Source organism: Guyanagaster necrorhizus (assembly GCF_019112545.1).
Source record: "Guyanagaster necrorhizus MCA 3950 unplaced genomic scaffold BT62scaffold_1, whole genome shotgun sequence".
Lineage (NCBI taxonomy): Eukaryota > Fungi > Basidiomycota > Agaricomycetes > Agaricales > Physalacriaceae > Guyanagaster > Guyanagaster necrorhizus.
Window position 1 is genome coordinate 311,337 of NW_025064880.1, and position 206,345 is coordinate 517,681.

General features: G+C 47.3%; 72 protein-coding genes and 1 non-coding gene across 73 annotated transcripts; 34 read left to right on the forward strand and 39 right to left on the reverse strand.

The window, feature by feature from the left end:
- Window positions 1-31,004: 31,004 nt before the first annotated feature.
- Window positions 31,005-31,097, reverse strand: BT62DRAFT_t18. The gene has a single exon. It is a non-coding gene; the product is annotated as a tRNA-Ile (tRNA).
- A 113-nt stretch (window positions 31,098-31,210) lies between these two features.
- On the forward strand, window positions 31,211-32,675 carry BT62DRAFT_925035 (uncharacterized protein). The gene is made up of 4 exons (XM_043184702.1): window positions 31,211-31,797; window positions 31,855-31,998; window positions 32,046-32,453; window positions 32,505-32,675. The coding sequence occupies exons 1-3, from the start codon at window positions 31,227-31,229 to the stop codon at window positions 32,267-32,269; spliced, it is 939 nt and encodes a 312-aa protein (XP_043045982.1). The 5' UTR covers window positions 31,211-31,226; the 3' UTR covers window positions 32,270-32,453; window positions 32,505-32,675.
- On the forward strand, window positions 32,390-33,182 carry BT62DRAFT_4001 (histone-fold-containing protein). Its single transcript, XM_043180789.1, has 6 exons — window positions 32,390-32,453; window positions 32,505-32,525; window positions 32,562-32,682; window positions 32,747-32,851; window positions 32,901-33,023; window positions 33,072-33,182. The coding sequence occupies exons 1-6, from the start codon at window positions 32,442-32,444 to the stop codon at window positions 33,092-33,094; spliced, it is 405 nt and encodes a 134-aa protein (XP_043045983.1). The 5' UTR covers window positions 32,390-32,441; the 3' UTR covers window positions 33,095-33,182.
- On the reverse strand, window positions 32,999-34,608 carry BT62DRAFT_4033 (uncharacterized protein). Its single transcript, XM_043180799.1, has 4 exons — window positions 33,975-34,608; window positions 33,519-33,922; window positions 33,330-33,468; window positions 32,999-33,277 (listed from the first exon to the last, which is right to left on the reverse strand). Exons 1-4 carry the CDS (start codon window positions 34,507-34,509, stop codon window positions 33,270-33,272), a joined length of 1,086 nt encoding a protein of 361 aa, XP_043045984.1. The 5' UTR covers window positions 34,510-34,608; the 3' UTR covers window positions 32,999-33,269.
- Window positions 34,609-34,889: 281 nt separating this feature from the next.
- Window positions 34,890-42,789, reverse strand: BT62DRAFT_977160 (modular protein with glycoside hydrolase family 13 and glycosyltransferase family 5 domains; the record flags this gene model as incomplete). Its single annotated transcript, XM_043189260.1, has 17 exons — window positions 34,890-35,026; window positions 35,091-35,568; window positions 35,626-35,741; window positions 35,799-36,324; window positions 36,377-36,531; window positions 36,580-36,811; window positions 36,863-37,567; window positions 37,629-37,914; window positions 37,965-39,606; window positions 39,657-39,924; window positions 39,979-40,942; window positions 40,992-41,056; window positions 41,109-41,505; window positions 41,560-41,975; window positions 42,028-42,130; window positions 42,186-42,336; window positions 42,384-42,789. The coding sequence occupies 17 exons, from the start codon at window positions 42,787-42,789 to the stop codon at window positions 34,890-34,892; spliced, it is 7,047 nt and encodes a 2,348-aa protein (XP_043045985.1).
- A 732-nt stretch (window positions 42,790-43,521) lies between these two features.
- BT62DRAFT_958377 (Pkinase-domain-containing protein) lies at window positions 43,522-47,852 on the forward strand. The gene is made up of 7 exons (XM_043188449.1): window positions 43,522-43,663; window positions 43,712-45,435; window positions 45,489-46,616; window positions 46,675-46,896; window positions 46,951-47,208; window positions 47,266-47,459; window positions 47,511-47,852. The coding sequence occupies exons 2-7, from the start codon at window positions 43,845-43,847 to the stop codon at window positions 47,652-47,654; spliced, it is 3,537 nt and encodes a 1,178-aa protein (XP_043045986.1). The 5' UTR covers window positions 43,522-43,663; window positions 43,712-43,844; the 3' UTR covers window positions 47,655-47,852.
- BT62DRAFT_998525 (N2,N2-dimethylguanosine tRNA methyltransferase) lies at window positions 47,833-50,099 on the reverse strand (the record flags this gene model as incomplete). The annotated part of the gene is made up of 13 exons (XM_043190732.1): window positions 47,833-47,986; window positions 48,034-48,219; window positions 48,277-48,359; window positions 48,407-48,541; window positions 48,595-48,766; window positions 48,822-48,970; window positions 49,026-49,077; window positions 49,136-49,199; window positions 49,249-49,364; window positions 49,410-49,535; window positions 49,586-49,680; window positions 49,729-49,805; window positions 49,859-50,099. 13 exons carry the CDS (start codon window positions 50,097-50,099, stop codon window positions 47,833-47,835), a joined length of 1,650 nt encoding a protein of 549 aa, XP_043045987.1.
- Window positions 50,100-50,335: 236 nt separating this feature from the next.
- BT62DRAFT_879906 (uncharacterized protein) lies at window positions 50,336-53,320 on the reverse strand (the record flags this gene model as incomplete). Its single annotated transcript, XM_043182606.1, has 4 exons — window positions 50,336-50,463; window positions 50,512-51,429; window positions 51,481-52,495; window positions 52,547-53,320. The coding sequence occupies 4 exons, from the start codon at window positions 53,318-53,320 to the stop codon at window positions 50,336-50,338; spliced, it is 2,835 nt and encodes a 944-aa protein (XP_043045988.1).
- A 403-nt stretch (window positions 53,321-53,723) lies between these two features.
- Window positions 53,724-54,488, reverse strand: BT62DRAFT_925041 (uncharacterized protein; the record flags this gene model as incomplete). The annotated part of the gene is made up of 6 exons (XM_043184703.1): window positions 54,378-54,488; window positions 54,312-54,323; window positions 54,227-54,256; window positions 54,114-54,174; window positions 53,952-54,055; window positions 53,724-53,896 (listed from the first exon to the last, which is right to left on the reverse strand). Coding segments are annotated over exons 4-6 (187 nt in total), but the record flags the coding sequence as incomplete, so codon positions are not given.
- A 110-nt stretch (window positions 54,489-54,598) lies between these two features.
- Window positions 54,599-57,264, reverse strand: BT62DRAFT_958384 (amino acid transporter; the record flags this gene model as incomplete). Its single annotated transcript, XM_043188450.1, has 16 exons — window positions 54,599-54,865; window positions 54,920-54,991; window positions 55,041-55,104; window positions 55,157-55,199; window positions 55,247-55,293; window positions 55,342-55,556; window positions 55,620-55,737; window positions 55,785-55,832; window positions 55,888-56,121; window positions 56,177-56,188; window positions 56,248-56,453; window positions 56,512-56,732; window positions 56,786-56,802; window positions 56,855-56,880; window positions 56,936-57,060; window positions 57,104-57,264. The coding sequence occupies 16 exons, from the start codon at window positions 57,262-57,264 to the stop codon at window positions 54,741-54,743; spliced, it is 1,734 nt and encodes a 577-aa protein (XP_043045990.1). The 3' UTR covers window positions 54,599-54,740.
- A 77-nt stretch (window positions 57,265-57,341) lies between these two features.
- BT62DRAFT_4477 (SDHC, cytochrome b subunit of succinate dehydrogenase) lies at window positions 57,342-58,183 on the forward strand. The gene is made up of 5 exons (XM_043180936.1): window positions 57,342-57,469; window positions 57,520-57,559; window positions 57,610-57,770; window positions 57,822-58,007; window positions 58,058-58,183. The coding sequence occupies exons 1-5, from the start codon at window positions 57,403-57,405 to the stop codon at window positions 58,141-58,143; spliced, it is 540 nt and encodes a 179-aa protein (XP_043045991.1). The 5' UTR covers window positions 57,342-57,402; the 3' UTR covers window positions 58,144-58,183.
- A 101-nt stretch (window positions 58,184-58,284) lies between these two features.
- Window positions 58,285-59,941, forward strand: BT62DRAFT_989652 (cell cycle checkpoint). The gene is made up of 6 exons (XM_043190170.1): window positions 58,285-58,421; window positions 58,470-58,584; window positions 58,635-58,959; window positions 59,010-59,184; window positions 59,235-59,363; window positions 59,423-59,941. The coding sequence occupies exons 1-6, from the start codon at window positions 58,379-58,381 to the stop codon at window positions 59,530-59,532; spliced, it is 897 nt and encodes a 298-aa protein (XP_043045992.1). The 5' UTR covers window positions 58,285-58,378; the 3' UTR covers window positions 59,533-59,941.
- Window positions 59,933-61,409, reverse strand: BT62DRAFT_4543 (mRNA transport regulator 3). The gene is made up of 6 exons (XM_043180959.1): window positions 60,864-61,409; window positions 60,736-60,814; window positions 60,578-60,686; window positions 60,301-60,516; window positions 60,104-60,253; window positions 59,933-60,052 (listed from the first exon to the last, which is right to left on the reverse strand). Exons 1-6 carry the CDS (start codon window positions 61,009-61,011, stop codon window positions 59,969-59,971), a joined length of 786 nt encoding a protein of 261 aa, XP_043045993.1. The 5' UTR covers window positions 61,012-61,409; the 3' UTR covers window positions 59,933-59,968.
- Window positions 60,986-62,553, forward strand: BT62DRAFT_925044 (uncharacterized protein). Its single transcript, XM_043184704.1, has 3 exons — window positions 60,986-61,409; window positions 61,465-61,663; window positions 61,717-62,553. Exons 1-3 carry the CDS (start codon window positions 61,086-61,088, stop codon window positions 62,334-62,336), a joined length of 1,143 nt encoding a protein of 380 aa, XP_043045994.1. The 5' UTR covers window positions 60,986-61,085; the 3' UTR covers window positions 62,337-62,553.
- BT62DRAFT_989655 (kinase-like protein) lies at window positions 62,481-63,949 on the reverse strand (the record flags this gene model as incomplete). The annotated part of the gene is made up of 5 exons (XM_043190171.1): window positions 63,383-63,949; window positions 63,178-63,322; window positions 62,994-63,130; window positions 62,688-62,939; window positions 62,481-62,630 (listed from the first exon to the last, which is right to left on the reverse strand). Exons 1-5 carry the CDS (start codon window positions 63,653-63,655, stop codon window positions 62,481-62,483), a joined length of 957 nt encoding a protein of 318 aa, XP_043045995.1. The 5' UTR covers window positions 63,656-63,949.
- Window positions 63,950-64,184: 235 nt separating this feature from the next.
- Window positions 64,185-65,211, forward strand: BT62DRAFT_925045 (RNA-binding domain-containing protein). The gene is made up of 6 exons (XM_043184705.1): window positions 64,185-64,354; window positions 64,407-64,463; window positions 64,513-64,674; window positions 64,729-64,785; window positions 64,837-64,930; window positions 64,982-65,211. Exons 1-5 carry the CDS (start codon window positions 64,258-64,260, stop codon window positions 64,896-64,898), a joined length of 435 nt encoding a protein of 144 aa, XP_043045996.1. The 5' UTR covers window positions 64,185-64,257; the 3' UTR covers window positions 64,899-64,930; window positions 64,982-65,211.
- On the reverse strand, window positions 64,870-65,903 carry BT62DRAFT_958394 (TFIID-18kDa-domain-containing protein). The gene is made up of 3 exons (XM_043188451.1): window positions 65,544-65,903; window positions 65,397-65,494; window positions 64,870-65,345 (listed from the first exon to the last, which is right to left on the reverse strand). Exons 1-3 carry the CDS (start codon window positions 65,875-65,877, stop codon window positions 65,163-65,165), a joined length of 615 nt encoding a protein of 204 aa, XP_043045997.1. The 5' UTR covers window positions 65,878-65,903; the 3' UTR covers window positions 64,870-65,162.
- A 104-nt stretch (window positions 65,904-66,007) lies between these two features.
- Window positions 66,008-67,925, reverse strand: BT62DRAFT_998533 (uncharacterized protein; the record flags this gene model as incomplete). The annotated part of the gene is made up of 6 exons (XM_043190733.1): window positions 66,008-66,253; window positions 66,310-66,432; window positions 66,482-66,723; window positions 66,777-67,094; window positions 67,144-67,215; window positions 67,268-67,925. The coding sequence occupies 6 exons, from the start codon at window positions 67,923-67,925 to the stop codon at window positions 66,008-66,010; spliced, it is 1,659 nt and encodes a 552-aa protein (XP_043045998.1).
- An 857-nt stretch (window positions 67,926-68,782) lies between these two features.
- BT62DRAFT_1070256 (uncharacterized protein) lies at window positions 68,783-69,651 on the forward strand. The gene is made up of 4 exons (XM_043178634.1): window positions 68,783-68,819; window positions 68,870-69,077; window positions 69,128-69,507; window positions 69,558-69,651. The coding sequence occupies exons 1-4, from the start codon at window positions 68,802-68,804 to the stop codon at window positions 69,582-69,584; spliced, it is 633 nt and encodes a 210-aa protein (XP_043045999.1). The 5' UTR covers window positions 68,783-68,801; the 3' UTR covers window positions 69,585-69,651.
- BT62DRAFT_925047 (uncharacterized protein) lies at window positions 69,613-70,253 on the reverse strand. Its single transcript, XM_043184706.1, has 2 exons — window positions 70,034-70,253; window positions 69,613-69,982 (listed from the first exon to the last, which is right to left on the reverse strand). Exons 1-2 carry the CDS (start codon window positions 70,193-70,195, stop codon window positions 69,713-69,715), a joined length of 432 nt encoding a protein of 143 aa, XP_043046000.1. The 5' UTR covers window positions 70,196-70,253; the 3' UTR covers window positions 69,613-69,712.
- Window positions 70,254-70,255: 2 nt separating this feature from the next.
- BT62DRAFT_925049 (uncharacterized protein) lies at window positions 70,256-71,031 on the reverse strand. The gene is made up of 2 exons (XM_043184707.1): window positions 70,896-71,031; window positions 70,256-70,837 (listed from the first exon to the last, which is right to left on the reverse strand). The coding sequence occupies exon 2, from the start codon at window positions 70,817-70,819 to the stop codon at window positions 70,439-70,441; it is 381 nt and encodes a 126-aa protein (XP_043046001.1). The 5' UTR covers window positions 70,820-70,837; window positions 70,896-71,031; the 3' UTR covers window positions 70,256-70,438.
- Window positions 71,032-71,094: 63 nt separating this feature from the next.
- On the forward strand, window positions 71,095-79,091 carry BT62DRAFT_879722 (uncharacterized protein; the record flags this gene model as incomplete). The annotated part of the gene is made up of 22 exons (XM_043182600.1): window positions 71,095-71,597; window positions 71,648-72,120; window positions 72,179-74,034; window positions 74,084-74,569; window positions 74,629-75,050; window positions 75,106-75,222; window positions 75,272-75,487; window positions 75,548-75,691; window positions 75,746-75,884; window positions 75,933-76,101; window positions 76,153-76,245; window positions 76,283-76,374; window positions 76,423-77,015; window positions 77,064-77,168; window positions 77,224-77,260; window positions 77,309-77,531; window positions 77,584-77,708; window positions 77,764-77,994; window positions 78,047-78,253; window positions 78,323-78,682; window positions 78,737-78,886; window positions 78,939-79,091. 22 exons carry the CDS (start codon window positions 71,095-71,097, stop codon window positions 79,089-79,091), a joined length of 6,894 nt encoding a protein of 2,297 aa, XP_043046002.1.
- A 106-nt stretch (window positions 79,092-79,197) lies between these two features.
- Window positions 79,198-79,505, reverse strand: BT62DRAFT_880341 (uncharacterized protein; the record flags this gene model as incomplete). Its single annotated transcript, XM_043182625.1, has 2 exons — window positions 79,198-79,374; window positions 79,425-79,505. Coding segments are annotated over 2 exons (258 nt in total), but the record flags the coding sequence as incomplete, so codon positions are not given.
- Window positions 79,452-84,670, forward strand: BT62DRAFT_925050 (uncharacterized protein). Its single transcript, XM_043184708.1, has 15 exons — window positions 79,452-79,906; window positions 79,960-80,357; window positions 80,407-80,762; window positions 80,810-80,927; window positions 80,978-81,827; window positions 81,877-82,063; window positions 82,113-82,245; window positions 82,296-82,396; window positions 82,446-82,871; window positions 82,920-83,174; window positions 83,224-83,513; window positions 83,567-83,618; window positions 83,676-83,862; window positions 83,910-84,114; window positions 84,164-84,670. The coding sequence occupies exons 1-15, from the start codon at window positions 79,747-79,749 to the stop codon at window positions 84,409-84,411; spliced, it is 3,966 nt and encodes a 1,321-aa protein (XP_043046004.1). The 5' UTR covers window positions 79,452-79,746; the 3' UTR covers window positions 84,412-84,670.
- Window positions 84,346-85,188, reverse strand: BT62DRAFT_4715 (vacuolar protein sorting 55). Its single transcript, XM_043181058.1, has 4 exons — window positions 85,138-85,188; window positions 84,999-85,091; window positions 84,723-84,939; window positions 84,346-84,675 (listed from the first exon to the last, which is right to left on the reverse strand). Exons 1-4 carry the CDS (start codon window positions 85,154-85,156, stop codon window positions 84,609-84,611), a joined length of 396 nt encoding a protein of 131 aa, XP_043046005.1. The 5' UTR covers window positions 85,157-85,188; the 3' UTR covers window positions 84,346-84,608.
- A 320-nt stretch (window positions 85,189-85,508) lies between these two features.
- Window positions 85,509-89,603, forward strand: BT62DRAFT_879840 (uncharacterized protein; the record flags this gene model as incomplete). The annotated part of the gene is made up of 27 exons (XM_043182604.1): window positions 85,509-85,679; window positions 85,730-85,821; window positions 85,874-85,939; window positions 85,991-86,035; window positions 86,091-86,107; window positions 86,160-86,266; window positions 86,315-86,389; window positions 86,438-86,464; window positions 86,515-86,729; window positions 86,782-86,865; window positions 86,924-86,999; window positions 87,052-87,101; window positions 87,152-87,278; window positions 87,331-87,404; window positions 87,456-87,465; window positions 87,524-87,574; window positions 87,627-87,742; window positions 87,792-87,886; window positions 87,934-88,036; window positions 88,095-88,171; window positions 88,228-88,508; window positions 88,544-88,811; window positions 88,863-89,031; window positions 89,080-89,112; window positions 89,168-89,215; window positions 89,268-89,339; window positions 89,393-89,603. The coding sequence occupies 27 exons, from the start codon at window positions 85,509-85,511 to the stop codon at window positions 89,601-89,603; spliced, it is 2,760 nt and encodes a 919-aa protein (XP_043046006.1).
- On the forward strand, window positions 89,578-91,735 carry BT62DRAFT_5818 (DAO-domain-containing protein). The gene is made up of 10 exons (XM_043181504.1): window positions 89,578-89,964; window positions 90,016-90,147; window positions 90,200-90,253; window positions 90,303-90,392; window positions 90,440-90,562; window positions 90,615-90,898; window positions 90,948-91,220; window positions 91,269-91,329; window positions 91,377-91,460; window positions 91,508-91,735. The coding sequence occupies exons 1-10, from the start codon at window positions 89,827-89,829 to the stop codon at window positions 91,667-91,669; spliced, it is 1,401 nt and encodes a 466-aa protein (XP_043046007.1). The 5' UTR covers window positions 89,578-89,826; the 3' UTR covers window positions 91,670-91,735.
- Window positions 91,736-92,513: 778 nt separating this feature from the next.
- Window positions 92,514-94,099, reverse strand: BT62DRAFT_925052 (uncharacterized protein). Its single transcript, XM_043184709.1, has 5 exons — window positions 93,766-94,099; window positions 93,503-93,719; window positions 93,031-93,453; window positions 92,898-92,984; window positions 92,514-92,850 (listed from the first exon to the last, which is right to left on the reverse strand). The coding sequence occupies exons 1-5, from the start codon at window positions 93,981-93,983 to the stop codon at window positions 92,764-92,766; spliced, it is 1,032 nt and encodes a 343-aa protein (XP_043046008.1). The 5' UTR covers window positions 93,984-94,099; the 3' UTR covers window positions 92,514-92,763.
- A 164-nt stretch (window positions 94,100-94,263) lies between these two features.
- BT62DRAFT_925054 (uncharacterized protein) lies at window positions 94,264-95,605 on the forward strand. Its single transcript, XM_043184710.1, has 4 exons — window positions 94,264-94,328; window positions 94,375-94,971; window positions 95,026-95,175; window positions 95,478-95,605. The coding sequence occupies exons 2-3, from the start codon at window positions 94,523-94,525 to the stop codon at window positions 95,132-95,134; spliced, it is 558 nt and encodes a 185-aa protein (XP_043046009.1). The 5' UTR covers window positions 94,264-94,328; window positions 94,375-94,522; the 3' UTR covers window positions 95,135-95,175; window positions 95,478-95,605.
- A 470-nt stretch (window positions 95,606-96,075) lies between these two features.
- Window positions 96,076-97,899, forward strand: BT62DRAFT_939477 (phenylalanyl-tRNA synthetase). Its single transcript, XM_043187713.1, has 4 exons — window positions 96,076-97,048; window positions 97,103-97,383; window positions 97,434-97,507; window positions 97,555-97,899. Exons 1-4 carry the CDS (start codon window positions 96,169-96,171, stop codon window positions 97,637-97,639), a joined length of 1,320 nt encoding a protein of 439 aa, XP_043046010.1. The 5' UTR covers window positions 96,076-96,168; the 3' UTR covers window positions 97,640-97,899.
- On the reverse strand, window positions 97,580-98,469 carry BT62DRAFT_939480 (uncharacterized protein). Its single transcript, XM_043187714.1, has 2 exons — window positions 98,308-98,469; window positions 97,580-98,257 (listed from the first exon to the last, which is right to left on the reverse strand). The coding sequence occupies exon 2, from the start codon at window positions 98,069-98,071 to the stop codon at window positions 97,739-97,741; it is 333 nt and encodes a 110-aa protein (XP_043046011.1). The 5' UTR covers window positions 98,072-98,257; window positions 98,308-98,469; the 3' UTR covers window positions 97,580-97,738.
- A 224-nt stretch (window positions 98,470-98,693) lies between these two features.
- BT62DRAFT_925056 (FTHFS-domain-containing protein) lies at window positions 98,694-102,681 on the forward strand. The gene is made up of 14 exons (XM_043184711.1): window positions 98,694-98,972; window positions 99,031-99,369; window positions 99,421-99,658; window positions 99,706-99,817; window positions 99,863-100,256; window positions 100,307-100,490; window positions 100,543-100,600; window positions 100,648-100,697; window positions 100,746-101,210; window positions 101,260-101,678; window positions 101,731-102,035; window positions 102,086-102,148; window positions 102,200-102,304; window positions 102,354-102,681. Exons 1-14 carry the CDS (start codon window positions 98,929-98,931, stop codon window positions 102,407-102,409), a joined length of 2,832 nt encoding a protein of 943 aa, XP_043046012.1. The 5' UTR covers window positions 98,694-98,928; the 3' UTR covers window positions 102,410-102,681.
- On the forward strand, window positions 102,678-103,158 carry BT62DRAFT_925057 (uncharacterized protein). Its single transcript, XM_043184712.1, has one exon. It carries the CDS (start codon window positions 102,796-102,798, stop codon window positions 103,006-103,008), a length of 213 nt encoding a protein of 70 aa, XP_043046013.1. The 5' UTR covers window positions 102,678-102,795; the 3' UTR covers window positions 103,009-103,158.
- A 72-nt stretch (window positions 103,159-103,230) lies between these two features.
- BT62DRAFT_925058 (fructose-1,6-bisphosphatase) lies at window positions 103,231-104,805 on the reverse strand. Its single transcript, XM_043184713.1, has 7 exons — window positions 104,693-104,805; window positions 104,515-104,643; window positions 104,211-104,466; window positions 104,086-104,159; window positions 103,939-104,038; window positions 103,614-103,886; window positions 103,231-103,565 (listed from the first exon to the last, which is right to left on the reverse strand). Exons 1-7 carry the CDS (start codon window positions 104,737-104,739, stop codon window positions 103,416-103,418), a joined length of 1,029 nt encoding a protein of 342 aa, XP_043046014.1. The 5' UTR covers window positions 104,740-104,805; the 3' UTR covers window positions 103,231-103,415.
- Window positions 104,806-104,921: 116 nt separating this feature from the next.
- On the reverse strand, window positions 104,922-107,121 carry BT62DRAFT_6315 (uncharacterized protein). The gene is made up of 4 exons (XM_043181688.1): window positions 107,066-107,121; window positions 105,844-107,008; window positions 105,541-105,782; window positions 104,922-105,481 (listed from the first exon to the last, which is right to left on the reverse strand). The coding sequence occupies exons 2-4, from the start codon at window positions 106,975-106,977 to the stop codon at window positions 105,019-105,021; spliced, it is 1,839 nt and encodes a 612-aa protein (XP_043046015.1). The 5' UTR covers window positions 106,978-107,008; window positions 107,066-107,121; the 3' UTR covers window positions 104,922-105,018.
- Window positions 107,122-107,255: 134 nt separating this feature from the next.
- BT62DRAFT_998546 (uncharacterized protein) lies at window positions 107,256-108,255 on the forward strand (the record flags this gene model as incomplete). Its single annotated transcript, XM_043190734.1, has 4 exons — window positions 107,256-107,367; window positions 107,427-107,501; window positions 107,549-107,574; window positions 107,623-108,255. The coding sequence occupies 4 exons, from the start codon at window positions 107,256-107,258 to the stop codon at window positions 108,253-108,255; spliced, it is 846 nt and encodes a 281-aa protein (XP_043046016.1).
- Window positions 108,256-108,416: 161 nt separating this feature from the next.
- Window positions 108,417-111,142, forward strand: BT62DRAFT_6226 (uncharacterized protein). The gene is made up of 15 exons (XM_043181644.1): window positions 108,417-108,465; window positions 108,524-108,767; window positions 108,821-108,847; window positions 108,903-108,923; window positions 108,973-109,091; window positions 109,147-109,305; window positions 109,360-109,490; window positions 109,540-109,620; window positions 109,674-109,837; window positions 109,895-109,975; window positions 110,028-110,370; window positions 110,436-110,513; window positions 110,567-110,612; window positions 110,662-110,751; window positions 110,806-111,142. Exons 2-15 carry the CDS (start codon window positions 108,598-108,600, stop codon window positions 111,045-111,047), a joined length of 1,752 nt encoding a protein of 583 aa, XP_043046017.1. The 5' UTR covers window positions 108,417-108,465; window positions 108,524-108,597; the 3' UTR covers window positions 111,048-111,142.
- Window positions 111,143-111,169: 27 nt separating this feature from the next.
- On the forward strand, window positions 111,170-112,708 carry BT62DRAFT_925063 (uncharacterized protein). Its single transcript, XM_043184714.1, has 4 exons — window positions 111,170-111,195; window positions 111,244-112,089; window positions 112,139-112,243; window positions 112,297-112,708. The coding sequence occupies exons 1-4, from the start codon at window positions 111,181-111,183 to the stop codon at window positions 112,492-112,494; spliced, it is 1,164 nt and encodes a 387-aa protein (XP_043046018.1). The 5' UTR covers window positions 111,170-111,180; the 3' UTR covers window positions 112,495-112,708.
- Window positions 112,709-113,040: 332 nt separating this feature from the next.
- Window positions 113,041-114,164, reverse strand: BT62DRAFT_998549 (uncharacterized protein; the record flags this gene model as incomplete). Its single annotated transcript, XM_043190735.1, has 2 exons — window positions 113,041-113,451; window positions 113,502-114,164. 2 exons carry the CDS (start codon window positions 114,162-114,164, stop codon window positions 113,041-113,043), a joined length of 1,074 nt encoding a protein of 357 aa, XP_043046019.1.
- Window positions 114,165-114,240: 76 nt separating this feature from the next.
- Window positions 114,241-117,594, forward strand: BT62DRAFT_977182 (ATP-dependent peptidase; the record flags this gene model as incomplete). Its single annotated transcript, XM_043189261.1, has 19 exons — window positions 114,241-114,263; window positions 114,323-114,327; window positions 114,446-114,777; window positions 114,827-115,229; window positions 115,277-115,339; window positions 115,398-115,525; window positions 115,594-115,682; window positions 115,732-115,809; window positions 115,862-116,113; window positions 116,163-116,275; window positions 116,331-116,400; window positions 116,455-116,524; window positions 116,579-116,656; window positions 116,714-116,803; window positions 116,859-116,958; window positions 117,009-117,088; window positions 117,137-117,228; window positions 117,331-117,397; window positions 117,451-117,594. The coding sequence occupies 19 exons, from the start codon at window positions 114,241-114,243 to the stop codon at window positions 117,592-117,594; spliced, it is 2,277 nt and encodes a 758-aa protein (XP_043046020.1).
- Window positions 117,595-119,233: 1,639 nt separating this feature from the next.
- BT62DRAFT_983559 (DNA repair helicase) lies at window positions 119,234-122,698 on the reverse strand. Its single transcript, XM_043189795.1, has 19 exons — window positions 122,667-122,698; window positions 122,584-122,614; window positions 122,488-122,534; window positions 122,359-122,436; window positions 122,120-122,311; window positions 121,952-122,071; window positions 121,779-121,895; window positions 121,604-121,727; window positions 121,456-121,552; window positions 121,291-121,403; window positions 121,148-121,245; window positions 120,826-121,093; window positions 120,705-120,774; window positions 120,472-120,643; window positions 120,235-120,420; window positions 120,092-120,184; window positions 119,929-120,035; window positions 119,698-119,878; window positions 119,234-119,646 (listed from the first exon to the last, which is right to left on the reverse strand). The coding sequence occupies exons 1-19, from the start codon at window positions 122,691-122,693 to the stop codon at window positions 119,302-119,304; spliced, it is 2,466 nt and encodes an 821-aa protein (XP_043046021.1). The 5' UTR covers window positions 122,694-122,698; the 3' UTR covers window positions 119,234-119,301.
- Window positions 122,699-123,017: 319 nt separating this feature from the next.
- On the reverse strand, window positions 123,018-126,155 carry BT62DRAFT_989669 (glycoside hydrolase). Its single transcript, XM_043190172.1, has 16 exons — window positions 125,713-126,155; window positions 125,479-125,648; window positions 125,370-125,422; window positions 125,241-125,315; window positions 124,999-125,193; window positions 124,913-124,951; window positions 124,719-124,860; window positions 124,641-124,661; window positions 124,471-124,587; window positions 124,197-124,423; window positions 123,909-124,137; window positions 123,747-123,856; window positions 123,584-123,679; window positions 123,495-123,535; window positions 123,306-123,436; window positions 123,018-123,251 (listed from the first exon to the last, which is right to left on the reverse strand). The coding sequence occupies exons 1-16, from the start codon at window positions 125,725-125,727 to the stop codon at window positions 123,191-123,193; spliced, it is 1,722 nt and encodes a 573-aa protein (XP_043046022.1). The 5' UTR covers window positions 125,728-126,155; the 3' UTR covers window positions 123,018-123,190.
- Window positions 126,156-126,162: 7 nt separating this feature from the next.
- On the forward strand, window positions 126,163-127,766 carry BT62DRAFT_6701 (uncharacterized protein). Its single transcript, XM_043181821.1, has one exon. The coding sequence runs from the start codon at window positions 126,195-126,197 to the stop codon at window positions 127,668-127,670; it is 1,476 nt and encodes a 491-aa protein (XP_043046023.1). The 5' UTR covers window positions 126,163-126,194; the 3' UTR covers window positions 127,671-127,766.
- Window positions 127,767-127,796: 30 nt separating this feature from the next.
- Window positions 127,797-129,414, reverse strand: BT62DRAFT_939501 (uncharacterized protein). Its single transcript, XM_043187715.1, has 8 exons — window positions 129,130-129,414; window positions 128,754-129,051; window positions 128,641-128,701; window positions 128,499-128,585; window positions 128,326-128,446; window positions 128,109-128,277; window positions 127,954-128,059; window positions 127,797-127,902 (listed from the first exon to the last, which is right to left on the reverse strand). Exons 1-8 carry the CDS (start codon window positions 129,349-129,351, stop codon window positions 127,863-127,865), a joined length of 1,104 nt encoding a protein of 367 aa, XP_043046024.1. The 5' UTR covers window positions 129,352-129,414; the 3' UTR covers window positions 127,797-127,862.
- A 982-nt stretch (window positions 129,415-130,396) lies between these two features.
- BT62DRAFT_6984 (uncharacterized protein) lies at window positions 130,397-132,318 on the reverse strand. Its single transcript, XM_043181923.1, has 4 exons — window positions 132,195-132,318; window positions 131,413-132,139; window positions 130,701-131,352; window positions 130,397-130,645 (listed from the first exon to the last, which is right to left on the reverse strand). Exons 2-4 carry the CDS (start codon window positions 132,128-132,130, stop codon window positions 130,606-130,608), a joined length of 1,410 nt encoding a protein of 469 aa, XP_043046025.1. The 5' UTR covers window positions 132,131-132,139; window positions 132,195-132,318; the 3' UTR covers window positions 130,397-130,605.
- A 68-nt stretch (window positions 132,319-132,386) lies between these two features.
- BT62DRAFT_925078 (1,3-beta-glucan synthase) lies at window positions 132,387-138,483 on the forward strand. Its single transcript, XM_043184715.1, has 11 exons — window positions 132,387-132,753; window positions 132,864-133,090; window positions 133,140-133,748; window positions 133,800-134,795; window positions 134,843-136,505; window positions 136,557-136,736; window positions 136,785-137,629; window positions 137,682-138,012; window positions 138,064-138,137; window positions 138,192-138,255; window positions 138,310-138,483. The coding sequence occupies exons 1-11, from the start codon at window positions 132,537-132,539 to the stop codon at window positions 138,363-138,365; spliced, it is 5,262 nt and encodes a 1,753-aa protein (XP_043046026.1). The 5' UTR covers window positions 132,387-132,536; the 3' UTR covers window positions 138,366-138,483.
- A 452-nt stretch (window positions 138,484-138,935) lies between these two features.
- BT62DRAFT_958440 (uncharacterized protein) lies at window positions 138,936-142,478 on the forward strand. Its single transcript, XM_043188452.1, has 5 exons — window positions 138,936-139,059; window positions 139,108-139,229; window positions 139,284-139,321; window positions 139,370-139,630; window positions 139,684-142,478. The coding sequence occupies exons 1-5, from the start codon at window positions 138,958-138,960 to the stop codon at window positions 142,335-142,337; spliced, it is 3,177 nt and encodes a 1,058-aa protein (XP_043046027.1). The 5' UTR covers window positions 138,936-138,957; the 3' UTR covers window positions 142,338-142,478.
- Window positions 142,479-142,781: 303 nt separating this feature from the next.
- BT62DRAFT_1070280 (phosphatases II) lies at window positions 142,782-143,580 on the reverse strand (the record flags this gene model as incomplete). Its single annotated transcript, XM_043178635.1, has 2 exons — window positions 142,782-143,196; window positions 143,242-143,580. 2 exons carry the CDS (start codon window positions 143,578-143,580, stop codon window positions 143,005-143,007), a joined length of 531 nt encoding a protein of 176 aa, XP_043046028.1. The 3' UTR covers window positions 142,782-143,004.
- Window positions 143,581-144,460: 880 nt separating this feature from the next.
- On the reverse strand, window positions 144,461-145,748 carry BT62DRAFT_7174 (DnaJ-domain-containing protein). Its single transcript, XM_043181994.1, has 2 exons — window positions 145,331-145,748; window positions 144,461-145,280 (listed from the first exon to the last, which is right to left on the reverse strand). The coding sequence occupies exons 1-2, from the start codon at window positions 145,710-145,712 to the stop codon at window positions 144,595-144,597; spliced, it is 1,068 nt and encodes a 355-aa protein (XP_043046029.1). The 5' UTR covers window positions 145,713-145,748; the 3' UTR covers window positions 144,461-144,594.
- Window positions 145,749-145,785: 37 nt separating this feature from the next.
- Window positions 145,786-146,506, reverse strand: BT62DRAFT_1070282 (PAP2-domain-containing protein). The gene is made up of 3 exons (XM_043178636.1): window positions 146,438-146,506; window positions 146,200-146,378; window positions 145,786-146,150 (listed from the first exon to the last, which is right to left on the reverse strand). Exons 1-3 carry the CDS (start codon window positions 146,486-146,488, stop codon window positions 145,838-145,840), a joined length of 543 nt encoding a protein of 180 aa, XP_043046030.1. The 5' UTR covers window positions 146,489-146,506; the 3' UTR covers window positions 145,786-145,837.
- A 245-nt stretch (window positions 146,507-146,751) lies between these two features.
- Window positions 146,752-150,209, forward strand: BT62DRAFT_998562 (uncharacterized protein; the record flags this gene model as incomplete). Its single annotated transcript, XM_043190736.1, has 3 exons — window positions 146,752-148,818; window positions 148,874-149,977; window positions 150,036-150,209. 3 exons carry the CDS (start codon window positions 146,752-146,754, stop codon window positions 150,207-150,209), a joined length of 3,345 nt encoding a protein of 1,114 aa, XP_043046031.1.
- On the reverse strand, window positions 150,016-151,556 carry BT62DRAFT_939511 (NAD(P)-binding protein). Its single transcript, XM_043187716.1, has 7 exons — window positions 151,410-151,556; window positions 151,332-151,355; window positions 151,083-151,284; window positions 150,906-151,028; window positions 150,682-150,855; window positions 150,547-150,630; window positions 150,016-150,499 (listed from the first exon to the last, which is right to left on the reverse strand). Exons 1-7 carry the CDS (start codon window positions 151,482-151,484, stop codon window positions 150,369-150,371), a joined length of 813 nt encoding a protein of 270 aa, XP_043046032.1. The 5' UTR covers window positions 151,485-151,556; the 3' UTR covers window positions 150,016-150,368.
- Window positions 151,557-151,626: 70 nt separating this feature from the next.
- On the forward strand, window positions 151,627-153,591 carry BT62DRAFT_1070286 (SET domain-containing protein). The gene is made up of 6 exons (XM_043178637.1): window positions 151,627-151,747; window positions 151,802-152,154; window positions 152,200-152,242; window positions 152,297-152,714; window positions 152,772-153,154; window positions 153,216-153,591. The coding sequence occupies exons 1-5, from the start codon at window positions 151,648-151,650 to the stop codon at window positions 153,139-153,141; spliced, it is 1,284 nt and encodes a 427-aa protein (XP_043046033.1). The 5' UTR covers window positions 151,627-151,647; the 3' UTR covers window positions 153,142-153,154; window positions 153,216-153,591.
- A 518-nt stretch (window positions 153,592-154,109) lies between these two features.
- On the reverse strand, window positions 154,110-157,327 carry BT62DRAFT_878903 (BRO1-domain-containing protein; the record flags this gene model as incomplete). The annotated part of the gene is made up of 17 exons (XM_043182570.1): window positions 154,110-154,226; window positions 154,296-154,389; window positions 154,443-154,525; window positions 154,580-154,714; window positions 154,763-155,107; window positions 155,166-155,381; window positions 155,430-155,610; window positions 155,659-155,740; window positions 155,791-156,004; window positions 156,056-156,164; window positions 156,216-156,304; window positions 156,354-156,428; window positions 156,481-156,521; window positions 156,580-156,751; window positions 156,804-156,986; window positions 157,039-157,084; window positions 157,134-157,327. The coding sequence occupies 17 exons, from the start codon at window positions 157,325-157,327 to the stop codon at window positions 154,110-154,112; spliced, it is 2,376 nt and encodes a 791-aa protein (XP_043046034.1).
- Window positions 157,328-157,924: 597 nt separating this feature from the next.
- Window positions 157,925-159,673, forward strand: BT62DRAFT_925086 (uncharacterized protein). The gene is made up of 14 exons (XM_043184716.1): window positions 157,925-157,968; window positions 158,023-158,058; window positions 158,112-158,149; window positions 158,201-158,271; window positions 158,322-158,428; window positions 158,480-158,604; window positions 158,656-158,699; window positions 158,746-158,822; window positions 158,874-158,992; window positions 159,041-159,087; window positions 159,139-159,141; window positions 159,200-159,277; window positions 159,329-159,475; window positions 159,536-159,673. Exons 1-14 carry the CDS (start codon window positions 157,945-157,947, stop codon window positions 159,592-159,594), a joined length of 975 nt encoding a protein of 324 aa, XP_043046035.1. The 5' UTR covers window positions 157,925-157,944; the 3' UTR covers window positions 159,595-159,673.
- Window positions 159,674-159,826: 153 nt separating this feature from the next.
- BT62DRAFT_7613 (uncharacterized protein) lies at window positions 159,827-162,128 on the forward strand. Its single transcript, XM_043182179.1, has 4 exons — window positions 159,827-160,118; window positions 160,170-160,645; window positions 160,695-161,097; window positions 161,149-162,128. The coding sequence occupies exons 1-4, from the start codon at window positions 159,912-159,914 to the stop codon at window positions 162,034-162,036; spliced, it is 1,974 nt and encodes a 657-aa protein (XP_043046036.1). The 5' UTR covers window positions 159,827-159,911; the 3' UTR covers window positions 162,037-162,128.
- An 898-nt stretch (window positions 162,129-163,026) lies between these two features.
- Window positions 163,027-165,172, reverse strand: BT62DRAFT_7810 (uncharacterized protein). Its single transcript, XM_043182258.1, has 6 exons — window positions 165,087-165,172; window positions 164,626-165,033; window positions 164,517-164,575; window positions 164,031-164,469; window positions 163,833-163,966; window positions 163,027-163,782 (listed from the first exon to the last, which is right to left on the reverse strand). Exons 2-6 carry the CDS (start codon window positions 164,830-164,832, stop codon window positions 163,152-163,154), a joined length of 1,470 nt encoding a protein of 489 aa, XP_043046037.1. The 5' UTR covers window positions 164,833-165,033; window positions 165,087-165,172; the 3' UTR covers window positions 163,027-163,151.
- A 524-nt stretch (window positions 165,173-165,696) lies between these two features.
- Window positions 165,697-167,531, forward strand: BT62DRAFT_880275 (AB-hydrolase YheT; the record flags this gene model as incomplete). Its single annotated transcript, XM_043182621.1, has 8 exons — window positions 165,697-165,953; window positions 166,008-166,076; window positions 166,133-166,165; window positions 166,222-166,304; window positions 166,358-166,459; window positions 166,530-166,735; window positions 166,793-166,821; window positions 166,892-167,531. 8 exons carry the CDS (start codon window positions 165,697-165,699, stop codon window positions 167,529-167,531), a joined length of 1,419 nt encoding a protein of 472 aa, XP_043046038.1.
- BT62DRAFT_1070292 (RWD-domain-containing protein) lies at window positions 167,458-168,669 on the reverse strand (the record flags this gene model as incomplete). Its single annotated transcript, XM_043178638.1, has 7 exons — window positions 167,458-167,760; window positions 167,820-167,994; window positions 168,053-168,187; window positions 168,242-168,372; window positions 168,425-168,490; window positions 168,549-168,582; window positions 168,637-168,669. 7 exons carry the CDS (start codon window positions 168,667-168,669, stop codon window positions 167,609-167,611), a joined length of 726 nt encoding a protein of 241 aa, XP_043046039.1. The 3' UTR covers window positions 167,458-167,608.
- Window positions 168,670-168,705: 36 nt separating this feature from the next.
- On the forward strand, window positions 168,706-169,531 carry BT62DRAFT_925094 (uncharacterized protein). The gene is made up of 3 exons (XM_043184717.1): window positions 168,706-169,034; window positions 169,090-169,262; window positions 169,323-169,531. The coding sequence occupies exons 1-3, from the start codon at window positions 168,875-168,877 to the stop codon at window positions 169,371-169,373; spliced, it is 384 nt and encodes a 127-aa protein (XP_043046040.1). The 5' UTR covers window positions 168,706-168,874; the 3' UTR covers window positions 169,374-169,531.
- A 1,266-nt stretch (window positions 169,532-170,797) lies between these two features.
- Window positions 170,798-172,712, forward strand: BT62DRAFT_925097 (uncharacterized protein). Its single transcript, XM_043184718.1, has 9 exons — window positions 170,798-171,162; window positions 171,216-171,360; window positions 171,412-171,428; window positions 171,482-171,753; window positions 171,807-171,869; window positions 171,925-172,009; window positions 172,060-172,184; window positions 172,240-172,339; window positions 172,395-172,712. Exons 1-9 carry the CDS (start codon window positions 170,937-170,939, stop codon window positions 172,640-172,642), a joined length of 1,281 nt encoding a protein of 426 aa, XP_043046041.1. The 5' UTR covers window positions 170,798-170,936; the 3' UTR covers window positions 172,643-172,712.
- Window positions 172,713-172,949: 237 nt separating this feature from the next.
- Window positions 172,950-174,434, reverse strand: BT62DRAFT_925099 (cyclin-like protein). The gene is made up of 7 exons (XM_043184719.1): window positions 174,230-174,434; window positions 174,102-174,183; window positions 173,922-174,053; window positions 173,703-173,872; window positions 173,412-173,650; window positions 173,286-173,362; window positions 172,950-173,237 (listed from the first exon to the last, which is right to left on the reverse strand). Exons 1-7 carry the CDS (start codon window positions 174,412-174,414, stop codon window positions 173,037-173,039), a joined length of 1,086 nt encoding a protein of 361 aa, XP_043046042.1. The 5' UTR covers window positions 174,415-174,434; the 3' UTR covers window positions 172,950-173,036.
- A 306-nt stretch (window positions 174,435-174,740) lies between these two features.
- Window positions 174,741-175,948, reverse strand: BT62DRAFT_8027 (uncharacterized protein). Its single transcript, XM_043182340.1, has 8 exons — window positions 175,661-175,948; window positions 175,571-175,602; window positions 175,448-175,494; window positions 175,353-175,395; window positions 175,288-175,299; window positions 175,146-175,231; window positions 175,067-175,089; window positions 174,741-175,013 (listed from the first exon to the last, which is right to left on the reverse strand). The coding sequence occupies exons 1-8, from the start codon at window positions 175,752-175,754 to the stop codon at window positions 174,946-174,948; spliced, it is 405 nt and encodes a 134-aa protein (XP_043046043.1). The 5' UTR covers window positions 175,755-175,948; the 3' UTR covers window positions 174,741-174,945.
- BT62DRAFT_1014919 (nagb/rpia/CoA transferase-like protein) lies at window positions 175,804-177,660 on the reverse strand (the record flags this gene model as incomplete). Its single annotated transcript, XM_043178228.1, has 9 exons — window positions 175,804-176,233; window positions 176,287-176,547; window positions 176,613-176,825; window positions 176,882-176,915; window positions 176,968-177,040; window positions 177,096-177,215; window positions 177,272-177,411; window positions 177,466-177,523; window positions 177,583-177,660. The coding sequence occupies 9 exons, from the start codon at window positions 177,658-177,660 to the stop codon at window positions 176,143-176,145; spliced, it is 1,068 nt and encodes a 355-aa protein (XP_043046044.1). The 3' UTR covers window positions 175,804-176,142.
- Window positions 177,661-178,444: 784 nt separating this feature from the next.
- On the forward strand, window positions 178,445-179,820 carry BT62DRAFT_989686 (uncharacterized protein). The gene is made up of 2 exons (XM_043190173.1): window positions 178,445-178,701; window positions 178,758-179,820. The coding sequence occupies exon 2, from the start codon at window positions 178,839-178,841 to the stop codon at window positions 179,457-179,459; it is 621 nt and encodes a 206-aa protein (XP_043046045.1). The 5' UTR covers window positions 178,445-178,701; window positions 178,758-178,838; the 3' UTR covers window positions 179,460-179,820.
- A 64-nt stretch (window positions 179,821-179,884) lies between these two features.
- On the forward strand, window positions 179,885-181,821 carry BT62DRAFT_925102 (methionine aminopeptidase). The gene is given in 14 exon segments (XM_043184720.1): window positions 179,885-180,011; window positions 180,057-180,109; window positions 180,187-180,201; window positions 180,218-180,282; window positions 180,335-180,454; window positions 180,525-180,613; window positions 180,663-180,814; window positions 180,871-180,944; window positions 180,998-181,018; window positions 181,071-181,218; window positions 181,273-181,411; window positions 181,466-181,483; window positions 181,532-181,635; window positions 181,688-181,821. 14 exon segments carry the CDS (start codon window positions 179,994-179,996, stop codon window positions 181,740-181,742), a joined length of 1,071 nt encoding a protein of 356 aa, XP_043046046.1. The 5' UTR covers window positions 179,885-179,993; the 3' UTR covers window positions 181,743-181,821.
- Window positions 181,822-183,225: 1,404 nt separating this feature from the next.
- BT62DRAFT_879577 (glycerol-3-phosphate O-acyltransferase) lies at window positions 183,226-185,990 on the reverse strand (the record flags this gene model as incomplete). The annotated part of the gene is made up of 9 exons (XM_043182595.1): window positions 183,226-183,834; window positions 183,889-184,033; window positions 184,080-184,326; window positions 184,380-184,536; window positions 184,588-184,779; window positions 184,835-185,148; window positions 185,200-185,586; window positions 185,640-185,766; window positions 185,826-185,990. 9 exons carry the CDS (start codon window positions 185,988-185,990, stop codon window positions 183,226-183,228), a joined length of 2,343 nt encoding a protein of 780 aa, XP_043046047.1.
- Window positions 185,991-186,085: 95 nt separating this feature from the next.
- BT62DRAFT_939526 (microtubule associated protein) lies at window positions 186,086-193,540 on the reverse strand. The gene is made up of 15 exons (XM_043187717.1): window positions 193,066-193,540; window positions 192,931-193,010; window positions 192,553-192,878; window positions 192,107-192,504; window positions 191,563-192,054; window positions 191,166-191,513; window positions 190,926-191,115; window positions 190,666-190,875; window positions 190,290-190,619; window positions 188,918-190,236; window positions 188,592-188,869; window positions 187,458-188,540; window positions 187,100-187,395; window positions 186,497-187,045; window positions 186,086-186,442 (listed from the first exon to the last, which is right to left on the reverse strand). Exons 1-15 carry the CDS (start codon window positions 193,468-193,470, stop codon window positions 186,222-186,224), a joined length of 6,525 nt encoding a protein of 2,174 aa, XP_043046048.1. The 5' UTR covers window positions 193,471-193,540; the 3' UTR covers window positions 186,086-186,221.
- Window positions 193,541-193,601: 61 nt separating this feature from the next.
- BT62DRAFT_939528 (nucleolar complex-associated protein 3) lies at window positions 193,602-196,566 on the forward strand. Its single transcript, XM_043187718.1, has 8 exons — window positions 193,602-193,650; window positions 193,700-193,923; window positions 193,970-194,519; window positions 194,565-194,844; window positions 194,897-195,027; window positions 195,083-195,457; window positions 195,512-195,779; window positions 195,835-196,566. Exons 1-8 carry the CDS (start codon window positions 193,609-193,611, stop codon window positions 196,332-196,334), a joined length of 2,370 nt encoding a protein of 789 aa, XP_043046049.1. The 5' UTR covers window positions 193,602-193,608; the 3' UTR covers window positions 196,335-196,566.
- Window positions 196,428-198,252, reverse strand: BT62DRAFT_925107 (uncharacterized protein). Its single transcript, XM_043184721.1, has 4 exons — window positions 198,035-198,252; window positions 197,815-197,982; window positions 196,958-197,755; window positions 196,428-196,906 (listed from the first exon to the last, which is right to left on the reverse strand). Exons 1-4 carry the CDS (start codon window positions 198,192-198,194, stop codon window positions 196,605-196,607), a joined length of 1,428 nt encoding a protein of 475 aa, XP_043046050.1. The 5' UTR covers window positions 198,195-198,252; the 3' UTR covers window positions 196,428-196,604.
- Window positions 198,253-199,295: 1,043 nt separating this feature from the next.
- BT62DRAFT_958464 (UEV-domain-containing protein) lies at window positions 199,296-201,556 on the forward strand (the record flags this gene model as incomplete). Its single annotated transcript, XM_043188453.1, has 6 exons — window positions 199,296-199,428; window positions 199,474-199,712; window positions 199,770-200,045; window positions 200,092-200,792; window positions 200,857-200,959; window positions 201,014-201,556. 6 exons carry the CDS (start codon window positions 199,296-199,298, stop codon window positions 201,116-201,118), a joined length of 1,557 nt encoding a protein of 518 aa, XP_043046051.1. The 3' UTR covers window positions 201,119-201,556.
- Window positions 201,557-201,580: 24 nt separating this feature from the next.
- Window positions 201,581-204,335, reverse strand: BT62DRAFT_880769 (uncharacterized protein; the record flags this gene model as incomplete). The annotated part of the gene is made up of 8 exons (XM_043182640.1): window positions 201,581-201,993; window positions 202,050-202,153; window positions 202,211-202,302; window positions 202,355-203,560; window positions 203,610-203,651; window positions 203,709-203,852; window positions 203,907-203,977; window positions 204,035-204,335. The coding sequence occupies 8 exons, from the start codon at window positions 204,333-204,335 to the stop codon at window positions 201,581-201,583; spliced, it is 2,373 nt and encodes a 790-aa protein (XP_043046052.1).
- Window positions 204,336-204,413: 78 nt separating this feature from the next.
- Window positions 204,414-206,234, reverse strand: BT62DRAFT_1014975 (sulfide-quinone oxidoreductase; the record flags this gene model as incomplete). The annotated part of the gene is given in 9 exon segments (XM_043178229.1): window positions 204,414-204,559; window positions 204,612-204,644; window positions 204,693-204,714; window positions 204,772-204,869; window positions 204,920-205,452; window positions 205,503-205,861; window positions 205,878-205,915; window positions 205,966-206,081; window positions 206,135-206,234. The coding sequence occupies 9 exon segments, from the start codon at window positions 206,232-206,234 to the stop codon at window positions 204,509-204,511; spliced, it is 1,350 nt and encodes a 449-aa protein (XP_043046053.1). The 3' UTR covers window positions 204,414-204,508.
- Window positions 206,235-206,345: the final 111 nt, after the last annotated feature.

The following is a 206,345-nucleotide window of genomic DNA, read 5'->3' on the forward strand; positions in this document are numbered from 1 at the left end:
GAACCGAAGCCCATCAAAGCTGCGAATGGCCAAGTTTTCTATGCGATAGGAAAAGGGGATCTTCGACTACCACTTCCCATGGGAAAGGGACAGAAATCCACCATCGCGAGTTTTCGAAATGCATATCATGCACCGAAAATGGCCTACACCCTTATATCACTCTCACAAGTCAGCCGTGCTGGATTTCCCATCCACATCGAACCCTCCGACCACACCATGTACATCCGCACACCACGGCCAGATGCTAAGATCATTGCAAAAATCCCCGAAACTGGTGGCCTATACATAATCTCAACCCCAAATACACAGCAAACTACGGCAGCCAAACCAGATGTCGCTATGGCAGCAGGTAAGCTCAAAGTGAACATCACCGAGCTACATAATATTTGTGCTCACCGAAGTCACACTGCTCTTCGCCGCATGTACGTCGATGGCCATATCGAAGGAATCGAGCTTGATCTCAACTCCAAACCGGAATTTTGTGAGACCTGTGTAAAGGCCAAAGCAAAGCGCAAGCCGTTTCCAAAACAAGGCCAGTATGAATATGTCGACAATAGCGGTGACAAGGTTGTCGGAGACCTGATGGGCCCGATGTCTGTGGCATCACTAGGGGGAGCCCACTATGCCTGCACATTCTGTGACCTACACACCCACGAATCAAAATCCGAATACTTATCAAAGAAATCGGATACCTTTGGGTCATATAAACGTTACGAGATATGGATCAAGGTTCAGCGAGGTGTAGAGGTCATCAAGATCCTTGGTACGGATCGAGGGGGAGAATTCACTAGCAAAGAGTTTGGTCAGCATCTCAAATCGAAGGGGACCGTTCGACACCTTAATGTACATGATTCCCCACAGTCAAATGGGATTGCCGAACGTTCAAATGGCTATCTGATGGACACGACTAGAGCTTTCTTAATCAGTTCAGGGTTACCAAAATACCTCTGGGCTGAAGCTCACCGGCATGCCGAATGGATCTACAACCGCACCTCAACAAAAGCGATACCATCAGGGAAAACCCCATTTGAGATGGCAACCGGCAGAAAGCCTAACATCTCAGGTCTTCGCCCTTGGGGATGCCAATGCTGGATCCGAGTAAAGGCACCAGAGAAGCTTGGGGAGCATGCTATCGAAACTCGCTTTGTGGGTATTGATACTGAAGCCAAAGGCTGGAGAGTTTACTGGCCCAAAAAGCGAAAAGTCAGCATTGAACGTGACGTATACTTCAATAAGAATGACCTGACTCTGGAACCATTCGTAGTCGAGGGGGAGGATGAAGATACCGACCCTATTGTTCCAAAGTCATCAACCGCTTCTAAACCCTTCGAAAACCTGCCAGATGAACCACTCACAGAAACTCATTCAGAGCATCCCGAATCTCCACTCACAGATATAGAATCTGATCCTATCCCTCAACCCAGCCGCCCTAAGCGATCTGCAGCCCCGAAACCTGATCAACTCGCACCCCCAGACTTGCGCAAACGTCCCACTACAGCTGGAATTGCAGCAACAGCACTTGAAGACGAGTCAGAATCAGATGATGATGATGAACCAGACAGCTATTCACCAGTCGACTACGCCATGATGGTGGATGTCGAACCAGTAACCATGAAGGAAGCACTGAGTGGTCCTGATGAAGGAGAATGGCATGAGTCAATGCTTGCAGAAATAAGGCAGTGCGAGAAGAAGAAAGCATGGGAGGTGATGAAAAGAGAAGATGTTCCCACAGATGCAAACATCGTGGGTACAAGGTTTGTCTACCGGGTCAAACGAAACGAAACTGGCAAACCCAAAAAGGCTAAGTCCCGTTTTGTAGCCCAAGGATTCTCTCAGATCCAAGGCGTTGACTACTTCGACACCTATGCCCCGGTTGTCCGTCTTCCCACTCTTCGCATCCTACTCTCCATGGCCGCCTCCCGAAATGCAATTATAGACCAAGCCGATATCAAAAATGCGTACCTGCATGCCGACATCACCGAGGAAATCTATATCAAGTTCCCAAACAGATATGAAGAATTCTTCACAATCCCGGAACACCTCAAAGGTCAGAACATTTATGCCAAGCTGCGCAAATGTCTGTACGGCACAAAACAAGCAGGACGCGGCTGGTATCAGACCCTGAAGGCAACGATGATCTCCCTAGGATTCACCGTCAGCAATGCAGATGAGGCCGTTTTCTACCGGATCAAATCAGAGACCAAATATACTATCGTCGCAGTTGCCACAGATGATTTCACCATCATCGCAGACTCCCAAAATGAATCAGATCGATTCAAACGAGAAATAGGCTCACATTTTGAGCTAGTTGATCTCGGACCCATACATTGGCTCTTGGGGATGCATATCACTCGGGACTGGAAAAGGCGCACCATCAGCATTGGACAGCCAGCCTACATTGACCAGATCACAAAACGATTCAGAGTTCAGGACATGGCACCATTTGCGACGCCAATGGAAGCGAATCTTGATCTAAACCCGGATTCACCATCCATATCCACAGAATCTGTTACACCACGTGAAAAAGCACTCTATCGTGAGCTGCTAGGGTCCCTCATGTATGTCGCAGTTGGATCCCGCCCTGAAATCAGCTATCCGGTATCAGTGTTATCACAATTCGTGGAAGACCCACGTTCAACTCACCTAAAAGCAGGATTCCGAGTCCTCCGTTATCTCAAGGGTACGCGTGATCAACAGCTCGTAATCGGTGGTCCTGGCATCAGTCCTAAGGGCTATCATGACGCAGCATATGCCAACCAGCCTGGACGAAAGTCTATGTCTGGATTTGTCCTATTCATGGGTCAAGGCGCTGTTATGTGGACATCAAGAAAGCAACCAATTGTTACTGTCTCCACCGGTGAATCAGAATACGTTGGACTCACACCAGCATCGAAGAACATGATATGGCTTCACAAACTCCTCTCAGAGCTCTCCATCTTCGTTGCAGACCCTTCCATTTACCCAACAAATCCTACCATCCTCTTTTCTGATAGTCAAAATGCACTTTCTATCGCCAAGGATTCAGTATTCCATGAACGAACGAAGCATATTGGAGTTCGGTACCATTTCATTCGCCAAACTATTGAGCAAGGCCACATCAGACTGATGTACTGCCCAACTGATAACATGGTTGCCGACATCCTCACGAAACCATTGGCTCGTCCAAAATTCAAGAAGTTTACGGAGGCACTGGGCGTCGTGTAAGCGAACCGTTTACGTTTCGAGGGGAAGTGTTAGACATAGAAATAGTACGATACGCATACGTTCGCTTACCTATTTGATATTCCTTCCTTTTTCGGCATGTCACACTGTTCTGCACATCTCAGCTTTCAACCATAACGCTGAGATGTGAGTACCTTCTATACATATCTATCCTTGACCGTATTTACTTATTACCTATGTAGTAACGTTACGACGTCTTATCCTAGGTAAATAACAGAAGCTTTCAACCATAACACTGAGATTAACGTTACGACGTCTTATCCTAGCATCCGTTCTCTTCCGAAAACTTTTTCCTCGTTCACCACGTCCACGCTCCTACCTCGTTAACTCCAACAAACTCTGTTAATTCACTTGAAGTGTGAAGTGTCAGCAGTTTATTATATGTTTATGATCACATGCTACTTGGATCTAATAATTAGCTTAAAGCTTCCTCTTCCTTTTTCTTATATATAATAAGTGTGAAGAAAACCAAATACCCTCTGTCAACATCAATCTATCAGACCTGAACTTCAATCATGAGTTCTTCAAACTCCTTGCCTCTATTATTGGTATACTATTAGATTTATTGGTAATCATACAGCTGTGCTATAAATGCCAATCAATCACCACCTGAGCAATTTGACATTATCAGGAATTCTAACATATTTAACATATTCTTCACAATGTAACCTCTGACCTCTCAGTCTATGACATCTCTGAATTCTGACAAATATCCCACCAGCCCCCAACAAGCCTTTTACCTGAGGCTGGGCCTAGCAGCTCATCTACAAGAGATATTCAAGAAGAAAAAGGATACTGATACCTCTCAAGACCAAGAAGAGACAGCAACACTCACCTTGCAGGATTCTGAATCCCATGAATCCCACCTCTCATTTTTGATCATAAAGATGAAAACCTCCTAGAGGACTTCTTTTAGCAGTCTCTGTCCTCCAACCCTTCTACTGTCTCTAGAGCCACTGGAATTGCTGATCACATTTGAGATTCTCTTGATACCACTAAGATGGCTCAGAGATTCCACCATTCCTCTCCCAACTATTATAGAACCCCCATACAGAGCTGCATCTCATCCTCCAGAACTAGTGCAAGGATGGAGCAGTCCTCATCAGATTGACTCACTGATAAAAGAAGAGGACAGGCAGCCCAAGATGAAACCATCCACTGTTTCTTTCCAATATGAGATCTCAACACTTTATTCAACTATAGCAAGACCATCAGACAAGAAGAGCAGTGACAGCATAGAGAACTATCTAAGCATGGATGAGCCCACAATGTGCTTGTCAAGCATATCTGGGAGGAAGGGTAATGTGCCTGAGAAGCTGCCAAGTATAATCAGCAGCACTGAGACCAGCAGCACACAGTCAAAGCAGCTTGCCCATATGGCAGGTCTCCAGATTGGTACAGGCTCCACTCAGAGCTTGCATGCTCCATCCCCATCTTCAGAGAATCCAGCACTACTGAAACCAACCCATGGGCCCTAGAACCCTGTGAAGTCCTCACCACAGATGAAGCAAGGAGCAGAAGAGAAGATGAAGGTATCTCTCCTCCACCTTAGGACAATGTCTCTTGACTCACTATCTACTCTCTATCCCTTGAGTATTCCCCTTCCAGCTGAACCTCCAGCTCTGACACCACTCTCAGGAGCAATGAGTCTATCCTTGGGCACTATGAGCTACAAGTTCCTCACAATGCTCATATTTCTGACCACACACTCTGAGGATTCCTTGGGAGTCATATCGCTAGACAATTTCTTCATGAAGGGTTCTATAAGAACTTCCATGACTATCACAGAAGCCTGGCAAATGCACAAGTGACAGGCAGCAACTGGTATAATTCAGCCATTGAAGCCTGCTATAGCACAACTCTCTCTGACACCACAGGCTCCCACTATTTGAGCCTCACCACTGGACCTAACATACAGCCAGAGCAGTGGATTAACAATGACAGCATGGCTGCTCAGAGAAGAGAGGAGTATTTACAATCTGCCCAATGCCTTCCTTCTTCTTGAGAAAGAGAAAGATAAGGACAGCCAGGACAGGGATGATGAGAATACTGAAAGCAGTGGACTGCCCCACAGCAGAGGAGAAATTCAATACTTTTATCCAGAAGACATGAATGAGAAAGCATTGGAGGAAGAGGTACAGAAGGCATGAACTAAGGAATACCAGAAGTTGTACAAGAGAGGGATAATATTTTTATGACATGATGCTATCCAGTTAGCATTGTCTATAGGACAACTATATATTCATGCAGAATCTGACAAACAAACAGAAATCTTGAGATATGTGGCTATCAGCTATACCACTAAGACCTATAGCAAAAACCATTCCAAAGACCAGCTCACTGAGCTGCCAGAATATCAGCCTAGACTAATGGTAAAACCAATGCCATGGTCACCACCTATCACACTAAAGTGAGTCATATACATGGCCCCCTCTGTTCAGAGTCAATATTCATACTCCATCTCTTCAGTCTGATCTGCTGCAACTTGGCTCTCTCATACTCATTCACAGCCACTGACTTGGCCTGCCAGTTTCTGAAATCTATAGACTGGCAGGAGAAGCCAATTACTTAGAGCTCAGCCCCTTCTGGATGAAGTATCAGGCAGTGAGACCAGTAAGAAACCAGCCTGAGATGACTCTGAGGCTGTATGGTTAGGATTTACCATATGTGATGGAATAATAGTACAAAAAGAGGCAGCACTGCAGAAGAGTCCAGTCATAGATGTCAACTCCCTTCATTCATTTCCAGGACCACCTGCCAAATAGAGATGCTCACCATTCGACCAATGGCCTAACCCAATAGGGGCACTCTCTGAGAACACTGCAGTTCTGCAATGCAAACCTGATCTAGTCAGGAAGCCCTGATTCTTTAAGGGGGCATCCAACAATATTAAACACTTTCTAATCAATTGCAAACAATACTTCAAAGTGTATATTGATTACTTCAGATCTGACATGAATAAGATCATATTTGCAGCTTTGTATCTGAAAGAAAAGGCAAAGACATGGTAGATTCTCATCTCACCTAACTTTCAATCTATAATGAGGGCTTACTATCAATATCTTTCATGATCAGTGTTTAAACAAATGCTTAATGATAAATTTATTGATCTAGTGATGCAAAAAGTGTATAAACAGAAGATCAAAGAGTACAAGATAGGCAATAAAGTGGTGATAGACTACTTTGATGAGCTGAAATGACTTGCCAAGCTCACTGGCATCTGAGAAGATGTAGCCAATGATGGGAGAATAGTAGAGATCTTCAAGAGAGGAGTCCCCTTCTCATATGTCATGATGATCTCAGCAATAGAGTTTAACATTCCAGTTGGCTACAACAACTGGAAAACTCAGATCATCAAAATATACAAGAAACAGCAGTGGCAGAAGGCAGAACAAACAATACTATAAGACTACCAGAAATCTAACTAGTCCAATACACTAACCAAGAGCAGCAACATACCCTCTCAGAAGCCAGGATCCTCAATGGCCAATACATTAAACTATGGGACCCAGAAGATAGGTACCAGCACCACATACACTGGGACAGACAAGTCTATAGATATTGATCACATGAAAAAAAAAGAAAAATGCTTCAACTGTGGACAGAAGAGTCATATGGTCAAAGACTGCCCAAAAAAGAAGAGGACCAGAGAAGAAATCTGAATGCAGATCACTGAGCTGCAGAAAGAAGAAGAAGAGCTTAGTATGGAAACAAAGATAGAGGAGGTAAAAGAAGAAGCTGACCAGTGAGCAATTCTATTGGGTTGGCCAAACAAGGCAGTATTATGATAGCTACTGGATAGACTGATAGTACTTTTATAGGTACTTTTATATCTAAATTATTCATGTATTTGAATATACTCTAGTCTTTGACTATTTACACTGCCTATGAGCCTATGAATCAACAACAAAAAAGACTCAAGCATCTGCAGGCTGAACAAGAGGAGAGACCTCCATCCAATGGCTCAAGCCATTCAATATTGAATGAACCTGGAGGGCTATCAGAGAAGCACTAATGGAGGAGGCAGCAAAAGCTGTATTAAAGAATCAGATATATAAAATCTGAGTCAAGGAAGTCATCAATGAGATGATCAAGGGGATGAGAAAGGCAGAGAGATGCCAAGCCCTGGAATGGCTTGATGAATTATACAGCCTATGGAGATATGTCTGACAATCTAAAACTCCAGGATGAGACCTAATGATCAAAGCCCAGATCAAGACACTCACAAACTGGACCAACCACACAGTTACCATATTAATTGATAGCAGTTGCACAGGAAGTTCTATCAACTAAACCTTTGTTAAAGAACATCAGTTACTGATAAGGGCCATGGCTGCTCCTATTCCCATTTACAATGCAGATGGCACAAAGAACTAAGCAGATTCCATCATAGAATTTGTGGAGTTATAGCTCACTATTGAGAACTATGCTGAATAGATTGACTTAGCAGTCACTGATCTTGGCACCAAAGAAGTGTTTCTGGAACATGATTGGTTAATCAGGCACAATCCACTAATTAATTAGAAGACTGAGAAAATAACATTTGCTCAATGCAAATGCTGAAAAATCCTCTTTGAGTTACCTGATAAAGATCCCAATGATAAATGGGATGAGGAAATAGAGAATAGCAAGACTATTCTTACTGTCAACATATAGCAGGTCTTATGCACACAGGCCATGCATCATGCCAATAATCTGGTGGCAGAGGCAGTTGCAGGAAGAGAGAAGAAGACATTCAAGGAAATGGTATCTGAGTGGGCTCAGGATTACAGGGATCTATTCAAAAAGGAAAGTTTTGATGAACTTCCAGAATTGAAGCCATGGGATCATGCTATTGAACTGATCTCAAACACCAATGCCAACCTCAATTGCAAAACATACCTGCTTAGCAATAATGAACAACAGGAACTTGACAAGTTTCTCAATAAGGATCTTATCAGCAAAAGGATCTGACTATCAAAATCACCCATGGCATCACCATTCTTCTTTGTCAAAAAGAAGGATGGCAAACTATGACTGATCTAAGACTATCAGAAGCTAAATGAGATGATGATCAAAAATTTTTATCTGCTTTTTCTGATCTCAGAGCTGATGGACAAACTCAGAGGTGTTAAGTACTACATCAAATTGGACATGCGATAGAGGTACAACAACATATGCATTAAAGAGGGTGACAAATAGAAGGCTGCTTTTAGGACAAATTGCAGACTGTTCAAGCCCACAGTCATATTCTTCAGGCTCACCAATTCACCTACAACTTTTCAGTAGATGATGAATAATGTCTTCAGAGATCTCATAGCTGCTGGGAAGGTCACTATCTACCTAGATGACATTCTCATCATGTCAAAAACTAAGGAGAAACATCAACAGCTTGTATACCAGGTGCTAGCACTAATGAGAAAACACAAACTTTTTCTCAAAGCAGAGAAATGTGAATTTGAAATACTACAAACTGAGTATCTCAGAGTGATTATTAGCAAGGGGAATATCTACATAGATCTGATTAAAGTAGCCAGGGTGGTGGACTGGCCAGAACCAACCAAGAAGAAAGAACTACAATCATCCCTAGGGTTTATAAACTTCTATCACCAGTTTATCAGAGACTATAGCAAGATCATCCAACCAATGATGCAGTTGATCAGAAATGCTCTCTGGACATGGGGGCCAACTCAATAGGACACCTTCAATAACTTTAAATGGCAACTCACAGAAGACATGGTACTAGCAATACTAACACAGGATGGAAAGTTCTGAGTAGAAGCAGACTCCAGCAAAGAGGCTATCAACACCATCTTATCTTAGGAACAAAATGGGAAGTGGCAACCAGTAGCATTTCTCTCTAAGGCCTTATTAACCACTGAGAGGAACTATAAGATCTATGATAAGGAATTGCTCACTATTATGTTGACCCTGGAAGAGTGGCAGCATTACCTGATTGGAGCAGTTCAGACTTTCAAAATATGGACCAATCATCAAAACCTTCAATATTTCAGACAACCACAAAAACTAAATCAATGACAGGCATACTAGGTCATAGAACTGAGCCAGTATCTATATACTCTACATCACAAAGCAGGAACTGCTAATAAAAAGGCAGACCTGCTTAGCAGAAGGACTGACCACAACTAGAGAGGAAATGACAATAAGAGAGTTGTACTACTCAAACTAGAGCACTTTCAGGTGATGATCATATCCATAGAGAAGGAGATCCATGAGTGCATCAAGAGCATGACCAGGGATCCCAGCAAGTGGGATCAACAGATTGCACCATCACTGAATTATAAACAAGGGATGACAAAGAAAGGAGAACTCATCTGATATGACAGATGAATCTATATACTCAGAGATCAGGGACTGCAGGAGGAGATTATCACCACATGCTATGACTATGTGACCACTGGACATCCCAGAATTGTGAAAACCAAAGAACTAGTCCTATGGAAATATTAGTGGCCTAAAATGAGCATAGACATTGAATAATATATCAAAGCCTGTGATGTCTGTCAGAGAGGAAAGGCTTTGACACAGACTAAGGCTGCCCCACTACATCTGAATAAGGTCCTCCACACACCATGGATCCACATCTCCATAGACATAATAACTGGTCTGCTGAAAAGCAATGGCTATGATGCAATTTTCATCATAGTTGACTGATTCTCAAAGGTGATCATACTGATCATATGTTCAATAGAGTTAATATCAGAAGGGTGGGCTAAAATATTACATGATAAAGTCTACATGAAGTATGGAATGCTGCAGATCATCATATCAGATCAGAGCTCACAATTTGTCTTCAAATTCCTAGATGATTTATATTGTCTACTAAACATCAAGAGAAATGCCTCCACAGCATATCACTCTCAAACCAATAGACAGACAGAATAAGCAAATCAAGAGATTAAGAAGTACCTTCAACTCTTTATTAACTACTGGCAAGATGACTGGACCAAATGGCTGGCATTAGCAGTCTTCTAACATAATAACCACATCCACTCTACAACAGAAAAATCATTATTCTTCATCAATTTCAGTTGTCACACCATTGCCCAAACAACCTGCATACATACTTTCATGCCAGCTTTTTCTGACTTTGCCATTATGATGGCAAAAATACATGACAAAACCAAGATGATGCTAGACCACATTGCAACAACTATGAAAAAACATTACAATATCTATCAGTGACTAGCATACTCCTACAATATAGCCAACAAAGTTTGGCTAGACACCACTAATCTACATCTGCCATGACCAAAGCAAAAACTTTCCAATAAATACACTGGCCCATTCCTAATTATGGCCAAAATAGGAGTCTCCACATACTAATTACACCTTCTGCCATACTGGAAGGTCTATAATGTTTTCAATGAATTCCTGCTCACCTCCTATGTCACATCTGCATTTCCTAACCAACAACAGCCTCCACCACCACCTCCCAACTTGATTGATGACAAAGAATATTATAAAATCAATCAGATCCTCAACTATAAACTGTGAAAAATCTAAGCAAAAGGTGGAGAAATGACCACTACAGTAGACTATCTGGTCAGTTGGAAAGATTACAGCCCTGAATCTAACCAGTGGGTAAATAAACAAAGAATGAATGCATCAGGCATGATATATAACTATGAATTGTCTCTAAATTAAGCCATCAGGATGATAGTCTTAAGGAGAGGGTAATATTATGATTTTTCCAACTTCTACTTTTTCTTTTCAATTAACCCTTATTTATGCTTAGTCAGGGCACTAAAGAATGAGTGCTTAGGACTGTGAGATTGGGCTTAGTCATCACAACAAGTCCAGTTGGTCATTGTCTTCCAATGCAACAGCATTGCCTAATGACACACAATAAATCTTTCATATACAATAGTGATGCTCAAGGACAATGGGCATAAAAGACCCAGCAATGCACAATAGGCAATAGTATATTTATCTACAATATATACAGTATATAAGACAGCTCACTCTTACTGGTATTCTTCAGCTTCAAGCTAAAAGTTTATTCATACTATCATTCTCTCAAGCTAACTCTTTAAGATCTTAATATATACAATGAATATTCACAATAGTGAACTCTGTTGATCCACTCAAAGTGTGAAGTGTCAGCAGTTTATCACATGTTTATGGTCACATGCTACTTGAGTCTAACACTGGACTTTGGGGAGGAATCTGCCTTGCTGTTGGAGACAGTGAATTTCTTTTCAGGGGTAATCCCAGTATTGATAGCCTTTTGCTTAAGTTGTTCTTTGTTTATTTCAGTGATTCAGTCCTTTAGGCTTCATATTCCTTCAGGATGTTCATCTCAATATTGGAAATCATTGAAATATATAAGGAGGATATGCTGAGTTTGAGATATTTGACCATTCACCCATCATCATCAACACTCTCCTGTACTTCTACTAGGATTTCCAGTTGCTCCAGCTTGTCAAAGTACTCACTGGCCACCTTGTTCCCTGACATTTGTAAGTCTTTCATTTTGTTTTTATGCACCTCTTGGATGACAGAGTCAACAAATTTATCTCATACCATCTATTTAAATATTAGTCAGGAGGAAAAATGATGGTATTGTCAGATAGTAGAGTAAAGTATTGGAGAGATCAGAGTCCACTATTATTTGGCTTTGCTTTCAAAATATAAGGCTGCAAAGGCCATCTTATTCATGTCAGTCCCAAGGTATACAATGTATACCTTGAAGTATTGTTCACAGTTGATCAGAAATCAATCAATATTATCAGATGCCTCTTTGAAGAGGCAGAGAGTGTAGACAAGATCTGGCTTGCATTATATTATAGCTGTATTATGAGCCAGGGCATCCATGGGGTTTGAGTATTCATCAAAGAGGGTTAGTGTAGTTTGACAGATGGTCTCAGAAAGGAGTGAAGTGAATTGTCATCAGCAATGGAACTTTCCTGTGGGATGGCATCCTTTTGTATGATTACTCTATCTCTGACCATAAATCCTAGTTGTACTGCTTCAGGGTCATCCCTGATCAGTTTCTTTCTGGTCCCACTCTCTATTGCTTCATTGGAAGGTGACTGTCCTCTAAGTAATCAGCTTTTTTGACCAATTCAGAGGTTTTAAAATCTGACTGGCCATGTTGCTGGTTGGGGCTGAGTTCAGGAGAGCCAAGTTGCCAAAGATCAGACCATTAGTGTAGAATAGGAGTATCAGCTTAGTCTGCTGCAGACTGATAGTGCCATGTATATAGCTTGTTTTAGTGTAATGGATGGTGTCCATGGCATTAGTTAGATGTTAAACCTTGATTGGTATGCTGGTAGCCCTTTGAGCTGGTCTTCTGAGTGTTGGGCATTGTAGGTGTCAATAGCATATTTGGTGGTGGCATACTGTAGAATGTTCTGTCATTCTTCTGGTTCTGCATTAATATACAATAGTTCCATTAGCAATGCCAACCATTAGGCATCACATCATAGAAATGTCACCTCTGTCTCATACAGATCCTAGTACTCTTCAATCCTCATCTTCTATATCTTTTCTTCTAATACTTCTTCATCTGTTTCTTTCAGGATGTAGTCAATAAACCTTTACAGGTTTTCACTCTCCTCTATTCTCTCAAGAAAAGAATCTATGGGCTGGTCAAAGATGCTCCTCCTGAAAGATCACACCATTGCTGAAGAACTGCTGCTCTGGCTGAGTACTTGGTCTAGTCTCAGTGCTTAAATGAGTTGGAATGATAATAGAGGGCCCTGTTTGGAGACAAGCTCTAATCTCACTGTCATACCTATTACCACCATATGCTTGCACTGCCACTAGGCTCTTGCTATAGATTCAGAAGTTTCTATAGAAGTCTTCATTGAGAAACTGAGCAGTGACCCAGCTTCCAAGAAAGCCTCAGAGGGCATTGTTGGAGACATGAGCATTGAGAGATACTTATAATCCATAGTGGTTGAGGATGGACTGATCATCTGAGTGAGTGGTGTTGTTACTGGAGGTATGTTTAGAAAGGAGATACTGGAGACTTTTGGAGCTAATAGTTTGTCAGAGAGGATAGAGGACATCATTCTCATTTCCTCTTTGATCAACCTCTCCTAGAGTAACAGGACTGTAAGGTCCTGTCTATGGGTCACTGTCAGTCATGCTGGACTCTCTGAAGATGGGAGTGGAAAGCTCAGAGTGGAGACCATACCAGCCTGAGAAGCTGCTTTCCAAGCAGGCAGCTTCAGCCTCTTACTGTTGCTAGCATCTCTATCAGTCATACTCTCCTTCCTCAGCTTCTCACTGGACCTCTGCTTGAGCTGCCTTAGTGAGGTCTTCTTGAGCTTGCTCAAAATCTGCCCAGGCTCACTTGTCTCATAGCTGATAGTATTGTCTAAATGCTTCATCAAAGTTGAAGGAGATATTAAGGTCTCAGTCTGAGAATAAGCAGTGGATAAGTTTGGCTCTGTCATCTTCAATTCTAATGCATGACCACTCAGGTGATGACCAGCTTGCCCCATGACTACTGTGATGGGAGTGGTCAGGGCTTCCTGATGAGGTTGCATAGAGGGATTCATGGCCTGCATGCAGTGGAATGTTTCTGAGTCTTGAAGTGATCTGAGTGGCATCAAGAGAGTCTCAGATGTGGTCAGCAATCCCAAGAGTTCAGTTGGTGATGGAAGAGTTAGAGGACAGAGCATCCTCAAAGAAATCTGTGAGAAGGTTCTCATCCTCATGATTAGAGATGGGAGATAAGATCTAAGGGTTTCAGAATTCTGTGAGATGAGAGTTCCAGTCTCTGCTGTTTAGTCATTGAGAAGAGTATCAGTGTCTCTCCTCCTCTTGAATGTCTCTTGTATGTATGCCACTAAGCCTGGCTTCTGGTGCAGAGTGCTCTGTGAGCTAGTGGGATATTTGTTGAGATTCAGAGATGTCATATAGTGAGAGGTCAGAGGTTACATTCTATAAGATTTGATGGATATTCTGAAATTTGTGATAGTGTCTTACTGCCCATGCAGTGATAGATTAGCATCCTCAGCACAGCTGAATGATCACCAATAGTCCTAATAATGTTCCAATAATGGATGCAAGAAGTTCAAAGAACTCATAGTCAAAGTTGGGATCTGATATATTGATAGATAGCATTCAGTTTCCTTCACACTATAGTGCATAAGGAAAGAGAAAAAAAAGCTTCAAGCTAATTGTTAGACCCAAGCTGCATATGATCTTAGACACATAATAAACTGATGTCACTTTACACTTTAAGTGGAACATCAGAGTTCACTGATGTGAATATAGATCATAATGCAACAAAACCTTGAGATTGGCTCGAAAGTAGAATAGTATGTGAATAAACTTTAGCTCAAAGCTGGATTTCTCCAGTGAGAGCTGCCCTACTTATATACATAATGTGAGACTCCTATAAATACTACTGCTAGTTGTGTTACTGTCTGTTATTGTGCTTGTTGTCCTTGAGCATTATTACTATCTATAATAGTGTTTTTATGTGTTGTCAGACAACACTATTGTATCAAGGGACAATGACTAAGTCTAGTCCCATGATTCTAAGCACTGGTTTCTAGCACTCTGACTAAGCATAAATAGGGGTTAAAAGGAAAAAAGTAGAAAAAATCATAACATCTCATTTCTCCTACATTCTATTTCTTCATATAACAACACCACCAATTCCTCTTCTGGCTGGTATTTAAACAAATAGTCTGCAACAAGTTCATTGACCCAGCCATCCAGAAGATACACAAAAACAAGATGAAGGAATTACAGATGGCTAGTGATAAGGTTGCAAATAAGTACTTTGATGAGCTAAAATGATTAAAGATATTGGCAGATATACAGGAGAGCATTGATGATGATGGGAGGATAGTTGAGTACCTCAAACTCAGCATCCCCTTATCTTACATCAAAATGATCTCTGATATAGGCACCAACATCCTGAAAGAGTATGACACATAGAAGGATTGAATCACCAAAATAAATAAAGAATAGCTTTGACAGAAGGCTATCAATGCTGGCATACAATCCAACAAGAAGCTCAGCACATCACCCAATAGCAAATCCAGCAGTGAAACTACCTCTAAACTAAGTATAATCCCCTTTTACACTGTGCAAAAGATCAGAACTGATAAACCTATGAATATTAACCATATAAAAAAAGAAGGAAAATATTTTAACTGTGGGCAAAAAGGCCATATAGCAAAAGATTGCCTGAAGAAGAAAAGAATGTGAGAAGACATCTGAGCACAAATTGCCAAACTGCAGAAAGAAGCAGAAGAACTCAGATCAGAAACAAAGATAGAGAAGGTAAAAGATGAGGCCAATCAGTGAGTGATTCCACTGAATCAGCCAAAGGACTTAGCAGGACAATTAATGTAGCTGCCAGATGGACTAATAGTTCTCCTGTAGATACTCATATGTCTAAATTATATATGCATCTGAATATATCTGACTCAATTACTACATGTCCTGCCAATGAATCATCTAAAACTCAAACTCAACTGCTCATAGACCAAACAAGAGGAGAGACTCCCACTAAATAGCTTAAATCATTCAACACTGAGTGGACATGGTGAGTCATTCAAGATGCAACAATGGAAGAATCAGCCAAGGCAGTACTCAGAAACTGAGTATATAAGGTTTAGACCAAAGAAGTGGTAGATGAGATGATTGAAGAAATGAAGAAGGCCAAAAGGTGCTAAGCTCTTGAATGGCTTGATGAACTCCAAGGGCCCTGAAGATACATCTGACACACAAAGATCTCAGGGTGAGATCTGACCACAAAGGTTCAGATCAAAACTCTGACTAATTGAATAACTCATGCAGTCATTGCCCTAATCAATAGTGGCTGTATCAGCAGCTCAATCAATTGCACTTTCATTAATAAGCATGGACTTCTGATCTAAGCCACTGCAGCCTTTATACTGGTGTATAATGCTGATAGTACTAAAAACCAAGCTGGCTTGATTACTGAATTTGTCAAGTTGTACCTAACCATCAGCAATTATTTGGAATGAATTGATCTAGCAGTTACTGATCTAAAAACCAAGGAGATATTCTTCAGTCATAACTGGCTAATCAGGCACAACTCACTGATAAACTGAAAGATAAGCCAGATCACTTTTGCTCACTATAAATGCTGAAAAATTTCCTTTGAGCTACCAGATAAGAATCTAGAGGACCAGTGGAATGAGGAGATGGAGGATGGCAAAACAATCCTCACTATCAACATAAATAAAGCAATCCATATATAGGCTATATATCATGCCAATGATCTAGCAGCTAAAGCCTATGCTGAAAAGATAGAAAAGATGTTTAAAGAGATAATGTCAGAATGGGCCCAAGATTATTGAGACCTCTTTGATAAGAAGAACTTTGACAAGCTCTCAGAATCAAAGCTCTGAGATTATGCCATTGAACTTATTCCAAATGCAAATACCAATCTTGATTGCAAAGTACATCCTCTTGGCAATCAAGAATAACAAGAACTCCATAAATTCTTAGACAAGAACCTCTCTAGCAGGTGGATACAACTATCAGAGTCACCAATAGCATCACTGTTCTTTTTCATCAAAAAGAAGGATGGTAAACTTTAGCCAGTCCAAGATATCAGAAATTAAATGAGATGATGATCAAGAATCATTATCCTCTCCTCTTAATTTCCAAACTAATGGATAAATTACAAGGTGCCAAATACTATACAAAACTGGATATTCAATGGAGATATAACAATGTACAAATCAAAAAAAACAATGAATGAAAGGCAGCATTCAGAACTAACTTTCTGGCAATCTTCCAATAGATGATAAACAACATTTTCAAGGATCTCATCTCCACCAGAAAGGTCATTATTTACCTAGATAATATCCTAATCATATCCAAGACTAAGAAAGAACACCGATAGCTAATCTGTCAGATGCTAGCACTCATGTGAAAGCACAAACTGTTTTTCAAAGCTGAAAAATGTGAGTTTAAGGTATTAGAAACCAAATACTTCAGAGTCATCATTAGTGAGGGCAGCATCCATATGGATCCAGTCAAGGTGACTGAGATCACTGAATAGCCAGAGCCAACAAAGAAAAAGGAGCTACAATTCTTCCTCAGCTTCACCAACTTCTACCAACACTTCATATGTGATTATAGCAGAGTCATATGATCCATGACACAACTAATTAGTAATGCACCCTGGATCTGGAGAGTGACCCAATAAACTGCCTTTAATGACCTCAAATGATGACTTGCAGAGAAAGTTGTATTAGCAATATCAGATCAGGAGAGGCAGTTCTGAGTTGAGGCCAACTCTAGTGAAGGAGCCATAAGTGCCATCTTATCTCAAGAACAAGAAGGAAAATAGCAACCTATCACCTTTCTCTTCAAAGTCTTAACCATTATGGAATAAAACTACAAAATCTATGACAAAGAGTTACTAGCTATAATGCTTGCTCTAGAGGAGTGGCAGCATTATCTGATTAGTGTGACTCAGACCTTTGAAATCTGGACAGATTATCAGAACCTGTGATACTTCCACCAACTGCAGAAGCTCAACCAACAACAAGCATAATGAGTAACAGAACTGAGCCAGTATCTGTATACTCTGCACCACAAGGCAGATATCACAAACAAGAAGGCTAACCTCCTTAGTTGACAAGCAGATCACAATCAGAGAGCAGACAATAACAAGAGGATAATCCTATTAAAGCCCAAACACTTTCAAGCAATGATAATGCTAACAAAGAAGGAGATCCATGAATGGATCAAAAGTGCTATGAGAGATAACAGTAAATAGGATCAACATGTGGCCTCATCCCTCAATCACAAACAAGAAATAGTAAAGAAAGACAGATTGATCTGATATAATGAACATATCTACATCCTCTGGAATGAAGGACTCCATGGCAAAATCATTGCCATCTGTCATGATCATGCTACAGTGAGTCACTCAGAGATCACTAAAATAAAGAAACTAGTTTTACAGGAATATTGGTGGCCAAAGATGAGATAAAACATTGAGTGCTATGTCAAGAAGTGTGAAACTTATCAGCATGGCAAATCCTCAACACAACTATGAGCCACACTACTTCACCCCAATGAGGTTCCTACCTCACTTTAGACTCACATATCAGTAGACATAGTAACAGGACTACCAGAATGCAATGATTATGATGCAATCATCATCATCATTAATTGCTTCTCTAAAATGATCATTCTAATCATGTGTTTGATAGAGTTGACATTCAAAGAATGGGCCAAAATTCTGTGTGATGAAGTGTATGCAAAATATGGACTGCCTCAAGTCATCATTTCCAACAGGAGACCTTAATTCATTTCTAAATTTCTGGATGATCTATACTGACTCCTCAACATATGCTGAAATGCTTTAACTGCCTATCACCTGCAGACTGATAAACAGACAGAGAGAGCTAATCAAGAAATTGAAAAATACTTGCAGTTGTTTATCAATTACTGTTAAGATGACTGAGTTGAATGGCTTGCACTTACCATCTTCCAACACAATAACCAGGTCCACTCTGCCACAGGCAAGACACTGTTCTTTATCAATCATGGCCATCACCTCCACATCTCTCACACTACATACATCACTACCTCCACACCTGCCTCCTTTGACTTTGCTGTATTAATGACTAAAATCTATGAAGAAACCTGAACTGCCCTAGAAAAAGCAGCTTCCATAATAAAAACTCACTATGATAAACACTGTGCTGACACTCACATATACTTGATCAATGATATAGTCTGGTTGGACACTATCAACCTCCACCTCCCATACCTAAAATGAAAACTCACTGATAAGCACACTGACTCTTTTCATATCACTGCTAAAATTGGCACTTCAGCATACAAACTATACCTCTCAGTGAACTGGAAGGTTCATAATGTATTCAATGAATCTCTACTCACCTCCTTTGTTGCACCCACTTTCTCTAATCAAAAATGACTGCCACCACCACCTTCTGATCTAATTGATGATGAAGAATACTATGAAATCAAATAAATCCTAAATCACAAACTCTGCAAAGTCAAAACAAAAGGGAGAGGAACAACAACAACCATCAACTACCTTGTTAGTTGGAAGGGCTACAGTTCAGAATTCAACCAATGAGTCAATGAGAAACAGGTAAATGCTGACAATACAATATATAAATATAAATTATTCCTAAATTAAGCCATCAGGATGATGGTCTTAAGAAGGGGGTAATGTTATGATTTTCCAATTTTTTTTCTTGTATTAACCTTTATTTATGCTTAGTCAGAGCATCTATGCCAGTGCTTAAGACTGTGGGACTGGCTTAGTCAGCACAACAAGCCCAGTTGATCATTGTCTGACAATGCACAATGACACTATTGTAGATAGTAATGACACTCAAGGACAATAAGCATAATAACCACAGGAGATACAATTAGTAGTAGTATTTATAGTAGTATCAACTGCTTGTATATAAGTAGGACAGCTCTTGCTGGTATAGCTTCAGCTTCAAGCTAAAGTTTATCTTTATACTATTCTACTCTCAAGCTAATCATAAGGCCTTGTAGCACACCAATCAATATTCACAATAGTGGACTCTGACATTTCACTCAAAGTGCAAAGTGATGTCAGTTTATCACATGTTTGAGATTATATGCAGCTTGGATCTAATAAAAGCAGTAGTACACACTGATGTACTCCAGTCTTGAGCTAAGGTTTAATACATCTGCTAAACTCTCTGACTATCTGGTGCAAATACTCTTGCCACAATGACAGACTATATTTATCAGCTACAACCTTTCATCTCTATCTATGAAATCTTTATTGTCTATCTTATTATTCTCATTATACTTTTATACTGAAACCAGATCCAGACTCAGAATCTAGAATTGGACTCTGATGGAAACAGTGTTAGACATTTGTGAGTGTTTAATAGAGGCCTAATATTTCTGCCAACAAAAAGCTATATAGAGAAATTATCATGACATGCTATAATCATATGACAGCAGATCATCTGAGAATTGCCAAGATATAAGAATTAGTCACATGCAATTATTGGTGGCCTAGTCTCAGGCAGTCAGTGGAAGCATATGTCAAGGGATGCAAGATATGTTAGAGAGTGAAACCAAACACTCAGCAGTGAGCAGCATCACTACACCTCAATAAAGTCTCTTCTGTCAAGTGAAAGATAATCTCAATGAACATGATAGGGCCTCTCTCTGAGTCCAAGGAGTATGATGCTGTCTTAGCAGTGGTAGACTGATTTTCTAAAAAACTAATCTCAATTGCAACAAATATAAATCTGAATGCTGAGAGCTAGACCTGTTTATTCCAAAATCATATATATGCTCATCATAGACTCTCTGACAAGATAATCTTGGATCATGGCCCACAGTTCATATCATAGTTTATCAAAAAACTTTACAAGTTACTCAGAATCACTGGAAATCCCTTTACAGTATATCATCCTCAGACTGATGAACAGACAGAGCAGGTTAATCAAGAAACCAAAAAGTATCTCAGGATTTTCATAAATCACCAACAAGATGACTGGATGGAGTGGCTTCCAATGGCAGGATTTACCTATAATAACCATGAAAATTTCTTGACTGACTACAGCCTATTCTATATAAACACTAGAACCTATCTGAATACTGGAATGAACCTCTCATAAAGAGAAAGCCAAGTATCCCAAGCAAAGGACTTTGCAGCAGAGATGATTTCAGATGACAAAGTCATAATTAATCAAACTCTTAGTACAGCCACTGTTGATCAGGGCTGTGGCTATGTAGATAGTACAGCTTTTCAATGTTTTAATTTGAGTTTTGACTAGTAAGTCTTGTCTCTGAGTTTTCTGTTGCTAGATGTATTATCAGGGCTTGCATGACTCATCAAGCCACTCAAGCACTCAATTCTGTTCAACTCTTTTCACTTCTTCTATCATCTCATCAATTACTTCTTTGGCTCAGATCTTATATACCCAGTTCTTGAGTATTGCCTTTGCTTCTTCCTTCATTTTAGCATCTTTGATCACATGCCATGTCCATTCAGTCTCAAATGGTTTGAGCCATCCTGAGGTTGGTTTTTCAAGGGTCAATCCTTCTGTTCAGCCTGTAGACATTTGAGCCACTAAAGTTGGGTCTTTTGATTTTTGCAATTTCTTAGATAAGACTGGTGCTAAAGTTGAAGTGGGTATATTTGAATATGTATTTAGTTTGCATGTATCTACAGACATGAAATAAGTTCAACTAGCAGCTGCTGAGAGTACACTATTAAATTCTTGAACTGAACAAGTGGAATCACTCATTTGTTGGTCTCATCTTTTATCTTCTTAATCTTTGTCTTCTTGCCATTTGGTTCTTCTATAGTGTCTATCTCTTTCTGCAACTTCTTGATTTGTGCACATATCTCTTCATATATTCTCTTCTTCTTTAGGCAATTCTTAGCCAGATGTTCCTTCTTCCTGCAGTTAAAGCACTTCCTTTCCTTTTTCATCCTGTCAATATTCATTGGTTTCCCTTGACCTCTAAAGGTGGTGCTAGTCTCTGTTGGAGTGGATTCTTTGGGCTTCTTTTTTCCTAGAATCTGGAATCTGATGCTAGTGTAGATTCTGGTGTTCTGCACTTGCTTGTGCTGATGCTCCTGGTCTATAGTCTGAACTCATTCCTTTCACTGATTATATTCTTTCAGCATGAGAATGCTAATAGTGCTGATCATTTGAATGTGATTCTGATAGATGCTTTGTTTAAGGGTGGTTACCAGATATTCTCTGTTGGTCTTATTGTACAATAAATTAGCTAGTTTGGCCTCACATTTGAGATCCTAGAAGTACTTGATTGCCATTTATGATTCTTGTTGAAGTTCATACATCTTTTTCTTATAGATATTAGCAACTGCCAGATCAGCAAACTTGTCATGAAGTTCTTTCTGGAATTTTCCCCAGGATGGGAATTAATGGTGGCTTTGGCTGTAGCTGAAATATTCTGCCTCTTAGAGTATCCACCAGCTTTTGGCTTTTCTATGAAGTGAGAGACTGCAAACATAATTTGGTGAGAGTTTAGACTGAGATACATGCAGTGTACCTTGAAGTAGAGTTCACAATCTGCAATGAATTGGTCAAGATCCTTATAGATACTCTTGAACATTTTTGGTTCTCAGATCAGATTGGATTTGCAGGCAGGTCAGAGGGCTCTTTCATCTATAACACCCATAGGCTGTTAGAGAGGATCCAGCAGTTGGAACTGCAGAGAGGGTTGTGATAGTAACTATAAGCTTAGATTGTCAGCAGGGATCAGTGCCAAGCTTGTCAGACTTGCAGATGTCAGAGGTGTCTTCAGCTGAGATGGCAAGCCCATTGGGGGTTTCTCAGATGCCTTCTCTAATAGTCCAGCCATCTTAGCTAGATCCTTGCTTTGGCCAGCTCATGGACTGAGTTTATAGACCTAAGAGTTCAGCATAACAGGCTGAAGCAGTGAGCTTGTTGGCATAAGCTCAGAGCTTCACTTCTTCTTGTAAAGGGGAGAGAGGGGTTTCTGGTGGGAATAAGAGAGAAACTGTGTATTAAATTTGAAAATAGCCATTGCTGTAACATTGTACTGAAAAATATCCTCTCATTCACTCTTCTATAGAGTCTCAGCCCATCAGTGCCCTAGATTCATCATGTGCTATGATACCTCAGTGGACAGAGTGCATGCTGTCTCTTTTCAAATAGCCTAATACTCCTTCTCAAGCCAGGATTTTTCTTTGCTCCTGCTCTATTGTTTCTCTGATCTGGCAGCCATTCTCATCATGTCTGGCTTGAGCTTCATCATACTCCTTCTGTGCCTGATAGTGTCTCTGGAGGTTGAGCACTCTCATACAGTGAATTCTTTAGCCATACTTATTTATGTCTCTGGTGATGGCAAGAACATAGATGGAAACAGTTGGTACTGGACTTGCAGCCTGTCAATAGAGGGCATGGGGCATGGGGGTTTGAAAGGAGGAGCTGGACTATAGTGGGTCATTATTGGCATGCCTTCCAAGTTCTTGTTTCAGCTCAAGTTCTTGTCATTTGAAAGCCTCTAGCTGGTTTCAGATCTATCATTCTTAGGAGATGGCTTGATGGTGAGCAGCAGCAACTTGTACAGTTCATAGGGTGTCTTCAGCAAACCTTGTAGTGTTGGTGAGAAGAAGTCTACTGTTTTAGGGGAGAGAGTAGAGAGAAAGAGGGATTCACTCCTCATTAGATACTTGTCATAGTACTGATCTGTGAGAGTTTTCACTATTGCCTCTATTGGTGATGATGAAGGTATCAGAGTCTGAGTTATCTGAAGGAAATCTCTCTCTTCAAAGAAGGGAAGTTCTATAAGGTCAAAGGCTGGAGAGTTTATCATTATCTGAGATGATGATGATAGAACTGCTGGCATATCCAGAAGGCCTGCTGGATGTATTAGGGCTGAAGGGCTTTCAGGTTAGTGTTCCTCCTCCAGGCTGGGTTGTTATTCATTAGAATCCATAATGGAGATCTCAATTGATGATGCTTTTTTGCCATACTCTCTTTGGAGGATGTTTTCTCCTGTGGTGTCAACATTCACAGTATTGATTTCTGGATTCTCTGCAGAAAGTGAGACTTTCTGCTGATCTGAAATATAGATCTCTTAAACCCAGTGGAGAAGATGGATTGTGAGTCCTGACATTTTAAACTTATACCTGCCTGTTATGATTTTCCACTCATTATTCTTATCTCATCTCATCTTATCTTATTTTATCAGAGCATCTATCTTATCCCAGATGCTTAGTGTCAGATGCCTCAATAACAGACAATATCTATTGTTTCATGTATGATAACCACACTTTATAGTACCATATCCTAGGAGGATACAATAAGTAGGATTATATTTATCACCTTCAGAAACATATATAAGTAGCATAACTCTCACTGTAGTAGACCAGCTTTGAGCTAAAGTTTATTCATATCACTCTCTCTTTTGAGCCTACTTGCAAAGCATCTTGATCTCACCAATCAAACAAACTTTAGTGAATTCTAGCATGACTGTATGAACCTGATACAGTGCTAGTCTATTATGTGTTTGGTCCATGTGATGAGTGGGTCTAACACTGCCAATGATCTGATATTGGCATGGATGGATTTGCAAAAAATGAGTTTTTTGTTGGTGAGCATTCCAGCTGGCTAGTAGTCAGTAGTACTAGTCATGGATTTCCCATCTGTAGATATAGGAGGTGTAAACAAATAGTGGGGTTGCTACAAAGACAGAGATAAAGACTGTGATAGCAAAGTATAAGGCAGATTCCATATAGTTTTTTCAGCTACTGCTAAGAGAAAAGCATTGAAGCTTTGAGCTAATTGTTATACTCAAATGTCATGTGAGCTGAACTCATAATAAACAAGTGTTGTATTGCATTCATACAGTCACACTGATGTTCACTTCTGGTGTTTTATTTATTGTGAGAATCAAGGTCTGTGCAAGTAGGTTTGAAAGTGAGTGATATAGAATAAACTTTAGCTTAAAGTTGAGTCTACTACAGCAAAATATTGACAGAAGAATATATGTGAGTAACTCAGTCAGGCACAATGTGGGTGAAGTGACTGTATTGAGTCTACTGTATCTATTGACAGAAGAATATATGTGAGTATCTATGAACAAGTGTAAGTATCATAGTTATAAGCACAGTAGAGATATATATACCTCAGTCAGGCACAACGTGGGTGAAGCAACTGAGGCATACAGATAGGAATGGCTGGACTATATAGGTGATCAGGAAATGACAGGAGATGTAAGTATATATAAGGCAAATAGAGCAAGTGATCAAAAAGTAAGATAAGATGAAATATATAGATATCCTCCAACACTCCTCCATATCCATTTAATCAACTGGGATAACATTGAGCATCTCAAGGTAACTATTGTGCATATCATGAGACAAGGGCTTAGTGAACATATCTGCAGGATTTGCATTCCCTTGAACAAACTTGACATGTAATTCACCATCCTTCACAAGCTCCCTAATGAAATATTCTTAAATGCAGATATGCTTGACTTTCTGATGAGACCATGTGTTTGTTGTTAATGCTACAGCATCCTGGTTGTCACTGTATAATACACCGAGGCAAGATTGAGATAGTTGGACCTCATCCATCTAAGACAATATCCATATCATCTGTTGCACTGCACAAGTAAGAGAAATGTATTCAGCCTCAACAGTGGACAGGGTAATGGTAGCCTGATGCTTTGAGCTCCAGCAAATCAGACCACCCACCATGGTGAAGATGTAGTCAGACATCAAATGAGTTATATCTCTACAACCCCCATAGTCTGCATCTACAAATCCAACAGGTGTTAATGGCTGCTCACATGAGAAGGAGATACTAAGGTCCATTGTCCCCTTTATATACCCAAGGACATATATTAATGCTTTCCAGTGCTCTATCTCTGGATTAGACTGGAAGTGAGCAAGCAGGCTCACAGGGAAGCACAAGTTGGGATAAGTTGCAAGCTGTCCCCATATAATGCAGCCTAGCAGTTGTTGGTATGGGAATCTTTCTATAGCATCCTTCTCTGCTTAGGTATTCAGAGACTGTGATATGTCAAGTATGATTCTGATAGGTAGAAGGGTGGTCCATGATCATACATATCCAAGGTTGAAGTCCAGAAATACATTCTTCCAATATGGGTGCTATGAGAAGATAATAGTGCCAGCCTCAAGATCTTATTCAATCTTCATCCCCAGAAAGTAATGATTCTTCCTCATATCAGTGAGCTTCTATTTCTCCTCTAATTCCTTCTTTCATTGGCTTGCCTCCTCTGTAGTGGACAATGCTTCCCACACATCATCAGTGTAAGTATCTGTGATGGTATACTCATCTCCAGGCTTGCCAATAGTGCATACACATGGATCTGCCTTTGATGCACAGTATCCAAGGTCTTCATAGGTTTTCTCAAGTGTCTCAAACTAATCATGGCCATCCTGTATAGTCCTATAAATAGTATAGACAAGTTTGCACACTTTATCCTCTTGTCCTTCAACTATATACCCTAGAGGCTGACACATATAGATGTCTTCTTTTGTTTCACTATTCAAATATGCTGAAATGAAGTCCACTTGCCATAGGACAAGATCAAGCTTTGCTGCAACAGTAGCCAACATCCATACAGATTCAAGATGGGTTATCACAGCCCAAGTGTCATTATAGTCAAGTCCATACTATTGAGTATAGCTCTTTCCAATGAGCCTTGCCTTGTCTCTGATCCAGTTACCATTGCCATCCTATTTCATATCATAGACCCATTTATAATCCATCATGTTCACACCCACTGGTCTGTCAACTAGGTCCCATGTATGCTTCATCATATGCATTTGGTATTCCACATCCATAGTGGCCTTCTATTGCTCTTCATCAACACACAGTGCATCTTGATGATTTCATGAAATGTATGGGTCAGGTGGATTACCAGAAGCCATTGAAGCACATAGCTGTTTGCTGTTAGTTGTCCAGTCATTTCTGCTTGTATAGGCCTCAGCCTCTCATTGCTTTGACATTAGAGATTCAGCAGCATCAGCACTGGGATGCATTAAGCATGTTGATCAGTAAAGAGTTGGTTTTATAGGAGCATCTGGCATTGGCTCAGTTGGCTCAGTTGGTATAAGCATCTTGATATGAGTAGAAGTGATGAGTGCAGGTTTGTCCTCCATCTCCTCTACACTCACACTTTGGTGTGCTGATCCTTCATCAAAGATGACATCATAAGATATAAACACACATCTCAATTGATCAAGTACATAGTAATTGGACTCTGAGTATCCCAGAAAGGTGTATTTCTTTGATCAATCATCGAGTTTGCTTCCATCATCTACTAAAACCCCACCAGCTATAGGTTTCTTTGTCCAGCAAGTGAATTTGAACATTCATAAAAATCCCATGTCCTGTTGTCGCTTTGAGAAACTCTCTGCTGGTACCACTCTAGGATGGTGACTCAAAGGAACAAAGTTTCACATGAAGATTGACATAAAGGTGGCCTCAGCCCAGTAGCAGTCAGCAAGGCCAGAGTCACTTAGTAGAGCTCTTGTATCCTCTATAGTGGTGTGTAGGACATATTCAGCTAATCCATTCTGGGCTGATAAGTGGAGTGCAGTTAATTCCAGGATGATCTCATGCTCCTCATAATATTATTTCCACTTTATCCCTGCAAAAGCATGATCAGCATATACATGCTTAAGCTTTTGGCCAGTCTGGGTCTCAGCCATGCATCTGTATCTGTCAAAAGCAGCTACAGTAGTATCATCTGCTTTGTCTGCCAGAAATTCCCCCACCTTGAATAATATACCACTATCAACAAATATCATCATATAAGTCTTTCCACTTGATGATATCATTTAAGATGGTTCCCACAAATCTGTTGCAACAAGCTCCAGTGGGTTGACATTGGGATTGGTGGGCTCATTGAAGAGACAGCAAGCATGTCTTGCTAGAATATAGTCCTTGCAGTGTCTCTGAATAGGCTCTGAGGTAATTTCTAAGCCATCTACCAGCTTTTTTGATGCTATCTCCTCGATTTTGCAGAACTCATATGGACAAAATGATGGTGCCAAGTACTCAGTGAAGTGAAAGATGAGCAGGATGCCATAACTTAGGAGCTGAGTGCAGCATCCAGCACATACATGCTATCTAAGCCTCACTCAGCAAAGATCTCTTTACCAGACTTATCCTGAACAACTGCATGGCCATCAGAAAACACAGTTGACAACCCAGCCTTGTCTAAGGCACTTACAGAGATGAGATTTGTGGTAAGTGAAGGTGAATGCAAGACATTTTTGAAGATGAGCTTAACATCTCTTTTATTCAGTCTGAAGACCTTTGTTGCTGTACTCTGGCCCAGAATCTCAAACATTCCCTTTTTCTCAACTGCAGATGAGCCAGTATAGAAGGTTACTAGCATGTACTCTGTAAAGTCATCATGATTCCTGAAGAAGTAGTCACTTACACCAGAATCCATGAAGATTAGAGTGATGGCTAGAGTATAGCCTTTGAACATAGTTATGACAAAGGCTGTTATAGCAGAGTCAGCCTCACATGTAAAGTGTCCTACATTCTTGATGTTGGCCTTGCTAGTGTCTATACTCTTGACAGAAGGTATCTCATCATCTTCAGCAATGTCTTCATCATCAGAGTCATTGATGTCAGTAAGAGGAGGCATTTCAAGATCTGTCTCTTCTTCAACCTTTGACACAATATAGTGCTGCTCTCTGTTTCATCCCAGTGCCAGAAGGAATGAGTACCATTCTACTCATATATCCTCTCACCAGTGCTGCCATTCTCAATTACAATGTCATCATCATGATTGACTTCCACTGTAGTAGCACATGCAGCAAGTATAAAATGCCTTGTAGTATTAGCCATGGTGTTCAAGATTGCCTGGTTTGCATAGTGAGGTCAACCAAAGTTGACAGGGAATTATCCCTCTTTTTCCCCTCTTAGCCAATAACAATTCTCGGTAGTGTGCCTAGTCTTATCACAGGCCTTGTAATCTGGATTGTGACATCTGCATACCATGACAGAGGTTTTGACTCCAGCCACAAGTGCTTGAGAGTTGGCAGGACCTTTATCTGCTGCATGAAGCATGGCAGCATGGGTTTGGAGATGGGAAAACACATCAGAGGATGTTGACATGCTATATAAACTTGGGAGAATAGGCATCCAGTGATCAGTCAGGATTATCAAGTGAATAATTATTCTCTTGAACTCCTGATCACTCAATACTGTAGTTCAGAGGTCATTCACAGCTCATCATTTTGTGTGCAAGTCAGTGACATGAATATTGGTGTCACTATTCCTATTAAACTTCACTACATTCAGTGATGCCTCAGCCTCAGAAAGGGTCATATCTATTTTCTTTGCATGTTCCACAGCAACAGAGTCTCAGCATTCCTTTGCTATTCTATCAGTCTTGACTCCTAGACCAATGGGATCAAGAACATTGAGAATAATGTTCGAGTGGGTAAGCTGATCATGAAAGACCCACTCATCATATGAGGGAGAGGATGAGTATATGGAAGTAGGGTCTGGTGGGAGGGGTGTGGTAGTAGTCATGGCTGTGGTAGTGGTGGCAGAGATGGCAGGACAGACAGTAGTTTCTGCAATGTATCCCCATAGGCCTTTTTCCTTCAGTAACTCAGTAAGTTGGAGTTTTCATGAGGCATAGTTCTTCCCATTGAAATAGCTACTCATGTCAGAGAGGATAGTGACTCCTGACATTGATGACATCATTTAGGGATGTGGTGTAAAGTGGTGAGAGTAGTGGTATAGTATAAATTCAAATGGTAAGTTGAGTTGAAATTCTGTTGCATATTCTTCTTGACTGAGTAGTTATAGGCAATAGAGCCTCATAACCTATTGACAGAAGAATATATGTGAGTATCTCAGTCAGGCACAACATGGGTAAAGTGATTGAGGCATACAGATAAGAACAGCTGGACTATATAGGTGATCAGAAAATGACAGAAGGTGTAAGTATATATAAGGCAAATAGAGCAAGTGATCAAAAAGTAAGATAAGATGAAATGTACAGATATCCTCCAACACAAAAGCTATGCTACTTATATATATTTTAGTCTGAGATAAATATAGCCTTCCCTATTGTGTCTATCTGCAAGTTGGAACTAAAGAGTGTGTTATAGATGCATAAAACAATAGAATGCATATATTGTCAAGGTGTCTGTTGCAAGTTCACAGTACAATAGCACAAGTCATTCACTATGGGCATGGTTACCAGTTCAGCTGAATAAATAATGAGTAAGCACCCATGATTAGATACATGCTTGATAAGATAAGATAAGCAGAAAAATCATAACAATTTTCATCCTTAGATATTCATATATGAGAGGGTAAAGACTTGTTATCTAAGATTTTCATGAAGTCACCAACACAAACTTCTTTCCAAAGTTCCTTCTTCTAGTGAGGGTTATTGTAAGTGTGATAGCCAAAGAGATGGAGATCCTGATAAGTGTAATCAGTGGCACTCTCATCAAACTCAACATCAGAAGAGGGTAAGACTAGTGAAACTGGAGCTAAGGACTCTAGACCTTTCTTCTCTTCAATCTTTTCCACAAGTGAAGTGGGCAGTGCTATTTTTCTGAACTTCTCAGAGATAAGATAGCAGTTTACATGGTAAGTGAAGTCACAACTCTTATTGCTGATGATGTTAGCATTATGCTAATCATGTCCAGTGAGAATATGGACAGTGCTGCAGTTTGTGCAGCTATCAGATTGGTGGCATTTGATGTCCTCATAAGCATCCTTTATAGTGGTAATTCTAAGAACAATGAGAAGAGGAAGAATAATGAGGTCAGAGAGAACTCTGAAAAAATTTGCAGAAGGATGATTTCAAGAAAGAAACTGAACAGCACTAAGAAAACTCAAACAAGATCAAAAAAGAAGAGAAACATACACATTCACCACTCACCTGAACTGCTCAAGTAGATTTGCCATAGAAAGGCAGTCTTGAGTCAATTGTCAGTGTTTCCTATTAGAATCTTGATCAGTTATCTTATATAAAAACTAAATGATTCTATTATATACATATTGTATTTACAAAGCAAAAGTATGGATATGTGTTTTTGCTTTCCAATAAATTACAGCCTGAAAATCAATGATGTGATAAAAACATTAAGACAAAATGTTTCAAAAAAATCTGTCAATCATATATGATAAGCTGAATAATGGTAAATTACTGTACCAAAACTTCCCCTCCAGACAAAAGTCAGTAACTTCCCTTTTCCCCTGGAGGAGGTTTCATGCGCAACTCTACTCTGGAGGCTATCAAGAAAAGGCAATATTCTTACGTCATACCCAAAAAGATGCCCCCACCCAGGATCGAACTGGAGACCCTTGCATAAGCAAATAGGTTGACAACCTCATAAGTACAATGCTCTACCACTGAGCTATGCGGGCAATAACGATCATTAGCCATCATGGAATTCTAGGAAGTCCTTTCCTGAATCCTTAGCAAACTATGGAACATATTCTACGAAAAGTAGTTGGCGTCGGAGGCATTCGGATGAAACCCCGCCTTCGCTCTCGATGTTTAGAAGTGGTATTCACCGCCTTGCTGCCCGCCGTTTTTATTCGTCAGATGCAGCGTACAATGTCGAGGCGCTGGATAAATGGATTGCCTCCCGAAAGGAATACATTTTGCACGACACGCTGCATCCAGAGCATCTATCTGATCTCTACATAACTCTTCCTACCCGGGATGGAACGCGCAAAGCATTCCATCCGCCTGAGCCGTCAACACCTATGGGCTATGGACACCATACAACCTTCTTCTACCCTCGTATTCCCGAAGCCTTCTTGCGTAGAGACGGCACAGATGCAGATTTCTGTCCACCAGAACCGTTTACTCGCAGGATGTGGGCAGGCGGAAAGATATCGTGGATGGCGGAGAATCCTCTGCTCATTGGTGGGAAGGCGACTGCAAGAATGACAATAGGCTCTGTTAAGAAGAAGAATTTTGACCGTGGCCGTCCTATCGTGTTCGTGAATAAGAAAATTGAGATCTCCATGGAGCATTCGGCGGTTCCTTCGGTCATTGAGGAGAGGGTACATGTCTATCTGCCTGTGGCTGCTACAGTTAAACAGGAGCCTCGTGAAGGTATGCCATGATGCACAGTGATATTCACAGCGATCTTCTCTAATACGTGAAATCCAGTTGCTGGGATACCAGACTCCTCTGATTTCTCATTCACATACAAGCCAACACTGACGACCCTGTTTCGATTTTCTGCGCTCACCTTCAACGCGCACCACATCCATCTGGACAAAGATTATGCACGAGACTTTGAAGGGTATCGAGGTCAGTTTCGTTGTCCTAGCCCATCCTCAGTCCTAACCTATCTGTAGAGCGTCTGGTTCACGGACCTCTTACGGCCCTCATGATGCTTGAAATAGCCACTGAGCAAAACCCAGGTGTCGAGATCAAGACGTTCGAATACCAGGCCACGAATCCTCTTATTGTCAACCGAAAACATACTATCTTTGGACGATGGACAGGCGACAAGGCATTTTTGTGGTGTCGGGATGAAGATGGAGTGGTCGGTATGACAGGCACAGTTCTGTTTGGGTGATGGTAGACGGAACCTGGCAACAGACGTTCACCTGTTTAGACGCGCATTGGCACGTGATGTATATTGAAACTCCGCGCGTTATTTATATTGGATTGTCTGTTTGTTGTCCCTTCATCAGAACTATCACCTTCTCTTCAGCTCATCACCATCTCTTCACCCACTCTCGACTGCTATGGCCCCCAAGGTATACCGTGCATGCACCATCTCCCCTATCATTCGTCTCATGTACTCGTAGCCCGCTTCAACAGCTTCCAAGGCTCCGGCTTCAACCGCTGGCAAGGCGCCAGCCAAGACAGACTCCAAGGCTGCGAAGAAGACTGCCAGCAAGAGCAAGGCATCAGCGCCAGCCGACGGTGAGAAGAAGAAGCGAAAAAAATCGAGAAAGGAGACTTACAGTTCGTACATCTACAAGGGTACGCGTCGTTGGGCTTATCTTGTATCGTGACTCATACCCCTGACGCGTCGCCTATCATACAGTGTTGAAGCAGGTCCATCCCGACACTGGTATCTCCAACAAGGCAATGGCCATCCTCAACTCCTTTGTCAACGACATCTTTGAACGGGTTGCTACCGAAGCTTCTAGTGCGTTATGATCCTGTTTCACAGTCACATCCTAACGCTTCAACAACAGAGCTCGCTGCTTATTCCAAGAAATCAACCATCTCTTCCCGCGAAATCCAGACCAGCGTTCGTCTTATTTTGCCAGGTGAACTAGCCAAGCATGCCATTTCTGAGGGAACCAAATCTGTCACCAGTACGTGTTGTACATCTCCTAGGTTCATATTTTCATAATTTTGAGCAGAATTTTCTGCTGGTGGCAAGTGAACGGATTTTGTCTGTAGCCGGATGATACTTTTCTTCCATTTTTGCTTTGTATTCTAGCCATCTTATTCCACCATCCTGACGGACTAAGTACCATCTATATATTATAGAGCATATCTAGTCTTGTCGCACATTTGTAGCTCGGGCATTATATATTTTTATACAGATGTGGAAAACGTTAGAAGCCTGAAGGAGTAGATGAGAATGGAAAGGTAAGATTTGCGGGTCCATGGCTTACCATACTTGTTCCCAGCCTCCTTGCGGTTGCGTCTGCCTTCTGCGATCTTTTCTTCCAAGGCCTCTCTGTTCTCGTACGCCTCCTTGAGCATCGTCGACAGTTGATGTCTGGAGCGAGCAATGCCGCTGAGCTTGGATGCCTAGAAAGACAACATTGGTCAACGAATATAAGCAAGCGACAGACACCGACATTAATGTTCATTTTTGGTTTCTCAGGAGCACCTCCAGCACCCTTCGTTACCGCCTTTCTCTCTTCTCTCTCCTTGATCTCCTTCTTGGCTCGCTCCATCTCTTTCTTGGCGTCGATGTCCTCCATGCCCTCCTTTTCCATACCCTCGAACCCTTTCGCAACGCCCTTCTCCAATGCCCGGACCTGATCATTGTACTCCTTTTGCCACCGTTGTAGGAACTTTCCGTAATACTCTGGCTCGTGCGCCTTCCATGCGCCCGAAGGAAGTTGGTAATACCCTGGATACTCGTCGTTCATCGTCGGCTCTGGTGGTTCAAACGTCGGAATGGCTGGCGCGGAAGATATGCTGATAGAGGATGAGGGAGAAATAGTAGATTCTGTGGGCTTAGGCATAGAAGAGGCACCTGTGTATGTACCATGAGTGGCGCACAATGGCATTTCGGTGTTACTCCTCACCCAATGAAAAGAAATCCACGGCAGGGGCAGGAGTGCGAGCAGTAGCCCTGGGTCTGCTTTCTTCCAACGATATGTTGGACCTCCCTTTTGCCAGCGATGGTGGTAGAAAGGGTATCGAGGGTGTTGGAGCCTCGTCTGCTGGTGGTACTGAAGCAGGCGCATTGAAGGACAAAGCCTGGCCTTTTCCACCACCCAGGACTCGTTCTGCTGGAGCAGATATGGGGTTTTTCTGTTTTGGTGCAGGGAGCATTGACATCAACGACGATGACCCAGCACCAGACTCCAACCGAGGCTTCTTCGCGACAGGCCTGGATATCTCTTCCTCACCATCGCCATCTTTCGCAGCCTTAAGTGAGGGCAGAACAATCGCAATTCGCTTCTTCGTCCTAAGAGGAGGTAGGGCAATACTGGATGATGAGGTCGCTTTGGATTGAGATTTCAATGACTGACTGTTCATGCTACTCGAAGCCGGCTGTTTTGTCTCGGTCTCCCCTTCGCTCTCGCTGCCGCTGCCATAGTCTTCGAGTCCGAGCATATAGAGTCAGGCCAAGATATTTTAGAATAGCAATAGGAAGGCCCAACTTCTTGTCGTGGACGCGAAAGAAACGGAAAAGCGGATCACACGATGGCGGACCACGAAAAATAAATTATCATGTCGGAGAAAGAATCATATTTATGCAATGTGTAGAATAATCAAAACAGCTTCTTACTTAAAGATAGTCGTGTCTAGAGAGTGTATGATAGCAATATCTAACAAGTATCAAATAATGTCCGATCCCTGTAGCATTGCCAATGATTTCCCAGTTCGAAAACGAGATAAGTAATAACACAGTCCAAAATGATTATGCCTTCTAATGTCCGAGTGGAAAGAAGTAAAGGTCGTGATCATGGTCGTGCTAGAAATACCCGTAAGCATCAAAGGTCCCGATGAGAGGTACATCGCAAGAAAAACTTACATAGCTGTTCTTTACGGTAGAACCAAAAGTAACCAATGACAATTATCAATTGGCAGAATAGCGCCATCCAGAACATAGGTTCCGCCATGGGACTCCCTGAATGATATGAATCAACAGATAATTCGAAAAGACGGACATTCGGTCAACAAACCTTTCAGACCATCCTCAAAGTCCCAGCTTGCAGCGTCAGGGAACACAGACCCAGGCCCGATACGGTTTGGCGCAGTCGCTCGAGCGACCATAACACAAACCGAACCGATGATTTGAGAGAATGCCAGCGTAGCACAAACGTGCAGACGTGAAAGTGTCTGGAGCAGAATCATACCAAGACCGACTCCCTGAATGGCATCTAAAACGCCAAGCCACAACCACAACGACAAGCCAAGGTATGGTCCGCTACTTCCGGCCCAGGGAATGTAGAGCGCAAGTGAAGAAGTACCCCACATCATCTGACACCATTTAGGTGCACCGAGACCTACCGCAAACACAGGCAGAAGCCAGGTATGTGTCTTACTGAAATGCGTGAGAACGCCGAGAAGTGCTCCCCAAACACCAATGAAGAAGGCGAGGACCAAGAGAAGAATCTGATATGTCGGAATAGGGACGCTCCACAAGAAACTCCAGTTGCGTCCGTAAGGCTGCATGACGAAAGAACAGTTAAACATATATCAAATAGAAATGAAACGAGTTCTTACACCGCTGAGCCAGTAGTCTCGAAGAATTTCGGAGGCAAGGAACCATATAACCAATTTGCGGCGGAACAAGGTCCGCAGGAACTGAGGCACCTTGGGTGGAGTTTGGCGGTAGTACTCTGAAGTTGGTGATGATGAGAAACTAAAGAGAAGCAAATCGATCGTTTACCACTCACCAGGAAGACCGTAAAGCATCAAGTAAGCGAAAATGAAACTCATGAGGGCCAATGGCCAGACGATAAGAACGATCCACCATGGCGGTGTATAATTATCTGATTGACCAGTGAGGGTATGACCCCAGTACCACAACGCCGCCACCCAAATCTGTTGGGAACCTTGGACAATACATGCACGAAAAGTCCATACCTCCGTTGCAGCACCCGCTTCTTCACCGAAGTTGAGGCCGAAGAATAGAAAGGAAGCGGCCGAGGCAACAGCATAACACCATGTCGCTGTGCTCGCCAGAGCTCTGTGTGCAGAGTGGAATGAAGAGGACACTGATGGGAAACCGACCAAGAGGAATGCTAGACCGAAGAACACCCAAGGTGCAGATAGAACATATACGGATGGCTTCAATCTGAACATAGGATACCATACTGCAGAGGCAGCAAGGAAAACTCCGCCAAGGACGTAAAGCTGTACATTATCTTGCCAACTTCGACCAGTCAAAAGAGTGATTTGGAAACTCGTTGCACTTAACATCTACGAAAGCATTTGTGAATATGCGCAATGTTCTTGAAGGTGCGTATCTCACCTGACCGGCAGCAATGACAATAGTGTACAACGGCCAACCCCATATTTCACGAGACATGGCGATCTGTAACCCTGTCATGGGTACAATCTCAGGGGCACCTGCATCGTTGCGAAGAGGTCCGTCATACTCAGAAGAAAAGGCTTGAGTGTTAGGCGCTAGCAGATGAGGTCAGAATGAGTCAAATTTTCGGCGATTGCACATACAATCGGGGCGAGAGTATATCGACGGTGAAGGCGTTCCCCAGATGGAATCACGCTGCGACGACCTGATACTGGCGGCACTGTCAAGTTTTTCCTTGCGAACTTTGCCAAAGAAGGCTTCTTCGCTTTTGATGAGGAACTTCTCGATGGACAATTCATGCTCCGAGTTTTTAGCATTGAGGGCCTGCAACTTTTGAACGAACTCTGAAGCAACGCCACCATCTGCGTCAGTAAACTACAAAAGCACGTGTTAGATGATTTTCATTGGACGAAGGAAGAGTCATACCGAAGCGATGGCTTTGTTCAAAGGCGAGTTGGACTTTTCATCAACAATAGACGATATCGATTCAACAGAAGACACGCGAGAGTGCGCGCCAAACGGACGGTTGGGTGTGAGGTTTTCATCCAAGAACGGATCTGGGGCATGCCGCTGATCCCGGGCAATGGTGCGATTGGCCCTCTCCAGGAAGTCGTTGTATCCTTGAGCAGGTTCCAGTGTACTACCACGCGAATGGCTGAAGTAGTCATCGTCTTGACCACCGTCAGTAGTAAATGAATTGCGAGAGCCATCTGGAGGCAGTAACCGAGGAGCACCAGACGGTGTGAGGGTGTCTTGACTCCACTGACCTGGGGAACCAGGAGTATTGACATGAGGACTATCAAGCATGCTGGTTCGGTCCCACTCAGGCTGAGACGGGTAAGCCTGGTTGACAGGGTTCCAATCATCGGTATCTGCCATAGGACGAACACCAGCACCATCACAGTCAGACTCTCGCCAAGCATCAGCGCCGGCAATCGCACGACTAGCGGTGATACTGCGCCTGTGGAAATCCTCCATTCGTTGACGCCATTCAACAACAGGGAAACGTTGGACGGCGGACCGGGCCCTAAGAACGGCGCGCTCTTCCTCGGTGGACTTCAAAGCCATTTTGATTGTTTTTGTCAGCTGTGACAGCATGTGTGCCGTAGAGCTGGATTCTACAGGATACCACTGTAATAAAAGAAATAAGTCAGCAGCGGCGAATCGCTAATAAATAAAAGGAATCACTAACCCAACCAGGCATTAAACCCAGACCTCCGAGACGACTTCCGACTCCGAGAGCACCCTTCCTACCAAATTCGACAGCTACGAGGCCGAAGGGCTCATCACGGGAGGGAATCAGAGCGAAATCGGCACCGCTGAACAGGTAGGGAGGGAGCGCCGTAAATTCGGGTTTTGAATAGACACGATCCGGGAACATTTCCATCAGTCGTGCCAGCTTCTCAGCAGCAAATCGTCCATACAAGTCAATAACAGGACCAACGGCAATGAGCTGGATAGTGGGACGTTTCTCTAACCTATGCCAAAGCTTGAACTAAGACGAGTCAACCTTAAGACGGAGACTTACAGGGAAGGCATTACATCAGCAATGAGATCGACACCCTTTTGCTTAGACCAACGACCGACAAATACAAACAAGTCAGAATCAGGATCCTGTTTGATACCGGCCCATTCTTGTGCTTGACGCTTATGTTCCGGACGGGCAGCTTCTGCAACTTCGTCGATCTGAACGTCCTTGGCCTTTGTGGGAGCTTCATCCAGCGCCTCGATGTCACTGGGATCAGGGTTGGGCAAGGAATCGACATGTTTCAGCGTCCAAAGGGCAGGATATCGGGCCCAACTACGTTTACCATACTTGTCAGAGACACCAGCCACACCAATACTCTTCTGGTGAACACTGATGAACGAAGCGGCCGCATGCAGCAAGTTGAAGGTATTTCCAAACTGAACATATTTGGTGCAGTGCTCTTTGCTGATGTTGAACGCTGAGCAAACTTCCTTCATTTCTTCCTTAGTTCGCAGAGGCCAGAGACCCTGAAACTCGGCATTATGAAGCGACAGACAGCAGGGAAGAACCTTGGGCAGAAGATAGATGGGTGCCAAAGCGCCGTGATAGTCGTTCACATGGTAGATATCGACGGTAGGGTTGCGACGAATAGTAGCAGCAATAGCTTGATTCCAAGTCGAGTAGAAGATAGCGGAACTAAGATCGTCCATGCGAGCCGGATAAGGATCAGCTTTAGTCTGGGCACGGAAAACGGGACTATCAAGGATAACATATGTGATGTTGTCCAAAACGTGAGTCTCTACCTCAATGAGATAGGGCTCGCCAAAGATGATGACCTCGATGGGTTCAGCGGGATCTCCAGCCGGATACTCCACATCCTTGACCTTCGGCACAACCCAAATCAAGTCGACATCTGTCATAGCTTTACCCATAAGGCTGGACATGACACCGAGACCACCGATCTTGACCTTGATCTTCCAGTCGATGATCTCGTACTCGAGAGTAGAGATAAGGACTTTGCGACGCTTGTTCTTATCCTCGGGCCAGCCAATGATCTCCCCCTTGTGTTTGTGATGTCCGAAAATGCCTCCTCCCTTTTCTGACATTCCTCCATCTTTCAGGTCCGACTGAGATTTGTTGCCCAAAACGCCAAGAATAGGAAAGTAGTTGTTAGATGTCTTCGCCTTGACGCCGTATTGATTGTGCTTGATACCGTAGAATGACCACATGAAAACGAGGACAGCAAGTGTACCGGTGATCAAGGGAATAGCAAGCAGCAGAGCGTACATGATAGCGCCAACGGATGCTTCACCACGAGGCTTCAACCACCATTGCATGGTAGAGTCGTCAACGAGTAGCGACCAAGAGAGATGAGGTGACGGTGGGGCAGACATGTTCACATAATTGGAGGCAGCGCTGTTGGGAGGAAGTCGGTCAAGGACTCCATCACCGTCGACGTCTCCGTAGTAGTAGTCATCGTAACCCCAAACGTTAAGCTCTACGTAAGTCGGCCATTGAGCCATGATTTCTAGCTCCCAGTAGCCGTCATCATTCAGTTCCATCACACTCGACAGGCCACTGTCGTAACCCCAAGTGTTGTAAGGGCCACGTGCGAGTAGCTGAGGAACGCGGCGACGCGCGCCAGACCAACCATAGTCAGCATGAATAACACCAGCTGTTGACATTGTGGCTTCACTCCAATCTAGAGCATCATTAGCAACGAAAATAACACAATAGGATAATAGAGCATACACTGGACGATGATGTGGTCACCATCCCAGAACAAATCAGAGCTGCTGAAGACGTCGGAGTCGATTGTCGTCGTGTCTTCCCAGTCAGCCCAACTTGTCCAATTTTGACCGAAATTCCACGAATACCTGTATTTTTCAGCACCATAAGCTTTATGAGTGAACATATATTTGCCATCCGACTTGGTGAAGGCGTCGTCGTCGTAGTCGTTCTCGGGGAAGACAATGACGTTCTGAGAAGAGCCTTTCCTCAAAAGAAGTTCATCCACGACCTATCGAGAATAACGGTAAGTTCCAAACAGAGTTCATTCTCAGCCAACACTTACGTTTGTAGAATTTCCGCTGCTGTCCTGAGGTTTGTCGACAGTGATCTTCAAGACACCATCCGGGAAATTTGTCAACGTCGCGGTCCACTCCCACGCGGACGTCGAACCACCTTGTATGACAGAGGCGGACGCATTGGATATACTTTGACAATTGACGTTCGTGATCGAAGGGGTGGAGCCATTTCCAGAGGAAGACATGTTGAGTGAAATCGAGTTTGTGACGGAGTCGCACTCCATGACGGCGCTGAATTCAATTGAAATGTCGACAGTGGTGGCATTCGTTTGGCCATCCTCAGCTAGCAAACGGTAGTCATGTCCCGGATTGAACGCGGTCATCGCAAGGGCCGGAGCAACCCACTGATCTTCGGGTACGAGTGCCTTGAACCCATAGGCGTCCATAGTGACATTTGGAAGACAGCCGTACCAGGGGGATTTGCTATCGTTGTAGTATGACGAACCTGAGTCTTCCAAAGTGTACGTCTCGTACGGTGCAAACAAATTACGGACTATCGTACCAGACTCGAAGGGGGATGAAATCCATAGGGACTCCTGGCAATTGTACTCCCAACTCTTCGTCTCGTTTTCATTGCTGTACAACATCCAAACCTGGTCTGTAAAATTTCCGGTCAGGTTTTGAACGCCGGAGATACCGGACCTGGAGATAGACCACAGGCCCATCTCAGTTGCTGTGCCGTTAGAACCAGGCCGTTCGATGAAATACGTCCAGTTGCCACGTTGCACGAGATTAAACCCATCCTGCAAAGCACCGTATATTGAGCGCAGGCGGTTGAAATGTGCGAACATCCGACGACTATCAGTGGTAGGATCGAAATGATCAAGGGCGTTCCAATCGTCGTGGCACCCTACTAAGGCTTTATCCAGGGGCATGTTGAAGTATTGTTCAGAGCCGAGGGTGTAGCAGCCATGTCGCTTCCACGCTGTGTTACTCGTCATGGCTTGACGGCTATAGGAAGTTAAGTCGCGATGACATAAAGAGGAATTGAAACACTTACCCATAGAGATAATTGGAAGCACCGGTATCATACAGATAGAAATTCTGCTCTTCGCCATAGAAATACTGAGGATAAAAGTTCAGGTAGTATTCAGGTGAATATCCAGAATGAACTCACCAACGGAATACCGGGCATAACGAGAGTGGCGATGAACCCAGCCAAAATGCTGCGCTCCCTACCATCGGCCAGACTATGCCAACGGAACACGTCGAAATTGCTCATCCCATACATGTGTCGGGGATCGACTTCCCCCGTTAATTGATTGATGAAGTCATTGTCAACGAACATCTGATTCCACGCAGTGATGAAGTTGATATCCACATCATAAGCGACATCGAGGTTACCATCCATACCCAAGAATCGAGTAAGTGAACGGTATATGGAATAGTGGAAGGCAACTGAATCCAGTCCATTGACGCCCTTGTCTCGAAGGAAATATTCGCTATCATCCGATGTGAGGTTGGCTGCAATCAAAAAGCCGCCAGGAAGCTGCGTAGGAGTGCGCCCACGACCACTGAGCACAACTATTAGAAAATGGAGGCGGCAGAGGGGGGGGGAAGCTTCTTACTAGTATAGGGAGCCGAAAGTGTCGCCTCCAGTAACTTCACCCGGTACGAAAAAATTTTCTTTACCAAGATTATACGCACAAGTACGAACGCTGGATGTCCACTCCGCTAGAGCTGCGACCGTGACCTGAGTAGCTTTATCAATGCGGATGGCATCAAAGTCTAAAGCAGTGATAGCCATGCAAGCAAAATTTTGAAGCCTGGCCATGACCTCAGGCTTCCATTCACGGAGACGGTCCTGGACGGAGGCGAATTTGGCCAATTGACGTTGCCAATCCTCGTGCACACCAAAAGCCTCCATGTCACCATACTGGTCAAAATCCGACTCCATGCAGCCATTCGTCTCGACAGTGACAACGGAACCATCCTCTTCCCAAAACTTGGGCATCTCACACGACTCATTCCGGGTGTTACTAATCTGTCATTATCGAGTGGGCAAAATCGCAGGGCTGACATGATAAGTATCTTACGTTAAAGTCCGCATATTTGGTGAAACCCCAGGGCATGTAATTGGGATATTTGAATTCAGCGTTGTACTCATTCAGACTGAAAGGCGTACTGCTGTTCAAGTGACTGGAGAAAGGAAGGAAAGTCAGTTACGCGTTGCAGTATAAGATAGCAAACTTGCCCCGCGAAACCGATGAGATCCGACATGGTTCCTACGGTGAAATCGGCCATCAAGTACATGTTATGAGCGTGTATGGTATCGATTGCATTCGTCCAATCGTCAATAGTGCCCCAATGAGGATCAAGAACGGTGAAATCAAGCGGCGAGTAACCTATAAGAAGATGAGAGAAGAAAAATGGGTAGAGGTTAATAACATACTGTCAGCCTGCCACAACATGTTCAGAAAAGGCGTTCCAGAAATGAAGATAACCCGGATGCCCATGCCATAGAGGTAGTCCAACTTTGAAATAAGACCCTTGAGGTCTCCACCATATCTGAGCTGGGTTTCTCTCCAGTCGTTTTCGTACATGGAACCGAAGTAGTCGTTATTGGAAGGATCGCCATCTGCAAACTTGTCCATTAAAACGGTATATACGGGGAGTGCCCGCCAGTTTTCGGGAGAAGGTGTATAAGTGGTATTCGCTCGGGTCGCCTTGTACTCGGTCGCTTCAGTTGCATCCTGATTGACATTGAGGTTGTAGTCAGTGAGGTCGTCGCGATACGGCGAGGCGAGAACGAGGCCAGCAAAAGCCGATAAGGCGGTAATTGCGGTAAAAATCCGCATGGCGGTGGGAGGACCGACGGGAGGGAAGGAAAGGGGTGAATGAAGGGAGATGGACGCGTATTAGAGGAAAAGATAGAATCTACACAGGGTCGAACAGGATACAGCCTGTCGCCAGGCGAAGGGCGAGCAACGATGATGGGAGTGAGTGACAGAGTCAGTCGGACAGCCAGACGTAGCAGCGTTCGAAAGACGGTCGGCGTTTTCCCTGTTCTGTTTATGTGATCAATATTTATGCACCACAGCCACATTGCCACATCCTGGGAATTCCTCAAGGCACTCCCGCAATTAAATCCATTAAATCCTCCTGTTTCCAGTGACAAGCATCCTTGCAAGAAGCACACCGTAAGGAGCCAGGAGCTGGGACATTTCTGATTTTTTTTCTTCCTTGGATACTAAATATATTGTAACCGAATTTGCCCCCGAGACAGTCGCAGCCTCGCAGCAACTACGATCCAGGTAATTTGCCATGTGTTGCAGCTGTGCAAAAAACACACAAAAACACACATCGGCCTGACCTCACCTTCATCACCCTTACAGGGTTATCATATGTATTGGATATGTCAGCCACTCCCCTCCCGATGAATATTTGCCCCTTAAGTGCCAGGATAACGATGACAAAGATCAATTTCTGATCGTGTGTGACTGTCACTTGTAACAGTTATCCTGCCGGCCCGAGTCTGGTTACCATGGCCAAATTGGGACACATATGCCGCTGACCAAGCAAACCCGCCTCTCGCGTTCACGGCCCAAAGCTCCCTTGTCCCATCTGTGCATCGGGCTTGCGTCCAGGCCAGACTTTATCCAAGTCTCTTCTTCTTACCACCACCTTGTTTCTCTGTTTTCTTCTCCATCGCATTACTGTCGCCTTCTTCTGGTATTTCCTATATTTTTCGTCCTTTTGTCCACTGACTATTATTGTCAGCTTTCTTTATGCTCTCCATACTCATTTAAATCGTGGTTCTGCGCGCTGTATCACTATCTACTGACATTTTGGCTGTGTCTCTGACACACCATCCAGTTCACTGTTTCACCTTACACCTTGATTTCGTCTCGACATGTCTACACTAGCCGCCGCCAATAATTTGTTCCATGTTCACGACAACCCCGCTGATCCGTCTTCAAAGCCATCTTCTCCATCTTCGCCTACATCTTCATTTCAGGTCCAACAGTCGGTTCCTCGGTCTTTCATGACCACAGTAAGAGGACAGAGCTCTCCGTTTCCCTCCACGCCGACTTCGAGCCACTCAAGCGCTGCCATGGAACCTCCGCCAGGTGTCACCTACTGTGACTATATCCGTATGTGGACCGATGCCCATGTTGCACGCTGGCTTGCGGATATTAAATGTGGCAGCCATGCCGCCACTTTCAAGGCAAATGATATCCGAGGTGACATTCTTCTTGAATTGGATCAGACAACACTTCAAGAAATGGGAGTGGGCAGTATTGGGGATAGGTTCCGGATCCTGCATGCTGTGAAGGCTTTAAGGCAGAAAGCCTCGTCGAAGCCCGTTACTTCTCCTGTCCTGGAGATCAACAGATCGCGGTTGGTAACCAGTCTTGAGGATTCCATGACAATTGCTATGCCGTCAGATCAAAGCGTCTCTTCATTGACTGCACGCAGGCTGGAGAGTGGCAGACCCGCGCCTCTGTTACTGGGCTCTAACCCCAATAGAAACGATTTGCCTCGACTAATCCGCGACCAGCAAGCACCAGATTCGGCGAAAGCCAATGTTCCTCCAGCTCATGCTATACGTCCACTTCCCCAGCCTATCGCAGGTTCGTCTAGCAGTGCCCATCCCGGTTCTACTAGGTCTGGATTGCCCCCGCTTCCCCCTCCTCCCCGTGGGCAACCCCCTTTGCCACCTCCCGGACGTCCTCCCGTCCGTGGACATTTCCAAACTTCACAATCAAATGGTCGGCGGACGCCAACCCAGACTGATCATGTACCCATGTACACAACACAAGCGCTACCTCCTGCTCCCTCAAACCAAGCCCTTCTAACACCTTCACCGGCTTCGAACTGGTCTGGCTATCACCTTCCAGCCGATCCACGTCCTGGAAACCCGGGGGGTGCTAAGACACCGCAAGCCATTCCACGTTCAACATCACCACTTCCTCGTGCCGGAGGTCGTGGTACTAATGCATCTAATCCAGTTCATGGCAGGAATGGGTCGATAGGTCTCAACTCTCCAGTCTCATCTAGTCCCGCTACCAAGCAACTAAGGTTAGGTGGAGGATCGGCACACCCATATGCCACAAGCCAGGCTGCTGCGTCAGGATCAAATCCCTCCCAAGCTGCAAACCTCTCACCTATAGCCGAAGGGTTCGGAGCAACAGGTACTTCACCTCCCACCTATGCAGTTGGGCGTGGACCGTTTAACCCGAGCACACCTTCACACACAAATGCGCCGTCCTTAGATGATTTGAGACGGAAGTTGGTCAAAATCGCCCTTCCTGATGAGGGTCTCACGTATACCATTGACGTCGATAACTGCGCAGGTGGTGTTGAAGTTCTTGAGAAGGTACTGAAGAAATTTGGCAAGCGTGGAGCGCGTCATTCAGACTCGGAGGGTGTGGACAGTATGCACACGGAAGACGGCGGGCTTAGTGTTGATGGCTGGGGCGCGTATCGGGATGATGGAACTGGTGAGTTGAGGTATATTCTTATTCTGTCGAAGTCACACCGAATGTTGTGCTAGGGCCATTGGATGAGGCTGCACTGCTCTCTTATTGCCATGCCTCGCTTGATCATCCAGCCAGAGACAAGCCCTTATCATTGCGGAAGATTGCAAAGGCTCGTCGCGAGGATCGGAATAGTCCGCCTTCTCCACCCCATGGTCGTTTCCCTGGAGGTCAAACATCTAAGAGTACGAAGCGAGCCAGCTCCATCAGTATACTCAGTGGTTTAGGTGTCCGCGATCCTGAAAAGGCTCTGGAGCCACCTTCTCCTACGCATTCTGGTTCCGGCAGGTCGAGTCCTGCCACTACTCATAGCGCAAAGCGACCATCCAAGTTGCGAAATTTCTTCGGACAAAGACCTCCGAGTGAACTTATTACGACTCACTTAACGGAATATTTCCCCTTCACAGAGAAGAAGGTCCTTGAGCGCACGGCGAGACACAGCATGATGCGAGCAGGCACGACGCGGGATAGCGCCTCTTCTTATAATCCACCGTTGCCTTCTAGATTTAGCAGCAGTACCCTTGCGTCTCTTCCACGAACCTCGGTATCGACTTCCCGTACTTCTTTGTCGTCTAATGCCGCCCCGCCTTTACCCGAAAAGCCCTTTTCTGATAGTGGTAATACAACACCGGCTGAAGACATTCCTCGTGTATCTCTTTCCACTGAAGACGGTCGTTCCGTAAATCTTCATGATACTGCGGACAGCGCAAATAATCATCCGGAACTTCTTCCCCCCATCCCGTTCCCAACAGAATCGTTCTCGGAATCTCTGGAAAGCCTGACTGGGGCCAACCGTCGTATGTCTAGAGCATTGTCTACGGCGTCGCGAGCTTCTCGTCGGTTGAGTTACATGACCGAACTCCGAAGTAAGAAAGACCGTTCTGATACCGCAAGTCTCATGACGGTGGATGAGATCACAAAGGAAGTCGAAAGTCGGAGAAGAAATACAGGCGTTTTCGATAGAAGCTCAGAGGAACCTGACGGTTGGACTCAGGTTGAAAATGAGGATGGCGCCGATGAGAACGATGAAGAACCTGATGAAGAGGAGTACACGGATAGTGAAGAAGACGGTGTCGTGTCTGGTCCAGAAAGTCCTACCTTGGATGAGGATGATGACCACATCACAGGTGTGGCGATGCGCAAAGGCAAGTGAAATTACCATGTATGAAAGAATGGCGCAGCTTAACTAGTGGTTTCATTCAGCAAACAAATGGATTAAGGGTGCGCTCATCGGTGCGGGATCCTTTGGGAAGGTCTATTTAGGAATGGACGCCTCGAATGGTCTTCTTATGGCAGTCAAGCAAGTGGAGCTGCCGACTGGTTCGGCTCCTAATGAGGAACGCAAGAAGAATATGCTGAGTGCCCTGGAACACGAAATAGAACTGCTTCAAGATTTACAGCACGAAAATATAGTGCAATACCTCTGTTGGTACTTCCATCTACCTCAACTTGGTTTATTATTGACATCTTTATGTTCAGACTCATCACTTGAAGATGACTGCCTCAACATTTTTTTGGAGTATGTACCGGGAGGATCAGTCACTGCACTGTTGCGCAATTATGGCGCCTTCGAAGAGCCTTTAGTCAAGAACTTTGTCCGCCAAATTCTACAGGGTCTCAGTTATCTGCATGAGCGTGATATCATTCATCGTGACATCAAAGGTGCCAATATCCTTGTTGATAATAAGGGAGGCGTCAAGATATCAGACTTTGGCATATCTAAGAAAGTTGACGTCCGTAAGTATATTGCCAAGCTTCAATGTTTGATGCTAGATTATTGATTTGTGAAAACAGAAGTGCTTGCTGGTAACAATCGCGTTCATCGACCATCGCTGCAAGGATCAGTATTTTGGATGGCACCTGAAGTTGTCAAGCAAAGTGGGCATACACAGAAGGCTGATATTTGGAGCGTGGGTTGTCTCGTTGTCGAAATGCTCACTGGCGAGCACCCATGGGCACAACTCACCCAAATGCAGGCTATATTCAAGGTACTCTCTGTCATTTACACATTTGTTCGCATCATTAATTATCCTTTGTAGATTGGATCGTCAGCGAGGCCGGCTATTCCCTCTGACATATCTTCAGAAGCTCAAGACTTCTTGACGGAGGCTTTTGAGATAGATCATAAAGCAAGGCCGGCTGCGGCTGAGCTCTTGAAACACCCTTGGATAAACGCAACGTGATACTTTCTGTGCTGATATCTTCGAACTTTTTCCCCCTTTGGTAGCTTATTCTTAGGAACATTTTTTGCGTTTTTACTTATATACTTTATTTTTGTTCACCTATGCTATCTTCGCTGTACTCGGGTAGAAAGGAAATCACTGTATGATAACACATATATCCTGACAGATATAGAAGACCTCAATCTTCTGCCTTACGCTTTCTTTTAGATCCCGTTCCCGACACTGCTCTCGATCCTGGTCCCCAATTCTGAGGAGTCTCTTGATAACGCACTAACTTCACTTTTGACGAAGCTGTAACAGATTGTGGGTGTCTTTTGAAGTTTGCCTCCGTTCTAAAGGATGTCAGCGATGAATAGTGGTGGAAGTGCTTGAACCGTACTTGGGTTCTTTGGCAAGTAATTTTCGAGCTGGAGATGCTTCTGAGACGTTCTCCAACTTGACGGGATGCAATTTGACAAATGATCGGAATATATCATGGAGGTCCGCCCGTGTCGCTGTCGTTTTCAAAGATCCAGGCGTCGCATGAGACCTGGAAATTAGATACCCCGCGTGCAAGAGAGCAGAACTTCGGTTAACACATGTTAGCTAAGACCCGCGTGGAAAATGGTATTTTACAACGTACGCCATTTCGTCTAGTGACGGTGTTTGACAATGGAAGAAACTTGCCACCCTCGTTGGCGTGAAGTAGAATGGTGTGTGCAGTTCCTAGAGCCCATAAGTATATATATTTCTCTCGCTGGAGGTAAACCTACCTCCTTTGCAACAGTAAGCATCCCTTTCATTCGGGTAGAAGTTCCGTACGAATCAGGGTTCCCTTCGACGTGCTCCAAAACCTTGGCAACAAAATCTGTGTCATGAATGGGACCTGACCACATCGGACCTGCTATCTACATGCCCAGATGATTAGTCACGAGAACCCTATATATGAAAAACCATTTACATGTAAAGCGGATTCACATTCTGGACATCTATCAGAAACCACAGGACCAGGATGTGTCCTGAAATTATAATTGATGTTCCCAGAAGTTTCGTGTTTCTTTTCTGTAACCCTGCCCAACGGCTGCTCATAGAATGATTGACACGACGTGCAAACGAAATAGGCAGATATTTTCCTGAAACGATGCCCATCGGATTCTACTCCCAGTGCGATGAATGAATGATACCCACGTAAGCGCTTTCTTGACTCCAACTGCGGACGTATGCACCTTGATGAAAAGCCTGACATAAAAGTCTATCGAGAGCGATAGCAACGGTTCAATATAACGGCCGTATCTTGAAGCGGATGCTGAAACAGCGTGGAGCACGAGTCTGAGCGCCTGGATAAGAGTATTGAGCCGAGAATATCATTGACAATGATAGTCCCGCGCCTACAGCTTCATGACAATACTCCGACTTGACAGGAATACCACCATAATTGGATAGGCTGGAAGAGATGTCAATATGAAACGAGCGCACACAATATTCATATTACGGATGCATACCACTTCTCAGGGTAGTTGTTAGTAGCAAGCACTGAAAGATCAGTGCAAGTGACACAAAGAAGGCCTGAAACTTGTAAGTGATAGCAATGGCTAGGCACAGTCGAGATGCCTACCACCATCATTTACACTCTGAACGGCAGCATCGATGAAGGAAGCAGCGGTCCCATACGGATCAAGATCAACAACATCCACACGCTGGCGTTCCTCGCGATGGTTATACATCAGCGTGCTGCAAGATAATCAGTATCAAACAGCATCAGTAGGTATGCCTCACCATGCATCCCCTTCATTGATTCGTATCTTCCCATCACCCGTGCTGGAAAGTTGGAATCCATTGGATTTGACATTGCGCCTCATGGCGGCTGTTGCCGCGCTGGACAAGTCATTCGCAATCACGTATCTGCTCAAGACATCTTAGCAAAATTTTCCTAGTTATTGTGGCTTTCGGACTTTACAAGCGGTATCTCCTTGGCGTAACGGATAGACCGAAGTCCAGTAGCAGACAATGCTTCAAGAATGACGACTTTGTAGGGCCTGTATTGAGGCTTGCAAAGGTATAAGCAATACTTAAGATAAGGTCTGAAATCTCTCACCTCCTTCTGCAAAACGCCCTTGGCCTCTTGCTCAGCAGATTCTGTTGCAACGACATCCACTGAAGCACCATTTTCCACTGGAGTCATATGTCAAACGTTGCAGTCAACGATATTCTTAGTACCTATTCACCTTTCTGCCGCTTCCTCGCATTGGCCTTGTTGGCCTTCTTCTCCTGGCCGAGTTTCCATCGAGTCTCCTTCAACAAATTGAGTTCCTCGCTCCAGATTCTGATACATGCCACACTGAGGTCGCGATTGAACTCTTGAACGGGATTCAAGAACGCTTCGTTTGACGACAGTAGCAGATGAGACGTATTTTCCGTGTGCAGAGTAAAACCATCGGGCACAACTATAGAAGGAGCCGTCGACATGCTAAGCCTGCCACGCACAGGGCGCGAAGGACAGTGGGCAAGACGGCGAAAAACAGAAAGAGGAATGGTCGTCGAAAGTGACAACCAATTGTGTTATCAAAAGCGGCATTTATTTAAAATACGGCTATAATTGGATACAAGCGATAAGTTGATGCGATGCAAGAAAATGTACCAAGTGTAATACTTGTCCGTCCATGTATATGTCAGTAGAGATATATAACGTAAAATCCGAACAACTAATATGAAAATTCCTCCGAAATGAGATCAATGTAACCTCGTCTATCTCCCTTCCAGACTCGAGCGGGATTGATCTGGCATGCAATAGCCTTACGGACCATTGCACTAAAAGAACTGGGTCCACAACCTGCAAAACCATTCAACATCAATCAAGGCGAAGCGTAAGATAACTCACAAGCAACAACTACAGATCCGTTCGACCAGTCAACTTCATCTTTCAGAATCCGATCTATTCTAGGTTTACCCGGGCGAACATGCTCAGCGACAACAGCCATATCACGCATCTCCGGTTCATTCAACTGCAGTCTTTGACCATAGGTAACAGCGTCTCCCTCAGCGGTAGGTATTTCTACGGTATTTGCACTCAAGGACATAATCGTTTCGGTTTCGTCAAAAGTGGGTGTAAGTGGGCTAAGAGTAGGTGTCGGCGGGCGGAGGGGAGAAGAAACATGTACGTGAGAATCGGCGGACAGATACGAATGGCGACGATTATGATAGTCATTCGAAGACAGTGGCTTCAAGCTCGCCAGGTCTCCTCCGACAGTAGATTCTGACGACGGACTTCTTTTGTGAGTAGGCTTACCCTCGTGGGTGAGCAGTCCATCCGTAGAGTGTACTGATTGCCGCTGCAGACGAGCAAATTCATCGAGTTGCTCTTTCATGTGGATCGCGTTAGAGAATTTCCGCGAGTGCGCACGTCGGTCCTTCCCCACTTTCTGCACGCGCCGATTAAGCTGAGCCTCTCCAGGAAGTGTCGTCTCGTTATCACCGTCAAAATTGGTCAGGTCGAGGGTGTAATCTTCCCGCCGTCTGACAGACATATCGCCTACATCGCCTTCATCACCAAACTCCCCGACATAGTAGCTAAGATCGACGTCCTCAGCATCGCTTTCGGATTCGGCAGGCGAAGAGGTCCGATGGCTGAAATGAGGCGCAGGCGGGTTGAGTTCCGAGTCGTATTCAATTTTCGGCCGTGACGGCAGTCGGCGAATTTGAGGTTGAAAATTGGTCACAAAAATGTCGACATCTAGGCCGGGAGAAGGGATCATAGACATACACCGGCGAAGGATTGATGCACACCATTGAATATGACCTATTGTCGGCAATGAACATAGTGAAAGACACATACATTCTTTCAACATACCGTATTCTCGAATGAGCCAAACAAATCTTACTCGTCTGGTGGCGAAACCTTTCTGCCCCCACCCACCTGCTCGCCCACCAAGATGCTTACCATCCCGACCGGCCAAGCACAGGCATAAATATTCGAGTATTGATAGGCCAAAGCTGACACCAGACCCAGCAACGAAGATGACGACAGTCGCATTGTCTTCCCAACGAGCGCGTATGGCACTCCCAAAGGGCCCGTCTATGAACATGCGCATAACGACACCGCTCTTGGGCATGACCGTTCCATTCGGGAGTGTTTCGCCTGGCGGGTGGTTCCGTCCCTGGCTCAACAACTTAAGGGTACAGTCCCATAAATCTCTCGTCCACCCAGCCTTAGATCTGACTAAAAGGACAATGGCACGGCCCGAATTGGAAGGGGCCTGCTCGTCACATATAGATGCAGCGGTGAAAGGATGACTAACAAAGCGTGACACAGAAGGAACATTAATCAAGAAGTGTTGGCCTGGAGCCCAGGACAGAAACCCGGGAGATATGTAAGTCAGACGTACCGTAGCTCCGGAAAGAAGCTCAACATGCGCGTAGCCTGGAGGGGGAGAGTATCGCAGTGCGCTGGCGGGCTCCATTAGCTGAGAGACGTGAGAGTATTGGTCAGAAAGATATGGTGATGGTGTTGGTGGGGGGTATCCTGAATATGACTGTGGGGAAGCGAATGTAGATGGGCGCAGCATTTGGGTTTCAGAGTCCACCGTCTTGTGTGTTGGTGAAGCTATGACGATGGCGGGCGCAGAAGTGGTATCTCTGCCAAATAGGCCGTTTGTATATAGCCACCAAGTGCCACGCCAAACACGCTCTGCGATCCAGATGGCTAATGCGACCCAACACCACATGGCCACTGGAGGGTGATGAAGTGCAGCAAAGATCAAGGTGAGCGGCACGAGAGTGACATGGCCAAAATAGAAGGTTTCGTAGTGATGTTTCCGAATTGGATTGATGGAGAAAACCACAAGCAGCGTCATAAGAAGGAAGGCCTACAGTCTGATGAGCAGGTATGCAACAAAGATGATGAAGAGAACACATACAGCCCATCCGTACACAAACTTCTCATACTGCCAGGCATATGCATACGCCTCTTTACCAGTTAGTGCGCGGGTGTCACTCAATAGCTGGACGCTCCAAAAGACAACATGAAGAAGTGTTATGCCGTATATAAGTCTGGCGGACCAACGATGGAGCCAGGAGAGTTTGTCAAAGTAGATTTGAGTGGTAAATGGAAGGGCGAAGATGGCGAAAGGCGGGGCCTTGAGAGCGAAGAGGACACAAAGGGGGAGGAAGGAGAAGGCGATAATGCCTGTCCTACCGCCTGCTGTCCACCAAGCTTTGTATATTGTGTACTGCGGCTGCCAGCGGGTGAACTGGGAGACATCGTAGGAGCGGACGGATAAACCTAGATTGGTGACGTCAAAGAGGCCATCGGCAGGGTTGATATAGTCCGGACCGGCAAAACAAAGAAGGATGGTAACGATTGCAAGTACTGCGAGGCACAGCAGCTGGCCGTTCGGCGGGAGGGATACAGGGTACTGATTCTGTCTGCGGGCGATCTTCCCTCTCCAGGTCCGTCTCCGTATTGCCCACTTGGCCCAGTAGGCGCCCACTATGCTGCCTCGAGACCGGGTAAGGTGGAGAAGGGTGAAAACGAGGAAGACTGCTGCGATGCAGAACCAGAATATATAGGCGTACCGGCGCGAGTTGTCACTCATCATATGTATAACAAGGTACGCCGTGATCCACTGGACATCATTTGTATACACGGGCGTGGTTGGATTAGGATCTAGGGCCTGCAACGATGAGGACATGGTGGGCGAGAGTCGGCGGTGGGTATTATAAATACGAGGCGTAACACCGGCGCTGCGGAGGGTGGGAAACGACGACAGCAGTTGGATGGTCCGGCGAACGAGCTAGACTCTGAAAAGAAAGGAAAGTGAGAGCGGTGGTCGGTTCATGGGTGTCTTGAAAAGAAAGAAAAAAGAGTAATGAATAACGCAGCGGCATTAGCTTGGTGGTCTAAGATGTCCAGATTCTGCACGTGACTTGAGTCTCACTTCGTTTCCAATTGCTTGGCAATGACTTCCGTCAGGCTGAGCTTGGATCTGCTTGGTATTAAATCTCCAAGTGATTGTTAGGTGCCGTATTTTCAACAATGTTCAATGCCCCAACAACCGCCTGCACTTTTCTCGCAGCATTATATACTTGCGGGAGTAAATCGGAATCGGATAATTATTGAAGCTACTACACGACTGCGACCCTGTGAAACATCCTTCCAAAGTCTGTCCACGAAAAACGGAAACCCAAATAAATTCATTGTGATTTAACAAATGTCAAGTCCTTTAGCTCCGGACCCACAATCAATTCAAAATCTCTCCAGAGCGGACCTGTCGCAGTGGCGTTCAAGAACATCAAGTTTTGCACCGACGTACAGCAACATACCTCTTTGCCAGTCTTCTTGATTCTGGCAAGAACGTCTTCGTAGGGCATGCTTCCCTTCACCACAACTTGCTGTGTATCCAGGTTGACGGTATAGTCATTCACACCTATTCAGGTCCTATTCAGTAAGGAAGGCTCGTGACGAGACTTGCCGCGGTCGCTCACCGTCAAGCTTGGCCTTCTCGAGCACACGAGTGACGGCGCCTGAGCATCCGGTGCAGGTCATCTGTTCGCATGCTCATGAGCAATGAATACCACGGGTCTCAGGAGAGACTCACTTTGACATCGAATTTATACGTTTGCTCGACCTAGAGAGAGGAGATAGGTAAGCACCAAGTAGAAACGCTCAACGACAAGACTTTCCATAGTAATTACCTAGTCTAAATGTTAGCATCAGATCCAACACAGACTGTACGTCCCACCACTCACAGACAAGGGAAAAAGGAAGCGAGGGAATAGACAAGGAAGTCAACCCAGATAGTTATACAACGAGACAGCTGGCGAGAGAGAGGAAAGACGTGGACGCTCTTTATCAAGCGTGACTGTTTGTAAGTCAGACTCGCCATCAGATCGCGTCATCGATCTGACTGTACCGCATCCGGAATCATCTCATAAGGACCATGTTACCCGTGCATTCTTTACGCACGACAGACGCGGCGTCTCAGGGACATTGTCGGGAACGGGTAAACTGCGAGGGAATCACAGCATACCCCTGGGAATGTGATACGACATACGGACGCCCTTCTCACCACAAACACCCGTTATTCATCCTCTATATTATACAATCAAGGGTCATCGATCAGAACCTCGCTCTTCAACCATCTCCATCTGCTCCTCTCCTTCGGTTGCTACCGCCTGCCAGCCATCGCTTGCGCGTGGTCCTCCTCGTAACCGGTCAACACAAGCACAAATCCAAGCTCGGAGCCACGAGGTTAGGCCTTTATAATCCCAAAGTCATTGAGATTACTCACCAAATACCCGCGGTATATCTCTATCCTTTCCGTGTGTGATGTAGTACACGGGAATGCCGGCAACCACAAAGCCTGCGAGACGTTAGTTTCTCGAGGTATCTATAAATGTAGCCATGCATACCCAGAACTGCAATTGCGGGTAGCGGCGCAGCAATAACTGGCATGCAAATGAGAAACAATGCTACCTTCGGCCAAAAGTTACTATCATCCAGTTGGTTCACATACGTATACACTTACCGCACAAAATATCAACGGTGTTATTATCCACGTTTTGTAAGGTCTGTATCGTCAATCAGACGATGCTTTACAGTCTAGGTACCCTGTTACCTTTCTAGCGTAGGTTCCTTCACTCGTAGAATAACTAGTCCAAGAACCTGGCCTGATACGTGAACAGTAGTATGCCAGCGTCGCTAAGAACTCACAGTGAGAAAATAGAATCCCCATGACGCAACGACAGAGAAGTTAATAAGCGAGCGAAACCCGCCACCCACAAGGATGAAAGCGATAGTAATAGCCGTTTGCAGTAGTGTCGCATTCAACGGCGTCTTCCTGGTCTTGTGCAGCCGCCCAAAAAGAGAGGGAAGATACCGTTCTCTACCGGCGGCGTAAATGAGACGTGAGCATGTGAAGAATGATCCTGTCCGACATGCCCAGTCAATGGCATCACGGGCTTCAAGGATCAAAGAAGAGGGCCACACACCATTTAAAGCACCAAAACATGAGAACGCCACCATAAAGGCAAAAACTGTCCCTCCTATAGGTCCAAATAGTGCCCGTCCAAAGTCCATGGCAACTGTATTGCTCAGACCAACAAGATTCTATCTCCAGTGTTATTTCCAGACTGCAGAGAAGGAGGAAAGCCAACCTTATCTAGAACCACAAAGTAGGAAATATTGGCCAGCAGAAATAATACCTAGACAAGGGACCAGATCAACAACGGAAGGCCATAGGGAATTTTTCTTACAGACCGTGACGATGGCCATGCTAGAATGTATAGTTCGGGGAATATTCTTTCCTGGGTTATGCATCTCCCCTCCAACATAGTTTGCCTGATCCCAGCCGTCAAAAGCCCACAGACCGGAGTAGAGCGCCAACGAATAAGCAGACGGACTGTTGCTGGATCCTTCAAACCAAGGCTTCGTGAAAGACTCCGCCGCTTTTCCGCGAGCGAGCTGAATTATGCCTAATAGCGTGATCGAAATCTGCATACTAAGTTCAGCAACGATATACAGTATAGACTACCTGTGCCCAACGTACTAGAGCAGCTACCTGAAAGGAGCAGTTATCTCAACAACAAAGACATGGGTATTAGGCAATTTAATACTAACTTTTACAGTGGTGAAGACGACCGCGACACGAGCACCTAATTTACGCGTCCAAATGCATAACAGAGTTACAGCCAATATTGCGCCTATTGCAGTAAGTTTGATAGCCCATTCAGGAATATCATCCGGCGATACCTCAGAACGAGTAGTATGCCAAAATATCCGATTAATGTACTCCGAGAAAATAAGACTGATCACCGCGTTACCACCTTAACATTCGGTTGGATTAACGAAGTCCCCATTGATCAGTGATACCAGATTTCGCACCAGGTTTAAGTCCAATGATGGCAGTCCATGCAAAGAGATACGAGATGAGGGGTCCATAAGCGTACGACAGATAGGCTTGCGCGCCACCGTCTTGCGGTATCGCAGATCCCAGTTCCGCAAAACTACTTGCTCCAGTCCATGCTAATAGACCAGATGTGAGCCAAACAGCCAGACTTGCACCAACAGTGTGGGTATTGGCGACCACGACACCCGGTGATGAGCTGGAGGAAGAGCTTATGTCAAACGTGAAGCGAAGCGAGATGATTTGACCGACAATATCCCCGACCCTATCTGTCAGAGAATTGAGTGCCAAAGAATGAGCATGAGTTTTCAGAGTGCATACCTGAAGCCCAACGACAAGAGCAATGCCTAAGCGTGAGCTAATTGAGACACCGTCTACTGCACCGCGACTGATGTCACTTACCATTGAATAATCCTATGTTCTTGTCGCCGGATTCGCTGGCTACGAGTTCGGGATCCGTCAAACTCGCACTCAGAGGTAAGAGGTCTTGCTGGAAATCGAAGTCGTTGACAGAATATGACCGTCCTCTACAATATATTGAATACCCCTCCAAATCCGAGCGAAAAAGACACGTACCGTCCATATGACGGCGGTGCGGCAAGGGGACCTTCTGAAATCTCGAGGTTCCTTAGAGAATCCTCTGAGTCGCGTGAATTTCGCGAAGAGAGAGTTGAAGAAGTGGTATAATCGCCGTTCAATGGTGACCTGAGAGCCACATATGAAGAGGGCATGGAAAGATTAGAATGAGGATGGAATCGTTGAAATTGAAAATTCGACACTCGGCCCTGATTATTTGTTCGTAGTTGGCATGGCCCTCGAGCGGAAACCTGTGATTCCGACGTTGCCCGTCTGGCTCTTCGCAAAAAACCATGATGCTCACTCGCGCCGTAGGTTTGGGGCCAGCCCTCAGGCAAGCTGCCTTTGCTCCACGACTGGGTATGTATGATATTTCTGCTGTTTTGCCTCTCCTTGCTGACTCTCTGTAGTTCGAAGTCAGGTTGTAGGTCGGAGTCTCATTGCCAAACGGTGAGGTGATATGGTACACGGGAACGCCTAGGTTCACGCAGGTCCACTAGGAATGTCCAGATACAGTCACTCCCATCTACAGCATCTGTTGAAATTCTCAACAAGCAGCGTCTCAAACGCCCCAACAGTCCGCATGCCACCATATACCAGCCTCAACTACCATGGATCACCTCCATCGCGAACCGTATCACTGGCGCTGGTCTCAGTGTCTGTGCGTAGCTTATGGTGTTCGGACAAACATACCGTTAACTGGACTCTGTAGTGCTTTATGGTTTCTCCCTGGCCTACCTCGTCGCTCCAGGGACCTTTGACAGCACTCATATCATTGAGTTTGTGGCCGGCCTCCCTGAGGTTGTCAAATTTGCGGGAAAGACCATTCTTGCTGCACCATTCGCTTACCATTCCTGGAACGGAGTGAGGCATCTTGTTTGGGATTCGACAACCAAATGTATGTTCTTCCCCTATCCATTTATCTAATTTATTTATTTTCATGTCTAGTTCTTTCCGTGAAGGGCGTCTACAACACTGGCTATGCCATGTTGGGTCTTACCTGTCTATCAACCATTGTACTTGTATTTATGTGAATGAAACCCAGGAACTGTTTTCTAAGCTTGAAGCTTGAAATTTGAAAGCCATAAGAGGTCAATGAGTTTTTTGCGTATATAGCATCCGGACATATCACTGTCGGTATAACTGCCACTATGCACGTGTCGTCGCGCCTGCACCTTCACTTGATACTTTTACGTCCTTTCAAGCACCATGCTCGTATCCATCACCTGAGCGACCGATTTTACCGCCAAAAACGCGTACGATAAGAACATGCGTTTTCGGACTACTATTGACAATGTTCCAACTTTCTTCCGTGTGTACCCTGTCTTGTATCCGTCGCCATGGACCCATTCGCTTGCAGGTATCATACAATCCATCGAGAAGCTCCAAAAGAAATGCATCATAAAGTTCACGGAAACGAACATGCATCTCATCTGCAATAGCGACACGAATGAAGGCGGTATACAGGTCTGGTCGTACGTCGGTGCCATCTTGGATATCTATGCGCACAACTCAGTCAGATTAGACAAATCAAGGTCGAATCAATATTCAGCGGCTACCGCATCCAGTCTAACGCGTCAAACGAGATTACTGTAGCTTTATTCTCCGAGGCTCTCCTTGCTGCCCTCAGGTCTGCATCATCATCTACCACTGGTGCCTTGTCTTCGTTCGAGGCCGAAGAGGTCGTCATGAAGCTCGCAAAGAAGAGTGATCAGGCCGTACTCAGCTTTGAGATTACGGGAATGACCAGAGTAGGCCGACGGGTAAAGGTCACCCACGATGTCAAGATTGAAGTGATGAAGCCGAGCGACGTCGAGAGATTAAATGAGCCAATGTGTCCTGAGCCAGACGTCTGCGATCTCCTGCTGCTTTACCAGTGACTATACTGACAGACTGACAGACACACATCCTCCTCCCGCCCTTACAGAAGCTGCGAACGATTGTTGATCGCCTCCGGCCAATGTCTAATGTTCTTGGAGTGCGCGCAAACAACAACGGATGCCTCCAGTTTTCTATACATACTGAAAGCGTCAAGGTTGACACTGAGTGGAAAGGATGTACGAACCCAAAAATGGGTGCGCAACATCTTTCGGCGGGGCTTCTTGTCTCTGAGGTAGCTCTTCAGCGCGGGAGAACGCATCTCAGCAAGAGGATCCTCCTTCGGATCCTGATGAAATGTTCAGTGTCCTCGTTTCTATTCGTAGTTTTATCAAATTTCTGCACAGTCATGTCGTCTCAACTACCACCATCGCTTGTAAGTCGCTCCTATCGGTTCAATTGAAACGTGAACCCATTGATCCTGACCTCTTTCAGGTATTTGTCAAAATCACTGTATGATACTCTATGTGTATATTGGAGATGTGGCAGATGCGGGAGGGGTGCTGACGTTCTACATACCTGCCATGCTGGACGATGACGGTTAAATGGCGAGTTTTTCTATAACATTTATTCTATTGGCAGCCTTGTGTATAGCCATTTACCATTTACCAGTGCCCCTCCCCAAGAATGATATGCGCATTCAACAGACTACTGGTATGCAGCGTCCATTGGCGGCTCAGTGTCGTTGACTTCATACAAGCGTTACTCCAAAGTGGCATAGCCCTTCGGCATCAGTATGGAATTGCATATGCTGAAGGCTTTTGGAAAGTGAACATAACGCGAGGGGAGATTCAAGTACATGTTTGCTCTAGTACCGGATTTTCATCTCTTTCTGCTTGTTTTTTGAGAACGGATGCTTTCATGAGATGGGCTTATCTTCCGTGGATCGACCCGAGGAGCGGAACATGACAATGGTCTGCATACTATTTTACAGTACTAGTAAAAACAGCAGGGTACTTTTTGTTTGTTTATGACGACTGCTTAACTCAAGCGAACGTTATCCAACAATGCCTGTGCCACGATGGAATGAATTTCGGTGCATCGTTCTTGGCAAAGGTCCAGGCACTGCAGAACAAATATCAAGACGGAAACCAAATGGTCGTAGGGTTGAAGTACCTTGAGAACTTGCTCAGGTCGCATTTGGCCATTCTGCCAGACACTTGTGACTAATCCTAAGGCCGGCATCGTTGAAAGGATCAGAGATCCAGTAGATGCCTGAACTTCGTGCGCAGTCGGGTCTAACCAAATTTCTTCTCCAACGAGGGCCTGCGTGACGACTAGGTAAACCTCATGAAACGCAGCATACCGCTTACCGCCGAGCAAGCCACAGCGAGTCCAAACATTTCAATTCCAGCATCAGCCAAAGCAGTACTAGCTGCAACTGAGCCGGAGGCAATGCATCCTTCTATACCGTCCGATTCAATTATGACAATGAAAACGTCGATTGTCGACTTTGGCAGCAGCTCCAGGCGCACTGAAGGCAAAAGAGCTTGGTGTATAGCAACAGCCAACGAACGATCTTCCGCATCCTAAAGAAGCTGCGAATGATTACAGAACTCACGAGAGAAAATGGACGAAATCACCACTTACGCGCATCGGCGCTTTCCTCTGCTCGCACGAGTACGGAGCAAATTTCACTTCAACGTTCAATCGGCCGTTCTCGTTGTATGTGGCGTTTTTCGACTGCCGGGGACCGTAACTACAACCAATGAATGTCCAGATATTTTGAGGACGACAGAAAGCAGTACATAGCGCAGGCAACTTTTGTTTTGTCAGTTTCGATATATGCAGACCCATTTGCTTGTGTTATCAGACCTGGTTGGAGAACTAAAGCATTCCGTTAAATAACCAAGAAAATTTGAAGAGAAAGCCATACAGATTGGCCGGATGTCGTTTGGATTTCTGCCTTTTCTTGTCATTCCTAACTTCCATACAGAGTTCTCAATGTCGTCGTCGCCGTATATTGGAGGAAAGCTCTCCTCCGGGCCATTGATTCGTCTTCGGTCGAAGCCAGACTGAGCCATGAACAAAGGTGGTGCTCGCCAAGATCGGTTGGAACTCCGGTGTGCCGTCGGCTGGCTGGCTGTCTTCGCCCACGATGTCGAAACTCTCCTTCTCCCTTGCAAAGACAAACAAGGCTGCAGAGTCTGCTCCCTCTCTCAAGCGACCCGCTGTCTTTGCTTCTCTCGACGACGATGAACCTGTCGATGCGGCACCGACGTCGTCCGCAGACAAGACCACAGCTGCGAATAAGAAACTACTGACTCAGAACATGCTCACATCTAAAGTGATGAAGAGACGCATGGATGCAGAGAAACGGGTCGACGCTTCGGTGTACGAGTATGATGAAGTCTGGGATAAAATGCAAGAGGCGAAACAGAAGCAAAAAGATGCCAAGGAATTAGACTCGGCTCAGAGAAAGGTGTGTTCAAGTTCTGCTCGTCTCTCTCTCTTCTTTAATGATCTGGTGTTCTCAGCCGAAATATATACATGGTCTACTGCAATCTGCAGCTACGCGAAAACTCGACCATCTACGCGCTGAAGAGAAAATGATGCAACACGAACGTGAAGCTGAAGGTGACGAATTCAAGGACAAGGAATCCTTCGTCACTCAGGCGTACAAGGATCAGATGGCAGAAGTTCGCAGGGCAGAAGAGGAGGAAAAGCGACGTGAAGGTCAGTCAGTCTACACCTGTAATATTGACTTGGACTAAATTATCACCCCGCAGAAATGCAAAAGAAGCAAGGTGGTGCAACGACAGGCATGGCACATTTCTACAGGAAACTCCTTGAAGATTCGGAGCAGAATCATGAAGCTACCGTGGCGGCAACGCAGAAGCCTACCATTGGTCCACAAGGTCCCATGCCCAACTTGACCATCATCAAACCTCCCGACTTTACGCCGATGTCTGACCTGGAGTTAGCGCGAATCGCGCGACAACAAGGCAAAGAAGTCGAATTGAATGACGATAATCAAATCGTGGACAAACGAGAGCTGCTGGCAGCTGGGTTAAATCTGTCCGGCCTAAACACGAGGAAACTTAGTCGATCCACTCTGGGTAAACCTAAAGACGCCCAAACGGAAGCCGTTCAATCACACCGTGCGGTTGGGACCGCTGCCAGTCGTAGAGAAATAAATGAACGAAGGGCGAGAGAAATTCAGACTCAAATGGAAGAGGAGAAAGCACGTCTGTCTTTTGAAAAACAGCGAGCAGAACAGGAGGCCCATGAGCGCGTCATTGCGCGGAGGAACAATGAATCGGATGTTCAGAGCGCTCGAGAACGATATTTGGTCAGGAAACGGCAAAAACTGGAGCATTCTGCAGATATTGATACCGAGCCCTCGTAGACTCTATTGAGATAAGTTGTATTTCTAGTTTCCTGTAATTATTGTCTTACTATGTATACTTATTAGTGCTATATTTGATAGTTTCAATGCTGTCTACCGACGTGAACACGCCATTACACCGAGATAAACATTAGTCATGTCATGTCAGCGGTTTTGCAGTCGATGGTCTCCAATCAACGGTACCATCCTGTCAAATGCCTTCAAGATTGCGAGAGCGGTTGGTCGGTCGTCTGGATTTTCGTTCAGCATGGGCTTGATGATCTCAAGTAGTTCTGGGACGCAGTATCCGCACATCTAGAGATGTCAATTAGAGTAAACTTTCCACGCTTAAGCCGCACAAAAATAACGTACTTTACATGCCCGGAGCATTAGCACCGCCAGGGCCCATACATCCACCTTGAATGGATCGCGGCATTCACCATTTTCGCATTCCGGAGGAACTTCTGTGGCTCGAAACCCGACAAAAGATGCACGCTGCCCCAGCCCCAATCTCCGGCTCAGCTCATAGTCAATGCATGCATAGCGGCCGTTATAATCCGTGACCAGATTTCGTAGGGAGATGTCGAGGTGAGCAATTCGATGCATGTGCATGAAGGCGGCGTGCTATCCGAGTTCAGAGTGTCATCAACTTGAATTCATAATAGCAAGAAGACCCACCTCGATGCATTGCCGTAGCGCTCCGAGGAAAAGTCCCAAGCAGCATGGCCCTCCATCTGTAATCAATTGTGAAGACCATTCTTCCATTACAATGAAGGCCAGGTCATCGTCAGGTACGACCACCAGATCAAGGACGGCTACCGGTCGCGTTGAGCAAGGGACAAGGACAAGAATTGAAACGCACGTATGCAGTGGTTCATCTGATGCTCTCGGATTGGGGACGTCGAAAGAAACCGTATCACCTCTAGTTCACGGCTTCCGCAGTGTACAGCTTTGATAATAACTTTTGCACCGTTTCGAATGCATGTTCCTCGAAACAGATTATCGGGCTGGGGGGGTATATGAAGATCATCAAGGCTCGATAACACAACAAGAAGAAGAGGGCGTACCAGTCCGGCATCCGGACAGAGAGCATCATCACCATGTGCTAAACGCGCCTTCGTCAAGGACGGAAGTCGGTTTACTCCGTCCGCAAAGTGATCATGGTAATATTGTTTAACGTCTCGAACGGTGTCCAAGCGAAATCCTTTGGAGAGCAGCAGGTTACGATAGTCGGGCCAGTGTGGAGATACGCGACAGTTTACATCCTCCTCGTCCATGGAGGAAGAGGAGGAAGCGGGGGACTGTGGCTCATGACCGTCCTTGCGCCTCGAAGTAGACATGTCCTGTAGAGGCACAAGGAAGCATGGACGAAACGCAGCCTCTATATGAGGACAAATTTAAGCCACGGCAAGGTCGTATACAGTATCATGGAGAATGACGAGGGTAGGAAATAAATTCCATTGGGAGTAAAAGACAGAGGCCGTGCCCGGAACATCGCATGTCCACAATCAAGGAGCGACAGTTTTATGACCGTATTCTGAAAGACGGTCGTTTTGATGCCAATTTTTTCCAGCAAAAGAGGCAAAACCTTCTCAGGAATAGCGCTAAAAAGTGAATCCACAGACTGGGGTCGCTGGAGGCGAAGTAAATATCCTACAGCATCCCCTACGACAGTCAGAATGTATGGTATACGTAACTCTGTTGGAACGGGCCCCCCCTTCAAGGCAGCCGTGTCAGCACATAAATGGTGCTTGGTGCATGGATTGAGTGGACTAAAGAATCAAGATCGGTCCGGGCAGGCCCACTTTAGGTAATCTATCTGCCACGTGCCGAATGAACGCTGAGCGGTCCCGTCTGTCGCGTGAAGGACTCTTCCATTTGCGTCCTCCATCACAACCTATCCATTTCATTTATCCCTGATTTCCTTGATCCAGCCCTTGCCATGGAGGAAGGTACTAAATCGAAGAAGACCGTCTTTGTGGGGGGAATCGCCGAAGATGTTGACGAAAGCATGATATACGAACATTTTTCCACTTTTGGTGTGTGAACCCATGTTGCAGCACTTTGACTGTATTCATGTCCGTCCCGCAGGTGACATTATCGAAGTACAGCTTCCTCCGGCTGTAACGAACTTCAACCAGCAGTCTGGTCGGTGCTAGGAACACTCCTACAGCAGCCTTGACTAACTTTGTCGCAGAGGCAAAACATCGAGGCTTTGCTTTTGTCACATATGGTTCGTCGGCCGATGCTCAGGATGCCATTGATAATATGGACATGAACGAAATGCACGGCAAAGTCATCAAGGTCAATCTGGCACGCCCCATGAAGACCCCCATGCAACTAGGAGGAAACAGGGCGGGTGAGCAGCTGCGCCTATATATCCTCCATTCTCGTCCTGATCCCGTTCATTTAGTCTGGGAATCAGAAGAATGGCTCAAGGAACACGTAAAGCCTCTCGCGGAGAGTGGAGGTATGTCCTCCGCCGATCTGCCTCAAATGTTCCGGACTTGACTTTTCCAAGGAGTGCAACGCCGTACCACCCAGCGTGACAGGCCGGAATCTGAAGACGCCATGGAAGAGTGATGCCTATTCACTACGATTACAGCACTAAAAGGGTATGTGAATTCGCACCAGGCCGTTCAAACTATTGACGACAGAACGGTAAGCTCCGTCTCTAACGTACGTCCGACCTCAACCCTCGGAAATATCACTGAACGAGTTCCTGTATATGTACACGGACGAAGGACAGAAGCTTTGGCTGGCAATCGCCGTTCTGCGTGGAAGGGTAGATTGGGGACAAGGTTGACTACATCCAAAGGTTACTACACACCGGTGTTTGTTGGTCTATTATAAGCCCCTTGGATTGTCTGCATCATCGAATTGCGCTCGAGCACGTTTGATATCTTCCTGCATGAACAGCAGCTCCTCCATTCGAGCCAGCTTCTTTGAGTCGGCTGGCCGCGAAAGGACACGCCTTAATTCGTCAACAGACAAACGACCTTTCTTTGACGATCCGCCAGCCGCTAGACACTGTGTGCGATGTCGTGTCTGGTCAACAAAAGGGACGAATGAGACACGCACGACATCAGTAATGTATTCGATAAGAATCTCCTCCATTACATTCACGGTATCGTTTGCCGGATTTCTATCATCTCCAAAGCCATACATAAGATTCTTCACTACAACACGTTGAGACAGGTAAGAGCGACAGAAGCGCTACTCGCTTACATTCTTTGGTAAACAAGCCCTTCATATTCGACTGCTTTCTCGACCCCCGTCCTGCACCGGTGCTGGTCGAAGCAGTGTTGTCTCGTGCATATGAAGGTGTGTAAGGTTGGAATGTCGTTGATCTCGGTACCGTTGGTGTCGGTGTCGGTACTGGTCGTTGTGGTTGTGGCTGTACTTGTGTTGCAGGCCTGACTACTTGGGCACCTGGATGGACGTAAGGATACTGATGATACGACCACGGTTGGTAGCCGGCTGGCGACTGGTACGCGTAAGGTGTTTGTGTATAGGCACCATAAGGATACGTCGCAGAGGTTGGTTGACTATAGTAAGACATGGAGGTTAAAGCTTAGAAAGTTGGACGAGACATCGTGGGAAATTTCTGCCCAAAGTCAACAAATCTCAGTCGCCAGTATATACGGCATGAAAGTACAAATACAATACAGTAATTAACCGCACATCATTCATCAGTCGCTATCGTCTCCATTCGCACCCGATTCCAACTGCCTCGCCCGCTCCATTAGTTCTTTTATGTTCTGCCACTCAATGTCAATGATCTTTCGCTCATCGAGCCATTCGCAAATTCCATCGGCATCATCAAGATCTTCAGGTGGTTTCATGCCACCTGCATACGCCACGCGAACAAACCTGCCCGACTGTTTATGAACGTGGAGCTCGTCAACCTCGTTCTCTACAGACTTGAAAAGTTTGTACTAGGAGAAACGACTGTCAATGGCTACAGCGCAGGTGATATCAGAAGAGATCGTACCTCCCAGTGAGATATTTCATGATATATTCGTGTGCGTTTGGCGCAAAATCGTCCAAAGTAAAATTCGTGTGTCTGCTCCTCATTGTCTTCATCATCGCTGCCCTTCGACTCATCGGGCTGGTCCTACGAAGCAATTTACAAAACGCCGTCGGTAGAAAAAATCTGGACTCACTTGGAAACCCAATGGGTCATATGGTGATCCACCGAGCTGTCCTCTCAAAGTTGATAGCCTGCCTCCCAAATGGCAGGCATCGCACTGAGGAAGAGCAAAATCCAGCTTGTACAAGTTGAAATCCGGACACGTCTCCAACGATTTCTTGAATTCAGGTCGCCATACAGACGACGCAACGAGAGAATCTCTGAGGCCAATGAGTTTTCTTCGAGCAGATATCAGCGCCACAGAAAAGTAATCATCTTCAAAGTGAGGGTTGAGAAGTGACGACTAGAAATGAGGAACCTTTGCTTACCTTTCATTGCACGTTTCATAAATTTGTGCCTCTCAACAGCAGGATGGACAGCTATGTGGACGAAGAACTGGAATACAATCTTGAACTGGTGCGCAAGATCTTGTTGGGGCCTAAACTCGGCGGGCAGCAGAGCGACGCCATCCCCGTCATCTTCGACGATGAAATCAGACGACTTGTCTGAGTGTTCTGATTCATCGAAAAGGCTATCATTCTCGCTGTCTGGTTGTGCGTCTTTGAAAGGTGTGTCACCGTCATTTTCGGACTCATCCTCTTGTTCCTCTGAGTCTATGGATTCCACCGGTCTTCCCTGCTTCTTTCCTACATGGCTGTTTATAATATAGCAAATCAAAGCAGGGTTGGTACGTACGTTTGAGCTTCTCAAGGTTACGCTGAAACGCAGTTTTCCTATGGCGTGATCGTAAACGCGACTCCAGGATATCTGCGGACGCATGATCAAGTAACATCCGCCGATTAGTGACGGAACAACATACGTTCTTCCTCTAGCTCGTCGTCCTCTTCTTGTTGTTCGGGTGGGGATGAAGGGCGAGGGCCCCTGCGCAGTCTATTACGTCGGACAACTGGAATATCCGATTCTGAGTCTGAAATTTGCTGGCCTCGCTGTCCATTGCTTGAGCCCTTAACTTTGCTAGATTTGAGGGATCTGGACCTGACATTCAACTTTTTCGTTACAAGAACAGGGGATCCAGAAGAAATCTCGTCGTCGCTATCTACAACGACTTGTCTTCGCTTCGATGGGGACGGCTTAGCTTCATCGACGAGAACCTTTGGCTCGAATTTTATGCCACCAACGTCTGAGTCTGACTCGCCGCCATCCGACGCGTGCTTGACTGCATCGTGTCCTCGTTTTCGCTTTGTGGGTGACACTGATGGGGCGGATTCTTGGTCTTTGACACGCTTCGATTTAGACTTCTGAAGAGGAGAGCGCATTGGTGAAGATAAAAGGCCAAATAGAGTGGCCTGCTTGAACTTGGCCTGGCCTGTCTTTGGTTTCTTTGGCGGCATGGGGTCAGGTAAGTAAGAAGAAATTCGTGGTGCTGGCCGGGAAAGGAAAAGCTGCTGCACGGTTGCACGTGGTTTGCACGGGACCATTATCAACGCTCGGACGACGACAGTGCTTGAATCCTCCATTACCCACCACTACCAGGATGGCAGCCCAAGGACATCTCCTCTTGTGCTCAGAAAATTCTCGTGGTTGGACGACGGCCATCTTGTGACTCGCAGTGGTCTTTGCCACACAAAAGCACAGCATTCAGGATCATTCACATGCAAGTCATATCGCGTGCCTGAAATAGTAATAGTAATAGTATAGTTATCCGCAACACGGCATACGGCATTGCAACCCCACCCATGGTCCCGCCCTCTGCGCTGGGTTTTCGTACGGAGTTAGAGATAGCCACGCATATCGCCGGTTGGTTCTTAGTTATATAACTAAGATCCAATTCCCTTCAACTCCGGCCCTGGATATCATCATGTCTGGCGTTCGCGTTATCCCTCAGGAATTGGTCGACTCCATCATCGATGAAATCCCACCCGACGATGCTGATACCCTTCGCACCTGCACACTGGTCAACCATTCCTTCTTTCCTCGTTCCCATAACCGCCTCTTCTCCACCGTTGTCTTGCGCAGCTGCTCATACAAACATGCCAATGCTAGTATCGATCCTTATCGACGTTTTATGCGTTTTGTGTCTCGCTATGCACATTACGCCTCATTGGTCAAGGATATACAACTTTACGACTTCTATCTACCGGTTTCAGGCTCTTGGTTCACCCAAGATGATACCGTAATACCACGCATTCTCTCCCAACTGCCACACCTCGAGTCCATATCTATCTCAGCACTCGACTCCTGTCTTTCTTTCCCTATCATATCCGCTCTCCGCAATCTCTTTGCCTCTCCGAAACTCCGGAGCATTTCCTTTTCCAACGTCAAGTTCTACTGCCCATCATATTCATTTTTATCTCTATTCTCGCGCGCCTCGGGTCCCAAGACGATCCATATCCATGGTGGTTTCTCTTATGGTACACATGATGAGAGTCCGCCGCCTTCAACGACTCATACGTCCTGCCAGGTGGATTCACTGTCTATCAACATGCATCCGGCTGCAGCCGCCGACTTTGTCGACTTTCTTCTAAGCCGCCGCTCAACCGTCGACATTAGCTCCCTTAGGAAACTACACATATGGACAACATGGATGAAACATGCAGCCATTTTCAATCAGCTTTTGGCTGCCACAAGGAGCACTTTAGAGCAACTCGTTATTCATACTTCTAATTCTTGTGAGTATGCTCCCCTCATTATGCTGTTTCTCATTCATCGATGTCGTCAGCATTGCGACGACTGGACATTTGCCATGTGCCCAGCATTCAGTGCTTTCTCACTGTGTGCTTGACGCCTGATCCCTCTCCTTTGACCGCACTGGCGAGTCTCTTTGGAGGCCATCCCAGTGAACCGCGCCTCATGGAAGAGGTAGATTTGCATCTGCTAGTTAAACCTGGCATACTGCTCCAGTCTCCATCTTCTGAAGGAGCGGCATTGGATGATATCCTCGTCAGTGTTCGACGTTGTGTTAAAATCTACCTCATCGTTGAATCTTCCGAGATGAATGAGAAGACCAAGTATGAGCAGGCGTGTATGAAGAAGGTCATTGAAAGTCTTCCTGCGTTGCATGCCAAAGGTATTCTCACAGTCCAAACTTCTAGCACTACAGTGCGTTTCCATCACTGCAGCTGAACCTACTTTCTTGACCCCTTTTGTAGGTGCAAAATAATGCTTTTAGACGATAATTATAATTTATGTTCTTAACATGTAGTTCTTATGTTCCTAACGCGTAATTTCTCTCGGAGAATGTATAACAGCTGTACATTATGTATCATGCAATTTTGAAGTACATATCGTCGCCTTGCACCAATGCTCAAAGCTTACAAGTAAGCTCATCATTTCCGTACTTCTCTACCCAGCCTTTGATACCCCCTTCGAGAATGACTGCTCGGCTCTCTGTCACCCCTCGTCTATCGAGTTCATCCTGATACCAGCCCGCTGTACGGGGCCCGCGACCACCGGGCTTACAGCTGTTGCAATGGAAGACGACGAGCTGATATCGTGCGAGAATGGGTATCAGAACGTGCAGAGTCGGATAGAAGGAATGTGCTGGGAGGTTAATAGCGCCTTTGATAAAAGATCCCTGTGAAGCACTATCAGAGGAGGACTACGGAACAGGACATAGCCTAATTACTTCAAAATCGGTGCGGCGGACATCTACAACCAAGACATTATTAAGATTCGTCGATTCGAGCAGCAGTGAGTGTAATTTTTCCGCTGATATACCATCGGGGATGCATTTGGGCTCCGGGAAGGCGTTGTACCAAGGGACCTCAGCTGGTTTCGACTCTGTCATCGATGATTGTTGCTAGGATGAACCAAAGTATACCATCGATAGTAGTATTAGTAAAAACATGCCTGCCGTACACCCGGTTCTTATACAGTAACACATTAAAGCACGCGAAGAATGTATGTAAGAGCAAGTAATGATCATTATAATACATAAATAAGTGGCAAAAACCGTTCGTATGAAAGTCTAACAAGGGGCATGTCAGACAGAATCGTCTTCAGCGAGTATATGAGGAACCTGCCCAATGTATCACCTCTTTTCAGCCAGGACAAACGCAAAGATCACTGCTATAAGTGCGACCATACAGGTTGTAATAGCGGCGATGAAGATGCGGGCGACTGGGTACTTGCCCTTCGTCAGAGCGTTTTGTATTGAAAAGAACCTCGTCGCGCCAATAATCATCAGCGCCAACGAAAGGGAGATGGCAGTTGCTCCTAAAGGACGAGCATATCTTTGCATCGCAGCGGAGGATAGAGGCCGGCTGGATGAGATAGTAAAGAGCTGCACGATGGCGACGCCCACAGAAGTGACGACGAGAGACGTCCGTACATAGGCCAGAAAGGTGCGCTCAGAGGCTAGGTGATCTCTTGCAACAGAACCATTATTGGCGAGAAGGAGGTTGATGCGCATTGGGGTACTTTGAGGTCACTGTCGAAAAGAAAATCACAAATGTTTCAAATGCTCGATGGGATACAGAACGACGTACACAGGTTTCTGCAATGTTTCTTTATACCGCCGTATTCTCTGAGAATGTTTTGAGGAATGGATTCGTGCCCTTCATCGACGTTGGTAAGGGTAGATGGTGGACAATTTCCAAGAATGATTCAGGGAAGCCGCAGCCTTGCTTCTTCTTCGCATCTGTCATGTACTCGTGAGCCATCTTCGACATACTCCAATAATTTACCATGGGTCATGATTCTCTTCGTATTGACACCGGATTGCAGAACGAAGTGCCTTTCACAAGCAATGTGCCAGCAGACAGGTCTCCCACAGTTCCGTCGTTTCGATTATCGAGCACTCCTAGCGAAAAGCTACCTCCTTCCCCGACAGATATCGACGAGGTCCACCCCCGCAGCTTCCGAAAGACATATGGAACACGAAGCAATGAATCCCGAAAGCTTCTCGCCCACATATTGGGCCAGCTCGCTAATAGGATCATGCCTCCCAGCGTTTACGACCTTGCAACCGCGGCAGACCAGACTGGAGAGAAAGGGTTGAGCAGATTTCTCAAGGGTGGTGTGAAGCTCGGCTCCGGAAAGCCACAGAGCAATAGGGTCACAGGGGACGAAGATGATGACGCTGAAGTGGACAGGGACTTTATGACGGACGCGACATTTGATTTTATGTCCCAGTTGAAGGACGTATTGATGATTTCTGTCCTCCGAGGCTGGCAGATATTTGACGAAGGGTATGAATTCTATGCCTTGTGTCTTTGCCACGCTAATATATACGTAGGAGCACAGATGTCAAGGCCGAACGTCAGCACAGTGGGAAAAGCTCTTCGCCGTTTCGAAGATCAATAAGTACCTTGCATCCTAGCGGCAAACGCTCTAGGTCACCATCCCCAGCTTCGCCGTCTGCAAATTTTGGAGGCCAGATCCATTCAACTGAACTCCTCTCTCAATGCATATCCATTCTCTCTTCCGTGGTGTCAGAAGACTGCAGATATAAGATAGCTTCGCCAAGGCCATCATGTCCTCCAAATGCTCTTCAGGCTCTCACATTGAAAGTTGCCCAGTTCCTCCTACATGTCCATCGTCGTACTTCCAAGGTAGTATCACAAATAGGATTTGCGCTTATCCCCGCCTTCTACACGTTTCCACCCGAGATGTATGCACGTCTTCTGGCATTTTTTGAGGAGTGCATCATACGCGGCATTTTGGATGACTTGCGTGAAGTGCAAGGACTTCAGGATGAAATATCTTTTCAAGGTTGGATTCTCCACTCGATCTCGACTTGTCTGTGGCACTTACTCTGTCCTTTTTACAGCTCCAGAAGCATTTGATGAATCTTTGGATGCTCCAGTGGTCTCTATCAGAGTGGATGAAGCAGAGGATGAAAGTGGTATGCAGCGTCAAGCGACGTCAAAGTGGGTTCCTTGGACCGATACGGTCTCCTCGCGCGTCCTTAGAATTTTGTCTACAAATGCGCCTCTACAGCCGCCCTCAGTTTACTTCTTGGCATCATTAACTCCTCCCCTCTTGGCTACTATATTGGACAACATTGACTTTGGTCTTGACTCAACAGCGTCCATCGATGTTCTGCACCGGTTGCACAGGCTTGTGGATCTCCTTGTCACGGCCAAAGTAGATGCCTATCTGGATCTACTCGAGGTAGTTGCCTATCACTCCCCGAAATCCAGACATGCCGCCGCAAGTATGTTATCCGCGTTTTGGCCGAAAGGAATGGGCCACGTCATAATCAGTAGGCCGCTTGCAAGTTCTGCATATCTTGCCAACTCTCCGTCTATGAGAGATTTGCTTCAAGACCACCCCTATGACCACCAGTTCTTGCCGTGGCGTTTCATCATCAGTCACCGATATCCCCAGAACGATTGTCGTTCTTGCAGTAGCCAAATTGATGGGTTCGGGCTATTGTGTCCTTTCTGTACTTGTGCCGTCCATTTCGATTGCTACGACCATCCAAGCGGATGCCATATTGCTAAGTACTCCGCAATGTCAGGCGCGAGCGTGCAGAAGGTAGCGTTGTATCGTTTCTCATATCTATCTTCCAACAGACGAGACCATGGTGTCTGGACACTTCGAAAGCGCGGCCACACATTTCGATATGTCAACTTATTCACGCTCTGTCTTTGTTCAGCATGTCGGCAGCCTTTGTGGGGGTGCACGGCGCAGGGACTCAGATGTACCTCTTGTCTTCAATTTGTCCACGTTCGTTGTGCATCCTCTCATACCCTATCAGGATGCCATTACTATGAGTATGACTCAAGCCATATGATGATCGAGTGGAATGCACTCCGGCAGTCCTGTGTCGATTTTTACGGAGATATACTTTTGCTGTCTCAGGAGCAACTTCGGGGGAGATGTTTTGAGGAAATATCCGTCATGGCCTCCATACTCTGGACTCAGTTACAACTGTTGGCTAATGGGGTTGCTCTTGGATCCATTCTCATCACTCACAATGGCCGGGGCGCTGGAGAGCTGACATCGCACAAAGTAGCTGAATTTGAGCTCCATCGCGTCCTGCAGACATGCGAAGATCTGATATCGCAAGATGTTCTAACCGTGTCTGCTGCTACAGAAGACTACCTGCAAGACAATGGCCTGCAGCGGTCTGAACATACAATCTTCTTCGATTGGTCTAAACTCATTTACATTACCACGACGATAAAATTCCCTGCGGCACTTCATGCCACGGCCCCTCCAGCCAGCCAATCGTCCCTCCTTACCGTTACTCAGCCCGATATATTATCCGCTGCTAGGGAGTCGCTAGACCATCCGTTTGAGATGCTGCCCTTATCACATATGCGGGATGCTCTCGGAAGAGACTTCGATCTGCACTCAGACGCAATAGCCAAGTATTTGTTGTCACACCTCCATCATTTAGGATTTTTCGAGAGAATAGACAGACACCCGACCCTCTTCGATGATAATCCAAACGTGAATAGCATCTCATGTAGTTTCCCCTTACCCCTTGGTCTCGACTTATCCACAGATGTGGAAACTCTTTTTGCATCGGTGGAAGCATGTCTTTCAGATTTGGATCTATCTGTCAACGAAACAGGTTTCCTTCTCCTCTGCAGGCGTCTCTGGCCCAATGGCATGGCGTCTGAGTATGCAGTAAGGCGGCTGACACATGCTATCATTTCTTGGGTTTTTGCAGAGGTGAGCTGTAGCATGTCTGTTCCATGACGTAGACATTAATAGCATCAAGGATGACAATCTTGCTACGATACTCCGTGACTATATCGCGAAGCAGCAAAGCCTTCCTGGTGTTCGGATGGCAGACGATGTCAGCCCTTGGCCTGAGGCTCAGACGTTGCGGCATGCCCCACCAAGTTCTGTCCATAACGGCGGTGACTACGTAATGGCTAGACGGTCACTGTTATCGCATTACGCCATACCGTGGCTATTGACTTTACACAACGAAAGCGCGGAGAACTATGCGATCCTATTATACGAAATATCTGTTCAGCTGGCGCAACCCTCTTTCGCTGCTGATCTGCTGCTCTCCCCCTCACCTATTTTCTCTTTATCGACATCGACAGATGTTGTTACGCACAATTGTGATGCCCAATACTTCGACAGGCTGCTCCGTCTCATTATCCGTCTTTCTCAAAATTCAGTAACTTTCACAATTTTTGACGATTTATTTGTGCGTTGGTTAGAGGCGGTATCAGCTTCAGATCGTTTCGAAGAGGTGTGTTTCCTGTTCTACTTGTGGAACATCCAGTTAGATTTTTTTCTCTTTTATCCAAGCCCATACCATCACTAAGTCGTCTGTTCTTACGGGATGCCCAGGAGTCAACTTCAAGAACAAGTGTATTCGATTCCACAGCAGGTCAAGATGGTGGTGGTGCTGCGATAGACCCCTGGCGCCGGGTCATCAGCGTTTCTACTGAAAATAAAGCTGGTCTTTTACGCAGTCTGCGCTGGATACATGTCTTTGCACGTTCTGGTATCGACGTACCTATCCAGACATATTTTCACTTCATCACTTTGATGGAAAAGTTTCAGACGACAGTTACTGAGTCGCTGTTATTCGTCAAAACCATAATGTCATCGACATGGCAAAGGCCAACAAGCCGCTTTGAAATCCAAGACATGTTTGCCAAACTCCATACTCGCCTTATGCCAGAGGTTTTGCAAATTCTTTCTGGGGAGACATACACAAAAGACGTGTACGGTTTCGGTCACTTGTTCTTGCACATCATTACACTTCTAACATAGTTATAGGCTTGCCTTTATTCGCCAGACGCTGGCTACATGCTTGCTACTGTACGGCTGCAACCGAAGCAAGATCGTGGACCTGGAAATGGTTCACAATGACGAGATCAAAGACATGGCTTCTCGGTCATTTTTTCAGTACTCACGTAAAGCCCTTGACTTATCATAATCTCAGGCGCAAGATCAACATTCGCAGCTCGATAGTGTCCGATCCTATCATCGTTCCTCCCAATTTCATGGCGGCCATTAATCGATATATGAATGCTGACGTTGATGACGTTTCCTGCCTGATAGCAAAGTTTTTTTTTATGTTTCTCATGCGCTCACCGTATCTTGAACCTCATGAAGTGGATAATTTTATCCTCAAGAATGGAAGCATGCTATGCAATTGGTGAGTTGACACTTTGCCTATCTATCCTGTCTTGGGCGGCCCCCAACAGTTCCTCCTTAGCGCATGGCAGTTGTACGGAATTCGTCGGCAGGAAATCTCTGCCTTCAGGGCCCCATTTCTTCTGCGAACGTTAGTTGTAGACGCCCAACCTTTTCAGCTTATCCTGAAGAAGTACTTCCGCGCTGAAGGTGATTGGGAACTTAGGTTTTTGTTTACGCCCCTTCTCCGCGTAACAACTTGACAAACTGCACTTCTTAGGCTAGAAGGCATCGCCCGACTATTTCGCATAATCTTGGATTCTCCTACTCCAGACTTTCAGGTCGAGGGTAGGCAATGGAAGTCGAGCGTCGGCGACGTGTTCTACTATTTTTTTTCTTCCCTTTGGGCAGACAAAAGAGTTCGTGTCGTTAATCCTCCCTTAACATGATGAATGACTCGTGCATAGGAAGAAATTCGGCTCTCAGCTGACACCCTGGTTTCAAACATGCTTACGGCGCATTTCAATGCGATATCCTCCTGTTGGGATGAAGTTCTATCCAAGTCACCAGTCGAAGAACGCGTCAAATTGGTGTCTTTCCTGATACAATTACGATCACATTTCCCTACATGGAAGGGTACTGTAGTTTCCTCTTTGAATCACTACTGTAACTTATCCAGTGACTTAGTGGTGTCTTGGGAGGTTATTGTCGAGACACTTCTCGAAGATCAATATGATGAAAAAGAAAGTGGCGACGGACCTGCCGCTGCGCACCTGGCAAGTCTCTTTCGTTTCTATTTTAAACGTGGACTAATCAGAACTCGTGGCACAGTCTATGTATGGTCTATCTTCAAAGGACGATATACTATCCGATGAGCCCATGATTTCGTCTGATACTGCACTTCTTCGTGTAAGTGTTTTGTTTCTGATACAAATCTTCCTAGCTTACAGCATCTAGGCCTCTATTCTACATCTGAGCCTCGGCATGATTGCAGAAGGTATCAAGATAGAGTACAATGACGTGCTTCGCATCAAACACCACTTGGTCAGAGCCTTGGGGTTCGATAAGATCGCATTGGCACCTACATCGAATGGACATACATTCTTCGTCGAGTTTGGTGAAACCAAAGACATACCAGAAGTCGCATATCCTTGTGTGACCGAGCTGACTGTGGTTTTGGACGCTCATCACGTCCTTGATTTGAGCACAATCAGTACAGGGATACAGGAAAGTGCTGATAGCACCACTCCTCTGCTCATAGGTGCCCCTTACGTAGATGTGTGTTTGGGTCTATTCTGCACGGTTAGGGCTCCGGAATCGTTACCGGTTCTGGTGCTCAAGAGCATGCTTGAAGCCTTGGGCATCGTGATTTACAAGCATAATTTCGAAAAGGTTTACCTCCGTCATTTGCAGCAGACCCTGCGGAGGGCAGTCTCGCGTGCTCTGGAGCTTCTTCTTCTGGATATCAATTATGAATGTCGACAATTGGCTCTTTCTGTTGTTCAAGCGTATATAAAGCGATGGCACGGATCCATTCGATCTTTTGTTCAGTGAGTTACCAATCGTGTCATTAGCGACTGCTCTCATTCGCCGTATAGCTTTGCAATTGAACAGGTCGCGAAGCTCGTTGCTTCGCAGAGCCATCTTTCCCAAGATGCCTTAGTGGCTCAAGGCAAAGCTTTCATTGAATCCAACCTTGTGACGTGAGTGAAAGATCTTCTTTCTCTCGTACTGATATAAGCTCATGCCTATCCATAGATACTGCAACAACGGAATATTTACTGGACTCCTCCGGGTGTGTATGCAGTCACTTTATCAATGCTTCCATTCACGTCTTCTTTAGCGTGATCTCGATCCTGAAATCTTCGTAATTCTGAAGCAGGTTACCGATGCGAACGCCAAGGCCTCGCCTAAAACTCCCGCTAATCTGCGTGAATCCTTGTTGCGGGACACTCTTCCTAGGGCCGTAGAGACGGACCAAACTGCCTTCCAAGCTCTGTTAAAGAACCTGCAGAGCTACATAGAAGTAATATATCATCAAGGGTACTCACTTGATTTAATGTCATGTCAGTTCCATGCCTTACCTCTCTGACTTTGTAATGCTGACAGGGAATCTAGTCGTAGGTCAACACTTGGTTCACCTCGCTCGTCGTAGTTTAGAATGGGCCTCCAATGCCATCAACCCTTCCCCCTTACTCTCTATCGCGACCATCCTAATTCAGCACAACAAATCCCAAAGTCGAGTTCGTAAAATCCCGCCGAACGCGTGCCGCTTAAGGCTGATAAGCATTGTAACAGGACATGTTGACATATACGGACGCCATCCTTCGTATAGCACTGACTAGGTTGGCCGTTGATGAAGCAAGTCTTTCCAAACTCATCCAAGTGACTGCTACGCTCTATCGGAAAACACAAACAACAGATTCTGTGCCCACAAATACCATTATTGCTGTCATCCTCGAATTACTGTCTGACGGGCTTCGTATGAAGGTCCGTGTCCTGCCGATAACGTTGAAGGCAATGCTTGTAGTATGTGGCTGCTGTCCTTTTACAGGATTGATGAACCATGAGCTTTTAACAGGCTGTAATGACAACAGAGATCGCCGGGCATACAACCCCCGCTGTTCTGTATCATCAACAATTTGCGGCTATAGCTGAGAACGGCTTCCACTTTCTACAGAACCATGTGTGGACAGATATGCGCACCGATAGCGACTATTCGGCGTCTTTGATGATAGGAAAGTTTATACTCCAAGCGGCTATACTTGATCCAAGCGTTATGACTAGAGTTGTTGAACAAACTGTCGAGGTTAGTTGTATACTAGACACTATAACAGACTCTGATTTTATGACATAGCGATCTTCACGACATTATATGACCATCCGGGCGTGGAACGTGCTCATTCTGTCTGCACTAATGGATCCATCTGAAAATTGGATCACGCTGATTTATATGCAACTTCCAACGTTCTCTTCTGCCTATCAGACTGCTCTTAGAGGATACCTACAAGCAGGCACAAGCCCTCCAGAATCTGCAATAACGGACATCAATCACGCATACGTGGCCATCAAATTATGGCTTATATTGGCGCAGAAGCGAGCTGTGAAAGAGGAAGAAGGTTGCGTGTCGGCGTTCACGGTTTGGAACGAACTGTGGTTCCCGTTCGAGAGTCTTGTCAATGTCTTTGAAGCGGAAGTGCAAGTAGGCTTGTCAATGGTAAGCAACCTCAACAACCAAATGGCGTCGGACTGGTTTACGAAGTACACACAGACGCTGGCCATGCTCACATGGTCGACAGTTGCTGAGCTTTTTCTTTTCATTCGAGCTCTGCATAGCCCTGTGGCTTCAGAGTCGGCATCACACATTAGCCTGCTAAAACGGCTGAAGAATCTTGGTCGCGGGGAAGCGCATGCATCCAAAGTACGTCTCCATTTCGTGCTGCTCAATTACGCCTCACGCATCAGTTATGCAGCTATCACGGGCACTGCGCAGCATGTCCGAACCACCTCCTGAAATACCCATAGGTAGTCATATCAATCAAGCGGCGAAAGACCTCATTGCAGCGGAGAAACTGAGGATCTTAGAGGCAAGGAGAGAACCGAAACTAGGTAGAGGTGGGATGTAGAATCTGGACAATGTATTGCAGATTTGGGATAGCCTAATGTCCAAGACATATTGGGACAACGAAGAAGCCTCCGGTACAATCACACACCCAGCTACGGTGCTCATGATTAGGCAGTACGTAGCCGGACCTTTTGAGCCTGTTTCCGCTTCTCTTTGATGACGGTGGACCCTATGAAGAAGCCAATGACAGACAGACCGACAACGAGGATGAAGGCAGGCAGTCGGACAGCCCATTCTCGAGCAGGGAAGAAACTGTGTATCTGACTGGCAGGATCGAAAAAGGGCTAGTCTGGTGCTGAGTATACGACAAGAAGAAATGCAAAACGCCACGCACGAGCAATATTGCCCAAGTTGTGTAATATGTGAACACAACGGCTGCTGCCAGCAGCATTGTCCCTCCCATTGCTTTGTCGCTTGTTCCCTGCAATCAGTAAACCCTCAGCACTGGCTACGATGGCAGGAAGAGGGCTGTAGGTCGCACCATTGCAAGTACGGATGTGGTGTCAGAAGTATAAAGTTGATCCAGTGACCAAAGCAGGCGACGCGTTCATTTTCGTCCCCACCACTTTCACCGGCACAAAAAGTTCAGCTGCGCTCCGTCCTTGTCGTCTCTGTCATCGTCGTGGGCACCGGTGTCGAGCCTAGACGCTCGTCGCATGGATACCCATGTCTTTGCCTCACTAGCGCATGTCAAAATCCTACTGGTACCAGTTGGCTCCATATCTCAGCCGACTTTCGACAAATACGTCACCGAAATTCGCAATTTCGAGTCTATTAGACTTGGGGATATACCTGTCGATAGCAAGGATGAACGGGGTGTGTACAGATGATATATATCTCCAAGAATACAAGTCTCATTGCAATTCTAGCTCGGTTCATGCCCAACCCTCTCTCGACCGGTCATCTCCACCTGAGCTTCCCAACCTGTCCGCCTCCTACTTCACATATACCCCTCTCACTGCTGCGGCCGTCTCATTTCCCATTAGCCGTGATTGGTATCGCTTCATGTGCACCTGAGGATACCCTTCCTTCTGTCCTTGCCCAGTTCCATGGCACCCTGCTCGACCTCTTTCCCGCGGACTTCATCTTCCCACTTGCCAGGAGCTGTTTCGTTTTCGAAGAGGGCGACGGCCACAACAGTACGAACCTGGGCGACGGCCTTCCAGGTTTAGCCGTCATTCCAAGCATGATGGGTAATAAGAAGATATACCTTGGCACGCTTATAGCCGATTTGTGTTCGAATGTCCTGGGGGAATTCGGAGTTCTTGTATGCCTCATCATTTCCGCCGTTGGGTTAGCTTAACAGAAAGGCATAGGTTCAAGCTCTCGAAAGTCCGTTGGGAAACGAATATCTTAACTCATCACTCTTACCGATCCTCCCCCCTTTATCGGAACTCCCTACACCATTGATTGGGAATCGAATACGTGATCCTTTACCGCCTTTATCATCACATAACAGCGTACCCGACATGTCGAAGTCTGGATTCACTCTGGCATCATCTCCCACCATGAAACGAACATCTTCTGCAGGGCATAGGCAATCTACTCTCACAATCCCTGCCTCAAAGAAGCGTCTAAGTAGCATTGGTGCTGTGTCATCTCCCGGGCGATTGTTCAAAGTCTTAGGCGATTTCTTCACCCTTGCAGGCAGAACAGAAGACGCATGTATATGGTAGGCCTTTTAACTAGTTTTCATTCTAATGTTCTCATTGGCGACAGGTATACTGAATCGCTTCAACTATTCAGAGCGACTCCCGATCCAGTGTGGCAGGCATCCGCTTTGGAAGGTCTCGCCACGATATCTATTCTTGATTCGTGGTCAGCCGGACATGGACTAGTCTGTTCATCTCGTTTCTGCTATTCTTTTCTCTAACGTCTCTATCCTAGCAAACATCTACAAGCGCCACCACCCGTGATCCTTGGGGTGATGTTGCCGACAAGCTGACCCAAGCAACGGCAATGTATTACAAGACACCTGTCGCCGACATGGACCATCACTCACTTGTTGCTTATCTTTATTGCTGTTGTGTACTTCGACATTCTTCTCTTCTTTTCTCTGTGTGGTCCGCCAAGGGATGGGGCCCGCTTGCTTTTACAACCATGCTGCAACCCGGAACAACGCCTTACCTCCCGCCTACGATATCCCATGAAGACCGTACTTCATGGTCACATTTAGAACGCTTAAGTTCAATTTCAGGCATCTCTCGCATATCCATAGCCTCTGTTATTGCTCAAGCTCATGGTCCCTGGTTATTACACTTGGACGCTAGAGAACGAATAGGCGTTTTGGAAGCAGTGGCAGCCTTTTACTCCTGCTTGGGGTTTAGGCGAAAAGAGGCATACATCTTGCGAGAGGTTCTTGGGTGTATTCTTGACTTGATTGTCTGTGGTAGAGATGAGGATGGTATCGCTAGGGCATCGTATAGTCCTGATGAAGGCACACAGACTTCAGCGACAAATGCTGCGCTGTCACCCGTGCCGAATGACGCTCAGGTTGGGGTGAGGGTGAACGAAAGCACAGAGGGAAATCACAGCATTTTGAAGCTTCTCGCCTATCTTTGCAAAGTCCTTGGTATTGAGTTAGATGCTGTAAGGTTCATTGATGTGGATAGCACTTCGGCCTCAACATGTGGCAATGGGCTGGATGACGACTGTCAACTCCGAGAGCCCTTCGGCTGGCCAGAGCTGCAGATTGGTGTTGTCCGAGAAGCGGTGGCCGTTGCGGAGGCATTACCAGGCTAGTTCGCGAAATAGCAACTGTTTCTGTGTATTTATTTTTGTTTCAGACTATCTGGCCGTTGCTCAATTTGCCCTATCCTCTCTGAAGACTCTTCAAGATGTGTTGGAACTTGGCGATCAGTACCATTTTTATACGACTTCCGCGCGAGCATTGTTAACAGCGCGGAGACGTGGGGACACTAGATCTATGGAATACTGGACAGGAAATCCCATCTCCGGCATTTCTTTGGTGCCGTATGTCTGAGTTCTAGCTTCCAGGGCGATGTCTAATCGAGTTTACTAGGCTACCTCTTATCCGTCTACCGAACGAGAAACCCATGTCCGCCCTTCGGCCCAGGTCCAGTGAAGTAAATCCGATTCTTACCGGAGGTAAAAACCCTTTTCTCTATAATCCTCGACAAGCAGCGTTTGGTCAAGTGAGTCAATGCTTCATATCTCACATTATGCAGTGACCTCATTCCACCAGCCGAGTCAAACTATGGTTGTACAGAATGAAGTGCTCGAATTCGTGATTGAGCTCCAGAACCCTTATTGTTTTGATCTCGAACTCGATTCTCTTTCTCTCAGGTCCGTAGATGCTTGTTGTCCTTCTTTTGTGTATCTAAGGTTTAAGCAGTACCACCGGTGTACCATTTGAATCCACGCCAACGCGAGTATTGATTCCTGCAGAATCAAATTATCGCGTCGTCGTTTCTGGAAAGGCTACACAAAGTGGCACATTGACAATTCGTGGATGCATAGTCCAAGCATTCTCAGGGGTCCCTCGCGAATTCATCGTTCCTCTTGCTACTGATGAAGAACTGGAACGACAAACACGAAGACGCGGAGCACTACAATGCGAGATGGGCCGGTCGAAGTATTCTGGGTTAGATGCGTTCCCTTGGGAAAAAGCCCAGAAGCGCGAGAGCAAGCAATTGGCAAGATCGCCGTCAAAGTTGATTCCCAGGTTTCTGGAATGTAAAGTTGTTCCCGAACAACCACTTCTGCGCATCCGACGGACGTCAGTGACGCATGGGGCTTTGATGTTATATGACGGAGAGAGGTGAGCTGGTCGTGACTCCACCGGGGCTAGTTCTGAATTAATCGTTAGATCTACCATACGTTTAACGGTAGAGAATGTCTCCTCCCTGCCGGTTGATTTCCTGAGACTGGTTTTTGACGATTCTACAATTGCCCCTGCTCAGCAGGTTCTCGCCGAAGGTTCGTTATCTACCTTCGATACTTACGAAACGGAGTACAATCTGATACATCGACCACTATTCTCGTGGAATGAGGATGAAAGCCGAGCTATCGCTCCCGGGGGTAAACTGACATTGATTGTGAAATGTCTGGGGAAGGTCGGATGGTATGCGGTCCTCTCAGCAAGGAAGTCCTTCTCTGATCATATTTCGCAGTACCAGCGGTACTATACACGCAACATATGCGTGCATAGAACGCAACTCGGAAACCCCCTTAGAAGTATTTCACACTCGTCAATTATCGTATCCGCTCATGGTCACCGTGTATCATATGCTGGATTGTCAAGCAATGGACATTCTCCCATTGTCTTTGCACGATGATGACAGTAGACCCGGGAAATCTCAATTGCCAATGAGTGATATATCCAGCTGGTGTTTGTTCTCAATCGAAGTGAGAAATTCATATGGGACGCCATTCGAGGTGACTATCGAGAGAGTACAAAAAGGTATCTTTCCATTCATGGCCTCAAGACTCGATGGTTCACTAACGCTGTCATAGACGCCACATCTGCCAAAACTTCAAGCATCATTGCCCCTGGTTCCACGTCCCGGTCAGTGTACTCATTGAATGTGTTCTGGCTTTACTAAATTGCGATGCTGGTCGACAGCCTTGTCATCCCTTTGAGAAAGTTTTTGCTGACCCAGCAGCATATCTCAGAAACCATACCGACGTTGTCTGATAGACAATTCGTGCTCACCGAATCCAAGCTGTCGGATGGGGAAGAACGAATTCAGAAGGAGCTCTTTTGGTACCGAGAGGAATTGTTCAAGTCATTACAGTGTCGATGGCAAGAGGTATGCTTGCGCTCGCGATATCACTCCTTTACGTTGACGGTTTCCAGATGGGTGGCATTCGGTCTGGTGATATGTCGTTACGACAGCAACGAATGACGATGTCGATGTTGAATACCTTGCGCACGGAAACCGCGAGGATTGACATGTCTTTGCTGACATTTGACGAGTCAGAGGTGCTTCATCGAAATGGCAAATATCATCCCCAGGCAAACGAGTTCGTACACCTTCGTATCAAAATTAAAAATCAATATGGTAAGAAGATCTGTGAATTCAACGTAAAAATGCTGACGTGTGCCAACAGCCTCTCCCTTGATGTTATCATTGGATCTGGTTATGGAGCCTTCTGAGCATGTCATCTATGAAGGGGTCCTCAATGATATACCAGTAGGGAGATTGAAGAGCGGAGCGTCATTCGACATCACTATATCGCTATGTTTCCTTGCCTATGGACGCTTCACCATTTGGGCAACAGCTAACACATTTGGAGGGAAATCTCGGGAAAGGATTCAAGGATCCGCGCAGCTTACCGCTGTCGTTATGGAGAGATGATCCTGCGTACGGAAGGGACGTTATATTTCCCATAGTCCTCCAAGTGCTTTATTAGCAACAAGGCGTGTATTTCTGAGAGCCCGTGATCTGTAGGGAAGAGAGGTTCGCTCCGTAGATTAAACTTGCATAAGTAGTCCACCGGTTATAGTATGACTCAACATCGCAATGCGAAGAGAGGCTCTCATCTTCGTATCATATTAGTCAAAGTCCGATTCATCTTGTCTAAAAGCGGCTGAATACGCCAGTATCGTCCCATATACCAATCTGTTTGTATGGTAAGGCAGCGAAGCAGATATATGTTGGTAACGTACCCTCCCCCAATGATGGACATTACGCAGGCACTCTTCGTAATGACATCAGAGTGCGCCAGTACAACTGGTAGAGCGAAACCGGTGACGACGACAAGAGATGTAATGAAACGTCCCAAGTCGATAGGTCCGGCGCCGCCTTCATACTGGCTCGAAAAGTCGTCCGAGCCGCAGTGAGAGAATACCGCATTTGGAAGAGGAGCGAGAACAAAAGTCAGAGCTGTATTGGAGAAGGATTCACGATGCGCTGAAGAGAAGAGATGTTGACCAAAACCGCACCGACGAGAAGTGGTAACCAGTTGTGCCATAGTGCACAAGACAATATGATCAACAAGAATCCCACAGCAAGGACGAAAGACAGAAGAATAACGGCTGGAACAAAATGAGTAACTCGATGTGTATAGAATGATGTACGCACTTTTGAGGCCTGCAGCCATGGTGCCAGTCGGAAGTAAGTGTTGTTTGGCTGTATTTGGCCTCAAGTAGTGCATAGTGTGGCGCACTGTCACGTCTGTGAGAATGCTCTTCGACTACTACAACACGGTGCAGTGACCATAATGCCACCAAACGTGCCGGCGAGCCATTCTCGCCTCTTGGACGCGTTGGATGATACCTTTGTGAGAAATAATCTGTCTCTGAATAAATATATACTCCTAACAGCCTTGAAGAGGCCTCTTCAGCCTTCAAATGGCGTCCCAGATAATGAAAGAGTGCGCGCACTACATGAGGCGCGTGCAAAACAGGCTGGTGCATCTTCCTCACAAGCAAGTGAGTTTATTTGGGCTCTGGATGCAGTTTTGTATTCAACCGACTGATGCAGTGGCGCACGCGGACTTTTTGTCGAGTTCATTGGGTCGCCGTTCTATCGGTGGAGGAGCTGGAGGTTTTAACTTAAACTATGACGTCGCGACACCTATTAGATCAATTGATGTTGGTGGTCCTGACCAACAGCAGAGGTACGTCGTGAACGACCTTGAGCCGCGCCGATCCTCATCCTTCGAAGACTGGAGGAATTTGTTGCTCAGTTCGTTACTAGCGCAATCAATAATGTCAGCCACGGGCTGACCGTTAAATCTGCTATGAAGAGTCTTGGCCTCGAACAGTGGGTTCCGTTATGGTATCATTACTTCGTCTATTTATCCTTTTTTTTTTAGCGAGAAAGATACTGTTCCTGGACTGGAGGTCCGACTTCTACCACACCAGCTCATAGGTGTTACCTGGTCTGTCCGTCTCACAAGATATTTCTCTTCCTGGCTGATTTAGATATCCAGGATGCTTGAAAAAGAAAAGAGCAAAGACAAGGGCGGCATCTTAGCGTGAGTCTCCTTTTTTTGCTCTCTATTTTGTACCACTCATCTCCCATGGTTCCAGAGATGATATGGGTCTCGGTATTTTGGCCCATTTCGACTTATTCACGCGTCTTTGCTGATACACAATTAGGAAAAACAGTGCAGATGATCGCCGCTATGCTCTTGCATATGCCTAATATCGACAGCGAAGTTTGCCGAACAACGCTGATCGTCGTTCCCGTCGCTCTTCTGCAGCAGGTAATGTATATTGTCAACCGCCGCTGTCATTCATTGACTTGTGTGCAGTGGAAGGAAGAAATAGAGCAGAAAACAGGAGAGACACTTACGGTCCACATTCATCATGGCAAGGACAAGCTTAAGGTGCCGGTTTCTTTATTTACGCTACTCCAATGAATGAACCATATGTAGAGAGTGTCAGAAATCAATTCTTACGATGTGAGTCCGTCGGCTTTGGTGTTCCGGTCCGTGTCTGGAACATATTCAAGGTCATTGTCACTACCTATCAAACTCTCAACGGGGATTTTGCAATGCCCAAAGATATCGATCCAACAGAAGAAGCCGAATGGCTTTCTGAATATGGGCGAGTACCACAGCGTTGTGAATGCATAGTCCTTGTCTCATATATTGCGCCTAGTGGAATCCTTGCGCGAACACGTTTCTATCGCGTCATTGCAGATGAAGCCCAATATATCCGGAATCGGTACGTGCGGCTTTGTTTCTGATTAGTCCTACTCACAACCAACATTCCCCAGATCAACGCGGTCGAGTGTAAGCTTAGCACATGTTAAAGCTAAATACAGGTGGATGCTCACTGGCACTCCTGTTACAAACACTCTGTAAGACTCTTTGGTCTTCTCGCCCCTTGTTCTTGTGGTAGTGACGACGGTTGTATAGCGCTGACATATATGGTCTTCTGAGGTTTGGGCGTTTCAGACCTTGGAATGATTGGAATGACTTCAACACACACGTGGTATGAAGTTGTGGAATATCTTACTTCTCGAACCAATCCTTGGTCATTCTAGGCGCGTGTCCAGAGTGAAGACGCCGTGCTCGCAGGTATGAGGCTTCAGTTGTTTCATAACTACCTAGCCTGGACGTGTTGACATCAGGTGAACGTGCTAGGCAAATTTTACGCCCTATATTGCTTCGCCGGACGAAGGGCTCCATGCTTGAAGGAAAGCCGATTTTATCACTTCCGCCAAAAGATATCGCCATTGTTAACCTTGAATTTTCGGAGGAAGAAAGAGGGGTATGTTGTAGGGTTCGATTTTTGGGTAACGTGGGATCTCAACCTTGTCCAGCTTTACAATTCCTTTGAGTCCCGAAGTAAGATTCGACTGAGTAAATTTATCAGAGAAAGGACCCTTGTCAAGAAGTGAGTCCCAGAAACAATGTTTTACGTCCTCAATGTTCATTGTTGCTCTAGCCATGCTGTTGTTCTGGCGAGTGGACATTCTTTTCGCCGATTGCAAATCAATGTTTACCGCAATTCAGGTTATGATTCTACGGCTCCGACAGCTATGCTGTCACCCAAATTTGATTCTGGTATGACGTTCCATAGGTTCAGAACGAGATTTCCCTTGACTCGCAGTCGCAGTCTTTAACAGATGGTTATGACGACCCCACGATGCTACTGGCGGGCGAAGCTGAGAAGGAGCTATCCCGTGCTTTGAAAGTTCAAGGTCGGCAGTGGGTGGACGATGTTAAGAAGATGTATGTTTTCAAATTGTATACGTCGTATCTTTGCTGATTTGATGTTCAGCTTTCTACTTCGTGCTCGTGCTGCGGAAACCTTCGATTTCGATGACGATGAGGAGGGGGGGGAGGGAGGGGGGAGCTGTCCTGCTTGTGAAGACTGTAAGACTTTTAATCCATCTTGAGCTATTTTCAAACACTTCTTCTAGATCTTACTAACGAGACTGGCCGAATTCTTGGATGTAAGCATGAGATGTGTCTTGACTGTCTGCTTGATATGCGCAACGCTCCCATCGCTCACAACGGCGAATTGTACGTCTTGTTGACAATTTTATTCGGTCGTGTCACCCAGCTTAACACTATGTTACAGTGGGAATGGCAGTGAAAAGGAGAACCTCGCCGCAGAGAAGAGATACGAAGAGGCGGCATCCAAGGGTCACAGGCCGTGTACGCCAAGGTTCACCACATCTCGTCTTAAATTATCTTGATGTTATGACTACTAGGTCCAACGTGCAAAGAAATGCAGAACGTCAGCGATCCAAAAGTATTCAGATCGATAGCTTTTCAACCAACAGATGAGGAACTGACGAAACACGCCAAACGGAAACGCACATTTAAGAGCGCGGTCGTCGATTACGACATATCTGATGAGGATGAAGAGGAACAGAAACCTCTAGAAGAACGGGTCGCGTCGGACGACGATGACGACTTGCCTGATATCACAAATATTATGCTGCCCGAGAAAAAGAAGGCCAGATTCGAACGAAACGTGTGCAGTTTTCCTGTGTTTCCAAGGTTTCTGAGACTGATTAAATGTAGGATGATACGTTGGATCTGACAATATACGATATATCCGCGCCCCTCCAGCCAAGGTCTGAAGATGCTTACATGGATCAATCACCTGGAAAGTCCTCCCCAACCAAGCTTAAGGCGTCAAATAAAGCTGGAGACGGACCTTCAGAAGCTCTGATCGCAACATGGCGGAAGGGTGATGACGATATGGAGCCGAGCATAAAGATGTTGAAATTACTTTCTCTCTTGAAGGAATGGGATGCCGGTGGGGATAAGACTATATGTTACTCTCAATGTTTGTTCACGTCTCCTATCTCGAATATCATGGCACTGGCATAATTTATAGGGACATCTATGCTTGATCTTCTCGAGACTCTATTTTCTCGACACGGGATTCGCAGTGTGCGTTTTGATGGAAAGATGGACCGAGCATCCAGAGACCAAACAATACAAATGTTTAAAGGGGCAGGAGGACCAAAGGTCATTCTAATTAGCACAAAATGCGGTGGTGTTGGGTAGGTAAGTCTTATCCTATACGAGCCTATGTTGACGTGAAAATGCAGGCTGAACCTGGTGGCGGCTAATAGGATCGTTAAGTAGGATCTTCCATGCCCATACTATACACATTGGAAACTGACATGTCTGGACCAGTATGGACCTGTCATGGAACTATGCAGCGGAGTCGCAGGCTTATGATCGGTATTCTTTGTTCGTTCACTGCACCAGAGCATGTTTTATGACAGATTCTCAGTGCTCATCGAATCGGGCAGGTGAAGCCTGTGTGGGTTAAACGACTCGTTGTAAAGAACACCATCGAAGAACGGTAAGCCGTCGTCGCTAGTCGATGGCACCCATTCTGAAAGCGGCCGGTTTTAGTATGTTAAAACTCCAGGATGTCAAAGTCGGCCTTGCGGAGGCTGCTCTCGGTGAAGGGGCAGGCAATAAGCTGCATAAGCTCAGTGTGAAGGATATCAAATTTGTGAGCAGCTATAACCTTCTGTCTAGTCTATCTCCCATTCTGAAGATCTGTCAGCTGTTTAACATGAATAAGGACCAGAACGGGGCTCCTCAGCCAGGTGATGGGTAATGAGGACCGGACTACAAACTTCTCTTCTTAAGACTTGTTATGTATTCTAGTACTTTTCTGTGTATCGTTAGTACCGTTCTGACGCCATATCTAATCATAATCTAATGGGCGCTATCGGACCAGTTCCTTCCGGCCGCATCTGATATGGTTTGTCATTTTGCGTTTTATTGTCGCTATCTTTTGCTTCGACTCGTCTACAATCACTTAACAGCCAGCATTCTCCATGGCTAACTGTTTCCCAAAGCATGAAGGGCAGTCATTGTCGTACTGGCTTCAAGGCGTTCGGAGTAATCCATTGCTCGATCACCGAACAACGGAAGAACTGCCAAAGGAAGCAGACGTGGTTATAATTGGGTCGGGGGTAGGCTAGCTCTCAACATATCTTCATAATAGTAATGCTAATGAACGACAGGCAACAGGTGCAATAACGGCCTTGGAGCTCTTCTCGGGTCCAAATCCGCCCAAATCCATTGTGATGCTCGAAGCGAGAGAAATGTGCTCGGGGGCTACGGGAAGGAATGCCGGTCATTGCAAACCAGACCAGGTATTCTCCTCACATAGTTGACCGCATGCAGATTTATCTTATTCGTTTACAGTGGAGAGGATTTAAGACATATCAATCACGGTTTGGTTCTGAACAGGCCCTGAAGGTTCCGTCACTCGTCTGAAATCCCATATCGACCCTCATCACTATATCAGATTCTAGCCAATGAACAAGAAACGTTCGAACGCGTCGTCGCATATATTCGCAAATATAATGTGGACTGTGATCTGTGGGTGGGAAAGACAGTGGGTGAATCTCACACAAACACAGCCGTTACTCACCTCAGTTTCAGCTAGACGTCGCGATAGACGAACAAGTTGCCGCCAGGGCCGCTAGCATTTTCGAGCATTTTCGAGCTGCTGGTGGAAATGTAGACCATGTCGAATATATTACTGATCGCACCGAGGCTATCAAGGTAACTGGATGTGTTGTGTACGTGTTGCTAGAAACTGACACGCATTTCATAGCGTTCCCGTATCAACAACGCTGTGTCTGTCTTTTCGTGGGATGCAGCTTCGCTCTACCCGTGGAAACTTGTAGCCCATGTAATTACGACCTGCTTATCCAAGGGTCTCAACCTCCAAACCTGGACTCCAGTCAACTCTGTCAGCTTGTCCGGTGTCTCTCAAAACTGGGTCGTTTCAACTGAACGCGGATCAATTGCTACTCCCACAATCGTGCATGCGACGAATGCCTACGCTTCAGCCCTCCTTCCCGAGTTCAGGAACATTATCCAACCGACACCCCATATGTGTGTAGTTCTCCGCTCTTCAATTCAATTGTTCTTGACGAGTTCCTAGGTGTAACAAGGTGGTTCCTCCTCGGTCTTGGTCTGGTACCAAAGCACTAGAAAACTCATACGGCGTGCTCTGCCCTGACGGTGCTTTGTATAGCATCAACCCTCGAGCAACTTCGGATGGCATCATCCTGTTTGGCGGTAGCAACCCGGGCCAACATGCGTTGCTTAAATATCTCCAAGAGCATCCTGATGAGCGAACGAATGATGGCCTGACGAACTTTGCGCCAGTTACGAAGGCCGTCGATGACTTCATTCAAAGTGAATTTGCAGGCTGGTAAGGTGCATCTAACGCCGCTTTTGGGAAATTAAATATATTTTACAGGGGATTTGCGTCTGCTCCGGGAGAAGGATTGGACTATTCATGGAGTGGTATCCTTGGTATGGTATGTAATACCTCTATTTTGCATTCGCCTTCTCAGCCTGTCCCTAGAGCGCAGATGGTCTACCATATGTTGGGCAGATACCTGGTAAACCTGGTCAGTGGATATGTGCAGGCCACAATGGCCATGGCATGGTGCGTTTATTACATTGTTAGACATCCACATCTTGAGGATCCCACAGGCCCGAATCTTTACCACTGCACCTGGACTTGTCAAGCTAATTCAAGGTGGTACTTGGGCGGATACCGGCCTACCAGAATGTTTCGAGCTTACGCCAGAGAGGTTGCAGCGTTTATCCAAGGTGGATTCCAACGGCCTCCACCACGTAAGGTGTACTGTATGATAATAAATTTGGTGTTAGGACTGGAGATCTAACCTTTAGCTTGATATCATCGAACATAACATCATCTCACCCGAGTGCACGAGCCGTTCTCTTTTCTTATTCACGAAGTATATCTTCATGGTCGGGTCACACTATGTAGTACCTGTTTCTTGGAAGAGCCGTCGTTTCACCTCCTTCCGATACCAACCTCTAGCATACACCAACAACTCGTCAAGTACACCGACAATTTCTGCAGGGGCAGGAAAACGATAATTCGCCGCTTGCGCTTTCATAGCAGGACGATTTGGCTCTCCTTCAACTAGGTTTAGAATGACGACAGCGAGTGCACTGCGTTCGATTTGGCAAGAAAGGAAGGATTTATGCCACCATTTGTCCATTTGCGATGGTACAAGTAAATTTCTGTACCGGTAAGGAACTTGCATGACTTGCAGAATATTCGGCTTCAAACCTTCCGAGATGGGGATGTCGAGTCAGTTGGCTAAGGCCATGATCAAAAAAAACACTTCGTGGGGAAGTTCCCTTATAATTACATTATACCGAGTTTTCATCCGCATAACCAGCATTTGCAACCCTGCAAAGATGCCACACCTTCCATAACTAAAGTCGAAAAATAGTATTCCAATGCAGGCAGTCAGCAAGCTGTCGAAGGTAGAGGCAAAGGTACAATCTTCAAGCTTCAAGTTCCATTGCGTTCAGACGTAGCACGCCATTCCTTTCTTGGCCACGCTTTTGCGGCAAAACTACGAGGGATGAACATGGGAAGAATCAGGCGTACTTACGGATGAGGCCTGAGGTCAGATATGAAGGCGTCAGGCGCAGTTGAAGTCATCAACAATGTCAATCTGTGATCATTGTTTGGATGGGTGCAGGGTTGAAGCTTCTGTATAGTATGCTAAATGCAGCAACTATGTCGCCCAACTAGAAGATCCCGACGACAGATACATCCCACTTCTGCACGGAGATTGTAACCATTTGTCTACCGTCATTACTGTGGCTTCGAGACTGATCTCTAGCTGGGGATTCCTCCCGAAAGGAACTGGTAAATGCGGTAGAGGTGTACAATGCTTATGTGAGGTATACGTCCGAATCTGAGCCTAATTCTCCCACGCGTCGACGATTTCCGACTGGTGAGTCATGATAGCAACATCCTTGCGGATGGGATTAATACGTGGATACACAAACTACACAACTTCAGTAACAGATAGCGAGAAAGCGGACGTCGACTTACTCCTTCATTATATTCGTGCATCACCTCAGCGGCAATGATTTCCTTGTCTTTCACAAGAACCTTGTATGATGCAGTCAGTGTATTCAACTGATATAGAATTAGAATGGTACTGGCAACATGTTAAGAATCTTACCTGAAGTCCAACGATGCCCATGATAAGGAGCATGATCATCCAATTTGAAGAGCCTGTCGCGCACCACAGTAGCGCATGTGCGGGGGAATAGATGCAAAATAATAGCGTCTCCAGGTCTCCGGGACTCCACATGTCAATTTGCTGTACTCTGGACATCCGTTTGCCCGGAGTCGATTTTAATGGTTCGATCCCTAACAAAAAACGCCAGAACGCCAGGAAGGCTACCCAAGCGCCGGAATGGAATCGTGACAACAGAGATGGTGGCTCGAGGGGGTCAAAGTCCAGCTCTGCGGAAACGTATTTAGCATTTGGGGAGAAGACGGGATCCGGCTGTTTGTGCAAGTGGTAGAGGCGAATGCGAGTGAAGAGAAAAATAGAATTTGCCAATGACCCGACGATAAGGAGCAATGTCAAGGGAACAGTCTGATGAAAAGTCAGTGTGTGCATGGAAAAGCAAGTGAAGGATGCATACCCAGTCGAACCACGATACGCCTTCGTCTTCACGATACATATCCTCCCATCCTAGATCAGAGTCTGGCACCTGCCGAACTTGGCTGACGCGCACACAGAGATGGAGCAGATGACACAGTCCTCCGATGATTGACGCTGATGTCCTAGGTGCTGGTAAAGGGACATTATGGGGGAAGAGAGCGATCTCAAAGGCAATTTGCGAAGGAAGAGATATTATTCTGCGGGAAATGAGATATACCCAAGTAAATAAGAAAGAGACGCCACTTTTCGTATAAGCTCTTTCTGCGCACGATAGCCCTCCTAGGCGTTCCCAAGACACTAGGCCTGGGTCGATTGGATTTATTTTGTTGAGGCGTCAAGTAGGGAGCCGGGCGTCGCGAGCGCGCAGCCTCCCAGTCAAAGGGTACGGACGACGAGATTGACGGCGTTGACGCTGGTGAATGGTGGATGCCGATGGACACGCGAGCCTTGCGGGGCGTCATGGGCAACGACGAGGAAGACGCTGTCGACGGCGACCTACCGCTACGAGGGGAGTTAGAGTTGCCCTGTGCCAGGCGCCTTCGAAAATCCATGGATACAATGGTGTGCAAAGTTGGAAACAAGGAAGACAATGGGAGACCTTTGTATGGAAACACGTGATGACCATGTGTATACTCACGTGATGTTGGTTTGGGTCGAAAAGGAATTAAATTTCACCACCCATCAAGAGTCGCTTGCTCTCCTTCTTTCACCACGAAGCGTCACCCTTCTTCCCGTCCGCCCCCAACGTCCACCACGTCTATCCTACGAACCCAAACTACATCCTTGTCGCCGAGCTCGTCAGTAAGGTTCGTATTTCTTCTCTTTTTCTGGCTCTCTTCTCATTTTTGCTAGCGTCAGGATGGCCCAACCTTCATCTTCTCATCATGGCGAGCGGCACCACCGTGAACGCTCGTCACATCACCATCACAGAACCATTTCATCGACCACTCTTCTTCTTGTCCTCTCTCTTGTCTTGGCTGTTCTTGCGGTAATGTTATCGATGCCCAGCAGCCAGAGTTCTTCAAATCCGGCCGACCCAACCTCAACTGGTATTCTCAACTATCTTTCACCTAAGCGATCGCAACAGCTAGTTGCTAGGGAAGCTGCCGTTACTCTGCGAGAGGCAGAGGTTGCCCGTCGGGAAGCTGAGCTTCTCGCCGGCGCGCCAGGCGGCATCGTCCCATCCCCGTCCCCCATCCTCTGTCCTCCCTGCGCTCAGGCCACAACCGTAGAGACGATCATGGCCCCCGTACAAACTGTTATTAAGGAGGTTGTCAGAGAAGACTCCTTGACACCTCCAGGCTGGACAAGTCCTCGTATCGATGAGATCTTGGATCGAGAACTCAAGGTTGCAGAGCGAGAACGGGATATCAGCAGACGAGAGGAAGGTCTTAATCGCCGCGAGCATGACGCTTCTCGTCGTGAGAGTTGGATCATGGAGCAACTCATGTAGGCTGCTTATCGCGAGTAGTACTATTTGCGAGTGCTGATCTTGTTCAACAGCGCGCTTGGCAATGACGAACCTGCGGTGGAGGAGGAATATGTGTACGAGCCTTCGGGAAGGCGCAAAGCCAAGGTACCGCCGCCCCTCCCGCGCCGCTCCGAGCTTTGAGACGAAGGAGGATCGACCTTTTTTTTTTTTTGCTTTATATAGTCCGTATGAGTCCCATCTGTACCCCATCATCCCTCCTTCGTCCGGGCTTGGGGGACTAACGGTGTTTCATTTTCATTTGTCCCCCTCGTCCTTTTCTTTGTACATGGCCAGGTCAGACTGTCCTGTGATATTCACTGGGCGCGTCTTTCTGAGACAGATCATTTCAGATCGTGTCTTTCGATCATGTCGCGTTCACGTCCACGTGATGGGTTCGCCGTTATGTTTTCCTGACCTGGCCATCATCACAATTTGTTACTCTCCGTTAACGATTACTGACCACTTTTCTTTGCTTTCTTTCTAGTATCAAGAACTTCCTCCTCTTATCGTTTCTGAAACTCAGTATGAAACCGAAACCATGATTATTACCCAAACTCAGACCGTCACTGTTCCACCACCTGCTAATACCCGTTTCGCCGCTTCACCAGCTCCTCAACGACCCGAATCCCCCACTGGTTCTGCTCCTCGTACCACTGCTGTTGAAGTGATCACGGAGGAGGTAGAGATAGAAGAAGAGGAAGAAGATGAACCCACCACTGTCAGGGTTGTTCGTCCGAGACCTACACGAAAAGTTCCTGGGCGGTGGTTTGGCGGGTGGTAAACGTTTGGTTTTGGATAACGTCGTTTCTGTTTCTTGCCTTCATTTCTCTTGCTTGTTTGTTTGTTTCTTTATCCACCCATCAACTCCTGCTTTTGTCGTGCTCTTGTTTCTTTTTCAAACACTTATGAAGTAGAGACGGACACGGTTTATGACTAACGTTACGAACTATGATTTACCAATAGTTAGTGTAGATTAGTTAGGATACTTACGATATGACTTGGAGAAAATGTAAGGGTCAAACTGTTTGCATTCGGGTTGGCCATTCAAGGCTTTAAAGCAACATGCATCAACAGAGAGTTCTTGCTCTCTGCCGTGCATTTGGCAGTAGAATACGAGTCGATGCGTTGAATTCTTACTCTTTCCTGCATTCAACAAACGGCGTCGTATTGTACATATGCAAAATTTACGGCTTTTCCGACTATTTGCATCGTCGAAAGTGCCAGGACCGCGTTGGCAGAGCACCAATCCTCTGAAGTCAGAATATCTCGATATCCTTGGGGAGCGCCATGCGACGGACGACATAACAAATGTCACACCAGCCATCTTGTCTAAAATTCCGCTGCGCCTCCACAGTCAGGCTAATCATCCGCTGGGCACCTTGCGCTCCCTCATCGAGTCACATTTTCCCGACTATGCTCATTTGTCTTCCCTGTCGCCTTTGGTCACCCCCTTCAAAAATTTCGATGAACTCTCCTTCCCGAAGGACCATCCAGGGAGGGCTGTGACCGACAGCTACTACATTAACAGAGGATTAATGTTGCGGACACACACATCCACGCATGAAGTCGAAGTCTTTGCGCAGGGGAAGACCAAATGGTTGTTGACAGCAGACGTGTACCGCCGCGACGAAATAGACGGGTCGCATTATCCTGTGTTCCACCAGATGGAGGGCGCATGCATCTGGTCTGCCGACGCATCCGGTATGAAGGAGGTCGAGGACGATAATGAACGTCTGTCCAGTCATTTGATCCGGTCGAACATCGTCATTGAGGATGTACCCCATCTTTCCCCCACGAATCCGGTCCAGCCAATGCATGATCCTTGTTATTCCGAGCTAGTCGCCAAAAATTTGAAGCTCTCGCTGAACAGCATGATTTTACATCTTTTCGGTGGTATTGGCGGCGCTACTAAAGAAAATCCCTTGCGGATACGCTGGATCGAGACGTATTTCCCTTTTACGAGTCCCAGCTTTGAGGTTGAAGTATTCTTTGGAGGCAAATGGCTAGAAATCCTGGGATGTGGCGTGGTACGACAGGCCACTTTGGATACCGCTGGTGAGCATTCGAATTTCAGTCCTCTTACCGTTTCAGCTGCTCATACCTCAGCAGGCGTTCCTCATAAGATTGGCTGGGCATTCGGACTGGGTCTAGAGCGGATTGCGATGGTCCTCTATTCGATCCCTGACATCCGTCTGTTCTGGTCCACCGATACTCGGTTCTTATCCCAATTTAAGCAGGGGGAAATTAGTAAATTCAAGTCTTACTCAAAGTACCCTTCGTGCTTTAAGGATGTTAGTTTCTGGACCGCGGAAGATATCAGTGTCCATGAGAATGACTTCTGTGATCTTGTCCGCGACGTCGCTGGGGATCTAGTGGAAGATGTAAAGAAGGTGGGGACTTATATTTGCGGTCTAAGCGTCAGTTCTGACCAACAAACTAGCTTGACTCATTTGTCCACCCCAAAACGAATCGGACGAGCCTCTGTTATCGAATAAATTATCGGTCTATGGATCGGTAGGTCTTAATTTTTGTGTATATGGTGTGTTCCAACAACCCCACAGCTCTTTGTCAAATGAAGAGGCAAATGGGGTCCAACAGGAAGTGGTCTCTCGACTGAAGGAGCGGTTCAGAGTAGAGATTCGTTGATTAGCAAGTACTAACTACCTTACGTTCTAGCATCCTGAGTACATAATGGATTAACATCGCCATTTCCCGACGTAAGGATCGAAGGCGTAACACCGTAGATCATGATGTCTCCTGGGCCACTCCAACTTGTGCTGCTCTAAGAATACGATCCTTAATGGTGTATCCATTTTTTTGACAATCGATGACTGTCCCGGCCACCTTCCCAGGTATCGGTGCTTGGTAGAGCGCCTCGTGACGATTAGGATCGAAAGGGTCACCAGTAGGGTCAAAAGGTTTGACGTGGTATTTGAACAGAGTCTGGAGAAGCTGACGCTGGGTCAATTCGACACCAGTGTAGAGCTCACGAAGGTGCGCTTCGGGAGGCTTTGTCGAAGCGGAGGCTTCATGCGAAGGTGGTGGTGAAGGAGAAGATGAGTCATCGGAAACAGGCATGTCTTCTATTGTTGAGGGTTCGAGGGCAGACGCAGGCACTGACTTCAATGCCAGCGTGAGGACATCGACCGTCTCGAGCAAGTCAGAGGCGAAGCGGGTGATAGCAAAGTCCCGTGTCTGCTCCTTTTCTCGAGCAGCATTCCGCTGAAAGTTTATAAAGTCTGCTTGTAGGTATCGCAGTCGTCCCTGGACTTGTTCGTTAGCTTCAGTACTGGTCGAGACAACCGGAAACATACGGTCAAGTCAACGACTTCCTCCTCCTTTACCTTCAGCTTTGCGAGCTCCTCTACACATTTGGGCTTTTCAGCGGATGGGGCTTCCCCTTCCTTCACCTCCTCCTTCACCTCTTCAGCTACCTCTGGCTTTGCTTTTCCGTTATTGACACCGGAATAGTGACGCCGCCCGCGAAACGACAAAGAGTGCGTGAAAGCGGCAGAACGTGCAAGTGTTCTGGACGACAGCGAAGCCGTACAGGAACGAAAGAGCTGAAGAGTACACGAGCTCATCGTCGTTCAGTTGGTGGCCTACCGGGATTGGGTAATTTTTGGGGGACGATCGTGGGAATATCCGGATCCTGTAGGCAACCAAAAAATTTTATTAATTTTTCTTTCGTCCGTTACTTGCCGTTTTCGTTCTTTCGAGCTAATCTAGGACTTTCTTGGTCTCCTTGGATTTTCTCAATCTTAACTATCTTTTCTGTCTTCACATGCTTACTATTCTTCTCAGACTGTAGCCCAGCTAAGATGCATCCCAATGTTCGGCATCTACGGCTACTCTACCAAACTATTGCAAATAACACGGCTCTCCGAAAGGGGCACGTCGCGCCGTATCTCGCTTTTCGTCTCATTCGTCGCACGATGGCTGGTTCTGCAACCAAAATCGACGGTACTGCTATCGCCAAGTGCGTTCTTGCTACATTTATTTTTGTCGCTGTATTCGACTCACCTGTCTTGCTATAGATCTGTCCGCGATAGTGTAGCAGCCCGCATCAAGACGAAGCAAGCGACCTTCTCGCGATTTCAGCCTCTGCTAGCCATCATTCAAGCCGGCCAGCGCCCGGATTCATCAACGTATGTCCGGATGAAAGCAAAGGCTGCAGAGGAAGTTGGCATCAAGTTCAAGCATGTCGCACTTCCTGCTGAGGCTACCGTCGACGAGGTTGTGGGGGTCATTAAGCATCTCAATGACGACGAAAGCGTTAGCGGCATTCTGGTACAACTTCCTTTGGGCGAACATGTCACTCCTGAGGGTGAAAGACTGGTGACTGAGGCTGTCAGCCCCGAGAAGGACGTAGACGGGTGTGTGGACACTTGAGGCATATTTGTCTTAATCTTTCAACGATATCATAGATTCCACGCGTATAATATTGGCCACCTTTCATCTCGGGCTTCCGATCCTGTCTTCGCACCCGGTACGCCTTCTGCAGTCATTCGACTACTGGAAACCGCAGGCATCTCGATATCTGGTGCTCATGCTGTCGTACTTGGTCGTAGTGATATCGTGGGCAGTCCTGTGGCCTCGATGCTCAGACACAAAGATGCGACGGTCACTCAGTGTCATAGCCGGACAAGGGATATCGAATCAATTGTATGAGCATCTTTAAAATTTGTATTAATACCTAAGCATTGCCGAAGGTCAAAACTGCCGATATTCTTGTAGCCGCCATCGGTAAACCAGAATTTGTTAAAGGATCTTGGATTAAGCCTGGTGCGGTTGTCATTGACGTTGGTATCAACTATATTCCTGGTAAGCTCGGCATATATCGCATCATTCATACTAACACAATATTAGATGCTACCAAGAAGTCCGGTCAGCGTCTCGTTGGGGATGTGGAATACTCCACCGCATTCGAGGTTGCTTCATTTATCACACCGGTACCAGGCGGTGTTGGCCCTATGACTGTGGCAATGCTTATGGAAAACACTTTGAAGTCAGCGGAACGATTATGGCAAAAATCCAGGGATAGGAAAGTGAAACCATTGAAGCTCAACATTCTTGAGAAAGTTCCTAGTGACATCGAAATCGCCATGGCGCAGACTCCCAAACTAGTCGCCGACCTCGCAAAAGAATTGGGACTGCTTCCCGACGAAGTGGAAAGTTATGGCAAATATAAAGCTAAAATCGAACTTAGCGTTCTGGATCGTTTAGCTCATCGTAAGGATGGAAAATACATCGTAATCTCCGGGTATGTCTAGTTGCAATGATGCGGCCACTGACAACTGATTTACTATACAGAATTACCCCTACGCCTCTTGGGGAAGGCAAATCCACAACGACAATCGGTCTGGCGCAAGCATTGGGTGCCGAATTGGGGCGACCAGCATTCGCATGTGTCCGTCAACCAAGTCAAGGACCTACCTTTGGAATTAAGGGCGGTGCTGCCGGCGGAGGATACAGTCAAGTTATTCCCATGGATGAGGTGAATATTTCCTTCGCAATTCATGTGTACATTTTTCCTGACCTGGGTACAGTTCAATCTTCATCTAACAGGTGACATTCATGCTGTGACAGCAGCGAATAACTTACTCGGTATGCATATTACACTTTGCCTATAACTGAACTAAAGGTGGCCCCAGCGGCTGCTCTCGACGCTCGTATATTTCATGAGGCCACACAATCAGATAAGGTTTGCTCATGAACATTGGAAGAGAAAGTCGGCTCAAGTCTATTTTAGGCTCTTTTTAGCCGCCTAGTTCCTATGAAGAAGGGTAAACGCGAATTTGCGCCTTTAATGTTCAAGCGTCTGAAAAAGCTGGGCATCGATAAGACCGATCCGAACTCTTTGACACCCGAAGAAATCACTCGCTTTGCTCGTCTTGATGTTGATTTGGATACTATCACATGGAACCGAGTCCTCGACACAAACGACCGCTTTTTGCGTAAGATCACGATTGGTCAGAATACCACTGAGCAGGGACACGAGCGTGTCACTGGGTTCGATATTGCCGTAGCGAGCGAATGCATGGCTGTCCTGGCCCTTACTACTGGTCTTGAAGACATGAAGGAACGTCTCGGAGCGATGGTGGTCGCCACAAGTAGACAAGGGGACGCTATCACCGCCGACGATATCGGTGTTTCAGGCGCTCTTGCCGTTCTTCTTAAGGATGCTATCAAGCCCAACCTAATGCAAACACTACAGGTCTGAATATCATCTTTGTCTGAAACTGCTCTATTTATCATGGCATTAGGGAACTCCGGTTTTCGTCCATGCAGGACCTTTTGCCAACATCGCTCATGGAAACTCTTCCATTCTTGCTGATCGCGTGGCCCTCAAGCTGGCGGGCACCGAGGAAGGTGATTCCTCTGATCGCGTTGGCTATGTCCTCACCGAGGGTGGTTTTGGGGCTGATATGGGTATGGAGAAGTTCTGCAACATCAAATGCCGAGTCAGCGGCCTTATGCCTGATGCAACCATCGTTGTTGCGACCACCCGTGCCCTGAAAATGCATGGCGGCGGCCCTGACGTAACGCCTGGAAAGCCTCTCCACGAGACATATACCAAGGAGGACCTTGTCACGTTAAAGGAAGGATGCAAGAACTTGGTCAAACACATCCAGAACTCTAAGAAATTCGGAATTAAGGTCTTGGTCGCTATTAACCAGTTTGCGTGGGTAGCTTGTTTATCATACTTGAGGGCGTTATTGAATCTGGGCATTTAGATCCGACACACCTGCGGAGCTTGCTCTCGTTCGCAATGAGGCTCTTGGCGGAGGTGCCGACGCTGCTGTTGTGAGCAACCATTGGGCTGAGGGTGGCGCTGGTGCTCGTGCTTTGGCCGAAGCTGTGATTGCCACCTGCGAAGGTCCTTCGCAGTTCAGATATCTCTATGATCTGGATTTGCCGATCGCTGAGAAGATCTCTGTCATATCTAAGGAGATCTATGGCGCGGATGGTATTGAGCTTAGTGAGCTCGCTCAGAAACAAATTGATACCTATACTCGTCAGGGCTACCAGGGTCTTCCTAGTGAGTTTATATCGTTGATCATATAATGGCGTCGCCTTATCCCTTCCTAGTCTGCATGGCCAAGACCCAGTACTCATTCTCCCATGACCCTAAACTCAAAGGAGTACCTACTGGTGTGTTCTCTTATATTCATCTCCCTCGTTGTCTCAGCATTATCTTCACAGGCTTTACGATTCCTATTCGGTCAGTACGACTGTCGGCCGGTGCAGGGTTCTTGTCTCCTATCCTCGGGGACATGCAGACCATGCCCGGTCTTGGAACACGTCCAGGTGAGTAGCTATTTTTTGTGCAATGAACTGCCAATGGAGCCGTGTGCAGGATTCTGGGAAGTCGGATTAGACCCCGAATCTGGTAGAGCTGTGGGTTTGTTCTAGATCTTTATGGCCGGGAAGGCCGCTCGTATGGGCTGCTGTCAACAAGCATCAAGTCTGTGCATCTTCATCAGTAGCATAGACTCGCAAAGCCGTCTCAACACGGAGGACTCTGCTCAATGTGGAGATGAAGAGCACTTAGAATTACTAATTAGATCTAGGCTTGCACGTAGAGATAGACATGATATCTAGGAGAGAGTAGAGTATTCGTTGTAGACAATGTCGGCATTTGCCGCAAGCAGAGATTTTACAATAATTGACTCTGTTTCACCGACAATCATGAAAAGACTTGGCGAAATCAGCATTTTCTCCTCACGCTCATTATGTTCGCCTTTTCTATTTGTTACTTATGTTCCCTCAAAAAGTCACATTAGTCATTTTATATTCACATGCTGTTCATGCACCCCGACATTGGTGCATACTCTTCCGTGTTTGTTGCTGCCTCGCCGGAAGTCGACGCCGACCCACGATATCAGGGAGGGTATCTGCAGCCCATCGCACAACTTGGGGAGGCCTCGAAGACAGCTTGTGACCCGGAAGTGGCGAGGGAGCTCTGGCAGACGAGTGAGAAAATTGTGGAAGGAATGCTTTCCCTTTCTTGAATGACGGTCATCTGGAATCGAGCTGCCTGCCTAGTAATTCGACTTGATTCCTTGGAAATCTTGTCTTATTTGACCATTCTCGTTTCTTCCACGCAAATATATGATGTGATGCCATGCAGGACATTCTATATCTGCAATCGTGAAGCATGCGGGCTCTTCGACATTATTCATGGTGCCTTGGTCGGGGTCTGTACGGTATTTTGTTGAATCCAATCGCGCCTGAGGTACCTGAGTGCGCGTATATAAATACAACCGGTAATCGTCCCATGTATCCGTTGAAGACCATGGGAACGAAGTAGCTACAGGGTCCGAAATTTTTAGCTTTTCACACTAGCGCGACCTTAGAATTTATCTTCCCAGTAATGCTACACGAATATGACAATATGTTATTACTTCTCTTATTATATCTATGATTCGGTTAAGGATGGATCCTGATAGAACTTCATCAAGTCTTGAACGTCTTCCTTGCTTCCCAGGAAAACTGAGCACCGCTGGTGAATCCCAGTAGGCACAATGTCAAGGATACGCTGAGTTCCAGTTGTGGCAATACCTCCGGCCTTGAACAACAGGATAAGCTGAGAAACACTCAATGTCACAGTACATACCTGCTCGGTCAAAAAGGCCATAGGGAATGCCTCATAAAGCAATCTGAGTTTACCGTTCTTGCTCTTCTTATCGTCAGGGTACCCAAAGATACCGCCGTACAATAAGGTGCGGTGAACATCAGCAACCATGGAACCGATGTACCGAGAGCTATATGGAGCTTTAGGAGGTGCAGGGTATTTGATTGATTTCAGGTAGGCGTTGACAGGAGGATGGAAATACATGGCGTTCCCTTCGTTGAAGGAATAAATCTTCCCGCGATGGGGAATCTGGATCTATAGTTTCATGGGTAAACATTAAGATAAAATTGAATTGAAAACGGCGCACGTCAGGGTGGGTGAGAATGAATTCTCCCAGGGAGGCATCCAACGTATATCCATTGACACCCTGTCCGGTTGACAAAACGAGGTTTGCCGATGATCCATACCTGGGGAACGGTATGAAAGACGCATCACAGAGGGACACAGGACGTACATGGTATAGCCTGCCGCAACCATTTCACTGCCAGGTCTCAGGACATCCTGAACACTAGCGGAGCCGTCGATATCCTGTCATCAGGGTTGAGTGGTGCCCTAGGAGACAATAATAATAATACGCACCACTTTGTATATCCCGAAGATAGTTCCAATGTTAACACCAGCATCAATGTTGCTGCTACCGTCAAGGGGGTCAAATACGACACAGTATCTGCCACGGTTTTTTTCCTCGATGATAATCGCATCTTCTAGCTCCTCCGACACCAGAACGGCGGTCTTGCCGGAAGCCCGGAGAGCATTGACCATGATATCGTTGGAGAGGACGTCAAGCTTCTTTTGATCCTCGCCTTGAACGTTGGTTTCTCCAGCCAAACCGACCCTAAACACGCTCGTGTGAGATTCGATAAGACAGACGGCAGCGACGTACAGGTTAATGAGTCGGGCCTTCCGAACATTGGTAGCAATAAATTTCGAGGTAACCTGGATGGCGGTCAGCAACAAAGTAAGGTCGCCGGTCGCCGCTGGCCCTAGGCGCATCTGATCGTTGAGGACATGGCTACCAGGAGCGTGAGCGACGTCGAGCAAGGGGGACAAGGAAGAGATACCGGGTGAGGGTGATGAGATCAGTGCTAGGGGGCTCCTCGTTGGACATGGCAGCAGAGAATGCAGAGGCAGTACGATAGAGTCGTTAAATAATAAACGTGCGGATGGAATCGGACAATGGTGGGACGTAGATTATCCGTTCCCCGTCACGTTGCTTTAAATAGGAGAACGGGGAGATCAATTGCTATCACGTGCCTTCCCCACACGGGGCTAACCGGGGAACTGACAACATAGTACTCCCCCGTCAACGGGTCGACGGCTTCCTAATCATTCCATTACAGCTACTTACATAGATCTCTTTAATAATGGCTTTCGTATACCCACCTTGTTACCTCTTCCTCTTCTCTCCCGTCGCGACAGTGTCCTTGCCCCGTCGCGTCCGCAGTGGCACCGGGAAAGTGTCGCTGTCATCGTCTTCCCTATCTGTACTGTCCTCCAATGCGGCCCGATCCTCCCCATCGCCCAATCCCCTGATCCCACTCGTATTGGGTCCGATGGTATCACGTCGTTCTAGTTCATCACCAGAATCATCTTCCAGCTCGTCTTCCTCTTCTTCCTCTTCCTCGTATCCACGAGACTGGGCTTGTGCAATAGCGGCTGCTATTTCAGCACTGATACTTGCAACCCGTACTTCCAGCGCCTCTTCAGCACCTGTCTGTGGTGGAGGAGCAGCCAAGGCGGCACCACCTGCATGAAACAGTGCAGATATCGTCCGTACTGATTCTGCGAGTGCTTGATCGTCGTCGCTACTGTCTTCCACCCGTCGCCTCTTCGACTTGAAATTGTACTTCCTGAAGCAGGCTCGTGCATTAGTCTAAGAATGTCTCCATCGTGTCATACGTATACATACATGTTAGGGTCTGGCGTCCAATTTGGATCATGAGTCCGCATATGCTGATTTAGAGTCGTTCGCCGCGTAAATGTTTTCTCGCAGTTAGCATCTTCGCATTTGTATGGTCGTTTGCCAGTATGGGTTCTCCGATGGCGGGCTAGACTACTCGAGTCACTAAAGGTTTTGCCGCACGCCGGATATTCACAGCAGTGCGGTTTTTCCCCAGTGTGCACCCGAGAATGGACATGTAAAGCCGAACGCTGTCAGAATGTCCCAGCTCATCAGCACACCACGGTAGCGGAACAAATCAGGGCCACATGCCTGAATGAATGTCTTGCCACAGTTGGTATAGTCGCAAACGAATGGCCTTTCACCTGTGTGTATCCTTGTATGCCTAGCAAGGTCACTACGTCGTGTGAAGGACTTATTACAGTTTTCATGGTCGCAAGGATACATGTGATTGGGTCCTTTCTCCTTTTCAGTCTTTTTGCCCTTCTTGTTGTTGCCATTAGATAATGTGACAGCAGAGGTGGATGCAACGGGTTGCGAGACAACAGTTCGATTCACCTGCGTTAGAACGGATGACGGAGTCGGAGGGCGAGGCTGGGAATCCGAAATAGGCCGGACATGGGAGACGACGGGCGAGGAATCAGGCGAGGACGGGCCGTGAGCATTGCGGTGTTCGAGTTCTGGGTCGTATTGACCTGATAGCTGCGTCAGTATATCATTTATATCGGTAAATTCACCAGGTAAAGACGCCGGTGGATCGTTGTCTGGTCGAGAAGGTGGGATAGGGTGGCTGGGCCCGTCAACGTCGCTGTCGCTATGGCCATCTGAATAGAGATAGTCGGTGTCTGGTGGCTGGCTACCGCGTTCCCCCCGCCCGGTGGATTTATGAGGACTCTCGGAGGACTCTCCGGCAGTCAGCGAATGAAAGGCAGGTGCTGTTCGTGTGTTCTTCTGTCCCTTCTCAGCCAATGCGGCAGCTCGCTGTCGAGCGAATTCTGGATCTTTCGCTGCCAGTTCCTGAGCCGCACGTTCATTCTCCGCGGCCTGAGCGTGTGCTGCATTTAGCACGGCAGCTAATCCGCTGAGATCTATGCTAGCCAAGCTGGAGAGATTGTCATTCCCACCGTCACCTTCTCCATCTCGAGATTGTCCCAGGTTAGCTTGATGTTGCTGAGCGGCTGCACTGAGCAAAGCCGCAGATGCAGCGGAAGCATTCTGGTTGAGTAAGGTAGCAATTTCACGCTCGAGTATTTCGACGGAGAAGGGCTCAGAGGTGGAGAGAGAAGGTAGGTGGCCACTGGACTTTTGCAGAGGCGACAGGATGGCATTTGGCGTGCTGTCTTGGGTCTGGTCATTGTTGTTGGAATTTATGGCGTCGTCATCATCGTCGATAGTATGGTCGTGAACGACGTCGGATAAATCAAGCGCAGGTTCCTCGTGGTCCATGCTAGCTCCAATCGCGGCGGTGATATCGAGTCTGACAAAGAGAGAGGACTAGTCAGCAAAGAAAAGTGTAGAATGAAGGATATTCAACTGCAGAATACCTTTGGAATGGCGCAGAGGTAAGGAAGAGGATAATGTGATGGTGGATAAGGGCAGAGCCTTGGGCCTGGTTGGCCTATGGTTGAGAAAGAATCTGGGTTCCGAATACGCATGCCACGTGCTCGGAGCTGCCCCTGAATTTCATTTTTATCGTCACCTCACCTTCGACCACCATCACCATCATGTCTGGAATCCAGACGTACGTCCCGAACAGCACGGCAGGCCTGAAACCGAAGCGACATCATGGTTATGCTGTATTTCTCTTCATTATGGGAACCCTCTTTCCACCGTTGGGTTCGTCATCAACATTGTTTGTAACTCATTGCATATCCTGATGTTATTCTCTATCACAGCCGTGGCAGCGAGATTCGGTTTTGGAGGAGACTTTTGGCTGAATTTGCTGTTGACCATCTGCGGATATATTCCAGGTATGTTCTCCACCGTTGTTGAGTGATATGATAGTAATCGTGACAAGGTCATGGCCACAATTTTTACATTCAGGTTAGATTTTGCATCTCGCTCAAGTGTTGTCTCTAATTTGTGTCACAGAATATAAGAAATAACAAGAACCATCGTCGCACGCCAAAATGGGCTCAACGATATGGTCTTGTGGACACGTTCGAGATCCGTCGCAAGGAGCGCAAGTCCCAGTGGGCAGCTCGTTACAATGATCGTCTGCCCCAGTCAACCCTAGAGGGGCAGCCCTACGAGGAGGGTCAGGAGGCGGGATCCAGTATAGACCTACCTTCGGAAGATGGACGAGGACAAAGGCAAGTCAATGGAGATTTGTGGCGGCCGGAAGACGAAAACTATTACGTTGCTGCACAAGATGCCAATTTGGGCACAGCCTCCAGCGGGCGATGGCACTATCCTGCCAATTTTGAGAACACCGCTGTCTCCGCAAATTCCTCAAAACGAAGCAAGAAGAAGAAAGAGAAGAAGGATCGGTGGGCGAGGACAGAGGATGCATATTCTGTATCGGAGGAACGACAACGAAGGAAATCCAAAAAAAAGAAGGGCAAATCGTCTGCAGCTCCTGACGATAGCATGTATTCGCAAGATGGCTCTGTTGAGTTTCCTGAGGATGCAGAAGGTGGCCTGTACGGTGAGAGGGCGACAGAGACGGGGGATACTGGGCAGCCAAAGAAGACCGGGGACGATGTGTTCAGTCATGAGTTTTGAACGACATAATACGCACCCTGGGGACGGTACGAGTATCATACTTGATACCATGCGGTTATTGATAGAATCTTAGTGAATCGGCTATTTATTTATTGGGTTACCTGCAAGGACTCATGTTTTTGTTTTCGATTAATACCAGCGTTTTTGCACAATCATTTTGTGCGTGCTTACATGGCAACATGACGACGCCTGCGGTATCACTGGCAGCATGTGAGAATCTTTATCTCTCGGCTGATCCTGCCTTGTTCTCATACCGCATGGACTGGAGGCCTTCTTCATCCATTTACGCCAATATATTCCGTATATATCTGACGACGGAACACGGTCCTGAGAAGTTTTCAAATGAGCTATCATCTCTTTAGGTGTTCTTTCAAAGCATCCACCATGATCTTCTCGTTACTTCTCGTATCCCTGACAGCCGTCGCTCGCGCTGCCGTTCTCGTGGATTTTCAGGTTGCTCAGCCTGTCGTTGTACCCAGTAATGTAAAGCAATGCACGGTTCAAGTGCTCCGGTAAGTCTGCTGTCTCTTATCTTCTACACTGGTCTTACATATGGCATATTCAGACGCGATTTCGCGTTTTCTTTTGGCGAGTTAGTGGCTTTACAATCTTATTCATGGGGCGTAGTTAACGACAGCAACTACAAGCGCTGAAGTTGTGGAGCTAGTGTATGTGTTTTGTTGGATGATGTGCCAGCTCACTCGCTGATGAACGTAGGCCTCCCACGGACTGTGGTTCCGTTGGGTCTTGGTCGGCTATAACTCTGAATCTGACGGTAACTTCCAATGGAACTCAATTCGACCGACTCGGTATTTTTACGTTCCAAAATGTTGAGAGTGAGGTGCAACTCTAATGTGGCGTTTGCATGACTGACCTTTGGTTTCCATATAGTCTGGAGGACGTCTACGCCAGAGCCTACTCCAGGCGACGGAATCATTTGGACTTACATCAAGGACGTTTCGCAGTACATGCCGCTATTCGAGACGGCTGGCACTTTCATTTTCCAGTTAGATAACCTCATTGAGGCGGGTTTGGATGGTATATATTCATGCACGTAGGCTTAATTCGTCTGGGTTATTTGATGTTGACACGGTTGTTAATTAGCTGTGGTCCACGCAACCTATTATGACTCTTCTAATCAGCATCCTCCGGCCGACAAAGCTGACTTGATTGTACCTCTCTCTACGCTAGCCAACGACACTGGAAATGACGCTTCAGTGCCACCCGGCTTCTCGGTACGCGGCCAAGGTAGTTTTCATGAATTCATTCCGATGATTAGAATAGTTGAACATCACTCTCCCTATCAACACCGTGGAAATATATGCTGAACTATTTGCGTCCGGTAACGCCCAAGAGGAATTCTGGGTGATAATTTTATTTCTGTCGCCTGGCCATCAACGCATCTAACTCATACACAGTACACCAATGCCGCCGACAATTTTATCTCTAGTCTCCCTGATGGCACCACATTTGGCCAAGGGCCTTTCCGTGAAGTTCGTTTACTTATCGATGACCAGGTAGCCGGCGTCGCATTCCCGTATCCTGTCATCTTTACTGGTGGTATCTTACCGTCGTTCTGGAGGTGAGTGGATCTACTCTCCAAGCTGTTTTTTTTTTTTTCGTTAGAGCGCGTCCGCAGACCAATCACCGCATATGGCGCCTTGGACCTTCCCACTTACTTCCTTGATGTAACTCCATTTGCACCCTTGCTTTCAGATGGGTAGGTCTATCTCGTGCTGTGGTAAAATAGGAGATTCACTCTGAAGGGCCAGTAATCCTCATAACTTTACCATCGACGTTCCGTCTGCGGAAGCAGACCATACCATAAACCAGAACTGGTTTGTTTCGGGACTGCTGCAGGTCATTACGGATTCCTCATCGGGGCGGACTACTGGCAACATTACTAAATATGCTGTCGAGCCATTCGCAGCGACGTCTGTTAGGGGAAGTGCATCCGAGTCAGAATTCGACGTCGAAATCATTGTTCAGGCCACGCGGAGTGTGCACATCGAGGCCGATGTCATAAGCGGGAGTGGCAAAGCTACCCACGTTGTTTGGACCCAAGATATGAGCTATTCTAACTTCCAAAGTTACACAAACGAGGCATTGACTCAGGTGGGCGTGTGATCATCAGTTTATAACTGCCTTGCTCACTCTGTCCGAAATTACGATGGTCTTAGTTTGTAAAACAAACAGCTACGGGAGACATAAGTTCCACCCACAATGGTGTTTCTGTTGTTGCTGATTCGTTCTCTTATGTATGCAAAGACAATTCATTCCTCGTGATGTCTGTGCTCAAGTCCTTGAACAGCCTCTTGAGCTTAATATCACTTTTCTGACTCCTGAATTTACCAGCTGTAGGTATTAACAGTCCTCTAGTTGTTTACTGACTCAGGCGCACTCCAGGGACCTCTGAGGTCGATCATTCGTACGATCGGACGGTACAAGCGAGCCCCCTGGTATTAGGGACTACGATCCATAATCATCAGATAACTAGTACGTCCTCGACGTCCATTCAGTGATTTTGACTCATACCTCTATGCGCAACAGCTGGCTTTTTCCAAACAGCTTCGACTGGCAATACTGGCAATGGAACAAGCAACAACACGTTTACTTATAGTGACACTGCCGGGAACACATATCAGAGGATCGTGGATGCGGCGCTCAATAATATCACTTTTGACAGAGAAAGTGGAAGTCTTGCACCTGCTAATACTCCAGTGTTAGTGCAGGCGTTGCAAGCTAATGACGGAATGTTTGCTCCTGCGCGTTTGCCTGGGAATAGTGCATGACGAGCAGTAGTAATAGTTCATAAGTATGGGATACTTTAGTCGCAAATTGAGCTTTCTGTTTATTCGGCTGTGTCGGCCCGGATACGGTCAATGAGCATCAACTCGTACCCGATCGATCTTGACGAAAGCTATCATGTCCATGACAGAGGTGCGATTTTTAGAACCCGTTGCCTTTTCTTTCACTGTATTCTTGTAGCTATCACAGCCAAAGGCAAAGCGTAGAGGCACCAAACGAACGAATGTAGCTTTCTCCGACGACGACGACGAATCGGATGGTCGCGCTCGGGATCATCCTCATTCCCCCAAGAGGGCCCGTATACACAGCACTGAACCGGATACCGCCACAGACCATCACTCACGTCAACATTCTCTGGAGCCTTCGCCAAACGTCGGTCAGTCAGATGCAGTTGCGACGAAGAAACCTAGGAAAAGGAGGCCAAGTACCCGATTTGTTGACGAGGACGATGATTATGATGTCAACGTCGAGGATGATACTGATGACCTCTCCAAGGCATCTGTTGCTATCCCAGATGGCTTTCACGATGACAACGAAGACTTCATTGATGATGACGAGGAAGCGCCCATGAAAGGGAGTAAGAAGGGAAAGATGAAGGGTGTAAAAGCGGCTGGGAAAGGCAGAGGTAAAATCAAAGCCAAGTCAGAGGTGAAAGAGACCAAGATGAAAGACGAGCGAAAAAGCATTTCGAAACCGATACCATCCGATACCCAACCTCCTTCCTCGAAACGGCCCAAGATTCAAGATACGGGCGATGCACCTAGCGGCGATAGCGCTGCCTCTCAGCTCATGAAGGATGATCATCCTACACAGGTGCCGAAGAAGAAACTTCCTACGATTAAGAAGAACAGGGAACCAGGTCCTTCCACTCCGTTAGTGGCCAAGTCTGTGCCTTCAGCACCGACAGTTCCCAAGGACGACTTTTCTTTGACCAATACTCTCACATCGGTTTCTAGAAAGCCGCCCCTCGTGAGTGGGGGTGACTTGGATTTGAGCAACAGTTCAGTATATTCGTCTCTGTTCAAGGTGAGTATCAGTAATCGCAGTCAAGGTATCATCGTAATTTTTTTCCCAGCCTGCCGCTAACACGCCGCGCACTTCCTCGAATCGAGATGCTGAAAGACGGAAAGAGCTGAATAAACTGAGAGAGGAAGCTAGGACGAAGCGTGAACTAGAAGCAGTGAGTTCTTGTTACATGTCATTGTTGTCTTTTCGGTCTCAAATAATGTATAGAATTGTCACTTTAATTTGCAAGGTGACATGGAGAAGATATTACGATTTGAAGACCGATTACGGTCTATCAGAAGCCCCACCGTGTACCCAAACGTACTAGGCGCTAAATGGAAAGAACAGTGGGAACGGGACAAACGGCATCGCGTCCAGACGACATCCAGGGACGTGGGTGATAGCCGCGAGGAAGGTGAAATGTGAAGATCATTTAAGTATGTTACTCCGCCACAACTTAATGCACTAATATCTCTGGGAGCTTGCACGTACTCTGAGGGTCAATCGCGTACGGCAGAGGGCCCAACTTGCCCGTGTCCGCGGGTAGGTGCAGCCGTTAGACTTTCAAACTTTGCGAGCACGTCTTCCCAACCTCACTGCAGTAATATCATAGATATGTGCCTTACTTGACCTCTACAATTACAATCAGTGCCTAAGCAAGCTAAAGCACTGGAAAATGATAATAAAAAGGACAATTTCTGGTCCGTAATTTGGGTGACAGCAGTCCTGCACTTATTAGGAAAAGCTCTAGAATCAGCGTCCTCAATGCTCTTGTCGGTGGAACACCTTTTAAAAGTGTTTCGCGAGTATACGGACTTCGTGACGTTCGTGATCTAACTGTAGCCAAGGTAGTCGGTGGGACTCGCGCGGACTAGAGAAGAAACAATAACTGAATTACATCCGGAAGGGGAAGAAGATACTCACTCCCGTTCATTTATTTAACAAGGAAATGGAAAGGCACAGACACACATATCAAGTCTCCGAATTGGCTGATAGGCATTGCGATAGGTTCTGCGAGGTTTTTTGTATTTGTGCAAAACAAGTCTTATACCACTTGGTGAGAGTCGAAGTCGGAGCCTTGTCGATGACGTTGAGAGCATCAAACTGCGCTTGTAGTGTTCGGCCATCAACGACAGCGTCGAGCGATGACTTGAGACGATCGACGCTTTCTTGGAAGTTATTCAATTCGGCAGCTATTGCAGACAGATCTTGGGGAGGATAGAAGGAAGAGATAAGGTCGTCCGAGGCCGACAACAGGGCTGATGAACATGGTGCAAGTTTGTCGAGATCTGAGTTCGGAAGGGCCGACGAAGGTGATGGCGATAAAAAGTCCTGCAAAATTCGTTTGTGTAACAACGTTGATAGACGGATGATGGCGTAAACCTTATTGAACTTTCAGTCAATAGGTGCAAAGCAATAATTGGAAGAGTAACCTGTTTTGCCCGTTCAAGCTCCTGTTCATCGAGGCACTTGACAGAGCCTAGACCCAATTCATCCCATTCATCGTCCTCGCCATCCTCACCATCATCCGCGTCATATTCAATCATATCACTGAGCTCCTTCAAACCATCATCCAAGGGCCCACTGTCCCGCTGCCATTTTTTTCGAACAGCAGAGAGATTGTCAACCGACAAGCCATCTCTGGATGACGAGCGTGCTTTATCAATCAAATGGTGGATTTCACCGGTTTTAACGAGGTAATCATCTCCCGATTCAAGAACGCGCGTTTCGGACACGTCAAAAATAACAAGGAGAGATTTAACTGACTTGATGATATCTCTACAGATGTTATTGAATTCCTGGACAAGAGTGGCCCCGTGAATTTTGGGCAGCAACATATCTGTACAGTGCGCAAGCGCGGAGATGTGATTTGACATGTCCTTTAGCGGCGAGAGTGCTGCACCATACGTGAAAGCTTTGGGCTTCATAGCCAGTGAAATTTTGGTTGTAGATCCATAGATCAGGAGTAATAAAGACAGAAAGTCTTGACGAATAACCGCCAGTTCCGCCGGAGGGATATCCTCTGCCTGCGAGGACTGGGAGAGGAAATCCAGAGCAGCATCGCAAGTCTCTATGGCCTTCTTGATGGAAGACATCGCTATAAAGAAGGATGAATTTCCTTTCATTCCTTGACACAAAAATTACTGACCTCGTTGCTGATCCTTCAGTGCCATGGCAAGCGGGAGAAAGAATCCGTGGGTGATCACGTGCCTGCCGACATTTTTTCGGTCTGGCGGAATTACGCGCGTTCAAGCCCGGGTATGCTGCGACCACCACAGGTGAGTCCATTTTCACCATTGCCAACCATTTACTGAGCATTTTTCGCAGCTGCAGAGCCCTTTGCGGCTCGTAGCATACTCCCACTTTCCTCTACCAGCTCAAATATGTATACGGCGTCCGTTGGGTCTAACAACGAGGACACTGCTCACCGCCTCTCTGGCGTCCAGGAGACCCTCTTTTCCTTCATTCACCTTGAATATCATTGCGAAATCTCGAAATGTCTCTCTGGGTTCAATTTTCAATCGATTCAAAGGCTCGCCAGCACCGTCGCCTACCGTCGTAGCTCATGTCACGAAGCTTGAGGCGGAGGCAAACGTGTACCCTCACGATGTCGGAAAGCAGCTGGCGCTTTTTGACGCTTTGTTGGAGACGAAGCTCAGGTCTTCCTATGAGCTTATTCTCAATCGTTGGGAACGAATGTGTGAATTTGTGCGTCTGCCTGTCCTCTCACTTTAATACACATCTAACAACTTCCTAGGACCCTACATCTCCCCTTCTCCGGTCGGAAGAAGCATTTCAGATTTATTTGACGTGTTTGATAAATACGGGCCAGCAGAATTCAGTCTACTCAGCCGCTCGTCGCCGAGATTCTCTTTTGGCGTCTTTACCCGCCGTAGTGAATCACCAGGCTCCTACGCCTCAGGAGCAGCCAAATGCAACCATTGCGCCTGAAACTGGTGTTTCTGAATCACACGCGACCTCATCACCGGAACCTAACCCTCCGCTCCCAATTACGCCCAAATCTAGCCAGGACATCGCCAAAGCCGTTCTTTCAACGCATGCAACGTCTTCATCTTCACCTCTCTTGTCGAATGTGGACCCCGCAAAGCTGGCCTCCGCTTTTGAGGCTATCGGCCCCGTTCAAGTCACCATCGTCGAACGTATGTTGGTTTTGAGTGCGATTAATCCATATCCTCATATCCATTAGGTAAAAGTGCATGGATACCTCGGCTAGCTCGCTTTATCGCTGTCCTCTTGGTGTCCTCCTTCTGTATGTGACATCCATCCCCACGTAAGGCAGTTCCTAACGTATGATTCTTATTATATAGTTTTCCTGGTTATACTGTCGGTCTTCTTCGAGAACACGGGGATTATCAAGAATGGTCCTCGAACGGCCCAGTATCAACCGTCTCAGGAAAGTACTGTGAAATTCAGTGACGTTCATGGCGTAGATGAGGTTAAAGAGGCTAGTGGTTCTTTTCTCCTATGCTTATTTGACAGTCAATGGAGGTACCCGACATATAGGAATTGCAAGATGTCGTTGAATTCCTCAAGGACCCAGAGTCCTTTGCAACACTCGGAGGAAAGTTACCAAAGGGTGTTTTGCTTACTGGGTCGGTGTTCTTTCGCAAGGCGATTAGGATTCCATATTCATTTTACTAGATCCCCCGGAACTGGAAAGACAATGCTTGCGCGCGCAGTTGCAGGAGAAGCCGGCGTTCCATTCTTCTTTGCCTCGGGGTGAGTTGGCCGACCATTCGCCGAGACTCGCTCAGTAACAGAACTCCCAAAGATCCGATTTTGAGGAAATGTTTGTCGGTGTAGGTGCTAAGCGTGTTCGGGATCTGTTCGCGGCAGCTCGTAAGAAAGAACCTGCCATTATATTTATCGACGAACTCGACGCGGTTGGTGGGAAGCGGAATGCAAGAGACCAGCAGTATATGAAGCAAACACTCAACCAGCTTCTTGTGGAAATGGACGGATTCCAGCAGAGTCAAGGCGTTATTGTTATAGCCGCTACCAACTTTCCTCAGAGTCTCGATCCGTAGGTGATTCGGTCACCCGTGTAAACATACTTATACTTATCTTCGCAGAGCCCTCGTAAGACCTGGACGATTCGATAGACATATCGCTGTACCACTTCCCGACATTCGTGGACGTGCACAGATTCTCCAACACCACATGCGAAATGTGTCCACAGCCAAAGGCAACCGTCTATAGAACAAGTTGCCGTGATTTGGCTAATCAATCTAATCTTTCAGATGCTGATCCCAAAGTTCTTGCTCGCGGAACGCCAGGCTTTTCTGGTGCTGATCTACAAAATATGGTAAAGTGAGGATCATGTGCTCGTTCGCCAATGACATGGACTAAAATGGATTTTGTTAGTCAAGCTGCCATTCAGGCTGCCAAAGAACGGGCCAAAGAAGTGACTCTGAGCCACTTCGAATGGGCTAAGGTCTTATCATTCATTCATTACCGGCATAGAATCTAAATTTGGTGACAACAACAGGACCGTATTCTCATGGGCGCGGAACGAAAGAGTCAATACATTGCTGAAAAGGACAAACTTGCCACGGCATATCATGAGGTCGGTCCCACTAACCTACAAACTTGCCGCTGATTTCTCACGTTTATAAACTCGTAGGGCGGGCATGCCCTTGTCGCACTGTATACGGAAGGTGCAATGCCTCTTCATAAGGTTACTTGCGTGCCTCGGGGACATGCCCTAGGCTATGTAGGCTTGGCTGCTATTTATCTAGTGAGGCGAAAACTGATGCGTATATACCTAGACATCTATGCTTCCGGAGAATGATAGGACTTCTATCACTCTGAAGGAATACCTTGCATCCATAGATGTCTCCATGGGAGGTAGAGTCGCTGAATCGCTTAGTATGGAGTTCATATATTGGCCGTACAGATGAATCTGATTTCTCCTGCAGTTTACGGGCCTGAAAACGTTACTAGTGGAGCTAGTTCGGATATCCAAAACGCTACCTCAATAGCACAGTCTATGGTTAAGGTACGCTCCGTTTCTCGTTCATTTACGGAAAGACTCAGAGATTGAAAGCGTTGGGGCTTTTCTAAACTTGGTCCGGTCTATTTCAATGATAAGGAGACAAGCCCTGCTCGGATGCAACAAATTGAGGATGAAGTGACAAAGTAAGTTTTCGCCCCGAAATACCTACCATATGGAAAACGAGGGCATATGGTGCTATCAGGCCAAGCCGAGACTGTGCGGGCACTGATCTTTATACATTCTAGTATCATCAAGACCGGGGAGGCTCGAGTCGTCGCACTTCTTCAGGCCAAAATTGATGAGCTTCACAAGGTAAGCGAGTATATACCATTGTCAACGTGTGCGTCTCTTTACGAGTGTCCCAGCTCGCCCATGCTCTCGTTGAACACGAGACTCTAGACTCCCAGCAGGTGAGGAAGGTTGTGAAAGGAGAATCAATACGGAACATCGATGAGGTACTGGAGAAGGAGCTTGATGGTTTAAGGAAAGGGAAAGAAGAATCCAAATAAACGTAAGCGCTTTGCTTTCTGACGTTCAATGCGTTCAATTGATGATGAGTACAGTAGATGCATCTGTCCGGTGTTTACAAACTGTCGGTTCGGAAAGTTGCGATCAGCTTTTGTGACTGCATGGCGTAAGTTATACAATTTATAGGCCGCACTGGAAAGTCTTCTAGTGACTAGGATGTGGTGGGCGCTCTTAGTATATTCACTGTTGGTGTATAGAAAATCAGCTGTAGCTTGCAATCAAGACATTGTTCGATGTTCAGGATTCCTAGCATCTTTCGCTCCTCTTCAGCCTGTGCGCATGCACCTGGGAATAAAAGCGACGTCGAAGCAAATCAACATCATGACAATGAAGGAGAAGCGAAGAGGTGTGTGAATACGACGTCTCGAGACCTAAGAATCATGGACTGTTCAGATTCTCTCCATTCACTTGGTCCCCGCACGCCACAAGGTGGTCCAACAGGCGCTTGCAATTCAGTTGTACATATTATGTATATCCACTCGGGCCGAGATGGAACCATTTCAAGGCCGAAACGAAGGGGACCTGCTGCAGTCGAGCTGGCGTTTGGCTTCGCATTCAGCGGAGAAAAAAGGGTTGTGCGAGTCTAAAAGAGGAGACCTTTAGAGAGCTTTTTATGGCGGTAGGTTTGTACGCACATGTTGCGGAACGCTGGAGATATCAATCAGAAAGAGACAGGGCGCGTGTTCCCTCATGGATGTCCCCTTCAGGACTAGCTAGGCATATGTTACTGGGAGTATCTTACTTGTTTTGGCGGGCATCGGCCAATGTGGGTGGGTGGGCGTAGCATATTACGGTCTGCCTTTGTTTCGAGGACTTTGATGTTAGTATATCATATCTTCGAGTCGCGTAATTCGACTAGTGTTGGGAAAGTAGAATAGAGGAGACATCGAACATCGAATCGGGTGCATCTGATCAAATTGACTTGCAGGGCCATCCATATCTCGACGTCCCTCGCCCAGAATCCTGGCTTCACCCTCCCGCTTCTTGCCATTCTCGCCACGGAAGTTTCCTTTATTCTATGCTACAATCTGTGCTTACCAGATATCAAGCCGGACCGTAAATGTTAGGCCTAATTCCCTATTTTTAAGGGAGGACAGAATTCAAGCAGGGGGCCCGCTCATTCTCTTCTTCACCATTTTCCTCACGACTGGACTCAGATCGAGGTAGAACGATGATCCATTGATGATTGACGATCTCTGATATGCTTTTAAACAGTATACACTCGATTGAACTCAAAAATCCGCGATCTGGCCTACCTCCGCCGACGACGAATGTGAGGCTTCTTCCCATCGTACTTGCTGCAATTCATCAATTATTCCCTCAGATGTGTTACAGAGAACTCTTATTCAAGCGTTCTGTAGAATGCGAGCACCTAACCAAGACAGGCCAAAATATTATCGACTGTCATTCCTCCCGTTGCTATCTGAGTGCTGCTCACCCCTCGAATTGCGGATCTCATCAACGTCCCTGTTATTGCCGCCGCTATTATGGCCAACCAATAAGAAGGGTTACTGCAGAAGTAAGCCCGAGCCATTCTGCAGTCTTATCGTAGAGCGCTCATTTTTTGGACCGTTAGGTCACAGGCAAATGTGCGCTGTGCTTAGAGGAAGAGTTATGATCCAACATTCCCGTTTCCACACTAGATTCACGACTCAGCGTCTCATTAACGCACTAAGTTATTTGTATGACTACTGTAACGACTTCCAGCCTCCCCCATCCATATCAAAGTCTGCCAGCATTCGATCGCTGATACCTCCATCCTCGAATTCGTCCTCGTCATCCATGGTGTTCGCCTGTCGCTCCACTTCCATCGCCATGGCCTCAGCCCTTTGCTTCGCCTGAGCCTTTTCAATGTCTTCAAGCGTCCACAGAGAGACGCCTGTCTGGTTCTCGTTTGGATTTTGGGAGATTGTCCGCATGAACAGTTTTGACAGTGTCAACGCCATATCGGTCGAAAGATTTGAACCAGTGTCCGTAATATATTGATTAATCCAGCGAGGAAGCTTGGCTCTTTTATCCGCTCGAGCGAACCGCTGCAAACGTATCAGTTTCCTTGACCAGCGCCAAAACACAGGTCAACAAACCTTGTCTGCAAACACCATCAAACCCCAGTCGGTCTTTCCTCTAAGGACACGGCCAACACACTGCGCCGCATTCCGCATGGCATCAAAGCCTAGGAATTCAGACTCGCGTATCCGATAAGCATCACGCAAGTATTCCAGCCTAGCCTTCAGAATTCGAGACTCTGTGTACTGATAAGGAACACTACGAAACAGTCAGAGGGGGGAAGGAAGCACGAGTATATTAGAATTTACCCAAACATGATGACAGCGCGTCCATAGTTGTGGTCAAAGTCGATGCCTTCTGATACTTTCCCTCTGGCGACAGATAAAAGTACAGCTCCACGACCATTGTCGCAAGCCTACACATTGATTGCATAGGCTCGTCAGATGAACCGCATGGACGAGGAGTACCTACCCTTCTATAATTCTCCAATGCAATGCTCGTCTCGTTAGCATCCGGGGTCTCGACGAAAATGAGCTTGTTCTTCCAAACTTCGTTCAAGATACCCTTAAGAGGCTTGTTCAACAACAGATCTAACTACAGGATATCAAACTTACCATATCATTCCAAGCCGCCACTATAGATTCCATGTAGAGATAGCTTGGAAAGAAGGCTACGATTCCGTCGGGCACGATTTTACTATATTCAACAAGAATACTGCCGAAGTTGCGAACAACTGCGGGGTCATTTCTAACTTCAAATCGGGAGCTGATGGCTACCTGGTCACTGCCTCTGGTGATGACCTTTGGCTGGATCAACATCAAAGAAAGATGGCCGGTGAGAACGGTACTCACCAAAGGTAAGAATGCGTTTCGAGTCAGCGTCATAGGATACGTTTCTTGTACCACGGGAGAGAATTGAAGCATCTTCGGATACATGTCCAAGGGCGAGATGGTACCCGACGTTATGACTACACTGCTGAAACGCTCAAATACGGGTTTGATTGCCAGCGAAGGATCCAGGCACCTAGGACCAGCATATTAGACTAAGTCCACCAGACTCGCGACGTCTATCAGTAGAAACGAACGTAAAGTGAAAGATAGGGTTGGGTACTGTGGCATTTTCGGTTTCAAAGGGTTCCAAAATGAGTAGAAAACCTGGAAGAGATGTAAGACTACGTTTGTGCAAAGACATCGGCTTGTTCATACCTTTTTCGTAAGTCGACACTAACGTTGCAAAGCCAGAAACTTTTTGCAGTGCGGCGTGCTCGTCCAGACGGCTGAGCTCCAAGGTCCTTATAAGGGACTGTAATCTCTCGGCGCAAAACCTGAGGAAGGAGTCAGCGAGGGCACTACCGCAATCCGCTCCACTAAATACCGGCCTCAATGGTCTGCGTTCAATGTAAGTGATATCCTTTAAGTGTTGCAGAAATGACAGCGGCGTTTCAGCTACTACGTGGAGAACCCGCATCCTCGTCTGGATTTTTTGTTCAGTGGTTTGAGATCCGAGAGTCACGGAAGAACAATTTACCTTCAGATACTCTACAAATCTTTTGAGGAAAGCAATGAAATGTTCAGCTTTCCGAATGTTCCCGGGTATAGCCTCATTTAGCAGATCCTCGGGTAGAACTGACACAATTAGATTCAAAGAGAATGGAGATCCGGTAGACTTACCAGGGCTAGTCATAAATCCATCCCTAACTTCATCGTCTTGCGGGTCATCCTGGAGACCTTCAACAAGCTTCGCATATTCATTCTGGAGCTTTGCTGCGTCGGTCGTTTTGATCCTAAACAAAGATTGTTCAGTGATGTTGAATTTGATCGTATCAGCATAAGTACTCTTCTATCTTTTCACCGAGTTTGCCGATGCTGCGGCTTGCAGAGTCCAGCATCGGTCGCGTCAAGTCTATACTAAGAGACTCGATACACACATTGTCTGATTAGGTACTCGTTATCAATCTGGGATGGCTCGAGAGTGCAAATTTACCGATATTATGTGCCTCGTCGAATACGACTATTGCATCCTTGGTCATTTCTTTTGAGACTTGTTCGGCAACCTTGGGATCAAGGAGGTAGTGAAAAGAGTATATGATGACATCTACGAAAGGTAACTTTGTGGAAACATTAGGTCCGTAGATTGGGGTCAGGACTAAAGAATTCACCATTCTTCGAACAGTAAAGTAGGGACATGTTATATTATCGCGCCCATATTGGAGGATATCTGCCAAGGTCGATATTCCGGGAGGAATCAGACTTCCAGGCTCAAGTTTGCCAAGATTCTATGGTCAAATACACCATGAACTTAGAGAATCTGAGGTTAAGGATAGTCTCATACCTCATGCCAATCACATAATTCCACGGAGCCCGGATCCGCTCTCCCTTTTTCGCAGACGGCAGCATTCGTCATGTCTCGACACCGAGCGTCGACTACCTTCCCTTTCTTTTCCTTAGAAACCTACTGCATAGTCATTTTACAGAAAATTCAGGACAGTGACAAGGATACCTCTGGGTGAATGCATAGATTTTTACGACTGGTCAACCCAAGTCCCGTGAAGCTTCTCTCTTTCTGCTTCCCCTCTTCGGTCTCGGCGCACTCTATTCGATATGCAAGCAATCTCTTCAGCTCAGCAAGGGCTTTTTCAATCTCAGGAACAGTTCGAGAACAGTAGATAAGTTTCCGTCGGGCTGGATGAAACTTAATTTCGGTTAGAACAGAAAACACTCTGGTTCTGCGAAAGGTACCTGTTGGTATGAAACGATTAAGGACAGCAACGAGACGGTCTTCCCAGTCCCTGAAGGCATTTCGAGGACGCAGTGGCCCTACCGAAACATGTTTTACTTCACTCCAAAAAAAGAAAAGAGTGGTATAACCTCTGCGTCGAGGGTCCTTTTGAGATCGCACATGTAGGCATATTGTTCTTCGCAAGCACATTGAGACTAAGAACGAGACCAAGGAGGTATTCGTACCAGGATAGATACGGTCGTAAGGAAATATTATCTTCGATGCGCTAGATTGTCAGAGGGCGAAGCAGCAAGAAAAGGCGACTCACTGGTAAATTGTCAATGTAGAACTTCATCAATGCGCGTCACGCGTGACTGAGGGTTGACGGACCCCTAAGCTACCTCGGATACCTCGGGCCGAGAGCGGAAAAATGGATTAATTCAAAAGATTCAAGATAGGCCTAAGATTGGACATCTCTATTCTCAAACTGTAAGTCACACGCTTCTAACTTCTGACCGCGAGCTACCTACAACAATTTCTTCTTCTGCCAAACTTTATACGCCATCCAGGCGGCACAGAAATGACTTGTTCAATGTTTACAATTTGGTTAATAGTACACCCAGGCTTAGTAGTAGCTTCAAGGTTACTATTACGCTACGACAATTTACATTGAAGGCGTGAAGCGGCATTTAATTCATGTTGCAAGGTGAAAGGTGCTAGAAAGAATAACTGAAGGAATCTCATCTCTACGTGATGTACCATAAAACGACATGGAAATAGCGTTATACATCAGAGTCTTTGGTCCATTGAGCATAACATCATTGTACAAGAGGCGTTACTTATTTATATCGTTCACTCATCAGCTGCGATTTGCAGAGAAGCTGAAGAGATAATCGATTCAGTGTCCTCCGTGCTGATAAGACTGTGTCAGCTTCCATTCAAGCTTTTGATCGAAGACGGGACATACTTGGAGTCGATAATACTGTAACCATCATCGGGGGAACTGGACGTTCCAGTTTCATCTGAGCTCGATGAGGTGGAATTCTCGTTCGGAGAGAACGAAGTTCCCGCCGCGGCGGTGACATTCGAGACCCCCCACTGAAAAAAAATGAAAAGAATAAGTATTTGAACGATCCCATCATAGGAACACCCTTACCTGGTATTGCATGATACCAGCCAAACCACTGGTTATACCCGCTACAAGGCGCAGTCAGAGACACGGTCAGAAATCGAAGGATCTCTTACCGTCGAGCCAAGTGGAATACGCCTGGGTACGTTCTGAACTGGTAACACCAAAGGTCGAGTTGCTCGTCTCATTGCTAGTGGTTGTATTGCTGGAATCTGCAGTTCGACCGGGGGGGGGGGGGATATCAGTGCTTACTCTTCTACTTCAGAGATAAGATCATACTCGAAGAGTCAGCAGCAAATGGTGCCACGGTGCTATTAAACGGAACGAAGTCCGGAGCATGCTCTTGCGATACCAAACCGAATGCTGTAAGAGCTATTGGTTTACCAAACCTGCGCACTGCTATTCAGTCCTGAAATACTTCACCAAAAATACCGTACTCACGTGGCACTCAACTCGGCTTGAAGGCTGATCCATTCCAAACCCTCCTGCAATGTTTTTTGAAAACTTGACAAGCCCGAGTCAGCTGCATCCTGCGTGTAAGTGTTCTGGTCAGGGAAGAATTGGAATGAGCTATATCCGATCTCGGGAATGTTCAGAATATCTTCGGTGTCGACGCCTGCAGACCCATCAAAGGCGGTACCAATTTCGTTTTCTTCTTGGCGCCTGGTTCCTATTTATTTTTCCCAAGATCAGCATCAATGCGAAGCAAAAATAGCGGTTAATACATACGACTGGCAACCCATCGCCCTCGGACTCGGACACCTGATGAACCTCCATCCGATAAAGCGCGGTTCTTTCTTCGCCTCTCCTCCCTGCGCATGATAAGTTTACGCTTGGTAAGAGGTTGGGATTTGGTCGCGCGTCGCTGGCCCGGAGCTGCCGATGTCTGCGGTGAAGGTGCTGTGGGCTGCAAAGGGAAGAGCTTGGGACAACCAACACAAAAGAATCCTTGGGTGCTGGAACGAGAGTTAGAACTGAACGGCTGATACAAATGGAAACGAACCCAGAGGCGACTATGTGATTGCTATCAATAGACTTGATATGCTGGGCAATTATTGAATGCCATCCCGTTACGGTCTGAGCGGTACAAGAAGGGCTTGCTGCAACGGAAGAATTGCATCTTGACCGTAATTGAGTGATGCAAGTACGAATTAATTAACGACGTGAGCATACCTCGCATCATTAGCGATCTCCCTGGTTTGATCCGGGCATAAACATAAGGCATTACGTTCACACAGGAAATGGACCCACCAGGAGAACACGGTCGGATTGTTCACATAGCGAGTCACAATTTGGGTAGTGTAGTTCTCGAAAGCCTCGATCAGTGTCTTGTTGGTGTAAAATTCGTCATGCTTGCATCCACCAAACTGCCGTACGTAGGTGTCCATACCACCTGCAAGCAGACAGTTAGATCAAGGTCTTCGATTAGATACTCTGAGGCTTACCATAGTCATTACTAAGGGTGTTTCTCGGCCGCGTATCATCTAACAATGTGAATGAGAGCACAGGAAAGTGATGCCAAGATACTTACTCGTGCTTGAGTTCGCAACTGGATTCCAGTTGTTTGTCAGTGAAATTATGACAAATACATTGCACTCGTGCGCAGCTTTGAGTACAAAGTCGAGTTTCTGGAGCCCATTCGTGCCATTATTAACCGTCAGAGTCCCGTTCTTGTCTATGAGTTGGAACCAGGTTTGATTCTCGTTTTCGGGAATCTCCGTAACGTCTTCATTCCGTGTGAGACGGGGACTCTATGGTGAGACTAGAACACACCATTAAAGCCCCAGGTCCTGACGACTTTGATTCCGACTTGCGACATGTTGCACAAGGTGTTCTTGATATCGTCCTCTGTATTCTCAATTTTAGGCGCCGATGAGCTGTGATTTAAGCAACAGCACTGACTGGTAATGAGAGTCGGGAGCCAAGGGGCGTTCACCCCGACGAACTTGAATTCGCTTGTGGTGGTTGTGAGTTATCGTTGAAGACCTGTGATGACTTGACAAAACCACACCTTCCATTGACTATGAATTGACCATCCCTCGTTGACACGAACTGAGAGAGATTGGTCTGGCCGTTGTTCCTTCTGGCGCTCCTTGGTGCTCCGTGGACGGCCGTGAACAAGGTCCCCAGGAGGACGGGCCACAGAATGGCGAGAAACTGCATGAGGAACAAGGACGGGAACTGGGAAGGCAAGAAGCACTTTCAGCCAGGAACCATGATGTTTTATAGAGACGGGAAGATTTGCCTGCAGGCGTGTCATGCTCACCGCACATTCAATCTAGCCGGCTAGTTGGTGCATTTAGATGGGCGTTAACTGGGATCACTGATCGATAAAACTTGCATATGTGCAGGACGCTGAATCAAAAATGCAAGACCCTAATTGGTTCGGGACAACATGATAGACCGAGCTTTGCTTCTTCTGGAGAACTTTTAAACCAGAAAAGTGGAATAGATCATGGCAAGAAGGGGGAGAAGCTCTTTCAGACGCGCACAGGAGTCAGACACAGAACTAAGAGAGATCATGGAGTAGACAAATTCGGCGGGTGCGACAGTCAAATTTGGAGAAATATCGAGCAGTGTACAGGGCGACACCACTGACATGCAAATCAGTAATTGTCGGGTCCGAGAAAACCAAAGCTGGCGATTAGATGTAACAGCTGGTTACACTGGAAGAGAACAGGGTAATCCAAGATCGGTTCATGTGCACAGCCACATACTGTTACCCATATGCTCGCACGATATGCACGTTCTGCTCGCTGCACGACGACCGTAGCACGGCCAACTCTCATTTCTGCCAGACTCCAGTCCAACACGTCTCGTAAAGATACACCCCTCGTCGAATCAGAGCATCTTTTCGCGAAGCCGGCTCTCTTCGTGCTTGATGTCGCAAAGCGCACCCTGAAATTCACCTTTGGAGGCTTGGTGATTGTAGGAGTTGTCGCACTGGGGACCCATGAAGCCTATCATCAATGGATAGAACGGGTGGAACTGGCACCGAGAGCAGATGATGAAGAGGTCAGAAAATGGGAATGGGATGTAGAGACTCTAAGGTGGTCGGGTCATGCAGGAGGCACGGACCCTGGTCTCGGCATGCGAGGGCGACACCTTGTTCGTGCAGCATGGGCCTCGCAAACTTGGGCGCCAGCAGTGGGTATCACTCCCCCTACGAAAGCCAATCCCTCGAATGGTCTGACAGACCTCTCTGCTATCGTCGACGCCCGCTTGTACTACGGCGAAAAGTACCTACGAGAGGCACTCGCCATTGCAGAAGAGAAGGAAAGCGAACAAAAGCTTCATCCGAGTACATTGCCCACGTTATTGACGCGTCACGCTATAGTTCTCGAAAAGATGGGCCGGGACTCTTGGGCGAAAGCAAAATCTCAGTACGGGCGCGTCTGGGCCAGCGAACCGTCGGCCTCCGTAGCTCTTAAGATTGGTGATCTTTCCAATCGAATGGGCCAAAAGGACGATGCCTTGGCTTGGTGGGCGCGGGCCATTCAGTTGACTCAGAAGGACCCTGTCGACGCTACGAAGCCTGCAGTACCTACTGTCGCTCTATCATCTCCATCAGCCCAACGCATCCTTTCCTCCGTACTCGTCTCCCTTTCTGCCTTCTACGCCACCACCCACAATTTCCAAGAGGCCGAAGAAATCGAATATAATGCATTAAACACTCTTCGATCTATGTCACAGCCAGAATCTCCTTCTGTTTCTCCATCCAAAGCACTCCACACGTCAACTTTACTCCAAAGGTCAGCTGTTCTCTCTGTCCATCGTGCAGAGGTGCTGTACGCACGAGGCAAATCGCCAAAAGAATCCATTAAATGGCTTTCATCAGCGGCAGAGTCATCCGAGAGTGTAGTTCATGCCTTGACGGGCCCTAAAGCTGCTGGTATAGATCAAGTTTCACCGATATACAAGCATACCAAAACTCTGCAAGCTCCAGCAATTGACTTGCTCCGAGACGCTCGTCGAACAGCTTCGGAGGCGTGGAATTTGATGGGCATTTTGAAAGAACAAGTATCTGGTCATGACCAGCAATCCGTTCTTGAATGCTACGACCGCGCCTTGCATTGGGCAGGAAAGTTGGATGACTTTGGCGAGCGGATTCCGGACGTCATACTATCTCGCGAGTGGAAAGTCATTATGGACAACTACACTCGACTAAAGCGTGCCATCCAACCCGAAAGTCATACAACATAGTAAAACTGACACTATCGACCTTGTTTTGCATGTACCATTATGGCTAGAAGTAACAGCGCTCCATCGATCTATTAATATCAAACGTGAGGGAAATGTATGTTTCGCTACAATGTCAACTAAATATACGCTACATATTATTGAATCCAACCAATGGTCCTGAATATCAACTAGCTGTGATAAGATACGAAATCTCTATGATGTTTCGCGAACTAGGGCGACAACAACTGTTACACTAAGAATGGACAGTCAATGCAGCAAGAACAGGACCATGATAACAACTTACTCGTCAAGTTTCTGTATTAGGACATTCCATGGGTAAGTGGGGCCTCCTAGCAGCTGAGAGACACTTACTCCTCCCCGGAAAAACATGCCTTGCCTAGCGGCTTCGCCTACATTGAAATGAGCATAGAGCCATAGATAGCAGTAATAGACACATACTCTCAAAAGGACTACGCCTCCGCTTGTTGAGCATACACAGCCTTGCATAGTTGGCCATTCGGTCGGCCATAGCCTGGACCTGAACATCTTCGGGTAGACCTGCACGACCTACCAAAGAGGTAATTGTTACTATTTCATCTGGAAAGACGTTGTCGCCGAGCCCATCTGTCTGCATTCCAATGAACAAACGAGACAGAAACAGAAGAAGGATACAAACATAGGCAACAACGATATCCCCATCTCGAAGAGTAGTTTCGTAAGTATCAGCCTCTCCTGGTGAGTCCACGCAGGCACGTTCAAATCGACGGGTGGAGTTAGAAGGTAATTTGGTAAGTTGTCTATCCGATCCGCTCATGAGGGCATGGAGTGTCACGAATAAAAGACGCTAACTTTGGGCAGTTGAAGTAGTGTGTTTGAACGCGTTGTTTATGGATGACGGTCGAAGATCGAACAATCATGAAACCACTGTCACCTAGACTGACGGTACAAGACTGTGTTAGCTAGTAAATATGCAATCTATGAAAAATACCACTTTGCAGCTCGTAAGAGGCCCGATGATGCATTCATATGGATGAGACAGGCCGTGCTAGAACCTAAGTAAGACACGTTAGAAATAGAAAGATTGGTGCAAGACATTCTACTCACCGGCCTGTACATGCTTTTCTCTCAGAACGCCATGGTATGAGAGCGCCATACTCTCGAGTGGTGTTAATTCCCACCCTTCTACCTCTTCGCGTTCAGCATAGTCGAGGGTCGGGTCGATCTCTGGCTCACCGGCCCAGGCGTTCCGCGAATATCGGTGAGCATGATACATAAAGGCCTGCGAGAACAGCGAAGGGTCTACACCACTCTCCACCCACCCGCCAACACCGTCGGCCACGCCAAAGGACATACCCTTGAAGGAATACAAGTCGGCGACACGTAGGTTCATTTCTATAGGCAACTTACAGAGGAATTTTTCATCTGTTTGAGAAGAAATCCCGTCATGTTCTCTTGAGAGTGAAAAATAGCCACGACACACCTCTGTTACGTAGAAAAAGTCCTCTCCTGCATCTGGCGCCCATTTCGTCGCCTCATTCGGTATGGCATCAGGAACGGTACGCGCGAGCATTTGGTCTCGCCACATTCCTATAGGACTGTCTTCGGGAAAAGGTATTTTCTTCATTTCGTTCCCTGACGTTGGTTTTCCTGCCCAGCTGGTGCCAATATGAAAGGTATATGGCCTGCGAGGGAATGTTGCCATGGAACGATATGCATTTTTGTTGGAGCGGCGCAGGAGAGCGCGCCCTAACGCGCTCGACCGCCTGTACGAATGTTGTAGATGAGCGGACATGGCAGAGCGCCAATTGAGCTGCCGCTGTGGAAATCGAATCCGTGATCAGAAAGATTGGATTACGCAATCATCCCCGCCTTCCGGCCATCCCTTCACCCCGGGACCCGTTTTGTTGCCCGTCTCCCCTCTACTCAACTCACAGTTCACTCAAAGCCGAGTTCTTTCCCCCCAAACCCAAGAAATCAAAAGGATTTCTTGCTCCATACTTAGTCTAGTCTACAAAGACCTATCTTTAGCCCTCCCCGTCTCCTTTCCGCACCTTCACTTGGCATACATAACAGGGTAAGTAATAGTACTAGCGTATGTACAACATTGGTTATTTCTTCCCTAGCCATTTTTGCATGTCAAACTTTGCTTTTTTCCGGGGCTTGATAAGGGTCGCCTCTTTCACGCCACTGTTTGAGACCATGTTTACAAGTGACCCATTAGTACGCATCGTCTTCGCGTCTTTCCCGCCCATGCTGCCGGAAATCTTACCAAGCCCTGAAGGGAGTGAACGCCCTCCCTCTGTTCGGACATCAGCGAGTAGCTGTTCCTTTGCGTCATTCGGCAATTTCGGAACGTCGTAGCTTGATATCGGTCTGATAAGTTTCTCAGGTCGTTCGCAGGGCCATTCCACAGCCTGCGCAGCCTCTGACAACGAAGATTTCTTTCGGCGAAATGGGTTAACCGACGCTGGTTTGTCGGTGGATTGGAACTGCGAGACACTGTCCAGTGTCGAAGAGTTTTTTCTCCTTTTGTTTCCATCAAGTCCCTTCTCTAAGGTTAGCGACGTCCGCCATTCGGCCATCAGGCGAGCTTTGGCGGTATCCATCTTGAACGCTGCCTTCTCCGTGCCGGATCTATTCGCAGACGGAGAATCTTCTTTTTTTGAGTTTGATGTGTTCTCCAAAACATTCCAGTCAGGAGGGGTGCGATAGAACATTGAACCGTTGTTCAATCCTGTTAATCGAAACTTCCTTTCTTGCGTTGGATAAATCTCCTCTGCCCGATGCCCTGCAGGCTCCTGTGGAGAAGGACTACGACGTCGAGCACCAAGATAAAACGCCAAAGCAGTATGGTGTGAATTCTGTTCTTCCATCTCAGCAAATGTGACATTGATCATCCAGTCCGGCATTTGTGAAAGCCCCGACGACGATGTGGCAGCGGGCGATTGATTTACACTTATTGGAAACAGTTGCGAAGCTGCTTGTTGTGGTATCGTCTTTTGCAATCAAGGCTATGAGGAAGCGAGCGCGCAACAACTTGATGATACTTACTGAACTTGAAGAATAAAAATGACGGAGATCTGAGTCTGCAAGGTGTGTTGAAATGTAAACGTCGTGATGACTTTCTTGATTATCAGTCTCGAAATCATTTTCCGAATAGGATAATCCATCAGAGCCCTCGGCACCTTCATCAAAAGGACTGAAGACATCAGAATCATAGAGATACGAGACGTCCTCATTACTTGCTGTTTCACATCAATTTGGGGCATTTTCCATGCTGATATGAGGCACATACCTGTCGGTACTCCTCTTAGATGTCTTCTCCGAGAGCGTCGAGAAGGCAACTGTTCGGGAGCCACTTGGGCGAGGAGCACGTTGTCTTTGCTATCCTTCTTGCGGGGCAGTAACGTGATTGCCGTGTTCTCTGGGCCAACATCGGTCTCTCGACTTCTTCCTTCACCAGTCAAGGCACTTGAATGACTCTCACCCTTAGATTTAGACCTTTTAGGATGAGAATATTCCACAGTGTCGATGTAGAGACTGAAGACTGAAGACGACGGAAAAAATTTGCACGAAGGAAGCCCGAGGGACGACAGAAGCTCAAGTGAAGTTCGAAGAGGAGTCGGGTGATATAGGCCTGGATCGCTAGATACAGACCACGGATGGATGAAAGAAGAGGTGGAGCATTCGGTGCCGCGCAGATCTTTTGACAGACACAACAGATCAGCGTTAGCTCCATAATTCCAGATTACAAATGACATACCCAAGACAGCGAGAAGTGGAAAGCTCTTGATGTGATGGAATACTTTGTGTGTGATGCCTCGGCAACTTCTAAGGCGAAGGATTCTCAATGACCAAGGACCTCGACGTCTGTCACCATCGTACCATCCCACCGTTTTGCTGAGGGCACTGACTCCGTAGTCAGTCAATGTCGTCCCGCTCGCTTCCAAGGCACAGAGACTACTCAAGTGTCTGAGTTCAGAGATGCTAGAATCTGTGAGTTCTTCGCAATCAGGAAGTTCAAGAATGGTAATCAGTGTGAAGTCAGGCGTCGATGGAATTTGTTGCAAGAGAGGAAGATATATATCGGAGAGCGGGATGGGGTAGCTTTCAAAGGACTTTGGCAAAGAGGTTGAATACAGTTGAATGAGTGTAGCCCAGAGCCGAGGATCGACGCGTGAAATGGTAAATCTAGGATCTTTGTACGTAGGAATCAGGGCTTTGATAATGTCAAAATCTGAGTCCGAGGAAGGGGGGTCATATCTGAGTGTATATGGACTTAGATGATGCACTTGCTCCGGGGAGAGTACGAGAGCCCGAATACAGAAGTAAACGGGAGGTGGTACATAATTGAATCTTTCCGGAAAGCCCCATTCGACATAAGGGCCGACGGTGCGCTGCGCTGCAAGAACAAATTTTGACACCGTGGTATCATTAGAAGATTCCGTTCTGCGGCGCGCCAGGATGATTGGTTTAGACATGTCCGTCGTCTAGAAAAAATGAGTAAAATCCGAGAAAAAAGCATAAAGAGCTTGGAATAACTACATGTATAGCGTCGGAAGAAGTCCTTTTGAGAGGCCCTACCTTGAATGCTGCTGCAAGAAATTGGAGCGCGTTGCACCGTGCGACATGTCAATGAGCAATTGCAAGTGACCAGTATAATTAGGTGTCTGAAAGTGGGTGACGTTCCCACGGTAACGCGGCTTCTTGTTTCCACGCTGGACCGCAGTCAGCCACCTCTCTCTTACAGTCTCACTCTCTTGATACCATCATTTGTTCCCTAGTACCGCCTCCCTTGTCCCCTTGCTATCGACGCTCTGCCGTTCTTTAACTATCTTTTTTCCGTTATCTTACTTTCCAGACTGGTTCGCAAGTCTTCACGTTGTCATGTCATCCAGAGGCTATGGCGGCCCTCAAGATCCCCGTTCTAATCCCTTCGCAAACCCCCAGCGACAGCCTGGACCTCAATACCCACAGCCAGGACCTCAGCTCCCTCAGGCAAGGAGCGGCTACGACACTGACTCAGACATGGGCGACAACTACGGCTCCTACAATTCCAGCACGACTCGTCTAGCTGCTGCTCCTGGCTATTTCGACCAAAACAGTGCGTCTCCTCTTTGATGAACGCAGGAACATTGTCGTTGGGTTCTTTCCCATCCGACAAGTCCCGTTTCTCCTGTCACCATTCGCTCAACCTTTTTTTTCCAACTCCAGGTGGCTCTGAACAAGACGTGTATGGTCGCCGTTATGTCCCATCCCTCGAATCTCATGCAAGCATACCTAGTATATCCCCGTTTGCTGACCCTGGTCTCGGCACCAGTGAACCATACCCTGCCTGGTCTGCAGATAAACAGATACCCATGTCGAAGGAAGAAATAGAGGACATCTTTCTCGACCTTACCCAGAAGTTTGGCTTTCAAAGGGACTCGATGCGTAATATGGTGCGCACATTCTTCAGTTAACTCGCTAGTTGTGTTCAATTGCTCCCAGTTTGACTTTACCATGCACCTGTTAGATTCCAGGGCATCTCGTATGTCGCCGAGTCAAGCTCTCCTTACTCTTCATGCGGATTACATTGGTGGACAACATGCCAACTACCGCAAGTGGTATTTCGCTGCACAGCTTAATCTGGACGATGCAGTCGGTCAAGCCCAAAACCCGGGCCTACAGCGGCTCAAATCAGTGAAGGGCAAGAAACCCACCAAGTCCCTTGACTCTGCCCTTAACCGCTGGCGTAATGCCATGAATAATATGTCCCATTATGATCGTCTTCGCCAGATCGCCCTTTACCTCTTGTGTTGGGGGGAGGCTGCCAACGTTCGCTTTGTGCCCGAGTGCCTCTGTTTCATTTTCAAGTGCGCCGACGACTATTACAGAAGCCCAGAATGTCAGAACAGGATTGACCCCGTTCCCGAGGGTTTGTATCTCAGCACGGTAATCAAGCCCTTGTATCGCTTTATGAGGGATCAGGGCTACGAAGTTGTTGACGGAAAGTTCGTTCGGAGGGAGAAAGACCACCACGAAATTGTTGGTTACGACGACATCAATCAACTCTTCTGGTATCCTGAAGGCCTAGCCAAGATAGTCCTTAATGATAACGTACGTTTAACAGGAATTTCATTTTCCCATCCTAACGACCACACTCCACAGACTCGTCTCGTAGATGTTCCTCCAGCTCAAAGATTTATGAAGTTTAGCCGCATTGAGTGGAATCGCGTTTTCTTCAAGACCTATTTTGAAAGGCGCTCCCTTTTACACTTACTCGTAAACTTCAATCGTATATGGATCCTGCACGTCTCCGTCTACTACTTCTATACCTCGTTCAACTCTCCCAAAGTGTATGCGCCTAAGAATGAGTCATCGCCGTCTGCGCAGATGACTTGGTCTGCGGTTGCCCTCGGTGGGGCAGTCTCGACAGGTATCATGATCATTGCCACGCTTGCAGAGTTTTCCTACATCCCGACCACTTGGAACAATGCGTCTCATCTCACAACGCGGCTCATCTTCCTCATCATCATATTGGCTTTGACATGTGGCCCCACCTTTTACATTGCCATGGTGGACGGCCGTTCCAATCTCAGTCAGCTCCCGCTTATCTTAGGCATCGTTCAATTTTTCATTGCCGTTGTCGCTACGCTCGTGTTTGGCTTAATACCTTCTGGCCGTATGTTCGGTGACCGGGTAGCAGGGAAGTCACGGAAGTATATGGCATCTCAGACTTTCACTGCATCCTATCCAAGTCTGGCCCGTGGTGCACGCGCCGCATCCATTTCCATGTGGGTGCTTATTTTCGGTTGCAAGTTTGCCGAATCCTATTTCTTCTTGGCGTCGTCGTTCTCGTCCCCCGTTGCCGTAATGGCAAGGACCAAAGTGCAGGGCTGCAGCGACAAGCTGTTCGGGAATTCTCTTTGTACTAACCAAGTTCCATTCACACTCGCTATTATGTACGTTATGGACCTGGTATTGTTCTTCCTGGACACATACTTGTGGTACATCATTTGGATTGTCATTTTCAGTATCGGGAGGAGCTTCAGTTTGGGCTTGAGCATCTGGACGCCATGGAAGGATATCTTTACGCGGTTACCCAAGCGGATATATGCCAAACTATTGGCCACAGGCGAGATGGAAGTGAAATATAAGCCTAAGGTGAGTACCTGCTGTAATGCTCGAACTGCACTTACCTGTCACCACAGGTTTTGGTGTCTCAAATCTGGAATGCGATCATCATATCCATGTATCGCGAGCACCTCCTTTCCATCGATCATGTCCAACGTCTGCTTTACCACCAGGTCGATGATGCTAGCGGTAGGCGTACGCTTCGTGCACCACCGTTCTTTACCAACCAAGAAGGCTTCAAAGGCAATTTCTTCCCTGCCGGCGGAGAAGCTGAACGTCGGATTTCATTCTTCGCTTCTTCGCTGACCACTGCCCTCCCGGAGCCCCTACCGGTCGATGCCATGCCTACATTCACTGTCTTGGTCCCTCATTATTCCGAAAAGATCTTGTTGAGTTTGCGAGAGATCATTCGAGAGGAGGACAAGAACACCAGAGTTACAATCTTGGAGTACACGAAACAGCTTCATCCTGTCGAATGGGACAACTTCGTAAAGGACACTAAGATTCTTGCGGAAGAGATGGACGGTGACTCCAGTGTCCACAACGAGAAGAAAACCGACGATCTGCCATTCTATTGCATTGGATTCAAGACATCATCACCCGAGTACACTCTCAGGACACGGATATGGGCATCGTTACGTGCTCAGACGTTGTACCGTACCGTGTCTGGCATGATGAATTATTCCAAAGCCATCAAGCTCCTTTATCGAGTCGAGAATCCTGATATCGTGCATGCGTTCGGTGGAAACACGGAACGGTTGGAGAAAGAGCTTGAGCGTATGGCTAGACGGAAGTTTAAGTTTACCATTTCCATGCAACGGTACGCCAAGTTCAACAAGGAGGAGCAAGAGAACGCAGAGTTCCTTCTCCGCGCGTATCCTGACCTGCAGATTGCCTATCTCGATGAAGAGCCTGGCCCCAAAGGTGGTGACCCTCGCCTTTTCTCCACCCTCATCGATGGACATTCCGAACTTGACGAGGAGACTGGCCGGCGAAGACCGAAGTTCCGTGTAGAACTTCCTGGAAATCCAATTTTGGGTGATGGTAAATCCGACAATCAAAACCATGCTATTATATTCTATCGAGGCGAATACTTGCAGCTCATTGACGCCAACCAGGACAACTATTTGGAGGAATGTCTGAAGATCCGGAACATTCTTGGAGAATTTGAAGAATACTCGGTCTCCAGCCAGAGTCCGTACGCGCAGTGGGGGCATAAAGAGTTCAGCAAGTCGCCCGTGGCCATCGTCGGTACCCGAGAGTACATTTTCTCCGAGAACATTGGTGTACTCGGTGATATCGCCGCCGGTAAGGAACAGACTTTCGGTACCATGACGGCTCGTGCATTGGCGTGGATTGGTGGCAAGTTGCACTATGGTCACCCTGACTTCTTGAACGCAACCTTCATGAACACTCGAGGAGGAGTATCCAAGGCGCAGAAGGGTCTCCACCTCAATGAGGACATCTTCGCCGGAATGAATGCATTTGGTCGCGGTGGTCGTATCAAGCACTCGGAGTACTACCAGTGTGGTAAAGGGCGTGATCTTGGTTTTGGCACCATTTTGAACTTCCAGACCAAGATCGGAACTGGTATGGGTGAACAGATGCTCAGTCGAGAATATTATTATCTGGGAACACAGCTACCCATCGATCGATTCCTCACGTTTTATTACGGTCATCCGGGTTTCCATATTAACAACATCCTCGTCATCTATTCCATCAAGATTTTCATGGTCACGCGTACGCTACTCTCTCTTTCCGTTTTTGATTCTTACACTTACCCACATATAGTCCTGTATCTTGGAACTCTCAACAAGCAACTTTTGATTTGCAAGGTTGACTCTCAAGGAAATGTTTTGGGTGGTCAACCAGGATGTTATAACCTCATCCCTGTGTTTGATTGGATTCGCCGTTGCATTATCTCCATTTTCTTGGTTTTCTTCATCGCCTTCTTGCCGTTGTTTTTGCAAGGTACGTTAATTGCTACTCCTGTGTAATTGATTCCAACTTTCTTCGCAGAACTGGTCGAAAGGGGCACAGGCAAAGCTTTGCTTCGCTTGGGAAAGCATTTCCTTTCCCTTTCCCCCATTTTCGAAGTATTCTCTACGCAGATCTACTGCCAGTCTATCCTCAGCAATCTGACTTTCGGAGGCGCCCGGTATATCGCTACAGGTCGAGGCTTTGCTACCAGTCGAATCAACTTCAGTATCTTGTACTCACGTTTCGCTGGACCCAGCATCTATATGGGTATGCGAAACCTGCTGCTGCTGTTATATGCTACCATGGCTATCTGGATCCCCCATTTAATTTACTTTTGGGCGTCGGTGTTATCCCTTTGCATCGCTCCGTTCCTCTTCAACCCGCATCAATTCTCATTTGCCGATTTCATTATCGATTACAGGGAATTCTTGCGATGGATGTCTCGGGGCAACTCTCGTACAAAAACCAGCAGCTGGTATGGATACTGCAGATTGTCACGTACGATGATTACCGGCTACAAGAAGAAGAAGCTTGGACATCCTTCTGATAAGCTCGCTGGTGATGTGCCCCGCGCTGGATGGAGGACCGTCATATTCTCTGAAATTATATGGCCCATTTGCACGGCGATCATATTCGTGAACGCGTATATGTTTGTAAAGTCATTCCCAGATTCAGATGGCAACCAGAACCCCAGCCCACTGATCAGGATATGCCTTATCGCAGTTGGCCCCGTCGTCTGGAATGCCGCCGTGCTTATCATACTCTTTTTCATCTCGCTGTCGTTGGGTCCCATGATGGAATCTTGGGCCAAGTTTGGTTCGGTAATGGCTGCATTGGCACATGGATCTGCTCTCTTCGGTATCATCGCGTTTTTCGAGTTCTTCGTAAGTCTTGCCTTACGACTCTCCGAGGTGGATGTCTCATCAGAATTGGTAGTGGTTCTTGGAACTTTGGGACGCGTCTCATGCTGTTTTGGGCGTCTTGTCAATCGTTGCCATCCAACGGGCAATTCAAAGAATTCTTATCGCCGTTTTCTTGACCCGGGAGTTCAAACACGATGAGACCAATAGGGCATGGTGGACTGGCAAATGGTATGGAAGAGGTCTAGGAACATCAGCAATGTCACAACCTGCTCGAGAGTACATTGTCAAGATTGTCGAGATGTCCTTGTGGAGCTCGGATTTCTTAATGGCTCACATCTTGATGATAATTCTGACGCCTCCACTTCTCATACCGTTTGTTAACCAACTACACTCTACGATGTTGTGTACGTGATGCGTTCGTTTGCTAGGAGCTGTTACCTAATTTTTTTCTTTAGTCTGGTTGCGACCTTCGAAACAAATACGAGCTCCACTGTTCTCGACAAAGCAGAAGAGGCAGCGGAGATGGATTGTATGCCTGTCTGTATCCTCCCGCTTAGCTTGTAACTAAGGCGTATGCGTCTAGGTCATCAAGTATACCTTGCTCTATGTTATCGTGATTAGCTTTTTGATATCTTTGATTGTTTTGCGTATGTTCCCTTCGTATCGACTCGTTGAAATTCTAATTAACTTGTCACAAACAGCCGCTATCTTCCGCAATTCCATTACGTTTGACTGCACAATCTGCAAGAGTATTTAACGATCTAACACCATTTCAACTGACACGATACCTGTCTGGCTTGGCTGATACTTAGTGCATATATTCACACCGTATCGCAGTTTTTCTTTACCCTGTACACCGTCGTGGTAGTAGCACGACCATAATTTTTGGACGGAACCGCCAAGTTTTTGGTAAATATATGTCTTTTCCTGATGCATACACCTGCCCCGAGATACACATTTTGGTGAATCATAAAGGAGGTAAGGGGGGGTTGGCCCTCAACACGTAGTCAGTTAGCAACTTCAAACCGATCGCGATCGGACCCACCTCTTGTATTTTTACATTCTTGCCGCAATAGAGTCGTTTTCTATTCTATTGCGCGCGTTCAGTGTTCCCCGACCACGGTCAGGGATCCACATCCTTTGGAAAGGATATCAGGAATGACTGGATGTGTTGCAACTTATGATAAAAGTATATACATATCCCATGGCAGTCCGAGGCAAGCATTGTTACTAGTTAGTCCTCAGTGCAATGCATCACGTTTCTATCAGTGGCTGTGCCATCCTCATGTGCCGCAATCCAAGTTGTCACACGTTTTGTGACGCGAATGATTCAGTCCTCGGAGTAGGAGATGGACTACTTCTCCAAATTTCTTCGTACTGGCACGCAGTCGACACCCAAGCTACCTACAGATCACGCGCAGGAGTTCCACAAGTCCTGGAATTTTATTAATGTCCGCTCGTCTTGATTTTCTTTTCGAGGCCTTCTCATCTTTTACCAGAATACCCTGCTGTATCCTGACGAACGGCAATTGAGCCGAGGAATAAAATCCACAGATGTTCCAGCTCACCTTCAATCACTTGTTGATACTCTTGTGCTTGAGTCGATGCGAACGGAAGAAGGGTGCGTGTCATACGTTATACCAAATGAACGCAATTCAACCATACATACTTTCAGTACGACGGGGGCTTGTCTGGAGTACCTTCTCAAGAATGGTAAATATTCCATGGAAAACCAGTGATCAACTATCTCACGGCTTCTAGATGTACTTGGTACGCTCGTTCGATTGAGCGAAACGGATCGACCGTTTGGCATTCAAGCTGAAGTTCTCCGGGCCGTACAGAACATGGTCGTATTGTTAGACGAGCAATTCCTTGTCCACTCTGCGGTCCACAGAGCTGTTCTAAGACTATTGCGAAATTGTGTTGGAGATGACATCCAGGAGCAACTGGACGGCCGCAACAAAGTCATGGGCGCCGCGGGTAATGCTGTGAGGAGTCAACCATCCGAATATGAAGAAGACTGTATGTCATCCGATTTCAATGCTCCTATTGGCTTCTAACCTCTTTTCGGGTAGTGGTCAATCTTCTTTGTATTCTTTGCAGTCGTATCCGGACCTACCGCGAGCTATTGATGATATTCTTCCACGACAAACATTGGTATCGGTCGGAGCCATTGTTTTCCGTTGAAGAGGAGAATGAGGATGATGAAGATGAGGACGAGAACTTCAGAAAATCACCACCAAGATCTCCATCTCCATCCCCCTCCCAAGCAACCGTGACATCGGCACCAGCATCGTCATTGACGAAGAAACCTGAGTACGAGTTTCTTTTGTTCAACTATCTACTGCGTTTTGTACATCGTGAAGGTCAAATAGGCGATTTCGCACGTGCAGGTTTACTATTTCTCATGGATGTTGCCATGTCCCCGGGAGAGCCCGTGCATCGTCTAACCGGTGACGATTCCTCATCTTCTAAGTCGGCATCATCTCCGACGGACCCAATCACGGATGCCGCTCTGGCATTGGCGGAGTACATTCTCGACGGTGATTTTTCAGAGGTCCTCGGTGCTGGTCTCGGAGCAGTCTATTCCCTCCTTCCAACGAAACTTGAGTACCCTCCTCCTAAAAGCACTCTGGAGAATGCCATGGTCATTGGCAGTACAGGTCTCGAAGACGAAGATGAGAAGGAAATGATGGAAGTTGCCAGAGCCAAATCATTCGCCATGGGAGTAGAAGATGCTACGAATCCAGACTTCCGATCTCGTTTGGACCATTTCTTGAAACTCCTGGAATTCTTGCAGGATGTTCTTCGGCGAAATGTTGTTCATGACTTTATGGATGCCTCGTCTCTTGTTGGCACAGCCATTGTTCACTCCATCCTTGATGCGGTCCGCAGAATATTCCTCGAAAATGTTTTGTATCCGTCAGTGTTAGAGTGCTCCGACATTGATGGTAGTGCCGTTGCGGTCATGTCTTATATCGAGATCATGATTCGAACCCTGCAAGATGGTCAGCTTGCTGATGCTCTTGTTGACTTTCTCATTAGTGAGGACAATGACGAGGTGCGGCTGAAACCGCGTCCGAATTCGGTGTTGAACTTGAGCACCAGTTCTGTGCCGCCGCAAGCCAGCTCGACGGTCAAGCAGCAGAAGCTGAGGCGGCGCAAGAGCAGTGCTATGGCCCTACTGGAGATGGAAGCACCCGATACGCAGAAGCAGTCAGAATACTTTACCTCGATGGGCCGGTTTACTCTTAAGGACCTCCTGCTGACGAACCTCCGGTCAAAATCACAGTCAACAGCCACATCTGCTCTTCAACTATTTCAGACACTACTGCTGCAACGTCCACAGTTGTGTATAGACAAGATCATGATAGTCATTTTTGATCCCAAAGCAACTAGTTTTCCCCACCCTGCTTTGATATCAAGCCCCGTTGATTCAACACCGTGGGCGGAAAATGACGAAGACGACGAGATATTCATTTACCCTAGCTCGGAGGAGCCTAGCGTCCCTCTAGAAACCCCTAGTCCTCTATTCTACCAACCAGAAACAACATATTCCACCCACGAGCGTGAGATGGGCCTTTACCTCACGTTGGTATCCCGAGTTGATCCCTCGCACAATGCTGACCCTTTTAGTACGGGTTACGACCATTACCTTGGTGATGCCCTAATCTCTATACAAAGCCAGCGCGCATTTCGTGCTGGCCAGCTACCCGATCCGGAAGCAGGACAGAGCAGCAAGCATCGACTAAATGTCCACGACCCCATTCTTGACCTCATCCTTGAGTCTCTTAGGATATTTTTCTCAAATACGCCTGAATTTAACATTGCTTTGACGGGTGTTCTGGCGACGCTTGCAATGCATCCAGATAGATCGCTGGCTGGATGGTTGACGTTTGCTGTCAATGATTCGCTTCCTGCAGAAGGAAAGGATTGGTTAGGGACATACGATGACGGGGACGACCGCTCAGTGGACTTCCAAATAGAAGAACGACTCGAGGCAGAAGCCCAAGGTCTACCAGCTTCCAGCATGGATGAGAACTCAAGACCTATCGTGCACACAATCTTCCATGGACTCGTATCCCAGTTAGAGAAGTACCGCCAGGTTGTTGATGACTTTGACAAATTTCTGCTTGACCGTCGGCAAGGACTGCTGTTTTCTGAGAATCTCAATGATGCCTTGTCGTTGGCTATCGAGATGTCCGAAGAGCAGGGGCGACCTGTACAGCCGGTTGATCCCATCCCGCAACCGCCGCCCTCAAAACCCAAGTCCAAGCCTTCAGCTTCCGCTTCCGCTTCTGCCCTTGTATCTTTTTTAACACCCAAAAAGAGCAAGGCTAAACTGGTATCGTCCGAAATATCTACACCTCCCAAGGCTTCGGAGAACAAGAGTCTCTTGTCGAGCCCTTTTGGAGCTCATTATCAAAAAACGGGTTCCATCACCGTGGAACCTCTTACAGCGCCTGCGCCCTCCTCGGGTCCATGGACACCCACGAAGAGAACCTGGAATGCCGAAGAGGATGAGGTGTTTAGTTCAGGCTTCGCGGATAACCAGGAGCCCAATCCGTTTGTTGAAGAGGACGAAGTTGAGGTGAAGGAAAGTATGCCCACAGTGACATTATCTCGATTGCTGGACAATGTCGTGATTTTAGAGGAGAGTATGAAAGAACTAGTTGCTATCATCCATGCTCGACGAAGCTTGGGGATTGATTCCGTTCGATATTTATAACCTGCTCTGATGGATTGTAATATTTGTATCAGCTATGTATTGGATTTGCGCATGCTCCGAAAATGTATCATAACAGTACTTACATATGTTGTCAATTCTAGAAAGAGAGCTGTCTGGATCGCTGTTCTCGAACGGTGCGGCACTACTCGGTGGGATATTGACTAATACTGATCTCTAGCAATGCTTTACACCTGTTGCGTCTGCAGGGTCATCGTTTATGGTTTAGCAAGCATGGAGATTCCTCCCTCCCCTCCGCGGACATATTTCTGACCTACCGCGCTCACGTGAGTAAAGTGGGTGAATGGCGATGAGGGCAAGCTATGTCCCGTCTTTGTCGTGGGCAATTTAGAACACGGATATAGGAAGAGCGGAGGCAATATAATTTTGGCAGATCCGAACTGTGTACTTGAACTACGGAAATCGCCCCGCAAATCGAACGGTAAACTAAGTGTAGGTAAATGTCCCGAAGAAATAGCCTTTGATTGCCGGTTAGACATTTAAGAATTTAGACGCGAATAATCGAAAATCGAAAAAAAAAAAGGTATCATCGACGCGAGAAAAAGCCCAAAAGTGATGGTATAATAGTAAACAGAATGTAAATAGTCCAGATAAATTTAATCCGAGTGCTAAGAACGTAGGGTAACAGTGCAGCTTGCCGGTAAGATCTTTAAGAAGTGAAGCGCCTGCCTGCAGCAGGCCTGCGCAAAGTTGCCTCCCAGTCCCTGAGGGCCTGGACGAAGCCAGAGTTTGGAGCAATGCATGCCCGCTCACGCTTCACGTAGGCAAAGGCGGTATCGTAGGACATACCGCGATTGCGGATAAGATAGGCAATGACAATCGAAGCGCTCCTGGACACGCCCTGCAAAATGATCAGATTGGATCAGACGAGCACAACACGTCATACCTGCTGACAGTGCACCAGTACGCTCTTCCCCCCTCGAAGACTCTGATCAATGTAATTGCATGCCGCCTCCAAATGGCTCTTGATGTCGGCTGATGAGGTGTCGAGGATGGGGATCCGGTAGCAGTTGAACCCGTCTTTTTCAGAGAGCGGGAGCCACGGCGCATCCAGCACCTGCACGAGGTGGGTGATGTTTTTTTCGACGAGCGCCTCTTTTTCATGGATGGCGGCCAAGGAGCCCAGGTACAAGGCTCCCGTCGACTGGGAGGCAGGTAGGATTTGGTGCATGGGAGTGCACATTGCTTGTTGAACGGCCAGGGAGAGAGAGTCGAATCGAATCATGGTAAGAGTTGTAGGTGGGTATTGCTGCTGGATTCTGAAGCTGCTGCTCAACTCCAGCTAATGGATCCTGCTTTATATTCTTCCCCCCCCCCCCCCCCAATGAATATAACCCGTTCCAACTTGTAATCAAGTTCCAAGTTGGTTCTCAGCCTCCAAATCACCGTAATACAAGATGCTTACTGCCTGTGGAATGCGGCACATGGGTGTAGGGGGAGAACATTTTGTTGGCATTGTTGACGCTGACCTCGATTGACGTACCGAACTGGCCTGGTGGGCCTGCCTATCACCCCGCAAGGGACCAGATGTCTAGACTCGTGCCTAGCGGATCACTTTTCCCTTAATTTTCTTCAATGAACGCGCACAGCAGGCCAGCGACGTGTCCTGTTCGGAAGGGCGGTATGGTACTCTGTCTGTACTGGTTATCTATCAAAGGCACCACTCCCTGACCGTTCCTGCGGTGTTGGAATTGTGTTGGAACCTGAATGCGACGCCCCGACTCGGATCCGGGTCGTAAATACGATCCTCGTATTACTTACCGTTGTGTCTGTCAGGTACCTCCTCGACGCGATATTAGTCGTTCCTTGATCATGATGATTTATTTCACTGTTATCATCCCCCCTCATTTTTTTTTCAACGCGCTCTTCGCTTTCGAGTTCGCTCACACGGAATGCACTGCATGGACAGCATTCCTGTCTTTGTTCTCCAACGGATCCCCGGCTTTCTCGGTAGCTGCTATCGGAGGGTGATAGGAAGGCTGTGCAGGACGGCGGCCTTGACAAACGCCCTCGCCTTGTTTTTCGAGTAGCTTTGGCCTTATCGTTTTTCACTCACAGCTGAAAACAGACCTCGAGAAGCAAGCGGGAATTCGACGAAGCAGCCTTCCTTGTTCTCGCATTTGATCACATCCACCGGTAAGCATGATGCTGTTCAGATCCTTCAATCAGACTCTAGTTGGCCTCCGGGTGAAAAAGAGTCGGCGACAAGATTAATGATCAGTCAAGATAATAATAACATTCACTTAGATTTCGTTTTCTTCCCTTTGCTCTTTTTAACCTCTTCCCCTGAACTCCCACCGGTGGCCTTGTCCCCAAACAGCTGCTGTTGCAGTTTTTCAAACTCTGCACCGTCGATATCTGGTGGCGGTGGCGGAGCAGCGCGTTTAGATTTCTTCTTCGGCGCGTCGTCGCCATCGTCATCGCCAGCCCTACCACGCTTCTTCCCCTTGCCCTTAGATTTGGGTTCTGGCTCTGCGTATTTCGCGGCCAAGCCGTCGAAGAATACATCCATGCTTTTCTGACGCTTCTTGAGAATCAGTGCCTGAAGTGCAGAGGTATCTTCTTCTTGCTCGTCTTTCTCCTTTGCTTTGCCCTTGCCCTTTCCACCCTTGCCTTTTCGCTCGCCCACTTTGCCACTGCCGTAAAACTCGCCCCACACTCCGAGCTCCTTCGCCAACTTTTCAGCCTCCTTAGCCTCTTTTTCTCCTTGCTTCTTCCTGAGGAGTTGAGCTTTTTCGTCCTTGATGCTGGACTCCCAAGTGCGCATGGAGGGTAGCTCCTTCTTACTGATAAGGTCAGAAATGATGACAATGAAGCGAGATTCATCTTCGTGTGTGGAATGAGGAATAAAGGTCATTATTTCCCCAAGAGACCCCTTCGTGTCAAGATAAGCCGACTTGAGGTCTGCTACCTCTTCGGCAGAGCCTAGACATTTGATTAAGAAACTAACTGTAAATTAACGGCTAAAAGCGCACCTTGATACACTTTCTTCATGTCGTCAAGCTTTCCTCTGGTAACGCGATCGAAAAGGTCCTCAAAGTAGGCCTCCCAACCGTCTTCGCCTGGACTCAACCCGGGGCCTTCATCTGTCTTGCCTGTCTTGTCATACCGCTGCCTGCGTCTCTCGTCGCTCAGGACTGCATATGCAAAGCCCACCTGCTGGAACTTTGTGGAAGCCACTGCTCTGGCAGATTCGGTAGCAGTCGCGTGCTTATCAGGGTGATAAATTAGGGCGAGTCGGCGGTAAGATTTCTTTATAGCGCCGATAGTAGCATCATCAGAAAGGCTAAGAACGGCGTACAGGTCGACGTCTTCTTGTCCGGGAAAGAATTGGGATATGGGATCCTGGTCGTCCATTGCGTTGTAGTCGTGGTCGTTGATTGTCAAAGTAGCAGACACGTGACGTCACAAACGCGTATCATCACATATTCTATAATAGGATTGTCCCTGTCCTAACTTAAATAATTGTAAATAACTTATTATTACTGCAGAATATATGGAAACGTCTGGGTTGCCCAATTACCACATTCATTCAGGCCACCCACCCACATGAGATACCATGTATATGAAAACATCACTCCGTATGAGCAGCCAGCGACCACCTGTGGCCACGTATGATGGCCCAGCCAAATTCGTGACATGACAATCATGGCGGCCCAAGGAAGGATGATGATGGGAGGAAGTATCCGCGCCATCCACGTAGAAGGAAGACTCGGATGGATGGGGAGATAGGCACAGGCCAGACTTATATACTCTGCAAAGAAAGTAATCGTCGCGGAATGGGTACTTGGCATCCTGATTGCTTTATCAGAGCACAAGATGGGACAACGGTAGTGGAGCTCACCCGTAGGTAACCTTTTTCTTCGCAGCTGTCATCGGTGGTGGCCGAGGCTGTCGGATAGCCTTTTTGATGAGCTTGACAGTCAGAGAACAGGAGACGGCTCCGCTGGCAAAATATATGACACCAGAGGACCGTGTATAGAGGATGAAGCAGGCTGTAAGGGTTGTGACGATACCGTTTGTCTGCATAGCGTTAGTTGGCTATATAAAAGAAAGAGAACTGTGAGAGAAAATACTCGTACATTGTCAAGGAATTTGAGCCATCGTGGCAATACACGTCCATCTTCAGCCATCCTTAAGTAACAGGTTTCTGTTGGGTGTTCCTATTATCATATTAAACGAATTATTATAATTATCCCCGTTTGGTCATCTTGGCTAGTCACGTGTTGGGAATCAACGGAACGCGTTGGCGTACGCCTTTCTTGACTCCCGCCACTACATGCCACCCATCCATATCTCCGTTTCGCTTCTGTCATCCTTCTGTCGCCGTCCTGTGTATGCTTGAATAATGGGTGGTCAGAGTCCACAACTAAGTCCTCCTTCACCGTCGACGGCAATGCCCTGCCCAATTATGCAAATTTCTCCTGCCAATCTATCTCAAAATAACGCTCCTGGCCAAGAATCACCGAAACTGCCGTCAGTTTCGGCTCCCCTGCGTCGCTCTCCACGTCTTTCTAGTCCTATTCCTGTGACTCCGGACGTTTCACGAAAAGAAGAGCGTCTCATCACTGTCGTTGAAGAGGTTATGCAGGAATCACGTCCGGATACGCCAGAAAACGAGCAGATGTCTAACGATGGTGAGCGCGGTCTACTTCTCTTTCATACTCATCTTCAGCTTTATGCAGAACCATCATCCGTCCTCGCCTCAAGAATAATGCGTGCTCATGATAATCCGTCTCCGCCACCTCAGGACATCGACGGGGATTCATCACTGGGAAAACGGATTGCCATCTTCCCATCCGTCGATGTATTCGAATCGCCATTGCGACTTTCGAGAAGTCTTTTTCGCCGTCCCGAATCTCCAAGCCAGGTGCCATTACCACCATCATCGCCTATTCTTACCCATCTTCCGAGTCCAATACCGATAACTCCCTGTGAAACAGACATCTCGCAACCGGATTTGATATCATTCGACTTGTTCTCTGATATGCCATCTGGTCCGTCCGTACCAGCACGCTCCACCTCTTTACTGGATAGTTCACCCGCCAGTTCATTGTCCTCCAAAGGGGAAGGAGCTGCAATCGCTTCGTCTCCCCTCTATAACGTGGAGTCTACCAACTCCGATATAGAGCGAGAATCGTTCAGCAATACTAGCGAAGAACAGGACGCAATGGATGCATTGATTCCTGCTGATGAGAATCCCACTCTACCGATTGCGTCCACCAGCACTACGGTCCAGAAGCTTGCAGATGATTCCCAAACCCCTGTTCGATGGTCTAGTCGGCCTCGCCGAAGCCTGCTACCTACTGCACTTTCTCCGATCAGGGAAAAGCTATCTGTGGCTCGCTTGCCTAGTTCCAGTGAAGCTTTGGCGAAAACCGAAGGCAAAGGGAAGGGAAAAGAAAGATCATTTCCTAGGGAGGGCGAGTTTCTTGAGAAGAGCGAAGAAAGCGCGGTATCGATGACGCCACGCACCAGACCAGCCAGGCGACGGGACGGGTCTCCAATGCGCAGGAGGGCGTATGATGCCCCTGGTATTTCCAGGCGACAGCTAGCATCATTGTCACCGGGTTCTGCTAATCTTCTTGGACAATTACCATCTGTTCTTCGCCCATCGCCAGGTGACGCGAATGTTACCCCTTCCGCACCTCAGCCGTTTGGTTTGCCCCTGTCCACGACCTTACCTGTTGACTCTTATGGTCCCATTCGTTTTCCAAGTCCAAAGCGGCAAGCTCAGATTCTATCCCCCGAAAGGCCACAATTTCGTCTTCCCTTAGGGGATCCGAATAGAACACCCGCTCGGCGGATACCTTTAGAGCAAGCGGTCGCGCAAGGACAGTTGTCACCCCAGAGAGCTGCTATTCTCTCTAATCCTCGAACAGATAAATCCGGGTCCCTCTTTAATATACCACCATCAGACAGTCCTCCACGGAGAGTTCCTCTAACGGGCCCCGAGTCCCCGATAAGGGCAAGTAGGTGGGGTGGGGTCAGGTTTGGGGGGAAGTCGCCTGAGCGAAGTAGGTCAGTGGAACCACAAGCAGTTACACGACCAACCGCTACTTTTCAGAAGGGGAAGCAGCGAAGTGGGTCTGCTGAGCCTCCGGGTTGGTCTGCGTCTATGAAACTTGGACCACCACGACAGTTGCCGTTCCCAATATCGGCAAGTCATCCACAGCTGCCGTCTTCCATTCCCGAAGAAACCGCCCCTGGGGATCCACCGCCAACTGCGCCTATAGCTACAACAATCGAAGGCGATTCTGTTAATGAACCCGCTGTGTCGAGGTCACGAGTAACACCCCAGTCGCAGTCCTCCAAGTCTAACTTGAGGCAACCCAGCGTCAGTACAAGTAAAATTCCGAGAAAGAAACCGTATGCAAGGCCAACTTCGGCTGGCACAGTCGCGGAAACTCAGACTGTGAAATCTTCTAGAACAACTGGCTTGCGAAGAGCCGATCCTTTCGTTGTAAGTCTGGAGATCGAGGTTGAGGCATCTTCGTACTTAGTTTGCATCTTTCTAGCCTGCTTCAAAGGCTTCAACTCTAGGACTAAGGCATTCTATGCCAACAACGACTAATCTGAAGCGTAAACGCGGAACCGATCCTCTGCCCTCTCCTTCTGGGCCTGCTTCCACAGCTGTACGACAGGTTTCTTCTCTTATAAAACCCTCTAGTCCAACCAGGAAACCTTCTCAAAGGACCTTGAAGCTACGTTTGGTGGCAGAGAACGACAGTCGCTTGGTGATGAGCAAGTTGCCCCCAATGGAACTAGCATCGGCATCCCCGCCATCTCCACGGAACATTGAAAGTGTACAGCAGCTGAGTGCTCCTGCTGAAGACACTCCGCCCCCTGAGAACTTAGTACCCACTGATACACTGGCATCTCCCAAAGCAGAGTCCTCGTCAGAAAGTGGTAAACTCATCGATACTTCACCTGTGGCTCCTCCGGATCCAGAACCGCCTCTGCCGGGCGTTCGTCGGACCACCAGAGTGCGAAAGTCTATTCACCCTGGCACTGACTTATTCAGTCGTCCCTCCGATGCACCTCCACCGCGTGCGCGCAAACCTAAAGTTGAGGATCCTATGTTTGCGGGTATGACGTCGATAGCTCTGCGTCAGTTGACGTCGTCGAATACAGTGAAAAACCAGGTATACCTCGCTGCCACGCTGGAGACTGAGATTATACGGAAGGAAGGGGCGCGTCCGGAGAGTCCTATCATGAAGGCACGGACGGTGTTGCAGAAAGAGGCGGATGAAAAGGGAACGCTGAGGAAGGAACGCGCTGAGAGACGGGCTAGGAGGTTGAATGAAGAGAACAAGGAGGATGAAGAGGAGAATCTGAGTGCAGTGGAAGAAGACGACGATTGGGATCAGCTCGATAGCAGCCCGGTGCGGGTTGGGATGCATCGACGAGGGCCAGGGGAGGAAGAAGACTATGTGACTCCTGTTCGACGTCCACCGACGAAGGCGAGCTTTGCTGACGAACCAAATGTGAGAGAAAAAAGGCACGTCAAGTGGGACCGAGGGCTGTCTACCGCAATCTTTGTAGATGAGCTCAAGCTGAAAGATATCAATCCACCAAAAGAAAATGACATTAAAAAGAGTTGCTTGGCTCCTACGGCGAAGGTGAATGTCGTCCTAATGTTATGTGTATTACTGAATCTGTTGACCTCGGTCCAAACAGGCAATACCTTTGGATATGTTGGGTAATTTGTCTAATGCTTCATCAGCATTGGAAGACATCATTCCAGAGAGTATTGTTGTTCAGAAGTTCGTTTACGATAGCGATCTCCTACAGGAGCCGGAGCCGATGGTTGTCAAAACTACCCGCTCGAGATCCAAGAGGAGTAAATCATGACTGGAAGATATGTAATCTGTGCATGGAATGTCTTGGTTAACCGGGATCTGTCGGTGCTTATATATCTTATTGTTTCGTTGTCACCCTTCGTCATGAAAATATACGACGATAGTTACATATTTGAACTTCTATCCTCACTTTACGCTTTCGACCTGGACTTCATTTAGGTCCCCGGTAGTTGATTGTAGCACTTGCCTGGTTGACAGGAAACACAAGCATTTCAGCAATGTTGACGTGAGGGGGTCGAGCAGCTGCCCAAACAATTTCTTCCGCGATGTCGGCAGCAGTCACTGGGTATGTGAGAACACAAAGAGACACGACAGGATTATGAACTTACAAGGTTCCAGGCCTTCATACACTTTTCCGGCTGCGTTTATGTCACCTCGGTACCGTGTGATGGAGAATTCAGTCTCCACCATTCCTACAACACGGTTACTTGGTGAAAAATGAGTAAAAAAGAACATATGTATACCTGGCTGAATTTCAGTTACTCGAATAGGAGTATTGACCAGCTCCCTCCTCATCGATCCAGTAAAGGCACGGACAGCGTGTTTTGTAGCAGTGTAGATACTTCCTCCTGCGTATGGCTCAAGTCCTGCAATGGATCCCAGGTTGATGACATGCCCTGCTTTCTTGGCTTTGAAATCTGGGTTTCATTAGTCAAGACCATTACTTTGAAGTATATGATAGTAACACCTTTGATGAGCAATTGAGTCATGGATATGAGCCCAAAGACGTTAGTAGAAAACATGCTCTCCACGTCCTCAGGTTTGATGTCTCCAACATGCTCGACACCCAAGACGAAACCTGCATTGTTCACTATCGTCCTCTATGAGCGTGCGAAGGGACAGAAATTGGATGTTGCAACGTTACCTAGGATATCAACATTTCGGAGATCCTGAGGTACCTTATCCCAGAGTGTCGCAACCTGCGCCTTATCTGAGACGTCCAGCTGAACAGCGGCGAATTTTCCTCCTTGCCGGAGACCGGATTCTTTGTGAGCAGCAGCACATGCGTCCGACACTTTCTTGAGCGCGTCTGCACGACGGGCAATCAAGATGACATTCGAGCCTCCCTGAGCAGCGGAATCAGCACTGATTTAAAATTCTCGATTTTACATACCTTGGCAAACAGCACCGCGGTGGCCTAGAGAGAAGGACAATTGAGTCTAATAACGTCAGGTTTGATAAGGGACCCTACCGCTCCAATCCCGGAACTGGCACCAGTAACGATAACGGTCTTTCCAAGCAGACGAGAGGCGTTGAAGACAGACATGATGGAGTTGTAGGGAACGTTGGCCGGGGTGAAGGTAAGGTAAGCAGAACTTATGCTTCAGAATGACGGAACCGGCCGCAGGAATGAGTCGGATTTTTCGGAGGCAAGTCCGGTCCGTATATCCGCCATGCTGCCGCCGGCACTTTCCTTTTTCCCTTCATCGATGGACTTGGAATGGAACCGACTGCTGCAATGGCTAAGCGAAAAAGGGATGGATGTATCCAAGGATAGACTACCAGTAGAAAGGAGGAAGAGTACCGGTGGTTTGTCTTTTTCTTTTTCCCCAAAAAGTGGCCGTTCAGATATACTAGCATCAGGATGCGGCCTGTTCGTCTTGCGGCCTTTCTTTCCGTCTGAAGTACTCTTTCGAGTTCCTGCCGCTGCGATGATGAACATAAGAACACTTTCTCCTTTGTATCCATCCAGAAAACTGGATGCCGTCCAGATGGTATCGCTGCATTTGGCCGTGCACCGAGGAAATCCCTCCACGGACCCACACTTCGGGCCCTACATTTCTGTCTTACCTCGGGACTTTGCCTTCCATCCTTTGACATGGATGGCCGAAGAAAATATTCAAATTCTATCATTTGTCCCCCCAAGTGCAATGAGAGCTTTGGCCAAGATGCTACAACGATTCTGCTCAGACTTTCGCAAGGTCTCTCAACAAACGGTTTGCACAAAATAGATATATCTCGCATTTCCTGACGACTTCTAGGAAGGCATCAATCGCACAGATTACTTGTGGGCGTGGCTGAATGGTGCGGTCTACCCTGTACCGTGCTCTATCGTTGTACTTATTTTAACAAGTAAAGTCAATACAAGATGCATCTACCAACGTCTGAAAGCAAAGCAGTCCGATCCCGACAATTTTACTATGTGCCCCATTTTGGACTTTGCCAACCATAGCGCTCATCTCTCTCACATGTCACCGTGTCCTTCCAATGCCGACAGATGGAACGTATCGCCGCGTCAACGGTTCGGTGAGGACATGGTGTTTATATCCCCTGCTGACAAGCGCTTGGGTATCGACGAAGAAATCTTCCTAAAGTATGGCGCACATTCTAATCAAACGCTCTTTGTTGAATATGGTTTTGTCCTTCCTATATCTTCCGATGCATTGTCTTGCGGAGAAGTTGATGGAGAAGTTGACGTCTTTGACTTCGTGGAGCCTCTCTTCACGAACAAAGCAAATCATCTTCAGGAACTCCTAGAACGAGAAAATTACTGGGAGTGGGTTTATCTCTCACTCCTCAGAGACGCCAACTGACTGACCGCATGCGTATGCAGAAATTGGACTTTGCACCTATCGGCAGGATCTGCATACCCTTCTTTTCGTCTGCTCGCTGCATTGCGGTTACATCATTTAGAGTGGGACGGCATTTCTGAAGAGCTACTGAAGCCTTGGAAAGACACTCTACTAGGACACCGAAACACCATCTCGACGGAGAATGAGGAGACTGTACGGCAAACGATCGTCGAAATATGCCGCCGAGTGGTGCAAAGAGGCAAGACATATATAGCTGCTATCAAAGAGGCAAGGCAATCTGCTTCTGGATGGGCAGTCGATGCGTTTACGAACATTGAGACCCTCTGGACAGAAGAGACTCTTGTTAGCCGAGAGATGTCAGAGAGTATCTTGAGTGGGATACCATTTTGAAACTTTGCCACACGTAAGTAATGTCAGCTTCGCTCTTCAGCTTGTTATAGTATTAAAGAAGCGATTTACTTTAGGAACAAAGAATGTATTGAATAGTACTGCGCCTGGAACAGGACACTGTTCGAAGATGCAACATTCCTATGGTCAGTATCAATGAGTATCTCACGCCGAGGTCATGTCAACAAGCACTGGGACTAAGTGGGCATCATTGGAGTGTCAATCTCGTTCGCTAAGCTTAATTGTCGCCGCCCTTCCCATTGCAGCAAACAATTTTCCTGTGTCACCGTTCGCATTCCGGCATTCAAGGAACGTACGGAGTGTAGCGGTAACCATGGTCGCCCTCTCAGGATTCATAATCTCGTAACCTTCTATGCCTGAGATTCTAGTGCATTTACCTCCATGGTCTCGCTTGCGGCCGAGGCGCAGAGTCACCTAAACTACTCCGTGTCGGTATGTCTGGTATCGTCAGAAATGAAAGCAGTCCCCAGAACCTGGCTCTTCAGTGACAGCTAATACCCGCTCTCAGCCGCGCTCGCCGCTCTTCCGGGGCCACTTTAACCTCGTAGACGCGTCTGGGTACCTGAAACGCGGCTACGAACAAAGACAGTTAAGTACCAGATTTCTTGCTTTGTTTGGAACAGAAAGATCAACCTAGAACGCCTGACTTTCAGGCAGCAACGGTCTGTCATTTGGCAAAAAGGAGAAACAATCGTTAGTAGGCCACAAGTCCTATCTGCCAGAGTGAGTGAAGCGTCTCCTAAGCATCTTCGGCATTGTCTGTCCTATAATGTAAGTGGCACCAGAGAGGATGATTCAAAAAATCGACCGGAAATGAACCGGTCGAAGAGAGAAGACGATAATACTGATTTGAGAGACAAGCCTTGCATCTGGCAGTTGCTTTGCTGGAGGTATTCTATCGATACATATTGGGCCGGGATATAACACTGAGATATATGAATTGAATATACCTAAACCTTCATCCTCGACGACTTCTTGCTTGGCCCCGGAGGCAGCTTTATTTCTTCGAAACCCCACTCGCTAGAATTCAGAGGTGGTAGTCCTGAGGAGAACTTTTTGAACACTTTCTTGGGCTGAACACTCTGCGGAGGCGGGCTTGAAGGATTGGGAATACTAGGTACGGATGGCTCCTCCACCACTTCTGGCTGGTCTTTGATATCCTCTTCCGAAAAGTCTTGGGCGTCGTCATTTTCTTGGAGAGACATAGATCCCAATGATTGTGAAAGAGCACTGGTGCATGAGTCAGTGACATTCCGCATGAGCATCCCACATTAGTTACTTACTGAATCTCTTGCTGTCGATGATTACACCAAATCTTGCACGAGTCCTTAAACTGAAGAAGCAACCCAGACAAGTCGTTGTAGAACTTCATATGATGTCACAATCGCATCCTCATTACAGCATATGCAAGATGGCTTACTTTGATACCCTCCTGCAAGTTGTTTGTGATCTCCCGATATTTGTGATATGACAGATCCAAAGACTGAAGGGCATGTTCACGCTCCTTCACTGATGGATCGTCCTTACGGGATTTTAGGAATTTCTCGTTGTCCGCCTGGAATATTCTTGTGCAACATGTGATGAAGGCAACGGTGTTCCGTACCTCTATAGATGAAAGAATATCCTCTTGTTTTTGCTCGCTTTCCTTGATGTATTCGCAGAATTTATCATACTTTGCCAGCTCTTCGTCCAGGACATCCTCAAACGTCGCCGGTTCAACCTTGGTCAGACGTTCGATTCCAGAAGCGACTTTCAGTATCCTCGGATATATGTCGTCGGCTTCAGAGAGGGCTTCAGCGCGTCGAACGTACTGTTCTCGGTCGGCATGGAGCGTATCGAGCGACTCAAGCAATACTCGAAGATGTCGAGCGTATCTTGAAGTGATGGCTGCCTCTGGGGTTTTCCTACTAGACGCTGTGGAAGAAGGTACCATAGCTTCTAGCTCCGACTGCCACACAAGACATTTCAGAACGTTTTATAGTTCGAACAAACTAGGTCCGACGCACCTCCTTAAACGTCAAATCTGTGATGTTGCTTTCCCAGTCATCCCATTTGCGCCTGACAGTATCGTCGCTAGCCTTGGCCTGATCAAGTATAGCACGATACCGCTTCTCCTTCTCTATGAGCTCAATATTGGCTTCATGTGAAGGTGGCCGATTCAGAGGGAGCTCTTTACGAGCAACTTCGTCTTCGGAAGCTTCCGTGTCTAGGATATCCATGGCCTAGTTAAGTGTTAGGACTTCTTCGGAGATAAATATCAGGAATGTCACCTCCTCCAGGATGTTAAAGTCATGTCGAGCTTGTCTCTGCAAGTCTTCAAACCACGATTCAATCTTCATCGGGCCATTTTCGAGGCGGACCTCTTCGGCTTTCTTTAAGAGACTTGGAGGCAGTCCAACAGGACGTTCAAGCGCCTCTATGGAAGCAGGCAAATTGTGGGATGTCAACATCCTGAAAACAACATCAGAAAGCGAACAGACATGAGATCTGCTGACTCACTCGTCCGCTTTGTTTTTCAGCTCTCGTGCAGGTACCACAATTTGGTCCTCCACGAGATTCTTTTTCCTGTCATTGTAAATGTCTACAAATCTTCAGCCGAGAAGAACGTCCATTCATACGCCACAATCTTACTGATGGCCTCCTGAGCGCCCCAACCGAGCAGTTCTCCGAAGATCATATGGGTTCCTTTCGCTGGATTTGACAGCCCTTTGGGTATAGTTACCAGCGCAATTTCTGCGTGGGGTATAGGAGAAAGCGCAGACGCTGCTGGTATATCTTGGTGATATATGAGATCGTTGTCGCGCTCAGCGCGTGCGAGGGCGGTTTTCACAGCATCAACAAGGGACTAAAAGAAGTGTCAAGAAGACACTATCAAGGCACAAAAAAACCTCCTTACCTGTATATCCTGCACCACAGCCTGCGAAACTCTCCTGCGCCGAGCTATATCGGAGGCCCTCTTTGCCTCATTTTGAGCTTCTTGTAGACGAGATATTTCGACGCCGTAACTGAGATGCTGTGACCAAAGTTCCGCAGTTCATCGGGACAGAATTGCATACCTACTATTCTCCAGCTCTTCCACGCTCTTCCTGAATTGTGCAACTGCCTCGAAATGATGTTGTTTGGCTTCGATGTGGGCCAACCAGTCCTGTAAATTGTTAACACTGCACTTTCTATGTTGAAAGAGAGAGGTGTACCGTAGGAAATACAGATTTTACTAGAGGAGAGGCATCTCGAATAGCGGAGATGGATAGTTTATAAAGGGCAGAGGTCTAGAGAAAGAAAGTGAGCAAGCAACACTGAGCTGACCAGAAATCCATGTACATTAGCCGCCAGCTTAGCAATCAAAGCATTCTTGAATCCATCTTACGGCGAAAGACTAGATTATTGCACATCGAACAACTCATAATCATTACTGCTCACCGATTTTGGCCTTTTGCCAGAAACATTCCTGCGCTTGGGCACGCATGAGCCATTCCAAGCTGTGAATGCATGATTTGTCGAGATCTAAGGGGATCATCTCTTCGTCTTGCGGGGAAACGCTGAGTTCTTTGAGGGCTGATGATCTCAAGTAGGATAGCGTTCCTGCTGCATTCTTTTGCACCTAGGTCAATCATATCCTACACCAACAACATAGCTCTACTGACTTGGTAGCAAGAGATGGCAAGCTTAATTCCTTCCATGTGCGAGCGATCCTCATCGCCGGCAAGTTGTGAATACAGAGCAGCTAGGTTGAACAGTACAGCAGCGCGTTCAAAGGCGAGGCTGCGTAGAGTGACCGGGATTGCGTTCGGGGAGAAAACGGGAGCGTAGGATATATCCAATCCAATCTGTGAAAGATAAACTGTCAGTCGGCCTCGGGGCTTGAATGATCGCACCGACATCGGAGGGTAATTTGGCCAGTATCGACAAGAGCTGAGCATGATAGCTGTTCGTGGCGGTGAATACAGGGTACAAAAATGCGGCAAATGGCGCACTTGTTCATCTTTTCCGTGCCATCCTTGTGCACTGTTCCTCCGACACCATCTCTTCGAAGCTCTTGCCAACGATCGATGTCGACTTTGAAGGAATCCGGGTGGGCTGAGGTATGATCCTGTAGATAACGACGCGCAGGCTCCTTGAGATCAAGAGCGTATGATTTCTTGAAAGGAATGGCGAGTAAATTGGACATGTCTGCATGAAGGGAAGAAGCAAAAGGCGGCAGTGGCGTGGTGGCGCCCAAGCGACTCACGACCTTTCCTGTGAATGTTCTCTCCAAGTTCTTTGCCTTAGAATCTCAATACTGGTCACTTGCGCACACTTTTTCTTCAAGCTCAAGCTCATTAATGACCTATATATTTTCCTTCATTCACAGACAGACTACTTTTGTCTCAGTGTTGACAGCATTTGCGTAAGATGTTATTAGGCATAAAACATCCTGAAAATCAGACAATATTATCCAGCACTGTAATGTTTTCTGCGATACTGTTTCTGTTATAAGATATTCAAGAGGAAAGCTTGGCAAGATTTGCATCAAATGATAAATAAAGCTGTGCAGAAACGGTAACCGCTTTTGCACAGCCGCCTGGCGCGATTTCACAGTGCATCGTCCTCTCCTTCCACCATGGCCATTGAGCCACTTCTCGCTTCGCGCGCTCAGAAGGCTTTCATTGTTACTAGTGAGCCTTTCTCTTGTCATGGCCTACCCATTTTCTCATCCCTGTTGAACAGTTTCATTCCGTATGTACACTGTTTTAACAGTATGGGTCTCGCTGATCTTCCTCTCCAGAAGCCGTGGTAGTTCTTGTTATGATTGCGATTGTGTTTAGATTAGTGAGTATATCAGTACTAGCCGAGGGAATAATTGGAGATCTAGCGATAATTTAGGTGGAGGACGAAGTCACGTTTACGGGCGGCTACAAGGTGCTATGGATCGCAGTCTAAGCATATCGAATGACCTTCATGTTCTTCCTCAGACGTTGCCGTGTTATCTTGCGCTATTTGCACTAGCAGAGTTTGTACCCATTCTTCCACCACTGTGGCCTTCATCTCAGTGACAGACTAGGATTTTCGAGCTATTCATGGCTTTCGACGCTCTACGGATGAGAAATGTTATACAGCTTATAGGAATTCTGCGTCCGTCATTACCCCCCCCTTCGCGCTTCTGGTTATTGACAATACGGTAGTATTCCACCTCGCCCTTATCGTGTTCTCAGCACTGCAAGTGCACCAGACCAAGACTGCACTGGTAACACTTTCTGACGCCGAATGCGCTGTATCGTTTGATGAAGTGGTCAGTCCCCCCTTACTCTCTCGACGTCCTTCAGCCTCATAGGCGCCGTAGAACTGTAACGGACCTGGTTCCCTATGGAAAAGAGTAGAACCGTATCTCATCGTCACGCCTTGTGTCATTGCGGCATCATGGTTCTCCATACTGTTCTGGACGAAACAGCTTTATGAAGAGTTTGGGTTCGGCTGAATATTTCATCCGGCCGTCTGACCACTAACACCCTCCCGAAGCTGGGCGATCTTCCACGTTGTCGGCGCCAATCCAAAAATGAAGAGTGCGTCGGATGTCCTTTTTCGGGCGATGAAGCTGACTGCGTTCAGCTATGTATCAGTGGTACCAGATCATGATCTGCTTTCTGAAGTTTGATTTCTTCTTCTTCACCGGCGTCACCATGCAGGTTCGCTCGTCTGCCCATAAACATAATGTACAACACTGAATCGTCCCTTAGCTTCTTATTGTCGTCCTGTCTCGAAATTCTGCCGAGTTTGCGGTTACCATCACCGCCATACCCATAGTCCTGATCCTTCTTGGTCTATGTGGCGTTGCAGTTCAGCGTGAGATAAAATGGTACAGATAGTTCTGATCTTTTGATCTCAAGCTGACTTGTATGGACAGGATCATGACGATATCTCTGGTGATGATGTTGGCGGCAGAGAGTTACTGTAAGATCTTTTATTTCTAAGATCCACGACGTTACTGACTGCATGTTTTCTTCAGTCAGTAAGCCCGTCTCAAACACTTGCAGCTGAAGACACACCCAACCAACTTTGTCAGTTTACAAGTTAGTACGATTTTATGAGCCTGCCTCGCGAGCTCAGTATGCGACTACAAGGGCGACTTTGACCATCTTCAGTAAGTAGTATCAGTTGTCAAATGTATCAGTCCGTCTGAAACAAGGCTCAGCTATTGTCGCGTTTCTTCTGCTATTCGCGACATTCGCTGTTGGACTCCGGTGTTTTGCTGATTTTGAGAAGGGTCTGATGGAGTCCAAGGTTCACGGTCAGTCTTACACGCCCGTTAAAAACAATGTTAAGATGCAAGTTCTCAACGGTGATTCTATTCCAGCTCTTTCTGACAAGCCTAACTACTCACCGGGTGGCGATTCCGCAGGTATGGGTGGCCCATATGTCGGTGGATCCGCGCTGGGCCCGAGGATTTCCATCGAATAAGTTTTTTTTTGTTCCCTAATCATTACATTCGCTACGCAGCACCTACGACTTATCTATACTTGGCACTATAACACATACCCTGGTTGAGCGCGCAATCTAGTTATGACACGGATCATGTATACTTTTCCTTTTCCGCAGCTCGCTGGGGACCTTTGAAATGGATATGTTCTTGAAATTCGGAAGGGGATTCTTATTGTGTGTTGACTATTGACATCTGGAATAGGTAATGCTTGTACTGTTTTTGGCGACTTGCTTCATGGTTGCCAACGCGAGCAGAACAAGGTCACTGTGAAACACGGAAAAGAACAAAGACCACGATGCCTTATTTCAACAAACACGGCTGCCCTCTCCTTGTCCCTTTCGTCCTTCCAATGCCTCAGCCTGAAAGTCTCTTTATTCACTATCTTCTCTCCTGGGCATTCACCCGTCGCTCTCCCTGTTTCTTCTACAGGCTTCCCTTGGACGTCTTGCTTTATACTTTATTTCCTTATCTCTCTGTAGGAGACGTCGTTGCTCTCCGCAAGGTGCGTAGTTGCTCCTCTCAGTTCAATCAGCAATGACCGACACAGATTCAGGCTAGCAAGCCCTTGTTCCTGCTCTCCCAAGAACCGTCAATATGGAGGCGTTTCCTCAGTCGACTAGATATCCCGACACCACCACTGCCCTATTTCACCCCCTACACAGTCCAGTCCACTGACCTCAAAATCGAACAAATGGTCGCCACAGCCATTTCCGTCAATCGCAACTGGGAAAAGCCAGATCCTGAACTAGTCAGCTATTTTCGTGTCAGATCCGGCTGCAAAATTTTGGACATGTACGTTCTCCCTGGGGGCCAATATGTCGCCTCCTCGTCGTTTGACTATCGTGCCGGGTATCGCGTTATGGTTTCCAATGTGGAGCTTCCCAGTAACGAAGGGTTGTTCGCTCTGGCCAGCATTTCTACCCTGGCCCGGCCAGAGTATCTTCAGGCGCGGTACATGGTGCACAACAATAAACCGGGTATCATGGTCTGGTTTGTCGTGAAATCTAAAGTCGGAAAGAGTCTTGACGGGTAGGTCTCCATCGCCTCGTGCTCCTCCAAAGCTCACCGTAATGTTAAGGTCCGATATGCTTGACCCATCGACTCGACGCGTCGGATACACGTGTCATTTTGCCCACATCAGTCTCGAGTCTCTCTCGAATCTTGTAATGACCGAGCTACCACGTCCGATGCCACTGGAAGTCAGCCTCGACTATCGGAATAGAGCAATTGATCCATCCCACTCCCAACCAGGTAGTCCGGGCGCCCCAGCGCCAAGTGATAACATCACAACATCCGCGCCGTTCACGCTGCTGCGACCATACACCTTCCGCGACCCTATTCATGATCCCGTCCTATTCACGTCGAACGGTTCGCTGTATCTGACTTTGGCCATCCTTCCCGATGAGGTTGTCATAATCAATCTAGACACCCAGGAAGCTCGTTCTTTCATATGTAACAACGATACGCCTTATTCTGGTTTTGTGAGTTACATTCTCAATGCTTTCTAGACCGCAGACCGAGATATTATGCAGGATCATCAGATACGCGCTGTCCGAGTGCTCCCAGAGCAGGGTGACGTTCTGGTAATCCGCACAGTGATCAATGGGCTAAACGACGTTCATGTGATGGAAATATACTCCTTACCGCCATCGACCGGAAGATTTCGCGGTTCTGCCAAGCACCGCGTTGTCGTGGAACACAAACAAGTTGACAGTTTTCAACTTTCCGACCCATATAACCAGGAATATCCTAGTTCCAGTGCACCACCGCCAATCTCCGTATATCTTGAAACTACCAACCCCCATGGAGTAATTCATTATACGATATCCCCCTCTTTGTATTCTGCAGCTGGGACATCTCATCAATGGTGGTGTTACGATCTCAATAACGTAGTACCTCAAACGACTTTTAACGCCGAACAAGTCGTTCGGGTTCTTCCTGGCGTGAATCGTGCAATTATATGCACGCTACATCCCGACGAGAACCATCAAGCTACCAACTACCTTACCGCCATTCGACGATATTTCAATCCCGAAAAGCGGTTCGACGATCTCCTGTCCTCTGTTGGCAAAGATCTTATCCCTTCGAAGCAGTCTTGTCGGTGGAGGCCGAAACATGTATACCGTACTTTCAACATCTCACCCCATATCATGGAAAACCTCAATCGGCAAGATATCACTGCGTTTGCGTGGGACGAGACCACGGGCCGGATGTGTTTTGCGACGCGGAACGACATGCATATGCATGTTTTTGACTTCGGTTCCACTGCTCTGCCGCGAGACCACATCGGCCGATGGAATTCTCTCAAGCGTATCCTTCGCATTGATCAGCCCAGTCACGGAGCTCCGGAATCACCTCACTCGGATGCTGAGATGGCAGCAGTGGAAGAATTGTTGGAACCAGACAACCTGTGCATCTAATTCACATCTTTCTTGGTATGCTGTGCCTTATATATATATTTTTTTGCTTTGCAGGCCGTCCATACGGGATTCATTCTTCTTTTTTTTGCCTTACTGTATGCTGGGGCTCTATTCCATCCTATGTATGTCCACATTATCTTTTTGTGGATCAATGAGAGCCCTGACTTTAATTTATCTAGCTCTTTATTCGTCACTGCGTATTCGTGATACATTTTTCCCCTGAAAACCCGGGGTGGTTCGATGCATGTGCTCAATATGTCTCGGGCACTGACCGCTCGAGCGTCGAAGCCCACCGAGGCGACCGAGCCCCACCATCAATTCATGACCTCTTTGGAGTTGCACTTTGCGGAGGAAACTCGGATTTTCCGTCGGCAACTCGCGTATTGCCATTGGGATTTTTAAAGTCAGAGTTCTGGTCGATCAGGTCGACATTTGAAGTAGAACACCGGGAGCAATCATTTCGTTACACCTCGGGCGCAGCCTACTTGCACATGGTCGACTGGTACTGAGTTACCACTTCAAGCTTCAAGCTTCAAAGTGCAAAGGAGAGTTTGCGAGTGTATTTAAGATTATTTATTTTACCAATCTTACAATTATTGTCAAGTACGAAATGTGTGCCACGAGAATAATCTGATTGATACAGATTCTGCATTAGGCACATTGGAGAAAGAAATAACTGGTCGGCCGACAACTGAGAATATATGGTGTACACTGTATGTATGGGCGTTGAAGAGCAAAAAACGTCGCAGAGTTGGACGAATATATAGGCTGTCAAGCCTTTCTTCTATGCCGGTGACTGCTATATCCCGAGTCCTGGCGACCGGGACCACTCTTGCCCTCATAGCGATGTCGATCTCTACGGTCATCGAAGGAGGACCGAGAGGATTCACCTCGGCGAATAGATGACGGCTTAGAAGGTGTAAATCCCTTCAAACTTCCATCGCCTCGCAAGTCAAATGCCTTGGGACGGTCGCTGATAGCTGCATTGGATGAAAATGAAGGATCAGCCACCGCCGCAGAGGAAGAACGTGACAGTAGGCTCGGGTTCGGGTTTCGGGAATTGTTCTGAAGCATGCTTTTCAGCTATCCACATGAACTTGTTAATACCGCAGAAATCAAGTTTCAAGTGGTGGTGGTGATGCACGTACTTCGTTGTTTTCTCTAGCAAGATGATGAAGCGACGATGACTGCTCATTTAATTTCAATTTCATTTGATGTATGACGTCCCCAACGCTGATAGTCGAGCGGGAGAGAGGCTCAGCGGAACCGGCAGGACTCCATTCCATGAGCTTGAGACGCTTGACGGTCTGCAAGCGCGCATCCAGCTCATCTGTTAATCTTCCCCTTGATGAAACGAGCGGGACCTCCGGAGTCGACATTGCGTCCACAAGTATCGTATCTTCATCTGGCCCTGGATGGACGTCCCTTCCGTTCATCGTGCGTTCCATACTACGAGTTTTCAGTGCATCAACCGCCTCCTCAACGGATGCATTAATGATTTCGTTAACCTCGGAAATGACAACGCCAAAAATTTCCAGCCAAATGTTCCCGATCGCCGCAAAGCCCTCGTCGACGTGATTCTGAGTTTGAGCATGGTCAAGAAGGATTTCTGCAAGATTAGGCGCAACTGAAGCTGCTGCTGAATTGGACACTTTGGAAAGTGTCGCGGAAATCTCCGTGTATGATTTTAATTTCTTTTCCTGTCTTTCAAATTCGGCGGTTGATTGCACGACATCATTGGAAAACCTAAGAATAAATGTCGGGATTAACATGGATAATGAAAGCGATATTCTCACTTGGCGAGATCGCGAAATAAATCCACTATTCGCTGGGATGCAGGACCTGTCCGGACCCTGCCGGTGGTTGGTTGGCCTGCGAATTTCTCTGCAGATCTGACGGAAACGCTTGAACTGGCGCCAATGCCTGGGTTCTAACATGACAAACGAGCACTTTCAGGATAATCCTAGCGAATAGAGGCAATCAGGAAGACTTACTGCAGTGGAATTGTCGAGATCTGATTGGGGTTTGCCGGCTGGCAGCTTCTCCTTGACTCGAGACCGCAATGGGCTCGCAGATCTATTCCGAGGATAATGTCTCTCTCTGCTTCTACCAGCTGTGCGTTCCCGCAAGCTTTCGCGGTCAAAATCATTACGCCTAGAATCATGGTTCCAAACTTTGCTTGGGAATTGGGTGCGACGCAGAAGAGATTCTGTATCGTCACTATCTGATTCCAGTTTCAACTGACGAAAGAGATCTGTCTGAGAGACTAGAGGCGGCCCAAAACGAGATATAGCTGGACTATGAGAGGTCGCCCTTGGTGCTGCAGACTTGGCTTCCGTAGAGGTTCGTTGTCCCACGCTGTTCGTTTTGACTGACATGACTGGGATGTTGCATGGGCGACCCGGCCAATTGGGATCGTTTGGATGGACAAATCTGAGACAATGAGACGGATAGCCGACAGATGCAGAACCGGTGCTCACCGACAATTATCACCCTGCCTACAAGGTGGATATAAGGGCTGGCCAGTACTGCTAAAGTACTGAAAGAACGGCGTCAATGGAGAGAAACGGCATACAAGAGGAGACTGACGCGACACTGGTATTTCTTGTATGCGTTACTTTTGTTCACGGACATGGAGACAGACGGACGACGAAAAGGACGAGGGAGCAGCGAGCCACGGGTGGTGCTTCGAGGAAGGCCGAGCGCAAGGCTTGTTGCGTGACTTGATCGTGACGATCTCGAGGGCCTTGACGCATACTCGACAGCCGATACGCGATAATAGAACCTCGCCTGCATAGGGAAAATTCAGTTATTCTCTGTCGCAGTAAAATAGATGATATTCTGCAGAAACAGTGCGAAAATCATCCAGACCAAGTCAAGCGTAACTTGCACCAAAGAGCACCTCGCGAGCAAAATTTCAAGAAAAAGACTCATCGTGACCTTGTTGGCAGATTTCGTTGAGGTCGGGTCATATTGGACCGCTCCGGGTGCTCTACACTGTGTCGTCAGATATCAGCAAATGCTCCGTGTCGGACGCTAAAACAACTCACATGAACCCCTCTACTGGGACAGCTTCCCTGTTTTCTGTCTCCAACATATGTACTTTCTTGGCTGCAGCCATAGTAAAAGGTCATCCAAGTATTGAAATACTGAAACCCCGTTCAGATGAAATTATCTTCAATAACGAATGTCATTGTTAGATCTAAGACCTTGTGTCGGGATTGGTCTTGTGCTACATAGCGATGTGACGCCTTCGGACCTTTCGTAGACTACAATCACGGTCACGTTGACCGACTTGGTGCTAGACGCGTATCTTCCAACACAAAAGGCACTGTCTCTGCAAATGAGAATTCAGCATCTTGGATAAAGAAATTCACATTAGCCCCACGTACCATACCTAGTTGGCAGAGACCACTACGGCAAATACCGGTGAACAGAACAGATCCGGGCCGGTCAGGAAGACTCCGAACAGCCAGCTACACCTAGGAATTCTTTTAGAGCCTTCTTATTACGGTTACTATCTAGACGATGCATTTCGTGACACAGTCCTGGCCATCAATTGATACCCACCGAGCCATCATTTTTTTTTTGCAAATTCTACTCTACTCCGAGTTGCCTTTTCCTTCAACGTGTCGCTTCGACGTACCTCACTTGCTAGCTATGCAGCTCGAGTACCTATACAGTCTCTTTACTCTTCCACTTCTAGTCGGATTGGCCGCTTTTTTCATTGCTGCTATTCAGCTTTTCGCCCCAAAGGCTCGGACGCCTGTCGTTGTTTTCCCGTATCAGCCAAGCCATGTTGCAGTTAGGAAGCGTGCTTCGTCACCGGATATCGACAACCAATCTTTGAAATCACTAGTTCTCTCAAGATGCACAAGCCTCTTCTCTGAATACAGATCGTCATGGTGGCTCCCAAAGTAAGAATTTTTCTTTACTTAGTCCGTGTCTAGATTTAACAAGCTGAAACCAAGTGGGCATCTTCAAACTGCGTATAGCGTTATGGCAGACTTCACGAAGACAGACAAAATGTACTACAATAGGTATGAATTCTTTTTTTGACCCGTCGTTCCCCGTTTGATTTCCTTCCGTGCTCAAGGCAGTATATTCGCTTACTTGATGGAGGAACCCTGTAAGTTTTATCGTTGTCCTTCCTTTCTATTAATGGCCTCTGATTCTAGTCTACAGTGGCCTCGATTTCGCTCCCGTGGACTCCTCCAAACTCAAGTCGGACTCACCGATAATAGTTGTACAGCATGGTTTAACCGGTGGTCAGTCCTCTCAGCTCTCTCCTTGGCCCGTTATCACCGGAAATTTCCTTCAGGTTCGTATGAAGCCTATGTCAGGGCAGTCCTATACCCCGCTTGTGCCCCACTCGAACAAGGAGGCTTGGGTTATCGTGCCGTTGTCATCAACTTCCGCGGATGTGCGTCACACATCTCTCTTCCTCTTCCTCTTCCTCTTCCTCCCATTTCCACGCTCATCGTGCGGTCTAGGCGCTGGGGTGCCCATTACTAGCTCGATGTTATACTCAGCGGGTCACACTGATGACTTACGCCAGGCTTTGTTCTACATATCACACACATACCCCGAGGCTCCCTTGCTCGGACTTGGTTTCTCTTTGGGCGCCAATATCATCACTAGATATGTTTCGGAAGAAGGTCCACGATGCAGGTTGTCCTCTGCTTGTGCTCTAGCTTGCGTAAGAACTTGTCTGACTCTGATTGATTCTGCTTTGTTAAATGATTTCATTTCGCAGCCATGGGATCTAGCCCAGAACAATGAACAGTACGGAATTCTCCCTGTGTTCTAGCGGGGCTGGACTTTGGCTTTCTGAGCACGCTTTTCATTTCTTTAGGCTCCTAAGCAGTTTCATCGGCAGACACGTTTACGCGAAAGCGTTAGGCACCAACCTACTCAATCTTGTTAAGCGGCATGAAAACGCTTTACTGACAAATCCTAGCGATCGGATTCTCGAAGCCGTGGCCGCAGCACGAACATTGAAGAATCCCACTTTGAGAGACTTTGACCATGCTTTTTCGCGTATTGCTTCAGGCCCTCCACCTTCCTTCCCGTACGTATCAGCAGAAGCTTATTATGATGGACAGTCCAGTCATCACGCGGTGAAAGGTGTACAGGTCCCGTTTTTATCCATCAACTCTGCAGATGATCCTATTGTACAATCGGTTCCAATGGATGGCAGGGGTAATGGCTTTGTGGTGATGGCCTTGACACCCGGAGGTGGTCATTTGGGATGGTTCCAGTCTGGTGCGTCGTGGCGAGAGGTGGACAGGTGGACGACGCAGCCCGTGCTTGAGTGGATGCGAATGACTGGTGAAATGTTAGTCGGAGATACATACAAATGCCGGCATTTGCAGGTTGATGCGGAGGGATGGATAAAAGAACAAGGCATAGATCATCTTGGCTGCAAGCCTGCGGAAGGCGGAGGTATCATTGATAGTAATGCTGTTGACGACAGGACCATGCAAGGTCTGTAGGCACGCGTTGAGGCTAACGTATATCGGTACATATGTCATGTTTTACTGCTACAAAATTATTCAACGTCCCGCCAGGGCTAATCGCTGTCGCTAAATGTAACATGCCCATCCTCGTCTTGATCATCATCGCCGTGCGACCTCTCATACTGGCTGACATCCACAGACATAGTGCCTTCCTCGAGAAGAGCGTCTTCTTCGAGATTGCGGTTTTTCTCAAAGAGCTGTCTCCCTGCAGTGGTATCAACAAGTAATCGGGAATTATAGAATTCAATGGGAAAGCTGTCGCACCACTCAATCGTGAGTACATTCTTTTCCACTCCTCACGCTCCTTCGGTGTCAACCCCTTCATACGCTCGTCTTCTTCTTGCCGCTTCTTCCTGGCCTGTTGTGCGTCGAATTTGTCTTTCCAGGCCTTGAAGGATGCAACAGTTACGGGTGTTCCACGAGTCCGTGCCTCTTCTTCCTGACAGATATAGCATCCGAAGTGAAACGATGCGGTGGTGATGAAGGAGATAAGGTACCTCAAGAGCCAGTCGCTCCTTTTCGAGCTCTTCCTTCCTCCGTTTGTCGGCTCGTGATCGGACGAGTGTGGACAGCTGCTCGCGGAGATGTGATACGAGAGTGAACGTCATCGCCATTCCCAGGTTTTCCTCACCCTGCAGTGTTCGGGGTAAGTAGTGTCGAGTGAGAGTAAATACCAATTAACTTACGATGGCATTGAGTTCAGAGATGAGCTTTGCGACTTCGTCATCTTCAAGTTCTCCTTCCACGGCTTCTAGAGAGAGGTCTGGAAGGACCTCTGGATAGGACGCGCCATAATGTACCCGAAGAGATAACTTTACTACAGGAAGACGATTATTTTGAGCAAGTCAAGGTGAATTGATGCCACATACAAGACTCTGCCCCCTCAGCTATATCATCAGGCTCAGCATCGATTTGGATATCCTTTTCGGAAAGTTCTTGTATGAGCCTTAGATGGATTTGGGTGGGCAAGTCAGATAGATAAATGCTACGAACTGGTCAGTTCTGTAGGATATATGGATTCCAGGACCTGCAACAAAGATCAGAAAGGACTTAGCAGAAGCATGAAAAAAAGGCAGAATACCTCAAATTCCTCAAGCAGGACATCGGAGGACATGAGAGCACAGTTGAACTGATCAGACAAACAAACAAGCATCAATTTCGTTTTCTCCATCTCTTCCATGGCCTTGTCGCGGTCCCTTCAACCTGGCCTGCAGTGCCTACGACAGGCCACTTTTTTGCGTCAATTTTCTTCATCGCTGCCTCTTCTGCAGTATGGCAACAGCAATAGCGACGGCTTCAGATCTCATTACTATCAGCCCATGGCAGAATTCCAGAGCGGCTTGGTACCAACACCGACGGCCATAGAACAAATGCCAGTCCGCGACAATGCTGGTCCTACTCCCGAGCATGTCTGGAAGACTCATGTAAAGACTGTGTATGACGCTACCAAAGATATGTCTCCTCCAACGGCTTACTCTGGTCGGGAACTTGTCATCTGCTCATTGATGCCCTCTCACCCTTTTCTTCTCCTTAGGTCGCACGGTCAGGGTTCGCACCAACATCATGGACTCTTACGCCATGCTCTCCAACCTCCTCCAGCGAAACAATGTGCGAAGAGAATTGGGCAAGGCTTCGCGACACGAGAAGAAGGGCGTCAAGCGGCGGAGACTGGCCAGTGAAACCTGGCGGAGAGTATTTGCACACGAGGCACGTATCTCGCACCATCATCCAACTATTAGTGGTTAAACTCTTTGGCGCAATCTGCAGGTCCGGAATTCTGTCCAACTTGTAGCCAAAATTCGCAGTCGCGGAGCTTGACATGTGTACCGAATTAATGTAAACGTTTCGATATTCTACCTGTGTGATTTGCCATTCTATGCGTTAAGTATGTGCGTCTTTTGGGCCCTTTTAATTCATGCATTTCCTCCATCATGTGTCGTTACCGATCCTAATTTACGGTCACAAGACGCTCGTCCTTGCTCGTCCCTACCGCACGAGGCCTTGAACGTTGTTGCATGAAAGGTTTCCTACTCTTTACCTTCATTCCCAGATGATGCTACGTTAATGCTGGGGACCCCGAGAGCTACAGGGCGCCTCGCTAGGATCTATATCCTCGGCTTATCAGATGGATGTAAGTCTAACCCATAGTTAAATTGCGACCTTCTACCTCGTGGTATGCATGCACGTCTAATATCATTTGGTGAGCCATAATTAAATCAGGGTTCAAGTTACACTGATAGTCGACCGTCCTTGTGTTTGACTTGGGCGGATGCAACAAACTACGTTATGTTTCGGAACCGACATGGCCACTCCACGGTAGCCCCTCATTCAACACAACGGATTTGAGGCGTGCCACGATCCCAAGCCTTTTCAATAGGAAGTATACTTCTAAGTTAAGAAGAGGTTGGACCTGTCGACGGCAGATTCCGGGCGGCCTCGCTTGATAGTGTCGTGATGAATGAGGCTGGCATGCCCCATCTTCTGCAGGATATAATGGGGCTTTTCAAGATCACAACCTTCATTCTTAGAACGGCCCCCCTTTTCAGACCACCATAATATGTGCCATAACGTACGTCCTCTCTTTCAATGGCCGGCATCAAGGGTTTATTTTCTATGTAGATTATTGACGGACGATACCATACCGAGTGTGGGCACTTTTATGCTATGGCGACGCGTCAGCAAGACTGTCTGCGTCCAAACTGTCTGTTCAGCGGCCGGCATGCTCATCCTATTGGTACGCGGTATTGACCTCCTTGCCCTGGACGTAAATCTGATATATGACATAACTTACAGGCTGTCGATCCCCCAACTGCATACGCATGATGTCACTCCCTGTGAGAAACCCTATTAGAGTCAGCCCTACAAAGTGCTCGGACTGCAGAAATGTCTTTGGGCGACTTGGGCAATGATCCATGCTTACTTATACGTTCCTTGATCTCATGTTTATTATTTAACCTACGAGCAATTCAGCAAGTTGAGGCGCTCCAATGACGCCACTTGCTGAATTATTTGTAAAGGTCATCACTAAGTGCTGCAACACGAGGCTTCTTGTAGTGTGTAACTTTTATTTTATTTCTGACATCAAGTGTCACCTGTGAAAGATTCGCCGTAGATGCCCTGTACACGTTCTGGGCTGACACTGTTGAGCCAGCATTTGTATATTCGCAACCGGTGGCGTCGTGTGCTGCAAATGGTAATTGCTTCTCCATTTATGGGTAACGTTGTTGGTACCAAGTTGATACCTTGTACTCAGAGCGCCTTGTTCTACTCGTACATCGTTTGTCCCCGAAGATGGCCGGTATCCTTGCCACCAATGCATTGTTTTTCCTGAGGCGTTATAAAATCCCTAACTCTTGTTGACCCCAATAACGAACTTCCATCATGCTTTTCTTCGGCCCTACTGTCCTGCGCGGTACAGACGACATTCGGCAGTATACTGCAAAATGTTATCTCCCGGAAATGCCTTGTGTTGCAGACGCTCCCCAGATACCTCTTCCTGGCCACAAGACTCACATGAATCGCCTTCACATTCGTCCTGAACCGTACAGACGGTTATCGATGATTGATTGTGAGACGTTTATGAATATAGGGCCTCTGATAAAGCAATGTGGGTATTTCTACCCACAGGACATGAAGAGGTTCTGATTTCATTTTGTCCAGGGGCGCAACGCGTCTTTCCAGACAGGCCTCTCAAGATGAATGACTTGGATGAGGAGACCGGCGAGAACCTGACCTTGCCGTGCCCATCAGCATACAATTTTGCCATTGCAGATGTATGGCATACTGCAGCTGTCGATATCCACAGGTGAGCACTTTATGTATAATGTGCTCATCTCTCGAAGCTTATTTCCAATAGGTTTGCTGGTTGGCTAGGTCCGTCAACCTGCGGAGAATGCCTATCCATATGATTCTCACCTACCCCATAGATACCTTTCCTTTGACGACCACTCAACGCCTACTCCATCTCGCCTTCCCAAATGAAACCAAAGCATGGCATTTTAAACTTAAGCAGGATCGTGATAAAGAACTCTTCCAGTACTTTCTATGGACCTCACCCCAGCTCGAGGCCTCGAAGACGAGACCTCCGCTTGATCCAGATGCCCTCGAAATGATGACCAGGAAGTCAGTAGTGATCGCCTTTCAACCACCCTGGATAATGTCTCCTGCCGATTTGAAGGAGTTCGTTGAATGTCGGGCGGTATGTGGGTTTTCGAAGACTTTCTATTGATGTCCTCCTGACGTGAAGTAAAGTTCCCTCCTTATCGGGGTGGTATGACGGACTATTTGGAGAGTAAGCATCGTGTATGGGGAAAGGTGTGTATTCCTACCTTGATTTCGATAAAGCGGACGTCCCTGATCCAATGCCTAGCTGTGGGATGTGTGTGTGACAAACGAATCTCAGTTCTTCGTCTTGACTACATACGATCAATGGGTATTTGGGACATTTTCTCAGAGTAAGTTACTCATTTTCGGTCGTCATGTGCCGCATGCGACGTTATTTCAGGATGGACGGGAGTCTTTTTCAGCCCAATATATGACTTCGACTCGAGTGACCCAAGTGTTGCAGAGTGCCTAACATTCTGGATTGCTTCTGCTATGAGAATATCAAGGACGTTTGTCCTTCCCAAAGTGTGTAACGTTCCAGAAGCCATCTTTCATCCTCGTGAACTCAAATGTTCCATAGCTTCCAGAACCTGTCGGCTTACCTCCAATTATTGTTGAGCCGAGTGATGACCCTATAGAATATCATCAGTCCGAATCCAATTGGACCGGTAAAAGTTCAGGTCTGTAATTTCCTCGTATTTGTCCCCAAAGTGACGTCTGACATGAAAATCATAGATTACGCTGCATCAGCAGGTGTTGTGCTCGACAACGTATCGCTCGTGTCTGATGCAGGTGTATTTGACATGGAGGCCCCGATCAACAAACCTGAACCGACCGCAATCAGTAGCAACATCCACAACTGGATGGCTAAGCTGCCTGAAGTCATGAGCGAAGTACCGAATTACCTAACGCAGCAGCAGACAGAAACTATTTCGTTCCACAACGGGTCCAGTGATCCTCAGCCTGGAATATTCTACTATTAAACACGCCCTGTACCTTTAGTGTAATATATCTGTCCATAACGCGTCGACTGCCAAGTCTTCCGCATTTTGCTTCCGTTTGATAATTAAGATTTACGATCTCGATCGTTCGCCAAAAGTGGTTCAGGGAGTGTCGCTTATCTTGAAATGTGGCGTCCGCAGTCAAGTGAAATTATTACAAGAACTAGAGCGTCTTCGTGGTCCAATTCAGTTTTTCAGGCAACAAACTCGCAGCACATGAAGTCAAATGAAAGCTACTAGGCAAGGTCCAGAAAATACACCCCCCCCCCCCCCCCCCCCCCCCCCCCCCCCGAGGACAAGATTTAAGGTTGGCATAACAAATTGACAGTCTGTAGGTCCCCCACGGTCCATCATGGGTGCCTAGCGTGGTCCCATTTTACGAGCTAGAATCCAGTGGGTTGCCATTCGGCGTCTGAGAATTATCATTGACTTCCGGGGTCTGTCCTCCGTGAGATGAATTTGGGGTTCGTCCAAGACCAGTGTCCGGGCGGGAAGAATCCGCGGGAGTGACCCCGGACAATCGTGAAAAGGAAGCGTACAAATTGGCCTGCGGCGGGGTGATAGTTGGGGCAGGAATCTTGGAAAGAGAGTCAGAATGAGCAACCTAAGACAATATTGTGCTCACGGTGGCAATAGTTGAGAGGTGCGGATGCATGGTGTTGTCTTGAACAGAGTAGAATTCAATCAGGATGCGTAGGGTATCTAACAAGTATCTCAGATGGTAAGCAATGTTCGGCAACGAAGCTCGAACCAGCAAGAGAAGTAAGTTCCTCTTCATTGAAAGCAAAATACTCCAAGGCAAATCTGGATCGGTCTGGTGATGGCGGCTTATTAGAGGGCGGTGTGGGAAGAGACGCAGATGGAGGGGTAGAGGATATGCGTGAATCAAGGGAAGAAGAATTTGGGCCGTCCACCACACGCTGAGCAAGAACAAAACACGCGGCAGCAATAATGCGGGGAGAATATAATAGACAGAGTGGAGTTCGGTACCTAATAAATGTCAAGTAAATGGAGTCGGAAAAGGGACGGAAATAATACATACGAGTCGTGGGCAATAGTCCACGCATATTCTTGCGCTAAGATATCCGGATCGTGTGAGTTGAATAAGTCTACTAATTCCGCATGGGGACTTTCAACCACAAAATCGAAACAAAGAGCTTCCAGCAACACCTCCTCTGTCAGTAGGATTGCCGTCTGGCAGTTCTCGACTTCCTGTAAACACGGTCAATGCTAAGTGGGAAACCACGAAGACGCCACCAACCTTGCTAGTGTCGGGAATTTCAGCCACGTCCTTCCCACTTACTTTGGACTGACAAACGCGGGCAACATCACGAAGCTTTCGACCGCATTCCTCTGTCTTGGTGGCCAAAAATATACAAGAAGCGGCAACGTCCTAGATCCCGGTCCATATCAAGCAACACAAGTAATCAAGCAAGTGTACTTGTCGATGATAATCATCCATGGAATAACGCATGTAGAACCTGTGGAACCATGTTGCGGCGGTAAACATTGCCGGTGCTGGCCTGTGACCTGATCAGAACGGTACCGAAGTTTAGAAATAGAGCTAACAATTGCAGTGAAGACCCGAGACGGTAAAGGAACTCGACCCCCCTAGCCCGGTCGTAGAGCTGCTTTTCTAGGGAGCCAGCTGATGGAGTTGACCGCAGAGCATCAAGGGGGAAGAGCCACTGGGACTTGGGAGCATTTGGACGGGCAACCTGGGATGCTTGGCCTGCCTGGATGTCCTTTGGCATTACTGGGCCTCGGAGAGGAGCGTATATCAAATACCGTGACAGAATGTGACATTTCCACTTGCAGCTTGGCGCGGGGGGACTCGCTCATCGTGTCGTTTCTTCCTTCTCAGCTATTACTACGTTATCTACCCTCTTGCCAAACGACGGAATGCTCTGTCCAAATATACACCGATTTCCTTTCCATCTTGATATTAGAAGCGTGTCAACTTGTCTCTTACCAAGTGGGGAGCTAACCGGAAGATAGGTAACCTTTTACCCTTCAAACTTCAAGCTTCGCACAAACTTTTTTCCAAATTAAGTGCCCAAATCAGGTTGTTCCGCTCCATCACCTGCGTTTCATCTCGGTCGCAATACAGAATATGTCATTGTATTTTGTAAGTAACCCTTGTGAGTCGTAACTGGTTCGTCGGTGTTAACATTATATACCCCACTCTAAATAACAGAGTACCACGCGTCAATTGGGCATCTCTTTCACCGTACAGCGTGCTAGGCATCCGCCAATTATTACCTCGTTCCTCGTCCGTATTGAATTCAGTATCGTCTGCCACTGCCACTAGCGCCGGCCTTGCAACTCGGGCAACTGCTGTTAATTAAAGGATCTACCATACATGTCAACCTTCGGCCGAGGCAAGCCTTTTGAAATGCAACTCACTGTACTGTTCAGGAAACTGTCGTCTGAAATAACCGCGCCTCAACGTGGCGTAGAACGTCCAGGAAATATAAAAACTTACCGTTGCCAACAGGTCTTTGAACAGTTGGGTCCGCAATTCGAAGGATGAGCGGCAGAGAACTTGCAAAATCGGTCGTCGCAATAAATCTAAATATAAAAAATTTTCAAGCAACGATATCGCTGCTTTCTATGATGGGACGGACCATTTCGTCGGGCTATATCAAAGTACATGAGAAAAATCACAGGTATTGCTGGCGCTGAGACCTACTAAGCGTACAACGTGGCCGCATTGGCTGTACGTATTTTGCACTCTGTAACAAGGCGTGAAGGCAAACAACCAGCGAAGCAAACATCCAGACTGACTGCCTCCATCTACACATGTTCGTTGGAATGTAGTTCGTTATAAAAGACTTGTAGAGATGAAGGCGAGGCGTTGATCCAAAGTAAAGGCCTGGACGGTAGAACTTATATAGCCCTCAAACGCACCGATATATCATCTGAAAGTAAAATAATGGGTACTGATTGGTCTCTGATCAGGCTCGGCCCGCTCGAAATCAAGAACTCTTGAGAGCTCACTAAAAAGAACCGCACCTAGACAGTCGAGATCCGTCCTACCATCGGGTACGTGCTTCATAACTAACCCTTCGTCTTCGATTGCTAGTGGTGACATCAGTTTCACCCTGCTAAAAAGTTAATACATGATGACGGTCCACGCTTTCACAGTTCTTGTGGATTCCGCGTGTCGGAACAGAACGAAACAGGTACCCGACGTCGACTTGGTTATCCAACAATCCGATACTGTAATTCTTTACCCCGAGTGTTTGTTTTTCGTCAATCGCCGATTTCGTCTGATCGACGACTAATGCCCAAGGGGCCAAGGGACCACCCCCAATGCTAGTTGCATCACTTCGAATTTGCTCTTGTGATCTTTCCCGAAGGAAAGTACGGCACCTACTGTAGACAGTGTCCCACATTCAGAACGCAGGCGTCCGTTCACTCAGAGAGTCCAGAACGGCGGAGGCTTTGGAATGCAGCAAAAGAAATTGGAATATACTCGATTACCCTGCGAACATTCCGACAAGGTACTGACTTACTCCCTCCGGAGTCAAGCTGCCTACATCCGAGAACACCAGCGAGATGAGATCGGGTCTAAGCGAGAGCTTCTGTTAACAAAGGGAAAATCGGAAGACAAGGCGACGGACCTGGTATAATCTACACTTGGATTATTTCGGGCGATTTGTTCTTGACTGATCTTGATCTTTGCGGCAGAATCCGAGGTGTTCACATCTTCGAGGGCTGATGACTCCAAAGTTGATCCGCCGGAGACAAATAACGGTTTCGGAGACGGATTAACGGACGAGTTGCGAAGGTGCCGACCCTTGGGTAGAGAGAAGGAAAGTAGGTCCGGAGTATGACTTGGCAGATCATATTGCGACAATGGGAACAGCCGGTGGAACTTGTAGCTGTGTAAAGGACGTCAGAAGCATAGCAAAAAAAAAAAAAAGGTTTGTCGATCGTCACATGGCACCTTTCTGCGAGAGCGTAAAAGGGTTTATTCGCGGCTTTTGCAATGATTGCTATCTGGTTGCTGCCGACAGCATTAATGAGTCCGCCACTCTCGACCACAGCTTCGGATCCAACGAGAACAAAATCGACCATGTCCATGCAATACGCAACTGCAGAATCAAGAATCACGGTAGTAGGAATTCCGGCAGCCATTAAATTTTCTGCGGTCTTAATGCTGAGGAATATTAATGAGAAGACGTTAGCAAAAGGCCGGAGGAAGAATCGACGTACCCTAGGCCACGGGGTCTTGCCTCTGTAACGAAGACTATGCTAAATATGAGCTGATGATGGACCGTATTATTGATGGGCCATTCTACCTGATATTCGCTTCCGTTTATGAGCCCATAACAGCGTTTGCATCACGACTCTCGAATACGAATGTGTAAGTATCTTGTCAAGCCAAATGTCACCACAAAAGAATGTTCCTGATAGGAAAAGGACTGACCACCGAATCATCCTTTATAAAGTCGAATGCAAGCTCTGCAATCTTTGCGCGATAACTAAGCGCCTGAGTGACGTACTGATGCCCTTGCCGTATCAGTTCGGTCTTGAGCTCTGAGAAACTCTTGATGAACGCTCGGGTAAGAAGGGAACAAAAAGAATCGAAATGAGAACACTTACGGACGCGTCATGGGGGAACAAAGTGACAAACTCGATGAACAGCTCGCAGCCCGCATTCAAGCTGATGTAATTTGACGATTGTTTCTTGAGATTCTCGGCACCGGCTTTGAGTTCTTTCACCAATTCAAACATAGTCCCCGCTGAGACATCGAAATTGAGAAGCGTTAGACCTTAAGGGCCCCTTGGGTACGCACCAGAAGAATGTTCCATTAATTCCGCGAGAGCAAGGATCGCAGCAAGGGGGGTTGACACCTTGACATGGTAGCGTAAGTGAGCCTCGGGCTTCGACTAGAGAAGGGAAGAAGACCCACTTGCTCGTCCTGCAAGAGACGATTGAAGGCACTACATATGTCAAAAGGTTGGCCTACAGGCCAGAAATGAGAAGGCATCGAGTCCGACGTGCCAGTGAGGGGTGTCTGAAGGAATGTTTCCAGTCACACGTGTCACGTGATACGCCACCAGTATTTCCGCGACCCTCGCCTCACGCTCAGGCTCTAGCCTAGGACTGTCCCGGCGTGCTGCTCATCTGGAAGGGCAAATCTGGACATTTGAGAGGCCGGCAACGGTATATTGTGGCGATGCAAGGAATGAATATATTCTTCCTCGGCGCCCGATATCCCATTTATATATCCATCCCTTCAGTAGAAATGCCGCAACGTTAGGGCGGTCAAGTGCATAAAAAATAAGATACAGCGCTTCCTGAGCGGCCTGACCCTTGTGCCTCAGAACGACATTATTCCCCGCTCAATAAGTTTCAAACTGCAATGAGGTTGGCAAGGTAACGAACGGTACGCGAAATCGGGCCAGATCTGCCTCCGAGCAAATTAGTTGCTTGGGGAAAAAGTATTGTATTATTTATTGACCATTGCGCCCAGCTACGGCCATAGTATAAAGGCCAGTCAAACGGAAATGGCCAATCCGAGAGACAAGGGCCATGTCAGCGAATTATGATAGGTTCAATGGCAGGCATCAATGCGGGCAGAATTAGCGAATGCGCTTCCGAGCGCCAATTACGGAACTGGATTTGGATACAATCAAGAAGAATGGGGCCTAATTTGCCGTCACTTGGGTCAGGAACTATCCTAGAAAGGGAATGCCGATGTGAGAAAAACTTAATGGCAACCCGATCGTCCAGAAAAGGGAAGACGACATCGGCGCAAAATACACGTGTAACGGTGAAGAAAATGCTAGTGGATAAATATTGTTTTTTTTCCCTTCCCGCTTTGCTGCGCCCTATATAACCCCCCCCCCTCCGGGAAATTATGCCGTCCTCCTGTTTCCATTCCTCACATTGACAGCGTCGGCCTCTCTTCGTCGTCGTCGTCGTCGTTCTTCACATAATTGTCATTTCTTCGTCTTGCTTGCTTTGCTGGCACCTATTTTGTCGCCTGCTGCCTGTGCATCGCCAGGCTTTTTATTTTTTCTACCTCGTGCGTGAACATTGGAACGCTTGGACCTGCGGCGGCATCGCTGACATGCTTTGCAGAACGCGTTATAATCTTCACCGCTGCCTTGCAAAGCAGTGATTTTGTTCCAGCCTTCCAGTCCGTCGCGCACCGTACTGAATATGTCGCCGAAGCCAGCCGAAGTCGTTTTCTCACCTGATGTCAAGAACATGGATGAATGGGCGAGGCGGACTCGGATGTCGCTGACGACGGCAGACGCTTTGGGAGCGACCTATGCGCGTGCACAGCCGTGGTTCGAGCATCTGAAGCAGCAGCTGGTGGTCGAGCACAAGTGGCGAGAGGTTCAACGAGACAGTCGTATGCTCTTTACCCTCGAGAACGGCTCTATCTGGAGCTCAACTACCGGCCACCCTGCTGGCCCACCGCTCAAGCTCCAGCTCCCTGTCCATGCGAGCTCCTTCTTCTCGCCCGACCGACGCGTCCAATGGCAGATGGTCTTTCACAGTGATATCTTCGAGTCGGTCCGCAAGATCTGTCCTCCCATTGCCGATATCCTCTACCTTCTGCAGTGTCTCCTTCCAGGAATGGTCACGCTTGTCTTTGAGGAACACATGCCAGGTCAGGGCATCTACAGGACAACCCGTGGGTTGCCGCCTGACTCGTGGGTCAACAAGAACGAGCGCCAGCTTGTCAGAGTCGTGGGTATCGACCGCTTCAGGGACCTGCGTCGTGCATGCAGCGACACCGCACTCTCGTATTCGCTCCAGGTCATCCGGCAGTGAAACTGTTACCATTTACCTTGACGCCGTAATCGACAACTGCTCCCATAATACCACCAATATCACCCGTACACTAATCGTATGCTCCACCGCGCTTAATTCTCTCTTGCATCGTTGCTGTCACATATTGCTTTCCAATCTTGCATCACCACTTGCTACTTACTTAGATCCGTTATATTTACTGACTGACTTCACTTGACGCACGTAAATTAAAATTTCACTGCACTTTGATCTATTCCAGCATCTAATTCGATTCACAGTATGTATTATCCAGTTTTGTTTTCCGTAGCTTTCAGATACGGTACTCGTCGAGTAATATGGTAGCCTCTGGTTATTTACAATAAATTACAAGTTTAGGCAGAACCCAGCTTGATGAAATTATAGATGGAAACTAGATCCGTTTGGACGTGTGATAATTTTTTTGTCTCCTGCCCTTTCGGTCCAGACAAGGCTCGTTGCTCTTGCGGCCATGTCCCAGCCAGCAATCCTCTGCCAGAGCACCACATGTCCCAACGGTAATCCGCCTTCAAAGCTGGAATGTCCGACCTGCAACAAGTAAGCGATCCATGCGGCGAGGTGCCAGAGTCTCACATCGCCCAGGCTAGGCATTCGCGGCTCCTACTTTTGCGGTCAGGAATGCTTCAAGACTGGATGTGAGTGTTGTCCGTAATTTATCCTGGCAACCGTCCTTATGTTATCCCAGGGGCAAGTCCTCGCTCCATGCACCGTCTGGACCCATCAATTGACGACTCGTCTGCCTAGAAAACACACAAAATCATTCATACCCTTGCTGCCGCAAAGGACGCGGCTGGCGATGCCGTAGAAGGTCCGTCGTTGTGTTTCGTCGTCCGTGTTTTATCCATCCATCTTGTCGCCAGATGGTTCGTACAACCCGTTCCCAAACTATGAATACACCGGCTCCATGCGTCCCATGTATCCCCTCTCTGCAAAAAGAAAAGTCCCGGATCACATCCCCCGACCAGAGTACGCTGACGACGGTAGGGTCATGACTTTTGTTCGTCAAATAAGGACGACTATGTAAGCTTAACTGTCCCTTCTGCCGCACAGGAAAGCCCATGGCCGAAGTTAGGGCTGCCGGCCAACCTCCGAAAATACTCTCCAAGGAGGAACAAGATAAGATGAGAACGGTTTGCAGGGTATGTGTTCGTCCTTTCCTGGCCAACCTCCGAAACAAACCCAAGTCAGCTGGCTCGAGAGGTACTGGATCTCGCTGCTTCGCACGTCAAACCCGGTGTTACGACAGACGAGCTAGATGAAATCGTCCACAACGCATGCATCGAGCGCAACGCGTATCCATCACCTCTGAATTACCGTAACTTTCCAAAGTCCGTCTGCACGTAAGTTACTGCATCGGTCATCAGTAATTGCTGCTATAGCCTGTCGGGTGTAATAGATCTATTAACGAAGTCATCTGTCATGGGATTCCCGACAGACGGAAACTCAAGAATGGCGATATCATAAATATTGGTATGTTCATTCATTTCATCGATTTGGCGACACTTGCCCACGGGAATTTGCAGATGTCACTCTGTACTATAATGGTGCGTAAAACTTTATCTTCCCTCTCCTCAGTGCATTCATCCCCGGTTCCAGGCTATCACGGAGATCTGAATGAAACATACGCAGTAGGTGAAATAGATGAGGATGCCAAAAAGCTCATCCGCACCACTCGCGAATGCTTAGATGAGGCCATCAAGCTCTGCAAGCCAGGTGCTTTGTTCCGTGACTTGGGAAAAATCATGTAAGCGCCTCCATGGTCTGTAAAAACTTCTTTTTGTTCACGCCTCGTTCTCAGAGAACCCATTGCGCGTTCCAACGGTTGCGCGGTGGTGCGATCCTACACGGGTCACGGAATCAATGACTTTTTCCACTGTTCTCCAAATATACCACATTATGCCAAGAACAAAGCCGTCGGAACTATGAAGGCAGGCATGGTATGTATTTCAATTCTTTCCTGGGTACGGAACGCCAGTAAACGGGTTGCATAGGTTTTTACAATAGAACCCGTCAGTTCAGCCTGTCTTCAAATCGATGGAGTCTTATCTTCTTTCTAGATGATCAACTCGGGTCACAACTGGGGCGACGTTCATTGGCCTGACAACTGGACCGCTACGACCGTGGATGGGAAGAAGAGCGCGCAGTTTGAGGATACCCTCTTGTATGTTCTAGATCGCGTTGTTCACACCCATGAACTAAAATTTTCGCCATAGAATCACAGAGACCGGTGTAGAAGTCTTGACGGCGGGAAAGAAACGGGATCTATAACAGCCTCTAGAACACTTTGGTTTGTCTCTATCGTCTGCCGACTGAACAGAACCACATGGCTGGTACCTTTTTTGAGTCTGAGTCTAATGACTCCCCAGTTGTGAACATACTAATTCATGTGCGCGTATCTAGATCTGCGCCTTCTTCGGAGATGCCAGTCAAGAGATTCGGACTACCAATGTAGTTTTTCTTTGTTCCATTACTAAGAAGAGGGCTCATCTCTCCTGTAAGTCATGAATTTAATGCGAGGATCGGTGAGGCTAGTGTTTTTGGATCGAACCGTGTACGAGGGACGGAGATTGTGTACCTCAAAACAAGTTGATTGGGCAAAATTTCCGAAGTAAGGATAATCTCTGACGAGGCTGACCCTATGGGGAAATCAATGGAGCTTTGAAAGCTTGTCCGCTAGGGCTACACGGTGCTCTAGAATCCGAACGATGCGAACCTGGACCAAAATGACATCAAACAAACCCCTCAAGCTTCATCCATTCGCTACAGTCAGAGTGCCGTGCCCTTTACGCCCTCAAACTTTCCCTCCCTATCCAGATTCTTGCTGCACCCGGTGAAGATTACTTTGCGAAACTGGTTCCATCCCTGAGTTCTTATCTCAATCTGTTGGCTTTCATCTCCGGAATCGCCAGGCGCGGTGAGAAATGAATGGCTCCATAGCATCGCGTCCGAATGAAACGTGTCAGTTAAATATTAAGCACCGAAATATCGATGGAATCCACCGAATCCACCGAGAACCCTGTATACTTTTCCATCGGACGTTGCGATCTCCCATACACCAGCCTGACCCTCTCTTCAGGTCGCTCATTCAACTCGTTTCCGCGAACATTCCTTTGTTTTCTGTGCCAAGTCTAGGATAACGTGAGGTCAAGATAGATTCATATGTGCAAGACTGCCTCGGAAGATAACGATGCCTAGAGACTACGGCTAAGAACACGGGACAGTGACGGTTCATTCTCATATTCAGATTTAAGAAATGTGATAGCATATTAGTGAATACCAAAACACTTTTCCCATAATATTGAGTCAGCACCGGACTACCAGCGGCAGTGTCTACGCCAAACGGTAAACCAGTAGTACGACAAAATGACACTAGCTAATAATGCGACCTTCTCAACTAGCACGAGGATGATGTTACGAGCGAAGGTGACTCTACAGCGTAGTATCATGATTTCTACTGGAGCGCTCGGACTGCAAGGATTCCGAACAATGGCAGGAGCATCAAACTGTTCTGGGATAAATCAATCGGCAGATGTCCCCTCGAGTGCGTGATCTGAGCATCCAATCGTATCCTCTGCAAGTTCGAATTCCTAGAAACATACAAGTTGAAAGGCATTCTTGAGATTGAGAGAATGAGGTTCTATGAGCCAACTGATCAAGAAACTGTACAGTGCAAGATGAAATCCGTTAAAAAAAGACATGAATATACTAATTGAAGTATTTACACGGCTAGACCCCAAGGCGACAAGACAAGTCACCCGTGGTGTTCTGACCCACCCTCCTTTCTCAGCCGTATCTCATCATTCAGATGACTTGTTGCAGCGTTGAAGCTTTCCCCACGGTCGACAGAAGCAATGCGTTCCACTGGAACGCCATCTGATAGACTGGACTTACGATTCCTACGGCCTCTACGGAAATGTATCCCATCTAATTCTGTCGTCGAAGACGTGGGACTTGTCGTCTCGTTTTGATAGAATTTCGGGGGGGCTGCCATAGGTTGCAGAGGGGAGAGTCGCATTCGTTGTAGATCAGCGTACGAGTTTGCCCGACTTCGTGCTTTGTAGCTTGCGCTAGACTGGCCATCTTGTCCCGGTAAATAGCCAAGGACATTATCGTAGTCACCGGCATCCTCTTCGTCCGAGTCTTCGGGGGTGCCAACTCTACTAGTTTCATCGCCTCCACTCCAAGCACTAGTTCCACGACGGGCACTCCGACTCCATCCAAAAAGACGTTCATCGATCCATGTCATGGGATGAATGAGACCCAGACCTTGAGCATCGACAGCCCCCGTACTACTCGTTCTTCTCCACAGGCCAGACTTTCCACTGGAAGAAGGTACACTGGAGGTAGGCAACATTCGTGTCTGTATCCGAACTTGCTATCAGGAGATGGATCATGATATCAGGACTGCACTGACCTCATTAAAATCTTCGTACAGTTTGGGTCCAAAATCGTTGATGACATCCACGACCTCATTGGATAATTGAGTACGCATAGCTTTCAATTTGTCAAGGGATCGCTGTTGGCCTGGGACGAGTGCCACGATCAGTGGTCTCAAAGATCTGGGCAATACTTAGTGAGAGGTAGATACAGGAAGATGGAACATACTTCAAAACGTCCATCCCAGCCTCGCCGAATTTCAGAGCTGCAAAATTCATAAAGGGCAAGGACAAAATCACCATGAAAGGTGTGGCTATTCTCCATTTGAGGGGGGAATTCACGCGAATGGACCAAAGCGTGGCAACAAACGCATAGAAACCATACAGTAAGGGAGCAACACCTAGAGATATTAAAACTTTCCAGGTCGCTAACACGTCACGAGCCGCAATTTTGACGACGGATTCAGCTAGAGCCTCTGCAGTGCACATGAGCAACACAGATGGTAGATGCAGCGAAAACACTTCGTACCTTTGGCTTTCTTTCGAGAAAGGACAGACGCAATGATGAACATTGGGCCGTTCAGTATTGTCCCTGGTAGGGCCAAAATACTCCAAACTAATAGCAGAGCAATCCGGTATCCCAGAAGACCTAAGGTCGCCCAGCTAGCCTTAACCGCTCGGGGGACCTACATACGGGCCTCAGAATCGGTGTGAAGCGACTTCGGTTTGAAACTGACCTGGTGGTCTCGGAGACCAAGATCTCGAAGAAGGCGGTTGTACTTCAGTACGTTTTTCCGAAGTTTCACTACTCGAGGTTCATCCTTAAAATGTGTGTATCCTTCCAATAACCGCCTGTTCAACTCAACAACCTGACCTAACGTCAGGTGCTGACCTGGTGTTTTGTACAGTCTCCTCGCCGCTTGAATCAACTGATGAGGCAATTTTTCAACTATGGTATTCACAATCGATGCAGGCCTGGCTTACCATGAGGGTGTCATAATCGGGAGCCCGAACTGTGACAGTTTTGAGCGCGTCATAAACGAGGTCCAAAAATTTCGCAACGGCTTCGCGCTTCTGAGTGCCTCCTTGTTTGAACATTTCCACTAATTCCTCAGGAACATCTAGAGCGCCGCCAAATTCCACAACTGCGCGGGAGCGGAAGCGGTGAGCATGGAAGTAGGACAATCCTACAGGAACAATTTTCACTCGAACGTCGGGGTTGTTCGCCATGGCACCCAAAGCCATTATAGAGACACCGGCCTTCAAAGGGAGTAAATCAGTTCGATCGTGACTACCACCTGAATCAAGTTGTTAGGAGGGTACTACCGTAAACGCTGGAAAGGACGCACCTTCAGGGAAAATGCCAATGCTCCCGTTGTTTTGTAAGCACTCATAAACGTATCGGTACATTTCTTGCTGGTCCACAAAAGGGAGCTTTTTGAATGGAAGACCTCCTTTCTCTCCTGCAGCCTCCAGTTCGGTAATCTTGTCTCGGACCTTTGCTGTCCCTTTCTCACCACCAAATTCGCGTTTCACTTTCAACTCGGTATCGGATACAACTTCCACAACTTCGGCGACCAACGAGTTGACAGATTTGGGAAGCATGATTTGCATCCTTGGCGACAATTCGGATAGGAACCGAGTTCCGTCGCCCAATACAATGCATGGATCATCAGGAGAGATTCGCAATCTTCCAGTACCGGGACTGGCAGAATCAGCAGCACGAGCCACCGGGACTAAGACAAAACTGAGAAAGCAAAAATCGGTACTGTGAACTTATCATACGTACTACTTTCCATCATCCGACTGAAGAACCCAACCGCCTTCCTTTGCATACTCTTCGCTGCCGTAAGAAATTGGACATGGCGATGTGTCTCCTTGTAGACTTCGAGACTCAGCAGAAGGGGATCGAGAAACTGGAGATACGAAAAGATCAACAGACCTGAAAAACATACAAAAACCAACCAAGAATTACCTGGTTACTGTGAGGTGCCCCAACGAATATTACGGGCCCTGAACGTGGTATATTGAATGCACCTCTGGGTCGGACCTCGCGAAAGAATATCTGGGTAACAATGCGCCAGAAGAGCATGGCAGCATCGTAAGAGAGGCGGGGGTGCTTGGTTACTACCTTGGCCATGGTGGTAATGAAGAGAGACTTTGGGGCAAAAATAAGGATGGGGGCGAAGCTCAATCTACCCTATGTCATATTTCCACTTTCAGGCTTCAAGATCCCCGTGCTCAACACACCCAAATATGATATCGTAATATGTATTACAGTCATGCAAATTGATTCAGTGTACAGAATGCAAATGTCAGATAGAGAGCAGGAAGTGGAAGACTAGAGGCTATCTACTATCTACGCCAAAGTCTAGTTCAGTGAGTTTTTCGTCTCCGAAGGCGCACTATATCCTTGTGACGACCCATTGCTCAGCGTACTAGATCGATAGTGAAATAGGTCGTGAAGTCTCGACAGCCTATCTTGATTGACCGGAAGTTCTGTACTCTTCTGCTGTGGTGATGTCGGAGACATTGGAGATGTTTCAACGATACGAGATGAGCCCGACGTTCCTGGGCGATTACTTTGCAACTCTGTTGAGAATTAATGGGTCACACTCCTCACGGACATCGGGGAGAGCAACGTACTGTCAAAAGCATCTGAAACTGCAACATCACGCTCTTGGTCCTCAGCTGCCCTACTCGCAAGCGCACGATTGATATACTTCCGAAACGCGGCGCCGGTAGATTCGAGCATTTTTTCCACCCTGGGTCTTTTGTGTGGGTATGCTTTCAGAAAATGATGGAGCTCCGTGATCCCCTCTTTGTGCAATGCCCCCGTAGTCTCACTTGAAATATGGCCAATGATGGTCAGTAGTTGGACGTCCGGGTCGGGCTCCTCTGTCGGTGGAGGTAGAATACCATTTCCGTTCATAGAGGAAGCGCTAGGACTTGATCTATGACTAGGTGACGGATGAGATGTTGCCTCTGACACAGCTTCTTGAGGGGACATAGGCCGACTGGATGTCATCGAGACCGGGCGAGGTGCACCAGATTCTTCACCGTTCTGGCGAGGAGCCTCGGGGTTCGCCCGGTTACTTGAGTTCAAGATTCGGTATACGTATGGATATACAATGGTCGCTGAAGGATCGTCAAATGACGCGGAGAGCAGATCGTACACGTCGTCTCCATAGTGTGCTGAAGCATATTGTTAATATGTTGCTAGCGTCCTAAATACGGGACGGAACGCACCGACAACGTGTTGGATTATAACTTTTACAGTCCTCAAAGGCATATCCCCGCAAGGAACCTTATTGGTGGAGCGAGCACGCCACTCGTTGGGCGGTACGGACTGCAAGAAATGCTCGATAGCAGGGAAAAGTTCCACCGGGTCCAATTTATGTTCAGAAAGATCCTGAGGGATGTTACGGGCCAATTTCCAAATACATTTGAGAACCAGCTCAGCGACTTTGGCTTCCCTTGAGTCGGGCGTCGTGCCATTACTTGGGAAAGGCTTTACCACTTGGAGGAGAAGGTTGAAAAGAGCCCTAAAATGAAAGTAGTTAGCGGAATAAATACAAGCCAAGACAAGCATTCCGATTTGTTTTACCTAAAGATGGACATCCTCCGTCCAGTGGCGAATAGTCGCAATATAATCATGTTGATAAAACGCGAGAGGTCTTTAATCTTCTTGATATAGCTGTCGTCAGTCTCCAAGAGGCGGAGCGTGAGCTCTTCCAGCAAAGAGGTAAGTATGTCGACGGTCAATGATTCAGCAAGGAATGAGTGATCACAAAAATTGTTCAACGTCTGAATGAGATGCTTAGCTAGCCTGAAGTTCTCATCCAGAATAAGGTCATCTGGCCGCTCGAATATATGGGCCATCTGTAGGGTGATGGTTTCTATCAGCCCTTCAACATGCTCTGCAAGTTCTCGATACTGAGCAGAAAAGGGGGCAGCATCCGGGCCGGAAGATAAAATTCTTTGGACCTTCTTAAGAGCGTCCACGCTTCTTGACGGATCGCTGCTTAAGATGCTGGATATGGTGACGGTGATATCCGATGATTCTTCTAATGACGATGTTCCTGAGTTGGTAGCGTGGGTGGGTTTGCCAGGGACCTCAAATCCGTTGACATGTTCTTCGGCTTCGTCCTCTGGAGACTCGTCCGCACTGACAGGGAGATTATAGTGAGGACGAGGCCGACCCAAACGTGACGGAAGCAAGCTCTTCGGTCGAGTGAGCCCTGTTGGAGACTGAGGTGCGGCGATTGGCGGACGCGTTAAACGGGACGGAGTACTTGACCCAGGGCCGGAGGTAGATGGGGATGAGGGTCGCTGACGAACAGGAGACACAGGTCTTGCCAGCCTTGAAGCCGGGCTGGCTGGACGAGGAAGACCTCCAATTCTGGAGTTTGTCACAGGAGAGCCAGGGCGGGGAATTCCTGTGTATCTTGAACTGGTCGCGGGAGATGCCGGTCGTGGTATACCCGCGATTCTTGAGTTAGTAGCAGGTGAACCTGGTCTAGGAATACCAGTCAGACGAGCTATTTGAGGTGGCGCCAGCGGTTCGATTTTTTCGTGACTGCTAGGACCGGCGACGCGGCGCAGGCGTTCCTCCAGCTGGGTCTTGTCTTTGGGAGGTAACGGGCCTATGAGAGACCAAACCTTCTCGCCTACGAGCATGTACCCCTCACTATCAGCCAAGTAAGCAAGCTGCACGCGATCAGTAAACCGAACTACTCACCTCAGAGCACCAAGAGCTGATTTCCGGACTTGGGAATCTTTATCAGAGATCATTGCAGCGATCACCGGAAACGTCTTGGATGGTTCACATGCGCCCATTCCCGATTTTCTGAGAATACTACCCATCTCATCCAAGGATCCTTGTCGTGTCTTCGCCACTTTGGACTTTAAACCATAGTCCGATAGAAGCTGAAAGACTCGGCTATAAGCATAGACCTTGGGTAGATCTTGGATTATTTGTTGTACTCTCGCACGCACTTGTTCCCTGGCATCGCCCAGCTGAAAATGGGTCAGCTTGTGTACGACAAGTAAAATGACCGGACTAACCTTGAAAATGATAGTTGGTATGAAACACAGTGCTTCGTTATCGGTGAGTTGTTGATTGACCATACGGAGGAAGGCCAAAACCGTCTCGACAATTTCAAGACATTTGGATATGAGATTGGGCTGGGGTTCATGGGCTTTGATGGATGCATACTTCAGGGGAAGATCAAAATTCGCGAGGCAAATACTTTCTACCAAGTCGTCACCTAATTGTGGGCTGTTGTATAGCTCACACATTATTGTCAGACCGGTTACATGGTCATTGACGGCATTGTGATCATGACTGAACAAGCGTCCAATAAGTTCCTTGGTTGCGTGAGGTTCCATTTGGTTCTGTAAAAGATCCGCTAGGTCTTTACGTGTGGGCCCGCCTTCGTTAACCCACTTGTGGGAGTCCTTCCCGCATCTAGCCTTTCTGCTGTCTGGGTTTGTGCCAAAAAGAGGCGAAGAAGTTGTAAGGGGAGGAATTTGGGCGACTGGAGGCCGGGCTAGAGCAGAAGATGCACCTGGGCGTTTTAGTGCTCCAGATGGAGCTTTCAACGCGCGTGAAACCGCGGGTTCTGGGGGACTCTCGCTTCGAGACTCTGGACGATTCCCTTGAGGCAGCTTGCGCCTCACACCTGAAATCTTGCTCCCCGTTCTGGATGCAGGAGCCGACGGGCCAGGCGAACCAGGAGGAGAGCTGGACGAAGGTAACTCTGGTGCTGCTACCTTTTGGAGAGATTTAGAGGCCTTAGGCGGCTGTGTCAAGGCCGCAGTTATAGGCAGAGTAGGGGAAACCGCTGAACGAGCAGCTTGTATGAGCGGGATTGCACTTCCACGAGAAGCAGGCTTCAAAGAGTTTGTCTGCTGCATCACATAGTCGAATCCAGCGCATACAATTAAAGACGGTAAAAGAGCTTGTGCAGCCTTGCGAACGTCTGCATTCCGATCGTCTAGAGACACAACGATGGGCGGCGCCCAGGTGCTCAAGTCGAGCGAAGACGGCGGCGGGTGCTCTTTGAACCAGTCAGCTATCCAATGCAACAATGTACCTTTTTGCATAGGATTGGATGTTTCAAGGCCAGTATGTATACCTGGAACCATGGATTCGAGACCGTCACACGCGTTGGCAATGGCACTCAACGTCTGCAGAGCGGCTGCCCTGATAGGTGCCTTCTGATCGGACAGAACAGTCGTTACTGGGTGAACGAAAAATCGACATTGCCTCTCAAATGGCTTGCCCATACCCGTAGCAATACGCCCCACAATGTCGAGTGCAAGCATTTGAACAGCTTTGTTAGTGTCTGTGACTCTCGCTTTGAGGACCTGGGATATCTCGCCTGCAATATAGCAAATCAGTTTCATCTGAACTAGAAACCCACGAGTAGCCTACCTATGTTTGGTTTAAGTCGCTTGTTGCTACCTTGGTCCAAAATAGTTTGGAACGTTTCCAGCGCCTCCTTCTTTATTTTCCAGGCATCGCTCTTGGCATCCGCTAGAATTGTTGTTCCTTTGAGGAGTCCGTCCACTTCAACTCGAGGAAAGAGGTCATCTAACGCGTCGACAGGTCCTGATCCCCCACCAGAGGATGCTACGGGCGCATCGGTTGCATCGGTCGACGTCCGGGTAGGATCTGGAAGTGCTTGACCTTCAACCTTGTCAAATTCTGCGGTTATAGTGTTGAATAGCTGAGGATTGAGATCTTCCAGTAAATCCTTGATGCCTGGTATAAGTCAGTTTTGTATTTTGTGTGGCAGCGAAGTACATACTTGATCCAGCGAATAATTTGACCGTTACAAGGGTTTTTGTGGCGCTGGTTCTAACAGTGGCATTGGAGTTTTGTAATGCGCCCTTGAGAAAATCGATGAGATTGCGGAGGGACAGTCCATTGATGCCAAACTCGGTCAACGCAACATTCATCCAGCCGATAGCGTCAGCCAGAACTTTGGGAGCCTTTTGCCTTGACAGGGGTTCATAAGCTAGTCGATTGGTCAGTTTGGTGGCTGCATGATACCGATATAGCGATTACCTTGATTCAAGATGAATTGCAACGATGTACTCTCCGCAAAAGAGATAAGAGCGTCGCCGGCAGGTTTCTTCAGCTTCATATCCCCCAACTTTTCGCTCATATGAGGGACACACAATGCGACGCAAGATCTCCCAAATGAGGGACACCGCGCAGAGAGGGTGGCACATATTCCATATATTTTGGATGATACCTGAGGCCCTTCAGTACAGCGATTGCGTACTGGTTAACGAGAAAACACACCTGAAAATTCTTCTCCGACCAGCCCTTTTTCGCTAGGGCTCGAACTAAAACCTCTGCATCTAAATCGTTAATCACGCCATCGAGCCAAGTCGACATTTCGTCTAGGGCGGCCAATCTGGTTTTCCAATTCGCATCGGACAGATTGCTTAATAGTGAAGAGGGTATTGCATCAGCTGCAAGGGCCTCCGCGTCTTCGGGCGTATGCTTGAATTTGAAAGTATCTAGTGCCCCGGGTGCGCTAGGTGCTTGTGGTTTCGCTGATTTTGCGGTGGCCGGTGGCGGGACTTTCTTGGGAGGAGGCGCTGCAGCGGCAGCGGCAGGAGTGCCTCCGGAACCCTGTGTTCGGGCCTAACGCAAAATTAAATCATAAGCCACCGACGACCGGTTTAATACGTACCAGAAGTCGTGCAGGAGGCTTTGCTGAAGGTTTCTTGAGCGGAAGTGACTCCAAGGTTTCACTTTCTACGACGACAGACTTTGGCGCAGGCAGCTTCTTCTTCGGGGCAGCTGCCGGGGGTGGTACAGCAGGTGGTGCTCTGGGTGGCGCTGCACCACCGGCTTTGCACTTAACCGTAACCCTCTCGTATGCCTCTTTAATCTTGGCTTTCCTGACATCCACAACCGCTTCCACCACAGCATTCAACGGTCTCTCCCCTACCATCTTCATCAGCGTACCTAGGCAATTGGCAGCTTCATTTCTAGCGCCCTCAAAACTGTCTTCTAGGAGTGTAGCGAGAGTTTCCGCTAATGGTTTGACCTGAGGAGGCTGTATTGGAGAAGTGGCAGACGCCAATGATCGGCCAAGAAATTTCAGGGTCCCTTCTTTGACCTGAGGATTCTTGGAAGATAGAGCTGTCCCAAGGTCAGGGATGATATCAGCTAGAGTGGTCTGGAAAAATATCAGCCGTCTTTGCTGTAACTGGAAAAAAATCTTAACTTACTGTAAAAAATATCGCGTCCAGAGCTAAGCCTATCGAATCGGTAACAGTTACCTTGCGTTCCTTCAGCCTCTCTAACATCAGAGGCACAACCGTCTCCCGATATCTGGCAAACGATGACATCATGCCCTTGGCGAGTGACTGCATGCATGCAGCGGCCGTCATAACGCAGTTGATATTTGCGTCCTTCTGAATGCAGGTTGCTAAAGACTTTGCGAGGTCCCCCAATTCTGACGCTTCCTTGATTCGAGGAGTGGTAGAAAGGAGAGCGGAGAGGTCATCAAGAACCTCTTTCCGTTCTTTCCATTTCGACGACGTCAGTCCTGCTTGCAATGCAGGAGGCAACTTAGGTACAATATCCACTGGTTCAGCGAAAGCACGAGGATCCATGGTCGCCGGCTCTACTGCATATTCAAAGTCATGCGTCGTGTTTGGAAGACCAAACTCACCTTCTTCAACAGCGTCGACGGCATCACCGCCACTGGCTACCTCCGCAAGCTCAACATCCCGCGCGGCCGCCCGAGTTAATCGCTCGGGTTTTAAGGTTCCTTTTCCCTTACCATCATTGTCCATTGCGTCGAATGATTCTTTCAACTCCTTGACTTGTACGGGCTTGAGGTCCGTTAACCACGGCTCAATGCCGGGACCTACATATTGGTATAGAGTCTGCGCAAGTGCCGTCCCTTCAGCGCGAACGGTCTTGTCGGAATGAGAAAATATCTTGGGCAAAATCTTGAGAATCGGAGGAGGAGGGGTAGCCTGGATTCCAAACATCCTGTCATATCGTATTAGCTTGAAAGTAAGAGGTGACTGGGACCAATACCTACCGTACGATCTCTTTAAGAGCCAGAACACATCCTGAAACTGTCTTGGGCAGTTTAGCTCCTAGACCCGGTATGATATCTGCCTACAGACAGAATGCTCGATGTCGTAGGGATAAGATGAACTGATGTTGGACGCACCACAACCCCGGCACCGCCATTCTCGACCTCCACGTACTGCAGCGTCAATGCAAGGGCTTGTACTTTCGTGCCAGCACGCGAAGAACCCAAACATTTTTCCACCAGAGCGGGTACAACAACCTCTCTTGTTCTCACTGCAGTTTCGCCAGCGTATTTGACAAATGCCACCAAACACTCCACGCCCTTCTCCTGAGCAACAGCATTAGAGTCAGTTGCTATCTTCCTCAACAGATCTGGATTATTAATATAAGGCTTGAATGCAGGATCACTGTCGGACGCGGTAGTTTGGAAAGTTTTGACTAGGGATTCGTATGCGCTGACACGAGCTTTCCAGTTCTTGTGAGAGAGACGCTCGGATATTGGGAGAGTAGAGAAATCCTCCTCCGGTGGCGGTGGCCCATCCATGACCGAAGGGAGAATGCTGAACCTTTAGAACACAGAAATAACGTTGACTGGCAAGCGTTGAAGGGTCGAGGCTACAGCACGTGATGAGACCTGTTTGGGACAGATTTTTAAATGATCAAATAGTTTGGTCCTTCTGCCATGGGCTTGAAAACGGGGAAGCGGTCGGGACCTTCTTCACAGGTAAATTACCTTATACATATGAGCAATTTGTGTCTTACATTTCTCCCAGAAGCCGTCCAAGCGAAGAAAACTGGCGGATCATGGTGATAAGTCGAAATCCGCAAAACAGAGTGTGAAGATGAAGGGGAAAGAAAAAGCTGCAGACCGTCTTGTCATTCCCATCCCCGAGGGGGATGAAGACTCAAGTATATCCGACCAGGATGCGGATCTGCTGAATGGCTATGGCCGTTCTGTTGCATTTTTAAGTCGTCTTCACCAGGCTGAAATCTCTCGGTAACTTCCACGTCTCTTTGCCAAACATGGGCTCATTTTCTCTCAGAAGTAAAAAGGAAACCATACGGTTGCACCAGATGAATAAACCCCGACGACCGAGGAAGGATAACGATGACCTACCCGCCGTCAACTCTGATGCTGAAGACGACGGCTCTTGGACCTCTGGTATTGACGATAACTTTGACTCTGAAAACGTGGGCGATGACTCCGATGTACACCATTTGTCAGCCCCAGATTCAGACGCAGAGATGTCATACGAAACGGCCCCTCGTATCTCCCAAGTCTTCCAACAGTCAGAACAAAAGAGCATTCAGCGTTTACCGATCAAGCTCACCGATGGTAGAGTGCAGGAACTTGGCAGAAAGTTAACTATTGTTGATAGTGAGGACTCGGAGGATAACGTTCAGGAAGAAGAGGAATCCCTCCCTGTGGCCCAGTCGTCTCGAAGAGTCGATGATGTTTCAACTGGTGCACGGTTTGGCCGTGCCGCCATTATTGATGTTATCACCAGGACGTCCAGAAAGGCGCGAATACAAGAAGCAAAAAACCAAATAGCTCATATATGCCAGGACATCATTTCGGATCCTGAGTCCAGCGTATGTCGCCGTGTAGTTACATGTTATCAGTCTAACTCATCATAGCTAGGTCTCCTGAGACGACTGCACGTCTTTTCTTTGGAGCAGGTTTCCAGTCCTACCCATCCTGATCCCGTTCCCAATGATCCGTTAATTCGCAAACTTGCAATGTTATCCCAGCTCGCCGTCTTTGTTGACATTATTCCTGGATATCACGTACGTTCCCTTACCGACAAGGAAAAGGCCGAGAATGTTAGCCAACTGGTTGCCAAGACTCGGGACTGGGAGCAAGGTCTGGTTGGTGTGTATCAATCATATCTTCGAGTGCTAGAGGCGGAATCAAAAGGTGACTAGCTATGTAATTTCTTATATGATACTCACCTGACCCTTTCTCGTAGCACGCGGTGAACTCGCCGAGGTCGCACTTCAATGCATGTGTACTTTGTTGACCTCAGCGACTCATTTCAATTTCAGGATTAATCTCATGGGATGTATCGTAGGACGACTGAGTAAGAAGTCTTGGGATAATGTTTGTTATTCTAGCCCCTTACTCTTGGTACCACTTATCGAATAGTTTCGACCAGTGCTCTGATCTATGCCTTGACTCAATCATCAAGGTTTTCTGTGCGGACCTGACTGGAGAACCATCATTGGAATTGGTTCGGTTGATAAACCGCATGGTGAAAGAGAAACACTACAACGTCAACCCGAAAGTCCTCTCATGTCTACTCTTCCTTCGCCTGAAGACTGAGCTTGGTGTGCGGGCATCAAACTCAAAAGTTGACAAAAATATGCCTACGAGGGGGAAAGCGAAGCACTCAGGCCCTGGGAAAAGGAAACCGAGTGATGCCCCGCACCTTAGCAAAAAAGTGAAAAAAATCATGAAGGAAAGGAAAGAAATCGAACGAGAATTCCGTGAAGCAGCAGCGGAAGTTGACATCGAGGAACGATCTAACACTGTAAGGCTCATTTCGTGGGAACTTGATGTTCACTGGCTAAAGGACATTTTATAGCAAACTGAGACCCTGAAACTCCTTTTCGTTCTCTATTTCAGCATTCTGAAGTTCCCCACGCCGACTCCACTCCTTCCAGCGGCGTTGGAGGGTGTTTCAAAATACTCCCACCTCGTCAATGTCGACTTCTTCAAGGACCTCTTGCGAGTTTTGAAAGGTCTTATTGAACGGGATACCACGCCAGCAGATGAGGAAGGCGCAGACGAAATTTTCATTCATCATCGTTTACTCTGCATCATTACTGCCTTTGACCTTCTGTCAGGTCAAGGTCAGGACATTCTTTAATGTCCGAGAATTCCATGCTAACTTTTAATTTGATTCAGGAGAAGCTTTGAACATTGATCTAGGCGATTTTATCACGCACCTATACGCCTTACTCCAGCCGCTTAGCCTGATGCCTAATATCGACTCTACACCTCCGGGGAGTCCAGGTCGAACGGAAAAATCTTTAGCTGACAAGTTATTCCGAGCTCTCAACGTCATATTCTCCCCACGAACGATAGGTACTATGGCTCCATCCTGGCGTTCGGCGGCATTTGCAAAGCGTCTGCTTGGCGCTGCCTTTCATTGGCCTCCTGCTGTCACCCTTCGCACGCTAAGCATCGTCGGCGGATTACTTCTGAAAGACGAGAAATTGCAATCATTGCTTTTCACTGAGGAGCGCAGTCTTGACGGTGTTTATCGTCCTGATATTGACGATCCACAATTGTGCAATCCGTTCGGCACGACTTTTTGGGAATTGTACGCGTTACGGGATAATTACTGTGATGCAAGCGTTCGAGCAGAAGCGCAGAAGCTCCTAGCACACGCATGCGGTCAATGATGTACATAATAATCATTTCCATCCAATGCGTTCTTCGATGGAGCAAATGGACTTCCTCACCGTGCTTCTTATTAAACTACCCTAAGGTATTCTATTAGTGTGGTAGTTCCACTGGGGTAAATTATGAGTTGCCAGGCGGCCGTTAGTTCAAAAATAGAAAAGTAAGCTAGTTTTATTAGAGAAAACTAATGCTAAGTACGACGAGAAAATGATATAATACAACACAACCTTTAGTCCGTATGTGATATGTAAAAGAATCCATAAACCAGTTTAGAAAGATGACGAAGTAGATATTACGGGTTTTATAGAGGACGGGGTCAAGGCGCAAGACAGTGATGGCGGGGTCGAACCATTATATGTGGGAAAGAGGGACTGAGAATACGAAAGGCGGGGAGGAGAATAGGTTTGAGATGTATTCGAAGCGTAAGCGCTACCTGAAGGCCGGTACTTCCGGAAACCAATGAGTTCAGCACGGGGCAAACTACCTGGTGGATTCCGATCCAAGTCGTAAACGACTAAAAGGAGAGTAGTATTGTCTACGATAATCTCTTGGGTAAGGGCGGTCTGGACAGCTATTTACAAACATCAGCAGGCACTCCGAAGTTGAAGCGGGGATCACTTACATGCGTCTAACCACCGACACCGCGTCAGGGATGAGTCGGGAAGCACAGCGTTCACAACTCCGACGTCGACACTACTGACTTGGATAGCCTCGAGTTCTTCCGATATACATACACCGCCAGCGTAAACTTTGGTAGCACACTTGCCGTACGTGGTCCAGACATTGGAAAAACATACTGTCGCGGCAAAACCGTGGAGCGTGGGAGGACTCCGAATATCGCTGATAGACGCAAGGCTTAGTTTGACCTTGAGTGAGAGGGTAGGAACTGGACCCGGGGACTGCGCACGGGGAACCAAGGCGTCGACTCTAACACTGAAAGGTGCCATGCCGTCCGCCAACAATTCCAGTCTCGTAACCCGGTTATCAAAACCGCGGGATGACGGTACGTTCATACTAGGCGCGGTCTGCATGTTTTGCCATCCACCCATCTGAGCTGACTTTATAAAAGGGGAAGAATGAAGTCGGGAAGGACCCGCCTGCTCGGATGGCAATGTCGCGTCATATTGCTTGGGGGACGAGAGGATGGGGGAAATGGGTTGCTCGGGGGACGATGTAAGCGAGGCAACTGAGATATCGGGGGAATAAGAATCAAATACGTATAACTGAGAGGCGCCCGAAGGAGACGACGGGAACTCGGAGGTAAAATCTGAGAAGTTCGGTGACGACTGGGACGAGGCCGTATCGGTATCATCAAATTCCAGGGGAATGAGAGTCAATTCGTGCTGGTCTTCCGTCTTAACGGATCCCAATAAACCGGCCTCGAGGAAGAGCTCTTCGCCGCCCGCCACCAAGTGAAACTCTGACGAAAATAGAGTGAGCATATGGTTCGGTGCACAGGATGTCAGGGTGGAAACATACCTTGTTCGCCCTTCCACATATTCCGTAGCACCTGGATGTGACTAGCGACCTGCTTCTTGGTTCTTGTGATGCCGGCTCTTTGCAAATAGTCAACCAAGAACTGATTTCGCCAACGACTTCGGCCGCGAGAGTAGGTGGCCCAAGGTGACTGCCAGTACTGACGGAGACCTATCGATCAAGTTGAGCAAAGACACGTGTGGTGATGAGGGAAAGGCTGTACCCTCGACGAACACCTTCTCTATGCCCTCAGGCCATACCTCTGTACCACTCCCATCCTTCAAAAGTTTGCGGTGCTTGCGCTGGGGGGTAAGAGACTTTGCTGAATGGTCTGTTTTACGCGTCTTAGTAGAGCCCGAGGTGGCCATAGAAGGAAGGGACATGTCATGAATATATGGGGAGGGGGAGGGGAAACAGGCAGAGCAGCGGGCGGGTTGGGGGGGGAGGGAGAGAGAGAGCTAGAGGGGAAGAAAACAAAAGAGGCGTGCCGTTATATAAGAGGAACTGGCGTTCATTCGGGGACTATATTCACGGGTTACGATGGGGCATCATCAGTAAGACGAATACAAGTGTGGTTAGAGTTAAGATCCGATGAAGACCATTTGGGAAGTTAAGAGCCGTCGTTTTGGAGATAGTGTATTTTGGCGTCCCTGCCAGATATGAGATCGGGGGGGATGTTTAAGGAAAACAGCATGTCCGTTCAAAACAATACACATCGGACCGATGATCAAGTCCGTACGCCCAATGAGAAATCTGTCACCCTCCGTCAAGAATAAATAGCCAGAGCAGCCCGCAAGATTCTGACAAAACGAGCGAAGAATATGAGGAAAAACAGCAAGAACAATGACCTAGAAGTGATATATTTTTTTTTCGTGGGATCGACAGGTCTGGAAGTTCGCGGAAGTTTGCGAAATCACCTAGAGCGAAGCTGTGGTGATGGCAAACCCAGCCTTCAGCCTGCCTCTTTTGGCGAGATGACTCACAAGGGACAGTAACGATAGTGTGCTCCGAGGCCCACTGTGCTGGAGACACATACCGCGCTGGCACTGTCCAGGGTAGTATACAACATTCGTCGGACAGAAAATGGATCCGTGGAATAGGAATTTGCGCGAAAAAAAAAAGCTTCCTTTGGTGGCTGCGTAGCGTGCAGATCTTGCAAGTATTTTTGGGCACGGAAGCAGATTCTGCCTCCCCGAGTATGGTAGGTCGGGCCCCAGAATTTGCACCCTCGGACTTGAACCCCGAATTGGCATCGGTGAGCGTTGTCCCCTGGCCCAATTCTTGGTTTCGACGAATCAACAGGGCACGGAATCCAAGTGGAGATAACAATATCCGACAGCGCATGGACGGCGGCGGACATGTTGGAGACAATAGACTTGAAAGTCGGAATGGACTGGGTCCGGTGGCGGACTTTAAAAACATAAATCGGAGATGATCTGAGTTTAAACTACTCTTGCCGGGAAGCGACCGCAAGCCGGGGCGGTATGGAGTTCACCTTAACTCAGAAGTGGCTGCGTCAAAACATACAGCCGTATTCCAGCAGGGAACGCGTATATTCAGACACGGACGTGGCCCTGTCGCGTTATCCTTCCCTGCGGCCCAAGTCGGACGTCTACAGTTCGTGAATATCTGTCTCTTTGTCCTTGACTCAATTCCATCCAGCCTATGACGATGGCCGGACCCAGCTCTTGCTCTGTCTTCATGGCCTCATCCCCATCTCGTACCGCGGCGCTTCCTACAATATTCCTGTTGCGATCTGGATCACCAGGGAGTACCCGGCCCATCCTCCCATAGTCTACGTCGTGCCCACTAGCGACATGCTAGTCAAGGCTGGCAAGTACATCGATGTCAGCGGACGATGTAGCATTGAATACACGCAGAACTGGACTCGTAAGAGCGAGGTAGGAATCCTTTTCGACCCCAATTGATTATCGCCGACTCGGGAATCGTTCCTTTAGGGTTGTAGCTTATCAGGATTGGTCGAAACTTTGCAGGATTACTTCTCTCGTGAACCACCCGTGTATGCCAAACCTAAACAAGCTACTACACCTCCAGGTGGAAATATAGAGTATGTGCAGAAGCAGCCACCGCCTTTACCCACAAGCCCGCGACCAGAGCAGCAGCCATCTGCCCGTCCCCTATTACCTCCAAAGCCGGGCTATGCCTCAAGATTTACCTCGCAGTCGCCTTCACCAAGCCGTTCCTCAACTCTGCTTTCTTCACCTTTCGGAAAGGTAGCCATGAAACATGGATATCAATTGCCTACTGACGTTTCATTAGTCAACGATATTTGAGAGCCGCCCTCCTCCTTCTCTTCCGGCGTCTCATCCAAGAGCCGATTTGGAAGTCCCGAGGAGGAGTCCTGCAGACCGATCATCTTCAGCTTCAATACCTTCGCCCATCCCCTCTATTTCCCCCCCCCAAAGTCAATTCCCCTTCCATGACCCACGATCCTCGGGTCCTCCGTCACGACCTCCGCCGCCCGTCATTGCCCCCCCACCACCAAATTTTTCTATTACTTTACCACCTCATGCCTTAACACAACCTCTGCAGCCCCCAGGTGTGAACGTCCCTCCTCCCGTTCCCAACCTTTTGGATGAAGAGTCTGTAGATATCTCCCCGTCCGGCCCAGTCCATCGCCCATCATCATTTGCTCCTCCGCCTCGACCTCCAAACCCTGAACTGCTGCGGCTTCATGATCAAGTCCACCAGACATTAACTTCTGAACTTGCTTCATTAGCTCAAGCGTTGTCCCTTGATGCTGAGCGCCTTCGTGCGCAACAGTCTGATTTACTCCTCGGCGAACCTGCTATCCGTGATGAAATGGCGAGATTAGAAGCTGTTCGAGACGTTTGTCATAATGTGAGCAGTCGTATGAGAAGCACCGTCGATCAGACGGAACGAAATATATCTGAGCTTCGTCGGAAGGGGGACCCTGAAGTCGATGAGCTTGTTTGTTCGACGACAATAGTCCACAATCAGTGAGTCATAAACTCACATCCTCTCAATGACGCTCATCATCTCTGTAAATTGCCATCGTTTCAGGCTTATTAACTTGGTCGCAGAGGACAATGCCATCGAGGACACCATTTACCATCTCCATAGAGCCTTGAATAGCGGCCGCATAGACTTGGAACGTTTTCTCAGGGTATAGTGATTTCTGTTTCCATATGAGGTTGTCAAAGTTCATTCATCACACCAGACTACCCGTATACTAGCGGAGGAACAATTTATGAAACGGGCGCTGATTGAGAAAATTCAGCCTGGTGTTCCCATGAGTATGTCGATGGGATCTCCGTGGTCATGATGACCCCTTTTGTGGAGTCATCAAATATCTAGGCCCATGGTACCGGCGTTTCGTAGCGTGCCTTGGTTCGGAGAAACAGGAGAAATATATGCGCTTTGATGCAGACCTCGATAAGTTTTTTGCCTTATGCGTCGACTTCTTTGTTGCAGATTGTAAACACAATAACGGATCTTTTTCGGGGATTGACTACGCATGAAAGTCGTCATGTACCTGTCAAATCCTTTACAGGTTGCCCCTTTTGCCACTTTGTGGTCAAGACAACTATACTCAGTTGAGTGAAAACGCCCAGTACACGCCATTCGTGGCGTTTCACGGAAGAATCTCATTCAGTATGGAAGGATAGTTCGATAGGTAATCGATGCACCATTGTACATTGAACAGTAACACTACGTGATATTTTACTTATTATATAGATAAAGGACAAGCGATAGAAAAAGTATACAAGATTGAAAGATACTATCATTAACCGACCGAGCCATCATCCACTGATTGACCCCCAACATCAAATCTGATTGGGGTCTGTACGTTGGCGAATGGATGACTTCCAACCCACCGCCACACCCTCATTTCATCACCACCATACACCTCTTGAATGTTCGCTCGAACGTTCGCATTACTCTCAACGGCTTTCTCCACCCGGTCCCATAGCACCCTTTTCCTCCACTGAGGTTCGAGGTACAGGACTTCATCGCGTAGCCGCACGGATGGTATATACGGGAATGGTACGGTTGTAGGGTCCGTGTGATGACCTAGTTCCGTATATTTGAGCTTTGCGAGCACGTACTCAACAAGGTCTGCTACACGTTTAGTGTCCTCTTCGTCTTTGACTCTTCTGCGTCGGGCTAGGAGTGCGAAAACGCCGCACCCAAGTAGACCTAGCAATAACAAAATGGTTAGTGACGGTGTATACCATGTTGCACCGGTAACGCACCAAACAGCGTCAATCGCCATGCGACCCATATTTCCCGAGACTTTACTCTCATGGTACACATCCAGGTGAGACGAGGACTTTTGTGTGCAATGTAACGGTCACCACTAGATGAATACAAATAAGTAAAACAAATTTATATCGTGATAGATACATGAACGCACCTGGAATCTTCACTTATGATGACACCACCCCATTCTACCAATTGCTGAATAGCTTCGGTAAACAGGTCGTCGAAGTTTTTAATGAGGTAAGCCTACAAGATACTCAGAATCTAGATTGGCAAACAGAATGACAGAGATACCCACCGGTGTCAAACTCAACATGAGATCTCGGAGACCATTAAGAGGCATTCCCCACTTCTTCGCATCCCCACCATCCACATCAGCAACATCAGTCACATTACCCACACAGAGAATCTTGCCTCTTTTCTCGGCAAGGACGTTATCAATGTATTTGCCTAAAGTCCCGATGTTTCTCTGGCGTCTCGGATCTTCCACACAAGAGGGAGGCAGAGTTACGCTTGGCAACCCAGGCAATCCATCGACCAATTCGCGAACCAACCTCCAGAAGATATCATTGGGTGGCGACGAAAGCGACAGACTTTTGTCCTTCCGAGAGGATACGGGCGACAGATAGAAAAACAGCGGATGTGAACGCAACATGTAACCGGTATCGCATGTCACACTATCCCGAGTGCATGTGGCATGCTCCGGACATGGAGTGCATGAATCAGGATAGAACGATGGCAGTATGAAGGGTAACGGACACGGCGTTAGATCTCCTTCGACGTCCTCATGCAGGAGTGTCCTATTTTCGCGGTTGCACGATTCGATAGCCTTCCGGTTGACTCTCGCTTCTTCTAGCAAAGGGTTTGTATCACTTCCGGGGTCACAGTAACCAAATGATACAGATTCCAATTTATAATTCCAGACCACCGCTACGAGCCCCACGAGGAATGTTAAAAGGAGCAATCGCATCGCAGGTGACATCGAAGCGCGTGGAGGCGGCCTCTGGGCTTGAGAAAGAAGACGTTCAACAACCTCTTGTCCCCGAAGAGGCAATACGGCAGATGCTGGTACATCCTCGACAGCGTCCGCTTCTTCGGCGACTTCATGATCAACCCCACGGTCTACAGCGACGGTCCTTTCAGCAATGCCCTCGTCATCATCAGGTATAACTTCCTCAACTGGTTCATCCTTCGTTTCGCTTTCAAGCTCCCCATGCGGAGGACTGGGGGTAGAGAACCTTGGTATCGACAGGCGCGATCCTGCCGATATGATGGATGGTAGTTGGGGTTCAAACCGGGATTGAGGAGGTGATCGGTGCAAGCTGCCTGATCCCACAGCAGGCGGGGTTGGTGATAAAGGGACCATTTGGGGAGGGGCCGAAGAAGATTTTCGTGACTGTCGTAGCGGTCGCCGTGTTCTCGGACGAACAGGCGAAGGACGCATTGGCGATGAAGATTCGGCACCAGATTGAAAGACATTATTGTCTTCCCAGCCACTGTCTTCCTGTTCGACCATGGTCAGTACGTAGCAGGTGAGAAGAGTAGCTACACACCGTATGAGATACTCGACGGCTCGACGCTCCAGCGGTTTCTGACTGCGATAACACAGGTATGTGAGACGATGACCTCGAGATACAGAATACGCCACTCACAGCTTTCTCGCTCCTTCCGACTTTGCGGACCGGTAGCTCTTCCTCAGGTTCACTCTCTTCCATCAGGGTTTGTGCATTGGTAACTGTAGATTTACGTGATGGGCCACCAAGATTCGGCTGGGCCGAGGAACGACGACGCTTGGGCTGTAATATGCTATGTTCTAGACAAGTTAAAAGTAGAGTCGAATATGAACGCACTGGGTCAGGACGAGGCGGAGAGGACTCCACTTCTTGAGTTGGGGCACGAGAAAGACGTCTGGACCTCCTCACTGATGTAGTGGCCTTGATAAGGTCAACAGACTGAATACAATAAAAACGCGACACACTCACCTTTGTTTCACTACCACCTGCCAGCGGTTGCCCCGTTACACCGTCAGTTATGCCATCACTGCTGGCGATGCTGTTCTGCTGCTTCAACCGCTGACGCTTTAGAGGCGACAACTTGGACTTGATTTCTTCATTGAAGATCTGCATGAGCTTCGGTTTGGAGTATGGTGTTGGAAAGTTGACACGGTGATGAACAAGGACACCCATGAGCTGAGAAACTGTGAGGGAAGATGCCTCAAAGTCTGGGTCTAGATAGCGTCCTTGCTCGATGACTTGAGTCGTGGTGAGCCGAGTCGACATTGTTGATTCAGCACTGTCAATGTCAACAAGAGATCCTCGTGGTCTTCGTGAAAGATGCGCAGTCACAGTTGTGACACGACACCGTGAGAAAGTCCAAGATAGTAAGACCCATATTAGTAATATGTATTTACCATGAACCTATAAATAACGACATTGTGTACCCTTGCTACATTTTAAAAGCGGGGCCTGAAGATCCCGTTGGTACCAAACCACTGCCCGCGAACCTAGACGGACAAAGGTATGAAGTAGACATCCATGAAGAAGACAGCCACCTACCATGAAATTCCAATAAGCAGCTGGGAAAATATCCTGTGTAATTCTGAGCATGCTATTCACGGTTCACAGACTATGGCGCACCTTTTTGAGGTGGTAGAACAACCTTAGAATAAAGTTGTGAGTATGGGCTTCAACAGGAAAAAAAAAAAAGTGGAATTACCTCCTGCTCTTTGATTGATCAAGGAAGGAAAATGTCTCTTTCAGTTCAAGACCGTATTTGAACTCGGCGAGCATTAATTCGCCGTAACCGGTCAAAAGCTAGAAATAGGTCAATCCATTAAGTGGCTGCGAGAATAGACGTGACGGACTGGACAGCTAGTGTAGCCATCATATCTTGCGTGGCTAATCTTGCCTGTGTCCATGAAAGAGAAGAGATTCTCAGTAAGTACAGGGGCTTGTGCGGTGACCGCTGCAGCAGTTTTAGAGGTAGGCAAGGATGAGCAGTCTCCAAGAGCAAATATATTGGCATACTCTGGCTTAATGTGTTGCAGAGTACCTTGATCGACGGTGACCCATCCTGCGCTGTCAGCTATGGGTGAGCCCTTGAGAAAATCCAAGGGACCCATCGGAGGTGTGACGTGCAGCAGGGTATAATCCACATCGAGTTTTGACCCGTCGCTCTTGGCGAAAGTGGCTTTATGGTTGGCAGAGTCGATCGCGACAAGGTTATGTTGGAAGTGACCGCCGACACCGCGTTGAACGCGAAGTGCATTTAGAGCATCCGAATATTTCTTGACACTGAACATTGTGGGCATGCCGGTGTAAAAATCAACCTTGATGTTCTCGCCCTTGCCGGTCTTTCTGAATCTATCCCAGGCCATCCACATGATTTTTTGAGGAGCTGAGAATGTCCGTTGAGAATGAGGACTAAGTATTCACTGATGGACGTACCTCCGGCGCACTTGACGAACCCAGCTGGTTGGGTGAATACGGCATTACCAGACCGAAGGGATTCAATGTCTGCCCAGACTTTGTCGCAAGTGTCATATGAATAGATAGATGAGACGCCAGATGTCAAATCAGAGAGTGCCTGGGGAAGGCCTTGAATGGCATTCCAGTTAATCTGGAGGCCTGTCGCGACCACGAGTGTCTCATAGGTGAGATTGCGCCCGGATGCTGTCGTTACTGAAGAGGTTTCGGGGGAAAAAGACTTGACATTCTCATTGACGTGGGTCAAGTGTTTGGGAATTAACGACGCCAAGGGTCGGCGGAATTCAGTCTTTTGTTTGAGACCAGAGCCGACCAAGGTCCTAGTTGAAGTCAGACGGTGGAGGTATCGGAAGGGAGATGACATGCCATCCAGGCTACTACCATTAGACGGTGGGACAAAGCTTTTTGGGGGTTAAATGCTCACTTGATAATAATGAAACTCTGCAGAATCAATAATGGCAACGTCTCCGCTGTTCACAGGTTTTCCAGCAGATTTGAAGCGATTGTACACTTGATTCGCAACAGACAAGCCAGCACTACCTGATTGCTTGTCAGCATGAGAAAGGCAGTGCAATCGATCGTAAAAAGCGTACCAGCGCCAACTACGATGACCTTGTACTTGTCTCCGTGCACAGAGGTGCTGGCGAGACGAGTCCATTTAGCGGAATAGACGATACGTCGGACGGTAAGCATAGCTAGAAGGAGGACGCTGTTTGAATGCGTTGTGCAGGGGAGAAACTTTTTAGGAGTGCTGCTGATACGGGTCGGCCCGTCGGCTCAGGCTATTAGCGGATAGTACTACAA

Excerpts from the sequence above, each read along its gene's own strand:
- BT62DRAFT_925058 (XM_043184713.1), bottom strand. The coding sequence starts at position 104,739 with ATGTCCAACGAGGAGCCCCCTAGCACTGATCTCATCACCCTCACCCG. Across the intron at positions 104,467-104,514 it reads AAGGCCCGACTCATTAACCT|GGTCGGTTTGGCTGGAGAAA; the intron begins GTACGTCGCTGC and ends GAGCGTGTTTAG. Across the intron at positions 104,160-104,210 it reads TCTTCGGGATATACAAAGTG|GATATCGACGGCTCCGCTAG; the intron begins GTGCGTATTATT and ends CCCTGATGACAG.
- BT62DRAFT_958377 (XM_043188449.1), top strand. The coding sequence starts at position 43,845 with ATGTCTACACTAGCCGCCGCCAATAATTTGTTCCATGTTCACGACAAC. Across the intron at positions 46,617-46,674 it reads AGGTGTGGCGATGCGCAAAG|CAAACAAATGGATTAAGGGT; the intron begins GCAAGTGAAATT and ends GGTTTCATTCAG. Across the intron at positions 47,460-47,510 it reads AAATGCAGGCTATATTCAAG|ATTGGATCGTCAGCGAGGCC; the intron begins GTACTCTCTGTC and ends TATCCTTTGTAG.
- BT62DRAFT_925056 (XM_043184711.1), top strand. The coding sequence starts at position 98,929 with ATGGCTGGTTCTGCAACCAAAATCGACGGTACTGCTATCGCCAA. Across the intron at positions 101,211-101,259 it reads ACCTAATGCAAACACTACAG|GGAACTCCGGTTTTCGTCCA; the intron begins GTCTGAATATCA and ends TCATGGCATTAG. Across the intron at positions 101,679-101,730 it reads GTCGCTATTAACCAGTTTGC|ATCCGACACACCTGCGGAGC; the intron begins GTGGGTAGCTTG and ends CTGGGCATTTAG.
- BT62DRAFT_4477 (XM_043180936.1), top strand. The coding sequence starts at position 57,403 with ATGATGCTCACTCGCGCCGTAGGTTTGGGGCCAGCCCTCAGGCAAGCT. Across the intron at positions 57,470-57,519 it reads TGCCTTTGCTCCACGACTGG|TTCGAAGTCAGGTTGTAGGT; the intron begins GTATGTATGATA and ends GACTCTCTGTAG. Across the intron at positions 57,560-57,609 it reads CGGAGTCTCATTGCCAAACG|GAATGTCCAGATACAGTCAC; the intron begins GTGAGGTGATAT and ends CAGGTCCACTAG.
- BT62DRAFT_939511 (XM_043187716.1), bottom strand. The coding sequence starts at position 151,484 with ATGTCTGTCTTCAACGCCTCTCGTCTGCTTGGAAAGACCGTTATCGTT. Across the intron at positions 151,029-151,082 it reads CCGAAATGTTGATATCCTAG|TGAACAATGCAGGTTTCGTC; the intron begins GTAACGTTGCAA and ends AGAGGACGATAG. Across the intron at positions 150,500-150,546 it reads GTATGAAGGCCTGGAACCTT|TGACTGCTGCCGACATCGCG; the intron begins GTAAGTTCATAA and ends TCACATACCCAG.
- BT62DRAFT_925049 (XM_043184707.1), bottom strand. The coding sequence starts at position 70,819 with ATGCGCATCAACCTCCTTCTCGCCAATAATGGTTCTGTTGCAAGAGAT.
- BT62DRAFT_925044 (XM_043184704.1), top strand. The coding sequence starts at position 61,086 with ATGTCGAAACTCTCCTTCTCCCTTGCAAAGACAAACAAGGCTGCAGAG. Across the intron at positions 61,410-61,464 it reads TAGACTCGGCTCAGAGAAAG|CCGAAATATATACATGGTCT; the intron begins GTGTGTTCAAGT and ends TGGTGTTCTCAG. Across the intron at positions 61,664-61,716 it reads GGAGGAAAAGCGACGTGAAG|AAATGCAAAAGAAGCAAGGT; the intron begins GTCAGTCAGTCT and ends ATCACCCCGCAG.
- BT62DRAFT_958440 (XM_043188452.1), top strand. The coding sequence starts at position 138,958 with ATGGACTACTTCTCCAAATTTCTTCGTACTGGCACGCAGTCGACACCC. Across the intron at positions 139,060-139,107 it reads AGTCCTGGAATTTTATTAAT|AATACCCTGCTGTATCCTGA; the intron begins GTCCGCTCGTCT and ends ATCTTTTACCAG. Across the intron at positions 139,631-139,683 it reads ATCCGAATATGAAGAAGACT|TGGTCAATCTTCTTTGTATT; the intron begins GTATGTCATCCG and ends CTTTTCGGGTAG.
- BT62DRAFT_925086 (XM_043184716.1), top strand. The coding sequence starts at position 157,945 with ATGATTGCGATTGTGTTTAGATTA. Across the intron at positions 158,150-158,200 it reads GCGCTATTTGCACTAGCAGA|GATTTTCGAGCTATTCATGG; the intron begins GTTTGTACCCAT and ends GTGACAGACTAG. Across the intron at positions 158,429-158,479 it reads CTGTATCGTTTGATGAAGTG|AACTGTAACGGACCTGGTTC; the intron begins GTCAGTCCCCCC and ends TAGGCGCCGTAG.
- BT62DRAFT_925094 (XM_043184717.1), top strand. The coding sequence starts at position 168,875 with ATGGCAGAATTCCAGAGCGGCTTGGTACCAACACCGACGGCCATAGAA. Across the intron at positions 169,035-169,089 it reads TCCTCCAACGGCTTACTCTG|GTCGCACGGTCAGGGTTCGC; the intron begins GTCGGGAACTTG and ends TCTTCTCCTTAG. Across the intron at positions 169,263-169,322 it reads GGAGAGTATTTGCACACGAG|GTCCGGAATTCTGTCCAACT; the intron begins GCACGTATCTCG and ends CGCAATCTGCAG.
- BT62DRAFT_7810 (XM_043182258.1), bottom strand. The coding sequence starts at position 164,832 with ATGCAGGCGAGGTTCTATTATCGCGTATCGGCTGTCGAGTATGCGTCA. Across the intron at positions 163,967-164,030 it reads ATCTCGACAATTCCACTGCA|AACCCAGGCATTGGCGCCAG; the intron begins GTAAGTCTTCCT and ends TTGTCATGTTAG. Across the intron at positions 163,783-163,832 it reads TTATTTCGCGATCTCGCCAA|GTTTTCCAATGATGTCGTGC; the intron begins GTGAGAATATCG and ends ATTTATTCTTAG.
- BT62DRAFT_1070256 (XM_043178634.1), top strand. Across the intron at positions 69,078-69,127 it reads TATTCATACTTCTAATTCTT|CATTGCGACGACTGGACATT; the intron begins GTGAGTATGCTC and ends CGATGTCGTCAG. Across the intron at positions 69,508-69,557 it reads TCCAAACTTCTAGCACTACA|GTGCAAAATAATGCTTTTAG; the intron begins GTGCGTTTCCAT and ends CCCCTTTTGTAG.
- BT62DRAFT_983559 (XM_043189795.1), bottom strand. The coding sequence starts at position 122,693 with ATGAAGTTCTACATTGACAATTTACCA. Across the intron at positions 121,094-121,147 it reads GATTTGTAGAGTATCTGAAG|ACGAGGATGCGGGTTCTCCA; the intron begins GTAAATTGTTCT and ends CAAAAAATCCAG. Across the intron at positions 120,644-120,704 it reads AACCCTATCTTTCACTTTAC|GTGCCTGGATCCTTCGCTGG; the intron begins GTTCGTTTCTAC and ends TGCTGGTCCTAG.
- BT62DRAFT_4033 (XM_043180799.1), bottom strand. The coding sequence starts at position 34,509 with ATGCTCGGACTCGAAGACTATGGCAGCGGCAGCGAGAGCGAAGGGGAG. Across the intron at positions 33,923-33,974 it reads CGTGGATTTCTTTTCATTGG|GTGCCTCTTCTATGCCTAAG; the intron begins GTGAGGAGTAAC and ends GTACATACACAG. Across the intron at positions 33,469-33,518 it reads AACCAAAAATGAACATTAAT|GCATCCAAGCTCAGCGGCAT; the intron begins GTCGGTGTCTGT and ends TTGTCTTTCTAG.
- BT62DRAFT_4543 (XM_043180959.1), bottom strand. The coding sequence starts at position 61,011 with ATGGCTCAGTCTGGCTTCGACCGAAGACGAATCAATGGCCCGGAGGAG. Across the intron at positions 60,687-60,735 it reads ACAAAAGTTGCCTGCGCTAT|TTACGGTCCCCGGCAGTCGA; the intron begins GTACTGCTTTCT and ends CATTGGTTGTAG. Across the intron at positions 60,517-60,577 it reads AGAGGAAAGCGCCGATGCGC|GATGCGGAAGATCGTTCGTT; the intron begins GTAAGTGGTGAT and ends CAGCTTCTTTAG.
- BT62DRAFT_925099 (XM_043184719.1), bottom strand. The coding sequence starts at position 174,414 with ATGCCAAAGGACATCCAGGCAGGCCAAGCATCCCAGGTTGCCCGTCCA. Across the intron at positions 173,873-173,921 it reads AAATTCCCGACACTAGCAAG|GAAGTCGAGAACTGCCAGAC; the intron begins GTTGGTGGCGTC and ends CCGTGTTTACAG. Across the intron at positions 173,363-173,411 it reads GGAACTTACTTCTCTTGCTG|ATACCCTACGCATCCTGATT; the intron begins GTTCGAGCTTCG and ends GATACTTGTTAG.
- BT62DRAFT_939501 (XM_043187715.1), bottom strand. The coding sequence starts at position 129,351 with ATGGCAACATTCCCTCGCAGGCCATATACCTTTCATATTGGCACCAGC. Across the intron at positions 128,586-128,640 it reads GGCCTCTTACGAGCTGCAAA|TCTAGGTGACAGTGGTTTCA; the intron begins GTGGTATTTTTC and ends TTGTACCGTCAG. Across the intron at positions 127,903-127,953 it reads CTAATACAGAAACTTGACGA|TGTAACAGTTGTTGTCGCCC; the intron begins GTAAGTTGTTAT and ends GTCCATTCTTAG.
- BT62DRAFT_8027 (XM_043182340.1), bottom strand. The coding sequence starts at position 175,754 with ATGTCACCACTAGCAATCGAAGACGAAGGGTTAGTTATGAAGCACGTA. Across the intron at positions 175,603-175,660 it reads TCTAGGTGCGGTTCTTTTTA|TACCCATTATTTTACTTTCA; the intron begins GTGAGCTCTCAA and ends GAGACCAATCAG. Across the intron at positions 175,396-175,447 it reads AACATGTGTAGATGGAGGCA|AGTGCAAAATACGTACAGCC; the intron begins GTCAGTCTGGAT and ends GCCTTGTTACAG.
- BT62DRAFT_989652 (XM_043190170.1), top strand. The coding sequence starts at position 58,379 with ATGCGTTTTCGGACTACTATTGACAATGTTCCAACTTTCTTCC. Across the intron at positions 58,960-59,009 it reads CAATGTGTCCTGAGCCAGAC|ACACACATCCTCCTCCCGCC; the intron begins GTCTGCGATCTC and ends ACAGACTGACAG. Across the intron at positions 59,185-59,234 it reads ATGTACGAACCCAAAAATGG|CGCGGGAGAACGCATCTCAG; the intron begins GTGCGCAACATC and ends GTAGCTCTTCAG.
- BT62DRAFT_925050 (XM_043184708.1), top strand. The coding sequence starts at position 79,747 with ATGGATACCCATGTCTTTGCCTCACTAGCGCATGTCAAAATCCTACTG. Across the intron at positions 82,397-82,445 it reads CTCGATTCTCTTTCTCTCAG|TACCACCGGTGTACCATTTG; the intron begins GTCCGTAGATGC and ends AGGTTTAAGCAG. Across the intron at positions 83,514-83,566 it reads TATCGAGAGAGTACAAAAAG|ACGCCACATCTGCCAAAACT; the intron begins GTATCTTTCCAT and ends ACGCTGTCATAG.
- BT62DRAFT_925035 (XM_043184702.1), top strand. The coding sequence starts at position 31,227 with ATGTTTAGAAGTGGTATTCACCGCCTTGCTGCCCGCCGTTTTTATTCG. Across the intron at positions 31,798-31,854 it reads TAAACAGGAGCCTCGTGAAG|TTGCTGGGATACCAGACTCC; the intron begins GTATGCCATGAT and ends CGTGAAATCCAG. Across the intron at positions 31,999-32,045 it reads AGACTTTGAAGGGTATCGAG|AGCGTCTGGTTCACGGACCT; the intron begins GTCAGTTTCGTT and ends ACCTATCTGTAG.
- BT62DRAFT_939526 (XM_043187717.1), bottom strand. The coding sequence starts at position 193,470 with ATGGATGGGCCACCGCCACCGGAGGAGGATTTCTCTACTCTCCCAATA. Across the intron at positions 192,505-192,552 it reads CGTCGACGCTGTTGAAGAAG|AGCCGGCGACCATGGATCCT; the intron begins GTGAGTTTGGTC and ends AATATGCAGTAG. Across the intron at positions 186,443-186,496 it reads AGTTTCAGATGCTTTTGACA|AGTTGCAAAGTAATCGCCCA; the intron begins GTACGTTGCTCT and ends AATTCTCAACAG.
- BT62DRAFT_1070286 (XM_043178637.1), top strand. The coding sequence starts at position 151,648 with ATGGACTTGGAATGGAACCGACTGCTGCAATGGCTAAGCGAAAAAGGG. Across the intron at positions 151,748-151,801 it reads AAGGAGGAAGAGTACCGGTG|GATGCGGCCTGTTCGTCTTG; the intron begins GTTTGTCTTTTT and ends TACTAGCATCAG. Across the intron at positions 152,155-152,199 it reads GCAAGGTCTCTCAACAAACG|GAAGGCATCAATCGCACAGA; the intron begins GTTTGCACAAAA and ends GACGACTTCTAG.
- BT62DRAFT_7613 (XM_043182179.1), top strand. The coding sequence starts at position 159,912 with ATGCCTTATTTCAACAAACACGGCTGCCCTCTCCTTGTCCCTTTCGTC. Across the intron at positions 160,119-160,169 it reads ACGTCGTTGCTCTCCGCAAG|GCTAGCAAGCCCTTGTTCCT; the intron begins GTGCGTAGTTGC and ends ACACAGATTCAG. Across the intron at positions 161,098-161,148 it reads ATACGCCTTATTCTGGTTTT|GATCATCAGATACGCGCTGT; the intron begins GTGAGTTACATT and ends GATATTATGCAG.
- BT62DRAFT_958394 (XM_043188451.1), bottom strand. The coding sequence starts at position 65,877 with ATGTCTTACTATAGTCAACCAACCTCTGCGACGTATCCTTATGGTGCC. Across the intron at positions 65,495-65,543 it reads GGGCTTGTTTACCAAAGAAT|TGAAGAATCTTATGTATGGC; the intron begins GTAAGCGAGTAG and ends AACGTGTTGTAG. Across the intron at positions 65,346-65,396 it reads TCGAATACATTACTGATGTC|TGTCTAGCGGCTGGCGGATC; the intron begins GTGCGTGTCTCA and ends CATCGCACACAG.
- BT62DRAFT_939477 (XM_043187713.1), top strand. The coding sequence starts at position 96,169 with ATGCAAAATTTACGGCTTTTCCGACTATTTGCATCGTCGAAAGTGCCA. Across the intron at positions 97,049-97,102 it reads GGCCACTTTGGATACCGCTG|GCGTTCCTCATAAGATTGGC; the intron begins GTGAGCATTCGA and ends ATACCTCAGCAG. Across the intron at positions 97,384-97,433 it reads TAGTGGAAGATGTAAAGAAG|CTTGACTCATTTGTCCACCC; the intron begins GTGGGGACTTAT and ends CCAACAAACTAG.
- BT62DRAFT_939528 (XM_043187718.1), top strand. The coding sequence starts at position 193,609 with ATGGGCTTGAAAACGGGGAAGCGGTCGGGACCTTCTTCACAG. Across the intron at positions 194,520-194,564 it reads TTTCGGATCCTGAGTCCAGC|CTAGGTCTCCTGAGACGACT; the intron begins GTATGTCGCCGT and ends AACTCATCATAG. Across the intron at positions 195,458-195,511 it reads TCGAGGAACGATCTAACACT|CAAACTGAGACCCTGAAACT; the intron begins GTAAGGCTCATT and ends GACATTTTATAG.
- BT62DRAFT_925078 (XM_043184715.1), top strand. The coding sequence starts at position 132,537 with ATGTCATCCAGAGGCTATGGCGGCCCTCAAGATCCCCGTTCTAATCCC. Across the intron at positions 138,013-138,063 it reads ACTACACTCTACGATGTTGT|TCTGGTTGCGACCTTCGAAA; the intron begins GTACGTGATGCG and ends TTTTTTCTTTAG. Across the intron at positions 138,138-138,191 it reads AGAGGCAGCGGAGATGGATT|GTCATCAAGTATACCTTGCT; the intron begins GTATGCCTGTCT and ends GTATGCGTCTAG.
- BT62DRAFT_6315 (XM_043181688.1), bottom strand. The coding sequence starts at position 106,977 with ATGGACCACGAGGAACCTGCGCTTGATTTATCCGACGTCGTTCACGAC. Across the intron at positions 105,783-105,843 it reads GTGGCAAGACATTCATTCAG|CGTTCGGCTTTACATGTCCA; the intron begins GCATGTGGCCCT and ends ACATTCTGACAG. Across the intron at positions 105,482-105,540 it reads TGGACGCCAGACCCTAACAT|GAAGTACAATTTCAAGTCGA; the intron begins GTATGTATACGT and ends AGCCTGCTTCAG.
- BT62DRAFT_6984 (XM_043181923.1), bottom strand. The coding sequence starts at position 132,130 with ATGTCTAAACCAATCATCCTGGCGCGCCGCAGAACGGAATCTTCTAAT. Across the intron at positions 131,353-131,412 it reads TCCACTTCTCGCTGTCTTGG|ATCTGCGCGGCACCGAATGC; the intron begins GTATGTCATTTG and ends GTCTGTCAAAAG. Across the intron at positions 130,646-130,700 it reads ATTTTTATTCTTCAAGTTCA|ACGATACCACAACAAGCAGC; the intron begins GTAAGTATCATC and ends TGATTGCAAAAG.
- BT62DRAFT_939480 (XM_043187714.1), bottom strand. The coding sequence starts at position 98,071 with ATGCCTGTTTCCGATGACTCATCTTCTCCTTCACCACCACCTTCGCAT.
- BT62DRAFT_925063 (XM_043184714.1), top strand. Across the intron at positions 112,090-112,138 it reads TATATTCGTCTCTGTTCAAG|CCTGCCGCTAACACGCCGCG; the intron begins GTGAGTATCAGT and ends TTTTTTTCCCAG. Across the intron at positions 112,244-112,296 it reads CGAAGCGTGAACTAGAAGCA|AATTGTCACTTTAATTTGCA; the intron begins GTGAGTTCTTGT and ends AATAATGTATAG.
- BT62DRAFT_925052 (XM_043184709.1), bottom strand. The coding sequence starts at position 93,983 with ATGACGCCCCGCAAGGCTCGCGTGTCCATCGGCATCCACCATTCACCA. Across the intron at positions 93,454-93,502 it reads GCGTATCGTGGTTCGACTGG|ACTGTTCCCTTGACATTGCT; the intron begins GTATGCATCCTT and ends ACTTTTCATCAG. Across the intron at positions 92,851-92,897 it reads TGCACGAATATAATGAAGGA|TTTGTGTATCCACGTATTAA; the intron begins GTAAGTCGACGT and ends GAAGTTGTGTAG.
- BT62DRAFT_6226 (XM_043181644.1), top strand. The coding sequence starts at position 108,598 with ATGAGCTATCATCTCTTTAGGTGTTCTTTCAAAGCATCCACCATGATC. Across the intron at positions 110,514-110,566 it reads TTGCTGATTCGTTCTCTTAT|CCTCTTGAGCTTAATATCAC; the intron begins GTATGCAAAGAC and ends GTCCTTGAACAG. Across the intron at positions 110,613-110,661 it reads GACTCCTGAATTTACCAGCT|GGACCTCTGAGGTCGATCAT; the intron begins GTAGGTATTAAC and ends GGCGCACTCCAG.
- BT62DRAFT_5818 (XM_043181504.1), top strand. The coding sequence starts at position 89,827 with ATGGCTAACTGTTTCCCAAAGCATGAAGGGCAGTCATTGTCGTACTGG. Across the intron at positions 90,148-90,199 it reads GTCATTGCAAACCAGACCAG|TGGAGAGGATTTAAGACATA; the intron begins GTATTCTCCTCA and ends ATTCGTTTACAG. Across the intron at positions 91,461-91,507 it reads GCCACAATGGCCATGGCATG|GCCCGAATCTTTACCACTGC; the intron begins GTGCGTTTATTA and ends AGGATCCCACAG.
- BT62DRAFT_1070282 (XM_043178636.1), bottom strand. The coding sequence starts at position 146,488 with ATGGCTGAAGATGGACGTGTATTGCCACGATGGCTCAAATTCCTTGAC. Across the intron at positions 146,379-146,437 it reads GGCTCAAATTCCTTGACAAT|ACAAACGGTATCGTCACAAC; the intron begins GTACGAGTATTT and ends AACGCTATGCAG. Across the intron at positions 146,151-146,199 it reads AAGAAAAAGGTTACCTACGG|GATGCCAAGTACCCATTCCG; the intron begins GTGAGCTCCACT and ends TAAAGCAATCAG.
- BT62DRAFT_925102 (XM_043184720.1), top strand. Across the intron at positions 180,455-180,524 it reads ACCAGAGTACGCTGACGACG|GAAAGCCCATGGCCGAAGTT; the intron begins GTAGGGTCATGA and ends TCTGCCGCACAG. Across the intron at positions 180,614-180,662 it reads AGATGAGAACGGTTTGCAGG|CTGGCTCGAGAGGTACTGGA; the intron begins GTATGTGTTCGT and ends AACCCAAGTCAG.
- BT62DRAFT_925057 (XM_043184712.1), top strand. The coding sequence starts at position 102,796 with ATGCTGTTCATGCACCCCGACATTGGTGCATACTCTTCCGTGTTTGTT.
- BT62DRAFT_4001 (XM_043180789.1), top strand. Across the intron at positions 32,526-32,561 it reads CCGCTTCAACAGCTTCCAAG|ACAGACTCCAAGGCTGCGAA; the intron begins GCTCCGGCTTCA and ends GCGCCAGCCAAG. Across the intron at positions 33,024-33,071 it reads GGGAACCAAATCTGTCACCA|AATTTTCTGCTGGTGGCAAG; the intron begins GTACGTGTTGTA and ends AATTTTGAGCAG.
- BT62DRAFT_925047 (XM_043184706.1), bottom strand. The coding sequence starts at position 70,195 with ATGACAGAGTCGAAACCAGCTGAGGTCCCTTGGTACAACGCCTTCCCG. Across the intron at positions 69,983-70,033 it reads TCCGCCGCACCGATTTTGAA|GGATCTTTTATCAAAGGCGC; the intron begins GTAATTAGGCTA and ends AGTGCTTCACAG.
- BT62DRAFT_925097 (XM_043184718.1), top strand. The coding sequence starts at position 170,937 with ATGCTTTTCTTCGGCCCTACTGTCCTGCGCGGTACAGACGACATTCGG. Across the intron at positions 171,163-171,215 it reads AGGGCCTCTGATAAAGCAAT|GGGCGCAACGCGTCTTTCCA; the intron begins GTGGGTATTTCT and ends CATTTTGTCCAG. Across the intron at positions 172,185-172,239 it reads GGACGTTTGTCCTTCCCAAA|CTTCCAGAACCTGTCGGCTT; the intron begins GTGTGTAACGTT and ends AATGTTCCATAG.
- BT62DRAFT_925107 (XM_043184721.1), bottom strand. The coding sequence starts at position 198,194 with ATGTCCCTTCCTTCTATGGCCACCTCGGGCTCTACTAAGACGCGTAAA. Across the intron at positions 197,983-198,034 it reads AGAGAAGGTGTTCGTCGAGG|GTCTCCGTCAGTACTGGCAG; the intron begins GTACAGCCTTTC and ends CTTGATCGATAG. Across the intron at positions 196,907-196,957 it reads GTGTCGGTGGTTAGACGCAT|CTGTCCAGACCGCCCTTACC; the intron begins GTAAGTGATCCC and ends GTTTGTAAATAG.
- BT62DRAFT_925054 (XM_043184710.1), top strand. The coding sequence starts at position 94,523 with ATGCCCAGCAGCCAGAGTTCTTCAAATCCGGCCGACCCAACCTCAACT. Across the intron at positions 94,972-95,025 it reads TGGATCATGGAGCAACTCAT|CGCGCTTGGCAATGACGAAC; the intron begins GTAGGCTGCTTA and ends CTTGTTCAACAG.
- BT62DRAFT_989669 (XM_043190172.1), bottom strand. Across the intron at positions 124,952-124,998 it reads AGTTGCGAACTCAAGCACGA|ATGATACGCGGCCGAGAAAC; the intron begins GTAAGTATCTTG and ends TCACATTGTTAG. Across the intron at positions 123,857-123,908 it reads CAAGCCGAGTTGAGTGCCAC|GTTTGGTAAACCAATAGCTC; the intron begins GTGAGTACGGTA and ends AGCAGTGCGCAG.
- BT62DRAFT_989686 (XM_043190173.1), top strand. The coding sequence starts at position 178,839 with ATGTCGCCGAAGCCAGCCGAAGTCGTTTTCTCACCTGATGTCAAGAAC.
- BT62DRAFT_6701 (XM_043181821.1), top strand. The coding sequence starts at position 126,195 with ATGCTCGCACGATATGCACGTTCTGCTCGCTGCACGACGACCGTAGCA.
- BT62DRAFT_4715 (XM_043181058.1), bottom strand. Across the intron at positions 84,940-84,998 it reads CTGGTTACCACTTCTCGTCG|CTCTGACTTTTGTTCTCGCT; the intron begins GTGCGGTTTTGG and ends TCTCCAATACAG. Across the intron at positions 84,676-84,722 it reads ATGTCCATCATTGGGGGAGG|ATTGGTATATGGGACGATAC; the intron begins GTACGTTACCAA and ends CCATACAAACAG.
- BT62DRAFT_925045 (XM_043184705.1), top strand. The coding sequence starts at position 64,258 with ATGGAGGAAGGTACTAAATCGAAGAAGACCGTCTTTGTGGGGGGAATC. Across the intron at positions 64,355-64,406 it reads CGAACATTTTTCCACTTTTG|GTGACATTATCGAAGTACAG; the intron begins GTGTGTGAACCC and ends TCCGTCCCGCAG. Across the intron at positions 64,786-64,836 it reads GCCTCTCGCGGAGAGTGGAG|GAGTGCAACGCCGTACCACC; the intron begins GTATGTCCTCCG and ends GACTTTTCCAAG.
- BT62DRAFT_7174 (XM_043181994.1), bottom strand. The coding sequence starts at position 145,712 with ATGGACGACCAGGATCCCATATCCCAATTCTTTCCCGGACAAGAAGAC. Across the intron at positions 145,281-145,330 it reads CATGAAGAAAGTGTATCAAG|GCTCTGCCGAAGAGGTAGCA; the intron begins GTGCGCTTTTAG and ends TCAAATGTCTAG.